This window comes from Episyrphus balteatus, chromosome 1 (genome assembly GCF_945859705.1).
Source record: "Episyrphus balteatus chromosome 1, idEpiBalt1.1, whole genome shotgun sequence".
NCBI classification, from domain to species: Eukaryota; Metazoa; Arthropoda; class Insecta; order Diptera; family Syrphidae; genus Episyrphus; species Episyrphus balteatus.
The window spans coordinates 5306231-5590470 of NC_079134.1; the positions used below are offsets into that span (position 1 = coordinate 5306231).

At 32.3% G+C, this 284240-nt stretch overlaps 9 protein-coding genes across 17 annotated transcripts; 5 read left to right on the forward strand and 4 right to left on the reverse strand.

Annotated features, from left to right (window-relative positions):
• The first annotated feature begins 6859 nt into the window (after window positions 1-6859).
• Window positions 6860-11031, forward strand: LOC129906636 (endonuclease G, mitochondrial-like). The gene is made up of 2 exons (XM_055982460.1): window positions 6860-7142; window positions 10163-11031. The coding sequence occupies exons 1-2, from the start codon at window positions 6978-6980 to the stop codon at window positions 10958-10960; spliced, it is 963 nt and encodes a 320-aa protein (XP_055838435.1). The 5' UTR covers window positions 6860-6977; the 3' UTR covers window positions 10961-11031.
• A 19684-nt stretch (window positions 11032-30715) lies between these two features.
• Window positions 30716-99883, reverse strand: LOC129906637 (MKRN2 opposite strand protein). The gene is made up of 4 exons (XM_055982461.1): window positions 99835-99883; window positions 31907-32187; window positions 31430-31607; window positions 30716-31301 (listed from the first exon to the last, which is right to left on the reverse strand). Exons 2-4 carry the CDS (start codon window positions 32182-32184, stop codon window positions 30981-30983), a joined length of 777 nt encoding a protein of 258 aa, XP_055838436.1. The 5' UTR covers window positions 32185-32187; window positions 99835-99883; the 3' UTR covers window positions 30716-30980.
• Window positions 40744-163626, forward strand: LOC129906635 (protein eyes shut). 3 transcript variants are annotated; one of them, XM_055982458.1, is made up of 16 exons: window positions 40744-41049; window positions 42493-42783; window positions 70224-70592; window positions 70655-71458; window positions 76527-76675; window positions 108391-108543; window positions 111577-113417; window positions 133870-134222; window positions 145460-145732; window positions 150428-150720; window positions 151126-151795; window positions 151856-152019; window positions 152073-152804; window positions 152871-153113; window positions 156276-156746; window positions 162399-163626. In XM_055982458.1, exons 4-16 carry the CDS (start codon window positions 70704-70706, stop codon window positions 162581-162583), a joined length of 6282 nt encoding a protein of 2093 aa, XP_055838433.1. In that variant the 5' UTR covers window positions 40744-41049; window positions 42493-42783; window positions 70224-70592; window positions 70655-70703; the 3' UTR covers window positions 162584-163626. The 3 variants fall into 3 exon arrangements, with proteins under 3 accessions (XP_055838433.1, XP_055838432.1, XP_055838434.1); XM_055982457.1 differs by having other exon boundaries at window positions 70224-71458; window positions 162399-163625; XM_055982459.1 differs by having other exon boundaries at window positions 40745-41049; window positions 70224-71458; window positions 151135-151795; window positions 162399-163624.
• A 7794-nt stretch (window positions 163627-171420) lies between these two features.
• LOC129907872 (ras-related protein Rab-5B) lies at window positions 171421-200644 on the reverse strand. Of its 7 annotated transcripts, none has more exons than XR_008771190.1 (7): window positions 200510-200644; window positions 199990-200448; window positions 199755-199933; window positions 199292-199697; window positions 190766-190888; window positions 190537-190705; window positions 174776-174992 (listed from the first exon to the last, which is right to left on the reverse strand). XR_008771190.1 is itself a non-coding variant. In XM_055984291.1 (5 exons), exons 2-5 carry the CDS (start codon window positions 174790-174792, stop codon window positions 171434-171436), a joined length of 651 nt encoding a protein of 216 aa, XP_055840266.1. In that variant the 5' UTR covers window positions 174793-174992; window positions 188999-189232; the 3' UTR covers window positions 171421-171433. The 7 variants fall into 7 exon arrangements, 3 of the variants coding, with proteins under 3 accessions (XP_055840266.1, XP_055840269.1, XP_055840267.1); XR_008771189.1 differs by having other exon boundaries at window positions 199204-199697; XR_008771191.1 differs by lacking the exon at window positions 200510-200644 and having other exon boundaries at window positions 199204-199697; window positions 199990-200089; window positions 200152-200269.
• Window positions 190635-192494, forward strand: LOC129907870 (kelch-like protein 5). The gene is made up of 2 exons (XM_055984290.1): window positions 190635-190757; window positions 190830-192494. The coding sequence occupies exon 2, from the start codon at window positions 190840-190842 to the stop codon at window positions 192478-192480; it is 1641 nt and encodes a 546-aa protein (XP_055840265.1). The 5' UTR covers window positions 190635-190757; window positions 190830-190839; the 3' UTR covers window positions 192481-192494.
• A 2124-nt stretch (window positions 200645-202768) lies between the features above and the next one.
• Window positions 202769-213316, reverse strand: LOC129907869 (pre-mRNA-splicing factor CWC22 homolog). The gene is made up of 3 exons (XM_055984289.1): window positions 212298-213316; window positions 208310-209395; window positions 202769-204417 (listed from the first exon to the last, which is right to left on the reverse strand). Exons 1-3 carry the CDS (start codon window positions 213196-213198, stop codon window positions 202847-202849), a joined length of 3558 nt encoding a protein of 1185 aa, XP_055840264.1. The 5' UTR covers window positions 213199-213316; the 3' UTR covers window positions 202769-202846.
• Window positions 213317-216176: 2860 nt separating this feature from the next.
• Window positions 216177-218085, forward strand: LOC129905179 (kelch-like protein 2). Its single transcript, XM_055980588.1, has 2 exons — window positions 216177-216299; window positions 216365-218085. The coding sequence occupies exon 2, from the start codon at window positions 216383-216385 to the stop codon at window positions 218063-218065; it is 1683 nt and encodes a 560-aa protein (XP_055836563.1). The 5' UTR covers window positions 216177-216299; window positions 216365-216382; the 3' UTR covers window positions 218066-218085.
• A 16488-nt stretch (window positions 218086-234573) lies between these two features.
• LOC129906597 (kelch-like protein 28) lies at window positions 234574-236112 on the reverse strand. Its single transcript, XM_055982408.1, has one exon. The coding sequence runs from the start codon at window positions 236110-236112 to the stop codon at window positions 234574-234576; it is 1539 nt and encodes a 512-aa protein (XP_055838383.1).
• Window positions 236113-283179: 47067 nt separating this feature from the next.
• Window positions 283180-283704, forward strand: LOC129906600 (fork head domain transcription factor slp1-like). The gene has a single exon (XM_055982411.1). It carries the CDS (start codon window positions 283180-283182, stop codon window positions 283702-283704), a length of 525 nt encoding a protein of 174 aa, XP_055838386.1.
• The last annotated feature ends 536 nt before the right edge of the window (window positions 283705-284240 follow it).

Below are 284240 nucleotides of genomic sequence, written 5' to 3' on the forward strand. Positions count from 1 at the left end.
TAGGGACCTCATAAATACCTGATGATTCACCCGAATTTGACCTTTATCCAGTAAAGTTAAGTTTTTTTCTTGGAGACTATCCTCGAATACCGAATTAAAGGCAAAAGGCACATCACAAAGCACTAGTGCTGATTTTAAAGATATTTTACGTAGAGTGCTGAATGAGAACCATGAAAAAAAAAGAAGAAAGTTGGATATTCGACTGTGACTAACCGTAACATTTATCTTAAGAATGTCATGAACTAAAAGTATTTTTTTTTGAATTATTGACAAAAATCTTACTACTAACTAAAATGGTAGGGACCAAAAATTTGTATGCTTCAAAATTTTTTTTTTTTGTGAAAGGGTGCCTTTTATTAAGAGAAATTAAATTCTTGACAAGAAAAAGACAATAATAATTAGTGTAATACGCTTCAAACCTTAAGTTTAAACGTTCCATTTGTCATTACATAGCTATTTAAAAAAAAAAAAAAAACGTGTCTTAAGGTTAAAGGATGTTTTTTAAGGCAAAGCAATAATTTTTATTATTGTAGCCAAAAGCGAGTTATAAAAATTAATGAAATTAAAATAGATACAAAATTTGTTTTTATAATCACTCATCCAAAAAAAACTGACCACAAAGAGGTTGTCTGTAAAGCCGGTTTATGGACGATGATTTAACGTGATAACGTCGAAAAACTTGGCACAAAAAAACTTGTTTTTCCCGTTATTCGGTCAAAAATAATTTTAAAATACAAATTTTTTGCATATGTAGGCGCACGGTCATAGACTACATGTTCTATAAGTTTGAGATTTCTTGAACGCTACGAAAAATTAAAAAAAATAAAAATTCACCCAAAAATACCCCAAAATAAGTAAGTAGGTGTTTTTCAAAAATTCATATTTCGAAACGTAGAGACTAAAACAAAAATTCGTATTAGACTCCTAATTTTTTTTTATCATCTTTCAAATGACGTTTTTCAAATTGTCTAAAAAAAATTTCCCCTACCTATATCATCTCAGTTTTTTTTGAAAAATAATGAATGCATTTAGAAAAAATCCAAAAAGTTTTTTTTTTTATTACCACTTAAAGTTCTGGTACATATGTACTAGAGCTCTTGATACCCGGATACCCGAGTACTCGCCCGAGTACCCGGGTACCCGAGTTTTCGGGTATTACTCGGGTAGTCGGGTACCCGGGTACCCGGGTACCCGGATGTTTAATTACCCGAATACCCGGGTACTCGGGTATCAAAAGAAAAAAAAGTATTTGTTAGGAAAATTGTTGATACTGAGCATTTTAAACGGTAAATAACACACCATAGGTATAAGATTGAAGGCAAAAATTAAATTCAAAGCAGTTCTCCAGTCAAAGCGAAGAATTGTCGTCAAAAAGAGTTTTAACTTGGTTTACTAGCAAAAATCAAAAGATGCAATATCCGCATCGTCTCCATTCCTCTGGGTGGCCGAACTAAGCCCAACGGAAGAAGGGTCCTTGCCGTGTGCAAAGATACCTTTCATTTTGTTTATTTTGATTTTTTTAAATTTTCCAAAATATTAAGTAAAAAAAAAAGCGGAGAAAATAAGGTTTGAAAAAAGTTCTCATAGAAAAAAATAATCAAAAATTTGCTTGACATGGTTGTATTGAAATGTTAATATTTCGAGATATACGCAATGCATTTTTCAGATCAAAGTCTTAAATGGATCCTGATAAGATTGTTGAACAAATATATATATAAAATTACCAAAGTTTTTTCGAAAACTTAGAAATAAAAATAAAAAAGTTTCCACTGTTGATTTTTAAAAAATCGAAAAAAAATCAATATGGCTACCTTCAAACGCTTATAACACAAGAACGAATGGTTATGGGCTTAAAATGTAGCTAAGAATATACCAATGATTTTCGGTTTTTTGTGAAAAAAAAAATTTTTGAATCCAACATGGATGCCATGGCCATACAAATGGTTTTTGTTTTTTTGTGAACATTTTTTTTTGTATCCAACATGGATGGAATTGCCTCCCCACTTCGGAGTTTAAATAAAAAAAAAACAACAGCAACATTTTTGACAGACAGCTGCCAAAGTGTATGTACAGTGGTGCCAAATGTTTGCATGGATTTAAAAAATCCCGATGTCGTTTTTTTGCACAAAATCTATATAGATAAACAAAAAAACACACCTAACGTTAGTGTTTACTGTCTTAAATTGTAGCTTAGAATATACCAATCATTTTTGGTTTTTGGTAAAAAAAAAAATTTCCACCCATCATAGATCCCATGGCCCTACACAGAGAAAAATAGACCACATAAAATAGAACAAAAACAATAAGATTTCTCTATGGTTTTCATCCAAGAAGGAAACCTTATTAAAACAATCGGGTTTTCCTTATTGTTTTAAAATCTGCAAAAAAATAAAAAAAACGATGACCAGGCTGGGAATCGAACTGGAGACTTCAAATCATTAGTCGCGCACCTTACCACCTGAACCAACCTGCTATGAAAATATTGATCGCGATTTTTGTTCTAGTGCTAAGTTGCAAAAAAAATCAACTTTTCAGTCAAATTTTAATAAGATTTTCTCTATAAAAATAATAAGAAATATCCTTAAAAAAACCTTATTAATCGTTGATTTTAATAAGATTTCCTTATGAAATGTATGGACGGTAAAACAATATGGCAATCTGTTAGTTTTTAGCGGGTCATATTTTTCTCTGTGTAATACTCTTAAATCAAACGCTTCCAAATAAAACAAACAAATGGCTTTATTGTACCCGGGTACCCGGGTACTCGGGTATTATAATACATGAAACTACCGGGTACCCGATCTACCCGGGTACCCGAATACCCGGGTACCCGGGTACTCGAGTAATACCCGAAAACTCGGGTACCCGAGTACCCGGGTATTTGTGAGGACGGGTACTACCCGGTCGAAGTCAAGAGCTCTAATATGTACGCTTCGGTTTCTTCGGAATGATGATGTTATCGAGAAAAGCAATAAATAACTCTGATGAAGTTTTGGAAAAAATCGTGGTTCATCTGGCATGACATAACGTCGGCTAAATCCACTTTTTGACAAAAATTAGATTTTTGAAAATTTATAAAGTAGGCATCGAAATCTATGTTTCCATTAAAGAAAAAGTGCATATTTGTTTAATTAAACAACCAAAAGAGACAAAATTAGACATGAAAAATGTATAGAGCTAGTACAAAATTGAAAATTAGAAATTGCTCTCCTGAACAATTTACAAAAATGGACTTACGAGGTTTGCACCCTTTAAGTGATTCTGCATGTTCTGAAGAGACTTTTTCCAATTTACAAAAATGGTCAGTATCCAATCATCCAATCCCTCCTGATTTTTCATCTACAACCTTTGTAAGCGCAGCTTCTATAAAATTGTTCCATTGTTGTAATTAAGCCTTTAAATCTTGTAAGACATGGATAACTATGTATTTCATACAATAAAGTAATCGATTTGATATGATATGAGACAGATTCCACAAATTCCAACAGAATTATCAGATTTTACCATACTAAAGTGCGGTTACGCAGCGGTGTATTTTTCCGCTATTAAAGTAGCAACCGCTTCTACATACATCTGAACATCCGAATCAAACCTTGTTCCTATCAGATCACATGACGTAGATATGATGCTTTGATTTCAGATTCGAAAATAAAAAGGAGTCTAAAGGATTAAATCACTCTTTGCTGCCAGAATTATGGTACTTAACATTTTTAGCAATGCAATATCACTAAAAATCTTCTTCTAAAATCGAATGGCATCAAGGCAGATTAAAAAGATTTTTAATTTTTATTTCGGCAGTACAATACTGCCCATAATCTCGTAAAGGCCCTAACTACAAAATTTTCGATTTTGATTTTATAGCATTGTCTCTGATTTATCCTCATTAATTTTTTTAGCCTAGCTCTTCAAATACGTCAGAAAATTAAAAATGTACTTTTGATTTTTTTCTTTTTTATATGCAAATAGCGATATAAGATTTACTGTTTCCCTCTATAACTCAGAAGTAAGAAAAATGTAGTTAGGGCCTTTACGAGATTATGGGCAGAATAGATATTACCATTTTTAACTTTTGAAATAACGTATTTAAATTTTCTGCTAATTTTTCAATTTTTATTACCTGTGCAATTTGGGCAACAATTTTCATTTCCATTATAACATCTTCAATGTTCATTGATTTGCTTTCACTTCTTCACAAAATTCGTCTTAAAATTTTATCCATAACCTCCTTAAAAGAATTCGTTGACAGGATCGATAGAATTGATAGGCTAGAAGGACCTTGTTTCGATAGCTCAATTAGTGGGTCAGTAGAATTGATTTTGCGGACTGTATTTTACCTTGTTAAAATAATGTTTTCCATTCCAATAAAATTTTCAATGATAAATAATAAAAATGAATAGCAAAAAGTGTATAAAATTAAAATTATAAGAATATCAAATTAAAAATATAAAACAAGTAAAAATATCACACAGGTTGTTGCTGCTGGCGGCAAAGAGTAACATTTATCAGTATTTTGACGCAACGTCACCGAACTTGGCAAAAAATAACCCAAAAGTGAACCGGGCCTAAAGGTTCAAAAATCTTCTGTTTCGTCAAACTTTTAAAATTCTTATTCGATGATTTACTTAAGAAACTCAAAAACATCTGTTTTCATTAAATCCCTTAACCTTGTCAGTTCATTTATAAAAATGAATCCCCCTTTTTTCTTAAAAGTGTTTAATTATTTTTAATGGAACCTATTTTGTATAAACAACAAATTTAAGACTCCTATAATCATTTTATGTTATATACCTATCTCAACCCTTTTTTTTTACTAACAATAAACCTTTCAAACCCCATTATACCAAAACAAGCTTGTTATAACGTAGGTTCATAGCTTTTCACCTCAAAAAAATATATTTCTATAACAGCCGCATAACAGAGGTTGCGGCGGACTATCAAATATAATCACGACGACCACACCTTGTTTTTATGTTAATCAATTTCAATTCGCAGTTGCTAATTCAACCCGTTTTTCCTACCGCCACTAATTTAATTTATTTAAAAGCTAAACAAAAAAAAAATAAGTCCATACCTCCCTTATTAGTGGTTATATGGTTCCAGGATTCAGCGGGAAAACGGTTAGGTAGAGATATTATTATTTACTAAGCCCAAAAAAAAGCATTCTATTCCAGCAGACCCCCGCAATGATGTGGGACTTAATTAACGACACGTGCATATTGCAAAGGTTTTTCGCATCGCTACCCTAATAACCTCACCTTCATCGTGGCCAAAAGGACTTAATAATTTATTAAACAAAAAAATTTATAAAAAACAAGGTACCACGATGATGATGATTTTTCGCCGCCGCCGCCGCACAGTAACGCAATTATACACGAAAATTAATTTATATTTCTCAAAACACATTGCAACTGCTGGCTGCTGCATGAAAACGAGAAAAACGACAAGCATACTAAATAAATCCTTCCCTCCCGGCAGTTTCGGAAATCGGGTCAGCTTTGGAGAAAAGCATAGTGAAAAACCATTGTGGCGAAAATAAAAGGCAGCAGCACCCCAGCTTGACATCTCATTACAATCGTCGTCGCAGTCGATTGTGCTGTTGGCCCCAAAATACCTATACAAAACCACTACCACCTCTCTCTCACGTCTTTGTATATACTTGACCGCTGCGGGCGGAATGCAAAGTCTGCAGAGGACTGGTGGAAGGGTGGCGAAGAAACGAAACGAAACGTTGTTCCTCTGATAATACCTTCTGTTGTTATGACATGAATTGCGAAGCCATTCAACGGTGTCTCCTACTGCTCCAGTAGCCCACATTCCGCTTTAGAGCCAAGGCTGTTCAGTGTTTGCTTATGCTCACACTGGCACTGTGTTATGCTGCTGCGGCGACAGGGTGTCGTGTCGTCAGTTAAAAAAAATATACCAGAGGCAAGTTAGCAAATTCAACCCCCTTCATCATCATCAACACCCCATTTAGTCAAGTCAACTTCAACTAGACCATCAGGCCCAGGCCAGGCCAAAATATAGGAAGAATGGTCACGCAGCTGCTCAGATGTGGTTGAAAAATATATGGCAGCCATTAAGCGATAATCCTATCTTCTTAGTGGTCCTTAATTGGATTAGCCACGCATTTCCGTTTAAACGATTGTGAACTGGTTTCAACCACTTGTTGCGGCTTAGATTCCTTTCAAGTTAAAATGTGTTGTATATTTGTGTGAGAAACTGATGGGGAGAAATGCACCATTATCACACTCACTATCCTTTACCATTTCCAACAAAAAGGTTGACAACAGAATTTATGAGGCAAACCAGAGAACAATAAATGTTTCGCGCAATGAGGTGCGTTAGCAAATCGACTTTCTATAGTACCAAGTGCTTATTCAGCTTATTCGAGGGTGTTCTCTAGGGGGTAAAGTCGTGTATAGGTGTTTTGTGAAAAGGTGTTATGGAGATAGTAGATCCCTAGATAAAAACACTTTTGTGTCTTCATGAATCCAATACCTTTGGGAAGCTTGTTAAATTTTGTGTCGATAATGTTCTCATTTGATTATAGTAACTATGAAGAATTGTGGAAGGAAGATAGTAAGGAAGTTGCCAGTTTCGCGATGAAGTTAGATTGGGAAATCGATTGAAGTCGCTGTTCTTTCACCATGTAACTGAAATCGAATATTTCTCATTTTTAATCACTAAAAAGAATTTTAGAGGAAAAACAGTAAATATATCATATAAAGCATTTATGTTCTGCAGGTCGGCAGGTCAGCAGGTCAAACAGCTGTTGCGTTGAACCAAAAACTGGGTAATTTTTCGAATAGTACCTACTCTTCATATGTTCCTTCATCATCAATTTTCATAGCTTTTAGTATCGATTATTTTTTTGGAATCAATTTCAGTGTCAAAATTTCAATCAAAATTTCAGTTCAAACAAAAAATTATTGGATAATGTAAAAATTAGAAGTGCAAATTTTGGTACCAAATTAAAAATGTCTTCAGAAAATCTAGTTGCAGTTGGAGCTGCATTGGTTGCAGCAAGTAGTTCCTTCATTCTTGGACAAAAAGCTCAAAATGCAGAAATTTGTAAAAATTTGACAAATCTTATTGAAAGTGATGCTTATGCTTTGTTTCTTAAGGAAAAGCTGTATGAAGTGGTAAGTAAAAGAAAAGCGATTTTTGAGAAACAATAACAAACAAATTTTTTTGAAATCGCTGAACATCGTGCACCCAAATTTATAATCGATGAGTTTCTAGGCAGTTGCCTGAGGGATTCCTTTTCATGCTTTTACCACTGCCATTTTAAAATTCATTAACAGTCGATAGAGCTGATTTTGTTGGCTCTGACCCTTTCTTTAAGCTTGTCTTATAAATTTGCGATAGAGTTTGAGTTTTCTAGTTCGTGTATAAGGAAGGCACGAAATTTATACCAGAATATCGGTTTTTGAAATTACGCCGCACCGCCGCTGCACCACGTCCGCACCATTTTAAATATTTCTAAACCGCTTCACCACCCGTGCACCACGTTCGCACCATTTCATTTTGAATGAAAAATTCGGTTCACCACCGCCGCAAACATGACTTGGTTCAGTGGTTAAGTCGTTCGACTTCTAATTGAAAGTGCTCTGGATACTCGGGTTTGAATCCCCTTCTCGTAGGTAGTTTTTTTTTTTTTTTATTTTTCAATTATCAAAAATTGTGTATCATGGTGCAGCGAATTTTTCATACAAAATGAAATGGTGCGGACGTGGTGTGGCGGTGGTGCGGCGAAATTTTCCGCCAACGGCTGTGGCGCACAATGGACCATTTGCGTCTCAAAAATGGTTTTTATGAAATTTTAATTTTTGGTAATTTCTACGGAAATGAATCAAGGGAAAGTCAATCTATATATTTTCATTGAAAATTGATTTTTAAAGTGAGTTTCTCTATTACAAAATTGTATCTGAAGTGAAAATACTTTGTTTGAGAAACAAAATAAAGCAAATATTCACGATACGTTTTCAAAACTATATTTGAATAAGGGCCAATTTTTCAATAGTCAGATAAACCTCAGATAGAGCTTATTCCTAGGAATAAAAGTTTTTTTTATATTGACATTTATTCTTCTGATAGTCTAACTGACGATTGAAAAATCAGGGCTAAATTATATAAGTGTTGTATGTCGTTGGAAAGTTTATTTTAACTGCTATTTATATTGTTGAAAATAAAAGTTTTTAAAAATATATTTTTAATTAATATTATTTGTTTTCACACAATAAGCTTTTATTTGCAGTTTTTTAATTTCAAACTGAGTTTTAAATGTTTCCGCTGTCTACTTTTTTTCACAATTTTGTTCTTTGGTTTATGTACTAAAAGATACAAAAATAATTGGCTGCTTTTATCTGCTTTTCTTTGATAGAGAACGATATATCTGTCGAAAGACATAGTACAAAAAAACGTATTTTGGTGCATCCTGACCTGTTTCAATACATATCTTGAGTTCTATTGATCGCACTGTCAAGATTGATGTCTTCAGGCTTTGGGGGAATGACAGAGCATCAGTCCTTATATTCAGAATGTGATTTTGTGTTAATTTAGCCTACTCACATTAATTGGAAAACTCGCAATATTTAACCCCTCGGAAACCATATAAAGCCGCGATTTAAAGCTGCCAGACTTTTGAACTCGTTATTAAAACGCATAAGGCCATAAAACTGCATACTCACATTTTGGTTATACCTCCACTCCCAAAATTTGCTGTGGGCTCTTAGACTTAGTATATGCACCCGAAATTGAAGATATTTGTACTATTAGAAAAAGTCTAAGGTAGCAAAAAATGTTAGAATTTAATATTGTAATTGTTGAAAAAAATTTCATCTATGGAAAATGTTACATAGAGATTTTATTTACTGATTTTGATTTTACTCGACGATTTTCAAAAGAGCCGTTTAAAGTATTTAATTAAGAAGGATTTTCGTGAAAATTGACAACCAGTTTTTTTTTGTGATTTCTTTTTTTGCTCTTTTCTCAAAAGCGTACCTAGTTTTTCGACTATTTCACTTTGCCTTACAAACGACTTTATTTAAAATGAGTATAATCATTATTTTTCTTATAATTGTTCAATAAAATAGCTTTAATTTCAAATAACGTAACACAAACAAACTACATTGAAATGTATTTTTTCTTTATTGCATACTCATAAAAATAATTAAGTAATTTTAAGACACGAAAGGAAGGCCTTTATAGAATTAAGAAACCAGTTTTATCTTATTTTGCAAAATTTGAGAAAATAATCTTTTAAGATACAAAAGTTACAGATTTTTGAGACGTTCTAGCCTAGTCAAAATCGTATTTTTTTTAGCTTTGAATAAACGTTTAATACTTAAATAAAAACATTAGCTAAAAAAAAGTGTGTCAAATAATTTATTAAACATTTCAGGTAATATATTTCTAATTTGAGTTAATTATTTTCAGACTCGAAGAAATGACAGATTTTTGGTACTTTTTGAACTTTGCCTAGCTTTTCAAAGCTCAAAAATAATTTGCATTTAAAAAAAAACTACGCTCAATGATTTCTGATACATTAAAGATTATATGTTCCAAATTTGGTTTAATTATTTCAGGAGACAAACAAGTTACAGATATTTTTAAATACCCAAATCAAGCGAAAATCGTACTTTTTGAACTTTGACTAATTTTTAAAGCTTAAAAACAATTTTAATTTAAAAAAAAAAGTAAGTTGAATGATTCGTTATATATCAAAGGCATTATATTCCAAATTTGAAGCAATTATCACAAAAGACAGCAAAGTTACAGATTTTAGAGGCGCCTAAGGCCATATGGGCCCACTGTGCGGCGGCGGTGGGTGGTGCAGCCGTAGTGTGGCGGTCAAAATTTTTTTTATTTTCTTCTTTAAAAATTCTATTTCTATATTTTTACTCGAATGATCAACGCAAAGTTTTCAGTGTTGACCAAAAGTATTATCAACCCGCTAAAAAGATTTTATAGTTTAAAATGGTGATAAAATATGGGAACATCAAAAATTTTGTTATAGAAAAATATCATCAAGAGTTGCCATCCCGGTTTTTATGACATTTATTTGCCTCGCCTTTTCTATCTCATAACTTTTTATTTTTTTTTTTTTTATATTTAATAGACCAGGATAAGCAAATTAAAAATATAAAAACATATTTCACAGTTTAAAAGCTGCCCACCAGATGAAACCAAGCCACTTAACCGAATGATGAAGATCATGATGTATGGATTTCCTGGATTGGACAACATTCGTGTCTTATCCGATCACGTGTTATCCTACGACCGCCGGAATAGAGTAGCACACTGGGTGCTCGAACATCTAACACTTCCATGCATCAGCAACCAAACTGGCGTAAATCGAAGGATAGCAATTTTTCGTTCCGATATTGCCATTCCCACAATGTTCAGATCCACCAATCAAGATTACTACCGTTCCGGATTTGATAGAGGTCATTTAGCAGCAGCTGCTAATCACAAATGTGATCAACAACACATGAACGATACTTTTATATTGAGTAACATTGCTCCACAAGTTGGTGTTGGATTCAATCGTGATGCCTGGAATAATCTTGAAATGTATACAAGAAATCTCCTGGACACTTATCCAGAAATTTATATATGCACTGGTTCAATGTATGAACCAAAGTACAAGAATTCTAATCTTTGTGTTGAATATAATTTCATTGGAACCAGTGTTGTTGCAGTACCAACGCATTTCTTCAAAATTCTACTCTGCATAACGAGGGATAAGAAATTCATCTTGGAGGCCTATGCAATGCCAAATCAGTATATTGACAATAATATTGATTTGAAGACATTCCGTCGACCTCCAGAAGCTATAGAAAAGATAACAGGCCTTCAATTTTTCGACAAAATTAAACGAAGTCAATATGAGTCAATAAATGGCAGTCAAGTTAATCACACTGAAGAACCGGAAGAAACTACAGCTCCAGATCCATAAAAGTCAATCTAAAATGTCTTCAAATTTTTCATCTTAAACATCGACTTATTCAACAATAGAAAAAGACGAAGGAAGAAAGTTCTTGATGATAAAGAATGAAGATATGGCTGTCCATTTACCACGTGTCATTTGCGATATGTCAACACTGGCTGGAGCACTCTCGTGTGTGTGGATGTGGGTTTATTTATGGCAACTTAGTTTATCACACACACACACTGAATCAAGTGGCACTTGTTGTAAGAATTCAGACATTCACGCAGAGGTTATAAATCATAATGGAAAAGCGGGAGCATATATAACATTCATGTGTACATTAAATCGGGTTGAACAATTTCCCAGGACTCTTAGAGTCCGCCCACCACTCTCGCTCGCACCCAACACATCCTCAAGTGTGTACTTGCGTGAAGTTCATAAGTGGCCACATAAATCTCGTCCAAGAGTGTAAAACTCTGAGGGTGTGAGACATTACAACACAGGAAGCAGGAGACAAAGACTCGACTCGCAACAAAGATATAAATGTCTGATGGGGAAAAAATAAAACAAGTTCAACGACTTTTCTTCTCAGGAGAAGAAAAAAATTTCTTTTGAAATCATGCGAAAAAAAATTATATATAGGTACATTTTTTTTCAAATAAAATATAACTGCACGGAATATTTCTGATATGTGTTTAATTTATGAGAATCTAAAGGTTATCAAAGGAAGTCTGGTATTCGAAAGAAAAATGATAAAATGGAAATGCTGTGGTAAGTAAATTCGAGGTAGCTTTTTTTTGTTTTTTTTTTTTTTTAACTTTCCATATTTTCACATACCAGTCATTTCTGTGCTTATGCTACTTTCATTTCATTATGACCCATTTAAACATCAGACATTGCAATATTCTAATACAACAATTAAAAACTTTGCTTATGCCTTAATTTTTAGATAAAATACTAGTCTTTGTAACTGCATTTTATTTATGTCGATATCTTATTTGAATCCTTAGAAATCCATTTTCATTATTCTTGTCCATGCTAAATTTTTTGAACCTTACCTGCTGGGTTTTAGGTAATTCCCTAAATTTAAGTTTTTTTAGGATGAAAATTAACTGTGAAAAAATGAAAAAAAGTATTTTACTTGCTCTATGGGCAATGGCGTACGTTGAGTCGCCGGGACCCCGGGGTAAGACTAAATTTTGGGGCCCCTTTGATATTTGGGGGCCCCTTAGTTACAAAAAAAAATTACGTATACGCCATACGTTTTTTTGTATGGCTTATTTATTTTAAGGTTTATTTCAATGTTTTAATATGTTCGTAATGCACTTTGCTATACTTACTTAACCCTAGTTTACAAATTGGGGTTCGAGCGAACCCCAACGCATGTTTAAATGGTTATAACTTTTTTCTAAATCTTTTTTTCGACTTGGGATGAAAACTCAGTGAACGAAATTCATTTTTGTTTTTTTTTGTCTTTTTTCCATAAAAGCGGTTTTATATTATTTTTTGGAATTTTTTTCTGAAAAAAAGTCACAAACCAGACTTGGGGTTCGTGCGAACCCCAACGCATGCTTAACTTTTTTCTAAATCGTTTTTTCGACCTGGGATGAAAACTCAGTGAACGAAATTCATTTTTGTTTACGTTTTTTGTCTTTTTTAGATAAAAGCGGTTTTATATAATTTTCTGGAATTTTTTTCTGAAAAAAAGTCACAAACCAAACTAGGGGTTCATGCGAACCCCAAGACTTTAAATGGACTATTTTCAACAATTTTTATTAGGTATATTTTGGCAAAAATATACCTGTTATCATAAAAAGACACCGCAACTGTCACCTTAATCAATAACAGAAAGAGAATATGCATCAAATTGTTGATAATGAACAATTAGAGGTGCATAAAAGCTTTGGGGTTCGCGCGAACCCCCAAGTTTGGTTATTGCATTATTTTGCGTGCGGTAAACTAGGGTTAAAATGCCTCTCATAAAAGTAGTAAACACTTGTACTAGGGGCCCCCAAAATTAAATATTTAGAGACCCCTAAAATAAAAATTTTTTATATAAGAATTGATAGTTCTTGGGGCCTCTGTTCTGAAGTAATAAATACACTTTTTTTTCCATCATCAGACATAATTTTTTTTATTTTGGGGCCTCTGAAAAATTATTTTTAGAGCCTCAAAATTAAGTGCTTAGAGGCCCCTTAAAAAAAATATATTTTTTTTTGGAGCCGAGAGTTAATAGGTATTGGGGCCTCTGTTCTGAAGTAATATTCGGAATGCCACCAATAACGTAATGTTTTTATTTTGGGCCCTGATGTATTTATGTTGGGGCCTCTGAATTTATATTAAATTTTCCATTTGATTGCTTTGAACCACTTTTGAGGATCCCCAAATAATATTTTTTTGCTTTTTTGGGGCCCAATGTATTATTTGTGGTGGCAAAGATTTTTCAAGTAATATTTTTTGGGGCCCTAATATAAAATTATAATTTTTCTTTTAAAAAAGCAGTTTATTTTTTTGGGGGCTCTGGGGTAACCTTTTTTTAAAATCAATATGCATATATTGTGTGGCTACCAATGCACTATACATTACACTGAATGACATAATTTGTCTCCCTGGTTACTTCGTGCTAACAGTTTCCTTCTCTGCATTGTCTCCAGTGGGGGCCCTGGGGTCGGTCGGGGGCCCCGGGGCACCGCCCCGCTTGCCCCAAGATAGCGTACGCCCCTGTCTATGGGGCTAGTATTGGTTTCGTGTAAAAAAAAATTTGAGGCTTTAATCAAAACCAACAATACGATGATGGAGAATTCCGTACGTGCGTCTGTACGTCTATCTGTACACATTTCCACAGCCTAAACGCTTGGACGGATTTTTTTCAAATTTTGTACAGATGATTTTTATAGAATTTTGTTTTTTTTATATCTTACTTAGAAAGTGTACCTCCCATACAAATTTTTCAGATAATACAAAATAACTCGAAAACGGCTTCAACGAATTTGATTAAACTTTTCGGACGTAATATTCAAAGCATTTTCAATAAAAATGATTTTTATTTTTTGAAACAAATTTTGAAAAGTTTTGTAGACCTACAAAAATTTAATTAAAAAAAAACGGGTCCTACAATTTTCAAAAAAAACTAAAATTCATTGTCCTTTAAGAAATTTACCTTATGCAATGCGTTATTTGGAAATTAAGACCAAAAAAAAAAAACAACATTTAATACTTTTAATGATGAAACCCGACATAGAAGCAGGGTTTTAAAAATATTAAATTAAAAAAATGCATTTGAAATTAAAAAAATCATTGCAAAAAAATTAGTGCAACCAAAAATATTTCGCATTAAAAATAAAATGTTACTTTAAAATTCAATGCAAAATGTGTGCATTAAATATTTTTTTTCAAATATTCGTCGAATTTTTTACATTTTTCACTATTTGCATTTAAATAAGCTTCAATAGTCAAAATTGTGAACAATTCGATGGGTATTAAAAAATCTTTGCATTGAAAAAGAATATGATAAAGAAAATTTAAGAGGTGATTCTTGGTGGGATCGGGTCGAAATTCTGGCTTCAAAATTCTGCTTATCAAAATTCTGCTTTTTTAACGAAAATTCTGCTTTTTTAAATTCTGCTTTTCAAAATTCTGCTAGCATTATACTTGAACAAAAAAAATTTGCCAATTCTGTTTTTTTTATAGCATATGCGCTGACTAAAGAAAAATACACCTCATTAATGTAATTCAACATTGGTACTTTCCTAAATTTTTTTGTTTAAGTGTCGCAAATATTTTTTAAAATGCATAGACTGACTTTCTTTCAAATAAAATCTATAACTTATTGGAACCGATGTTGTTTAATACAAAATATTCCTTTTCTTATTCAAATTTTTTAATTTTCATCTTTATTTGATAAATTAAAAAAATTTGAATTATTTTCGGAAATGTTAAGTATTATAAACCTTTTCTTAATATTTTCAAATGTATTCATTTATAAAACAAAAATTAATATGCATTCAAAGAAGTTATCAAATAAGTAGATAATTTTTAAAGAAGATGATGTTACAGAATTTTGCAAAAAATTAAAAAAGGGTTTGGAAAATGTTAAAAAGCGCGCGCTTTTTAATTTTTTGCACAATTTTGAAAAACAGAAATATGAAAAGCAGAATTTTGAAAAACAGAATTTTGAAAAACAGAATTTTGAAAAGCTGGGGTCGAATTACAGCATACGATTACGATCATTCGTTAACGTTTTTACTATTTGTGTCTCTATTTATTTAGTAGAAAAAGATAGGGACACATAGCAACCATACGTTAACGAACGTGTGCCGTAATTCGACCTCTGAATTTTGAAAGCAGAATTTTGACCTCGACAGAATTTTGACCATAACCCATTCTTGGTTATATTCTAAGAAAAAAACTGATAGATTTTATTTGATAAATTATTTTACCCTTCCGCTTTTTGAAATAACCTGCTCTGGTTTTTAGTTGTGGTGAATGGTGATTTTGCTTTAAGTTTTATTTTATTTTTGTTGATTAAATTAAAAACCTTTATTTTTAATATATTTTTGAAGCCATGAAGGTGTATCAAGAAGCAAACAAAAAATGTTAAATTGTAAACCAAATTAACTTAACTTGTTGTGCAGCCACACCCAACACAAATAGTTTCTAAATCAACACCGTCTTACCTCTTTTCTCGACTACTTACATCAATTTTTTTTTGCCACACCAACATTTTTGGTTTTGATTTTCACTTCGTTGAACATTGTGGGTTTAATAGAGAATTAGTGTTTTTTTTTCTCTCCATAAGGTTGAAGGAGAAGAATGTTTTTATTTAAAATTCTAGGCATTTAAGTAGTTGACCCATATAATAATTGTTAAAACCTCCCCCAAAGTGTTTTCGTTTGTGTCGCGTTGGCTGTCGGTTTTTCCATTCCATTTAACACTAACAACCTCTACCAAATTCAATTATTCTCTATCGATTCTTAAAATTCTCTATAAAGTGTACATAGGTGGCAATAGGGTATAGAGGGTATATTGTACATTAGGGAGGCAAATAATATACAAGAAAATTAACATAATTTAGGCACAAACGTTGGCAATTATATGCAAGCGATTGAGTTCAGCTGCCACGGTTGTGTTGTCCGTGTCGTTGCAGCGCATGTGTTTTGCATTTTAAGACGATTCCCTTAAAGGTTTCTAATGTTTCAAAATAATAGGAAGGTAGCTTGTTTGAAAGGAAGGAAATTTATTCAAATTTGTGAAATTTTAGCTTGGTTCTATAGATGGATCTTATGTTACATGACAAGATTCAATTAAAGTTGTTGGTTGTAATAATGTGTTGTTACACGTATGACGCTTGTACCTACATAATTTGATTATGTTTTTCAGAACTAATACTAGGCACAGTCTGCCATTCAATCACAACTATCAGAAATAATCCTTGTCAGTTTTATTTTTAAAAGTGTAACTTCAAATTTATGATAACAAGCTTTTCTTAATATCGTGAGAAAAAATATTTATCCGTATAGATAGAAAATATCGCAAAAATAACCGTACATCTGGTATATTTAAATATATTTCTGGTAAATTTAACCTTATATCTGGTAAATTTAACTAATTTCTGGTAAATTTAACTATATTATGATTAAATATACCAAAAGTATAATTGGCCTTTTTTTTCTCTCCGTGCGCTTATAGGTACCTAAAAGGTTATCTAAAAAAAATTTTAATAATAAAAAGCCGCTTCATTGAGAAGGTATTCACTTTGTAAGTGAAAACACAATTGAATTTTCTTAGAGCCTTAAAAGCTCAACGCATCCATTAATCACCGAACAAATTCTTCCATTATGTCCCTTTGTCATTCAAACATAAAGCATCGCAAACCTACCTCTAGTTATTCTTTTTTCAACAAATTGATTTATTTCCACATAGTCATCATCACTCATGAAAAACCCTGGATGGATATTTTGATATGGGTTGGGTACCATGAAAGTATCCTTAAAATTAAATTAAAAAAAAAGGTGCACATTTTTATTGGTTTGCTTTAAGCAAGTCACTTAATGTGATTTCCTGTCGATCCCATCCACCAATGGGATTTTGCTGACGCATTCCTTTGTTCTGTCAAATCCAAGTTAAAAAAAAATTACAAAAAAAAAAAGATAACCATTCATCCAACATAGGCATCAGGCAGACTCTCAAACGCTAACGATGATCTCTATACATTTAGAGCTCTGCGACAAAAGGGAATTCTTTCACCAAAGCATTCCTCATTATTATTATTTTTTTTTTTTTTTTGTATTTGGTCCTGTCCTCAGCAACATCAGCGCGCAAACGAGCATAGAGAAGCAACTTTTTACCTTTTTATCTTTTTTTGCAAACAGCTTTAATGTAAAATCCCTAACCGAACTGCAGGTGCAGTGTTCCACGATTTCCCTAGTGGAATATCCATTACCGTCAAGCATCATCTCCGATGACGGCAAATTGTGGAATAAAGTTATTTCCCTTCTCCTATATCTCTTCGTTTTTTTTTTTGTTATTTTTTATTGAGCCATGTTTATGGGCCAGAATACGACAAAAGAAAATAAAAACATCTATGGAAAATGGCAGGCAGAGTGCGAGAAGAGATAGAAGTTTATGGAAAATAGAATTGTAAATGTTTTGATTCCGAAGGAATTCCGGCGCCGCTAGAGGATTCTCTTCTAAGGTCCTTCTTTTTATCACACTACCACCACATTCCCTACCATCCCCACATCCACCACCGACCGAGCTTTAGAAAATTTCTTTTCCATCAGAGAGAGAGGACGAGGAAAAAAAAACGAACAATGAAAAAAGGTTTTTTTCGCCGGAATACAAATTTAAATGCGAAAGTGGAAGTTGAAGGATATTTTTTTTTTCTTCTATCCTGTTCAGTGTGTTCAGTTCTGTTCATTCGGAGGCGGGCTGCCTTGAAATGAGATGAAACACTTTCGCTCAACGGATATCCTTACGAATCTGAATAACAAATCGTTTATTTATTATTAACACATGTGGATCTGGATTATTGAATTGCCAATAAATTCCTTTCATGGCTTTTTGTTCGAGAGAACGAACGGGGAATGATGAAAAAAAAATATATATAAAATTGAACGAGAGATGCTTTATTATGGGAAAAAATTTCACTTAACCTTTTGATTTACATATCTGATGTATAACATTGAGGAGCTATGAGAGGTGTTTTTTTCGTTGTTGTTGTTGTTGTTGTTGTTGTAGGTATCTCGACATCAATTTATTGAAGATTACAACAAGAAAAAATAAGAGCGGTTTGGCAGTGGGCAGGGCATAAATTGGAAAACGTATAATTTTCTCATTGAAAAAGAAAAAGGTTGAATACCGGCTGGAAAGTAATTTTATTTTACCATTTTTGTGTATAAAAAATATGGCCAACTAGACCCATGCTGTTTAATGAGACATGAGAATTGTTCGACCAATAACTCTTTGGGAAGAAATTAAATTCAGGGTTGCATGTACTTTTTCTTGTATACCAAGGCTATTATGCAATTATGAAACTTTGCATATATTTTCTGATTAATTATAAGAATAATTGTAAAAAAAGCTTTTTTAAAACCAAGTAGGTACCTATAGTAAAGAACGATTTTTTTTGCGGTACAAGGTACAAGATGACTGATTTCATTCAAATCTAAAAGAAGGATATTAGAAAAGGGGTTGGGGTAAAAATTCTGCCGGGGTCAAAATTCTGCTCTTAAAAATTCTGTTTTTCAAAATTCTGCTTTTCATAATTCTGTTTTAAAGAATGATTTCAACCCAGTAGCGCTGACAGACTTCCCCACAAGGGAACTCTGGGAGTCAAACAGGGTCATTATTGCAGATCATGTCTCGGTTTTCACTGACGGGTCTAAAACAGACCTAGGCGTAGGGTCAGGCATCTTTTCAGATAACCCTCCCATAAACAAATCACTGAAACTCCCTGACTTCTGTAGTGTTTTTCAAGCGGAAACCTGTCGTGTTTCTAGAAATCTGTGGCCGACCATTTCTAAGAACAAAACTGAAACCATACTTAAGCTAAGCAGGCCTCAGATGTCCCTATTGATTGGTATCCTTACAGGTCACAACTCAATGGGAACCCACATGAGCAGAATGGGTATTGTCTCATCAGACTTATGTAGAGGGTGTCAAGACGAAGAGGCGGAGGAGGGCTCATACCACTTCCTTTGTGAATGCCCCAGTTTAGCAAAAAGCAGGAAAACAACTCTCGGAGATTACTTCTTCGATGAGTTAGATGACGTCTCGTCCTTGCCACTGAAAAACATAATGAAATTTATCCAAATTTCAGGATGGTTCAGGGAGGCCCCTAACACTAACTCCAACACCTAATTCCCAATAAACCCTTCCCTTACCCATCCTCACTCCTGCCCACCCTAACCCTGGGGATCACAATGGATCCATCGAGATCCGAGTGGGATAACTCGACTTGTCGGATTATCACCCCGTTCAACCTAACCTAACCTAAAGAATTCGGCAAAATACTAAAAAATGGCTTGGAAAATGTTTAAAAGCGCGGGTTTTTGAACATATTCCAAACCATTTTTTAATTTTTTGCAGAATTTTGTAAAATCATCTCCTCGCTGCTTATTTTATGTCAATTGGGTTGGGGTCGAAATTCTGTATGTTGCAAAATTCTGTATTCAAAATACTGTATGCCAAAATACTGTATGTCAAAATTCTGTATGTGCAAAATGCTGTACGAACAAAATTCTGAAAGTCAATAATTAGCGTTCAATAATTTCGAAAAATAATTGGAAATTTATTAATTTATCAAATAAAAGTTAATCTTCGAAACATTTATTATAAGAAAGGAATATTTTGTATCTATCTTTTTAGTTTCTAATAGTTTTCAAAGGTTTATAGATGTGAATTATAAGAAAATCAGTCTATTATTTGTGACAGTTACACAATAAACTGTTAGGAAAGTAGTAAAGTTGAATTACATTAATGGATTAATAAGATGTAAGAGCATATGCTATAAAAAAAAAAACAGAATTTGCAGAGTTTTTTTTTGTTAAAAAGAATGCTGGCAGAATTTTGAGAAGCAGAATTTTAAAAAGCAGAATTTTGAAAGACTGAACAGAAAAAAGCAGAATTTCAAAAAACAGAATTTTGAAGCCAGAATTTTGACCCGCTCCCTTGTGAACTGGACTGGAACAACATCATCATTGGTAATATTTTGTTCCAATACATTTGTCTTTATGCTATGTTACCACAAAAGCATCAAAGTTGATGTTAAATCTGAAAAATCGCACCTAAGTGTACAAATGTTTACACCACACAATTATTTCTTAAAAAAATACCTTTTTTGTATTAACTCGATTTAAGACATATTCATAAAAGAAAAACTTATTTTGAGGTTTATTAGTAAGAGTTGAAGTAAGAAGGTTCTCGTGTTGTGGCCTGGAATGTTTTGAAAAATTAAGTCAATGAAAAATAAATCATCCACAAAACAAAATTATGAATTTCTACTTGAAACTAAATCGTATAGCTAGAATATGCAATTATTGGTTCTCATGTAGAAGAATATTTGGTTCGGTAAAACAAAAGAATTACCTTTATAATCCTTTAAAAATCAAAAAAAAAATAAGGTTACTCATACACCACAGTGACTCACTCGATAATGGTTTCTAAGTAAGTTAACGATTTTCTATTCATCATTAAGGTTGAAATTAGAGCAGGTGCAAGATCCAGTGGAATTTTTTTAAGGGGTCGGACTTTCATGCAATGACTAGATAACGAATAATGTGTGGTTAAAGTATAATTCAACCAAAAACTAATACTTTTTCAATTAATAAATAAATAAATATCTTTAAACGTTATAGATAGATCATCCTGATAGTCAAGGATATGTAGAAAAAAATATACCTTCATCTTTTATAAATGAAAATGACTTATCCTTTGCCTAGATTAACTCTACTCTATTTTGAAAAATATGCAATGGAAACTTTAATTGCATTTTTTTAAGATAAACAACGATCAACTGTTATTTACAATTATAAAGCACTAGCTAACCCCCACCCGCTTCGCTGAGTGCACTTTAAAAAAAAATAGAACCTGTTTGAAAATAAATTAAAACCGAAATAAAAACTTTTTTATTGTAATGAACATTAACCAATTTATTGTAATCTTAGCAGATATTGGACATTGTTAATGGAATAAAGGCCGAATCACACTTCAAAACAATTTTTACTGTAATGTAAATTTAAAAAATTAATTGATTCAAAGTGTATTTCCAAGTATAAAGACAAATTACAAAAATCATGCTTGGCTGAGTGAACGTGCAATAATGGCTGGTACAAATAAAAATGTTTCTGAAATCAATGCAACAATTTTGAACGATATAAATGCACAATTGTTTGCCTACAAATCGGTTGACCCTATCACAAATGAAAGCAATGTATTAAATAGTAGAAGCAGAGCCCGACTCAGGACAACACGACTTTGTACACCCCGACTCACGACAGCCCGACTCAACCCATAGCCCGACTCAAGATAGCCCGACTCATCGCAACTCGACTCAGGTAAGAACTCGACCTGAGTCGAGTTGCGATGAATCGGGTTATCTTGAGTCGGGCTATGGGTTGAGTCGGGCTGCCGTGAGTCGGGGTGTACAAAGTCGTGTTGTCCTGAGTCGGGCTATACCCTTCCCTATTAAATTACCAAACGGAGTTTTACTGCCGCCACATCATTTAGCGCGGAAAGTAGTAGCGCCTATAATAATGCTTCGGAACATATAGCAACCTAATGGCATATCGAATTGAAGCTACTATTTTTTGTGGAAAATTCAAAGGCGAAGATGTGTTGAGTCCTCAAGGTGCAATAATTCTGTCAGATTTCCCATTTGAATTTAAGCTTCTTCAATTTTCTGTAACATTGGCATTTTGCTATAACCATAAATAAGGCACAAGGTTTATCTTTAAAAATATGTTTAGAGAATCCTGTTTTTCTCATGGTCAGCTATATTATTATTATTATTATATTTCTTTATTTCAAAAAAAAAGTTACACAAAAGGTTTACAAAGAATTTATGGACATGACATATACCGCCGTCTGCCAGATAATGACATTTCTTTTTTAAAATAAAATAAAATATAAAGCTATATGTTGGCTGTTTGCGGGTAAGAAAACTATCTGCTCTATTTACATAGGTATATAAAAGATAGAAAAAAAGGTGTGTATCAAAAAGCCTTGCCATATTATTAGGCCCAAGCGAAAAAATACAACTTCTTCGTTCTTGCTGCTGAATTTTTAAATTTTTTGTCGAAATGTCTTAAATTTTGTTTGTCCCATTTACCTACGCTTACTATGTAGATACGGATTGCATTAAAAAATTCAAAGAACTCATACTTCTTGATACAAAATAACGTACAAAAGGGGATAAGCTCCAAAAGACGTTTCCTACGGAATTCATGCCGGGAGAATTATCATACTGGCCCAATACTTAAATTTGTATATAATAACGTGACATTCTTAACTTTATGCAAGGACCCGGTTTTGCATAGATATAGAAGCCTTGATTTTCGAGCCAATTCTGAAATCGTAGAATCAAAACGTTCCCAAGCTCCTTTTTGTGTTGGTCTGGAGCTTCTATGTTTATGCAAGTTCCGATCCTTGCCATAAAGTTAAGCATGTCACGTTATTCCTCGGTACAAAAAATTTAGTATTGGGCCGGTCTGGTAATTATCCGGGCGTGAATTCCATAGGAAACGTCGTTTGGAGCTTATCCCCTTTTGTACTTTATTTTGTATCAAAAAATTTTAATTCTTTGACTTTTTTAAGTCAATCCGTATCTACATGATAAGTGCAAGTAAATGGGACAGATGATTTGAAGGATTACATGTGATTATATTTACCGAGAACAATATCCGTATTTGATGTGGGGAAGACGGAACCGATGCACCAGAAAGCGTTGAGTCCCTAATGAGTGTCTGCTTCAAGCAAATTCAAACGTTGACAGGCACATAATGTTTTACTCAAAATCAGACTATAAACGATAATAATTATTTTGAAAGTCTGTCTTAATAAATTTTTTTTTCAAATTAAGCTTAGTTAAACTTTTTAAAAAGCTAGAGTGTTTTTTCACTCGTACAAATTGACAGCTGTGTGAAGATGGGAGAAAAGGTATTATTTTTTTTGATACAAACCATCTACATATTAATACCTTTCAAACAAAAAAAAAATTACCAAAATCGGACCAGCCAAACGCGAGTTTATCGGCCACACACACTAAACGAACTCATTTTTATATATAAGATTTGCTGAGAACGTAGTGTGACTTATTTAAACCTGAGTTCGAAGATTTCTTTACAATGTGAATGTGACGTTTCATTTTTTTTTTTTTTTTTTCAAATTTTGGCCCTATTAAAGCATTTCTAGGTTAAAAAAAAAAAAGTGCGTGCGTGTGTGGAAATATATTCGTCTTAACCGTCTTTTTTGAACTTAAGGTTATACCATTCATTATTACATAACCAAAAATTAATCCCATTCAATAAATAAAAATATTAAAAAAAGTACGTATACACCACAGTGACTATATTTTAACATTTTCTTTTAAAATTTATTTCTGTGTGTATGTGTTCAAATATTAAACGTGTTTATTTAGGGCCCTATAGGCCACATAGGTATCATGACAAAGAAAAGTCGATTTTTCAGGAGAGACAAAGAACTAAGTATAAAATGTATGAGGAGCAATACAAATGATCTGGTTTTGACTCAGCGAAGCGCTGAAAATATCGATTTTAGGCAAACAGGATCTTTATTATTATATTCCAATTTTCTTTTTCAGCAATATAATTGCGTCATAAGCCCAAAATCGGCTTTTTCTGGGTTACGAGATATTAGAACTACAGCGACGATATATGAGTCGTTATGAGTGAAAATAGTATAAAACCCTTAAGTTAATATGTACTATAAAAACTAACAAATATTATATTATTCAAAATATTAAAACCAAAATGTGTGTTAATGTGTCATCTTTTATTCGAAGAAACCGGTTAAATGTTTTTGTTTTTTGTTTGTTAAATTGATATCTTTAAAAAAATGTCAAATGTAAATTGTACCAGTAGAGAGAATAATATAACAATGTCATTAAAAGATGCCAAATCGCTTATCTTACATCCAATAGCTAAGATTTGTCAGATTTTTCGAACGATCCGAAAGTCACAGAAGTGACTTGAGCTCCAAAAATAATAAATAATTGAAAAACAAAAGCTGTACCAAAGCTTCATGAAAATTCAATAAGTGTTATTTTTATAAAAAAAAAAACAAATTGTGATTCTTATAGAATGACATAAAATACTGCAGTTTTTTTTTTTATTTAATATTGTTTTCGAGTCCAAACCATATTTGCTATACATTTTTTTGTATAACAAAGATTTGCATGTACAATTAAATTCTACAAATTTATTCTTTACGAAATTTAAATAAAATTAAAGTTTTCAAAATAAATATATCTTAAGTCTTTATATTGAAAATTCCTCATTAAAAAGTCGGTATATCTGCTTTTGGAAGTATAATTGAATTATGTCTTCTTTTGGAAGTAAAAATATTAAAAAAATCTTCTTTTGCAGGTAAAATCACGATTTTTTTAAAAAAAATTTGTAAATAAACCTTTATCAATATCAGTATTTTAGTTTATAACAAGAAACATTTTTATAAATGAAATTGAATTAAAATGAGTTTTTGGATCGGACGTACTTGCACTTGTAATTAGGAGTGTCTATTTTTGTTATTTGCTCTATATTTCATTTTTTTAAATGATAAGAAATAACATTCTGTGAATTTTGAAAAAATTGGTACGAAATAAGCTAAAAAATAAGTCAATTTTCAAAAAAAAACCACAACGCCATTTCCTTTATCCAAATTTTTGAGAAAAACTAAAAACACAGATTCTTAATATTATTTACTTAAACCCTTAAGTACACAAAATTTAATTCAAGTCATTAGACCGTTTAGGTCCTACCACGGTGTACAGATGGACGGACGGAACTAAGTAATGAGTAATGACGAAAACTACTCCATCATCGTAATGTGACATTTTATCATACGCCAAATTGATATTGTTTATACTGAAGAGGCCTTATTGGAAAGAACATTTTGTATATGGCCATTTTGGAAAAAACATTTGGTGTTCAATAGGCTGTTTTGGAAATAAAGTCGTTTTTTGGCATTGAATAACTATCTTTGTGTGCTGTTTAGAAAATTATTTTTGATTGAATCAGACGCACGTTGAAAAGACCTAAAAAATGACATGCATATCTCAATTTCCGATTTTTTTCCGATAGCTGGTTTTGGAAATCAGCTCCTTAATTAGAGATCAGAAAAAACATCTTTGGCTTTAATCCCTCAAGTTTTGAAAGTTTTGTACATTTTTGGCAATGTTGCATTAACACTTACAGTGAAAACTTAGGATATTCTTTCAGTGCATTGAGCCATAATTTTAAGTAGATCTGCATTAATTCGTAACTAGCAGATTTGGTCTTCCTGATTTATCAAGATTACTGTGATTAAATAAAGATTTTCAACAAACAGAAATATTTTATTTTTTTAATCAGGCCATATTTGAAATATAAATCATCACAAATTCAAAACAAACAAACAAAAAATTAATTTTCCCTTCATTTAAAAATTAAAAAAAAAAAATTTACTGAAGATCCAAGCTCAAAATCTAACGATGTATGCAAATAATTTTGTTTTTTAATAATAATTTTTTTTAATAAATAAGTTTTTCATCATTATAGACAAACTAAACAATTAAATTTGAAAAAAAAACTCTTTTGCAAAAGAGCCACAGCATATAGCAAAATGGTTTAAGCGGAAAGAATATGGAAAAAAATGCAGGCGTGGAAAAAAACTGTAGAAAAGGGGTGAGTTCTTAATGAAATTTTTACCGATTTTTGTTAGAATTACTCTACTAAGACGTTGTTCTAAATCCACTGTACTAAAATAGTACTGTGTTATATTCATAAATGTTTTATGTATATTTGATTTGTTAATCAAATAAATATTTATTATTACTTCTTAATTAATTATCGAGAAAACATTACGTGTTTTAATTCGTCTCTGCTAATAGGTTATGGGCCTATCGTAAAACATTTTTAAAATATATATATAAATAAGATTTTGGTCTTTAATTTAATAAAATAAAAAATGTATAAGTCCGATAATAGTACTTCGATTGATCGACTTCTTGGTCGTGAAAATTATCCAACATGGAAAATTGCTGCCCTGGCATTTTTAGATTTGGATAATCTTTGGAAAACAACAATTGATTATGAACTCGATGCATCTGGAAACCCCAAAACTGCTGTAGATCCAGATAAGGATCGAAGAGCAAGAAGTAAGTTAACCTTAATGATTGATCCTATGTGCTATGTCCATATACAAGGTGCAAAAACAGCTAAGGAGTTGTGGCAACAGCTAGCAAGTGCATACGAAGATAGTGGATTAACACGTCGAGTAGCTCTTCTGCGTAAGCTGATTACAACGTCACTTGCAAATTGCGGTTCAATGGACATATATATTAAAGAAATAATGACAACAGCTCAAGCTCTGAATGGAATTGGATTTGCAATAAACGAGGAGTGGGTTGGTTCTTTGTTGCTCGCTGGACTTCCAGAAGACTATCGCCCAATGATAATGGCTTTGGAAAATTCAGGCACAAAAATAAATGGTGATATCATCAAAACAAAGCTTCTGCAAGACGTAAGACCAGGCAGTGAAAGCTCAGCTTTTCATACTGATACACGTCCAACGTCGTTTAAAAATCACAAAAAAGGTCAAAAGTGCAGAGCATGTAACAACTTTGGTCATATTGCGAAGAATTGCCGGTTGAAAAGTCAAAGCAAAACAAATCAAAATAAGAGTTTTGATGCGTTCACCTGTGTTTTATCAACAATAGATAATAATCCACGAAGTGATGACGCATGGTACTTTGACTCAGGGGCCACATCACATATGAGTTTCAACGAGAACATGTTTGATTCCATTTCTCAGAATGTTGGAACAGTGGTTGCTGCAAACAAAGGCAAAATGCAAGTAAAAGGGTGCGGAACTGCAACACTAAGACCAGCATGCAATCCGTCAGTTGTTAAAGTCAATGACGTCAAGTTGATTCCTGATTTATCAGTAAATCTTTTGTCTGTCGGTTGCATAGTTAAACAAGGTCACACCGTAGAGTTCAACAGCAAATGTGTAAAAATTGTGAACTCGAAAAAAGAAGTAATTGCAACGGGTACAAATGTTGATGGTTTGTTTAAATTGGACACGAAACCGTTAAAAAATGTTGCACTTGCGTGTAGTTCAAAATGCAGTAAAGAGCTATGGCATCGAAGAATGGGCCACCTGAATAACGAAAGCTTAGATAAACTCTGCAGTGGACTGGCAACTGGAATACATTTTACTAACAGAATTGAAAGAGACTGTAAGGTTTGTGCTATTGGAAAACAAAAACGATTGGCATTCAACAAGTGTGGCAATAGAGCTAATGAGCTGCTTGAATTAGTGCATACTGATATATGTGGGCCGATGGAACACAATTCAATTGGTGGAAGTCGATATTTTATAACATTTATCGACGACAAATCTAGACACATTTTTGTATATTTTTTAAAAACAAAAATGGATTGGGAAGTGTTAACATGCTTCGAAAATTTTCTGACATTCGCCGAAAAGCAAAGTGGTCAAAGGCTCAAAACACTACGTTCTGATAATGGTAAGGAGTTTTTGAACCGAAAATTTCAAGACACACTTCGAAGAAATGGGATTCACCACCAAACCACCAATGTGCACACCCCAGAGCAAAACGGTATGGCCGAACGTAACAATCGCTCTATAGTTGAGAAGGCAAGATGTATGCTCTCCGACTCGAACATGTCAAAAAAATTTTGGGCAGAGGCAGTTGCATACTCAGTATACCTTCTAAACCGTTCGCCATCGAAAGGTACTGGCAAAACACCAGTGGAAGCATGGAGTCAGAAAATACCCGATCTATCGCATATCAGAGTGTTTGGAACCACGGCAATGGCACATATTCCGAAAGCTAACCGAAAGAAATGGGATCCCAAAGCTCACGAATGTATAATGGTCGGATATGATGAAAATACCAAAGGCTACCGTCTTTACAATCCAGTTAAGGACTGTGTTTTTAAAAGCCGAGATGTATCCTTTATTAATGAAGACTCTGAACCTTCAACATCTTCTGCATCCTCAACAACTAAGAAGTCAATTGTTAGTAAAGTTAAACTCAACTACCAGAATGACATCCAAGACGAAATCCATGTACCTGAGGTTAATAATCAAACTGAAATTGTATTCAATCAAAGCGATGAAGTCAACGATGAAGTCAACGATGAGGTCAACGATGAGGTCAGCGATGACGAAGTTAGAAATGAACAAGAAGATGAAATGAACGAAGATAGTTTTCAAGATGCAAACACATCACTCGAATCAAATACCTCGGCGCTCCCTGAGCAATCTTACTCTAAACCGCTACAACAGCAGTCGTTGAGGCGCAGCGAAAGGGAGCGCAAACTACCAGGCAAGTATAATGATTTTATCATAGAAAACGATGATTCTTCCTCTTGTTTAACTTCTCAAGGTTCAACTTCCAATGATGATCCAGATATGTTGAGACAAAATTCTCTGGACGAAATGGAACCGTTACAAGGTTTTTCAGGGGTTATAGTACCCGAACCGTACGAGAACTACTTTCAAGATGACCCGGCGACGCCAGAACAAGCATTATCTAGACCTGATGCTAACGAATGGAAGCTGGCTATGGAAGAAGAAATTCAGTCTCTACATGCAAATAATACCTGGACACTTCAAGAGCTACCAAAAAATCGAAAAGCAATTAAATGCAAATGGGTTTTCCGCATCAAACGTAATCACACCGGAGAGGTTGATCGCTACAAGGCCAGGTTAGTCATAAAAGGATACTCGCAGCGAAAGGGGGTAGACTACGAGGACACATACTCACCTGTTGTCCGTCACAGTTCCTTGCGATATCTTTTTGCAACTGCAGCCCGATTAAAACTTAAGGTGGAACAGATGGATCCTGTTTCAGCTTTTCTTCAAGGAAATCTTTCAGAAGAGATTTATATGGAACAGCCTGCATATTACAAAAGTAAAGAAAATCCATCGATGGTATGTTGTTTGAAGAAGGCCTTATATGGACTAAAGCAGTCCAGTAGGGTCTGGAATCAAGAACTGGACAAATCTTTAAAATCTTTTGGATTAGAAAGATCTAAGCACGATCCGTGCATATACGTAAAATCAAAAAAAGAAAACATACTGATCATAGCTGTTTACGTTGATGATTTTTTAATCTTTTCAAATAACAACAATTGGATTGAAGTCATCAAAACTAAACTCCATCAGCAATTCAAGATGAAAGACCTTGGAACTGCAAAACAAATTCTTGGAATGCGTATTACAATGTCTGATTCTTCAATTGCTATAGATCAAGAAAAATATTTTGAGAAGGTCCTCCAAAAGTTTGGAATGGAAAAAGCAAAACCAACGATGACACCGATGAATACAAGTGAGAAATTATCTCTTAAAGACTGTTCATACAAAGAAGAGGATATTGAATTCATGAAGAATGTCCCGTACCAGGAAGCGATTGGTTGTCTTATGTACCTGGCGCAGTGTACACGACCCGACATTTGCTTTACGGTGAATTTGCTTAGCCGATACAACTCCAATCCAGGTCCACGACACTGGAATGCTGTGAAGCATTTACTTCGTTATCTTCGTGGCACATCTTCAATGAAGCTTGAGTTCCAAAGAAAAGGAAATGACATAATTGGTTACACCGATGCTGATTGGGCAGCTAACGTTGATGATCGTAGGTCTACTACTGGATTCGTATTTACTGCTCAAGGAGGAGCTATATCTTGGAGTTCTAAAAAACAGCATACAGTGGCACTATCGTCATGTGAAGCCGAGTATATGGCACTCTCAGCTACTTTACAAGAGGCACTTTGGTGGAACGGACTTGTCACTCAACTTGTCAAAAGGAACGCCCACTTCAAATCCTTTGTGACAACCAAAGCACGATAGCGATTGCTTCAAATGCAGGGTTCTATCCCAGAACCAAACATATCGATATACGCCATCACTTTATTCAAGATTTTCTAAACCAAGATCAAATAAAAGTCGATTACGTAAGCACCAATGAGCAAGTTGCAGATGTGCTTACTAAACCTTTAAACAAAATTAAACATGCAGAATTCAGAACGGCAATGGGAGTGAAATAAGAACCATCGTCTTAAGGAGGAGTGTTAGAATTACTCTACTAAGACGTTGTTCTAAATCCACTGTACTAAAATAGTACTGTGTTATATTCATAAATGTTTTATGTATATTTGATTTGTTAATCAAATAAATATTTATTATTACTTCTTAATTAATTATCGAGAAAACATTACGTGTTTTAATTCGTCTCTGCTAATAATTTTAAAAGAAAAATACCTATATTTTAAAAACAAATACATCTTTGAACATATCTAAATTGATTGAGAGTTATTAATTTAACAATTTTGTTTGTGACTGTTTACTTAATTGATACAAAAAAAAAAAAACAAATAAACAATACAAATTTTTCTAACAGTTCAATTCCTTTTTAAAAAAAACCTTCCCTGGCGTTTTTATTCCATAATGATTATTTCTAATTTTCGTTCATCTAAAACTGCAATTTGGTAACTCTATTCCAAATACAAAATATCAATATTAAATAATTTAAGTTTAGGTTTATTAAAAATGTATCTTAAAACAAAGCTCTACATTCGATGTACATTGTAATGTGTGGAAACAAAAAAAAAAAAATATATAGGAATGTTGGATTTAATCCTAACTTACATAAAAATAATAAATTAGTTAAGAGATCTCATGTGAGGAAATAAAAAAAAAAAAGAGGTTTGCAATGATTCCGGTTCTGGTTTTAATACTCAACGTGCATTTCTGTCGTCATCATCGTCATCGTCGTTGTCCAGATTTCGAAATCCCTTCCTTACTCAGCAATAGGAAACAACTTTTGATGTCGTTCCATGTTTTTGCCATTCAAAGTCCCAGTATTACCACCACCACCATTTCCGTCCTTCACATTATGCATATACAAGCCACTCTCCATCAACTTCCGGTAGAGCGAGATGTATTTACCGGCCGTTGTGGTCCTAGGAACAATATACTTTTCGCAAAACACAGTCTTACTTTGGGCTGCCTCACTAAGCCCCGCATATCCCAATGCTTCGAGAAACTTCAAAACAAACGTATAACAATTGTAGGTCTCCTCGTTATAGTGGTCAATGGTCCAGTGGGGCTGCTTACAAATCTGCAAAATATCCGGCACCGATTACATGTCGAATTTTCAATGATTATATTGCAAATGAATTCCAAAAGGATACCATGTTCCTATCTTGTCTATAGATTTAGATAGATATCGATAACGATAGTGCTTACCTGCATAAGGACATCATCCCAGAGGTCGTGCCAAGGATCAGGGACATCTCCGACGAGCAGACATTGCCACCATGCATTGTTGTCGGATCTGCGCTGAAGACCGTTCCGGTCGAATTCAACAATGCTGCCGTGTGATGTGGTTACACCTATGTGCAGGTCCATGGAGTTATTGTAGTCACTTTAGTTAGCAAGCAAGCAACCGACACAGAGCCAAAAGGAGCAGAATGGTGAATGAATCCGAAAAATAGGAAACAAACAAAGAAAAACATCGAGGTTAGTTTATGTATGAGAGAAGAGAAGACCTGCTGTTTTGCCAAAAGGATCACATACACACACACATCATTGAGAATCTCCCGAAGGACACAAAAGATGATGGAGCTTGCGGTGAGTGACTCTCGGAATGCTGGTACAACCAACAGAGCGCACTGGGGCTATAACTTCTCTATCGTTACATCGTTAGGTCGCAAACAAACTTACTTCAAAAAATCACCCGTTGTTGGTCGAAGGACTATGCCACAAGGGTATTGTGATGCTCTAATGAAAGGATACGGCAGTCGAAATGGCATAAACTTTGGCATTGTCCTGTCCATCTCGCAATTGCAATTCGGGCAAACATTTGGCAAATTGAAACAGAAAACTTTAACGGTACAATGATGGAAGCACAGGATACCCGGATCTGAAGTAACCGTTGTTGTCCGCGCCTTCGTCGTTGGTTGTTGTGTTGTTGTTGTTGTTGCTGTTGTTGAGGATAACATAACCTGAAAGTATATAAAATGATGAATAATAAATATGGGTGTGAGTTAAGGATTGTAAAAAAGGGTAATTGCAATTTGTACATACGAAAAAAGACAACAAAAAATGCATTTGAAACATCGTTCTCGTTTTCATAAATAAATAATAATACTTCCTTTGGCAATGTTATCTGAGGTTACATTAAAGTAAAATTGAAAAAGGATACCCATGTCAATGTCCAGCTGGGAATGTTTGTTTTTGAATTTACTTTATTTGTCTTTCGAGAGAATTAATCTCTATGCAAAATTTTGTTTGTTTAAAATTTTGTATACAATTTCAATATTTTGACTTTTTAATGCAGGTGACTGAATTAAGAAAGTTTATACTCTGTCAAAAATTGAGGAAATTAATGAGAACAATTTATTTATTTTAGACGATCAAACAAATGTGAAAGAACATTAATTGTTTTCATTAGTACTTACCTACTAATAAAAACAATTAAGCCATACAAAACTTTTAACTGACGGTTAAATTAAATTTATAGAGGAAAAGGTTACGCATACACCAGAGTGACCCCATTGCTTATAAAATGATGTGCCTTTTTTTAAAGTCAAAGACTTTTTAATAGTAATAACTTTAAAAATGTTCTTAAACCCGTTTTTTGCCCCTAAATCCAGATTTTGGTGGTAGTATTTAAAAAAAAAAACAATGTTTGCAGTTTTATATATATTTTATTAAACATGGAACTGTTAATTAATTTGCAGCAAAATGGCATATGAAATAAAAAATATTTTGATTAATTAATTATGTCTTATTATTTGACAATGTTTTAGTGAAAGAATTGTAAAAAACAAAAATCAATTATGAGCGAAGGAAGCAAAATACTGTTGCCAAGTCGGGATTTTTCGAAATTTCACAAAAACTGCATTAAATCGAAAACCGTAAGGATTTGGGATGAACAAGTTACCAATTTCTGAGAGTCCTTAATTTGGCCTATCAGCATATTTCGTTTGATCCATTATATATATATTATACTAGCTGACCCGGAGGACTTCGTTCCGCCATTTCTTGTATTTATTTCCAATTTTCGACTTTGTAATGAACAAAAAAAAGGGGATTAAAACTTTAAAAGTTCGTAAAATGAGTCTAAAAATATTCACTTTTAAACTTTTAGCAAAAAGTAGCCTAAGTAAAATGCTCACTACATGCACTACAATGCTGCACCACACAAAATTTCACAATGCAAAGTTATTAACTCTTTCAAACGTTTTTTCCATAAATATTTCAATACGGCTTGTTACGGCACTTTAAAAAATCAGCGTTTTGCAAATACACCCTATTATTATCAATATCGCACTTTAACGGCTGTTTATAAATTTGAATAATGTGTATGCTATTTAGCCTGCCCTTTCTTACGTCCATTTTTACTCGACTTTAGAAAATATTTTGATCTCTCTTTTTGGTATAGTTAAATTTTTTCGTAAATCATGTGCGAGTCAGCGGAAATATGCTACCCCATAATGTGCATGAGCGTGGTTCGCTCAACTGGTTCGCTCGGCAAGCTATTCCTACGCTATGAAAAGCATGGCGTTATGTGAATTTCTCAAAATTGATTGTAAGCAACATGGATGCAATGGAGAGAATCAATTTAATTGTCTCTTAATAAAAACAAAAAAAAACATATACTTTATTTTCTCTGCTATAAATCAATTTTTTCGATGACAACCTATAATAAATTTAAGATCATGTGAGAGCCTATTATTTCACCTTTCACATGACGTTTTAATGATATTTCTACGATGCCTACAAAAAAAGTAAGAATTTTTTAAAGCTAACCATATCAAAAGTTCAAACTGAGATTACGGTCCTTCCCACACTGGTCAACACCACTGGTGGCTGGTCATGATCAACCGATCTCCACAGGTGTTTTTAGGAATTTCTCAAGTTTTTAATTTAACATTATGTAGCTTGTAGTTGATGTACGGCTATGTGCGAAATGTGCGATCAAATGAAAGGTAATATCATCAAGATGCTCAATAAAGTTAAATACAATTTTTATGTGCTCTCAATCAAAAGATGTGACGTGTTGAAAAATAGAACTTTATTTTACCGTTATTCAAGATTGTGTTTACATTTTGATACAAATATACAATTATAGTCTTGCTTATTATCTATCTACACATTCATTCATTTATATGTTGAAGAAAAAAAGATAAAAATAAAAAACAGTTAAAAACGGCCAAAAAAATTGGAACAAAAAAACTTGTTTTTCCCGTTATTCGGTCAAAAATCATTTTAAAAATTCAATTATTTGCACATGCATGCGCATAATTAAAACCCATATGTCCTATTAATTTAAAAATTTTTTAAAAATTCCTTGTTTTTTTTTTCAAAAATTCATATTTAAAAGTACAGGGTCTATGAAAAAAATCCGTATGAGACGGCTATTTTTTTTTTTATTATCTTTCTAATGGTGTAATTCAAATTTCTGTACAAAATTTTAGCAAAATAGTGAACTGACCAATATCATTAACATTACCATCATTAATGGCATCACGAAGTTGAAAGTAGGTACTCCTCAGAATTGAACTTCTTTTGATCAAAAAAAATAGAATTTAATCGTTCTTTTTTTGCATACATATTTAAATACATATCCACAGCATGACACAACAAAATCTGATTAAATTCATATTTGCGAACTATTAACATGTACGCAAATGTTGTCAAAATCAGGCCTTAAACGATAATAATTATTTTGAAAGCCTGTCTAATAAATTTGTTTACAAATTAAGCTTAGTTTTTTTTTTTTTTTAAGTGAGAGTGTTTTTTTACTCGTACAAATTGACAGCTATGTAAAGATGCGAGGAAAGGTATTATTTTTTTTTGTATACAAACCATCTACACATTAATACCTTTCAAACAAAAAAAAAATTACCAAAATCGGACCAGCCAAACGCGAGTTTATCGGCCACACACACTAAATGAACTCATTTTTATATATAAGACTAGCTTTTTAAAAAAATAGAACCTGTTTGAAAATACATTTCAACCGAAAAAACTGGTTTATTGTAATGAACATTAACCAATTTATTGTAATTTATGCAGTTATTGGACATTGTTGATGGAATAGCGGCACTTGATTCGGAAGGCCGAATTACACTTCAAAACAATTTTTTCAATGTAAATTCAAAAAATGAATTGATTCAAAATGTATTTCCAAGTATAAAGACAAATTACAAAAATCATACTTGGCTGAGTGAACGTTCAATAATGGCTGGTACAAATAAAAATGTTTCTGAAATCAATGCAACAATTTTAAACTATATAAATGCACAATGTTTTGCCTACAAATCGGTTGACCTTATCACAAATGAAAGCAATGTATCAAATTACCAAACGGAGTTTTTGAATTCATTTGATATACCAGGACTATAATGTATCAAAAAGCCTTGCCATAACTTTATGGTAAGGACCCAGTCTTGCATAGATATAGATGCTTCGAGTCTCGAGCCTATTCTGAAATCGTAGAATCAAAACGTTCCCAAGCTCCTTTTGTTTTGGTCTGGCGTTTTCCACAATATAAAAAGAACCTCATCCTTTTCCTGAAATAGCAGCACAGCCAATAATGATCAGAGGATGTTTTTTTATTTGATTAACGTACTTGCCTGGTCTTATACGAAAAAAAAAAACTACTCCAAATCTTAGAAAATTACGTACTATCCAGACGATCAGAGCTTCTATGTTTATGCAAAATGCGATCCTTGCCATTAAGGTTAAGCATGTCACGTTATTCCTCGGTACAAAAAAATTAAGTATTGGACCGGTCTGGTAATTATCCGGGCGTGAATTCCATAGGAAACGTCTTTTAGAGCTTATCCCCTATTGTACGTTATTTTGTATCAAAAAGTATGAATTCTTTGACTTTTTTTAAGTCAATCCGTATCTACATGATAAGTGCAAGTAAATGGGACAAATAAAATTCAAGATATTTCGACAAAAACTTTGAAAATTCAGCAACATGAACCAAAAAATTGTATTTTAATAATATGGCAAGGTACTGTAGGTGTTTCATTAACCTGCATATTCAAAGGCAATTTAAGAACCGAGTGTGCTGTACGGCCACCATCTAATAACATGGCTGCAATTTCCAGAGCCAATGCTATTTTATTTTCAGATCGTATTTATGCTAAAAGTAATGATATCAAAAATGTTTTTGCCGTACCATCGGGTGCATCTAAGAAATATAAACCACAACTCTGATTGATGACACCTTGCATAATAGTGTCATACTTCGGGAATTGGTTTGCACAAATATTCTTAATTCAACGCAATTGTATTGCCTTCCGCGTAGTATTTCTTGATCAAGAACATCTTGCTCTTCACGATTTGGAGCAACCAATCCTAATTGTGCCAATGCTTTATTCGCAATCATCAAACAAAACACGTGTCCTAAATAAAGATCACAACTTGATTATACATTTTTTCATTTGTGTAATCCAAATGTGGATTTAATGTCACACGGCGCATTCGGTGTATCTAATCCTAATCACATCTAATCCTAATCTAAAGTTCGAGTGGATTTGAAGGATAAGATGTGATTATATTTACTGAGTACAATATGATGTGGCGAAGACAAAACAGATGCACCAGGAAGCGTTGAGTCGCAATGAGTGTCTGCTTCAAGCAAATTCAAACGTTGACAGGCATCACAGACTATAAACGATAAATTATTATTTTGAAAGCCTGTCTTAATATATTTTTTTTAAAATAAAGCTTAGTTAAACTTTTTAAAAAGCAAGAGTGTTTTTTCACTCGTACAAATTGACAGCTATGTGAAAGTGGGAGAAAAGGTATTATTTTTTTTTATGCAAACCATCTACATATTAATACCTTTCAAACAAACAAAAAATTACCAAAATCGGACCAGCCAAACGCGAGTTTATCGGCCACACACACTTAACGAACTCATTTTTATAAGATTATCGAAATGGTCACTGTGGTGTATGCGTAATCTTTTTATACAGTTTATTATTTAGTCTTAATTTGCTTCAATTTATGTAATGTAAAGTAGACTTATCTCAAAAACGGCTTTTTATTAAAAGATTGAAGTGTTCTGTCGCATATGAGTTAATACTTTTTATGTAAAAATAATTTTTGAGCCTTTATAATAGTTTTTCACTTTTTCATAAACCGTTTTTTTACCTGCGATATAGGTACTATAGGGCAAGTTTAGGATTCGTAAACAAAAATCGAACTCGAGATAACAATTTTACATGACATTACGATGATGGAGAATGCCAAAAAAGTGGGTCCGGCAATTCTGTCTGTCCGTCTGTCTGTCTGTATGTACCTCGAGCTACAGCCTAAACTATTCGAGTGATTTTGTTCAAACTTGGTAGTTAAGAGTTTTGGGTGATTAACTAGAGGACAAATTGAATTTTTTTTTTTAAGACCAAAACTAACGGTACCTGTCATATAACGGAAATAGAAAAGTTAATTTTTTTCAAAAACGGCTCTAACGATTTTCATTAAAATTTTTACTTGCGATATAGGTACTATATATCAAGTTATGTATTCGTACAAAAAAAAAGTTGAGATAACATTTTTCCATAACATTACGATGGTAGAGAATGCCAAAAAAGTGGGTCCCGGAAGTCCGTCTGTCTGTCTGTCTGTCTGTCAGTCTGTCTGTCTGTCTGTATAAGGAGCTACAGCCTAAACGGATGGACCGATTAATGTCAAACTTGGTGTGTAGCGTTATTTGGCGACTCTCCAGAGGGGTTTTTGTAATTAATTTTTTTGGACCAAAAATAACGGTACTTGTCATATACCGATTTTAGTAAAGTTGAAATTGCTCAAAAACGGCTCCAACGATTTTGTTTAAAAAAATTCAAATGTAAGTTTTAAGACAAGGTCTATCTTCTAATGAAATTTTTTTTTTTGAAAATCATTATTAACGGTACCTGCCATAGAACCGTTTTTTTTTTAAATCCGATTATCTCCGAAAGTGCTTATTCTATTTCAACGAAACTTTTTGTGATGAAGAATTTATATAATTTAAATATAAGCCAAAAGCAAAATTTTGAAAAAAATACTTTTTGGATTTTTAAAAAAATTTTGAAAATTTTTTTTTGAAAAATCCAATTTTCGAAAACGGGACATTAAATTTTTTTGAAATTTTGTGTTTAGATGTTGATCAGTGATTTCTACAAAATGGCATACCAATTTTATTTTAAAACTTTTTTTCCAAGAAATTATTTATAAAAAATTAGTTTTTTAAAAAACGGCTCTAACGATTTTGAAATTTTTTTTTCTAAAAATGCATGTTAGTATATCAGTCAAAACTGCATACTTGTTTTGGGGGGCAATTTGATTTCAGATTTTATATTATTTTTTTAAAAAACGAATTTCCTTTTTTTTTCTTTCCCATATATTTAGATTTTCCAAATTTCTATATAAAAAGTCTTTAAAATTTAAGCAACTTGAACTCTAAGAGCAAGTACGTGCGACCCCAGTCGTGCAATTTATTTAGTGTAGTAGTACACATTTTTACCGTTATTAACGGTAACTGTCATATAACGGTTTTTTTTATTTATGACTATCTCGTTCAAGAATACCCCGATTTCAAATTTTTATCGTTTGGGTAAAGGTAATGTTAAAAATTTAGAAAATTTACAAAAAACTCATTTTTGGATTTTTAAAAAAATATTTCAATTTTTTTTTTTTTTTTTAAATCAATTTTTTTAAAACGTGTTTATGAAAAATTTTAAAATTTCGTTTTTATGCGTAAGTAAATTATTACTTCAAAATGGCATACCAACTTTTTTTTTTTGAAAAATGTTAGAAAATTTTTATATATAAAAAATTATTTTTTTAAAAAACGGCTCTAACGATTTTCGAAAATTTTTTTCTAAAAATTCCCTTTTATACAAGAAGTAAACTGGCATACTTGGTTTTTTGTGAAAGATCATTTAAAACGATATTTAATTAATTATAAAAAACAGATTTAATTTTTTTTAATTTCTTGAAAATATCAAATTTTAAATTTTCTTAATTTTCTTGAATAAAAAGCTTTAACATTAAAGTAACTTAAAGCATAAGAGCAAGTACGTGCGACCCCAGTCGTGCATTTTTTTTTTTTCATTTTTTTTTTTTTTCAGAAGACTTTGAGAATACAAAAGTTGCCGGAATCACTTTTGTCATTTTTTTTTCAAGCATTTTTAGTATTCGGGCCTTATCTTGAGTAATAATTGACCAAATTTAACCGAAAAACCGGTACTTGGATACTAAATACATAAGGCAAGAATAACCTTTCTGAGTCATATCAGAAATTTAAATTCAGTTAAACAAAACATTTTTAAAAATAGTTTTTTAATTTATATTAAAATTCCGTCATCTTATAAGGCAATGCAGTGGAAGGTGGGATAGTTTGCTTTTTGTTGATGATTTTTCAAATGACTGACTAACTAGGCAAGAGGTTTGACTCTTATTTTAAAGTTACGTTTATTTCGTAGGTTTGTATACAAATAGTTTAACAAATTAAAACAGATTTTTCTTCCTAGCATTGCTATTAAATTATGCATATGTTTCAAAAATGTTTTGCCTAGAAATGTGTATATATATTATTTCTTTTTTCTTTTTGCAAACTTTCTATCATCTTTTCAAATTCTTGATTTCCATTTTTAACAAAAAAAAGTTATGATTTTTTTTATCAAATTTACACAGCAAATTTTATTGATCAATATTAAATCTGGAATCCAAAATAAAGGAAAACAAATTGTCTTACAAGCAAATGTCTCCTATTTCAATTCCCTGATGAAATACATATTCTTATCTCTTCTTTCAGTACCTACAATTCATCAATTTCAAACTCAATTTATATTTTAACCCCAATTCCACCAGGTATTTATTTATTCATTTTTATACACCTCCTCAAAAAAAAAAAAATTTAACAAACAATAACCAACTTAAAGACTGCTTTTTATGTCTCTTACGTGATTATCATTTCTTATAAATAAAAAAAAACAACAACATCAATAAAAACTCACGCTCTCATTAATTGCAACCCTAATAAAAAAAAAATAAAAAAATAATAATTCCAAACATTCCACCTGTTTCTTCTTCTTTCTAAATGTTGAAAAAAAAATTCTCCTTTGAATTCGCCGATAATAATTTCACCCCTTTTTCCTACTGCGCCAACTCACCAAAAATATTGCAATTTTCCACTTTTCAAAATTGTATGTAGAAAATTCACCTTCTTCTTTCTTTGATAATCACAAGTGAGATATATATCCACCCTCAATCAAATACAACAACAACGAATAAAAAAAAACACATGCGATTATATCATCGCCACAATTTGTATGAAAATGGCAAAAACCAAAACCGACTTTATAGCCAAGAGGGTTGAACACCACGTAATGCACCCTCGACTCTCTAGTAGAGTGCGAGCTTTGGTTGTAACCGGTCCAGCTGGAAAATAGTGCTGTTCGGTCAATAAAAAAAATAATAATATTAATATATAATTTTTTTTTTTTTTCGTTTGTTATTTCAATTCACATCGTGTTTTGTTAAAGAAATATATTTAAAAAAAAAAAGACAAGAAAAAACATATTTATGAAAAAAATCAAAAAAAATTGATTTTTAACTTTTTTGTTTAATTTTAAATTATCTTTTTTTCTATAAGAAAAGCGACAACGTGGATTTTAATGCTTTTACCGCCCGAACGTGCCCGCGAATTAGTCTCTCGTGTGTGCTCTAAAGAAGAGCACATTTTCGTGTAATACAATATTTTACCAAATAAAATAATCACAAAACCAACCAAGCTTATAAGCAGAATTTAACAACAACAAAAAATAAAGGATACAAGATTCATATAACAATGAAAGGTAGATGGAAAAAAAAAGGGGAGATCCTTGAGTGTATTTTGTTTGTGTTCACTCCTTTCGCTGAGTGGTGTTTCTATGGTCACGATTTTTTTTATTTTCTTTTTTTTCTGTTTTCTGTTGTCAACTATGAAACTACGAAAACAATAGAAACCGCAACGCTAGATTAAGGAGTAGGTTTCCCACATCAAGGATGAACAGGAGACAGAAGCAGCATTTTTGAGATTTTTTTTGAAATTGTCTTGTTTTCAATAGAACACAGGATTCTCACTTGAATGTCGTCCCTCTGTTTCGCGATTTTTCTCATTGAATGGAAATGAAAATTGTGAGCAAGGAGAAAGATGCAGGCAAAAAGGTGTTTATCCTTGTGCATAATTTAATTTGGATGATGGGCAAACACGAAGAATGAATAGATGTGGACGACGACACAGAGACACACAGGTGGTGGACGATGACGACGAATTGTAGATGAATGACTGCTTCATTTCGTCCTTACCGTCACCCAACCTGTCTCTGTCGTCAATTTGTTGGTCCTTCATCGTTGTTTCTGATCGACATCAAAGGGAATTTTCATATTTTCTTTTTGTTTCGTTTTGTTTTTCTTTCATATTTCCTTTCATATTTACACCGAATAAATATTTATGAAGGTATGCTGCTATGTCCTTATGACAACCTATTTGGTCCTTTATATAAATTTCCCCCCAAACAACAACAAGAATCTCTTTGCATTGTAAAAAGCCAACTCAAATGGTTTCTATACTGTTCATCCTTTATGAAGGGGGGGGGGGGGGGGGTCCTTAATCGCCGCCGCTACATTCCCGCGTGATGGTAGTGTTATAAGGATCCATATTGCTTGCTTCACTATAACACAACAACAACAAAACATAGCAACGCCAAAAAAACCTAAAGAAACGGAAGGAAACACAAAGGACTTGCTGCCAGAAAAAATAAAATAAAATAAAATAAAACAAAAGCAAACCAACAATAACAAAATAACAACAACAACAAAAAATAATAAAGTGTAAAGTGTTTCATTTGTGAATTATTTCACTCTTTAGTCTCGGTCGGTTGGAGCCATATCACACAGGATATACAACATACACACACATATAAATTATAGTAGTCAAGGGGGATAGTGTGTGTGAGTGTGTGTGTGTGTATCTATTCTGTATTTGGTTTTTGTTTTTTTTTTTTTATTCTGTGGTATAGTGCTTAGCTTTTGCGGGAAAAAATATCCTCTCGACAAAAGGACGAAAAATCATCCTTGAATCATTGAAGTGTGTCGGTGTTATTCTTCTCTCTATTTTTTTGTTGTATTTTTTGTTTTTTTTTGTATTTTTTATTTATATTTTATGGCACAAGGATAAATTGCTTCAACAAGGATTTACAATTAATCATATTTTTTTTTGTTTTTGTTTTATTTTTCTTGTGTGTCCTCTTCGTTAGATGAATGCAGATATAATTAATGGAGTTAAAAAAAGGAAAAATATAAATAATGAAAAATAAATAATAAAAAAAAATTGGGAAATATACAAAAATCCCTTAAAAGTGTGTGTTTTTTGTGTTAAACTTAAAAATAAAAAATAATTAAAAAAAAAAACTACAAAAAAAAGTTATAACAATAAAAATAAAAAACTAACAGAAAACTAGGATTACAATTACACATATTTACTTGTGGAAAGGAGGAAAAAAGGAATCATACTTCAGCCAATAACAACAACATCAACAAAAGAGAGGGTATGTGTGTGTGTTTTTTTTGTTGTTGTCATTATGTATATTAGTCCTGGACCCCACAAATCCAATTACAACTTACAAATTTCTTTATTTTTCATCCAAAATTTCTCTCCACTTTTACCCCCTTTTTCATCATAACCCCCCCTAAACAAATGAATAAAAAAAAAAAAAAATTGTACCACCCATTGGTATATTTTCTCTCGTCGTCGTCGATGTGCGGTTTGTGCTTAGTTGTTTGTTTTCAAGCTTTTGGCCCCCCAAGAGTATACTCTATGTGAGTTGGTTGGTGATGATGGTGGTGGTAATGTTAGGGGATGGATAATGTGGTGGTCTTCTTCCAATTAATATGCAAATCAGTTTTACTTTTGTTGCTTGGCTTGCTTGGCTGTTGGCTCTGGGGAGTTGGAGGAAATTTCCCTCAGTTCTATTTTATTTTATTGGGAGGCACTATCCACTCTACTATATCTCCACAAAACTACTCAACACAGGGTGTTTCAGGATTAAAATGATCAAATAGAGGTGATTTTTGTTTGTGTTTTTATTAGAAAAAAAAAAGTGTCCACAGGAAATCAGTTTTTTTCTGATTGATGACGATATTTGAGGAGGGGGATGGAAAGGATATGCTCGTTTATTGATTTTGTGTTGATGGTTTATGATATGACACACGTTGACGAAGGTTGTATTTTTTTCGGTTGAGATAAATGTTTTTTTTTTTTTTTTGTTCTTTTGTTTGGTTTGTTAGGTATTTGAATTGGGAGCAAGCTTTTTTTTTTTTTGGGTAAATATGTCCAATCTATTGGGTAGATTTTTTGTGGTATATTTATCCAAAGATAGATATAAAAAATGACAGACAGTTTGAGTTTTTTTTGTTTTTGAGCGATTAATCGGATATGTCAGTAGGTTGGTATAATTTTCGATGAAAAGAAATAAGGGATTATAAGGAATTGTTTTATTTTAAGCTGGTTTAGTCGATACGAAGGTCTTAGAGTTTTTGGATGATTTTGAAGAATTTAATTAATTTAGTATTAAAAATATATTTAGTATATGTTTTGGATAAAATGAAATTTAAGACATACGAATTTTAAACTTGTTGAATGTTTGTGTTTAAAATGATTATTGTGGCTTTTGATTATTAAATTTCAATGGACAAGTGAAGACCTCTTACTTTGCTAAACATAAACAGTTGTAAAAATAATTGAAAAATCGGTAAAATTTTTAATAATGTGATAATTTTTGTGCATTTTCGAAAATCATTAAATCATAATTACGGACCAAAGGAATTAACATTTTAAAACTGTTTGGTCGCAGGCATATTAACAATCTACATAAATCGTATCAGTGCTTCTGAAAATACTAGTGGTTAAGAAGATGTAAAACATTTTTTTTAAATAATTTGAACAACTAAATTTTACCGTCAGGTTTAAATCATAAGGTACATAAATCCGTATTTTTTTAAACTATAAAATAAAAATTCATGGATCAGTTTTTAAGATATTCTATCCGTAACAATGCCAGAAACCATTTAAAATAATAGTTTCTATAGTGGTAAAAATATTTAATACAAAAGCCGGCTTTCGTGAAAAGAAGTATCAAAAGCTATGAATTAATGGAAAGTTTTACGAATTTAGCTCAGAGATACTCGGATTTCAATATTTCATGAACCATATCTATTAAACATTTCGATTTGAATTAAAAAATACACACTTAAAGAAGAGGACGGTATTGCTAGAGGAGACTGCATTTGTTTTTTCTTTTTTTCTTAAATTCAAATTGACGTTTTTTTTTCTTCATTGATTGCAACAAATGCAATTTCCAAAGATGTGAGTAACTTAATGTCAATTTTCACATTTGGGCACTGATTTCGAAAATCGAATAATTGATAACAATTGTGTGACGATTAACAACACTTAACTGCCAAGATCCAAGAAATTCGTTTGCACGACAGGTAGGTCTATATCATTAGTTAACAAACGCCAACTCTTTATTAAAGTTGCAAGAAGAGATTCCTTATGGCTAGAAATTTAACTAAGAGAGATTAAGTGATCTAATACAAGCATTTTTATAGTATTTGGAGAAGAAATACAAATTCATAATAAACAATTTAGAACAGTTTTTATTTCCAAAATTTTGAACACAGCTCCAAATTGATAACCTAAAGGCAATCTTACATCACAGTACACATAATAAGGTAATATCTTCCGAAGGTTGTCAAAATTTGTTTGTCAAAATACGAAGACTTATCTGACAGGTCGGCCTTTAATTTTTATATTTGAATCGTAGTAATCGTAGTCCTTTAATTTTTTTGACTATTGATGTTGCATAACATAGTAATGAGTTGTAAAATATGTCGTGAAGTGAAGTCAAAAAATCAGTAGGATAATATTGACCATTTCACCCGGGCTTTTGATGGTTTGTGTATCAAAAAGGAGCTATAACACAATTTATCAAAAACTTCTATTTTTCATGACTTAACTTTTTAGTCGAAACCTAGACAACAAACTGATTATAAATGTTGCTGAGTCCTTCATTACCTAACTGATCTTCTATCAACAGTATTTTCTGTATCAAATGCATGTCACCTTTCCATTAATAGTTTTTTTACTGTAATTTTTTTTTTATTTGTAAAATATCTACGTCAGTGAAATCTGTTCTACGTCCTTCACCAATACAAATAAAGCGGTTTTTATCGACTTCCAAAAAGGAGGAAGTACCTATTCAATTCGTCTGATTTTTTTTTCTTACCAATTGAACCAATTGTGAACCAATTTTGATAATTCTTTTTGTATTGGAAAAATGGTGCCTGCAGTGTGGTCAGATTTCAATTTCGTTCAGTTCTGGATATAGAAACTATGAGAAAAACCATATAAAACCCAGTTTTGATCCATGGAGGTCGGTATTGTTTTTTTGATACAAAATAATTTATTCATCGAAATTTCTAAATAAACTGAAGGACACAAGTTTTTTCCATCTTCTTTTTCATTTCTATACAAACCGGAAAAAAAAACTCGAAAATAATTAAAATTTGGGGAAAACTTGTAACTTTTAGTATTTAATTTTGAACTATACTTGTTTTAAAGCTATTCATCAATTTGGTTATGCAATTAATATTATGATTTTATTATATGATTTCCCACAAATTTTAGGTAACTAACTTTTAAATCCTACATTTTTTTTTTTCATAAAAAATAATTTTAAGATAGAAAAACGATAGGATTATTAAGTATGCATTTTTGTTCTGTGTATCGCGATAAGAAAAATGGAGGACTATATGTAAATATGTCTTCTTTCATAATATTTTTAAGCATTATTATTTACAAATAGCATAAAAATGTACAAAAATGCCTTAATCTTTTTTTAATTTCCAACCATTGCCATTTAAAGTGGTTTTCACTTAAGACTTTGAAGGTGCCATAAGCTTTACGGACTTATGCAATTTTATACATTCTTCTTATTCAAATACATTCCAAATTCATTTTAAACTTGCTCTTATGTTCCTTCTCCATAAACCAAGGCTTATTTTTAATTTGGTCAAGAATTTTGCATTGACATTTTTTTATGGTTTCTGTTTTTTTTTAATTTAATTAAGACTTCAGTTAGCATTATTTGGTTGTGGATACAAGCCTTTTCGAAAGGACTTTCACAATTAATAACTTTAGTACAGCTTTGAACTTTTTATAAAAACCTCAAAGAAAAATAGTAAAATATGTCACTAAGAAATCTTCAATATACAATCTTCGTTGCGTAAGCTGCAAACCATACATTAACATTTTGAGTGTTTGATCTCATTATACTATCAATAATAATAATGATTCTTTCACCACTGATGAATAATTAAGCCATTGAACCTAATTAGTATTTACTCAAAAAAAAACATTCTTACATGAAAAACAGAATCTAAATGACTAATTTAGCGTAAGCTTCTGTTAAGTAAATAATTTATTCTGATAAATATTATGAAGATAATTACAAAAAAAACTACATCTCCTTAAATACTATCAAGCTACTTAAATACCAACAAAAAAAAATAATAATCAATGACATCACAATGACTCTAAATGACTGTCATAGACATTTAGGTTTATTTTTTTTTTTTTTTTTTGGGGTCACACACACACATCAATAAAAGTTAATCATGTCTCTTTCGTTCCTCTTAATTAATTCGTAGTCATTGTGTTTGTTGAATCGTAAATCTATATATCCTTTTTCTGAATTAACCACACGATAGATTAATGTACTCAGAGAATTCAACGAACCGAAATTAATTTCCAAGACAAATGTGCTGTCATTTTACTTCGATTAGCGCTACTATCAAATGAACAATCGATAATCTTTCCTCAGCTATATATACAAATACATAAGTATATAAGCTTTTATATTTGGATGTTGTAATAGGAAATGTTCTTGGAGATTTGATTTTCCAAAAGGCGAATTTTACTGACTTTCAATACACATTTATTTCCTTATGTGTTTGTTTGTTTGTCTGTATGAATATAAATAATACTGAAATGAAATGTCTGTGATTAATGTGAATGCGAGATTAAAGGTTTGACATTATAACATGCATTTGACGTGCTTAAAGCTAATATGTTGAAGAAAAAAAAAAGAAAATGTTATAAATGTTTTTGTTTTGTTTGTTTTTTTTTTTTTTCTTATTTGTGGAATAATGGATTTGAATAATATAAACTGTCTGATGCATAACAAAATTGAATTGCACACAAAAATTTCATTTTAAATAATCAATAAAACTAGGAAAAATTGAAAATTTCAGCGAAGTGATTAAATTTAAACATTTTACACAAAAATCTAAGTATCCTCGTGATCAAATGCAATGTGTAATCTGAAAGAATTATTATATTCTGATTTGTGTTAAACCTAAACCACTTACAGAGTTCTGAAATTTAACACTCGAAAATGTGAAAAAGATTTTAAGTATTGAAGGCATAATTGAATTCAATGGAAAATTATTCACTGGTTTGTCAATTTTATTCGTTCAATCAAACATTTTATGGTTTTAGAGCACTTAGCAACAATTTTTTAAAATTTTTTTTATAAAATGTGACAGTTTGAAAATGAAATAGGTACTTGAAGTATTATTGATGGATTTTTATATTGACGCTAGATGGCTCCACAAGAGGGTTTAAGTTTTTTCTCATTCGAAATATATGTAGACTTACTGGGCCATTTTTTTAAGATATAGCCTTAAAGTAACATTTTTTGATGAGATCAAAAAAGGTATAAACCATTTTTCTAGGACTAGAGGTTTAGTCAATTCAACTTACAATATTAATGGCCAAACAATTTTCAAGGACAAATTCCCATTTTAATACAAAAAAGTTTAAAAAAGTCATTTAAATTGTTTTTAATAAATTTTTTGTTTCTAAATTATGAGTTCTAGGGCCATGTTTTTGAAAACTCTTTATGCTATTTTTTTTATTTAGATTTTATAGATATGAATGAACTTCTTTTTCTCTTTAAATTACTTAGATAATCTTTTGGTATCATTTAATTTTTAAAATTTAAACAAACAATTTTTTGTTTGTTAAAAAAAAGTTAATTTTTATTTAAAAAAAATACGGCAACATCAGCAATTTTTAATCTATAGACGTTAAAACATTTTTAATTACCGACGATGTTTGAAAAAAAAAAGATCATAAAAATCGGAGCTGTTCGGCCGGGTTCCCTTATAATTTGCTTAAGTTACTCCACTAATTTATTCAAAAAATAATCATTTTTAGCCATAAATTAACTTCAAAACAGATATACAAACTTAACTTTATTTAATGATAACAATTTCATGCTCAAATGTTTAGTTTCCCATATCATTTATCAGTTTATTAATGGGCAGAGCAAAAAATAGTGTATTATTTACCGCAAAAAAAAGTACTAGAATAACGTTTTCCGAAATACATTTAAAATAAAAACAGTTCTTAAACTTATACAAAAACTTGAATTTATTACCTATGGTTTTTGGACTACAAGAACTGCAAACCAGTCGTGAATTTTATTTTGAATCATTTTCTGAGGTTGACAATGACAAAAATTAGCAGCTTCGAGGCCGTAAGATACATAGGTTTTTTAAAGTATAATTTGAACAATTTTTTTTTTTTTTTTCACTGGTAAAAATTGGATAGAGGAAGAACTGATTTAGGAACAAAATATGTTTACAATTATGTTTTAATGTCTCGATACTTAAAACATTAGATTATATTTGAATGTTTAGCTACGTCTTTGTTTTCGGCATCATACACACAAACATTTTAATGAAGTTAGAGCCATTTTTAATAAAAATGAGCTTTTCTAATTTGGTTATACGACAAGATACTGGTCAGTTTCACAAATAAAAAAAAATGTCAGCTCAACACATGAAGATTACCTACATTATGTAAACTTTAGCTTAAAGTTGAATCGCTTTCTCTAGATAGTTATTAGCTCATTAAGAACCAATTTATTTACTCTCTAAAAATTGGTCGAATCCCAAAGAAATTTTAAAATTTCCCTTTTTAAATAGCGACTTTTTAATGGAGTGTGAATAAATTGGGCTTTAATGCATAAATTAAATAAGATATTCTGATAAAATGATACTGAAACGAGTTATAAAAATTGAACGTCAAAACTTCTTTTGCTTTTTGAAGACCTTGATTGTTCTAACAAATTGTCTTTTTCTGTAAAGTATTCAAAAACAGATTCTTTTAATTTAACTTTAAGTTTTCCAAAAAAATTTATTTATTAATTATAAGTTTGCACTTTAACACAAAGTTTTAGTTTTGCTTTAAAGCTTCAACTTTATGAAGAAAACGGACAAATTAACAAATCGAACGATTTATTGGGCACTGTGGCTTATGAGTAATATTTTCTGCAGAAAAACTGCTGCTTTAAATTTGTTTTTTAAATTTCTCTTTTAAATAATTTTTCTTCACTGAATAGACTAAAATCGAAATCGAAAGGAACACTCCATGCATCAAAAAATCAATATTTTATAAGTTTATTTTTTTCTAAATATATATTATTTGGAAGAATAAATAAATATTTGATTGAGTTTTTTGTTTTTGAATCAACTTTCCTTTTTAGATTTTATTTTTCCTTTACTTTCATTTCATTTTATTCATATTTGTTATACAAAACTAAAAACTTTCATAATAATATCTCTTCATAATCTAAAGTTGCAATAGTTTTCACTTTTTATTGAAAAAGTTGTGCAAAAACTTTTTTGTTGGCTCATTAGAATGTAGATTATCTGCTTTTATAATCACCAATTAAAATGTGCTTTGAGAAATAGAAAAAAAAAACAAAATTCTACAAGAAATTCAATTGAAACGCAAGGAAAGATCTTAATTATCTTAATAAAAAAATGGTTTTGTAGATCCTAAAGCTTTCATTAAATTGTACCAATTCAATGCGTACTTAATAGAAAAAAAATGAAAAAGGGCAGTCGTTATCATGAAAAAAACAAAATTTTATGAATGTCCTTGAAATGTTCCAAATTTTTGTTTAATTTAAATTCTAAAGTTTGAAATCCATAAAAAAAAATATATTTGAAGGAATTTGTTTCATTGAAGCGTATCTTCTTGTAAAAAAAAAAAAAAAAAAACCATTACACATTTTATTCCTGGATTCCTGTGGATCACATTTTAATGCCTGACAGGCGAGTGTTTGCGTTCAAATTCATTATAATTTCACAGCACGATTTTTAATTTAGTATTTATAAAACCACGACGCTGACGCCGATCGATGAAAAGATAGGACACCAACGCTTTTTTATTATAAATTTTGTTTTTTTTTTATATTCTAACTTTTCATGTCGCCATTCTAGAACAAGTAATTAAATCCCAATGTCCATGGTTTTGTCGGTGCCCCACTAATTGGCTTTTATTTGCTCCAATAGACATGACAAGATATAAAAAAATACAATGAAAATAAGTAACACCCCCTCGCCTTTAAGCAATATAGATGGGCATTTAAGATTGAAGGAGGTTTGTTTTTAGTGTACACTTTGTGTATGCGATGGAAAAAATAATATCTGCACCTGTGATAACCTATTTAATCACACTCCAGTGTGCCATATAGACGTTAAAAAAAAAAAAAATCAGCTCATATACGCTCATGACACGCAATCATCGCATATCACTCGGGCCGAACTATACACCAGCATTCCACAACACAACGACCGATGTTATCCTTTGGCATGTACGAGTTGAGTTGAGTTGAGTTGTATGTATGAAATAGTATAGCCAGTCATTCGGAATATTTTGTACATGGCTTCTACACATATCTCACTCAGTAAAATGAAATTATATTTCACAAAGGACCTATGCGGAGGGACCTTCTCATCCTTTTGCCCTCAACCTCATCATCATTCCAGCACTCTTTTGGCCCATCTAGTGCTCTAATTAAAAATCACAATGAGTACTTCTGGCAGCAGGCACGCATTTCTGAATCCCGTACCAGGATCCTTCAATGGTACTTCCCTAATCTTCACTCCTCCCCTCCACTCTCTCTTTTATATGGACACATTGAATAGGTGAGCCGAAAGAGGGCCTTCGTGGATTTGTGCTCCCTTTTTATATCCCTATTTTATTTATAGAATGTTATGTTTCGAAACAAAATATGGGGCCTTTATTTGTACATAGTTTTTGTTATATGTTTTGAAACATTGAACAGGCGGGGGGGGGGGGGGTGTTGGAGGAAGCGGATTGAGTTTAATTTTCCACTGGCAAGGGAAGTTTGATCAATGTTGTTAGCCAGAGCATAATTTATGGATATGTAATATTTTTGAAAGCCATTCTGTTTACATTGTTAGTCAGAGAGTCGGGGGGCTGTGGGGTAAGCGTGAAAACAGCGATGAAGGAATTTCTGTTGTTGTTGATATTTTTTGTTTTTTTTTTTTTGTGAAACTTTAGCGTTTTTAATGGTTTTTGTTTTTCCTAGTTATATTTTGATATCAGACTGTAAGGACTCCATACAACTCGTTTGTATATGGCCTTAAAAAATGAGCATGTTTACTAAAGAGTTTTTTGTTGTTGTTGTTAGCAAAAGCAACAGGAATAGATAGATACTGTTGGTAGTATATGAGTCACTTTATAACTTTTTTGGACACATGTTTTAACGATTAATATGCTGACATTTTTTGAAATAAGCAAGTTTGTTTTGAAAAATAACAAACATTTTGAAATATGTATGAATGTTTTTTGTGTTTTGGATAAAATTCTATAAATAATGACATTGCTTTAGATATTATGTACCATTGCAATGTTTAGAAGTGTTTAGGTGGTGATAAATCAGTAAATTAAAATTATTAATACAAATTTTTTAATGTTAAATATTGTCGAAAAATAATAAGAAACTTATTAGTTTTATTAGTTTATCAAATAAAAATGAATATTCAATTTTAAAAAGCAGAATTTTAAAAAGCAGAATTCTGAAAGACAGAATAGAAAAAAAGCACAATTTTGAAAAACAGAATTTTTGTTAAAAAAGCAGAACTTTGAAGCCAGAATTTTGATTCGCTCACGGATGAATTTCTTCAAATTTTTCAATAGTACAGGTTAAATAAGCATTTAAAAAAGAAAAAAATTGTTACACTCATGAAACTTGGCAAAAAGTTTGCTTTTGGGATAAGAACCAAGGATAAAAAAAAGTCTATGAGAAAAAGTCGAGTGGAAGGGTGTTTTTTCGCGGACAAGAGTGAAGGTAAAAAATATATTAAACAAAATTGTTTGTCGAATATTATCATATGACACATGTTTTTAAGGTATTTTTTGATGCTGAATCTAATGACATAAAAATAAAGTCAATACGATTGCTCTAAGAAAAGTTACAGCCGATTAAAAACAAGGTTGCTTGTTTTTCGACTTCAACAAATCCCATGTCCCATTCAACCGAAACCCATATGAAAAACATGCTACACTGATGAAATTCGGGATGAAGGTTTTAGATAAAGCAGGGACAAAGGATTCATAAAGTTCTTAAAAATATTTTTGGTAAAAAGGGTGTTTTTTTGATGGGTTGAGTTATGTGTGAAAAAGGTATCATAACAGCTGACTTAAATTTTATTAATTTTTAAAACATGGTGAATAAGTTTTGCTTGTAACAAGAATTAAGAATCTATAAAGTGTACAAAATTATTTTGAGTAAAAGGGTGTTTTTTTTTTCAAGAAATGATGGAATTCTGAAAAAAACTGGGAAAAAATTGTTACATCAATGAAAATTGGTAAAAATGTTTCATTTATAACAGAAACAAAGAATCTAAGCAGTCTATACAAATATTTTAGGTTAAAGTGTGTTTTTTTTTTTGGAAAATAGGGAAACTCAGCGATAAGTCCGATGAAATCAGTGGTAAAAATGGTACCCTTACGAAATTTATTAAAAATATTGTCTTTCCTATAGGAATTACGAATAAAACAAGTGTATAAATTTTTTACATAGGAAAGAGTGTTTTTTTTAGGTGTAGAGACAATATGGGTATATTTGAAAAAATAAGTAATGGAAGAGTAGTATTAGGGGTACCCTATTGAAATTCAGCAATTATGTTACTTTTAAGATTAGAAACTAGAATCTAAAGTGTCTATACGTACTATATCGTGGTTAAAAGGGTGTTTTTTTCTAGTGTAAACAAAAATGATGGGCCACCCTAATGAAATTTGGTAAAAACATTGATTTTGCAATAGAAAGCAAGAATAAAAAGTTTTAATTAAACAAAAATTTAGGTGAAAGGGTGTTTTTTTCGAAGGAATAGTAAAATCTGTAATTGGTCTCAAAAAGCCAATGATTTGTGTAAAATGTCTAAGAACTTATGTATAAACGTTTAAATGGTCATCAAAACCAAAAATAAAATTTAATCTCGGCTTTTTGGGACCAATTACAGATTTAACTGTCTCTTCGAAAAAAAAACACCCTTTCACCCAACTTTTCTTATATAGACATTTTTTATCCTTGGTTCTTATCCCAAAAGCAAACTTTTTGCCAAGTTTCATGAGTGCAACAATTTTTTCATAGTTTTTGTGGTTCAAGACATTAATCACTGCTAGAAAATAAATTTTGCCTCTCCGATTCAATTGCGACACTTAACGAAAGTTCAATAAGGCCCCAGTTTTCACCAAATTTCGTACAGTTTTCTTTAAAAAATGTCCAAGAATATAAAACAAACAAAATTATGGTACAAAGTTTTGACATCCCTTATCAAACTATCAAATTTTGTTTTTTAACGTACCCGGTCACTGTGGCGTATACGTGACATTTTTTTGGTTGGTTGTTCAATAACGATAACTTTTCCAGTCAAATTGTATTTAACATAATAATAATATGGTCACCGATATAGCTACAACTCATTAGTTAGTCAGGTTTTGATAGAATGTAGGCCCAGTTTTTAATTTTACTCGCAAAACAAAACAAATAGGTACCTACTTTTCAAAGCAATTTGTTATTATTTTTAACTTAAAACTAAAAATAAGCAATTATTGTGTTGTAGAAAAAACACGGCTTATGTATATCAACTAAGAACACTGGTCTGCAAAATTTAACTTTTTTTTTCTCCTTCAAATAATTTTTTGGTATTATGAAAGTTTAGACTTTCCTGAATCTAAATCTGGTTTCAGAAAAATTCTATGAGGTACCATTTTTGTAAAAATGATTTTTGAAAAATGTGGGTAGTTTCTAAAAAATCAACCTTTTAGATTTATTTGAACTCGGGCAAAATTGAAACTATTTGTTGCATTGAGCTCAAATTTGGAGGACTTATTCCTCGTAATATGGCCTATCGATTGACACCAAATATGTCCTTTTACATTAATGTTTTCTCATATTTTAAAATACTGATTTCTAAAAAAAGCAGTAATATCGAAATCTTTTACTTTTTAGTAAATCCAACATGAACAAAAACACCTTAATTGAGGAAAATGTAAAATATCAACGCTAATTATATTTAAAAAGTCAAATATGTAAAGAAAACCATAATAAAATATACATTAAAAAAAATTTTTACGTGTTTTGTAATTTTATATACTATTTATCTATTTAGAAATATCTTATTTGTAATAAACCATTCGATAAACTGCCTTGTAAAGCTTCAGATTTGTTTTGTCCTAGAAACAAAAGTATTATTTTCTTATAGTTTTTGATGTGCTGAGTTAGAATCCGAAGTCAAAAAAATTCTATCACGTGAGGATTTTAAGATATTCGCATTAAAGTTAATACAAAATCAAGTTTTTTCTTAGAAAATCTCAATAAAAACTACTATATCTCACAAACCAGAGCTGACTAAAATTTTTTGAGTTCGGATTCAAAATCAACACACTAAAGTCCATTATAAAAGTATATTTTTGTTCTAGGGAGAAGGATATATTAATTTTTAGATCAGTTTTTTTTTATGATAAGATATGCCAAACCTACTAAACTTACTTAAATTAAGATATCTCGGAGAAGAAAAGAGATATTGAGAAGATTGAAACTGAATTTGAAAGAAAAAAATAAGTTCTTTTATAAACCGTAACAATTTTAATTGAAAAATATTACATTATGCCAAAATATTTCTTCGAAAACAGCAAAAAAATTGGTTTTTGAGATTTTCTAACGGGAATATCTAAAAAACGTGATGTGCTAGATCAATTCTGACTTCGGATTCGGAATCAGCATACAAAAATCCTTTAGAAAAGTATAGTTTTATTTAAAGGAGGATTTCCTTGCAGACCAGTGGAATTTAACGTTACGTGTCATACACAGGCACACCAATTGTTCTTATTTAGTATGAAAAGCTCATATAACAGTTCTTAGATACACGTGACGTACATATGAGTCTTTTTGTTCTTATTCCTGATAGTTTCATTTAAGATTTAACTTGCTTAACATTAATTTTGATTTAAAACAAATTCACTTGAAACTTTTCAATTTCAAAAAACAACAAATCTTAACTAAAAAAATAATGTAGATTTCAGAGGTAACAACATTTCTCTTATCCTCTTGCTACTTAAGATTATTAATTCCTCGTATTAGGTACTAAATCGTAACAAAACATAAAGTTTTCTTGTTTCCTGTTTAATTCATACCGGAGGCTTTTAATAGATAAACTTTTAAAGTGATTCTTTGGAAAATTTCATATAGAAGGTTAGCTAGATGTGAATTTGTAAAACGATTTATCATCTTTGTCGATGTTCGTTGTAGTATAGCTGCAAAACTAGGAAAAGGTAGTAGTTCCAAAAATTACACTCATAAAATGCATTTTGCATTATTCTCAAAAGCATGCATGAACGCAGAATATATTCTTACTTTCTATTTCAATGCACCTTCATTCGATGTGTGCGTGTTTGTCTGCATTTGTGTTGTTGTTGTTATATATGCCCTGTACGCAACTTCATTCTTCCATAAACATAACAACACTCTTCTATATTTGAAGCTTGACTATATCTACTAGTTCTTTATTTTTCAGTGCACAACTTAGGGCTTGAATGGACCGATAACAATGTACACACTTTGCCATGCAGAAGCTAGTTGGTGCAGAGAGAGCACGAGTTACACTCGAGTTGATTTTAGGGTTACCATCAAGCATTTTGATAACTCCGAAGAATTTTTAATAAATCGTCAATTTATTTTTCCGAATGGTATAAACTGGTATAAAATGGTATAAACTAATATAAACAGCCATTTTTGTTATGTTCTGCATTTGCAACTTTGATCATTCTTAAAATATTTTATTGAATAGTCAATTTCCTTGTCCGAATGGTATAAACTCGTATAAAATGGTATAAATTGGTATAAACTAGTTTAAACAGCCATTTTTGTTATGTTCTGCATTTGCAACTTTGATTTCTCCCAAACAATTTTATTAAATAGTCAATTTTTTTGTCCGAATGGTATAAACTCGTATTAATTGGTATAAAATGGAATAAATTGGTATAAACGAGTATAAACAGCCATTTTTGTTATGAAAATTGTCAACTTTTTCGCTTGTCAAACTACGCAATCAAACGAATAGTGGACAAGATTTTTTGTTGACTGGTATAAACTGGTCGAATTCAGGTGAAGTCTCAATATTGTACATTTAATTTAATTAAATAGATCTCTTTAAATCTAAAAAATTGTTCTTAGAACACTCCTTCTTTTACCTCCTGATTGTCAAAAAAAAGTAAACTAAGTTGACATTTCTTTTGTCAAATTTAATTATAGTGTTTCAAAAAAAAAGCGAGGGGAACATATAAAAGTCACAAGGTTTTTTGCGAAAGAAAAGTTCAACTAGGGCAAATATTTCAAAGGTCATCGTCTCATTGTGTCTCTTGGATGAAAATGAAAAATAAACAAACACAAAAAAAAAATTGCAACAAAAAGTCTGACAGTGGCAACAGTAGGTACGAGTACGAAGCAAGAAGGCGTAAACTTCCGACTCCTTGCACTGAACTGGCATAAACACACAGCATAAAAAACCAGCACACACAAGAATTGCTCTACTGCACAGACAGCAACAACAACAACAACGCCAACGATGAGAAAAAAAAAACGAATGAACAAAAATACAAAAAAAAAATATATAAATTTTAAAGTTTATCCTTCTGTGAATTTGCCGTTGTAGTAATTTTCGCTACGTGTTTCGAGTCCTGTTTAATTTTTTTTTTTGTAGTTTTTTTCGTTGTTGTTTTTTGTCCCTTAATGAGATGTTCACAATTTCACAAAGTGGAGAGTAGACTTCTCTAGTAGTAGTATTATGCGACGACAACGATGACTACGAAGCACGGTATTGTAGTAGTATCTTCATTTTCATGTTGAAATGTTGAGCTTTTAAACTGCAATTTACATTTCACATGAACTGCCACTCGCACTTTAGGTTTATATTCATTTCTTGTAAAGAAATGAATAATAATAATAATAATTAGACCGATATATAGACAGAAAGAAGGAAATGAAGCAAGAATTTTATGAGGATAGTGTATTTTGATCTTTAAGAATTTTTAAAATTCTTAGTTAAGGATTGGGTATTGTTTTTACAGAAATTGACGTTTTTTTTACTATGAAAATGTTGCATTCGACACCAGCGATCGAAAAATTGTGTTATTCATTTGGATAATATAATCAAAAAAAATTGCCAAAAATCAGAGGATTCAAGCAAGATTCTGTCTTTTCTATTAGCAAAGCAATATTATGTAGATACGTGAGAGGAACTGTCCTTGCAAAGGAAAGGGAGTCAGAAGTCACGTAGTGGCCAAACATTAAAAAGTTAATGTAAATTTAATTCAATTCAAGGTAACGTATTTTGTTGGGCAAGATTTTAATCAAGTCACCCTCAGAGTATTAACTTTTGGTATCCGTCAAGGGCAGCTTAATAAGTACTGCTCGTTTCTTAAATACCGATCTAGCAATACCTTCTATAACAGCCTTTTATGTAAATAGAAGAAACAAAATCGGATCGTCTTCCTCCAGTTCCTCTATAGCGCAATGAGGATGATGCACTTCTGCCCAAATAAGCAGCTTGTACTACAATTACCTAATTCTTTATTAATTTAAGCGCTGCAAGCGTTTTCCGAAAATATAACGAAGTCTGTATTCCTTGGAAAAATATGCTGATGTTCTATTTTTCAGGTATATACTATTCTCTGACACACAGTCCATAATGTACAGTTATGGAATTACATTCCATTAAAATAGTGTGTCCTTGTGGGTTAAAGGCGCTGTACGAGAGCTTCTTTTTTAAAACTTAATTAATTAGTTTTCAAAAACTCGTCAAAACATCATAGCTTTCAAAATATTCAATATTAAATTCTCAAAAATCCAAATTTTAATTCATCAAAACTGCTTTTGAAATATATTTTATAAAGCTGGGTTTTGAACATTTAATCAAGAATTAATACTAAAAAAATAACTGCCTCTAAAAAAAATGGATCGATTAAGGGAGATCGAGTAAGTGGAAGTTCGATTTAGGTAGAGGGTACTCCTGAACTAAAGAACCAGTTCCTAGTATGAACTTAAACCAGTCAGCAGCTGTACGGAAATGGGAACGACCTACAATAGCCTACAAAACACTTAGTGGAGTAATTAAAGATAAAAAATTGGCAATATTAGGGAACCCGGCCGAACAGCTTAGATTTTGATGATCTTTTTTTTCAAACGTCGGTAATTAAAAATACTTTAAAGTCTATAGATTAAAAATTGCCGGTGTTGCCGTTTAATTGAAGATTTTTGTGAACAAAAACAAATTTTTTTCAAAAATTTCTCTTAAATTTCATAAATTAATTGATGCCAAAAGATTGTCTAGGAAATTCAAAAAAAAAAATATATGGGAGTGAGGGACAATCTTCCATAGTTCAAGCTATAGATGCAATTTTCTTATTAATTGACTTCAAACACAAAAAAAAATATTTGAACACAACGGCAACACCTACAATATTCAAATATACATTTTTTAAAAGCTAGAAGCTTAGTCATATATGTAAAATTAAAATTAAGTTAATGGACGGCTTTGGAAAAAATGGTAATTGAACTCAGATTTTTGAAAAAAAAAATTATTGAAAAAATTTTAACATGTCGTTTTTTAAACTTTTTCGTAATATAAAATGCATTTATTTTCAATTTTTTTTGGCCGCATTTATTATAATTTCAAATTATAAAAGGAAATGTCAATATGAATTACGGTATTTCATTTTCGAAGAACTTTTTTTAACAAAAGTTTTGAAAAAAAAATGTAACTTATTTTTTTTTTTAAGTTCAACATCTAAACATAAAATTATTTTGTATTCATTTAATAACCCTTACTGTTGAAAGTTGAATAGCAAAAATTTAAAGTTCCTATTTACCACAGTCTTTGAGAAAATTAATTATTTCAATGCAAAAATTCAGTTTTAATAAAAAAAAAAACCATTGAAATTTAAGTAATTTTTCATTTTTTTTTTTTCAAAAGTGTGATATATTTTACCTTTTTTGCTTCGAAATTCAACTGATAATATTTATGGCCAAAAATTTTTACTTGCGATATAGGTCTATATATCAAGTTATGCATTCGTACAAAAAAAAAAGTTGAGATAACATTTTTCCATGACATTACGATGGTAGACAATGCCAAAAAAGTGGGTCCCGGAAGTCCGTCTGTCTGTCTGTCTGTCTGTCTGTCTGTCAGTCTGTCAGTCTGTCAGTCTGTCAGTCTGTCAGTCTGTCAGTCTGTCAGTCTGTCAGTCTGTCAGTCTGTCAGTCTGTCAGTCTGTCAGTCTGTCAGTCTGTCAGTCTGTCAGTCTGTCAGTCTGTCAGTCTGTCAGTCTGTCAGTCTGTCAGTCTGTCTGTATAAGGAGCTACAGCCTAAACGGATGGACCGATTAATGTCAAACTTGGTATGTAGCGTTATTTGGCGACTCTCCAGAGGGATTTTTGGAATTAATTTTTTTGGACCAAAAATAACGGTACTTGTCATATACCGATTTTAGTAAAATTGAAATATCTCGAAAACGGCTCTAACGATTTTGTTGAAAAAATTCAAATGTTAGTTTTAAGCTAAAGTCTATCTTTCAATAGAAAAAATTTTTTTTGAAAATCATTATTAACGGTACCTGCCATAGAACCGTTTTTTTCAAATCCGATTATCTCCGAAACTGCTTATTCGATTTCAACGAAACTTTTTGTGAAGAAGCATTTATATAATTTAAATATAAGCCAAAAATAAAATTTTGAAAAAAATAATTTTTGGATTTTTAAAAAAAATTTGAAAATTTTTTTTTGAAAAATCAAATTTTCGAAAACGGGACATTGGACTTTTTTGAAATTTTGTTTTTAGATGTTGATTAGTGATTTCTACCAAATGGCATACTAATTTTATTTTAAAACTTTTTTTCCAAAAAAATATTTATAAAAAATTAGTTTTTTAAAAAACGGCTCTAACGATTTTGAAAATTTTTTTTCTAAAAATGCATGTTAATATATCAATCAAAACTGCATACTTGTTTTGGAGGGCAATTTAATTTCAGATTTTATTTTATTTTTTTTCAAAAACGAATTTTGTTTTTTTTCCAAATTTCTATATAAAAAGTCTTAAAAATTTAAGCAACTTTAGCTCTAAGAGCAAGTTCACCCAGTCGTGCATTTTATTTTTAAATAAATTCATATTTTATTAGAAAAAGTTTGGAAAAAAGTCATTTTAAATTTTTCTAATAACATTTTTTTTTTAATTCTGAGTTTGAGGACCATTTTTTCAAAAAGTCTTGATTAAATTTAGTGGATTTAAATTTAAGAGATATGAATGAGCTTCTGGCTTTTTAAAAATGTATTTTAAAATATTGTAGGTGTTGCCGTTGTTTTCAAAATATTTTTTTTGTGTTTGAGGTCAGAATGTTAGAAAATTGCATTTATCGCTTAAACGATGGAAGATTGTCCCTTACTGCCTTTTATATATTTTCCTTAAATTACCTAGAGAATCTTTTGCTATCATTTGTTTTATGAAATTTAAGCAAAAAAAATGGTTTTGTTAAAAAAAAATTTAATTTTAATTTTAAAAAACAATACGGCAACACCGGCAATCTTTTTTTAATTTTAATCTATAGACTTTAGAGTATTTTTAATTACCTATGTTTGAAAAAAAAAAAATCGTCAAAATCAGAGCTGTTCGGCCGGGTTCCCTAATAATTTGCTTTAGTTACTCTACTAACTTTCCCGGGACAGAATCAAGTAATTCAAGAAAAAGTTTTGATTGAAAAGCAATAATTTGAACGCACACCTCTGAAGCAAAAGGTCTATACTCTAATAATTGTGGTGGGCATTACACTGCGCTCTTAAGGACTTATGGATTTTGGTCTTGATTCTGATTTGGAATCCACCCATAATTTTAAAGAAACAAAATTGTTCTAAAAAAATCTATAATGGTTTCATGAAAATATTGTTTTGGATTTAAATTTTTCAAAAAGTCACTTCTTCGAAGTAACGTTATCACCTACTTTAGTAATTATTCATAAAAAAAAAATCTTGTGTGCAATTCACACGTTGTAGAAGTTAAACCTTAAAAACTAATTTTTCTTAAAAAAAAAAAAAAATCAAAAAATCTATCTTTTATTTCTTCCATCATCTTTAAATTCACTTGTAGAGCACGTACCGTTATCTGTGATATATCAAATGAAAGGTAATATTACCAGCATGCGTATTAAAGTTAAATCAAATGTTTAAGTGCTCTAAATCAAAAGATAAAACGTATTTAGTAAAACAACATTTTTTCACCGTTATCTCAGGATTTTGAATATGAAGTTATTTGAAATTTTAAACAATTATAGTTTATTCTATTACCTTTCTACAGTATTTATCACTTATCTATCTATTAAAACAAAAAAGTTATAATCAATTGATCCTGTCGCTTTTTCGTTTCATCGTGTTTCAAATCACTTCGATACTAAAGAAGTTTTCACTTCAAAATGCTTGTAACTAATCTGAAATGAAGAAATCTATTATATATCGACATTTATAGGCATTAAATCTATCAGTCTTACGTTGGCTAGCAACTACTAATATTTTTGGTATCAATTTCAGCTAAAAATGATTTTCGTTAAAAGTCATGAATTCTGCAATAGTTGCTAAAATATTTACAAAATTGTTCGGTCCGGAGCAGTTACCAACTTTCAAATAGATTTTACTAATTTTTCTGTGGAAACTATGAAGAATAAGATTTCCAATATTGCCTTAGCCCTTATCAATATTATGGATACATTAGTTGGATTGTTAAAGCTAATAGCAAACGCCACCTTTACTCCCCATTTATTTCCGCTAAAAACAAACTCTCCTAAAAAGGACCTAATGTCACTGCTTTAAATTTTGAATGGAAAAAAATGTTTAATTTACAAAAAATATTCCCTATAACAGTACCTAGGTACCAACCATGGAAATTTCAAAAACTTCTTGAGGTCCAACTTTCAAACAATCTCAACCAACATTTTTGAATTTTACTGTACTGCGGTGAATATTTCTAAAAATATTTCTTCTTTTCCTAATGGCAGTTCTTGCAACTTTAACGGCCGACTTTTAAACAAAATAAAACAAAAATTTTAAAAGATACCAGCAAGTTCATGAAACCCCCAATTGTAATTTTGTGTTGATAAAAGTAAAGGTATAAATTTTGCTTGTTTTCTCAAGTAAAGTTTTCTTTAGGCAAAATAAATATAATGAACTTTGCTGCGTAAAATGAACACAAAAAGACAGATATACACACATACAAACAATGCATTGTCAGAAGAAAATTTATCTTGTCACTTGAAGTTTGTTTCATCAGTTTCGTATTCTAATTTCACAAAAACTTTTGACGAAATGCTACTTCCTTGTATATTTTTTTTTCACTTCTTGTTATTTCTTTACCTTTGTTGTGTTTCTCTTTAACTCGCTGTCTCGTGATTTTCATCGTAAATTTTATTTTAAGACTCGCCCCTACCTTATATAAATATATTTCAAATGCCCAAGTGAGTTGCCTCCTTGTATGTATGTTTAACGACTTCGTCGTCGTCTTCACCGTGTCGTATATAGTCCTCGTCCTCGTTCTTCATCGTAAAATAGTCGTCGTCCTTGATGTAGACTTTGATCGTCGTCGTTGTCGGTGTAATTTCTATGCAATGTGTGCAGAGAAGAATTTACAATTTTAGACTAAAGAACAAGAAGAAGAAGAAGAAAAGCCGCCAACACCCATACAAACCGTCAACGTCACTGTACTACAGACCCTTAGGCATTTAAATGTTACCTTACCTTGCATTCTCACTGGGTACCGTTCTGTTCTACTGTTCTTCTAATATAACCAACTAAGCTCACAAATTGTAAGCTGCACACATACAATAGCAAACAGCTAGAAACTTAGAACACAAGTTCCGTTAGAATAGACGGTACCTACACTCTTATGCTGAACAATGAACTGAGCACGAATACTCCCCCGGGGTGTCTTTCAAGGAAAAAAGAGGTTAAATCATATATATCCCCAACCTGGCCGTCATCGTCGACAACCACAACGCCAACGAACGTTACCAACATTCGACATTGTCGTCGTCGTCCTCCTTCATCGCGTAACGTAATGCCGTTTTGAGATTGTAAATTCTATGTGGAAAGAATCACAGCGTTAAGTGTGAGTTGCTGCTGGAAGCCAGAAGGGTAGGTATGAGTAGTTGCGTGTTTAGAGCTTCTATTCGACGAAGTTCAGGACCAACTATAATTGTTCCTCCTTGGCGTTGTCGGTCGTTGCTGCTGCATGAATTGCCTCCACTTTCATCGTCGTCGTCGTCCTTGTGTGTCGCAGCGAACCACATAACTGGATTTTCTTTGTAAAATGTTCGCCTTGTTGGTTAATAACTACTTCTGGCTGGTTTGCAAGGGGAGATCCTTGCTAGGGAGCTACTTTCGGGTAACAAAAACGACACAAAACGAAAAACGCAAATGGATTCCAGTGCTCTATTTACATTGTTTGCTGTAATGTCTTAACTAAACAGACAGTTATTTTTAATGAGAAGTTATGCGCGACGGCAGCGGAGGAGGAGGAAGTGACGGCAGGGGGCGCGTTACAACAGAAACGTGTACAAATAATTTATTAGTCCTTGTTTCTTTTTTATTTTTTTTTGTTAGAAAGATTTCTCTTCCGTCTGACGTCCTTCGTGCGTCCAGTTAGACAATATAAAAACTCGAAACATTTTAGTCTAATTAAAAATCACCATAAAAGTGGTAACGCAACGTAACGAAATCACGAGAAGGCATTGTGACGAAATCGATTTGGAAATGTTTGACTACGACACGAATCCATGTTTCAAGGAGGTTGGTTTTTTTTTTTTTGTGTTGTGTGTGTTGTTGTGGGTTGTTGAGTAAACATTAGATATTGATTGTCAAGTAGAACGCATTGAGGACACATGCTCTGGAATTGTTGTTGATGTTGATTTCTGTTGGTTGTGCTGCTGGGTGACGATGTTTACAAAACCTATTGATTTTTTTTTCTCTCCTCTATTTTTTCCATGACAGAATCTAAAAATATACCTATTCTCTGTTTTTTTTTTCTATTTTGTTGTTGTTGTAGAATTTGTTTATTTCTGATGGTTCCTCTATTGCGGTGGTATATAAAATGAAGTACCCTTTTCATTAAGTTTGTTTGTATCACTGTCGTGCATTTTTGTTGCAGAGGAGCGAAATTCAATTGGTTTTCATCACCGTTTTCACAGGTATATACAACAATTTTCATAGCAAATAACCATTACACTTGAAAATGGAAGTGGAAAATGTTAGCTTTTCGATGGAGAGATTTATTTGGACAGTACTTGAATGGATGATATAAGCAGATAGTATCTATACAGGATGGTGGTGAATAGCGTGGACAATTTATATACTCGTACTTGTATAACAATCAAAATATTTAGGCTCTCTCTTGACGAGAAGGACACAAAACTTGTGGATTACGCGGGAAATAGATTTTGTCATTGGGTGTAATTCTATACATAATTGAACTGATTTTGAACGTAAAATCAAGGCTAAGCTAGAGTTATTGCAGTGAAAGTTGTTGTATTGATTAAGAATTAAACTAGTGATGGGAACTATCGAAAAAAAACTATCAAACTATCGATAGTTGTAAAATATGCATTCATTCGATAGTTTTATATCATTCATTCAGTTACTTTTTTCATTTGAATAGTTTTTTCATTCGAATAGTTTTTTTAAACGATAGTTTTTTTTCATTTGAATAGTTTTTTTTATTCGATAGTTTATTCGATAATTTTTATTGGAATAAATAAATGAATGAATGAACTATTCGATAGTTCAAATCGTTCGATAGTTCCCATCACTAAATTAAACTCTATTCGTTGTGGGATCGTCTCCTAAAAATTCTTTTTCTGGGAATTATTTAAAACGAATATGCAAATAATTTTTTAATAAACAAGTTTCAAGTGATTTTTTTTAAGAGTAACCCTGCGTTACCAAGTAGATATTATGTTAGAATTGACATTTGAGCAAAAGTCTTAGGAGTTCTTTTTGGTTTCAAGTTTCATAAAATATAATCACCCCAGTTCCTGTTTTTTAAAAGCTGTTTCCGTAAGTGGTTATCCCAGTAATGTAATTTTGTATATTTTGTTATAGGTTCATTTGATTGTATGGATACCGTAAGTTTACGAGATTTCTGCTTCAATTTTCTTCTTCTAAGTCGCAACTATTTACATCGTGTTGGCCTACAGAAAAACTGCTAAAAATGATTTAAAAAAAAAATACAAAAAGCTCTCAAATCTGATCAGTTCTTTAATATCACTGTGTTACAAAATAAAAATCATGTCAATTACTTTGGAAATGACCTAGCAGAGGTTGTAGGTATTACTGAGTACATCATATTTCGGCACTTGGAAATTTTTCCTAGACCCTCAAAATTTTATGCTATCGTTATCGTCAAAAAACCGTTTTTTAATGTTTTCAGATTTTAACGATTTTTTACTCAGCCATTTTTTGGTCAGTTTTAAATTTTTTTTACAGTTCTAAACAGAAGAGTACTTGTTCTTTTTTAAAAATATTTTTTATTATGATCAAGCACCAAATTCTTGTAGATTTTAGGGGCTTTTAACAGCTTTATTGTTCTATGCTGAATTTAAAAAGTTTTAGTTTATCAAAATTAGTGGAAGTTGTGATTTTTTTACTCGAGAAAGAAATTTCAATTTTTTTGGGACAATAAAAGAAATGAAAAATTAATTTCTCTGTTCACAATGGTAGAAAATTTTGTATGGTCTTAATTTTTAGAAAAAATGTTCTGACGGACCTGCCTATCTTTATGTATTTTGACGTGCTGAATCCGAATGTGAAGTCAATTTTGCCCAAACACTCTCAAAATTTTTATAAAATTTCAAAAAATCATGAAAATTGGGTTTTTTTGCAATAAATTGAAATTTCTTTCTCGAGTAAAAAAACAATAACTTCCACAATTTCTAACTATTTTTAATGAGTAAAAGCTTTCTTGATTCAGCATAAATAGAACAATAAAACTGTTTATAAAAAAAAAACACAAACTGCAGTTAAAACGGTCTCCGAACTCTAAAAAACGGTGAAAAATGTTGTACTTCAAGATTCAGCCCATAAAATCTACATCCAATTTGGTGCTTGAGCATAATAAAAAAATATTTTCAAAAAGAAAAAGTACTCCTCTATTTAGAACTGTAAAAAAAATCTGAAATTGACCGAAAAATGGCTGAGTAAAAAATCGTTAAAATCTGAAAACATTGAAAAACGGTTTTTTGACGATAATATGATGTACTCAGTAATACCTACAACCTCTGCTAGGTCATTTCCAAAGTAATTGACATGATTTTTATTTTGTAACACAGTGTATTTTAGGCTTATTTAATATTTAGAAATCCTTTATTTTTTTGGTATTCATGTAACGACTGTGCTGTGAAAGTGAAGTTGTGAGAGTTGGAGTTGGAGTGGAGCTGTTTTACACTCTAAGCCGACGATGTATGATGTGGAAAAACAAATTTTAAGACTTAACTGCTTACAATTAATTTAAAGTTAAGAAAAACGTAAAAAAAAAATTATTTTCGACTTTATGGAGCTTATGAAATTTAGATTTTTTACCAGAATCATACATTTTTATTGGAAAAGTCTAAATGTTTGGTTTTTTAAAAAATATTAAATTTTGACAAAGCTTAAATTTTAATAATGGCTTAAGGTTCAAAAAAGTGTTGTTTGTCTTTTTATCCATATTTTAAGCGTGTGATGATCAATGCACAAAATTTAATAGGTCTCTGCAAAAGTATTTGTTGACTGTGGGGACAATTTTCAAATTTTTAATCGCGCGTGATAAATTTTTGCGACTGAATAATCGCGTGACCAAAATTGCATGTGTGTTGCTAGCCTTACGTCAAAGATTTGTCACCGATAAAATGTGGTTTAGCATTGTTGAACACGTTGAATTATGAAGAGTCCAAAAAAAATGCACAATGCAAAGTATTAAATAAATTATAGTAATGCTTTATAAGTACCTACCATAATTTTACGCGACACATTTGAAAAGACTTCTGAATTTTTATTCTTGAAAAATATAATCCAATCACATTAAGAAGCAAGTTTTTTTTAATTGAAAAATAATAAACAAATTTATAACAAAATCGACTTTAACATTAGACAAATCTGTGCACGTTGCACGTGTGCAGTTGATTCAAAGTTATGTAATAGAGTTCGATGACCTAACTTGGCGCTGACTTTTAAGCTCCTAAACACTTAAATGCCAAAACTCAAAACTGTGTATCAGCGCGTATCGTACCGTATCCGTCAACTTTTTGACAGTTTATTGTTTTTGACATTGAGAAAAATTTTCTGAACGCAGATTCAAAGATCAATACATTTGAGGAGTGATTTTTATATTTTAATATGTTCGCGGTAAGTCAAAAAAATATTAAAATAAAAAGCTGTTTAATAATCTTGATAAAAAAGGTCTATAATTTAAGGCTTAATGACGTCTTACAGACCAATATCGCTTATACCAATTATGGCAAAAGTTTTTGAAAAACTGCTTCTGAAGAGACTTAGTAAAATTATAGAAGAAAGAAGGTTAATCCCAAATCATCAGTTTGGCTTTAGTAATAAACATTCCACGATAGACCAAGTTCATAGAATAACGGATGTAATAGAAAAAGCATTAGAAGAAAAACAAGTATGTTCAGCTATTTTCTTAGATGTTGCTCAAGCCTTTGACAAGGTTTGGCATGAGGGACTTGAGTACAAACTGCAAAGGGATCTTCCCAGACAGTACTATGAAGTATTAAAATCGTACATCTCAGACCGATTGTTTAGAGTAAGGTACGATCAAGAATATTCGGATTTGAAGAAAATAGAAGCCGGTGTACCACAAGGAAGTGTCCTAGGTCCTACCCTGTATTTACTATACACAAGGGATATCCCAGTTGGGAATCACACCATAATGGCTACTTTTGCAGATGATACCGCAATTTTGGTACCCGACAAATGTGTCTCTAGGGGAGCAGTAAAGCTGCAAAATGCCGTCGACACAGTCAGAGATTGGACCGAAAAATGGCGTATCAAACTCAATGAAACAAAATCTTCACATATAAACTTTACAAATAAAAAGATAAATAATATTCCAATATTCATTAATAAATCAAGCTGTACCTTACGCCAATACGGCCAAATACCTTGGAATGACTTTGGATGCAAAGCTAAAGTGGAAAGAGCACATCAAAAAGAAAAGAGAAGAACTAAACTTGAAATATAGAAAAATGTACTGGTTACTTGGTAACAACTCTGATTTATCAACCCAAAACAAAATAATGCTGTATAATCAAGTACTAAAGCCTGTTTGGACCTATGGTATCCAATTATGGGGCTGTACAAAGAAAACAAATACCGAAATCATCCAAAAATTCCAAAACAAAGTCCTTCGTGGAATAGTTAATGCACCTTGGTACATAAGAAATAGCGATCTACATCGTGACTTACAAATAGAAACGGTTACAGAAGTTGTTAAAAAATACGCTGTATCGCATAATCAGAGACTGCAAAGTCATACCAATTCTGAAATGGTGTCCTACTTGAATACAAGAAACCATGTTCGGAGATTAAGAAGAACCAAGCCTCATGAGCTTATGGTCTAAAAAAACATGGGAAAGTATTAAAAGTTTAAACTTCCCCCAAAGTGATTTTACAAAGTTAAGAAAGAAAAATCTGATGTCGATCTCTCAAGATTGGTCCTGATAAAGAGGTGGTTTTAGTGGTTAAGAGTCCCACACTACTTGGTGTCGAATACTGCCAAGTGTCTTTTGAAGATTTCCTCCCGTCAAAAAAAAAAAAAAAAAATTTATTTTTACTTTTTTCAGACCATGTGTGCAGTTTTGTTCTCCACACTAAAATTTTAATTATAACCAGCTCAAGCTTAGTTAAAACAACAATTCAACCCCAAAACATAACAAAAATCACACTTTTGCTATAAGTTTCTTTTTTTTTTATTTCTGAGAAATGACAAAATATATTTGTATCCCCTTTTGAAAAGTCTGTCTTTATTTTAGAGCTTTAAATGAAAAATTTTATTTTTTTGAGTTATCACGTTTCTGCCAAACACCACAGATAACAAAAATTACAATATAAACAATACATACACTTGACTTATCTTGAATAAATAATGATTTCACCTGAATAAACGTGAATGCATACAGCAAAGTAGGTACACAGTTTGCATGATTTAAGTATTTTCTTTGTTTAAATTTCATTATCAAAAAATGTTTATCCAAAAACCATTGATTGCAGCTTATTCATGATTCCCCACTACGTATATCAAGAACTGTGCATTAAAAGCAATTTAAAATATTTAATTGCAAGATAAAAAACATTCACTGCCCACATCGCCCACAAAACATGATCCTTTTATCTAAATAAATTGCCAAGTATCGAAAAAGATATTAATTCAATTTGAAAAACCACACACATGTCCCTTATCCATCCCAACACAAAACTAATTCTTTCAGTTAATTTAAATTTTCGTTTTTCTTTCATTGCAGGAATCTCTTCTCTCCTCTCTGCAAAATAAAACAAAAAAAAAAAAAATAGAAGAATACTCCAATCAATTGCCAATCCTTGAAGGAAGGAGTCCTGAAATAAACGTACACCTCACACAAAAACAACCTATACAACAACAACTCACTCTGACTGATTGAAAGGACTTCACCTTCTCTTTTTCTCTGTGTAACACAACCGCATCGCAACAAATAACCATCAATCAATGCCACCGTCTACAAAGAACTGCATCAGCAACACAATTGCATTTAGAGTAAACAACACCAAAACTAGCAGCAGACTAGCAGCCCATCATTTAGCCTTCTCTTCTTCTTGCTGATAGCACCACAGAGAAACGATACGAATTTCTTTCAGTATTTTTTTCTTTTTTGTTGTGTATCCTCTGATTTCATTGAAGGATTTTTCTTTCGGTCAGAATCTACCGAACTAAACAAAAACCCTGAAGAAGAAGAAATTCCAACACAATGACTGCCAATAGGGCGGCAGCCGATGACGACGATGGTGGCACTAACAGAGGATGCAAGTCCATCAGCCGCAACAACAGGATCAGTGATAGTAGTAGAATAACCAGAAAAGCAGCAACATTAATCCCATCATCGGCCATGACAATACCAATAACAACAACAGAAAAAGAGGCCGACGAGTCATCATCGTCAGCCGATGACAAAACAATGGACACTTTAACAAGTTGTATTAGTTATAGGTTTAGAAGCAGACACAGATACTCCTATTCTGAGGAAGTATTCGATTCCAATAACAACAATAACAACAACAGCAATCAATGTAGACACCTAACTATTGAGAAACCACCTGATTACAAGCACCACCGTCGTCACTTTGACCATCACAACAATCATCAGCAACAACAACAAAAACAACAGGAGCATGAACTGCAACAAAATGTAGAACAATCTACATCAGCTACACCACCGTCGTCGCCATCATCGCCATTGGCATCCTTATGCTATTCTTATCCCAATCAAGAGGAACCAGAGGAGCAGAATCAGGAACAGAAACAGAAACTTCATGTGAAACAACAGCCCCAAAGGACTTCAACAACAACTGCAACAAAATCAACACCAACGTTGTCAGTGCTAAAGTCCTACTCGTGGCTATTTGGCCTCCTTTGGATGTTGGCCATTTTGGGGGGCGGACAGGCCGGCTTCGCTTGCCTTAGCAATCCTTGTGTGTTTGGCGTTTGCATTGATGGATTAAATAGGTAAGTTGAATGAGTGTGTGTGTGGGCTTTGATGCATTTTTGTTTGAAACTTCTCTTTTTTTTTTGTTTTATTTTTCCCCTTTATTTTTGTTTTTGACCATTGAAAGACAGGGTTGTTAAAAATGTGATTTGATGATCATTTTTAAACAGTACGATTCTGTCAAGGACTCTTTTTTAAGATTTTATAGCATTCGAAGACAAGTTTTTGATTACAGCGAGAATCACAATTTTGAGCCAGTCAAATTTGCTACAAAATGAAGTATGGCATTTTTCTGTGAACCCAATTATTTTTAGAGTACCTATTGACTTAAAAAAAAGTTCACTTTTACCTTTGCAAAAATTCATTAGAAATAACTATGCTAAGGACATATTTAATTTTTTTTTTTGTAGAAAAATGCAAATTTTCATAATAACAAGAAACTTTTATCGCGATCTTCTCATATTTTGTCAATACTTTCGCAAAATACTCTTTCGTTCTAGATTTTTAAAGCTTAAAACAGTGAAAAGAGCGAAGATTTCGATTTTTTTTTTGTTTTTTTTTTTTTTTTTTGAAAAACCAAAAATTTGTATGCAGCGACAAACACATTTGAGGATTTTTTTTTTTTACTTTTTAAACGGAGCTTTTGGCATTTTTTGAAAAAATTTTGAAATTTGTATTTAACCTCAGAAATTGGAGGCAAGTATCCCGATTTTGCACTGTTTCATTTCTGAACCCAATTGAACGCTGGTGTTTTTGCATTTGCTTATGACTGGAGTGCTTTAGGCGTGTCTTTTTAGTAAAAATCGATTGTTCTTAATTTTAAAACTAAGGCTTTCAAAATATTTGCAGTTCAATAAAAATGTTTGCATTTGTTTTTTTTTTATTCAATTGAGTGTAAACTATTTTTTCTCCACAATCTACAGCCCGAAAACTATTGTTTCTTCGAAAAATAATGGCTTACTTGAAAAAAATATTTCCCCAAAATTTACGACTGATTTTAATATGATAAAATTAGATTTCTTTGAACAAAAATTAACAATTTCTCTGGTCTGCAACCAAAATAGAGCTTGACCCGAACCATGCTATTCTAAAGGATTTTTGAGTGCCGAACAGAGGATAAAATTTTCAAAAAAAATAATTTTTGGATTTTTAAAAAAATTTTGAAAATTTTTTTTTGAAAAATCAAATTTTCGAAAACGGGACATTGAATTTTTTTGAAATTTTGTTTTTAGATGTTAATTAGTGATTTCTATAAAATGGCATACCAATTTTATTTTAAAACTTTTTTTCCAAAAAATTATTTATAAAAAATTAGTTTTTTTAACGGCTCTACGATTTTGAAAATTTTTTTTTTTTAAATGCATCTTAATATATTAATCAAAACTGCATACTTGTTTTTGAGGGCAATTTGATTTTAGATTTTATTTTATTTTTATTTTGAAACAAATTTGATTTTTTTTTCCAAATTTCTATATAAAAAAACCTTAAAAATTTAAGCAACTTTAAATCTAAGAGCAAGTTCGTGCGACCCAGTCGTGCATTTTATTTTCTTTCGAAATCGATTATTTCGAAAACAATTGATTGAAATAATTTTATTTTTTTAATTAGAACTAAATGTAAGGTTTTGGCTCTTAAAAAAGGTATCATTCATAACTCTAAGTGTTGCCGTTGTTTTGAAATATAGGGGTGATAAACCTTTGTAAAAAATGTATTATATTAAACCTTTCTAGAAAGAATTAGAAAGAAAGAGCATGTAAATTCTTGAGGCCAAGGTTATCGTAATCATACCGATATTAGAAATAGAAATGTATGATATTTCAAAATACATCACAGAAAAATATATATATTAAGTTAAACATAAAAAAAATAAATTTCTTTGCAATAAAAATTTTTAAGACTTTCTAGCGAAGAAAAGTGATGAGTACAGCTCAAAAACTAGACGTGACGGAATAAATCTTTATTGCGACTAAATAAACTACCTCAACAAAGCACTAGAAATGCATGTTTTGGTTTTATGTAAGAAAACCTGCTAACAAACGAGCTTTTGTACGTCTTAATTGTTTTAACTACATAGCAATCGCAAAGAACTAATACCAATTTTGCTTTAGGCGGAAGATATAACAAACACGATATTTGGCATTCATTGGCCTTTGCTATTTCTCTCACTTTAATTCAATGGTAGTAAACAACATTAGGTGAACTTGGACGGAAGTATCGTCAATGGTTAAATCATCCCGAACCTACATGAGTTCATAATTTCCTAAGCTAGTACAAAAACTTAAATTCAAACATAAAAGCTTAAATTCCTTGTTGGTTGTTGCTACGTGTCCTTAAAAGACTGATATTTTTCTGAAGAAGTTCTATTTATAAGTGTTTTAAAACTACTTTTTTTACTGTGACAGCTTCAACTATATCAAAAAAGGAAAAAACTTATTAAGCTATATGCAATGTATAGTCCAGACAAAATAAACATAAAAAAGAGCAAGCCCAGAAATCATTCTCATAGGGCTGAAAATTGGTACAGAGCATTTAAATGTCGATTAAAGTAAAATGTCAAAAGTCCCCAAAAGTCTCATGTGTCACTGAAGTCACTGAAACTTCATTATTTTCAAATTAGCAAGATATATTCTTGTAGGGGCTTAAACGTTCTACAAAAAATTTCTTGGAATCAAATTGGTTGCTTTAACCGTTTAGAAGATATTCGTATCCAAATGGCAATGCATACGGGTCATAAGAAAACTATTGAAATCAGTGAGCATTGGTTTGGATACGAATATCTTCTAAACGGTTAAAGCAATCACTTTGATTCCAAGAAATTTTTTGTAGAACGTTTTAGCCCCTACAAGAATATATCTTGCTAATTTGAAAATAATGAAGTTTCAGTGATTTGGAAATTTTTTAAAAATATAAAATGTTTTTATAATTTTTTTTAACTTTGACCTCGAATATCTTTAGAAAAGTTAACAACACCTTTTTTGTGGAGGAATCAATTTCCAACAAGAATATGACTTGCGCGTTTGATTATTATAATTTTTCAATTTATTACAAAATTAAGAACAAAAAACGAATTTTTAAAGATTTTCTCGATTTTTGGACCTCAAATATCTACCAAACGGTTAGATAATTAAAAAAAGTGTATTTAACCTTTTTTGTAGAGCGTTCAATTTCCTACAAGAATATGAGAAGAAATTTGCTAAAAAGTCAATTAATAAAAAAATTATTTTTTTTTAGTAGAAGCTTGATGTAAAAATGGAAAATTGCAAAGCGGAGGACCTTTCCATTAATATAAATAGCTCATATTTGGTGTGTATACTCTAGAGGGGTCTAGCAATCGATTTTTCGGAGTACCAAATCAAAAAAAAGAATTTCGATTTTTTTGGCCCACCCTAAAGTCCAGACAAAATAAACATAAAAAAGAGCAAACCCAGAAATCATTCTCATAGGGCTGAAAAGTGGTACAGAGCATTTAAATGTCGATTAAAGTAAAAAGTCAAAAGTCCCCAAAAGTCCCATGTGTGCATAAAAAGTTATTCAAGTTTTAATGTCGAAAATTTATTTTTTTTATATATAACATTGAAACGGGAGAAGCTATCAAAAAAAAAGTATATGGATGACTTGTAGGTTTTGTAATTCCTTAAAAAAAATGTTATGACACTTTTTTCATAAGATATCGTGATATTTAACATATCAAATGTCGAAAATATCGGTTTTTTGCCTATTACTTTAAAACTATGAGTCCTGTCGAAAAGTTGTCTTTGAAAAACTGGTAGATAATGTGCTCCTTTATATTACTACATTTTTTGTTTTTTTGTTAAAGTAGTCTTTCAAAAAGAAAAAAAAATTGTTTGATTTGGTCAAAATTCAAAAATTGCGAATTTTTGTACATATGTAGCTTCTAAAATATGAGTTTTTTGACATATATTTTAAACTCGTATCATATACTATAACGCTTTCCAAAAAATAGCTGAAGATATGCTTTAGTAACACTTATCGTTTTAAAGGTAGTGCGCTCAAAAGAGTGGTATGTATAGAAATATCGTTTTTTTTATCTATTTTTGTCAAATGGTCAGTGTTATATAAACAAATTTTCATAGCATTTGTAGATTATGTGTTTTTTTACATATTTCAATTAAGTTTTTATCTCTCCAGAGCTGTAATTAAAAAAAAAAAAATGTTTTATTTCGACAAAAATCAAAAATATCAGTTTTTTATACTTAACTCTTCTAAAATGCAGTTTTTGAAAAATATTTTAAATTTATTTCATAGCCCATGATGTTTTCCATAAAAAAGATTAAGATGTACTTTTTCATAGCTGCCATCGTTAAAAAATCGTGTGTTTTGTGTTTTATTTTCGACACTTAACCTTGCATAACTTTTTATGCACACATGGGATTTTTGGGGACTTTTTTTACATTTTACTTTAGTCGACATTTAAATGCTCTGTACCAATTTTCAGCCCTATGCGAATTATTTCTGGGTGTAATATCTAATTTGTCTGGACTAGTATTTGTGTATTTAGTATTTTAGCCATTCTTAAAAGGTTTCTAGTTTCGTTTTTCTTTGAAAAAAATCTAAGCAATTCAATTGAAATTGTAAGATAACTATAACATCACTGGCAACCTAGTTTAAAAATTGTTTTATTTTTTTTTTTTTTCTGCGCTAACACACACACACTTCACTGGACGAGGTCTGGCTGTTAGCGATGAATGTTTTATTAGAAAATGCTTGTTCTTTGGTTTTGTACGTATTCCGGAGCACCAACTTAACCGACTCTCTCTATATCGTCATGATGAAGGAGGTTTTTTTTTGCTGTACGTACATGGGTTTTCACTTGATTTCAATTTGCCTAATGCTAAAAGCACTTTAAACTCTCGTCGATCTGGGGTTCACCGACGGAATCTTAATTTATTCTCCTTTGGTTTTTTTTTTTTTGTATGTGGTTTGAGGATTCTTCTTTTTTTAATTTTTTTCAATTCCTTTATGCGTTTTGTAATTAAAAAAAAAAAAATTGTACTATCTGATTTTATTTTTCTGGTTAAAGGATTTTTCAACAAAAACAAATAAAAAATGATTTTTATTAATTTTCAGCTCATATTCGTGTTATTGCATAGATGGATACACAGGGATACAGTGCCAAACAAATTGGGATGAATGTTGGTCGGGGCCTTGTCAAAATGGTGGAACATGTGTTGATGGAGTAGCGTATTATAATTGTACATGCGAAGATGGATTTTCAGGTAAGTTTTTTTTAGTAAATTTCAATTATTTTTAAATATTTGATAACTTGGTAAAATCAACAAAACAAACACAACTGAGAATATAGAACAAAAAAAAAAGAAAGAATTAAACAGATTCACATTCAAATGTCGATGTTTTACATGTTATTTCAACGTGATAATTAGTATAATCAAACATGTATCATGTAAATTTCTTTTAAGTAACAAAACAGGTTATGCATAAAAAATAAAGTGGTACAAATAAAATTAATAAATTATTATCTAAACTTCAATTTTCTCACCTCATTTTTATATTTTCGTTTATAATTTGAAAGTCTATCTAAAAAAATGCGTCTAATGTCGCCGTTAAACAAATTGAACCTTATAATTGCATTATTTTTGTTCTTTTTTTTTTTTGTCTTCTTAGAAGAAAAAAAAAAGGTCTCTCGAAAACGATATTGGTATAATTTTCAACCCTCATTCAATTCAAATTGAAGATAATATATTTTTTTTTTTTTGTTATGTCTTAGAGTGAAAATCCTTCCACAACATTACCCAACCAAGAGAGAAAACAATAACATTTTATCTTAATGGCAGGTATTTGCTGCCAGATATAGAAAGGAAAATCCCTTTAGGGACACAGGCAAAAAAAAGAAAACAAAAGAAAAAATTCACTTCTAAATCAGAATAATGAGAAAATTTAGCTTCCCAAGCTTGAAACTTAAGAAGCTGAAAGATTCTTTAGATAATTCTGGTTGTCTTATGTTTTGTGTATATGTATGTGTGTTTTCCTAAGAGGTGCGTAGGTTTATTTTTGGAAAATTATTTGGGAAAACACGTCTGCAAAAGCAAAAATTGATTACGGTTCGATTTTATTTCATAAATCTAAATTTGTCATCGGATCGGAATAAAAAGACGACGACGTGTTCATACATATATAGAAAGAAGGACAACCAAGAATGTGTGGGTATGGGTAGGCAAAATATTTGCCATAGCAGGCATATTTATACAGGGTGTTCCTAATTGTCTGTATTTATCCTTCAAAGATAAGTATCAGTTTAAAACATTGAGACTCAAAATTGTTGTCCAAGAAAAAATAGCTTCTATAAAGTTTCCATAAGAAGTCGTGGGAGAGTTTAGAATCATATTCAATCATATATTAAACATGTAATCTGCAAAAATTGAAAAAAACAGCTTCCTTAAAGCTTCTATAGTACTTCTCATTGCTTCGCTTAAGTTTCTCTAGTACTTCTCGCTCCGAAAATATGCGATATAACTATACAGAATGAATCTTAGTGAGGCATTGACCTTAAAATATTCCCATATTTGCAATTTTTTGATTGTTGAAGTTAAGCATTCTCTAAATAAAATGTAGGATTTCAGTTCTTAACAAAACACCCTATAACCACTTATGATGTAGGAATTTTCGAAGAATCTTTAATCGGATATCAAAAACAAAAGCGTAGGTAGTATACACATACATAATACATTGTATTCTTATATAACACCTTCAATCGAACTATATACAGCTATAAATAAGCATTTTTTAATGAAAGCTTTTGAAGCTGCCATATCGCTTGGCAGCACACAAAGTGATTTGTCATAATAATTCGTTTGTGATATCTCTCCTCTGGCATGATGACAGTTTTCTGTGGTTGTCATTTGATTTAAATCATTGAAAATGTATGTGACATGATACAAAAAAAAAAAAATAAGGAAGAAGGAAAAGGTTAACAAAAGGTTAACTTTTTGAGTTTTGAGAAGAGTGCAAAATATGCGTAGGTGTAAAGAAAATTTCTTTTCTTAATTAGAAGTTTTGCTGACGTATAAAATTCTTTTAGAAGTTATTAGAATTAATTAAATACCTAACAATAGTTCTTTATCAAGTTAAGGAAATGAACCAGAAATGAATCGTCGGCGTAAAGCAAAATTGTTCTAAATCCACTTTTTACCGAAAATAAGTTAATGATGCAGTTTTACTAATTTAAGGGTGCTCTTTCCGAATTTGAAAACCGTTTTTGTCAAAAAAAATTTCATTCCGCAGATAATATAATTAAATGGGACATAGAACAATAAAAACAGGGAAGTAGTCTTTTAAAAATGAGCCCGAGTATTCTTGATTGTTCTAAGTCCCATCATATTTTGTTCTAAGTCCACTTTTTATTCAAGGAAAAAACGTACTTGTATAGGAATTGTTCTATGTCCAATTTTGGGTTTTTAGTTTTAAAAATTATTTAAAAATAGTATTCATCTACTAATGAGGTAAACTTATATATTTTATTCAAGAGAAAAGAACAAACTGTATAAAAAACATAACTTGAATGGCAAACGAGCAGAAAATTGTCGTATTAAACCAATTTGAAACTTAAAAATCGTCCCCTGTAAAATTTGGTTTTTGTTACTTCGAACAATTTTGCTTTACGGCGACGATATGTATGTATTAAAAATTCCGTTTAAGAGAAAACTTTGGTCATTGCTGCAAAAATTAAAATTCAAAAATTAAATTTCAAAACCACCTGAAATCTATTCATTTACTTTTAGGAAGTAAAAGCTACGATTTTAAAGATGATTCATTGCACTAACCTCATACATATATGTAAAATTTAAGGGAAGTAACATAGGCCCAATTCCTAAAGTGACTTACAAAAATGATACAGGACAACAAAGTCAGACCGGAAGGTCGACAAAATTTTATTTATCTGAATCACAAAATCCGAAATCTCGGAAACTCAAAATCCAGAAACCTCAAAATTTCGAAAACTTAAAATAGCGAATATCCAAAATCTCAAAAACCCCAAATCCAGATGAACTCAAATCCAAAGAACAAGAACTGAGCAATAATTTGCTGTTTTCAGAAATTTTGGTTTTCAGAATTTTGGATTTATCGAAATCCTTAATTTTCGGGTAACTGGGTTTTCGGAACTCTGACGTCAAAAGATGTAAAAGCTGATTTCTGAAATTTTTGTTGGCCTGCTATCTTTTTTGTTAGCCACTTCATGGAGTTGGACCTAAGACATGAAATGTTTTTTTTATTTTAGAAATATTTATTGCCCAGACACCTTTTACTGTTTGACCAACAGAAATTGAAATCATTTCAAAAACGGGCCAACAAAATTTGGGTCTACCTCAGGGGCGTATACAGGTTTGCTTTTTGGGGGGGGGTCATGCCATTTTTTTTTTTTTTTCAAAAGTTTTGATAGCAGGCATAAACCTGAAAATGGGCTTTTTGAATTATTAATTATTTCGAATCAAAAAGTTCCGAATGTAGTTCTAAAAATAACCAAACAAAAACGGTATGAGATTCGTTTAAGTTTAGCGTTAAGCCTTAAAGCCTAGAACGCTGCTGATGTGAAACGAAATTTTTCGTCGGTGTCCACGAAGACAACGAAATGCTTGCGAAATTTGGACCGAAAAATACTCAAAAATTGCAAAACATAAATGAAAAAAAAAGCAAACACGCATCGCAGAAAGACATGTAATGACAAAATGAACAACAAAAACAAACAAAAAAAGCTCAAAATGTCATTTTTCCACACACAATGAATGTCCCCGGCAATTGTTTGTGTGCGAAAAAGAAGTTTAGACTTTCAATTTCGTTGTGCCGAACAGCGTACTACAGAACGAAAAGTTGAACGAAATTTTTGGTTTACCATTTCGTTGTTTTATTTTTGTATGGGATTTTTCGTTTCTTATCAGCAGCGTACTAGGCTTTAATTTTGACCAATTAAGGCTATCCTCTCCTAAAAATAAAATGTACTGTACGAGTACTTCGATTGAATAATTTGCCTTAAAACAACTGTTCATTGTTTTCCGCTAGCCCAGAAAGTTAAAATAAAAATCGTTTTTACTTAATAACAGTTTTAACTTTTGAATTAAAAGTCTTCCTAACCTCAGGCAAACGAATCGCAAAGTTTTGTAAAAAAAATTGAATTTGAAAATATAATTTTTTTTAAATTTTGTTTTAAAATTGTATAGGAATTTAAAATACCACTATTAAAATAGTAAAGACAAAAAAAATTATTTTGGCGATATTTTGGAATTCGTCCGTTTTCAGGTATTAATCAGCGGTTTACAATATAAAAAACATTCAGTTGTATTTAATAGATTAAGCCCTGCTTTTTCAATCGTCAGATAGACTATCAGAAGAATAAATGTCACTATAAAAAAAAAAACTTTTATTCCTAGGAATAAGCTCATACTTAGGTTTATCTAACTATTCAAAAAATTAGCCCTAAGTGATATTTAATAATAATATTTAAATTGCCTTAGATAAGGTTGCTTACACTGCTTCTATAATTGGCTGGCCATTGATGATTAACAAATCGATAGTTGTTTCAAAAAATGCAACAGATCTAGCAAATTTAGTATGTACCTACAAAATACTGTTATATTCTGTAAGCAAACAAAATTCACCAAATTTTATCAGACGAATGTATTGAACTGGAACATTGCAAAAAAACTAAAAAGATTTGAGAAATGATATCCTTCTTTAACATTTTGCCGATGACGAATTTTATCAACAGAATTAACCTCCACACAGCAAGGCCACAGAAAGCTTCCCTATTTAAAACATATTTTATTCACTTCATCATATACAAAAATAGAAGATATGGCTGCTTCTTTTATTTGCTGGTAAGCAGTGTCTTGCCCTTAAGATATTATTTTTGTGTACCTACTAGATTCAATTTCTTTTAAAAAGCTTTGAATATAATAGGTACGTATCCGGATTTTGTTTCCATACACAGCTCTACAGCACAGCTCAACTAATATTATCGAACGAATCAAAATAATCCTAATCCAGCATAGCGTTCGCTAAAAATATGACCACATCCCCAAAATATGGTAAAATAGTTTGTTTGAATACCAAAAATTTGTTTACTTTTAATTTTCGTTCATGTTCTAAAACTTCAACATTTTGAAAATAATCTTACTCAAAAGATTTCAGTATCACATAACAAATTCTTTTTTAAGTTCTGAGTTCTTGGGGGGGGGGTCATGACCCCGTGACCCCCCCCCCCCTTGTATACGCCGTTGGTCTACCTACTGTTTAAAGCGCACAGAATATAGCGAAAGATAGGGCTGGACCTTTGCTAGAGAAAATGATGTATTCAACTTTTGTTGCCGGCTCTACACATCGTAGAAATCAGATTTCAAATAAACGTTAGAATCCTGTCTAGATCACGCTTTTGCGGAACGGAGCACCAAAAAATTGATGCCTAGAAATATTATATTGGTCCAAAAAAGTACCAAACATAGTTAAGAACTATTATCAAAACTTTAAAGAAGCCAATTTTCATGGGTTATTTTCTTTCTTGTTAACTAAGATTTTACAAACATCTTTTCACCATTAGTCTTATAATTTTTTAGGATAATTGATGTAAATGTAAAGAATATTAAAAAAAAAAAGGAAAACATTTCAAAGCTATAATTAGTCTTTTCATTTGAACCTTGACAGCTTTAAAGTCACAGACGGCGACTCACGAAGCGCTATCCAAAACCTTTTAAACCAATATCAGGAGACCAGAGGATTAGGAAGAGCTAATGCTCCCAAAGCTACAAAGGACCAATTTGCTACGAACTTCTGTCAGTACAAAGTAATCGCTTGCAAGAAGATCGGCCGTTTTCCACGAGACCTTTAACTCGGGCTGAAATTACCGAAAAAAACACTAGTCGGCAAAAAAACAAAAAAATTCGGGAGCAAGAACTCTATTAGGTGATTTGAATGAACTTGAGTGTGCTGAATTCAACACAGTTTACATATTTTTTCCATCATATCTAGTTTTTGAGCTCTGCAATTTTAGCTATAAAGTCCCAAAAACTAATTTAAAATGACATTTTTTTTTTTTTTGACATTTGATCTTAACATATTATTTTTCCGTAATATTTTGCTATTTTTTCAACCGAATCAGGAGTCAAAAACTGAAATTTACTTAAAATCTGCTTCAAAAACCATAAGTTACTTTAACCACCAAGATTTTGAGATATCATACCTTTCTATAGCAAATATCTTTTAGAAAAAAAAATAATTTTGAAAATAAAAATAAACGTGTTTAAGATGATAAAATATGGCTTTTGAATATTGCATTATGTAGTTTTGCGAAAAAAAATTTAACGGTGATGAAATTCAACGCCAAAAGTGCCACAAAAACGCGTTTTTGACCTGTTAATATTTAAATATTTCGAAAACTTGACGTGCCAGGGAAATTTTGACTTCAGATTAGGAATCAGCACACAAAAGTCCTTTAGAAAAGTATGGTTTGGTTCAAGCTCCATTTTCGTTGCCGACTAGTGTAACCGAATAATTCGTTTGAAAATTGCACTTCAAAAAGAAATATTACATGAAGCTTTGGTGTAAGGTGCTTTTTACGAATTAATGTTAAGTAAAATAAAAATATAAAAAATAATAAATACAAAAAGAAGCGGAAAAAGTTTTCACTCAATTTTTGATCAGTTTAGTCAAGTCCTTAATAAATAAATGCTGAAATTATATAAAGGTAGTGCCATCCATTATTAACTTTAATTACAAGTCAATTCTAATAAAGCCTTATGTTATGGGTACGTGTTACAAAAATTTAATGATGTTTTTTTTTTGGAGTTTTGAACTTTATCAAGTAAAAGGATAAAGGCTAGTCTTCTTTCTTGATAATCAACGCTTAGCCACCAATACAATGTTATTAAATCTAAAGAACTATAATTAAAAGCTTGTAATTAAGGCTCGAATAGGCAATTTTATTTAGGTAAATAACAAATAAAGCTAACTACGATTATTATCTACTTCCAAAAACATTTTCCTTATCTGTATAGGTAATCAAAAAACCATTGAAAAAGCAATTTCGTGCTAATTATCTTCACATAAATAAATTACAAATAATTGGTCTCTTATCCTGATTATTACCTACATCCAAAATTACAAAAAAAAAAAAAAAGAAAGAAAACCATAAGCAATAACCAAAGAACAAAAATCCATCAACTCAGGAGCTTTTTTCAATATTGTAACAAACTAATTACCCACCTTTCTCACGCTTCATATATATATCTTTATTCCTTAATATGGCTTCTAAATGATTTCCCGCTTCTTCTTCTTCTTCTTCTTCGGACAAAATCAAAACAATTTTCCATCTTCACTCACACGAGTGCAAACATAACAATATCGACAAAAAAAAAAACACGTATAAGTAAGTTTTCCTTGATGTCATAACTGAATTACCTCGTTCGATAGTCGATAATAGCATGAAAAACACAACAAATCGCTTGGAAACCTTATAAACTCTTCTTATATGTTTCTTGAAGATATTTTGTTAGAAATTTCCTTTTTTTTTCTTCTCTTTTTCCACTTCACTCGCAACACACAAAGAAATAAAGAAGAAAAATAAATAAAAAAGAAAATGTATGAGCAAAAGCAAAAATTATTCCAAAGAATATAGGAAAATAAAAGAACAAAAAATAGAGTCGAACATCTTTAACCACTTTCGTTTTTCTTGATGTGTGTTTTTTTTTTTCTGTGCACACACAAGAGACCTACTTTTTCAAGCTCTCTGATGGACAAAAAGTCAAATAAGAAAAAAAAAAACTGAGTAGGTATGGTCACTTTATTGATTTAACCAAGTCCTGTTCATGTACAGATACCTAACCCCCCCAAACCCCAGTCAAGTCTAAAAAGGTAGGAGGTTTAAGAAGAAAAGCCAACAAAAATGAAAATACTAAAATGGTATGGGGTAGGTATAAAGTCTCAGATGTGCCTACACCCCAAACCCATTTGGTTGGGGTTGGATGATTTTTGGCTTAGTTTGAGTAATTAGTGGTATTTTTTTTGCTTGCCTTTGGGGGATAAAGAGAATAGAATTGGAATGAGGAATCATTAAGGAAAAAAAAAAAAAAAAACACCGAGAAAGCTTTGAGTAGTTTGTTCTTTGCTTTTGAATGGTTACCTTTTTTCTATTCAGAAAGTCAAAAAAAGAATATGAAATTGGGTTTGTGAAATAATATCATCTCAAGGAAAAATATGTTCATTAAGACTGGCGGAAAATATAGTTAAAAAGAGCTCATGTCTTTTGAGTTCTAATGACAAAATTTTTTTTTAATACGCAGTTATTTGACACAAGCAAAGTGGAATTTAAACTATGGAAGCCTACATTTTGGAAAAAAAAAACTGCCCTAAATATAAATTTTTAAAGCAAAGTTTGATTAATGGTTTTTAAATTCTAAGGGCCCGGACGATGTGTCTATTTTCCTTCATTTTAGAACAACTTAAAAAATTCAAATCACTTTTCACTTTCACTCTTTCTTCACAATTTACAGATGACCATGGACCGTCTTAAATGTAGAAGCATTTGAAAATGTTTTACTATACTATTTCATCGCTGAATATGTTTCTCTTTGGTTGAATTTCATTTTTCATGAGGAAAAAGTAATAGGTGCGAGTGCTTATTGCGTTACCACTGAATTACCGTATTTAAGAAATAATTATTGACGAATTTTTTATTATTGTTATTCTTATTCTTTAATGCTACTAATTTTGACATTGACATAAAAAAAAAAAAAAACATAAACAATTTGTATAATCTAAGCTACATTTTAAAGCCATAAACATTAATTTAAGTTGCGGCGTTCTCATGTTATCAGAGTTTGAAAGTAGCTTTACTGATTTTTTTTCGATTTTTTTTTTTAATCAAATGTGGAAACTTTTTTTATTTTTTTCCTAATTTTTCGACAAAACTTTGGTAGTTTAGAGACCTTTATTTCAAAAGTACATCGCGTAGATCTCGGAATATTAACACTTCAATACAACCATATCGAACAATTTTTCATTTTTTTCCAATGAGAGTGATTTTCAAACCTCGTTTTCTCTGCTTTTTTTTAGTTGAAAATTTTGCACTGAAAATAAACAAATTTTTTGCAAAAAACCAAAAAACTTTTGTACATTTTTAAGCTACATTTCAAGACCATTAACAAAAAGGCCATATAAACACATTGGTTGCGGCATGGGTATATTTCGGCCACATAGAGAAAATACTAAAACGTGTCTTTTGATATTTCTGTATAAATTACACGGTGTAACACTCAAAATATACGCGGGCGGAGACCTATCAGGTTTTGTAGAGCTAGTCGCACTGAATACGAAACGGTATTTGAAAATCCCCTAACACCCCCAAAATCTGGAGTTACGGGCAAAAAACGGGTTTTTGGGCCTTCACCCATTGAAAAAATTCTAGCTTCGACAATTTTTTACCCATTTTCGATTTTTTTTGATAGAAGATAAATATACCTTTTTAACAATGTATAAAACATGTAACTCGGTTAAACCTAGAGCTGATGATACCCGGGTAACCGGTTACCCGGGTAGTACCCGGGTACCCGAGTAAATCGGGTAATGCCCGGGTACCCGGGTACTACCCGGATACCCGAAACTACCCGGGTACCCGGGTACCCAACTACCCGATTACCCGACTACCCGATTACCCGGGTATAATTTGTCACTGAATTTATCTGTATTGCTACCTACTTTTACAAAATATTTTTTCACGACTAGTTAAATGCTTTTGAAAAAGTGATAAAGACAGTAATATAATTGTTTTTATTTGTATATTCGGTTACCCGGTTACCCGGGCACCCGGGTAATTTCGCTTACCCGGGTACCCGGTTACCCGGGTAATAGCCATTTTACCCGGGTAAACGGGTACTCGGGTAATTTACTACCCGGGTACAAGCTACCCGGCTAACCGAGTACCCGGGTAGCATTATACCCGGGTCGAATCATCGGCCCTAGTTAAACCACTTAGAATTTATAAGATGTCAAAGTTTAAAAATTCAATTTTTTTTGTCATTTGCTTAACTTCGGCATCAATTTAAAGTATATGTTTTCAAAACAACATGCTATTTAAAAAATATATTCTAAAACTATATTTATTTCCCAATTGATCGAGGTATTTTTTATGAAAATCACTTCAAAATTGGCTTAGAAAAAAAAAATTTCGATTTCAACCCAGATACAGAAATTCGAACTTTTAGGTATAGAACAAAAATGTTGTTTCGGCACGTAGTAGGATAAGTTGGACGCCAGGATTTGATGAAGGGTTTTTGTAGAGGAGCTCAATACAAACATTTTTTTTCTTTGGGAGGGGGGTCTATCTCCCCCCGTTTAGGTGGGAGGGGCATTTTTCTAAAAAAAAATTATCAAAATAAAAAAAAATTATTAAAAAACAACGGCAACACTTACAGTAACAAATGATACCATTTCCAAAAGGCAAAATTGTGCATTTGATTCTAATTTTTAAATCAATATAATATTACCAATAGTTTTTGAAATAATCGATTTCAAAGTTATAAATAGGGGAAAAAAAATTTGTTTAAACTTATTTTATACTATTTTTCTCCAGACTGCGAATTTTAGTAAAAAAAATTACTCACACAGAAAACTTCCTCAATTGATTCCTTATCGAACCGTGAAAACTATATGTTTCTATGTCTTCTAGTTTTTGGGAAAATTGAAAAATTATTTTATTAGATTTTTCTTTTTTCAAAATATTTTTTGTTTTTATTTGTTTTTATTTTTCAATTTTCTCAAAAACTAGACATAGAAACATATAGTTTTCACTGTTCGATAAGGAATTAATTGAGGCAGTTTTCTGTCTAAGTAATTTATTTACTAAAATTCACAGTCTGGACAAAAATAGTATAAAATGAGTTTTCAAACATTTTTTTCCCCTATTTTTAACTTTGGAATCGATTTAGTGAAAAGGGTTGCTAAACATAAACGATCTACAGAGTAGAAGTCCTAGACTGAAAAAAGTCCTTGATTCCGTCCAAAATCTGGAAAAAAGCATCCAAAACATTCGAAGCTCCAAAACTACAGTAAGGAGATGAAAAACCAACAGAACACATAATTCTGTTGGTTTTTTTTAGTTGGTTTCTTTCGCTTTCTCTAAGAACTCGATTTAAATTTAATCGATTTTCATATTCGAGTATTTGATTTTTCGGAGGTGAATTTGATTTGCAAACGCATAAAATTAATGTAATAAAATGCACGACTGGGTCGCACGAACTTGCTCTTATAGTTAAAGTTGCTTAAATTTTTAAGACTTATTATATAGAAATTTGGAAAAAAAAATAAAATTCGTTTAAAAAAAAAAATAAAATTAAATCTGAAATTAAATTGCCCTCCAAAACAAGTATGCAGTTTTGATTGATATATTAACGTGCATTTTTAGAAAAAAAATTTTCAAAATCGTTAGAGCCGTTTTTTAAAAAAACAATTTTTTATAAATAATTTTTTGGAAAAAAAGTTTTAAAATAAAATTGTAATGCCATTTTGTAGACATCACTAATGAACATCTAAAAACAAAATTTCAAAAAAATTCAATGTCGCGTTTTCGAAAATTTGATTTTTCAAAAAAAAATTTTCAAAATTTTTTTAAAAATCCAAAAATTATTTTTTTGGAAATTTAATTTTTGGTTTATATTTAAATTATATAAATGCTTCTTCACAAAAAGTTTCGTTGAAATCGAATAAGAAGTTTCGGAGATATTCGAATTTGAAAAAAACGGTTCTATGGCAGGTACCGTTAATAACGATTTTCGAAAAAAAAATTTTTCATTGAAATATAGACCTCAGCTTAAAACTAATATTTGAATTTTTTAAACAAAATCGTTGGAGCCGTTTTTGAGATATTTCAATTTTACTAAAATCGGTATATGACAAGTACCGTTATTTTTGGTCCAAAAAAATTAATTCCAAAAACCCCTCTGGAGAGTCGCCAAATAACGCTACATACCAAGTTTGACATTAATCGGTCCATCCGTTTAGGCTGTAGCTCCTTATACAGACAGACAGACAGACAGACAGACAGACAGACAGACAGACTGACAGACTGACAGACGGACTTCCGGGACCCACTTTTTTGGCATTGTCTACCATCGTAATGTCATGGAAAAATGTTATCTCAACTTTTTACTTGCGATATAGGTACTATATATCAAGTTATGCATTCGTACAAAAAAAAAAAGTTGAGATAACATTTTTCCATGACATTACGATGGTAGACAATGCCAAAAAAGTGGGTCCCGGAAGTCCGTCTGTCTGTCTGTCAGTCTGTCTGTCTGTCTGTCTGTCTGTCTGTCTGTCTGTCTGTATAAGGAGCTACAGCCTAAACGGATGGACCGATTAATGTCAAACTTGGTATGTAGCGTTATTTGGCGACTCTCCAGAGGGGTTTTTGGAATTAATTTTTTTGGACCAAAAATAACGGTACTTGTCATATACCGATTTAGGTAAAATTGAAATATCTCGAAAACGGCTCCAACGATTTTGTTTAAAAAATTCAAGCAGTAGTTATAAGCTAAGGTCTATCTTTCAATAAAAAAATTTTTTTTTGAGAATCATTATTAACGGTACCTGCCATAGAACCGTTTTTTTTCAAATCCGATTATCTCCGAAACTGCTTATTCGATTTCAACGAAACTTTTTGTGAAGAAGCATTTATATAATTTAAATATAATCCAAAAATAAGATTTTGAAAAAAAATAATTTTTGGATTTTTAAAAAAATTTTGAAAATTTTTTTTTGAAAAATCAAATTTTCGAAAACGGGACATTGAATTTTTTTGAAATTTTGTTTTTAGATGTTGATTAGTGATTTCTAAAGAATGGCATACCAATTTTATTTTAAAACTTTTTTTCCAAAAAATTATTTATAAAAAATTAGTTTTTTAAAAAAGGGCTCTAACGATTTTGAAAATTTTTTTTCTAAAAATGCATCTTAATATATCAATCAAAACTGCTTACTTGTTTTGGAGGGCAATTTAATTTCAGATTTTATTTTATTTTTTTTTTTTAAACGAATTTTATTTTTTTTTCCAAATTTCTATATAATAAGTCTTAAAAATTTAAGCAACTTTAACTATAAGAGCAAGTTCGTGCGACCCAGTCGTGCATTTTATTTTTTTTTGTACGAATGCATAACTTGATATATAGTACCTATATCGCAAGTAAAAAACCTATACAATTTATGCGAAACCTTTTTTTTGAGGATCTTCTACGTGAACTGTAATGTATAGTAAGTGCCGATCAATTTTTTTTTTTTTTGTTTATATTTTTTGTACAAAAAATGAGTGATTGCAAAAATATTAAATGCAAAAATGAAGGCGCTCATCTATCTCCTCAATTGGTTGTTGGAGAAGAAAATCGATTCACTATTTTCCTTCTTTTCCCTTTTTGTCTTTTTTTGTTTCTTAAATTTGAGTTTCTTTATTGCAATTTTACTGAAATTAAAAATGAATCTATTTCTAAACAAAAAAAATCCTACGATATAAATCGACCACTTTCTCTCTCAACAAAAAAATGATTCTATCCTCCAAACTTTACTTCCTAACATAGTACTACAATGCTTCCGTCTCCCAATTCCCACCACGATAGAAAATTGTATCTATACATTTTTCATTTGTCTCTGCTCCAATGCTCTCCAAAGAAGCATATATACACTACATATTCATTCTTCTGCACAAAGGACAAAGCGAAGCCGAGCGTGCGAACACGCCAAAGGAAAATAATTACTTTCAGCATTTGTTCCTCGTCTCGTATCTGCGATGTTTTCAATTTAATTTTTTTTTTTTTTTCAAGCCAGCCAAGGCAGTCAACCCCAGCCCATAGTCGATTCCAGCATACATGTTTTTTTCAGATTGCTCTCCTGTATTTTTCTGCATCCGTTTCTGAAGCTTTATATCGAACGACAATACTTTATTTTGTTTGATTTCAATTTTTTGTTTTTGTCCTCCTTTTTTTTTTGAATTTAGATGAAAATAGTTTGCTTCTTTGGTTACATTTTAACCGGGGATTAAATTGAATCCAGAAATTCAATTTGTTTCTCTTCTATTTTCTATTTTCTATTTTTTTGTTTTTTTTTTTTTGTTAGTGTGTTGTTTGCGCTGCACTCGCTTTTATAGTTTATGCATTTATCACTCTATCGCGAGAATCCGTGCCGTCCGCCCCTACGATCGCCATGTTTGCTGCTGAGGGTGAGAAATAGAAATTCGCTTGAGCAGGACATGAGGACGAAGGATTCATATGAAATATGTTTGCAATACAATTTTAATACTCGCGCACAAGTAAAATGCAAAAAAAAGCGGAAATATTAACAAAAAAGAAAGAGAGGGAGTTAGATCTCTGCAAATGATAAAATCAGCAGACTTTTTTTTCTATTTTGAAAAACATCAGGTTTCCACTTTTTTTCAAACCAATGTTTTTAGCTTACTTTGAAACCTCAGAGTCAATTTAAAAACTTTCTCTATTCCATCTGTGATTTTTTTGTTTCAACTCTTTTTGCCACAAAAAAAAAAAAACACAATTTATGTGGTAAAGTTGAGTCTGAATACATTTTCACTAAACCAGCGCAAGTTTAGATGAAAATGGAATAAAATAGAAACTAAACAAAATGGGAATACCTATCTACTTTTTCGAATAGAATAATTGAAAATGCAAAATGAATGCTAAACATTGTGTGAAACATTCTTATTGTATATATAAGTGAATAATGCCAAAGTTGTTGGTGTTAAGTGGCGCCCAACGTGAAAATTCTATTCAGAAAACTATGCGTTGATTTTATACGAAAAGTTAGGTGTTATGTTGGAAAAAAGGAAGAAGATTTTTAGGATTGTTTAATAAAATGTGGCTTTGGATGTTAACAAAATAAAATAAATTAAAATCCAAGTTATGCAGGTACTAAACTAAGAAGCGAAGTTGTAAAGGGAAGTAAAATTGATGTGTTGAATATATAATTGCCTCTAGAAGGCACAATATTTAAATTAATGTGACGTCGAATAGCATATAACTAGCGGACAAGCAAGACACTTTTAACGATACCTGATTTGTCAAATTACGATCAATAGTTTAGAAGTTATGATGGAACAGATAAATACCGGTCAAACATACATATTAGGGTGGGTCAAAAAAAATCGAAATTCGTTTTTTTTGATCTGGTACTTCGAAAACTCGATTGCTATACACCTCTAGAATATACTCACCAAATATGAGCTCTTTATCTTAATGGGAAGATCCTCCACTTTTCAATTTTCCATTTTTACATCAAGCTTCTACCAAAAAAAAATATTTTTTTTATTAATTGAATTTTTAGCCAATTTTTTTACATATTCTTGAAGAAAATTGAACGCTCTACAAAAAAGGTTAAATACACTTTTTTTAATTATCTAACCGTTTAATAGATATTTGAGGTCCGAAAATCGAGAAAATCCTTAAAAATTGGTTTTTTTGTTCTTAATTTTTTAACAAATTGAAAAATTAAATAAATCAAACGCGCAAGACATATTCGTATAGAAAATTAATTGTTTCGCAAAAAAGGTCTTGATAACTTTTTTCATTAATCTAACCATTCTAAAGATATTCGAGGTCAAAGTTAAAAAAAATTATAAAAACATTTTTTACTTTTAAAAATTTTCCAGTTCACTGAAAATTCATTATTTTCAATTTAGGTAGCAAGATATATTCTTGTAGGGGCTTAAACGTTCTACAATTAATTTCTTGGCATCATATTGATTGCTTTAACCGTTTAGAAGATATTCGTATCCAAACTAATGCCCACTGATTTCAATAGTTTTCTTATGGTCCCTATGCATTGCGACTTGGATGCGAATATCTTCTAAACGGTTAAGGCAACCAATTTGATGCCAAGGACTTTTTTGAAAAACATTTAAGCCCCTACAATAATCCATCTTACTACCTTAATAATAATGACTATTCAGTGAATTACAAAATTTTGAAAAGTAAAAAAAGTTTTTATATTTTTGTTTAACTTTGACCTCAAATATCTTTGAAATGGTTAGATAAATAAAAAAAAAGTTACTAAGACCTTTTTTGTGGAGCAATCTGTTTCCTACAAGAATATGTCATGCGCGTTTGATTTATTATAATTTTTCAATTTGTTACAAAATTAAGAACAAAAAAACGAATTTTCAAAGATTTTCTCGATTTTTGGACCTCAAATATCTACCAAACGGTTAGATAATTAAAAAAAGTGTATTTAACCTTTTTTGTAGAGCGTTTAATTTTCTACAAGAATATGTAAAAAAATTGGCTAAAAAGTCAATTAATAAAAAAATTATTTTTTTTTTTTTTGTAGAAGCTTGATGTAAAAATGGAAAATTGAAAAGCGGAGGACCTTCCCATTAAGATAAAGAGCTCATATTTGGTGAGTAAATTCTAGAGGTGTCTAGCAATCGAGTTTTCGAAGTACAAAATCAAAAAACGAATTTCCATTTTTTTTTTTTACCCACCCTAATACATATAATCATCCGTTTGGCTTTGTCGCAGGTATGGTTAAAATCAATATTGTATGAACAAAATTGTGTGATAGTAAGCGGATTGTGCTTTAAACGAAACATTTGTTTGCATACTCTGATATTTAACTAGCTCTATAATTATAACGATGGTTCACTATGGCGTATGCGTAACTTATTTTTTAAAGCCAATTGAGTTAATAGTCATTTTAGGATCTTTTACTGGTCACTATGTTTCCTCGATAGTCACGTACATAGACTTCAGCGCAAATATGATTACAATTTAATTCTTTCCGGGATGATAAATTTTATACCGAAAACGGCTAAAACTATCAAACTGGTTTGATTTGAGCAGACTGGTCTCTTCCCGAGCGGATGGAAAACAGCGCTTATGTCGTCTGTCCCTAAAAAAAATTAATCTTCTTCACCCTATAACTTCCGAACGATCGCATATAAGTTTTTTTTTTCTTAAAGAATTGAAAACGCTGATTAATCCTCTGTAGGTACACCTTTTTTTTGTGACGTTATAGGCAAACAGGTGCGAATTTGGTTTATAATTTTTCATGTCGCTAGAACTTTTTTCGGTCTCACTATTTCATAGAGAATCATTTATGAAATTGACGTAGAATTTTTCGAGGAGTTCTAATATAATATTGTATTCACAATTCCAAAAAAATATTATTTAACCCTTGAGACTTTTTTGTGACCACTTTTTTGAAAAATCTTAATTTTTTTTTATTTTTGTCCTGCCCAGTGCCCGATTCAGCAACCAATTTAGATTTGGTACAAGTTTTCGAAATATTTTGATATTCTATGACTCGCAAAATACTGAAAGTTTTGTATAATATTCGTCACTTTTTCGTTGAAATTTTATCAGATCTTCACAACTATCTGAACCTTACTTTAAAGGAAAGCTATCCCAACCAATTCGCCTGCTTAGGAAGCATTTTTTTGACCAAAAAAGTCAATTTATTGGAACTTATGACCCTTTCGTTGAGTGAATTCGCTATCGTCTCTTCAATTTTTAAAGGAATGCATAATAAGCAAAACAAAACATGAAAACGTCTGATTTTTATTTAAAAAATGTTTCGTAAGCGTCCATATCATAACTATCTAGATTAGAATATCTTTCCACTTAACAAAAAAAAAACTATTAAGAATGACAATTATTTTTCGAAATTCTTAGTATTTTGGGAGTCTCGACCTAAAATCTAATTTTCGAAAAACAGTTGACACCACTGCCACAGTGTTATCAGCTTAATAAATAATTTAAGGAACGAAAGCTTTTTAATGACATTTAATGGTAGCATGGTATTCGTACCCATGCCTTATGCCTACTGGTAATTGCAATGGAACTAAAATCATTACCTCATCTTGGAGAAAGTAAGGTTCCTGCACTTAATATTCCAATATCCTTGAATAGTAATGGGCATCGAGCACTTTTTTTTTGAAAATACGGCCTTTGGAGTCGCATAGTCTCTTTTTCGCTGGACTAGAAACTATCTTTTAAAGCGTTCAATACAAGGCAAATTCGATGGGTTCAAGTCTGAAACAACTGACAAAATAAATTATGGTGGACCTCAGGGTTCTATTCTGTCTCCTAGTTTTTTTCTTATTTTTATAAATGATCTCCTTTGTGAAACTTCTCATTCACTTATGTGTTTTGCTGATTAGAGTTCTCAGCTTTTCTAATTAGTTTCCTTACTTACAACCATGTTCTTCTAATTTGGACAGTTTTCCTAAGGGTAGATTAACCCTTTAAGAAAGCGCTTATTATAAAAAAATGCCTACATAAAATTTTGATAGAATCAGTTTTATGAACATTTTCTAATATTTCAAATATGTTTGTAATACTTTTTGTTCAAAGTTTTATTTAACACGCAAAAATATAAAAAATCGGAGATAGACACACACATATGCCCAAGCATATGTCCAATATAGAAATGTTTTTGAAAGTCTGTGCTGGGGAAGGGGATGGGTGTTGACAAATTCCACCTTGACGTATCTTGTATTTTTTGTCAATTTTGAAACAAAACTCTACCTGTTGGGCGCAATCTTGTTTCCATAAAAGACAAAAGCAGTAACATTTGAAACACTGAAACACAAATAACGTATAATTGATGTCTATAAAACAAAACTCATTGCTTAATGAGGTTCTCAAAACTATTTTAAAACTATTCTAAAATCTCATTTCATAACTGACCTAAAAGTTAATCAAAAACTGATTAAAATAGTAAGGTAATTAGGGTCTTAACTTGAAGAGTTGAACTTACCTGTTTTTTGTCAACAAAACAAATTTTATAAATGCAAAATTCAGTAAGTTCTATTGTAAAGTTTTACTCAATTAAGTTTTAAAACTACCATTGAATCTACAAATTATAAACAAATACAAATTTCAATTGAATTCACATTCTTCATTAATTTATTTTTCTTCCAAAAAAAAAACAAAATTTAATGAGACGTCAAAATGTCTAACTTTATTTGTACATCTTTATTCAAAAGTTCCAAGTTTTCAAGCCTTTCTATTAATCTTTTTCAAAAATATCAAAAAAAAAAGAATTTTAAGGTCAAAAAACTTTACTCCAAGTGTTAAAAGTTTAAGCTTCGAGGCCAAACAAATAATAAAAACAAAAATAAAAAAAAAAATAAACTACAAAAACAAAAAACCTTCGCAACATTAATTATTTCAAATGCAAACTTTTCCAATCGGAATTTGTTTTTTTTTTTTTTTGTTGTTCACCCTCATCCAATAAAATACTTTATATCCCTTATCCAGTTGGTCGACTTATCGGCAAAACAGTTTATTTCACAAAAAGTTATACCATTTCCCCCCTTTTTTTCTCTCACTACCAAATAGAATGCGATTAAATAAGTTAAGCAAAAAATCAAACCAACAAAATGTTGACCCACTTAAAAGCATTTTCTTCTTCTTCTTCGAAGATGTAAATAAACAAATAAAAAAAAATACTTTTGTATTTCTTATGAGAAGAAGTATAGAAGAAACATTGATTAAAAGTAGAAAGTAATCGCCACCGTAATTCACGATTTTATACTTTTTTTTATTTTTTGTTTTTTTCTGTTTGTTTTGTTTTAAACTAAATCTCCCTCGTTTTCTTAATTTAATTAACACACTTTACCTCGAACGAAATCTTATATTTTCTTTTATACAAAGTAGCTAAAGATACTTAAGAGGGTGAATAAAGAAGCAGGTGTCCTATAATGGCTTGTGTCTTTGTGTTTAAATAAAAAGAAAAAAAAGAAAAAGTATAAAACACGGACACGGTAATTTATAGCTTGGGATCTGTGTTGTCCCCTTTTTTAAAATTAAGACAAGTCGGCTATTAGAAAAAAATTCGTCTCGGCCTTCAAAGACAATTTCAGAGCAAATCCTATCTGTAGTCCTTTTTTTTACTCGATTTTAAGGACGAATATTGGCTTCACAGAAAAGTTTCTTGGGATTTCTGAGCAACTTGATGAAGATTTCGAACACTTTCTGAGATGGTTTTCACTAATACTTTTTCAAGACAACTCATACCAAGCAGCCTTCAGAAAAGGTGTCTAACTGTCAAAAGTTCCAAGGCGGATACAAGGGAAACAAAATATTTAAGACCTTCTTAATCTTGAACAAAAAAAGTTTGCAATAATTGAGCAAAAGCTTGCGTCGCAATCATGTCTTTTTATTTTCTTTTTTCCTATTTAACGTAGTAATCTCTTTGCAAGGTTATTTTTATTTTTTTGTACCCTCTTCTCTTCTTTTTTCTGCACACCCCTATTTATTTTTTTTTCTCTTTTTTTTTGTTGAAAATCCTTATGTCTTGTGCTATGCTTTTGCATAGTAGGTACGTACCCTTCTTTAATGCCTTTGCAAAGATTAAAAATCACGCTTTCTGATTTTGTGTGTCAATTAGAGGAAAAAATATAGTATGGCTTCGACCTAGGACAGGTCTTAAGCCGTTTAAAAAGCTCCCATATAATACTTGGATGTTCTGCCATACAGAAAAATATGGGTCAGGAAGAATAAAAAAAAAAAAGAATTCTATAGGAAGAAGGAGAGAATTTAAAAAAAAAAAAAATGAGCAAAAATAAAAAGGGAATTTGTTTGCGTTTTAAAGGATTCATGTTTTATATAATCAATTTTTTTTTAAATTTTCTTCTCAATGAAATTAAACGACCAAGGACAAGATGTTGAGCTTTTGCCATAAAATAGGATATAGAGCGCGGATATAAAAGACCACCAGCAGAGTTTCTGTGTGAGTTAATGTGCTGAGTCAAGGCAGATGGTGATGGTTAAAGTGCTTGTTGCTATCATATATTAAAAGAAGAATTTTTGTCTTTATCTTAAAACCCTCCTTTCTTCAAGCTTATGTTGTTTTTTTAATTTATGTTTTTTTTCTTTATCATGATTGTCATTATTACTGTCGGTTAATTGTTTTAAAATGTTTATTTAAGAAAAAGAATTAAAAGACGAATTTAACGTCTTATTTTATGATTTAGGAGGAATTGCAAGGATTTGGGTACAGATTCATGTTTCTTCAAATTGATTTGGTTTAAGAATTTTTTTAGAGTCTACTTAATCTGGTCATTCGGGTTTTTCAATTACCAATAATATTTTGTGTTCAAAAATGATTTTTTTTTTCAAAATTTGTCTTAATTTTAAATTAAAGTTACTTAAAAGTTTTTGCGCAAAAATCTTCGTTAGTATTGGTAAAGTCCTTAATGAGAAAGTCAGTTATCAAGAAAACTATGGCAGGTAGCGTTCAAAACGGATCAAAACTAGTTAAATATTTTAAAAGTAGGACCTTGTTTTTGACAGTAGACGAATATATTTTAATCAAAATCGTTACATGAGGCAAAATTTATTCACACTTCATTACTTTTCAAATTTTTAATAGATATTTTAAATTTAATGGAGAGTAAATAAATTAAGCCTAAGAGGCGTTTGTGAAAAAAAAAAAAACTTTTCTAATATGTTTATAAGGGAAGTACATTTTATTTTGATCTTAAGTATCCTCACTATCGAAATAAAATCAATATGAATTTAAAAAGCACACAAGGAAAGTTCACTACGGCGTATACATACTTTTTATTTTTCATTTTTTACGTTGCTTTGTTGAGTGTACCAAATAAAAAAATCACTATACTCATCAAAAACACTAGTTTCTGAAAATATTTACTAATACGAGCGGTACTAACCCGCCAGACAGTATCGCTACTACGCACGGTACAGATCCTGGATCGATTAGAAATAATCCGGTCATAGCTATACGGATTCCGGAGGCTGGCAAAGTAATGCAGCAGAAGTTTTGAATTGAAAGAGTTGATGATGGGGCGGCAAGTGGATGCACCCAAGAAACAAAATGGTGAAACACTGAAAACATAGTCTAGCTAGGAATTCCTTGTTGAAGAAATTCTAAGCATGTGCAGGTCACATGATCTTATAGTGTTAAATACCATGCTAATTAAAGTAAAAAATATTTGGGAATCTTTGCAAAGATCTGCTTGATGAAAACGAATAACATTTTTAAAAGAAACTATCAATGTGACAAAAGAAAAAGAACGCTTTTAAAGCTTGGTCAAAATGCCTCGAAAAAGACTAAAAACGTTGCAAAAAAGAAACAAAGAAGAAATGGTCCCAACATAAGGCAGAAAGTACGGAAAGGATTTATCGCGAGCTTGCTGAAATAAATAATGCCGAATAACCAAGAGTGCAGCTATCTTTAAAATTGACGCTCTAGGAATGAAGAATGCTTACACTGAGGGAAAAGTCATCATAAAAGAATGTAAAATCTATAAAAACCACATTGATTTAACTATTATTTGGAATGATTTTGTGTTGAAGGTGAATATTTAAATCAATGTGGAAAAAAAGTTAATTTTTGGTGGCTTCGTATCTTAAAGCAACATAAATCAAAGGAGTTTATCTTTTAAACGAAGGTGTTTCAAATTGAATTTATTTTTCTCTCAGTGTAGGAAATTTACTCACTAAAGTTTAATAACGATGCCCAAGGCATCACTCTTGGAGTGAAAAACTCCAAGAAAGGTAAGACGATTGGTCCAGACGAAATAACCTTTGAGTTCTGAAAAAAGGTGGGAGACATCGAGGTCTAATTGACTCACACGGGTTTTCATATTTAAGCTCATCAGCGGTGACAAAATGCCTAATCAGTGAAGAGACAGTTACCTTTCATAGACACTTACGGCATTTTATTGCATGATTTACTTTTCTGAGTGTCTCATTTAAGTGTTCTTTTTCAGTATTTACGGCGAAATACCAACCGCATATCATCAAGAAGATAAGGCACAGCAATAGCAAATAGCTTTATAATCTAATTTAGTAAGCAAATAAAATCAATATACATAGGTATGTATAATAAAAACAAAAAAAACATGTTAAGGAATGTTCACTCTGGCGTATACGTGTTTTTTTTTAAGATTTTTATTAAAACTCATATTGGATACATTGTAGTATATAAAAACAGCGATGATGGTGCCCCTTATTAAGAGTTATTGTCTACACTTACTGGAAACCTAATATCTAACCTTAATTTGGCCAGTTTTTGTATGGGCAATAGACTGTTTTAATTTTACACAATATTTGAATTTCCTTCCTGCTATCTTAATTGGTGCTTAAAAAGTCAAAATTAATTTCCTCGTTAAAATAAATTCGATCATATATCGTTTTTCCATGTCATACTTTAATTGAAGTTGACTTGACGGGTTTAAACGAGTTTTCGTCTGTTTGGAAAAGTTTTTTTTTTTTAACATTTATAGGTAATTTTTGAGTAATATCAATAAGAAGCTATAATTAAATTAACTCAAATTTCAAGCTCAAAAAGTCTTAGATTTAAATGTTTAACAATTAAGTATCTCTTAAAACGGTTTTAAAAGATGGCTTACCTTAAATAATATTTTTTTCAGTTTCTTGAAATCTAAAAAACTGTATCCGTTCGTCTGTAAATACAAAAAAAAAGTATTAAATAAATAAATAAATGAATAAACAAATCATTGTAAAAAAAAGAGCAGTATAATATTTTGAAAATAAGTAGGTAACTAAAAGAAAATGCAATCAATCAAACAAAAATTGAAGCACCTCTCGGTCAAGTCATGTATGCCCACAATATAACTTAAAAAATATTCGAATAACAATTCAAACAAGTTTATAAATAGTACAGGTAAAATAGTACATAAAATCAAGAAATAAAAAAAAATTGTTACACTCATGAAACTTGGCAAAAAGTTTACTTTTGGGATAAGAACCAAGGACAAAAAAAGTCTATAAAAAAGTTGGGTGGAAGGGTGTTTTTTCGCGGACAAGAGAGAGGGGGTGAAGGCTTTTTGGGACCAATTACAGATTTTACTGTCTCTTCGAAAAAAAACACCCTTTGACCTAAATTTTTTTATAAAAACTCTTTATTCTTGCTTTCTATCCCAAATTCAACGTTTTCACCAAATTTCATTAGGGTGATCCATCATTTGTGTTTTTACTAAAAAAAAACAACCTTTTAACCGTGATATTTTTATAAACACTTTAGATTCTTGTTTCTTGTCTCAAAAGTAACATAATTCTTGAATTTCAATAGGGTACCAATAGTATTACTCTAGTATTGCACACTTTTCCAAATATACCCATATTTTCTCTACACCTAAAAAAAAACACCCTTTTACATGAAAAAAATTTATAGAATTCTTTTATTCGTAATTCCCACGAGAAAGAGAACATATTTATTGAATTTCGTGAGGGTACCTTTTATACCATTGATTTTATTGGACTTATCGCGGATTTTCCCTATTTTCCCAAAAAAAAACACCCTTTAACTTAAAACATTTGTATAGACTTTTTGGGTTCTTGGTTTCTGTTATAAATGAAACAATTTTACCAATTTTCATTGGAGTAACAATTTTATCCCAGTTTTTGCGGTACTAATTCTGAATTTTATCATTTCTTGAAAAAAACACCCTTTTACTAAAGATAATTTTGTACTTTTTATAGATTCTTAATTCTTATACCAACCAAAACATTTTCACCAAGTTTTAAAAATTAATAAAATTTAAGTTAGCTGTTATGATACCCTTCTTACACACAACTTAACCTATCAAAAAAAAACACCCTTTCACCAAAAATAATTTTAAGAACTTTATGAATCCTTTGTCCCTGCTTTATCTAAAACCTCCATTCCGAATTTCATCAAAGTAGCATGTTTTTTACATGGATTTTGGTTATATTTTACCTGTTGAAGTAAAAAAACAAGCACCCTCTTGTTTTTAATCAGCAATAACTTTTCTTAGAGCAATCGTATTGACTTTATTTGTATGTCATTAGATTCAGCATCAAAAAAATACCTTGAAAACATGTGTCATATGATGATATTTGAAAAAACACCCTTCCACCCAACTTTTTTTTATAGACCTTTTTGTCCTTGGTTATTATCCCAAAAGCAAACTTTTTGCCAAGTTTCATGAGTGTAACATTTTTTTTTTTTTAATGCCTATTTTAAATATACAAAGTCTTATTTAAATTTAATAATTTTTTGTTGAAAAAGAATTGGATTGTGTTTGTGGTAAAACTGTAAAGTATTGATTCCTTGAAAACTTCCTTAATTTTGACACAGGAACTGAAACAGGCAGCTCACGAACGGCCAATAAAATATCCATCCAATACCTATATTTTTTATTGTGTAAAAAGAGAATAGAAGTACATTATTTTGTTTAAGTATTTTATGCAGAAATAACCCTCATCGAGAAATAACTTATTTTAAAAAGCCCAAAACTGGGGCACATTTGTTGACAATTTTTCTATGCTCTAGAACTTTTGATGTATATTCATCTCGAATTACTTTTGAAATATAGGGAACACCATAAAACCTTGTCAATAACCTATTTTTTAATAGTTCCTCAACTCGAAGAACGAGACTTCATAAAATTTCTATTATAAACTATAGGTACCTACAAGTTTTTGAAGGAGGAAATTTTATGCGACCCAGTCGTGCATTCTATTTTAATTTATGAAGACTTTTATTCTCGAAGAAGACGAAGACGACAACAACAGCAGCACGACTTCTCGTATTCACATTTATATTTCTTATTCCTAAAATTTTCATTTTTATGTAAGGTATACGAATTCCACTTCAGACTGCTTGAATAATAAATGAGAAAAAGCTTCATTTTCACTGCGATGGAGAGTCGGGAACCGGGAACACCACCCACCCCCTGACACCCAAGACTCACTCCATACTCTCCAGACTATATTCCTTCTTACTTAAGGGAAGGCGGAAATTAACGTGAGAGAAAACGAGAAAATATCCAAAACAAAACACATATTGAAAGCCAAGAATGGAAAAAAAGAAAAAAAAAAAACACAAACACGGTCATGAAAAATTCAACCATTTTATGAGGGTGCCGCGGGAATTTCTTTATAGCCTAAGGCTTAAAGAGCTCCTCCACATTGCTCTTGTGTTTGTTTGTTGTTTTCGTTATTGGAGGCACCAACCGAGTTTATTTTTTTTTTTGTTTGTTTTTATTGTGTACGAGTACGAGAGAAAGTTGTGGGGGGGGTAAGTATATGTGGTGCGGCTACGAAGTGGCAACGGCAACGGAAGCGGATACATTTTTAATGGCGCTCGTTCGCGTTTTTATTTGAATGTCCAGGGTAGAAAGTTTTACATCATTATGAGGGTAAATTTGTGTTTGTTTTGTTTGTTTGTGTGTACAGGTTGCTCCTGGATCTACTCTTTGAACGCACATGTGTTTATCGAAACCATATTGAGAGGGGGGGGGGGGGGGATTTTGTATTGATCGTAAATTGGTGCGGGGTAGTTTACTGGTTGCATTATACTATCTTAAGGGTACCCCCAGTTCCAACTTGTACATATTTTATTGCTTCTTTCATTTTGTACATTTTCAAGATGGCAGTTATAAGAGCGAGCAAAAGAGTACAAAATGTGAAGTTATGCGTTGTGGAAGTGTTTTTTTGTTCTTTTGTTGTTTTTGCTTTTTTATGTTTGTTCACTTAACAAACGCGTGAATAACAGCAAAGGGAACACCATTTTTTTTTTTAAATACCATTTCAACGAAAAACGCATTACTCTTGTCGTATATGAAAAGTACTTAAGAGAGAACACATATGCGGTAGAAGTTTTACAGAGGCATCGCATTAAAAGTTTTTAAATGCAAACGGGGTGACAGAGAAAAACATTAACTTGTATGTTTTTTTGTATATTACAAGAGTTTTAACTCATTGATAGTTTTTTTTTTTTTTTAATTTTTTTGAAGTTGGTACGCTTTTTAATGTTTTGAGTGACTTTTGTAAGTGCAAGCACTTCACATATCAAAGTATAAGTTACATTTTAAGCGTTAGGTGGAAATAAAACATGATTGAGATTTGAGACTTACAAAGGTCGGAAGTTACAAAAAAGTTTTTAAATTAAACGGAGCAAATATAAATGCACTTTTGAGTAATGTACAACATTAACTTGAATTTATATGAGTTTTTGTTTCTCAAAGGGATGTGTTGACTCTTAGACAATATAATCATCGTCGTTATGAGATAAGAAATAATCCCTTTACAAAGTATACTCGTTTAAGGAGTAATTTTCTGAATTGTTGTTTTTGTCTTTACTGAGGCCTCTTTTTCTATTCTTATTATAGTCGAACTTATCTTTCGTTTGACATCAATCTCAACCGTTTATCTTATCAGCAAAGTTAATCGATGCACATAGGAGTATTTTCATCAAAAACCTGGCCATAATTATTTTTTGTAGTTTTTGTTATTATTTCTGTTTAAAATGAATACTTCTACAAGAAAATACAATATAAACCTAACTTTTGTTATTTTTATTTTTTCATCAAAAACTCATTAATTTGATTAATTGCCTGTGGACATTATTTTTCTCAAATTTTTTTCCTCATCCCTAATACGCAATTCTCTTTTTTTTTTTTCTCTATTCCCCAACCTTAATTAAGATCACCCAACATAAAATACACTAATAACATCAGTAAATTTAATTTTAAAATAAAAAAACATTGCATAATTTAAGGAGTATTTTCTATCAGAAAGTGAAAAACTAATTGATCCTCAATTCTCTAAAGACCACGTAAGAGCACCCAATTTTTGTTGCATTGGTTTAAGGAATATATAAACTAACTCATAAGTTTCAATTGATCGCAGAATAATGGGGTATACTAAAACAAAATCATTAAAGTTCAAATAATAACTTAACAAAAATACCAAGTTTTTATATATTTATTTTAGGCCCGAATTAAAATAGAAAACAGCATCTAATTTTTCCAAAACTGTATTAATATCGTTAATAAATAACTAAAGAAGAAATTTCAATTAAATTTTTTTTAGATTTCTATCACAACACTTTGATATTGCATATTGAATAACACTTACCAAAGTACTTTACATTGAAATAAAAATGAGATAGTAGTAACAGTTAACTTTGAACTCATTTTTTAACAAGACACGATCGAAAAACAAAAAAATAAGTACAGGATATTGACCCATGTTTATTTTGCACCTACTTTGACAACTTTTTTGGTGTCAATTTTGATTTTCAGAAAATCGACTTTTGATCAGGTTTTTACTGCAAATACTCCTATGTGTGATGGTAATTAAAAATGTATTTAAAAAAAAGCTAACGTAACTAATACACTACTTAAACCTCATGTGTTTTATAATACTTTGTACTAATAGCAGGGTTGAAAACAAATTAGTTTGAAGCCGCTGTACCTATATTCAATTTGTTTTAAGACAGACGCCAACTTACTGGAAAACAAAGTGTGTATCGTTTTAATAAAAAGTTTATTGAAGACAAAAAGCTAGGGAGTGGAGGTTTTGGACCCTGAAATACAGAGTACTTTACTAAATTAGGAGCTTGTTTAGATCAGAAACACCAAAATTTTTCATTATACTACAAAATGATTTTATCAAAACAATAATTTGGATTCGGAACCGGACCAAACAACTCCGATTTGTATGTTTTTTTAAATATCGGTAATAAAAAAAAATATTCTCTAGGGATTAAAATTTCCAAGGAGAATATATGTAGGGAGAGAGTGGGGCCAAATGTAACACTTTTTTCTAAAATCGATGGTTCTCCTACAAATTTGAAAGTGGGTCAACCAGACCTTTTTTAAATTAAAGACCCATGTTTTAGCTCCAAGATCAATCATAAAAATTTAGCAAAACATAACGGTAATGTTGAAAAATAAAGCTTCCAAAAAAAAAATCGTGTTGTTTCAACTTACCCCACATACGGGGCAAAGTGTAACACATACCGGGGTAGGTTGTACCAAGAACTAAAAATAAGAGAAAAATACCTTTATTTGTTTATATTTATTTATTTTTAATTAATAACAATAAAAACAAACCTCAGTCATGAAATTTTGGTGCAAATTTGTAAAAAGTGGAGCAAATCCAAGATTTCCAGAGAAAATTTGACAGTAGTCTTAAATAAAAGTTATTCGAATTCATAAATTGTTTTATAAGCTTTATGAATTCAAGTGGTGGTTCAAAAATGTGTTTGCAATTTCAAAATAAATACAAATTCAATTACAAGCATTCATATTCAGGGTTGTTAATTATATTAGGTAAACAATTTTTCAGTATAGGTAGGTTTTTACATGGTACAACTTGCCCCGGAAAAATGTTACAACTAGCCCCAGCATGAAATTTGGCACATAAAATCAATTTAAAAAAAAAGCGAAACTGATGTAGACATAACATATACACGCAATTTGAGCCAAAACACAGTTGCATATAACAAAAAAACACTTAGCACTCTATCTTTTTCGGGTAAAGAGGTAGACCAAAAATAAAATTAAAAAAAAAAGTTACAAACATGCATTTTTTGGGCACCACTAGTGTAACTTCTCACCCTGTCGTCTAATCTTCATCTGAAGAAAATGTGCCGGTAGATATGCAAAAATTGAGCATTTTTCTCCTTTACGCGTTTCTTAATATTGAAAGGAACATCGCTTTTTTTAGCTGTTAATTCTTACCCCTGTTACATTTAGCCCCACCCTCCCCTACTTAAAAAATTTAGAACCAATTGCCAGAACTAAATTTAAAAAATTGCAGTTTGTCATCTTTCACAATCTACAATAACACTGTGTTACAAAATAAAAATCATGTCAATTACTTTGGAAATGACCTAGCAGAGGTTGTAGGTATTACTGATTTCTTTCTCGAGTACAAAAATTACAACTTCCACAATGTCTAACTAATTTTGATGAATTAAAACTTTTTTTTATGGAACAATAAAACTGTTTGTAAAAATTTTTTTTCAAAACACAAAATGAAGCTTAAAACGGTCTCCGAATTTTAAAAAAACGGTGAAAAAATGTTATACTTTGAGATTCAGCCCATAAAACCTACACCCAATTTGGTGCTTGAGCATAATAAAAAATATTTTCAAAAAAAAAAACAAGTACTCCTCTGTTTAGAACTGTAAAAAATCTGAAATTGACCGAAAAATGGATACCTAAGTAAAAAATCGTTGAAATCTGAAAACATTGAAAAACGGTTTTTTGACGATAACTTGAAATTTTGAGGGTCTACGAAAAATTTCAAGAGCCGAAATATGATATACACAACCTCTGCTAGGTCATTTCCAAAACAATACACAAAGACGGAAAGAGTTGCCGGACCCTCAAAACTACATAGTACTATGAAAACAATAAAATCAATGGTATAAATGTTACCCTTACGAACTTTGTTAAAAATGTTGTCCTTGACACGGGAATTATGAATAAAATAAGTCTATATAAATTTTTCTTTTCATGCCAAATAAGGGTATTTTTTTATGTAAACAAAATGTGGGTTTGTTGAAAAACTAAGTAATAATATTGGTACCCTAAGGAGATTCAGTAATTATGATTGGAAGTAAGAAATTGAAGTGTCTATTAGAATATCATGGTTAAAAGGGTGTTTTTTGGCGGGAAAAAATTGATGACCCACCCTAATTAAGTTTGGCAGTAACAATACCATCGAGGTTAGAAATTGAAGAGACTTCAAAAATTAATTTTGGATGAAAGGGTGTTTTTTTCGAGGAGAAAAAACTCAAAGTTGACGATTTTGTTCCATATATTGTGGATATTGGTTTTATCAATAATTTTGGCTTTATCAATGTAAAAATGGTTGCTGTTTTACATTGTTGTTTTAGATTGGACCAGGGTTACCATATTTGTCGATCACCATTATTTTTATTGGACTGTGTTACACAAATTAATTTTAAAAATACTTTTTGTGGGACCTACAATATTTAATATATTTTTCGTTTATTAATAGTTAATTTGTAAACGTCGAACTAACAGCTGTCTGCACAGGAAGCAAGTTGATTTCTCATTGAGCTTACTCATGATGAAATAGAATTTATTATTTTTTTTTTACAATTGACCAAAAACTCTTTCTATATTTGTCGAAAAATCGCCTCTCCTACATTCATGAAAGAATTCAATACCTATCATTTTTTTGACATTTCCAAGATAAATCACCCCTAACGAGTTTGATTTCTCACACAGATGTGGCACTAGTGTGAATTTGTTAATTAGTAGGGTTTCTTATCTCAAACCCCGAACCAAAAAAATCCAAAAACGTCATCGAGAAAAGAAAGAAAAAAGATTAATTTCAGAAAACAATTTCATTCTAGGCGCGTTAATAACCATCATTTGTCATTCTGTAATCCTCACTTTCTTTAACTCCAAGACATAGGGCCATTTGGCAAAGACATATCGATTTAACAACATTAAGTAGTAACACATTGACACACAGAAAAAAATAACCTATTCAACTCTTCTTCATAATATTTTTTTTCCACCCTAACTAAAGCTTATTTACTTTATTTTTTTTTCTTTGTCTTTGTTTTTTCTTGAAATGAATATCCGTTTGAAGAATTCTCTCTGTGGATGAACCCAATTATCACGAACATCAATCCTTTTTGTCGACTTTTATAGCGTACATCCGTTGCTAAACAACTATACAAATACAACAACAACATCAAAGCAACAACAACAACAACAAACACAAAAAAAAACTAATATTTGCTCAGCTAAATTGCTCTATTCACTTGATCCTTCCTCACAGATTCATTTACACTCATCTGGATGTGCAAATTAACCAAAGGGCAAAGAATAACAGTCAACATGAAAAAAAACAGAAAATATAAAGCAGAAAAAAAATTAATATCCTTAACAAAAAATGGAAAAAAAAATAGACGAAAAACTACAAAGAAAATAGGTCAAAGAGCTCCAATTGCTATGCTACTCTACTGAGCTGCGTTGTATTTGCATACAACATCCCTTTCAGTTGTGTTTGTGTTGTATACTTAAGGTTTTATCCTCTTACCCTAGACAAGTTTAATCCATAATCCATCTTGGAATATTTTTTCGTCCTTTTTTTTTGCTGTGTTTTTTCAAAATTTTTAAACTCACTTTTTCTCTTTTTTTTTCTAGGAGCAAATTGTCAGGAAAATGTAGACGAATGTATGTCCAATCCATGCCAAAATGGTGGCCTTTGTCGGGACAGAGATAACGGATATGTATGCACTTGTCAACCAGGATATTTGGGTTTACATTGTGAGATTGATGTGGCCGTCTGTGAAACAGGTAAGAGTGGATTTTTGTCTAGCACGGAATTAGCACAAATGTCGAGAGAATTAATTTGATAAAATGAATTAACATTTTAAAACAAAAACACACACAGTTGCCACTCGGTTGAAGTTTTGATAGAAATGAGGGAAATTGGTCATTGTTATTTTTTTACTTTGCGAAATAATCTCATAATTTAGGTCAAAGATAAAGTAGTACGAATGAGTGAAAATAAAAAAATCAAAAAAAAAAGGTTTGAATAAAATTGTCAGTATCACATTCTACAAATTTTATGCTTCATTATTTTACCTTTATCTTTAACTGCCTTTTGAAAATCAATTGATTTTAGGACGCCTCATTCACAGACTAGGAATGATATTCAGGAATTACCAAGCAAACGTTTTTATATGGATATTTTTTTTTTTTTTTGTTTTTCATTTCATTACATTTCATTGTGGTAGCAGAAGTGAATGTTGAAAAAACAGGATTCGAGAGTTTTTGTTTTTGAAACTCTTTAAATATAATAACCTTTTGGCTTGTAAAAAATCGCTTTAATTTCATATTCGACCAAAGTTGGGAACTTCGTCTTTACTAAACTGATTTCTGACTTACCCAAGCGGAAAGTGAAAGATAATAAACAATTGTCGGTTTTTGAGCACGACAATTGTTTCATTGTTAGAAGAATTTCTAACAAATCTATTGTTTAATAAACTATACTTAAATGCATGTCTAGTCGCACGTACTTATTTTATGGTATAAGAGTAAGAATGTCAAAAATTCATAAGAGAATAATTTAAATTTAAGAAAATTTTATAAAACAAATGTAAAAAAATGTTTAAACTTATAATTAAAATAACAATAACATTTTTTTTTTAACAAAAAAGTAGGTAGGTATGCCATTTTATTTCTTGCATAATTAAAAAAAAAAAATCAAAATCGTTTGAGCATTTATTTTTTGCAAAATGAATACGGCTAAAATTGGATAAAATATGGACTTTCAAAATCTACTGTTTTTGGTCTCTTTGAGCCATTTTTCTTTAACACATGTTTTAAAAAATGGTGATTTGCAGTGGTTTTATTGTATGCTTTCGTTATTTAAAATTACTTCCTTATCATTATAACCATAATACCACTTAATGCAAACATATTTGCAAAACTTAGAAAATATTAAAACAAATAGTAAATCTATTTTCATTTGAAACATTTTATAAAATTAGAAAATAGTTTTGGGATTTAGGATAAACGATATCATATGAGATTGTGTTTTAGAAAATTGAGTATAAATTGATAAACATAAAAAGATACAAAACTCCTAATTACAACTTGTAAAATGTGTTAAAGAAAAATGGCTCAAAGAGACCAAAAACAGTAGATTTTGAAAGTCCATATTTTATCCAATTTTAGCCGTATTTAATTTTTGTGACCAATTGTTGAAAGATAAAGTATTTTCTTTTCTCCATTACATTTTCAATATCCGTACTCGTAAATGTTTAAATGATAACAATAGACTATTTAGTAAAAACACCAAAAATGCCATGTTTTTCTCTTTTTCGAATAGTTTTTCATTAGTTTTTTACAATATTTTAATTTTAAATTTTTTTAAAGGGTATATATCGAAAGGAAATTTAATTATCTACAAAAAATGACTTAATACAAATTTTCATATTCGGCTTCCTTTTCAAGTTATAGACGAAAACACAAAAAATAACAACAAAAAAAAAAGTCGAAAATATTGATCGTTACAAAAATGATCATATCTTTATAACCTATCTATAGATTTTGAAGAAAATTATCTTGTTATCTTTGCCAGAAAGTGCACTACTATATAGAACTATGAGGATTCGCAAGATTTAGATTTTTTATGTCAGTAAGAAATTCTTTTTTTGCAAAAATTTCCATTTCAATTTTTTTAAGTGTTTTGATACAATGCACTTAAACTTTTGGAGTTACCCAAAAAAGTTATTCCAGTGTTTGTTGCTTATTTGATCAGCTTTCATAAACCGGTATTTCTGTTCAGATTAGTTGTTTATTACTCAAGATATAGCCCGAATACTAAGTATGCTGGAAAAAAAAAACGACAAAAAATTTTGAAAAATCATATCTCGAAAACCTATCCATAAATATTTTTTTAAGATAAGGTTTTCGAGTTTTCTGGGCTCAAATCTATACGAAAAGTATAACGGCACTTGGTGTCCAAAAAAATTTTGTTATGTTTTTTTGATTTTTTTTAACTGTAATAATTCAAAAACGGAGAGTGATTGAATATTTCTGACTTCAGATTTAAGTTAAGCACACCAAAAACATTTGATAAAATATATGTAGTTTAGTCTCGGCAACAATAAAAAAAGTATAATTTTGTAAACTACTGTTATTAAGCAAGTAAAAGTATAAGTGCACTACTGCCTTTCAAAATTATTCCCCTAACCACATATATGTACCTTACATTGTCAATCCCTTTTTTTACATGAACATATCGGTGAAGCAAAAATCTTCAAATAATAACAAGAGTCACAAAACTCGTCAAATTTAAAAATTAAACAGCAATCGTTTCGTATCATAAAAATCAAAGGGTGAAATTTTCTAGTTTTTTTTTATTTGTCTTAGCAAAAAACAGAAACAAAATTAATTCAAAAAACTTTTGACTTTTTTCAACACTCTAATAATGGACCCAGTTTCGTAAAATAAACAGCAATTGCTTCGTTTCATCAAAATCTTAACAAAAAAGTTCGCCCAAGAAACGCAAAAAACATAAAAAAAAATTAATTTAAAAATTTTGGACTTTCGTCACCACTTTAATAATGGACTAATTTTCATAAAATATCACCCCAGTTTTTGATAAAACAAAGCGAGTGCCGTTTATTTTATGGATTACATTATTACAGTGGTTGTCAGCCAAAGTACCCGACACACTTAGCACTTAATAAAATTTTATTTTCAGACAATTTTTTTGAAATCATCGACAATTTAAAGTAAAGTGGCAACAGTGTACCATTCGGATGAATTAATTGTGTTTGTTCTTATTCTAATTCAAATTTTTACTCTTTTTAACAGGTACGGGCGCCAGATGTCACAATGGCGGCGAGTGTATAGAAGGTCGCGGTCTAGAATTCACCTGCGATTGTCCGCCCGGTTGGACGGGACGCATTTGTCAAGATGAAATCAACGAATGTGAATCGTCGCCCTGTCAAAACGGTGGTGTTTGTGTCGACAAACTAGCTTCATATGTCTGTGCCTGCCCCATGGGCTATACCGGAACCAATTGTGAAGAAGAAATCCTCATTTGTGCTGACAGTCCGTGTCAGAATAACGCACTGTGCCTAATGGAAGAAGGTATTCCCACATGCTATTGTGTGCCCGATTATCATGGCGAAAAATGTGAATTCCAATATGACGAATGTCAATTGGGACCAAAATGTATGAATGGCGGCGTGTGTATAGATGGCGTTGACACCTTTACGTGTTCATGCCCGCCAATGCTCACGGGAATGCTCTGTGAATGTTTAATGACTGGCGAAGACTCACTAGACTGCAATTATACAGCGCCAGTTACATCATCAACTACAACAACTACAACAGAGGAACCCAGTTCCGAAGAGGGTACAACACCCACGCCACCAGTTTTCACAACCGCAAGCGGAACATCGTCGAGTAGTAGTAGTAGTAGCAGCGGTGAGAGTGGAGAAACCGGAGAATCACTTACTTCCGAAGGAAGTTCATCATCCGAAACCGCAGAATCTGATGAAAATCTATACACCACTGTTGCCAGATTCGATGTGACTGAAATCACAACGGCCAAATCACCAAAAGCATCCAGCAGCAGCAGCAGCAGTGAGGAATCGGGAGAAATTCCAATAACAATCACAGCACATCCACCGACAATAATTCATCATCGGACGACAATTAAAACGACAGCGACATTCCCCTACGAATACACCACCCACAGACCTCCTCCACAGACTCCAAAGTGGCCAACGACTCCAGTTTATGTAACCGAAATCCCAGAAACACGTCCCACTTCATCCCGATATTATCCCCCAGAGGCAACCACTTTCAGCACAAGTCTGCAAACAGAATACACCGACTATGACCAAGAGAATAACGGATACACTGCAACCACTCGCCGACCATCGCCGCCGCCCTCTTTTGGAATAACAACGACAGTTGCACCATTCTTCACCGAATACCCGGAGGTCTTTGTTACCACCAAGGTTACCGAATACACCAAGGAATATGGTGGCGGTCGGTTTACGACATTCAAGCCACCTACACCGTTCTTCCCATCGTCAACAGCGTCATATGACTATGAATCTCCATCAGGAGTGAGTATTGACATAGCGACATCAACGTCTGGCAAAATAGGTGGCCCTATTTCACCCCATCCGACGATATCGCCTTATTGGCCGGCAAGCAGCACCTCGCAGCCAGTATCGCCAACGTTCAGGCCAACACCGCCACCCTTCATAGAACATTCGACTAAAATTCTTTACACAGATGACTTGGTCACATATCCGACAACAGCGGCTCCGACCACCACCACAGAGTATATTCCACCCCCAACGACACAAGCACCGACGCCACCACCTCCACCGCCAACATCACCACCGCCTCCACCGACAACGACCACTCCGGCACCCACACAGCCCCCACCGCCACCACCACCAACGCTGGCGGTCCTCACTACGGATTCATCGATTTCATCATCCTCTTCATCTTCATCGTCGTCGTCTTCATCCGAGGAGAGCTCAGAATCGGGTGGAGGCAGTGGTGGTGTCGGAACAGGCGGCGGTGGAGCATCGGGAGGAGTGGACAACTTCACCACAGGCATTCCAGATTGCATCAAATTGGGTTGCTATAATGGAGGTACTTGTGTCACCACTTCGGAGGGCTCCAGGGTGAGTAATGGCAAACGTTCTCTTTCTTTCTCTCTCTCCTTTTTAATATAAATTTTTCGTTTTCTTTTGTTACGTTACGTATATTCGTTTTCGTATATAATATTCGTATGAGTAGGTTATATTGAAAAAGCGCTCCTGGCTTCTATATGGCACAAGTGTATGGCATATAGCACCTTTGCCAGGCTTCCATTTGAAGTTTATTTCACTCTTCATCCTCATCCCACAGATATGAAGATGAAGCTGGGAAATAAGATCTATTCAGTGCTTTCCACTTGAATGGTAGGTGAACAAGAACTCACATAACATCGTATCTCTACCTAACGTATATGAAATCGATGAATGTTTTCTATCTCTTTCTTTCTCTATGGAATTTCGAAAACCTCTCCTGTGTTTTTAAAATGAAAATGAAAGACGATGAAGATGAAGGGTGGTAATTTTCACACAGCAGCACAAGAAAAACTAACTTCGGGTTAACTTGCCAATATAATGAAAATGATAACCCTTAGATACAAACACACGACGACTTGTATACATTATATTTAGATAGTTTGAAGACACTTTGGAAGAATATTGATTCAGCTTATAATATAAAACGGAGTTTTAAGAAAACCAAATGGTTTGAAGAAGAGGGAAAAGAGGGAAAAACTATATTTTTTGAAGAAGAGAAAATGTTTGTTTCTTACGACTTTATACCAGGAGCAATAGAAAAAGGATCAAAAGAGTATATAAAATGATAATGTGTGTGCTTGATACTATAAGTTATTGTCGAAGGGAAGTGTTATAATAGTTGAAGTAGTGAAGATATGTATTTGTATATGGATGAATGGAATTGTTTTCATTTCTTAAGATGCTTTTATGATATAGTTGAGATGGAAACATATACATGGAAGCTTTTTTGTTTATTTAACTATTTAGAGAAAAGTAAAGATGTTGGGAAGAGAAACTTCTTTGAAGAAAAATGCTTGAATGGTCACTTACTGTATGTCTTTTTACTTTAAGTAATTATTGGAAAACGACTCTTTTATCTAAAATGTTCAAGTTGCACTTCAATTTTGTGCAAAACTTAAAACAAACCGAATGTTAAGGAAGTAGTTTATTACATTCTTTAATTTAGCAATTCCTGACATCAAAATTTATAAAGAAAATACAATTTAACAAATTTTGTGCCAAAAATATTTGAATCGGTTATTGTTAAAACAACATAAATGTAAGTCAAATTTTATTTTTTTCATAGGAGAGAAAAAAACCATGAGGTGGTCAAATTTTCAACGCTTTGACAATTTTAATACCTAAACTGACATTCCAAAATTTAATTTTGATTATTATAATATACAAATCAGTAGCCTATTTAAAAATATAGCGGTTTTGGTCTCACCTTAGAAAAAATTTAATAAAATCACTTATGTTGTTTTAACAATCATCGATTCATGTACAAAATACACGAAACTTTCAGCTCACATTTAAAAAAAAAATTCTGGGTTCAGAAACATTAATTTCTCTTTGTGGAACGCGCCAAATATTAGATTTGTGAGGTTGTCATTTGTCATGATGACATTTGACGCCATTAAAAAAAAATGATATTTGGCTAAATAGAGGGTGATTCAGAAATTAAATTCTTTAAAAAAAAATTATAAATATGTAAAATAATATTTATTTGTATAAAATTCAAATGTCTTTGGTACATTTCTATTTTGTTACAGGAATAATAGTCGGTCGTGCTGTATTTTATCCAAGACAGTATTTTTGACTTAAAGACTTCCTCGGATCTTCTGTCTTCTGATTCAATCAAGCTTTGTTACTTCTGCTGCCATGCGAAGCATCTCGATCTCAGCTGCGGTCAATTTACTCTCTTACGTTTTGTACATTTGAACTTTTCGCACTTGGGAAGCATTGTTCCGTTCAGGTAATAGTCCGGAATAGGGCCGCCTGGGTCGGGATATAGACAGAATAGATATTTTGTCTTTTTCGCACAAATTTCAAGTGCTCGTTGCAAGGATGTTTGATTCTCACTTATGATTAGCAAAGAATAACTGATTTATCTTCGAAGGGTCAGCTGAGTTCAAAACTGACATTTTTCTGTTATTCAATATTAACAAGGGCGGAACCAGGCGGAACCAGGCGGGGGCACCGCCCCCCCCCCCCCCCAACACTGGTTCATACTTAAAGCATATCAAATCATAAGAGTTCCTAAAATATATGAATAAAATAACAGAAAGAACTTGAGTGAAACTCTTGTCTATTTCTGGCTGCGAACTTATTGTTTGTTGCATCCCTTTCCAATGAAAAGCTCCATCTCACAAATAAATATACGACTATTTGGGTAAACACGAATTTTCTAAGTAGTTTTTTTTTTAACTAGAAAGTGATTTTGGTGAAAAATTTTGCTATGGACACAGAGAAAAATATGACCACCTAGAAACTAACAGATTGCCATATTGTTTTACTGCCCATATGTTTTATGAGGAAATCTTATTAAAAGCAACGATTAATAAGGTTTTTTTATAATGATTTCTTATCATTTTTATAAAGAAAAATTATTAAAATTTGAGTGAAAAGTTCATTTTTTTTTTGCAACTTGGCACTAGAACAAAAATCGCGATCAATATTTTCATAGCGGGTTGGTTCAGGGGGTAAGGTCGGCGACTAATGATTTGAAGTCTCCAGTTCGATTCCCCGCCTGGTCATCGTTTTTTTTTTTTTTTCTTTTCAAAACCCTACAAATGCAGATTTTTAAACAATAAGGAAAACCCGATTGTTTTAATAAGGTTTCCTTCTTGGATGAAAACCATAGAGAAATCTTATTGTTTTTGTTCTAATTTATGTGGTCTATTTTTCTCTGTCGACATCGACAATCAAGGTATGAATGGTATTCTTAAAAAAAATTAGTTGTATATGCAACTCTATTTTTTCATACGGAGGGGTTGAAGTACATACTTAAAAAAATTTGCACTTTTTTCGTTTGTTTTTTTTTTTTTTAAACATTAGTGTTTTTAAAATAGCGCAACACGCCGCAACTTTGCCTAACCTACATATATATTATTGAACTGCTGGATATGTAGAACAATCTTGAATTTCAAGAGATTGTCCAAATTTGTCCAAAAACTCCTCAGAAGTGACCCTTATAGATTTTTAAAAGTATTATATTTTTGAGAAAATTGCTCCAGAGAAGCCTTTAACAATATGTATAGAAATAGTGTTTCAAATTTCAAAAGAATCTGTACAGTAGTTCTGAAAATATTAGTTGTGCACCCAGAGAAAAAACGCATAGTAATTTCTAATCCGTTCTACATTGAATCAATGGTGAAAAATATTAATTAATTTTCTAAAAATCCTCTTATGGTTAAGTTACAGTTTGCCACATTAATTTTTATAAGTGAGATTGCACAGTGGTAAAGCACAAGCTTGTCAACCCAGGTATAGCAGGTTCGATCCCCAGCGGATGCCAGTTTTACTTTTTCTTATTTTTTTTAATGTGTGAATAACTTAGATTTAAAGTGTGCTACTTTGATTCAATCATTTTCCACTTTAGGCTAAAAATGTAGTGATTTTCCATTGATTCAAAGTGGTTTCGATTGATTTTACGTTGTTTTTTGGCTCAGTGTGGGGAGAACGAATTAAAGTTTTTAACAGTGGAATAAAAAGTTTGTAAGCGAAGTATTAAAATACTCATAACTTGGTCAATTTGGCTCCAATACCAATACCTAAAATTTTAACACAATATTCTTGAGATAAAATGCATTCAGTTAAAAATTTAAAAAAATGCAAATACAAAATTTTAATGCAAATAAAAAAAACATGGTTTCCCGGGGATAAAATAAAGTTGCAGTTTTTTTTAATTCTTAGGAACTCTAGACTTAGAATGAAGTCTTTAGTATTCGACTAAAAACTTCCAGGTCAAAAAATAATGATATAAATAAGTCCATAATATTGAAAATTTTATACAAAATCGGGAGATAAATGGGAAAGCACTTAAGTGGGTTTTACTGTACCAATAATACACTGCTAATCATCAGGTTAGCACACCTGTTATAAGTTTTATATATTGGATTGTGTATTTATTCTTGTAAAAGTGTAGGGTCAATGTGGGTAAATGTAAACAATTTCATGTAATTTTTTTCTTTCGACTTTAGATTTTTTTATGTTTTCACGGAACAACTTGAATGGTATTTTCAAATGCAAATATGAAATGATGGCAATTCTTCTATATAAATATAAACAAATATTTCCCAAATTGTTTACATTACTGTCAAATATGGCATGTTTACAAATACCCCACCATGTTTGTGTTTTTTTGCAAATTCGGGGTAAATGTAAACGGTGGTTTAAAATGAAGAATTTCGTCTTTATCATATGGATAACAACTTGAAAAACGTTCAAGAAGGTATTTGACAAAAACTTTTTCAAATTCCAATAAAAGTTTTTGTTTTCTTCCTTTGATTCTTTATATAGGCGCCCAATATGCATCCTGAGCAGCTCTGAACGTCATATTTTTTGTTTTTTTTACGTCAAAGACCGATTTTGCAACATCATCCACTGAAAATGATGGTGTTGGCTACTTTAAAATGTGACTCCGCGGCACTTTAGCAATAGTAATTGACTAAAAATACGTTATTTTTATTAAAACCAATAATTTCAGCAAAAATATATGTTTATATTTACCCCCAGAATACGTTGTTTACATTTACCCATTATGAAAAATATTCTGGGGTAAATGTAAACACATGCAAATCGACATAAATGTCCTGTATTTTAAAATTTGCTTGTATCACATAGAATCTACATCAAAATTAAAAACAAAAAAATATTTGCAAATTATACTGACTTTATTGAATCTGCAAAAATATTTAATTTTTCTGAAAGACTAACGACTTGTTTGGCACTTTAAAAAATTATCTTTCACGGAAAATACGCTCGTCGAATGAATTCTCTCTTGACAGCAATGAGCTTGACGTATAAGTTAAAAGATACATGCGTCCGCGATTTGTACTTATGTATGCATCAAAGAGATTTAACTGAAGCTTGTTATGAGCCATGTTCTCATTTACCCCTGTTTACATTTACCCACATTGACCCTAGCTTATTTTATGAACGCTATTTTTCTCATCTTTTTATACACTATCACTGGACAAAAGAACTTGCATCGGAAAGATCTCTTTGAACTAGTTTGAACCCCTTTTTTAAATTTTGTACTTAAAAGCATACTTTTTTTGAATCATCAGGTTAGCACATGCCAATTGTTTTTGGTTTATCTTCAAAATTTGAAAGCGAATGACAGTATAAATTGATTTATTTGTTCATACGGTCTTTAAAAATCAATATGGGCAAAGGAAAATCCTTATCCGTGGTAGAAAAATCAAAAATTGAGGCTTTTCGCGAATTAAGTCTTTCTATAAGTGCAATATCGAAAAAAATCGGTAGAGGTCGAAAAGTAATATCCGCGTTTTTGGCCAATAAGTCAGGATATGGTAAAAATTATAAAGGCGGAAACAACAAAGTTATTTCGAGTGCCGACAGAAGAGCAATACTAAGAGAAGCATCAAATTCGCATCAGTCGGCTGCAAAAATTAGGGATAATGTTGGTCTACAGGCGAGTTTACCCACAATTAGAAGAGTAATTAAAAGTGCCGCACATTTAAAAAGATTAAAATTGAAGAAAAAACCTCCCCTCAACGAAGTTCGTAAAGAAAAACGCTTGAGTTTTGCGCGAGAGCACATGACATGGAACTCTGAGTGGCGATACGTGGTCTTTTCGGATGAAAAGAAATTTAATTTGGAAGGCCCAGATGGATTTAACTACTATTTCCATGATGTTCGTAAAGAGGAACACTATTTGGATAGGCTTCACAGTCGGGTAGGAGGTTTAATGGTGTGGGGAGCCATCTCTTACTACGGAACTTGCGAGTTACAGTTTTTAACAACAACAATGAACGCAAATACTTACAAAAATGTACTGGAAACTGCATTTCCCCATTTTCAAAATTTGTTCGGTAACTTGCCATGGCATTTTCAACATGACAATGCTCCGATCCACACTGCGAGGGTGGTAAAATCATGGATTGAAGGCCAAAATATAGACTTAATAAAGTGGCCGCCCTACTCACCTGACATCAACATAATAGAAAATGTGTGGGGATGGCTGGTTCGTAAGGTCTACGAGTCTGGGATGCAATATTATACCAAAGAGGAACTGAATGAAGCCATCAAATGCGCTTGGTCTACCATTTCCCTGGATTATATTGGAAAACTATACGCATCACTTCCAAATCGAATTTTTGAGGTCATTCTTAAAAAGGGTGGGCCGACACATTATTAAATTATTTTCAAAAATGAATAAACTTCTTGGTTTTCAAGATTTGATATGAATTTTTTGACTATAAAGATTAAAATAAACTTTAAAAAACGAAATGTGCTAACCTGATGATTTATTTTTTGTGTATGCTTTTAGTAAATTAATTAATAAAACAAATAACAAAGAATGGTAAAAAAATTTGTTTCTTTTATTTTACTTAGAATTGCATCAGATATTTAAATCATTTATTTAAAAACCGGTAGCTTATTTAGTTTTGCAGGAATAACGCAAGTGAGGGGGTGTGCTAACCTGATGATTGGCAGTGTATGAACATTTTTCCTTCCGAATAACTTTTTTGTCATTTGGTACCTATTTGATGTGAAAAATGTGCCCCAATGTTTTTAGCCAGATTTTAGACCAAAATACCGCACTGTGCGTCGGTAAAATTCACTGCTTGTCAGCCAGCCGTATGATACTTTATTTCTAACTGTTATTGCTGATTTTTTTAACAAATCGTATGGAAGAAGGGATTGATCATTTCAGGGTTAATCCAATACTGTGTCACTTTTTTCTATCCTTATTTAAGTCTGAATGTTTAAAAAAATAATATAGAAATGGTTAATGTTTCATAAATTAATTTATCAACATGTCCAGCCACATGAAACAAAAAATAAAGAGGTTTCTTAGAAAAAAGTAGTTTTGGTTTTTTTGTTAATTTCTCTAAAATGACAAGATTTAAAAACAAATAAGAGCATCGAATTTTGAAAACTAATTTAGTACTTAATTTTTTTTTTTTCAAAATTTTGACTTTAAAAATTAATTTTTTTAAAACTGTATTTAAATTGTTTATAAAAGACGAGGTGTTTGGCTTTAAAAAAAGGTAAAGCACGTTATTGTAAGCACGTATTGTTGATTTTTAATAATTTTTTTTTGCCAAATTAAGTCAATTTTTTTTTCATTGACCCTCCCCGCTAAACGAGGGGGAAAAGACCCCCCCTCGCATACGATTTTTTGTTGTCTCGACCCAACCTACAAGCTTTAACTATTTGGCACATTACTCCTGAATCACCTGATTTGCCTATTGCAACCATTTTTTGAAAGTTTCAAAGAAAGTAAAAGTTATAACAAGCCAAATAAAGATTATGACGAAACTTTTTAAAGAACTACTGAAGATGAACAAAACTACAAGCAAGATCTAAAGAAAAAAAAATAAGTTATTAATCACGTCAAATAATTTGAAACAAACCGTAGAAAAAAACAGCCAGCTTGAATATCTTAAACAAGCTTTTATAAATTCATAGGAAAAAGGCGTTAAAATTCTGTCAATAACATACAAAATGGGTCTTCTAATCTTAAACTTGTAAAGCTTAAAGAAGCTATTTCAACTGTCATTTAAAATACACCACAATGACGATAGAGACGATATTTCTACAAAATATTGCCTGTTAACTTTCATCAAGCAAAATACAAGCAAAACAAAAAAAAATTAATATCGTCCTTCTTCTTTTTTTCAATTTGCCTCAAAGCTAAGTTACACGCTGCTAACCACAAGTCCTTATCAAATATCTCCGGCTCTTAGACCACTCTCACTAGCAAAGGAGTGGAATAATAATTATTATTATTATTATGAAGCACTAAGGAATCACAACGGCAACTAAACTAGCAAGCAAAAACGTCCTTCTCGTTGTCGTCATCGTTCTCCCTTAAGTATGAGATAATCTTCTTCTTCCTCCTCCAATCCTCCACTTCTATTCATATTTAGCTAGGACAATCAAAGATTTATGAGGCAATAGTAAAATGAAGACAAAGGACGATATGAACAACGAGCAGCGAGAGGACGAAAAAAGGAAAAAAAAATAACTACGAGAGTAAAATTAGCGCTTGACTTTAATTAGAGTTTCCTATGTCATAAGGACTTAATAACCGTCACGTGAACGTGATCATATTTCTGCACGCACACAACTTCAGCACACACAGAAGTAGGTATAATGTATTGTGTATATAGAAAAAAAAAAAAAAAAACAAAAGCTGCTAAAAATATATTATAAATATACGACAACGAGGAGCAGCAGGATATCTATATAAAAACGTTCATCATCGTTGATACCAACGTCGTCGTCGTCGTTGGGCTTAAACACACACAAACTTTTACCCCAACTTTGATGGAAAAGTAAATATTATAGTATGAAATATATTCGGAATGACAGTGAGATGGGGGTGGTGGTAAAGGGGAGGGGATGGTCTCACTATGCCACTGAATGCCTGCAGCGCAACATCCAAGAAGAGCATTATTAAACTCGAGCAGAGAGAGAGAGAGAGAGTCTCGTTGCATGCAAATTAGCTCTTCATAGGAATCAAATTGCGAACGAGAAAGTTTGACTTCCACAACCATGCTGACGATGATGATTATGCTTATGAAGATGATGATGATGGCGGCTATAGTGGCGTTGGCAATGACTGTAACATTGTTCATGATGATGATGATGAGATTCGATATGATACACCAAATCCCCATATACTCGATCCTATCGGCTTTAATGAGGATATATGAGATATACTTTTTGTATTCTAGGTGCTCTCTAAAGAATTTCAATAACATTTTTTGGCATACCGGCATGATGACATGATGACCAGATTGTTTAAAGAATCGAAAATTGTCACTCAAAAATGCATTGAAAAGTTTTTATTTCCAAAAGATTAATGGATGATGGCTCATATAAACTCTCATTAAAAAAGATGAAGTTTTTACAAAATTTTGTGTCTTGGGAATAGAAACAAAAATATAAAACAAAACAATCATCTAAAATGAAAAATTTTTGATACTCAATATTCATTTATAGTTAGGAAAAAAAATATTGAGATTGAATATCATAAAAGTGTTCGTAAATCTTCACAGAACTTTTGTTCATACAAGCTATTTAAGGTTTGACTTCATGGAGCAAAGTTTCTAGATTTCATAAGATAAAGAATATTATACCTCGTTTTCTCCATCAAGTTTGGATTTGTGTGTAAAAAGAGTTATGTTGAAAGAGCATTAATCAAGTCATTCACTAAAATATTGAGAAAACCTTCTGCAAAACTTTTGAACCCGTTGTAGAACCTTAGTGGAGTTTGAGCATCCTATCAAAATTATATTTAAATATCTTGACGGGAGCAAACACTGGTCGGCAACGAAAATGGAGCTTGAACCAAACCATACTTTTCTATAGGACTTTTGTGTGCTGATTCCGAATCTGAAGTCAAAATTTCACTGACACGTCAAGTTTTCGAAATATTTAAATATTAACAGGTCAAAAACGCGTTTTTGTGATACTTTTAGCGTTGAATTTCATCACCGTTAAATTTTTTTTCGTAAAACTACATAATGCAATATTTAAAAGCAATATTTTATCGTCTTAAATACGTTTATTTTTATTTTCAAGATTATTTTCTTCTAAAAGATATTCGGTATAGAAAGGTATGATATCTCAAAATCTTGGTGGTTAAAGTAACTGGTTTTTGAAGCAGATTTGAAGTAGATTTCAGTTTTTGACTCCTGATTCGGTTGAAAAAATAGCCAAATATTACGGAAAAATAATATTTTTAGATCAAATGTCAAAAAAAAATTCATTTAAAATTAGTTTTTGGGACTTTATAGCTAAAATTGTGATGAGCAGAGCTCAAAAACTAGACGTGATGGAAAAAATCTGTAAACTGTTTTAAATTCAGCACACTCAAGTTTATTAAAATTACCTTACAGAGTTCTTGCTCCCGACTTTTTTTGTTTTTTTTGCCGACCAGTGAAATTAAACCTTATAGTTTCGTTTTTTTTTTTAAAGCAGGATTATCTTGTGAAGGTATTAAATCTGACCCGATGATCATTTAACAGCTTTCATCTACTGACCTTTCCAACCTATTCTATGAATACCTTAGTCTAGAGATTAGTTTCTGCATTCGTATCAGCAACACAAGACGCCCGGAAAATCAGTTTTCAGCCTGTATTGAAGACGATGGATAAATTAGAGCAGAAAACCTTACATATTTACTGTTTCAAAAAGTTATTTCATAACACTGAGTCTTTTTGATTTGCTGAATTTCAATATCATTTCTAAGTGTACGTGATGATTTTTTTTCACATATCTAAACGAAAAAATTCAATTTATTGTATTCACCGAAGTGAAATAAAATCTTCGACAAGTCATTGGTCCTAGAAAAGATTTCTAGAAATCGCTTCGAGTGTGCTATATACACTTCGAACAATTTTAAAATTGTTTGAAATTATTATTTTTGAAATTTGTTCCAGGTTGTTCCTAATTTGTTCCGGAATGTTTTAAATGTTTTAAAAATTTTCAGAAATAAGGGTTGTAGAGCCAAAAAAAAAACGTTTTTTGAAAATTGTATTATTAAAAGTTGTTCCAGGTTTTAAAAATTATTCTCAATAATATTCCAAATTTTTGGACCTCAAAATTCATTATTTCGAAAGTTTGGGACCGAAATCAAAAAAGTTCTTTTCCAATTTTTTAGTTTTCTTATATTTTTGTTTTAATTTTTGAGTTTAACATTTAAATCTTTTAAGCCAAACCAAAAATCACGAAAAATAAAACGAAGAACAAGACATTTGAACTAAACAAAAACGATTTTAGCTAATTTTTACTTTTAAAATCAAAAAATAAAAACAGGTTGATCTTTTGTTTCACCAAAACGTATTAAAATCTTAACTGTTTCAAAAATATTTAAAACCCCAAAAATTACAAAAAAAAAACTCAACCTATATAATTAATTACTTCCCCACGGGAGGACGATAATTATTCGAATTTATTTTGGTGAGGCAACCAATTTTGTATTTGGCCTTATCGACGTATCCGTTCGGAGAAATTTTTTTTTTCCGATTTGTTCGAAATCGGAGAATTTTCTATCGAGGTATCTGTTCCGATTGACATATCGGAGAATCTTCCGATGAAAAATTGCGGCCTTTAGCGATGAAGTGTGTTCAGCAAAGACTCTACGACATAAAATAGTTGCGGAATATTTTAAGAAAAGTGGAATCGTGTAAATATATCTAATTTTGATTTTTTAGTTCAGAGTAATAAAAAAAAGAGCGACAAAGACTCAGCAAAATAGGTTGTTTGATATTAAGAAGACTTTTTAGCATCACAAGGATTTTAACTTATTGAATAAATAAATCACGCTGACACATGCGTCGAATGATTGCGATTGTATAGTTTATTTTTTTTTTTTGTTCAGAATTGGATACCTTGATCCTTGAAAGAAATCTAAGTTCCGATCGGAACGGGCTATCGCACAGTGGGGAAAAGGCGGAAAAAACCCAACTTTCGGAAGTACGATTTATTTTGATACTGCACGTGTTTCTAACAGTAAATTAGTTGAAGAATCAGAAAATGAAAACTGTTTTTCAAAAAAAAAATTGTGGTCCTGGAGATTATCGCTCAAAGTTGAAAAACAGTGAAAACTGATAAAAATACAAGTAGTTTCAAAATGATCTATTTTCCTTAAAATTTAAAGGTTTGAACCAATTTTTTTTGTAAATAGGCTTAAAATAAATTGACAAACAATATGGTACATTAGTTTAGCGAAAAAGAATTGAATACATTTTTTTGACAAAAAAACATTCAATTTTAGTGACTTTTTAGGTTCAAATTAGGTTTTAACTACTGCCTCCGTCTGCCTCTGTTGGCGGATAGGTTTTCCTAGATAGTATTGAATCTCAGCAATAGTTTAAAAAAAAATCTCACCCGAAGACGTCCGTATTCGGTTTTTATAGCAATTTCAATCTGAAAAAGTCATTATAAAAACCAAAAAAAAAAAAAATAAGGCAAAAAAGAAATATGCAGCTATTTTCGCCAGACAAATCTTTCTAAATGTATTTTGGTATGCTGAATCTGAATGTGAAGTCCGTTTTGCTAAACAGCCCAAAATTTTTGATAAGATTGCAAAAAAAAATTTTAAACCCACAATTTTAAAGTTTTTCCCAATTTAGTCGCTGTTGGGATCAGGAGTTTGTGTTAATGAAACCTGCATTGCACATTTACCTATTAAAACAAATGTTTTTTTCACTAAGCCACTTTTTTGACTTTATTTATTACTATCGGAATAGGAATACAGTAAAACTGGTTATTTGAAGATTCTCTTATCTTTAGTTCCACTTGTTTCCAAAAAAAGGATGGAATGATTTGATGAAATGTTCCGCTAATTGAAGGAAAAGTTTAGGCTTGGTAGCCGTTTAAATTTTAGAACTAACCAAGGAAAAAAAAGTTTCCAAGAAAGTTAAATTTTGGAAAAAATGCCATACCTACCGTTTTTCTACATTTTTCCTTTTTTGAAAATTTTTGATTTTTTTTTTTGATTTATGTAAAATTTAAACGGTATTTATTAATAAAATGTTCAAATAAACTCAAAAAAATTTGATTTTTCTAAAGAAGCGATTGGAAGTAAGTCATTTACAGCTGCAAAAACTTGATTTCTGATTTTTTAATATAATTTTTTTCTAAGTGGGCGTGGCAATGGGTGGTCATTGGTGTAGATTTGTCTTGCTATTAGCTACCTTTCCTGCAAATTTCATGAAAATTGGTTCAGTAGTTTAGTTTTAATTGAGTTTTTTCCGGTCTCCCATACAAGTTGCCCCACAGTGTATCGTTTCGGAACTTTCTCCGAAAGAAACATGAAAGCAAAAAACTTGTTTTATTAGAAATGTAATGAATGTTTTTTACAAAAATGTTCATTAAAAAAATATTATCATACTACAATGAATGACAAGACACGCTTTGAAAAGTTGATCATTAATCTGCTTTAACGGGTCCTATAAAGCTGCTTTTCTGAATGCTCTTATTTTCTTCTTATTTCGATGAATTAACGACAGAGCATAACCTTTTCGCTACGACCGTCAATGAATGTTCTGCGATTTGCTTCTATTTAAAGACAAACATTATATGCCCTACCTTTAAGATCTTGAGAATTTAAAAACACCTTTCAAGCATGTACGAATTTTAAGCAAGCAAACTTGCGATAAATCGCGAAATGATAATAATTTTTTCACACATAGGGATTCTTGTCATATCTTTTTGAGGGTTCAAAAGTTAGTTTAAATACAAAAATTCATGTTTTGAAAGTTGTACAGTTGCCTAACCCTTTAACGGTCTTAAAGAGATTCTATAAGATCTTTAGCACAGTGGACTCTTGCATTGTTCTGTATCAGAAAAAAATTGGACCATAATTAGAGGGTCAATTCAACATAAAATTTTCGAGAATATCAGTGACACAGTTCCAGGAACGATCATTTTGGATGGAATTATATTTCTCTTAGGATTACATTTTCCATAAGAATTATTTATTTTTCAGTGGTCGGTATTTATTCAGAGGTAGATTTACAATAACAGAACAAGATTCGGGGAAAGTTAATATTTTGAATGACCTTTCTTGTTATTTGTTGTGTATTTTTTTTTTTCAATTCTATTCAACTTAACCTTTTCCGCTTACAAATCTCGATAGTGATTTCAAAACCAACAAAAATACCCCGAATCGAACAAAATAAATATTCTTTTTCGTATATTTACCAGAATAAACAAAAATCTTACAATTTATTTCAACATATCACCCGAAATACTTGTTTATTTTGTAACATTTTTTTATTCTCTCAAATAATATAAAAATATGGTCACCCCAATTATTCTACGAGTACTCGTTAACACATAAAACACTATAAAACAAAAAAAAAAATATATATAAACTTTTTCATGAGAAATTCTAGATGCTTGTTTTTGTTGTTGTTATTGTAAACAGCAGTTGGAAATGCATCTGGAAAAATCAATATTTTGTCATTGGAGCGCTCTGAATGAACCGAAAACCGCTTCAATAACCCCAATGCCCACTAAAATTACAACGCCCTATGATTCTGCTATATTATAGTTGGGCTTCTCTAAATGTTTACTTCAGAATTGGAAATGTACACATCTGGGTTAAACAACAAGGACTCATCGTTGTCGATTGAGTGTTTAAAACAATCCGAGGTATTATTACGCAAACTTTATATATTTTCCCAACCAAAAACGGGCTCATGCCCTCTCAGCTTTCGAACTAAAATACTATTATGGCTGAACTGACTGAATGGGGCTTTACTATTATATACACTCTACACCGTTGTTGGTTGATCTCTGTGTGTCTTCTGATGTTCTGCGGCAATTTGTGGGAGGAATTTTCTATATAGGCTAAAGGAAAAGTTAGCAACTGGATATGGTATTTTCATCAAAATGGGAGTGGGTTGAAAAGTTTGGCAACTTTGTTGTGTATCGAATGCACAAATATGTACTCTCAATGGCCTTTAGGGGATTGGGGAGTTGAATGAAAAGCAGACCACTTGCACTTTGTCTGTGTCAATATGAGAAAACAATAATAAGGCGATTACAAATACCAAAACAGCTAATTGGATGAAAGTCAGCTCAGAACTCTCTTGATTGTTTGTAAAAGGAAATGTGATGACGAGAGATGCGGTTCATCTTCGATGGGGGATAGGTAAGGTAGGTAATTGCTTGTAGATGAAAGGTTTATTGAGTAATTTAGCAGCTTGTGGTTTTGATTGATGACATGTTAGAATGATAGACATAATACTGCGTAGTCATGATGATGATGATTATTAACTGAATCGAATGATATACCGTTCAATTCTGTAACAACAACCAAAACCGATATTGGTAGGCATGGTTTTTTAGCTGATTTTCAGATGAATTGTTCTGTTTGTTCATATAGTTTATTGATTTTGTAGTTTAGGAAAATCGGGACATCTTTTCATATATTTTGATGACTAACAATCAGCGATGCTAAACAAACTAACTTTTGAATTTACATAGGATCACTAGGGCGTATACGTGTCTTTTTTTAAGACTAATTGTCACACCTCTCAAGTAGCACACTGGTGTATAAATTGGTGTAAAATCATTAATTTTGGTGTAAAATTGAGAAATTTGAATAAAATGGTGTATTTATCAAAAAAGATGGTATAAAAATTATACCATCATCTTTTCTGTGCAAAATTTCAACATTTCTTTTAAGATTCCGTGCAAAAAAATACGCCGATATTCAATTGTTTTTATAATACACCATTATTGGTGCATAAAATTATTCGATTCTCAAATGAACCGAAACGGTATATTTTGTACACTCTCTTTGGTGTAGGAAGTACACCTTGTGGACATAAAATTCACCAGACTGCATAAGTGGGAGAAGTCATATTTTTCCATGGCCGCCATTTAAATAATGAAGACAGCGATTAATTATTTTACTATAATAGTACTAGGGTAAATTAGGGCATTATGGCATACCTAAGCACAAACTCAAATAACTTTACTACGGACTACAATTTTTACTTCAATCATTTTTTTTAATTAAATTTCATAAAAACGTAACATAAATAAATTATTTAATAATAAAAATTCAAGCTTTTTAACAAAAAATAAATTAAATTAAAAATAGTCCAAAAAAAACCATATTGCCCTATGTACGGGCAATATGGCGAACCCCATTTACTTCGGAACCCTTTACTTTTTTTACGTATATTCAGCATTTCTGAAATAAAATTGTAAATAAGTTTCATAAAATTAACGTTAAATTGAGGTTATTTTCAAATTTAAAAAAATGCAGAGTTACTTTTGAAATTAGTTTTACATAAGGGCATTATGGCGCAGTCGGGTATAATATAGCGCCATAATGCCCTTATTACATCTGCGCCATATTGCAAGATATACACATATTCACAAAACTCCAAAAACTAAACACAATTCTTACTTCAGTTAAAATATAACAAGTGATATAACCAAACCAAAACTGTACTCTGCGTTTCACTCTTTACAACAAACACGTGCACTGTATACTTACCGAGATACACACAAACAAAAACAAAGCGATATTATATTGGAACCCAGAACCGGTATATTTTTTTTGTTTTCTTTTTTGTTTGGCACAAAAATAAAAGCACTGATCTGCGATCGTCACAAGGCTAGTGTTCGACGAAGGCCAAAGTTTCTGCATTGGTTTTATTTAAATGCGAGTATTGAAAGTATGGTAGTTGAGAGGTGCGCCATAATGCCCGGTGCGCCATAATGCCCGAAGTTACCCTATATCGGCCTAATTATCCCGCATTCTTACTTTTTGTCGATTCGTTTATATTATAATAAGAGAACGCTTCTAAAAAAATGTAAAAACAACAAAAAAATTATTATTTTTGAAAAACTGATTTTTAAAATCGAAAAAAAAAAAAATCATTAATTCATTGAAATTTTTGAGGCGCTCGATTTTTAGGCGGGGTAGTATCTAAAATCAGTAGATGGAATTTGTTTCGTTCTTAAATCAGGCACTCAAATTCATATTCATTAATCATTAGTTAATTGTATTGTGATAGAGAATAATTTATTTTCATTTAATTCATAAGAAATAGTGTACATTTTAATTCATCAAACTATTTAAGGTTAAAAAATAAACTTTGGTTCAAATTATAAATCAGAATAATTTAAATGGTGTATTTTATCCATAGATTTATTGTGTATTTTTCAATTTCAAAGAAATAATTTTTCACCAAAAACCAGTTCATTTTTTATACCACTAGCTCTATTTATATACCAAAATCGGTTTAATTTTTTAACCAGCGGAGTTTATTATATACGAGAAAATGGTATATTTTTTATATTCAAAATGCATATCACGAAAGTGCAAAAAAATACTCCACATATTTTGGTGTATTTTAGACTTTTGTGCTACTTGAGCTATTTTTACTTACGATATTACTATTGTTATAACAAGTTATGCATTCGTTAAAAAAAAAATATATTATTATTGTTTGTCTGTATAAGGAGCTACAGCATAAACGGATGGACCGATTGACTTCAAACTTGGCATGTAGCATTTTTTGGCATTTTTTTTACCAAAAATAACAGTACCTATCATATACCAATTTTGGAAAACTTTAATTTTCCAACGGTTTTGTTAAAAAATTCAAATTTTGGTTTCTGAAAAAGGTTTTGATGAACACTTTTTTTTTGAAAATCATTATCAACGTTACCTGCCATAGAACCGCTTTTTTCAAATCTGATTTTCTGCCAAATTTCCAATTGTATTTCAACGAAATTTTTTACACTTTTTTTTATAAAATTTTGATATAAATCAGAAATAAAATTTTGTAAAAAATTATATTAGGATTTTTAAAAAATTTTTGAAAGTTTTTTTTTGAAAATTCAAATTTTCGAAAACGGGACATTGAATTTTTTTGAAATTTTGATTAAAGATGTTGTTTTATTGCTTTTAAAAATGGAATTTATGTTTTTTTTTATATACCTACCTACATTTCCCAAATTTCTTATAAATTTAAGCAACTTGAACTCGAAGAGCAATTTCGTGTGACACAGTCGTGCATTTTATTTAATGTTGTCACAAAGGAGTCAAAATTACCTATTTGAGTTATTGTTGTTGGCCGATTGTCTTGAAAAAAATTGATACACTTTAGATATTACTCAAAAGATTGTCTCTCATTGTTTTATCGCTATTTTTATAAACAATATTCAGATAAAATAGCTAGTTTCATTCCTCCCCTGAAACAATTCAACCGTAATACTTCTGTTTCTAAGAATGCTCATTCAGTAATAATGTGTAAAATTAGAAAGGAAGACAATGAATTCATTGTATGAGTGTCCCACCCGTGACGAAAAAATTTCCCATATAGAAAATGGAAATCATCAAATCTGACCTGTTTCTGAGAACTTCACATTCAAAACTTCACATTCAAACAAAAAAAAACTAAACATACTTTATTTCACGCTCAAATATTTAGAACAATGCTCATTGTCAAACAGATTCGTTTTATAGCACAAAAAAAACTATTTTTAAGCTCTTAGACTATTACATTAATCCTACATCTATCATTCTTGATTCATTCAAGACTATAAAAAATAAACCAAGTTAACCAAAAGAAAAACTACAAAAGTCAAAACCATCTTAAAGAGAGCGAATAGGTAATAAAACTTTAATTTTATTTCACTTTTATTTTTATAAAAGCAAACGGAAGCTTTTAAATCCACTTACTGAAATGTTAAATCTGTGGAATTTCTTTTAAGCATATTAAACAGCTATTTTATGTTACAACGAGAATGTTTACTTTCACAGGGTGATGTGTTTTTCTATTGAACAATTTGAACACAACTATTTTAAGCAGTAAAATTATGGAATTAAAGTATTGTTTGGGTTGTATTTTTTGACAAAAAAGTAAAATGTCCAAATTTTAAAATGGGTAGGAAAAATAGAGTTGGATAAAGGAGGTTTCATATTATAGGTACGTATGAATGTACATCCAAAGTAACATACAATCAATTCTATGCTGTCATGATCCAGTGTGAACTGTCTATGTCTATTATATTCTTGGAAGCAAAAGTAATTTCAATCAAGACCATTCCCAAAATAACAATACTGCTTAAATCCGAATATAATAAGTGTGTCATTAGTTGCCGTTGTAATTCCACGTTATTGGAAAAGCCATGCAAAATCTGAAAGGCCAATCTCATAACTTTTTGGTGGATATGATAAGAAATCAATGAAAAGAGATCTCTTTTGACTGTATCAAACAGAACTGGAGATAAAACGGAGCCATTTATTTTATAAGATTCAGCATCCAAAACAATTTTGGTTAGCATGATTTGTAATCAAAATGTATGTCCACGACATTTTCATGAAGCTGGCTGTTAGACAAATAGGACATGCCACTGACTCTGAGAAAAAAGGCGACACAAAAGTGTTGCCCGAGACTTCGCTGTCACTTCGCAATATGCCAAGAAGTCAGTTCTTTAAAAATGCATCCCTACCCACATACCATAAGCAAAACAAAAATGAAATTAATTTCACTTTCACAGGGCATTCGATTTTTTTCTGCCCTGCACGATTTCACTAGCCAAAAGGTTCTTTTTATAGAAATCAAAATATATTTTTCTAATGGTTTTCTGTTCTCTGAGCTCGAATCCGAAATCAGAAAAATTCGATCACATCACGTTTTTGAGATATAACCATGCCAAAGCATCACAAAAATAGTGTTTTGGACGTTCAAAATTCAATATCTCATAAACTTTGCACAATAGAGGTATTCTAATGCTAGATTTAAATTAAGAACGTCAAAGGCCATTGGAAAAGTATAGTTTGGTTTCTAATGAAAAAATATTTCTCGCCAATATTACTGTCATATTCGGGAAAATCGATCTTAAAAATGTTTTTTTTTTTTGGTTTTTTTTTTTCAATTTTGCTCAATATTTTCTAAAACAAAAGTAAGGTTTTTCCACGCAATCTCAATTAAAAGGTTTTATTCTTAATAATTGCATTCCAAACTTTTCAAAAATCAAACATTTTTTCGGTAACATTTTTGATTGAAAAATAGGCTATTTTTCAAATTAAATTCGTCAAAAATCCAAATATTAACTTTTTGTTCAAAAATCATTTAAAATAGATAGAAAACATAATAAAGTAATTTTTAACCAAGTTTTGTTAAAATCCATTAATTTTTGTAAGATAAAAATAAAAAACAAAAAAATCGTATTTTTGCATTTTTCTCAATAGTTTGAGGTTACATAAAAAAAATGGTATGAGTAAAATTTGTAGACATTTTTAGCATCTACAACTTTTGCATTTAACTTTTTTCGATAGGAGGCCTACTTTTGGCAGAAATCGTAAAAAAAAACACGATTTTTGACTTTCAAAATTATTCGCACTGGTCTATTAAGAAACTTCGTTGATCTAGTTAGGATCGATCCTGTAACCAGTGTACAATTAAGGCCCTTAAAACAATGCCTTAGTTACCAAATTTTGATAAGTAGTTCCAAAGATATGAGGGAACAAATGAAAACAAACTTAAATAAAATAGAAAAATTGAATAGCAAGTTATGGGGATGGTTTTTTTTACAAAGAAAATTCCATATTTTAACTCATTTTAATCAATGCTGATGGTTTTTTGGCATTCTCCTTATTACTCCAATTCAGCTTTTTCTAATCACTTGTACGAATCAATTTTTTTATTTTGAATTCATATTAAATATACGAAATGTATGAAATTTTTAAACCACCCTATTCTCTTTATCTTAAAATCTATATTTAACTTCCTTTTTCTTTCTTTTTTATTTATTTTTTTTTTTTTTATTATTTTTATAGTGTGTTTGCCGTTTTGACCGTCAAGGACCACTCTGCGAGAGTCCAATTGTCATTAAGAATGCTGCATTCTCTGGTGATTCTTATGTAAGTCATCGCATCCACAAGGACATCCCTACCCACGACAGTTTGGATTCTGTTCTGCCAATGCATGTGCAATTGAAAGTGCGAACGCGTGCAACAAATGGTCTTATTATGTTGGCCGCAGCTCAAGGCACAAAAGGCGGCCATTATATGGCCTTATTTTTGCAAAAAGGATTGTTGCAATTCCAATTTTCGTGCGGCTTACAAACGATGCTGTTAAGTGAACTCGAAACACCCGTAAACACTGGCAATGAAATCACAATTAGAGCTGAGTAAGTATAAAAATGTCTGTTCTTTTTTTCATTTCCTTCAAGAGTGTGTAGGAATATTTCTTAAGGGTTGGAATTTGTTTCTTATTCGAAGGGTTGGTTGGACTGTATAGTGGCCGGGTTTGGTTTGAAGTTGAAGCCTGTGGGTGGCTTAAGTGTTTTGGCTTTTGTGGTTGGTTTCCATTACATAAGTTCACAATAAATCACATTGGGGGACAATGTTGGTTCCCCATCACAACCGCACTCGTTTCCTCCCTTTTTTCCTTCTCCCCCTTGGCAACAGGAACAAAAAATAAAAACACAAAATCGTAAATCGATTGCGTACAATATTCCTGCAAACTTACGAAAAAAAAATAATGTGTCATGGCAATCGAATCGAATTTACGTTCTTTTTTCGGTTTTTTTTTTCTTCTTTCGCATATTATTGGGTATCGTATTCGTATCGTGTATTTAATGGCCCTGTCATTTAAGCCCAAGAGAGAGAGACAAGGTTCCTTTGCTTTTATATACATAAATATGTTTATGCGGGAGTTGGTGTGTGTTTATGTAGAACGACCTACCGACGACGACGACGAACGTAGGTATAAAGTTGCAGCCATTAAGGCCCATTAAATTAAGGGCTTGTGCTTTGGTTAGCACTTTGATTGTATATAGATGGCGCGCAGAGCAATATGAAGTACCGGCGGCGGTGGTGACCAGTCGGTGGTGGTGCTTTTTGCTTTCATATTTATCGCTTTTTAGATTTCTATTGACGTCAATTTAAGAGGAAAATTAGTAGAGGTCAATAATGTTCATAAACAAACTGCCTCCTGCTGCTATTTCTACTTGAGCTAATAGCAGCAGCAGCCAGCAGCAGTATGATCCTTCTATAACCTACCAAAATGATAATACCTAAAAACAGCCATAAGAGGCAGGTTATATGGCCAAAAATAGAAAAGGTAAATCTGAATTATTTATTATTTTTTATGTTTTTTTTTTTTTTTTATTTTCTTTATTATTTATTTTTTTTATACCTGGCCTACAGTAGGTAGTCATTTATTGGTTTATTTTTGTGTTTTGGGAAGAAAATCAATATCTAACCGGATACAGAGAGAGAGAGATTGTATGGATGACAGGAAGTGGTGTTCAATGTTTATTGGTGATGTAGGTTTCAGATTTTCTAAAGGGGTTGATATCATTGTATATTTTGTTGTATTGGTTTAATATCAACAAATACAATCAGGAAATGCATTTAGACAATTATTCCTAAAAGCATTGTTTAGTCATCGACAGCATTACAAGTCAATTTACATTGCAATATCGTACTAATGTTAGATTTACACTAAAACTGACAAACTGTCAGATTTCTTAACATTTTTTGGCTTTATCGTCTGGATAGTATACGAAATGACGTCAAGGGCTGGAAAATAAATTTTGTAGCAATTAAAAAAAAAAAAAGAACTTGCTAATCTAGCAGATTCTGAATACAGATTAGTCAAGTATTGGAACCCCATTTACATTAACATTTCAAATTATGTCTCACTATTGCGACAATACTGGAATGATATCAGAAGAAAATGGTTACGTTTATTGTCTCTTTTGGTTATTCATAAATTGTGTGAAATTGTCTTTATGTGATGCCATTCAAAATACGGACAGATATCAGAGATTTGAAAAATAAGGCACAAAATGTGACAGTTTTGTTTGTTTAGGCTTAAACTAACCATCAGATTACGGTTCCCAACCCTACTACACTGCGCGTCACTTGAATAGAAACAAAATTTTTTCTTTCGAAAATAGCGATTGGCGCTTTGGTGAGGTAACTTAGTAGATTTTTGGTTTTGCATTTTCAAAGAGGAACTTTTAACAAACAATGTTGTAAAAACAAAAAACCTAAAACAGAAACCGTACCGTACTAGGGCTGTAAAAGTAACGACAAAATGAGTACCCGCATGTATACGTTACTTTTGATACTAGTACCCGCATCAATAATATCGTTACTCGTTACTATCGTATGTTTCGCATTTTTCGCATATTTCGTATGTTTCGTGTGTTTCGCATGTTTCGTTACTTTCGTTACTTTCGCATGCTTCGTGTGTTTCGTACATTTCGTATATTTCATGTATTTGATACGTTTCGTATGTTTGGTATTTTAAGTATGTTTCGTACATTGGTATAAGGGTGTAAAAATTTTTTTTTTTTAACCAAAAACAATTTCTATAATCTAAGCTACATTTTAAGGTCATAAACATTAAAATTAGTTGCGGCATTCTCATGCAATAAGAGTTTAAAGGTAGCTATATTGAATTTTTTTTCTTTTTTTTTTTTTAATCAAACGTGGAAATTTTTTTGATTTTTTTTTTCCAAATTTTTAGACAAAACTTTGGTAATTTTTTGTGTACATATATTCTTTCAGTAATCTTATCACAATTCTTTAGAGACCTTTATTTCAAAAGTGCAACGCGCAGATTTCGAAATATTAACACTTCAATACAACTATGTCGAACAATTTTTCATTTATTTTTTCTATTGAGAGTGATTTTCAAACCTCGTTTTCTCTGCTTTTTTTTGTGTTGAAAATTTTGCACCGAAAATAAACTAATTTTTTGAAAAACCAAAAAAACTTTTGTACATTCTTAAGCTAAATATCAATACCATTAACACCAAGGCCATAAACAGAATGGTTGCGTCGTGGATATACATATTTCGGCCAAATAGAGAAAATACAAAAACGTCTCTTTTGATATTTCTGTATAAATTATCGATAACACAATGATTATTGAACCTTGGCACTACTGTTTTACTCGAGACAAAAGTAAACTCTAGAGAATTATTTGCAGTTAGCATTCTGACTATGGTTAATATACCGACACGAGATGCGAAATGCGACAAATTGAGTGTATCACTTCATTTCGTATCTCTTACATCGGATTTAGTATTGAAACTGGAATCGCATCGTTACTCGAATGTTTCGTATCTCGTACGTTTCGTATGTTTCGTTACTTCAGTACCCAGTAACGAAACATACGAGTAACGATACTGTTTACAAAGTAACGTTTCGTTACTCGTTACTTAAGTGAATGCATTTTAGTAACGAATACATCCGATTTGCTACAGCTCTAATGGCTACTAGTTGCGCTTTTTCGCATTACTTCAAAAAAAACAGTGTTTTTTTTTTTGCGTCACTTGAATAGAAACAAGCTCTTAAATTAGATAAAAATGATGAAAAATCATGGACAACACTAATTTTAGTAAAGCAGTATTAAACTTTGACATTATTTGCACATTATAACCAATTATGGGCTACGAGCTACCATTAGGCACCACAGGAAATGCATAAATAGAATTTAGATAACATTGAAAATGCACTTGTACTCTAAGACGGTTGCTTTTCCACGTTCCTAAACTTCCCAAGAGCTTCTACCATTATTTCTTTGTAAAAGTTTACATCTTTTTTCGAAGCGTGGAGCTTCAATTTTGCTATTGCACATCATAAAAACAAAGCGTATTACTACAACACATTTTCGTGCCCTTTGGTGGCGATGCGATAAAAGTTATTCTTTCATAAACCAATGAAATAGGACTAACATTAACGTGGTACATCTGAGTTGGTACCTTTTCCTTTAAAAAAACACTCTTTACCTCACTTCTTTGCAGATCAAATGCAACTACAAAATAGTTATCTTTTTTGTAATCTTAGTAGAACTTAAAATGTTGTTATTTTGCATTTTGAGGCTCTTTTAATGTTGTGCACCTTTTATAACTTCCATGATGGAACAAACCAACACATTACCATCGCACTAACACCACGTTTTTGACCGATTTTAGCCGCTTTTGAACAGTTTTTGGGGTTATATCTTAGAGAGTGGTTAATTGATTTAATTAAATTTGTAACGGTTTCTAAAAGCAGCTGCCTTAATAGCAAATCTCGGAAAGTTCTTTTTCGATCGCTTTCAAATTTTGGCATAACATGATGTGATAGAACTTTTCTGACTTCGGATTCGAGGTCAGCGCACATTATGATAATTTTTAGTTTAAAAAAAACTTTCCAATAATGCAAGAAGTGCAAATAATACAGATACAAAAACTAATATAGTCGACTTCCAGGAACAATAGAATGAAAATAAAGTCATGTCAGTAACTTAAAATAACTCCAGTTTTTAGATCAATTTCAATTACAAAAAACAAAATTGTAATATATTCGGCAATAGCGAGGTGTCCGTCGTAGCGGAAATTTGCCCGATTTTTTACTAATCGGAAAGTTTTTACCTCTCGGAAGCGCACCTCAAAGCAAAATTCGCATGAATTACCGACTTCATATTCGGAGGTATTCAATTCACCTGTATTTTTTTTTTTTTTATGTTTGTTACCTCATAACTTTGAACTGAGTGAACCAATTTTGATAATTCTTTTTGTATTGGAAAGCTGGTGGCTGCAATGCGGTCCCATTTCAATTTCGTTCAGTTATAGCCATAGAAACTATTAGAAAAACCATAAAACCCAGTTTTGATCTATGCAAGTCGGTTTTGTTTTTGATAAAAAAGATTATTCTTAAAAGTATTCGAAATCACCATGCACGATAAAAATTTGCTTATTCCTTTTTTATCGTGTAAAATTATGCAGTAGATAAATGGGAGTGCAAATCGCTGATTTATTGGTTTGGCGTATTTTTAATTCTTTTAGTATTTAAGAATGGTTGCCGTATAGCTGTTAATATTTAAGAGATGGCACCCCAAATTTTTCAAAATGAAGAGAGTGTCATTTAGTGTATACAAAATTAAACTCTTTTGTTCAAAAAAGATTTTTTGTTGTGTTTTTTTTTTTTTATTTCATTTGAATAGGGTTGCCTTATTTGAAGACATACAAATTTATGTTTTAATTTTTATTTACATAAATAAACAAAATTAACTAAAAAAGCGCAATTAAACTACTTAAATTATATTCCTCACATTAATTCACTAATTTTTTTCACTGTTTGGGCATTTGTTTAACATTTTTAACAGTATCCAATTTGATCAAACTACAAAATTGTTAGTAGGGATCATTACACTGATTTACATGTGAAACAACTGATCATTTTGTACACCAGTGTATTAAAACCCTTAAGCCTTAAGATATGGGCATTTGTTAAAAAACATATTTAGATTGGGCCTTACCAATAACACTGGTCAACAAGGTTTTTGCCACAACAACCAAAATATACTTTTCTAGTAGTTTTTGATGTGCTGAACTCGAATCTGAAGTCAGAAAATTGTTATTGGCCTCCGTTTTTTAAATATTACCGTTAGAAAATGTAAAAAAACGTAATTTTGGCTGCTTTCGAGGTTATATTTTTATGTGGGGTAATACATTGTGAATAAATTTGTAACGGTGGCTATAAGAACTGATTTTATTCTTTCAAAAAATGTTTAAATCTTTCCGATATCTGTTTTACTGCCCGAGATATTTAAAATTTAAGCAGCGGTCTTTGAATCAGAAACAACACTGGCCAACCAAATTAAACTTTTTTTGCCACAAGAACCAAAATATACTTTTCTGAAGGTTTTTGGGTTGCTGAGCTCGAATCCGCAATCAGAAAAATTTTATTAGCCTTAGTTCTTGAAATATTACCGTTATAAAGTGCAAAAAAAGGTTTTTTTTTATAACGGTTATATTTCAAGAACGGAGGTTAATAGAATTTTTCTGATTGCGGATTCGTGCTCAGCAACCCAAAAACCTTCAGAAAAGTATATTTTGGTTCTTGTGGCAAAAATTCTGTGATCAGAGACTTAATCTTTAAATTAAGTTTAGTTTCTCTTTGGCTTATTAACTGAAACTTAAGATATCTCGAGCAATAAAAGAGATATCGGGAAAATTTAAACAGTTTTTGAAAGTAGAATATCAGTTCTTATAATAACCGTTAAAAATTTGTTTCTAATGAACTACCCCACATAAAAACAGAACCTCGAAAACAGCCAAAATGACGTTTTTTAGCATTTTATAACAGTAATATTTCAAAAACGGAGGCCAATCAAATTTTTCTGACTTCAGATTCGGATTCAGCACCCCGAAAAATACTAGAAAAGTATATTTTGGTTCTTGTGGCAAAAAAAAAGTCAAATTTTGTTGACCAGTGTAATGAATCGCTAAACACACGTTTAAGTATCGTCGGGTTAAAGGAGATGGGGCGTTTTTGGGCCATGAGCGTACATTAATGAGACTAGTCTCAAAATGAAGCTGGAGGTTAGTATATTCAATCTATGAATTTTTTTTCAAATCGTAAGTCAGGTTCTTGAGATACAAGGCTCCAAAGTTCGTTCTTGAAACCCTTATTTGACACTTTTATATGCAAATATCATGAGAACTACAAGAGGTATATGGATGTTTTTGATGTCAAATGAAAGGTGGTTTTAGTGCCTTTTTAACAATATAAAAAACATATTACACAAAACAAAGAAACGGCGAACAAATAAAAAAATTAAAATATTATTTTAAAAAATCGATTTTTGTTGCGGTATAGCACTGGTTCAACCTTGTACCTTGAACCACATATGTAAAAATACGTAAAAATAGCCACATCCATGCATGAACCGAAACTGACCCGTAGCTAATCCGCCAAAATCGGTGGGTTAAATTACTGATCCGAGGCTGAACCACGTTTGTACAACTGGTCCTTTTTTGTCCAAATTATGTTAGAGAGACACAAAAACTGTAATTTCTTGTGATGAACTCTGGGCTACACTTTGTTTACATAAACTAGATTACAAAATACGTACTAAAGAAGATTTCCGATAAATCCACTTTTATCTCTGTTTTAGTTTAAAATATAGTTCTTGGAGCTTTTTGAAACTATAATAAACTGATAAGTTCTTTGAAATTAATGAAAATGGAATTAAATACAATAAACCAATGCTCTAATAAAATTGTTCTTTAAAATAACAACATCTTATCCGTTCCTTTTCTATAAGTGATCTCCCAAGTTTTTTTTTGAAAAGTGTATTAAACAATTGGTTTTCCCCACATAACATAACACAAATAAACAAGCTTCTAAACCGGTTTTAACCGCATTCTAAAAAATTAAAACAATTTTATAACTACACATGCGTACAAGCATATTTAATTTGAAAATAAATGCCATTAATGTCGACATGAATCGATTTTTTCAAATTAATATTCTACTTTTATTTATTTTTTCGCCGTTTCTTTGTTTTGTGTTATATGTATTTTATATTGTTTAAAAGGTTAGTACCTTTACTAGTACTTAACAACCTTTCATTTGACATCAAAAACATCAATATACCTCTTGTAGTTCTCATGATATTTGCATATAAAAGGGACAAATAAGGGTTATCAGAACGAACTTTGGAGCCTTGTATCTCAAGAACCTGACTTACGATTTGAAAAAAAATTCATAGATTGAATATACTAACCTCCAGCTTCATTTTGAGACTAGTCTCATTAATGTACGCTCATGGCCCAAGTCCCATATAATTTTGCCCCATCTCCTTTTACCGTCGCGTTAAATTGGGTGTATACTAATAATCAAAATAAACACGCGTTTAACTAATTGTGCTTCTATTACCAGATCTATTACATTTGTTGACACCATTGAAGTGACATTTTTTGCATGTAATGTAATAATGAACAAAAACATAACCACAAAATACCTACATACCTACCTTCATATATTTTTATTTTGGTTGTAAAAGTTAAAAAATGGAGCCTAAGCAAGAAGGCCAAAAGTGCATAAAAAAAAAACTTAATCTATCGTGAAGTATGACGAAGAAAATTTGCAGATCTATTTCTTTTTAAGTTTTCTTTTTCAGCCTTCTCTGAAAGTAATGAATATTTATTAATAAAAAAGAGAAATATTAATAAACAAATAAATTTTTCCATTTACTTATTTAATAATTTGCCGCCAATGTTATTAATTTTTCTCAACAATTTGTTGACTTGACAATGTTTTTTTTTTTGCCGTCAAATGACAGTGCAAATCGTGCGTTTTAATTTAACCGTGCGTTTATAGTTCAGTTTCCCAACTATAAAATTAACGTGGCGTTAACCCTTAACCTGACTATTATTGGTTATTGGTATGGAGAAATATTTAAAGCTCAGTTAAATATTTAACTGAGCTTTAAATTTGATTATTAGTAAGGCCCATTGTCTTCACAGAGCAATACCTGTGCGTGTTGATACATTCACACAATATATTTTTGCAAATAAATAGCAGAGGCCTCAAATGACCGCTTTGAGGAACTTAACTGCGATTTAATATAATTCAAGAGCATAAAAAGGATACCAAAGTCTTTTAATTATCATGTATAAGAATGACATAATTAACAAAGTCAAAAGCTTTATTGTATAGGATCATCATTTTTAAAATACTATAAGTCAAGTAGCATTTTTCTATGTAAGGTCTTTGTGTAGGTATCAGTACATAAAGTACATACGTTTAAGTTCGTGCTAAGAATAAATTAATTAAATATGTTCTCTTCGTACACACTAAGCCACATGTCAAAACAAATATTATTTTAGATTTAAATCTACTCATTATAGTAGACATGTCTATTTAATGTATATACCTACTATAGGCTTTGAAATGTTATCAAGTTGTTTTAAAAAAGAAAATGAGTTTTCTTATCTTTCTTTTGAATAACTTCTTTATAAGCTTTAAGGGTAATCAAGGGGCACGGTAGTGCCCAGCCAAGTTCTCTAGCAACTTTGGCACTACACCCTTATTTACAGGAAACAACTCAGGCCATTTTCGACCCCCCTCTAACTTCCACACCAAAGATGCTAGAAATTTCAAACTCACTACATTTGTTGAGCTCGTAAAAACCAAACTCCTCACAAAATTTCAGCCTCCTACGATGAGTAGTTTCTAAGATATAGGGCTTCAAAAATCGCAAAAACCGTAACTGACTCACTGACTCACTGACAGATCATCAAAATTATGGAGAACTTCCCGATATCGTAGAAACTTGAAATTTTACACGGTGATAGGACTTGTGGTGTATACAAAGGAAAAAATCGAAAATTTGAGATTTTCAATTCAGGGGGCGTGGCATCCGCCCATTTCCGCTGAATTTTCCTCATATATTATAGAGCACTTCTGATTATCGTAGAATCTTGAAATTTGGTAGAATAGTAGAGCTGGTAGTTAATACAAAGGAAAAAATTTAAAACTTGAGAATTTCAGCCAGGGGGCGTGGCAACCGCCCATTTCCGTTGAATTTTCATAAATTATTATAGAGCACTTCTGATTGTCGTAGAATCTTGAAATTTGGTAGAATGGTAGAGCTGGTAGTTTTTACAAAGGAAAAAATTTAAAATTTGAGAATTTCAGCCAGGGGGCGTGGCAACCGCCCATTTCCGCTGAATTTTCATAAATTATTATAGAGCACTTCTGATTGTCGTAGAATCTTGAAATTTGGTAGAATGGTAGAGCTGGTAGTTTATACAAAGGAAAAAATTTTAAATTTGAGAATTTCAGCCAGGGGGCGTGGCAACCGGCATTTCCGCTGAATTTTCATAAATTATTATAGAGCACTTCTGATTGTCGTAGAATCTTGAAATTTGGTAGAATGGTAGAGCTGGTAGTTTATACAAAGGAAAAAATTTTAAATTTGAGAATTTCAGCCAGGGGGCGTGGCAACCGGCATTCCCGCTGAATTTTCATAAATTATTATAGAGCACTTCTGATTGTCGTAGAATCTTTAAATTTGGTAGAATGGTAGAGCTGGTAGTTTATACAAAGGAAAAAATTTAAAATTTGAGAATTTCAGCCAGGGGGCGTGGCAACCGCCCATTTCGGCTGAATTTTCATAAATTATTATAGAGCACTTCTGATTGTCGTAGAATCTTGAAATTTGGTAGAATGGTGGAGCTGGTAGTTTACACAAAGGAAAAAATTTAAAGTTTGAGAATTTCAGGCAGGGGGCGTGGCAACCACCCATTTTCACTGAATTTTCATCAAATATAGAGATTTTATATTCTACAGCCATACCTTGCAAAAAGTAGTGAAATCACAACAAAAACATTACTGTTAAAAAAAGAGCCAAGTTCTCCTATGTTGAAATTATGCTGGCACAAAAAGTACTGAGATGTAAAAGTGTACCAAGTTCTAAGGTTTGGGTTCAAATTCGTATCAATAAAATTTTGATTGTTTACTTGGCAATTTTTGAAATAACTTTAAAAATCGATAATTAAGAAAAATTGTCAAGAGAACAATCAAAATTTTATTGATACGAATTTGAACCCAAACTTTAGAACTTGGTACACTTTTACATCTCAGTACTTTTTGTGCCAGCATAACTTCAACATAGGAGAACTTGGCTCTTTTTTTAACAGTAATGTTTTTGTTGTGATTAGAATATTATTTGATAGTTGCAAGACAAAACAAAATTTTGATATGACTCATATAGGAATAAATGAAAAAATGTGATGTATCGGTGGGTGCATTTCGCAAAAGCATTAAAATATAATAATAATGGGCGTGGAAATGGGCGGATTTAGCCATTTTAGTTTTTTTTTATCTTGTCTTGAGTTTTACAACAAATCCTGAAAATTTCACCCAAATTTTGAACGCAGTTTCTGAAAAATCAACATTATTAGAAAAAAATGAGCGTGTTAGTGACCGGGTTTCTTGTTGAAACTATTCTTTCTCTGAAAACAATACACATTGAGAATTTCAAAGAAATCGTTTGAGCCGTTTTCAAAACATTTAAACTAAGTAATAGAGGGCGGATGGTGCTCAAATATTTTTATTATTTTTTTTTTACCTCATAAGAATAAGTTCTGAAAATTTAATTCAAATCGGTCGCACCGTTCACGAGAAAAAAGCATTGAGAAAAGTGTGCGTTACTGTGGGATCCGCCCCCATAACTTGGGTTGTTCAAGTTCACTAACTACCCCAGAAACAACCTACAAAATTTCTGCTTGTCCCGATTTTTTTCCATTTGAACCACAAATAAAAATTAGTTTTTTTTATTTTGTGGTTGAATTTTTCCAACAGCCAGCATACTCAATAATACCCAATAATTCAGTGATGTCATAAAAATCAAAACAATAAATCTCATAACTTCCCAACCATATGTTCAAATCGCTAATCAATTTGGTTCAATTGCATCATAAATTATCCACAATAATTATTATATCTATCACAAAAACCACATCAAATCACATCATAAAATTTATTGACTTTTATACTATACCATAACCATATACAACCTACAAAATATTGACTTTCACTCTTGTTTTTTGTAAAATTTTCTATTTCACAGATTGGACTTTAGCCGCAATTTCACACATTGCAATGCCTCTTTGCTAGTCAATGACACATTGGCCATGTCCGGCGATCAACCAACATGGCTCAAATTACTGCCACCAAGAATGCACACACCCGATGTTATTCTTAATACATGGTTACATTTGGGTGGAGCACCACAAGCTCCAATTGGTCTTATAATCGAACTGCCACCAGCACAAAGTGGTTCAGGATTTACAGGATGTTTACATTCGCTACGAATCAATGGAGCCAGCCGTGATATATTCGGGTAAGTCGAAAAGAAACATTTTTTTTTTTTGCTTGAACTGTCTTTGGTACAGAAAGAGGGAATTTAATAATGTTTTTGTTGGAATTGAAACAAAGGTTTTGTTAAAATTTCGTTTAAAAATAAGATACTTTGGCACCGGATGCTTAAATTTTTTTTTAATTATATTCTGGAAGTTTTTTTAATGACTTAAAGATTGTCATTCGAATAAAAACCTGAGGACCTCAAAATGCCCTTCCCGTTATAATATTCCTTAAGGAGGTTTGAGTGGGCATACAGTCTACAGATACAATCTCTACAACTCAACGTCTTATCTGACAAAAATCGACAATTTTTTTTTAAGAATGTTTAGTAAAATTTAGTTCAAAAATGGACTGGTATTAAAAAATACGTTATCAACATGGATTAAAAATTTCCCCTCTTACTAGTGTTTTTAAAAGTTAAGATAGGGTGTTCCAATAAGTACGCACTTTTTAAATTGCTCGTATTTGAAATTTGACAGATGTTTCGGATTAATAAAAATGAAGCGTTTACGTAAAAGGAGAACGGGTAACTGTTGCGAAATTCTTATTCAGATATGCGGAACGTTGCATTGAGATGGGACTAACTATTACTGTATATTTTTTCAAATTTTCTAAACGGAAATTTACTTTAAAACGCTTATTTTTCAGTCAACTTCCGAATAAGATTGCCTTAATCAGAAAAATTGATAGCTATTCAATCAGAGACCAGAACATTGAATATCTTTATAGTTCGTAACGCTTTGAACCTACCCACAAGTTTTCAAAGGAAGCACCAGTTTTAAAGTGGAATTCCAACAACCTGGAAAAATACTACGACTTCCTTTTTATCCTAATGACGTACTACAGAAACGGATAAAATGCATTATTGCATTTATGTAGATTGTTGCAATGTTTTACTTTGAATATGTGTTTTAAGTACAAAATATGTTGCTCTGTCATTTTTCCAGAGCCTGAAGACCTTTATCTTGAATATTCAACCAATAGAACCCAAACTATTTGCTTTTTAAAGCAACAATTTCGGTCAATTTTGAGATTTTTGTAATTCGTCACACTCTGTGGGGCGATGCCTTTACGTAGACTAATTCCTCTGTATATTTCTGAGAGTCTCGTTTATTAAAGATCGGGCGGACCTTTTATATTGATACCAAAAAGTTTAGTTTAACTGGCTGAATACGATGCAATGGTGCAAATGTAGATGTAGCTTGTAGTACTGTCAAAATTTTACTGAGGGAAAACCCTACAAAAGTAGGCTGCATCCGAAGTAAAAGTTGAAAATTCTTAAAGTTGCGCTACAAGCTACAGCCACAGCTACCTACACCATTGTATTGAGCCAGTGAAACAGTTTTCTCTTTTGTGTCAGTTGTTACTTGTTATTTCTCCTGGCTGATTTTTTATCGTGACAGTATTCATTTTAAGTCAAAAGCTATGTCATTTGATTGCAAATGTAGAATCTACATTAACAGTTGACTGCATCCCTTTAAACCAAAACTAAACAAAAGAAACAAAATATCTTTTATTGAAAAGGAGCAATTCGTTATTCTAAGAGGAATGTTTATGAGTTTTTTCTGAAATTATCAAAAAGAAGAATTGAAGGTTTATTTTATGAAATTTTGATAAAGATAGTCTACTTTCTGTTCCATAACAAAACTATCCTATAATAATTCATTTTCTTCAAAGTATTTTGCAAATCTTTTTACCACATCAAAGAGAAATATTTTCAAATAACCTAACTAAGATCCCCATTTAAATTAAAACTAATAACAAACACAAAAAAAACATTACTGAAACATGCTCATCAATTGCACCGACAATCACATTGTTAGATATTGAATCCTTGGAAATTTATCAACCCGAATCATCGCTGGAAAAACTAATTAAAACTTCTCATTGTTCATACCTTGTTTTAATATAAACTCAATGCGCATCCGTTAAGTAACAAAATCTGCCAGCAAAAAAAAAAATAAATTCAATCTTGTCTCCATTGTGTCTTGATGAACAAGGAAGGAAGTTGAATCATCCGACAACATGAAGAAGACACAAAAAAAAATAGATAAAAAAAACATCCATTCGATGGAAAAATAATTCAAAAACCGACAGTTTTCGTCTTTTCATTGCTCACTCGAGCAATCTTTTGTTTTGATGGACAATTTTGAAAGACACCCCATTCCCATCTCCCACAGCCCATCACCAATCCATCGACCCATGAACACACCGAACCAATTTCAACGATAATTTGTCGCAGAATACAACTTCATTATTGGCATTTTTGTCAAGTCGAGCTATCTATTCAGTTCGGAAATTTCGAAAATAACAAAGAAAATTAACAATGTCTCACTCATTTCGGTTGGAAAGTGGGAATGGGAACGGGAACGGGAACAGGAGTCGACATCAACATCATTCAATGCCATTTGGCCATTTGGGTCGCTGTTAAATTAAGTAATTAAAAAGTTGATCATTGAAAAGTTCCCCTTTCATCATCGGATAAACGGGTGGTAGGGCGGGCGACTGACGACGAACGCGCCATGGCGTGCTAGAAAATTCCGTCGAAGACCCTCTTCCCGTCAATAAAATACCTAATTTAAATGTCAATATTAACTGCAGATGAGGTCCGTGTCGTTTGTCCTTGTCCTCGCGGGCAAAAGTGATGAATCAACTGTGTATCAGTTTTTTTTTTGCTACTCTAGATATAGACAGATGGATGCGGCATGGCGGCCGGATGGACTTGACTGTATGTTCATTTCCGTCTCGTGAAATGTCCCCATAGTCAGAGTATAGCTCTGTGTTTGCTGATGGAACTTGTTTCGTTTATTTCGAAAAGTCACTCTCTCCATTGCAAGAAACACAACTACAAATATATATATTTTTATATATAGTAGATACCGGCTACCGGCAGCCATTTTAATGGGTAATTAAAACGAAAATTCTCTGGCAAAGGACATAAAAACAGGATAAACTGTGGGTGGGTGTGGGCGCGAGAGGGCTGACACTGATGCTACATCCGTTTCTGCTGTGGATATAAAAAGAGCTGAACTCAGTTTCAATTTTAAACCAATTAACTTTGGTAATCTGAGAACTCGTCGTCATCGTCGTCGTTGTCGGTCGTCGTCTGAGTTGAGTTGGCGTTTTAGCCATTGGCATCGTTTTCAATAGGTTTCCTGCGTTGCGAATTAATCCTGGAAACACAATCAGCACAATGAGACTTTGTATAATTTTTTTTTATTTCTGTTCAAAGAAATAAATTACGTATTTGAGTTATATTTTTAAACGTACAAGAAGGTGTGTGCCTGTGCAGTCTTGGTGTATTTAAGACGCCTACATTTGTTAGCAGCATAAAAACAGTTTGTTCAAGATTAATTCAAGGGTGAGGTTCTTTAAAGGATTTTTAGATGATGAAAAAAGAAAAATGTCTTTAAACCCATTTTTTAAAATAATAATGATAAAAGACTTAATCTTAATTGGATACGTCCGTTTGGTCTTTATTTCTTAACCCAACCCAACCTCTACAATATTTCCCACTCATACATCTTTTAAATTCTGCCAAATTAAATTCCGTTTGTGTTTACGAATTTGTTTGATTAAATCCTTTTAAATGAAAATAGTCAATGAAATAATGAAGACCAATTTTTTTACCGATTGGATTTACCAAATTTTAACAATATCGTTAGTTTCAAATACAGTGGTCCCCCAATTATAATAATTATCCTTAAGTGTTAATGTGCATCGCCAAAACTTTACATTGTCATCACAATAATGTTAACTTTTAAAATTTTTAGACTCTTTTTGTAACAAAAAATTAAGGAATCGAGTATTTTTGACCTCGATTTCCATGCGATATATTATACACTTGGGAAGAATTGCTTTTTTAAACCTATTTCGACATTTTAAATGTTGCAGTTACCTCAAGCGGGACTGAAAAATATGTACATTTGTTTTAAGGAGTGGGCATATTATGTGCTAGTTTTTTTTATTCTGTACGCCTTTGAGTGTATAAATGGGTTTGAAATATTTTCGTTCAACCGTTTTAATACCTTTAAACTGGAAAAAATATTCAAGAAGTGCTTATATCTTCAAAATTCAAAAATGCTTACTTTCATAACTATTCAATTATTTTTTTCACCAAAACCATAGCTATGGTACGCAAACTCTTTACTTATTCGAAGTTAAAATCTACCTTAAAATAAGACTTAATATTGCTAGGTTCTTCTTTTATGCAAAAACTTTTTTTCAACTTTCCCTTAAAAACGTTTGTTATTTTTTTTTTTTTTTTAAATAATGTTATGCAATGTCGTTTTCAAAGACTTATTACTATCAAGCCTGCACGCACAGCCTTAAAAAAAATTGGAAAGTTCATGTGAGAAACTTTCATCCTCTTCACTAACCGAATAGACTGCATAATTCTTACACTATATAAAAAGTAGGAACATCTTAAAGTGACATTTATTATTCTATTCAGTAAACCTTTTCTTATGACTGCAATACAAAAACCGAATGCTGTTGCTCGGTTAATGCTATGATATTCTATAAAATTAAAATCAAATTTCTTAAATTAAATAAAAATTAAATTTTCTATCTAAAAATTGCATTTCTTTCTTTGAATAAAATACTTTCTCTTCCAACATTGTAACTATTTCTCTGTATTTTTTTTTTTTTTTTTTTTTTTGTTTGTTTCCTATAGAGACGCTCTTGATGGTTTCGGAATCACAGAATGTGGGTCACTTGCTTGTCTCTCAAGTCCGTGTCGCAATGGTGCGGCTTGCATTAAAATCGAATCCAATGAAATTGACGAGAATGGCGAAAAAGCCGAAAAATGGAAATGCAAATGTCCCACCGGATATATGGGACCAACGTGTGAGATATCTGTCTGTGAAGATAATCCATGTCAGTATGGTGGCACATGTGTTCAGTTCCCTGGTAGTGGTTATCTATGTTTGTGTCCATTGGGCAAGCATGGACATTATTGTGAGCACAGTAAGTACAAAGAGACAGACAACAGTAACCTCTTGAAAAAAAACATTTAAAAAATACAGACAGACAGCAGACACAGATTGGAACAGAAAAACACTTTGTTGGTCAGTCATCTCTTTCGTTTTTGTTTTTTTATTAAAAAAAAAAAAAACAAAAAAAAATCTAAAGAATTTAAAAAAACTACACTCTCTCATCATCTTGTGTAGAATGTTTTTTATAGTATTCGAGTCGCAGTTGTTGTTGTTAAACATTTTTGTCCATTTCACTCCTTCAAACTCAGTCTCAAGTAGATGATATGGTGACATTACGAGCGACTGTCTAACATTTGTGTTAAACGCTCTGTTTCTTCTTTTCTTTCCCCACTTTTTTCCCCCTCCCTACCGATTTGCACATCCTGCTACATTCAAGAATTTTCAGATTTGGAAGTTGCTTTGCCATCATTCTCTGGCAGTGTCAACGGACTATCATCATTTGTTGCATACACAGTGCCCATTCCATTGGAGTACTCAGTTGAGCTGAGCTTCAAGATTCTGCCACAAACAATGTCACAGATATCTCTTTTGGCATTCCTCGGACAATCTGGCTATCATGACGAGAAGAGTGATCATTTAGCTGTGAGTTTCATTCAAGGCTACATCATGCTTACCTGGAATCTTGGCGGAGGACCAAGAAGAATATTCACACAGAAACCTATTGACTTCCGGTTAGATGCTCCACGAGTTCCATATGAGATTAAAGTTGGTCGTATTGGACGACAAGCTTGGTTATCGGTCGATGGGAAATTCAACATCACCGGACGCTCTCCGGGAAGTGTCACACGAATGGATGTTGTTCCGATTTTGTATTTGGGAGGACATGAGATTTCCAACTTTAATACTCTGCCTCATGATTTACCATTACACTCTGGATTCCAAGGCTGCATTTATGATGTCAATTTGAAAGCTGGTCAGGTAACAGTACCTTTGCAGGAGACACGAGGTGTGAGAGGTCGTGGAGTTGGACAATGTGGCACTAGAGAATGTCATCGACATGCTTGTCAGCATGATGGTGCCTGTCTTCAACATGGAGCCACTTTCACGTAAGAATCTAATCTTTAACTCCTTATCCCAAAATTTTTATGATTCGGTTTTTTGTTTAGATGTATTTGCCAGGAGGGCTGGTATGGACCCCTATGCGCACAAGCATCAAACCCATGTGATTCATTCAATAACAAATGTGACGAGGAATCAACTTGTGTTCCACTCGTCAATGGCTATGAATGTGACTGTCCTGTCGGTATGACTGGCAAAAATTGTGATGAAGGTAGGTTTTATCGTCAGTTTGGTTTTCCAAACTTAACGGTTTCTTTTTTTTAGATATCCACTCACTGAGTGACGTCTCACTCACCGGAAGACGTTCCTACCTGGCCGTCCGATGGCCATACCTTGGAGCTGACCGGGATAAGATCGGCTCCAAACGATCACAAATTGTCAGTTATCGCAATTTCACCAAGAAAGTTATGCCTCCCAAACCTATTTCATCGCCTAGTCAGCACTTTGTGATGAAACTTTTAAATGAAGTCGAGAAACAACGTAGTTTCTCTCCAGTTCCGCTGATGGGTTCAAAATCCTTTGAAGAACACCACCGAGTTCAATTCTTCTTCATCGAATTCCAACTTAGGCCACTCTCGGAGCGTGGTCTTCTCCTATACTTTGGAACACTCAATAACAATCAGGACAAGAAAATTGGATTTGTAAGTCTGTCACTTCAAGGAGGTGTTGTAGAATTCCGAATATCTGGTCCCAGTAATCATGTGACTGTAGTAAGGAGTGTCAGGATGTTGGCAATTGGTGAATGGCACAAGATCAAGATGGCACAAAGAGGTCGATGGTTGACATTGTGGGTGGAAGGTAGTGCCTCCTCAGCTCTAGCGCCCTCTGCTGAGGTACTCGTCGAACCAGATTCACTCCTCTATTTGGGAGGTCTGAAAGATCTTTCCAAACTTCCACACAATGCAATCTCCGGATTCCCTATTCCATTCCGAGGATGTGTTAGAGGTTTGGTTGTGAGTGGAACTAGAATTGTCCTAAACGAAACCAATATCCTAGGTAAGTTGCAGATCTATCCCCCCACTGCCCCTGACCGCTTAACTTTACTTTCTTTATTTTTTACAGAATCACGAAACATAAGAGACTGTGATGGAACTGCCTGTGGTGGAGACTCTTGCGAAGCCGGTGGTCATTGTTGGTTGGATGAAAAACTCCAACCGCATTGTATTTGTCCAGAATATGCCAAAGGAGAACGATGCGAATACTCGGAGACGTGCAAATTAATTCCATGCAAGAACAATGGAAGGTGTTTGCGCAGCGGACGGTGTAGCTGTCCCAATGGCTGGGGCGGTTTTTATTGCGAAATTGGTAAGTCGTAAGTGCTAATTAGAAATGACACGATTCCCACAACTTTATGAAAACATACAAAATGAAATTAAGATATAAGTATAAGTATAAGACTACGCCAACCATTGTGCCTTATTTTTAGTAGATCGAACTATGGTGCAAATAGCCTCCTCAATCAATTGATAACAATATTCAATAAATTTTACTTTTGTATCGAGTCTGTATATTACAATTTTAAATTCATTAAATTCAAAACCATGTTTTTCAATAGCTTACGACCAATTTCTTCACATATAAGTCTTAAGCCAGCCTAGTACCCGGTCTAGCTATACCAGGTCCTAGCTTTGGTACTCGGTCTTAACGAAAAGTTAGTTTTAAAAAAATAATAATAGACAAAAAACAGTCCATTAATGAAATCATATAATAAAACGGCAAACACTTATTTTGTGGTACAAAATACGCGGCCCACAAAAACCGAAGGGGCATAAATTATATACCGAACGATAGGAAATTTTATCTAGATGTGCAGAATGTATACTTTATTTATTTTTTTTTACCGAAATAGATAAAAACAATAAATTAAAATTGAGGAAAAAACAAAAACAAATGTGCTGAACCACGCCCTCTCCCTTCTGGAAGTGGAAACTTTTAAAGGCAAAGACGTGAACCTTCGAAGACATTCTCGAATTTCGAATAAAATTAAGTGTTGCATATTCTTAGTAGTAAATAAGGTGATTTATATAGTGTGCTTATTTGAGCATAAATAAAGTTACAATTGGCACTCGAATTTTGAGTGCGGGGTCGGCTAGTTAGCATTAAAATAATATAAAAAATATTGTGATGAATGAAAAGAAGCCAAAAACCATCAAGAGCCTTCACAGTCAATAACGACGAGATTTGAATATAAGATTTTGTATATAAGAGTTGTCAAGCCTGATAGTGGTTAATGCAATAACTTGGAAAAACAACAGATAAACCAGGTGCCAGCCGACCGGAAGAAAAACTATATTAAAATAAGTAAAAAAAGGCAATTTACGTTGCGGATGTTCATATCGCTCATTTACTGGAACATTGTTCATAACTCAAAAAAACTGGTTTTTCAGAAAACGAGTTTTAAAAAGTTAGTTTCTAAAACAAAACTAGAGCTCCTTCTCCGTCAGTTTTTAAAGCTCAAAAATGACTTTTTGCAGGATTAAAGATTACTTTATTCCAACAACTTCTGTATTCGCACTCAAATTTCGTGATTTTTGAGTTATGACATTATACATAGTCTGCAATACTATTTGTTAATAGAATCCTCTTGCAAAGGCATTTTTTTGTTGGAAATTGACAGATGGATTGTATGCAGGTTAATCCATTTATACTTTCATAAACCGTGGTTTTCCAATCAGAAATGGATAAACTACTGCAGTGCCAACGATTTTGTTTCATGATAATTTATTCAAAAACTGCATTGCTATTGCGATATATATCGCACTAGTATTGCAAGACTTTTGTAACTCAAAATTTTGTTTTGCTTGAGGTGACATCATGTTTTACACAATAACTTTATACATATTTATATATCTAATATTTTAAATAATTGCTGAATAGTTAATTGCATAAAGGATCTTGATAAAAATATTATTTTTTTTAATTTGGAACAGTTTGTAAATAAACATTTTTTCGCTGATTCAGCGAGAAATTTTTTTTTAGTTACAACAGTCTTGTAATTCTAGTGCGATATGTATTTTTTTAAATACAAACTAAAAAAATAATTAAACTTTTCAAAAAAAAACAAAGCTCAAAAATGCTAATAAATTTTTTAAAATAAATACAAAAACTGAATCCGAATTGAGTATTATTGTCGCTAGACTTTCGATTTTTAGGTTCTAACTTTGACAGCACTACGGCTTAGAACTTGTGTGAAGAAAGCACTTGGTGCCAACTTGAGTACTAACGATTGGTATAATAACCAGGGGCCCTACTCTGTATTTCGTTCCGAAAGTAAAAAATTTAGCACTCGCTATTTCGAAAGCGGATTGAAATCTACTACTTTCGAAATGAGAATTCCAAATGTGGAATTTTAGTACCCCGTAACTCGTTTTCCGATATTCGAATATGAAAATTTTGTTTCTACAATAAATGTGATAGCGGAATGCACAAGAAATATATCAAAATATTACTTTTTTGAAAGTAAGTCTTAGTGGTAGTAACAAATTAAGGAAATAAAATTTATTTATAGGGAATCTTGAAGCTAAAATATACCAATAAAGTGTATAATAGGTTGATAAAATTCGCTTGTTTGTATACCGAATTGATACAGAGAAATGTGAGAGTCCATGACGTAAGGAAAACCCAGCAATTGAAGAGATTTGTATCAGAAATAAATATGAAAGAACCTCAGGCCGACATGATGCCAACCAGCGAAAATGTAATAATTGTACGTTCAATCCATTATTAATTTATTTCTGCACTAATCAACCAAATCTATTTGTCTTCGTTTTATATTAAACTAATTCTTTAATTATTATAATAATTTAATAATTTATTTAATATAATTATTTTAATTAATTTGTCAATCTGGCAGACGGCTTTTGCCATGTCTTTAAAGATTTGTTAACCGAATTCAAAAATGTACAAATGATTGTAATAAAACCTATTTTCTAATCTAAAATCTAAATAATTATTATAACAATTTCTTACCCAACTCGTTTTTTATTTGTTTTGGTCATTTGATCTGACAAATCACATAAGAAATAATTCGGAATTCCAAAAACTAATCCGTAAGTTGGCAAAAGTATTAAGTGCTATTTTTTTCATTTCGAAAGTTTAAGAGAGTAACAATTCAAAAGCGGAACGGAAAACGCTTTCGAATAGAATTGACTTTCCGAACGAAATACAGATTAGGGCCACAGGTCTAAGCTGATTTTAAGGAACTAGCTAGTACTGGGTCCTAACTAGTACTCGGTCCTAAATTGACAGTTTTAGGGCTTAGTACCTACTTGGGTGAAGAAATGAGTTGATACCGATTTGAGTACTACCTTTAGAACTAGCACCGGTACTAACGCTAGGACTCTGTGGTGAAAAAAATCGGATGTTAGAGTAATTAACATTTTAAGTATTATGTATAAGTATTGAATTGAAATAAATAAAATAAAGACTCATTCCCCCCTTCTCCTCTTCTCATCTTTTCTATTCTAGCTATGAGTAAACCAACAACACCTAGTTTCCGTGGCAATAGTTATCTAATTCTACCGCCACCAAGAATTCCAATGAAAGACAAACGAAAGGGACCATCGATGTATATCCGACCGCGAGAAGCTTTCCAAATTTCCCTCAATTTCTCAACAATAGTTCCCGATGGATTATTGCTGTGGAGTGAACGAGAACGAGGTGCCAAGTTTTTGGGATTGGGTTTGGAAGATGGACATATGAAAATTGCAAGTAATTTACTTGGAAGTAGTAATGATACAATTGAAGCACCATCGGGTGGATTTATGGCGGATGGTGGATGGCACATAGCAAAGATAATATTGGATCGAAGTAGATTCGAATTGGATGTGGATGGTGAAGTGATATTTAGCGAGAAATTGTCATCGACGACAACACAACCAATGACATTTAGGCGAGGCAAAGAGCCATCTATCACTTATGAAGATTCATTTTATTTGGGTAAGTAGGTCGAAAGGGAGTATTTAATTTATAAGAAATGAAGACAAAAGGGTTTGAGACTTACCAATTAATTTCTTAACGAAATAATGGACTTAAATGCATATAAAGTTAGACAAAAGATTACACAAATTTGAGAAGAAAGTCTTTCTGTGACGTACAAGACTAACTTTACATAAAAAAAAACATAAAATTCACATAAAACCAACGATGAAAATCTCACAAAAAGATGGTGCAAATTGGTGACACCGACAGAGAAATAATAAAAAAATAAATAAAAGAAAACAAAAAAAAAAAACATAAAACTTTCTCACAGCTGACTGGCAGGTGAAATGTCAAATGTTAAAAATATAGCGTTCTCTTTTTGTACAAAGAAATAGGAGGATCTGAGAGAGAAAGCACTATGGTCAACAGGTGTCTGGTTGTTGTCTTTGATAACAGGTGTAAAAACTTCAAAAGATTGGTACAGTGGGGGCGATAAAAGATGATCGATTTTGAATGATTTTCGCAACAAATCGTTCTTGAAAAATGTAATAGATTAGATATCGGGCACTTCCCGCCAAATTATAGTAAGCGTTTTTGTTTCCAGGAAAATTTTTATTTTTTTTTTGTTTTTAGACTAATTGGTGATAGTTTTGATGTGAATGTTTTCTTGAGCAATTGTTGGTTAGATAATCACAAAAAAAACGTTACATCTTATGCGTTCTTAGTGTTGGAAAAATACATTTACGTTGATCATAATTCATTCTTTTATTTTATCACTTAACACTTTTATACCAGTGATTTTTGAGTTTGATTTTTTACCGTCTCACACTGTTCGATTCTTTAGGTACACATTAGATGGTCAAAAGTAAAAGAAAAAAGGTTGTTGTCATTCTAAAAATGGTTGAGATGAAAAAAAATTGCTATTAGTATCTATTTTTAAAATCCAATTTGTTTTTTTTTTTTTTTTGTAAAAAGAAGTGGGATTCTATCACTATTAACTGAATATTAGAACACATTTTTTATAGCTTTATGGTCTAAACAGACTTGCAGTTTTTTCCCTGCAGCAAAATAAAATAACCCGGGCTCTTATTGGAGAAAAATCTGCATGCAGCGCAGAGCTGCATCATGTCTCTATATCTAAATTCCATGCCAAGTTTCAAAAAAAATACAAATAACTTGTTATTTGACACTACTGATATTGGCAGTTGACACAATCTATCATTCAAAAATTCAAATAACTTTCGTTTTGATTTTCTTAAAATGGAAGAACTAATTGAATTCATAAAAAAAACATAACCATCTTGTTTTGTTTTATAAATTCAATTATTTCTTCCATTTTAACCGCTTATAATCCATTTTTTTATCGTTTTCTTACAAAAAAATTTATAAAACACATCAAGGTTATCAATTTTTTTTTGACAGAAGTCGGCATCAATAATTTAAAAAGTGATGCACAGCACATGTCGTCGCCCCAATAAAATATTGTCGTATGTGCAAAATTGAGGTTTTGAGATTTGAATTCAGTTTTTCTAATTGATTTTTTCTCCTTCGTTCTGTGAAATCCGTTTTTCGATATCTGTATCCGTTTCCGAGATAATCGCTATGCATATTGTCGTATGTGTAGGCTTACAAACATTTTCAGTAGCTTTTTGTCGTAAGTGCACAGAAAACGTGCACATACGACAAAAATTATCACATACTACAATTTTTTCATACAAATCAGTGTTTTTCTTCGTTCGGTAAATTACTGTCGTAGTGTCGTATGTGCTGTTTTTGCAACACATACAACAATATTTTACTGGAATTTCAGTAAACGTTTGTCGTTTGTCCCATAAGGAAATACACTGACGAGTGTAATTTCAGTTGCAATCAAGATGTCGAGCAGGTCGGACGAGTCGACCTGCGCCAAGCTTATCCGAGGAGCTTTATGCTCTATTTTATGCATACAAAATGCATAAAATAGTGGTTTTATGATTTTATTAATTTAGCATACGTAAAGAAATATTGGATGATGAATTCTTTGATGCCGATCTTTTAGGTTCCCCCAATGTTTTGAATCCAGTGGCAATGAAAACTTGGCCCTAAGAAATTTGTATGAAGCTTTTATCGTGCTATCTTAAAACTGTAATAATTGAATAGTAATGCCGACTTTTCACGAGTCGATTTTAGCCGCACGATATGTCGGTCGACTTGGATTTTTCTATGGGGACTGTCACTTTAGTCGCCTGCGACTTACGTTCACACGGGTCGAAAAGCTTCGCGGAACGTGAAAAGTCCCCATAACTTAATTTTAGTAAACTGTGATCTCATTAATTCTAAAATTGCTTTAAAAATAATGTACCTATTATTTTTTTTTTCTATTTATGCGATTTTTGATATTTGATATTTCTCACTTCCAAATTAAAAAAGTTCTATCATTTTATAGGTGAACTGCTTCTGAACCAATTGTTTAGAAGTTAGATGTAGGTATGTTATTTACCATTGATGTTTTTGTTAAAATTGAATTTTGCTAGACTCGGGTTATTACCAAGAGCCAATGTGATTTTAAAAAGTTAATAAATTAACGTTAGTTATTTGTTTTTTTGAATTGAGTTTGACATCTATTTGTCGTATGTCGTAAACAAGTGTCGAATAAAACTTTGCTTATTTTTGTCGTATGTGTCATCAATTTGTCGTATGTGTTTGGCTAACAAATAGTTTCTGTGAAAACGTTACATACGACATCGGCATATTGGAGATAATTGACTATTATTTGTTTCTGGATTGGAATATTGAAATAATTCAAACATAATTCAATAGACAAATATTTTTTGTATATGTCATGATATTTTTAAAAAAATTCACCGTACAGTTTTCGAGAAAAAAAATCTGAACTTTAATTGCGTTTTCCCAAAAGTAGCCGAATGTAACATACGACATTATTTTATTGAGGCGACGATGTATTTTAGGTGCAGCGCTGCATGCAGCGATGCGTGCATATGTGCCGTACATCTGTTTTAGCCATTAAGATGTTTTTCCTTTTGCTTCCTTCACGATTCGTGATTCTGATGAAAAGCAAGATCTCATGTAGTTTTTTGTAATACGTGTTAATTAATGATCTATATGGATCAAAAGTGATAATAAAAAACTGCTATTGTTTAAGATTGTGCAGCCTGTATAGCATGTACTGTTATGTCTGATATATAAAAGGTGATATTAGGTCTGTTCCAGACTTTTTGTGCACTAAATTAGGCAGTCTGTTAAATTAATGAGAGTTGGGAGAGAATTCTCTCAGTAGGAAATAAAACTACGAAAGACTTCCAAAAAGTCTGGAACAAGTTGAACACCATTATACAACACAATTTCATATTTTATGCTTAATTCGATAAACATTAACACTTTTTTAATGCAAAAAACACGTAAACGCGATTCAATTTAAAAATCACTACAATTTGATTTGTTTTCTTCTTTATTTATTTGTTTGACATATGTACGTCAACTTTTCATTTGACAGAACTCATATTTCTGCCGGAAGAAATTCTTTGGGCTAAATTTGTCAGGGTGGGGAAATTGTTTACTCTCTCGTGAGCGCTCTCTTCTACACAATTTTTGAAGTTGGGAACAGACTCTGACCAAAAATAACCAAATATTACTAAATTCGGCAGTTTAAAACTGAGTGTGGAACGGACCTATTATCTCTTTGCGAAATAAAATTAACTCAAATTCATAAATGCTCTATGTAAAAAGATATAACGTGTCAAAAAAAAACATCTTTTTACCGTTACCTCAAAAATGTTACAACAATGAAAATTATAGAAATTTTGCACAAATATAATCCTGCCTATATAATATTATTTATTTCTTATTAATTTGATCTATCCATCAAAATGAAAAAAGATATTAATAAGAAACGGTCAAAAGGGGGTCGAAAACGGTCAAAAAATATGGAAACAAAATAGTTTTTCCCATTATTCGGTAAAAGATCATTTTAGAATTCCAATTTTTTGACACGTATTCTAAGATCATTTAAACGGAAAAGTTCTTTAGTTATAGATTTTTTGCAAGCTTTCAAAAATTTAGAAATATAATACTCAAAACACTCAAAAATAACCCAAACAAAATAGCTGTTTTTCAAAAATTTATATTTTTTGAAACTTAGGGCCCTGGAAGCAAATTCGTATCTAGCCTCTAATTTTTTTTTTGTTATCTTTCTATAAAGGCTTGGCCACACCGGAGGGTACGCGGTAGAGGTACAGGTAACGGTACGGGTATTTGTATGGAAAAAATTCCAAACTGACATATCAACGTTCAGATGTGGAATTTTTTTAATACAAATATCGTTGCCGCTACCCGTACCGCTACCGCGTACCCTCCGGTGTGGCCAAGCCTTAATTGCTGTAATTCTAGTTTCTATAAAAAAAAATATCGCCTAGCTATAATAACCACTTTTTCGAAGGTCTACCCCTTGCATGTTTTTTTAAACCTTTTATAACTCAGTATTAAATTTTTTTGAATAAGGCGTTATCACCTTAAAAAAATATTCAATGCCAATAAGACATACAAAAGAATTAATTCTAGATGACTCAAAATCGACCATTTTATATGAAAACAAAACTTTGTGCTGCCACTGAATCTATTTAGATGAAAAGTAATGATTTAAGAAGAAAAGAAAACAAGTTTTGGACTGTTTTGGGATTCTAATCCAAGACCTCTGCAGAGAGAAAAATAGACCACATAAAATAGAACAAAAACAATAAGATTTCTCTATGGTTTTCATCCAAGAAGGAAACCTTATTAAAACAATCGGGTTTTCCTTATTGTTTTAAAATCTGCAAAAAAATAAAAAAAAACGATGACCAGGCTGGGAATCGAACTGGAGACTTCAAACCATTAGCCGCCCACCTTACCACCTGAACCAACCTGCCATGAAAATATTGATCGCGATTTTTGTTCTAGTGCTAAGTTGCAAAAAAAATCAACTTTTCAGTCAAATTTTAATAAGATTTTCTCTATAAAAATAATAAGAAATCTCCTTAAAAAAACCTTATTAATCGTTGATTTTAATAAGATTTCCTTATGAAATATATGGACGGTAAAACAATATGGCAATCTGTTAGTTTTTAGCGGGTCATATTTTTCTCTGTGTGGTGGTTTTTTTTTTATTTGAGTTGGTTAAATTAAGCGTTAGAATATGCAGAACTGTATACTTAGTTTGAGAAAAAAAGTGAAAATTGATTTTATCCATTTTTGAAAAGTCTGCTGTTTATTTAATCATTTAAAGAGAAAAGAACAAACAAATCAATTGGTTTCATTTTTTATATCAATTTTAAGAGTTAAAACTAAACGGTCCCTGTGGCGTATGTGCAACATTTTTAAAATAAATTTTATCTGTACAAAAAAAAATTCGCTCATCGTTCTTGCTGGAAAAAATACTCGCAGGTTCCGTTTTCATAAGTGGGCTCTATGTCCATAGTTTTATTATTACTTTGGTTTACATTAAAAAAGCTGAGGACAAACCTTTTAAGTAAGCCTTTTAAGATCAATATTCTGACTTTGGTACTCTTCTGAAAATTAGAAACAATTTGTTAAACGCTGCATCAACATTACGTGCATATTGTTCTTAGTAAAAATTATGTAAACAAAGAATCTGTTTTCATAAATGGTAATAACTTTTTTAATTTCACTCTATAGGTGGTTTTCCCAATGGAGAATCGGTAAGTGAACGCACGAAGGAACGTTTTGACCAACCATTCAAAGGCTGTCTGCAAGATATCCAATTCGGCCCGGAACCAAATTCAATAATAACCGACTTCTCATCTTACCAAGGCGAGAATATCGGCTCATGTGACTTACATGGAGATGATCCAGTTGTATAGAAAATTATGTACTTATAAGAATAAGGAACAATTTATTGATTATACCCTTATTATTATTATTCATTAACCAAAACAAAACAAAAAAAAAAGTGAAAAATTTTGAATTATCTTAGAAAATAACAACCAAAAAACCAGAAACAAAAGCAAAAAATCATGGAACAAAATTGATTTTGTTTTAAACAAACAAACAACAAATTGAAAAAATAAAGCGACGAAACGAGCAAATAATGTTGGTTTCCGAAAATAAATGACATTCTAATATAAGAATTAAAAAAAAAAATAAAAATAAAAAAACAAATAAAAGAAAAGGAAATTTTTGTAAATTTTTTAGAAATATTAGAGACTATTTAAAAATTAAAAAAAAAATATAAATAAAAATAAAAAAATAGAAACAAAAAAAGAAGATAAAAGAAATACAAAAAAAAACTGAATATAAAATTGATATTGATAAAAAAATGATAAAATTGAGATGAGTTTTAAACTTAACATTTAGATCCTTTTAAATTGTAATCACACCCAAAAAAAAAAATTTACATTGAATTATTAAAACAAGAAAAGAAAATTTAAAAAAAAACTAAAAAAAACCAAAGTAAAATGTTTACAAGTTAAAAGGAAAACTATATTGATTCTTTCCTGAAACCAAAGTTTAAAAACAAAAAATAATTAAAAAAATAAAAACAAAAATAGTAATGGAATTAAAAATTAGTTCGTTCAGCTACAGTAAACACCTAAATGAAAATATATATAGAACTTATTATTTAACAAAAAAAAAAAAAACATTATAGCCCCTAATGAAACAAAAAAACCAAAAAAATAGTTAGTTATGTTCAGCCATTTATGTTATTTTATTTAATTTTAAAACAAAACCAAACAACTGCCCTATATAACGTACTGTCCTCTTTATTGTTGTGTTCTTTTTTGTTTTGTTATGAAAAAAATTTCTTTTTGAAAAATATGTTTTTATTTTTAAAAGAAAACAAGAAAAGAAAGATTCAAACGCTGTATTTGTTTTATGTTTTCATAAGTATTTACAAATGTAAGTTCTTTCTAAAGACAAGATGATATTTTAAATGAGATAATAAAATCAATTTAGTTATAATAAAACTTTGTTTTATTTTTTGCTTTGAGCTTTGAAGACAAATTGAAAGAGGTAAGTACTTTTTTCTAACAATATGGGTTTGAGCCATTGAGCATAAGTTGAGCATATAAGCTAATTTATGTTAAACGGAAAAAACTGATAGGTACACCATGGTGTATGTGTATCATTTTCCACAAATTTCAGCTTTTCATTTTAAAAGCCAAATAAAAGCCATATGTCGCAGTCACACTTAAGACGTACATAATACAGTCAGCAATTCAGGTTGTAAAGCAGTCCATATTCAAATATAGGCAGGTCAAAATTTTAAAGTTATTCTTATTACTAATATTTTTGATATAACATAAAATTTGATATTTTCAATTTTGTTTATCTAATTACTGCGATTTTTTAATGTTTGGATGTACCTAAATTTAATATATGGAGCTGCATCATGCATTTCTTTTGATGCAAGGTCCTCAATTGTAAAATCAAGTAAAAAGTTAAATTAACAATATATGTATATAATTATTTTGTGTGTTGTAAAATGTTTGTTTTTTGTTAGGGTAAAAATTTCATTAATGGCCGCCAAACGCCCAAAATCCCCTACTAGTTTACAAAAAAATAAAAAAATTTTGGACATCAAGTGCCGTTATACTTTTCGTATAGATTTGAGCACAGAAAACTTGAAAATCTTATTTAAAAAAATATTTATGGATAGGTTTTCGAGATATGATTTTTCAAAGTTTTACAAAAATGGTCATATCTTTTTAATTTATCCATAGATTTTCAAGAAAATTCAAGAAAGTGTACTACACATACAAAATTTAAAACTATGAGGGCTCGAAAGATTTTGATTTTTTCTTTCAGTAATGAAGTTTTTTTTGCAAATATTTCCTTTAAAATGTTTTAATGCATTGCACTTAAACTTTTGGAGTGACCCAGAAAAGTTGTTCTAGTGTTTATTGCATATTTACTCAGTTTTCAGGCGCCGGCTTTTCTGTTCAGATTAGTCGTTTATTACTCAAGATATAGGGTGTTTTCATAAACGTCGGAAATCTGCGTCTGTCCAATCGTCTTTCTGCTTTGCTGCATTAATGAACACACCAATTCTGCAGAATGTTTGCAGGCCTGCGTTGGTACAATTTTCAGCAGTCACTGAGTGTTCATAAACGTCAGAAAAAATTTTTTTTTTAAATTACCACAGAATGAGTTTTGTTTAAGTAAAAAAATATTTCTTTTTCAGTCCCCGAAAATATTGTTTTTAATAACACGAAAAATTTGTAAACCGTGTTACATTGGAGTGTCTAAAAAAAATATTTTCTTCTAAAAAAAAATAATAAAAACACCGAGTAGTTCACATTTAAAACAAATTATCTATGGAAAAAATATTTTTAATTAGGGTGTTCAAGAAAGTTTTTTTATGCGTTTGAAAAAAAAATGATTTTTAGTGTACAGAAAGTTTATTAAGTGCGTTTTTGCTATAGAAATATTAAATTCATGCCGAATTAATTAAATTGAATTTGGTTGAATTCCAAGCGTAAATGTTAAATGTACCATTTTTCTGAGCCCCCTTATTTTCTGAGCTACCCCAATTTTACATTATATTTCATAAACCATGTTTTACAAACTTTCTCTGCAGTGAAAAATAATTTTTTTTGTAATTAATTAAAAAAAAAAATTTGAACCACCCTAATGGAAATTTATTTTTCTTCGATAATTTGGTCAAAACAATATGCACGTTGATTTTTTTGGAATTCTTCAAGCAACTGTGGAAGATAACATTTTTTAGAGCCACCCTAATACGAATAAAATTAATATAAACTCATTATCTCAAAAAATTTAAATTTTTCGAAAAATGCAAAAAGAAACATTTTTTGCACCACCCTAATTAATATGTTTGCTTTTCATTTTTTTTAACAATATTTACATTTATTAACAAAAAAAAATCGAATCAAGAGTCAAATAAATTTCTTCTTGAGTTCTGCAGCAATAAAATTTTGGCTGCGCAATCTGCCCGATGTTGACGACATACTGACGTTTATGAACAGCAGAACTGCAGTTGGACTAAGTTAGTCCGATCGCAGATCTGACTTTATGAACACGACTAACGCAGGCCTAAGTTAGGCAGACGTTTATGAAAACACCCATAGCCTCAATACTAAGTATGCTGGGAAAAACAACGACAAAGAACATTGAAAAATCATATCTCGAAAACCTATTCATAAATAATTTTGTAGATAAGACTTACGAGTTTTCTGGGCACTTGGTGTCCAAAAATATCTCGGCCCTACCGAGGTATCCGTCGGAGCGGAACATTCTCCGATTTCATACGAATCTTGCTTCAAAGTGTGCTTCCGACAGGTAAAAACTCTCCGATTCGTATGAAATCGGCCGTCTATTCTTGAAATAAAATTGTATGTCAAGTGCAAGCCGTAAAAAAGGCTTGCCTCCTAAGCAAGGTTGTGTGTATACAAAGTTTCCTTTGGATTTCAAGAACGAATTTTGAAGAAAATTTGCCTACACCTAACCTCACACCAAACCAAATTCCCAAGCAATGGTTTTTCAAGCTTCCTATTTTCATTGAGAAATGCAGTCTTATTTCTACCTTGAATGAGGCCTTATTTCGTAGAGTGGTACTTCACCTCAACGGAAAAAAAACTGTCAATTGCTATACGTATTTTGCATGAAAATTTCTAAATATGAACATTATGTACAAACTGACATGAGATGTCCGAATGAGAATTCAGTTTCGTTTGGGGCTTATTATGTGAATTTTTCCTAACTCTCCGAGGCACTCTGTGATGGGGATAGGTAAATATAAATTTGTTTGGAGATATATTAGGGCGAGTCAAAAAATCTCCTCTGCTTGGGATCTCTAAAAGTTATTTACCAAGTATGAGTTCTTAATAATAATGGGAAGATCTTCCTCATGTTTTCATAGAAAAAACCACACCTCGTTATTAATCGACTGTTTAGCAAAGCTCTATACATATTCAGTTTGGAAGTTTTATAAGGGATTTAGATACAAATATTTTCTAAATGGTTAAAGTAATCTTTTAAACACTAAGGTCGGTATTCTTCAGCAGCTCATAACTTGAGAGCGATCATAAGATTCTTCACCACACTATTTACCATCCTATATAATACAGCTTTGGTGTCTCAAAGTTAAAATTTCATCTCTTCGATACATTTCAGTAAATAAATGGTTAATAAATTTTGAATACTAACTTTATTTCATTCATAATTGTACAAGTTTTTTTTTCTTTTTTTTTTTGTTCATCATTCTACAATTTTCAATTGGGAATAAGAATCTATTTTCTTATTCTTTGTATTTTATATGATTTTTATTTTTAGATTTTTTGTTTTTTAATTCATAAAATGTACCTAAACAAGTTATATCGCTTCTCAAAAATATTCGAACAAATGGAATAATAAACATAGTGTAAACATTTTAAATGTAAAAATGAGAATACAAAAATAAAAGACTAAACAAAAAATATATTTGAATTTGTTCTTTTTTTTAAACAATTTATATAGAAATTCTTATTCTATTCTTTCTTTTAAATTCTAACACAATTACATATTTCATATATATACACATAATATACTTTTGTATTCTTTTTTATTTAATAGATTGGTTCAACAGAATGCATATAGAGCAAGAGCTTGTAATTAAAAATTAAAAAAAAAACAAAAATAAAGCAAAAATTAAGTTTATGACAGAAAAAATAAAGGAACTTAATTTTTGAAAGGCTTGATGTTTTGAAAGTTGTAAACCACCAAAGCTTTTAAATCGTTTTAAATAAGGACGTGATATATTAATTGGAATGTTACATAGATCAACGGATGCAAAATATTAAAAAAAAAAAGAGAAAAAAAAGATGATTGTGTAGATTTATTACTACATTCATTCGTGGTCATTTTTTTTTAGCAAAATAATGATTTTACCTATGAAAATAAAATCAAATCGAGTAGGTTGATAAAGAGCAATAATAATACAAGAGTACTTTTTGTTTCTAACTTGAATATATATTTATATTAAGGTTTATTTCATTTAGGGCCAATTTTTCAATAGTCAGATAAACCTCAGTTAGAGCTTATTCCTAGGAATAAAAGTTTTTTTTATATTGACATTTATTCTTCTGATAGTCTAACTGACGTTTGAAAAATCAGGGCTTATAGTTAAATATTCATTCTTTGAAATATTTTTTTTTGTTTGTTTTGTTTTATTTTTGTATTGCAGTTTAAAGGGTTACAAATTAAAACAAAAAAAAAAACTAAATTTAATATTTTATTTAGTGTATTTGTATTAGAGAAGGACTAAAATTGTTAAATTGTTTCTTAATTCATTTGATTTTGCTTTAAAAGAATCAAAATTTTTCATACGATTCTGAATGTTTTTTTTTTTTTTTGTATTTGTATTTATTTATGTATTTGTTTTTTTTTATATATATATATTTTTTTTACTTTTAGTTTAACATTTTTAAATGTTTAATTTGATAGAAAATCCCCAAAAAATCATTTCCTTCCCGTTTTTATAATTTAATTTTAATAATTTTAGTTTTTGTGATATTTCTGAAAAGAGAAAGAAAAAAACATATTGAATTTATTCGTACATATTTAATCGTATATAAATTATGTTCAAAATCATAAACTGTTCGTGAATAAAAATTTATACTTTTACCCGGTTAAAAAATTTAAGATCAGTTTCGTGTGAAAATATTCAATCCTTATACCATGCCCTTAGTTACATTAACGTTGACTGCGAAACTGTTCTTAAGAGCACCAAATGTTTCAGTTTACCACGGCTACTTCGAATTCCGTATTCAAACACATTTTGCGCATTCATAGGTGTTTCGAAAAAAAAGAACGGATCTACAATTCTAAAAATTTTGCCGTTTTCAATCCGGGTAGCAATTTGCTCCCAGATAACAATATTCTCCAACAAAAAAGTCGAATGAAATCAAATTCACGTATAACGTGCGGATTCAATAATTTTCGTTACCGTTTTCAAATTCGAACGAATATTAGAAAAGGCGTGTATATCACAAATTTGTCTACATGGAAATTTATGTTTCTCTGAAATTTAAGATCAAAACTGATTTATGTGAGATACGGAATTTATAAAAAGAAATCAAGTGTGTTAAACATGTCAGACCCAAAACGATTTTATGTTTCATGTTATGTGTGTAAAAATAAAGCATTTGGAGCAGATATTTTAAATTTTCACCTCCTATCATTTGAACTTTATTTCGCTAAATAAATTTCGTACAGTTTTGAATCTTCAATGTATACATAAGACAAACTTATTTTTAGAAAGATTTGCTCTTCTTAGCTACTAATTTAATAATGCATACAAATGCAACATATTGCAAACAAAAAATTTGCATTTTTTAAAAGGGCTCCTAGATTTTTTTTTTGAATTGTGGATTCTGATGTTCTTAATAATATTTGTTAGGAAAATAAACTTTTGGTACTGAAACCAAAATACACTTTCCTCAAGTTTTTGAAGTGCTCGAACTCGAAGTCAGAAAAATTCTATCACATCACGTTTTTGAAATATTCCCGTTAGAAAATTAAAAATCACTTTTTTACGGTTTGGAAGTAATTTGAAGTAATTTGTTTTAATTAAATTTGTGACGGTTTCTAATAGTTTTTCCAGCATCTAACCTTTGTTTCATCGCTCCAAGAGACTCTCATCCAAAACTGCATGTAAGGCAATCTTTGATATTTTTTTTTATAACATCGGTTTTTCTTTGCTTAAAATTCAACTTCATATTGACACGTTCAAATGGAAAATTTCATTTATTTCAGGCATTCTTAAAAGACAGGCATCTGCATTTCCTTGTGATCTCTCCATTCACTCGTATGTAATTTTTAACGAGGAGAAGCCATGCGCATTTTATATTCAATGTTTCTCTTTGCTCTTACTAAATTAATGGCGTAATACACCATTTAAGCGAACAATTCAGTGTTTAGGTTATTTAAAAAAAGATGTTTTTCTTGACTGCAGATCGAAAGTAATTCTACTTTTTCCCGCACTAAAATTAATTTTTTTTTATTTTTTGCATTTTCTTTTACAACTTTTGAACGAAGACAAAAATATAAAAGGTTTAAAAATATTTGTTATTTCTGTGCCAACTAGTTAGAGAGTTCCTGAAGAAAACCAACAAGATTAGGGTACTTTTTTGTCTCTATAAGTTAATTATGGCAATATACCCAAAAAAATTTTAAAAAGCATTAAACTGTCTGAAATTTGAATCCCATGATTTTTCTCAATAGTATGCTATTTCTCTGTTCATAGCTGTATATAATCCTTTACTCAATTTATTTTAGACAGTTTTGAAAATTTAAATTGGATTCTGATCCAGCCTCAATAAAGCTTTAATCAATACATTATTGTTCTATAAAAAATTATTTTCCCAGTTGCCGACTTTTTTTTGGTGGATGTTATTTAAATGTAACAAGAGAGTAGTAACACATTAGTTTTGCTATTTTTATTATTTTTGAAAATAACTTTTTGCTATTCATATTTCTTAGTTGTGATGTTTTTGACACGATGATACTGAAAAAACATTTTTTAATATTGATTTTCATAGTTTGGGTTCGAAAGGGTTAAGAGAAAGTCTAGTCTAGACAAAGTGATGATGGGGATATTGGGAGCCGCGGGACTTCTTTTTACAGCTAATGGTTTTTTCACATTAAACAACATCCCTGCTGTCAACCATTAAACCTTGGTTTAACATGAATTACCCAAAGCCAAGGAAACTATTGAACACAAAGAAATTCACTAGTTGGTCTTCTTTCTATAAACTCAGACCTTATTCAAAATTAATACAATAATGTTACTTCTTCAAAATGTAAACCAAAAATTTTAACCTGCAATTGAAAAAAGTTTTTCAAACATTTTTCGCATCTTATCTTTAAATTAGAGTTTTAGATAACTCTTCTCTATAGATAAACAAAAAAAATACTTGTTTGATTTTTGTCATATTTAAATGCTGAATTTATTCATTTCTTTTCTTTTGTTTTTATTAATAAATCAAATTTTGTATCATCCATAATAATTAATGGTAATTTATTTATCATATATATAATATAATTGTATATATATTTTTTTTAATAATCAATTAATTTTATACATAAGTTGAATAATAAAAATTAAACAAATAAAGAAAATAGAAACAAAAAATTTATAAATTTTTTTAAATATTTTTTTTTTTTCATTCTTAAACGATTAACCTCTCGAAAATCTTACAATTGCTACATTTAATATAACACACGCTCTCACTATTCTTGTATCTTTTTTTTCATAGTTTCATGTGTAGTTTCCTCATTTTTTGTTTATTAATTTAAATTAATGTTTTGTTTTGGAGTTTTATTTTGTATTACTTAATTTTTTTTTTGTTTAAATTGCATACATGATGAATATTTTCTTAATCAAAAAGCTGTTGCGTGTGATTTTTTCTTTATTATTTCATTTTTTTGTTCGAAGGAGTTTTTTTATATTGCATTTTTCATTATGTAAATTAAGTCCACACAAATAAGTGATAAAAGTAATTGGATAGCAGTAGTGGCAGAGGCGTGGAAGAGTTTTATTTAACAAAAATAGAAAAAAAAATGGAAATCTTTATAGTAATATTTTTTTGTATTTTATATTTTTTTTTAGTTTTAGTTTTAATTATTTATATATTACATAGTCTAGCTGACGTAATTTCGCAATGATTTATTTTTAATTGCAATCTCTTTACAATCTTACCTACAAAAGGACATCACTTGCAGCAGTTATTCGTCTGTCTGCTTTGTTCATTTTCACCAAGCCTCCTTCCAGGCCCGCTACCTTGATTGTTAGCTCCATCGTTTTTAGGTAGTTTTTTAGCTATTTGAGAATAAAAGAAATATTTTAGTTTAAAGATTTTGAGGTGAAAAATTTGTACATGAGTAATTTTTATTTACCGATAGCTAAAAAGATATCGTTGACATTCATTCCAGTTTTGGCTGATGTCTCCATGAATAACAAACCATTTTCATCAGCATATTGCCTAGCTTCCTCGTATTCTACGACTCGACTGTTTGATAGATCCGCTTTGTTACCGGCCAGGGCGATGACAATGTTCGGTGAGGCCTGGAAATATGACAAAAAAAAATGTATTTGTAAGAAAGAATTTTATGGTGCTTAAGAAAAATTAAAGTAATTTGTTGGTATCGAAACATTCTCTAAACATCCAAGTTTCGACATAAAAGTTCAGAGGAATTTGTTGAATATAACCAACTGATAAACAATTAATCGATTCAAACAGAATACAGACCAGGAACACCAGCAGACTAAAATGATTGGGTATAAAGATCTGGAACGGAAGCTCTTCGTATCAGAAGATGTACTCAAGACAAATTTTTAGAAGGCACTTAACGGGTCACACTAACTTAGTTAATTCATTTGCTCCGCAAGCATTCACGTCACAGAAAACATTTTCAATCAGTGCAACATGTCTAAGAATTACAAACTCTAGCGTGTCTATTATTTGCAAGTACTTGAATTAAATATAATTGAAACTAAGATCAACAAACTTTTGAGCCGCATTAGGATGATAAAGAATAATTCTTTAAATTTTTTACTAAACAAAGTATCCGACAATCTATCTCACTGCAGAAGGAGTCACAACCTAACCGTCCAGGTCTGTTGAAAGTTTTCTAATCCAAGTGTTTTTTTAACAGAACAGCTGACAATTGTGCGGCTAAAGAACGAGTATCTGTACTTAACTGTACCTCCAAAATAGGACTCAAACGGTTGAAATGTTAAAGAAAAGGAATGCAACAGACAAATTCAATAGAGTTTTTTAAAAAGGAGAGACAAGAAATATTACGACGATATTCAAGTGAAGTGACCAGATCAGATGGAGAATAGAATTTCTTACATTTTCGAAGAAAACCCAAACATTTTGCGGCACTTGTGGCCCCATTAAGTATGTGATCGTTGCACAATAGGATATCGATGATGTACATACCGAGGATTGCAACCTGTTCAGTTTTCTTAATGCAAGAGAAGTTGCGCTTTAACATATGTATGTACGTTTCTATTGGAGGTCTACATCCAAAGTGCTTCAAATGAATATGCAAAAATAAGTGTACTATCAACGAAACAGTTTATTGGATTAGAATTAATAAAAATCATTAATACAAATTAGAGAGAGGGTGGGGGACAAAAAGGAGTCCTGGAGTACAACAGCCTTTATTTTGTGCGTGTCAGACTTAGTTCATCCAATACAACTCGTATTGATCCGCCCTTTCTCCAAAACGATGTATATGTAGATTTGTTCCACTGCTCGGTGAGAATGATAACTGATCTCCCCGTAGTAACCATGGACGAGCTGTTGATACAAGTAAAACAGTTTTTTTCAGGACTAGCAGCCTTAGATAACAGATAACTAACTAACGAGACAATAATCTTTCATTTATTATTGTCCTTAATTAATGACATTTAGCATTTTGTGTGCTGAAGCGTTCCCACTACATTCCAAGCCATGTTAAATGTTAGGTCAGTCTGTGATCTTTTTATCCAAGCAGAAGGGCAGCCAAACTATCGATCAACGAAGAAAAGCTCGGTCGCTTCGTGGATTATAGTCAAAACGAGGCTTTTATACTTGATTTTATTTAATTATCTAAGAACTATTGAAATCTCTTTTACGCTTATAAGCTTTGGAAATAGTCTTTTTGATAGTATAGTTAAAATCAAGTTAAAGTGGCTGTCGGTCGACACCCGACACACTTAGACATCATGGATCCATTTCTTACCCATAGACTATCGTTTTTATTACATTTTATGAGTAGGGGGATACTTTCTAAATCTGAGTTAGCTATATCGCTGCTGTTGTCAAAGAAGAAATCTCCCAGATGGAGTTTTCATTGGTTAGAGATAGCAGGGCAAGTGAAGAGAAGAATACTAAACTGTTCTTTTCCTCTTCTCCCATGCAGCTCTTACAGAAAATACACCTATGGTTGAGATTATGCGCAGTCGATTTTTTTCGGAGATGTTTAGCTGTTTGGATTGTAATAGAAGTTTTAGAGACAGAAGCAAAAGAGTGTAAAGCCATTTGGCTATCCGAGAAGATCCGACTATCGGTTTAAGATACTACATATATATTTTTTCTTAGCCAATGTGTAGGACTTCCTTATCGCTAGAAATTCCGTTTGGAACATGTTACAATGGTCTGGTATGCGTAAGAAAAGACTAAGATCCAGTTTTTTTATGAAAATAATCTACTTCCTACCAATTGCTTTAAAACCATTGCTAGTTTTAAAGCAATCGGTTAAGAAGTGTATGGAATCATCTTCCAGGATAGTGCGAATCTTGAGGAGATGTCGAAAGAAATTATCGAACACGAATTGGGATGAAGTGTAACCTAAGCGATCCGGAATAATTCTGAAGTTATTTAGAATGTTTGTATGGCCAGTTATATACGATTTTAATGAACCTTTTAGACGTTAAAGCAGAGTTTGCCTCTACTTGTAGTATGTTAAGGTTAAGTGGTCCTATGTTTTTTGTCGAAATCCTTGTTCGTTGGAAGCTTTTGATTCGATGTTAATTTATTGATTTTTTTTTTAAATTAATCTTTTAAATGGACTTTAAAGACTGGCATACTTGGATAATTTCGCACTGTTAAACTGTTTATTCTCTAAAGGATACTCACTTGTTTATGAAGTTCCTTAACCCAAGTTTTTGCACGTTGAAAACTATCTTGATTCTTAATGTCGTATACAACGATTGCGGCCTGCGCACCTCTATAATACATTGGAGCTAAGCTGTGATATCTGAAATATTCAACACGTTTTTTTTTTATTTAATTCAAAAACAAAAAGAAAAGATATTTAATATGTACCTTTCTTGTCCAGCTGTGTCCCATATTTCGAATTTAACAATTGTATCCTCTATACAGATAGTTTGTGTTAAGAATGCTGCACCTATCGTACTCTCTTGGTACTCGTGAAATTGGCCTTTGACAAAACGCAAGACTAACGACGATTTACCAACAGCCGATTCACCAAGCAACACCAATTTAAATTGGCATGTTTTGTTTTGGGATGTTCCATTTGGTCTTTGGGCTGTACCACCGCCACGGGGTTGCGCTGCCATTCTGATGTACTTTTTTTTTTTTTGTTTTTTTTTGTAGAGTTTTTTGCTTTGTTATATTTTAAATATAGTGAGGGGGCGCTGCACTGGTGTAGTACAAGTGTGAATCTCTTTCAATTAAGAGAAACAGAAAAATATCAGACGGTTTCAGTAGTTTAAATGCTAAACTGTCCGTCCGCCAGTGTTTGAAAATGCTGTGGCGTCTGAAAATAAAAAAAATTAAATATTAAATTAACACAATATTATTTTCTGTCTGTATATAGAAGGAAAAATATAAATATAGCACAGCTGATTGTTGAGTCATTCTTTGTGTATTCATTGATTGCGAGGTCATATCATGATTCCTATAGCAAAAACAAATACTGTGGACACAATGACTATTCAGATACTGCGCCAAAACACAATGATTATGATTTTGATAAGATATTAGAATATTCAGTTGAAAAATGTTTTTATTATCAGAAATGATTGATAGAATGTAGAAATAGATGGAAAAAGTTCGTTGAATTATAATTCAATTTCGAACTCATGATAATCAATTTTTTTTTGTTTGTTTTAATCCAAAGCTTAGCATTTGTAGAAAGATAAAACTAACAACAAGTTAAATTAGAACTGCACTGTAAGTAAGATATTCCTTAGCTGTGAAAATATCAAACATTCAAGAGATAAAGATATCAGTGAGTGGGAAAGTGTAGCTGTTCTGTGTAGTGGGGCGGTCGGAGTTTCAGCAAAAAGAATGTAAAGTTTTTAGTAGTTGTCGATCCTGTTTTAGATTTGTCTATTTACCATGTGTCTATAATTCTACGAGACGGAAAAAATGGAAGTAGCGGCTGTTTGGGCTCTGATTTTGTGATAAGAGGAAAAGTTAGGTAAGAAGTCAAACTTGAGCTTGTGAAGATGTACGATAAGTGCCCGAAGTACGATGTCAATATTATCATCAGCGATTTCAAACGTCGAGATCGGAAACGAGAACTCTTTTTTTTTCTTCTTTTTTCTTTTTTCGAAAACACCGGCTACAGACGAAGTCTAATCTTTTAATATGCAGTCTCCGAAAAATGAACATTGAATCGGATCAAAACTTTTTTTGTCGAATTGACAACCTGATTAACCCTCAAATTGTGGGAAAATTTGTCGCCATACAAATTTCTATGGCATCTTAATTTCTCGGAAGATCCACCACTAGGAGAAAATGAAGACTTGAAAAACTGTCCAGTTGCTATCAGAACTCGGTTTCACTAGGCGACAAAAACAAAACCCTAGGGGGTCATTCTGTAATTTTAAAAACTTTAACCGTGAAAACGATTATCATGGATCACGTGATCATTATCATTATTTTGCCTCATGTGGCAACTCTAACTTTTGAATTACATTTTATTACAAACAAGATAAAAAACCAAAGTAAACGATAGCTCTTAAGCTATCGTCCGTAAGTCGAAAAAAGAAACAGTATGAAAAATAAGCAAAACCAATCAGCATAAAAATTCCAACAGGTACTATTCTTGCCAAAAAGAGACATCGACTGGTGATAGAGTTGAAAGTATGTACAGCGACTAAGATGGCTTGTACACACGTATATCGCACGGACACCAACAACAGCCCGACGAGTCTTCATACCGTCGGCACAAAGCCAAAACCACAAATCTGCAAAATTGTAGTTTTGAGACAAACGGCTTCAAAATTTTGGAAACTCATGCAATCTTATGGAAACTCGTCCAACGGAAATTCATAGTTAAGGGGTCTGTCTAGCCAACAAATGGAGGATTGAGATAGACGCAGTGAATAGAGGGACCGATAACAAGTAAAATGACGCATTAAAGTGAAAATGTCTATAAATGCAGATTCGCGGTTTTGGTGCTGTGATATCAAAATATTGATATGGACATCGTGGCAGAAGATTCTTTCAGTTTGGAGGCATTCACAATTGGAGAACAGCTTCAACCAAGTGCAGTGATCTGGCCGGAGAGCCTTATTGTTTTAGGTGACTTTAAAGGCTACTTGAGTGGCATACTTCTTACGTTTGTTGCTTCGAAATGCTTGGAAGAACTAGCTTTAATATAGTGATACGTTCGTGGCTTTTCTTTATTCGCCCAAATATTTCTTTAATGTTTTTATAACCGGATGATTTTATATTGAAATATATTTGGTCGTCTTGACAGGGTTCAATTTCATTCTAGATCTGAAGCCTTGACAGATTCTCTTTTTTGGTAAACAAGATTCTGGGATTCGGTCAATGTTATTATTTTTCATTTTATTTCATTATTTTTGCAGTTGGAATAACTTCTGACCTTCTATGGCATCTTAAATGAAGCGACTAGATTGAGGGATATTACGTGGTACCTACTTGAAGTGGATATGACTGGGAGATAAAGGCTGTAGCCCCAAAGTAAAAGTTATTTTAGTTTCCGATTTTATAGCGTTTGCATGAATTCGTCCGAAGTCAAACTTCCCGATGAATGTTTCTTGTGTTGTTATGCATGTACATAATTTCAACTAAATATTTTGAAAAAACACCAAAAACCAAAATAAATAAAGCGTTTGTCTAATGACTGCTTTAAAAAACTTAATTCTTTTTAATTTTTTTTTATTGCAGATGCCGGGTAGTCAGACGATTACGAATTTTCCTTATTTCGTTCTGATGGTAAATCCGTTCATGGGCTGTTTTGGATCAGTTTTTTTTTTGGGTTTCTACACAAATTCTAGCGATTGTTTCTGGCGTAGAATGACAATCTATCCGAATTTAAGCTTGAAAACGTTTAAATTCCACTACTTGGCTTCTGTTTGTTTAAAAACTCCGTTGATTTTACACTAAAAAAATGACCGGTTTTGTTTCAAGTTTTCCCAGCAGAAGACTCTTACCTAGACAAAGTAAACTGCTGCGACTAAGCTTATTTAAGTCAAAATAAGTTTTTGGAACCAAAAGAGCCGAAAAATCAGTTCCATTACCCAAATTAATTTTGTATTTTGATTTTAAAGCGTGATATCTTTTATATGCTTCTTCTTCCTTCGAAGAAGGGTTTGTTGGACCCAACGTTCTTCTTATTCAATGCTTTGGGTATTCAATGGCTAAACAAGATGGTAAAAACATATTTGTACCCAATTTTTATCAAGAAAAACGCCCTTATTGCTCTTAAAAATTCCTCCTATCAATATCGATAAAATACTATATCGAATATTATTTTAAAAAATGGTATATGCGCGCTTCAAATTTAAATAAGCTATTGAGTGCCCATATAACAGAAAAAAACTTAACGTTTTCTAAAGAAACATACATATTTCATAGTCAAAATAATATCTTTTTTTTAATTAAAATTAAATATCCTAACCCTTTCTGCATAAAATCACAGAAATAGAAATATCTTCAAATTAAGCCCTGGTCAACAATCAATTCAAGAGACACGTCATATCTAATAAATGTACACCCAATTTATGATAACCATTATCAAGTTAATGTCATTGACCCCTCAACATAAAACAACAATTTGATTTATTTGATCACAGAAAGCAGGCGTATATAACTAAGAAGACGAATTAATTTTAATTAATTTTTTTTTTTTATTTTTATTATTATTAAATTAGTCAAGCAGAAAATAAAGCGACTTCCTGTCGTCACTTCAACCATTAAATAAAGATAAGCAGCAACAGCAGCTTCTCTCTTCGGTCATTGATTTCAGCAATTTATTTTATCTAGTCTGGTGCAACTGAGTGCAAGGTCAATTCAACTCTTATCGAAATAAAAAAAAAGAAAACCGAAAAGAAAAAACATTTTTATTGATCATGACCTCAAGCACTTTCATAATTAATTTTGAGACTCCGGCAAATAGAAACTCTACTTTCTTAAAACCCCAAAAAACAATAAGTGTTTGCGTATTGTTGTGATTGTAGCAACACAAAAACCATGTTAACTATGCAATGAATTCCATTTCTCACTTTTCTTCGTCATGTTTTTTTTCAACACCAAGGAAACACACTTCCTCTACTCATATTACTCGTATAGAGAGACTATGTACAAGGGAGAAGGTAAAATACTTATATGTATGTATTTTATATTAATCGATTGAAAAATCACTTAATAACCACTCTAACAAGTTTTCTAATTGATATTCTACTCAGGAGAGAGAGAAAATTCCATTTTAGCAGCAAATAGCAAATAGCTATGCACTACACTTGCACCGCACTCATCTGCGAAACACACAATCAAACTGGAAAGAAAAAAAATTACTCAAAGAGAAAGTAGCATCTTGCATCGTAGAGTCTTCGTTGTCGTCGTCGTTAGTTTTTGTTTGTGTTTGTTGTTGTTGTTGTTTTTTGTGTACAATGTGACCGCCCCCTGTTTTTAAAGTCGACCGACAACCAACGACGACGACCACGACGACAACAACGATGACACTTTAAAGCTTGCTCGTGTATCTTTAAAATTTAATAATTTTATTTCATTGTTCGACTCAAAGTCGTAGTTCTCTTATTCTTTTTGTTCACGAGGAGGATTCATTTCATTAATATCAATTCAAGGTGTTTGCTCTTTCTCTCTGGCAGTTTTGATATTCGTTATGATTAATTTTATTTTGTTTCATTGTTTTAGCTTTTTTTTTGTTGTTATCTGAGAAATTTTGTATTTATCTCGTTTTTTGCAAGCAAATTTAAAGCAGTATTTTGCTTACTTTTCAACTGTAGTTTATCAGCGTTAAAAACTAGGGGCAACACAAGTTCTATGGTTGACCTAATTACTTAAGAAAATGGATGAGATAAACGCCAAGTAGTAGTTTCTGGGAAGAAGAAAAAAAAAAACTTAATCGAAGCCCGAAGGAAGATCTTTGAAAGGAAAACAAGACATCGCACGTTTCGTCTTTTATTTCTATGAGAGGAGTTTCGACCAAGTTTTTATTTTTTTTTAATTTTTTAAAATAAAATTAAGAATACGCGAATAAATTGTGACAAAACGAAACAAATGGAATAATGTTATCAGTTTGGTTGATAGAAATATGCTATTTTTTAGAATTATAACCATTCAGGGAACCCCCTTTAAAAATAATTATATTAATTATGCAGCAAAAACTTTATAAGTTTAAATGAATGATAAGATTTAGCTTATACACGGTCAATGAGGCTTTCAATCAAGGCTTTCTACAAGATTAAAATCCTCAGCGAAAGTTATAATTGTTGTTTTTTGTCTGATCTTGGAAATTGGGTCAACTTAAAATTATTTGTATTCGAGTTATCATGAAGAGATTTTTGAAACTTATTATTATGAAGGGGCGTATATGAATCGGAATTAGGACATTGGAATAGGGCAAGGATTATAGAATAACATTCGAAAGAAAGAAAATCGCCCCCAAAATATTAAACGAAAGTTGAAGTCTCTCTGCAATACCTCACAGAGTGTTAATCCTTGTGGAGAATTTGTCTAGAAAATAATATCTTACAGTAGGGAGCTCAACTCAACATAAAACGACTCACAGCATCCAATATACATAACTCAACTCTCATAACAAAATTACCTCAAAGAAAAAAAAAATTACCCAAAACCTCGTTTACAAATAGTCTTGCAGAAAAATTCGAAACTGTTTAACTGGATTACAGTCTGAACGATTCAAAGAAAAGTAATTGATATCAAGTCATCTCAAACTTCAAACCAGATTTCTTGGGTAAATAACTTTTATTCAATTGCACCATCAGTAAGGGTTTAAATTAACAGCCTTGAGTCAAATCGATTAAACCCGTTTAATTTGAAATCAGAGTACTTTACTGAGTCTAGATGCCCCGAGACCAGTGATCCGGTGTTGAAATTGAGTTGGTTGGGGCACAGAAGGAGTTGATAAGATATGTTCACCTATGAGTCACTCACGAACGTAATAAATCTGTCAACCTAAGAATTAAGTTATAACTTTGCAGAAAGGCAAAAGATTACATAACATGTTTTTTCGTGGCATTTTCACAATCAACAACAGAAAGACGGACAAGTCTGATTCCTTGGCGGTTACACTAACGAACTGATGACCTCCAATTGATAACATGCATTATCCGCTAATATGAAAGAAAAAATTGAACTAGTTTTACATTTACGTTCAAGCCCTCGTCTGAAATTTGAGAATGAGAGTAGTGATACAAATTCGCAAACAGCAAGGCTGCTGAGCCTGCTAATTTTCAGAAAGACAGGCAAGTAACTAAATTGACCAATCATTAATGAGGGATTTTCACAAAAACCTTATAGAGGAAAAGACTTGGTCCTGGGGCTTTCTGATGGAAGAATTCGTTTAGAACACACACGACCCACATAATATGAAAAATGTTAGTCGCCGCTTTGAATAAGAACTCTTCATGAAAAAGAACGTAAACTTGGGTGTTGCACCGGTTTGTTGGCCATATCCCGACTTTCCACAAACAATTACACTCATAAAAGTTATCGTATCAACTTTTAATGCTAACCACCACTCATTGCACGTTCAGAGTAGTACATACGTAGTCAACTTTCCTACCTACTGGCCCACATGAAAGCAATAATAAAGTAACACCGGTTGAGTATTTTTACTTATAAATTTGAGAAAAACATTTCAAAATGCAGAACATTGATGATGGCATGATTAACTCTTTAGCACTTGTGCATAGTTTAAGCTTTACATTAAAAACCATCTTTGTATATCGAGAACATTATTTGTAAGCTTTTCCTCCATTTATTATATTAATTTCTCGTTGTTACATTTCGATGATCAAGGTTTTTTTTGGATTGTTTTTGGGGGCTAACAAAAATAGATAATTTCATTATTTACATTTTTTTTTTCTGACAAAAATAAAGGTCGGCACACCTTAATTTGACCGTGAACTAATAACAAATACAATTTTATTCACGCTAATTAAAAGAAAAAATGAACTCAAAACAAACATTTTGTGTTGTTTTTGTTTATCTCTCTCACTTTATCTATTGGTTGAATATCGTATATTATCATTAAAAAAAAAAGATAAAAAGTCATAAAAACAATACAATAATAATTAAGGTAGCACATAATGTAAAATATTATGTCTGTACATGGGAATTTATCTGTTATTAACAGGGTGAGGTACATAAGTCAGTCATGAGACTCTTTAAAAATCATTGAAAATGTGATTTTGTTTGCTTTACAATCAATATTGTTCGTATAGCTCTCAAAATCTTATTTAAAATAAAAAGTCGGACTATTGAAAATAAACTTCGGTTCAACGTCAACCAAATGAGGGCATAGGTCACTAATTCGGCTCATACGTCCAAAGTCTTACCAAGCTAACAAATAGATGCAACATTATCCCAACATAATTTTGATAGAAGCAAACTCTTTAAAAATTTATATGAGTAAGCCGTTAATTAATAAATAAATTAGACAAAATAAACAAACTAGCAAACTATAACATCTAAGAAAAAAAAAAAACATGACTCAGCGGATTCATATTTAAATAAACTAAACACCGCATGTCTTATAAATATTTGTTTATTGATCAACTATCTATTTATGACTCACTCTTAACTATTTTTTGAGTATGTAAGTTACGTATATTATTTTATCTTATCTGTTTGCAGTTAAATGATAATGGAAAGAAAACTATGAATGCAAGTTACTGAAAAGTGCCTCCTTTCATCATTAGTAAACAAAAGAACAGCAAACCTAGAAACGTGATAAAGTGCAAAAATGTAACTTCTGTTATCTGATACATTTGAATGTGAGCGAGTTTTTTTTTTTTCTTTCTACGCATTTTTATCTTTGCAGAACAGAAATTTAAGTTATTATCGAGATATCGAGACAGCTAAGTAAACATTAAATCGATACCGAAATACGCGAACGTAATAAAAAAAAAGTTCAAGAAAATTATGTTTATAATGAATAATATAAAAAACGAAGATAATAATCTCCAGTTCATATAATTTCAAAATAAATAAAAGTTATCATTTGGAACATTATTATTGCAAGATTGTTTGAACAGTATGATTGTATGCTACAAATATAATCATATAATCAAGAAATCGGATGAGATGCTTGGTTGCTTTGACATGGTATCCACTGAAGCAATTTAATTACTGATACCCAGCGACTTAATACAATCAGTGCGACATTCTTCTTGATTGTTATGATTTTAAATCAACTGAACGAATGCACATCTAATGCACCGGCACTTATCGGTTCCTTATCGCATTGGACGACATAGCATGGAATGCTAACGAGATCCAGCTAACACTGTACTGCAAATTTCGATTCTTTTGCGCCTCTTTTGTTCTGCTCAATAAAAACTTTTTTCAGAGTTGAACAAAAACATATTATAAATTATTCTGAAGTTAAAGTCAAGACTATGCTCTTGAACCATTAAAATCGAAAGATACTTGGTTAAAAGCAAGAGGTTGCCACAGAGCATTAAACTTGAGCTTCAGCGTTGGTTAACTTCGTTGAGAGAGAGCGTCAATTGGACAACATTTATATCAAGTACGCCCCGATAGTAAAAAGAGTTCAGTTTGCAGTGTCAATTTACCAGTTGATAGACTTAAACTTGTAAAAGAATATTTCAGAATATTCCATCTTAAACGACATCGAAAGGTAATTTCTATAAAAAAAAATGAGCATAAGCTCTTTTCTCACTTTTCAGTACATTTTCTCGAGATCTGTCTCATTTCTCAACTGAAAAGTGTTTCCATCCACTACAAAAGCAAGCATTTTCCAAAAAAAAAACTTGATGCCAAACTCTATCAATTAAATTGGAAGTATCAAGTGTAACAATCTTAGTTTCTACAAACTGTTCGGTGAGATAAACTATCAGATATTTCTTAAGTTGATAATTAATCAACTCCATGACCTTGGAAAGAAGGAAAGTGAGTGCGATTGGTCGATAGTTTGAGGGTGAAGAAGATTGGCTTTTTTTTAGAAACAAAATGTTGTTTTTCATCATGAAAAACCTTAGGCAATGGTTTTGCCAGCGTGGAATAACACACCTCTTTAGAACGATATCCAGGCCAGCAGATTTCTTTATGTATGAAAAATCTTGCTATTGTACGAGTGGGAAAAAGATTCGTCCCATGAATCCGTTTAAGCGCTCAAGTACTGTATGACTCATGGCACTATCTGGTAGCGTAAAATTGGAAGAGAACTACCTCGCACAACGGTTAGCTTAGTGTCATTGGAGACGAACATTGCATCGGACGACGAGGTCGTATTGCATGTTTTTTTACAAATGACCAAAAAATTTACTTCCTGTTGGGCCTTTCCAGCATTTTTTGAAATTTTTTCTGTTACCCTCATTGGGGTTGGCTTTGTAACAGAGAATTTTCTTGGCGGCTTTTTAAACTGTATTTATTTGGCACGAGAAATCTGCAGTTATGACACAATGGTCCGATGTGACGTGAGCCAATAACACACAAACTGTAGATTTTTCAGGATTAGAGATAAAGAACAAGTCTAGTGTTTTCGGCTCGATAATTAACGTCCGATATTTGAGTCGGCTTGTCCACAAAATGATTAAGTTGGTTTAACTCAGCAAAGATCTCGGCATACCTTTCTTCGGATGATGTCGGACCAGAAAAGCGAAGCCACGAAGAATTGTGTACATTAAAATTATCCGTTATAACGATTTTAGTGCGTTGATTAAGGGAAACAATCCTTTGAACGGAGTCGGACAGAGCATCAAGTTCGTTAAAAATTGAATTACTATCCAGATTGGGGCTCAGATAAAATTAACTAGTATTTCCATGCCTCTAGATCCAAGTATTTCTCTTATGAGCAAAATAAAGATTTAGAGACGGAATGTTACTATTAATTTCAAATTATTTCCTTTTGCTAAAATGAAAAAGTATTATTTCTACCATGATTAATTAAAAAAAAAACACTTCTAGGGTAAACTTCAATTACCTCTGTTGCGTTGTAGATATTTACCTATGTTAAAATTAAATTAAAATCCATATAATTCAACAAGAGTGCATGTGCTCTTGGTAGGTAGGTATGTAAGTATACAAAAAAAAAACGTACAAAGTACAACCATCCTGCACGAAAGCGGTCAAAGTGCCTCTTAGCAAAACTATTTTTGCATTGAGTCATAAGAAAAACACCACAATAATAATTAGTTTGTATAGGTTGTTAGTGAGAGGTAGGTAGAACGTAAAAGAAGAAGTAGATGTTGGAATTATGTAAAAACCCCCATTAGCAATAGTGTACCGCACCTGTAGTTATAGATGAGAATAAGTAAAAGAAAAAAAAAAATAGTCACAACTTATAAAACCTCCCCAAAGACGGTCAAAACACAAAACGACGACGACTAAGTACGACCAGAACAGAAAGATAGGGATGATGATGACGGCTTGCCTACTATTCTCGCTAAATACGAATTGTTTATCGACCTCAAACTGTTTTTTCTATATTTTTACTTGCGATATATGTAGGTACTATAGGGCAAGTTTAGGATTCGTAAAAAAAAATCGAACTTGGAATAACAACTTTACATGACATTACGATGATGGAAAATGCCATAAAACTGGGTCCGGCAATTCTGTCTATCTGTCTGTACCTCGAGATATGGCCTAAATTACTGGAGCTAATTGCTTCACACTTGGTAGTATATAGTCTTTGGTGATTCTTTGGTGATTTTTGTTTAGCACCAAAAATAACCGATCCTGTCATATAACAGAAATAGAAACGTTAATTAATTTCAAAAACAGCTCTAACGATTTTGTTAAGTGTTACACATAAGAGCCTCCTTTTGTAATAAAAAAAATATTTTTTGTTACTAACGGTACCTACCTACCATAGAACGGTTTTTTTTTATTTATGAATTTCTCGTAAACAACAAAGCAGATTTCAACCAAATTTGTATACAGAAACGTTTAAATGTTATATACAAATTTTATAAAATTTTCAAAAAACACTTTTTTTGGATTTAAAAAAAAATATATATCAAAATTTTTTGAAAACGGGTTGATGAATTTTATTGAAACTTCGTTTTTATGTTTTGAATAATATTTTCTTAAAAATGGCATACCAAAATGTTGGAAAATTTTTATATACATATGTATAAAAAATTGTTTTTTTAAAAAACGGCTCGAAAGATTTTCGAATTTTTTTTTCCTAAAAATTCTTTGTAGAAATGCGAATTGTAAATGGTCGCTGAATTTGAGTGGTTGCAAATAGCTGCGAACTGTAACACAAAAATTGAAGCAAAATTAAAAGTGAGGTTAAATTCGTGCGAATTATTTGTTCGTAGCTTATTGGAATGCGTTTTTGAATTTATGGACTGCGATTATACATTTGACAGTTCGCAGACCAGATTTTTTGGTCGCAGAAAAAATATGCGACTTGCGTCTGCGAATTGATAATGGTTGCTGAATTTGACATTTCATTCATATGAGTGGTCGCATAGCTGCGAACTGTAACACAAAAATTGAAGCTAAATTAAAAGTGAGGTTATATTCGGGCGAATTATTTGTTCGTAGCTTTGTGGAATGCGTTTTTGAATTTGTGGACTGCGAATATACATAATACATTCGACAGTTCGCAGTTTGCAGTTGTTGGTCGCAGAGAAAATATTAAAATGTGTTATCTTTTGTATTTTTAACTAGTTTAAATTTTTATGATATATTTAAATATGTATGATCACTTATTCACTTAATTAAGCATTAACTATAATAAGAATAAGGGCCATTTTTTCACTATTGCTCAACTTGAAGCAAACTCTCGAGTTTGCCAATTTGAGAGTTGACTTTAACTCGAGAGTTCAAACGCAAGTTGTAATTTCTTTTTATTCACTAATTATTTTCTCAACTCTCCAGTTGAAGATCTAAAGTTGTTCAACTTCAAGTTTGAAAAAAATCGCTGGGATATTTATGAAATATGAAACAAAAACTGTCAATTATTAAATAATTAAAATTTGAATCTGTCATACCTATCCATAGCATATTTGTATTTTTTTTTTTTTTTTTTTTTTGTTTAATTTTTACGATTTTTGTTTGCTTGGGAATATTGATTCGTTGACACAATAACTGCCAACAAAATTTTGGCAGAACTTCTACTTTTTAGGGAAGTTGAGAAAACTGGAAGTTGATCTACTCTCGAGTTTAAAATCGAAAGTTCAAAACGTCAACTTGGACCGAATAAAACCGAATTCGGAAGTTGAGGATAAAAATTTTCAAGTTATGTTCAACTCCGAGTGAAAAAAATGGCCCTAAGTAGATTTAGAAAAAGCTTCAAAAGAATTATTCGCAGACGCAGGTCGCAGCTTATATGAATGACACTCTACTACAAGAATTCAAATGGCATACATTGTTTTGATTAAAAGATCATTGAAAATAGTGTTTAATTAAGAATAATTTTGTTCAATTAAAAGTTTAAATATTGGAGTTACTTTTACCATAAGAGCAAGTAAATGCGACCCCAGTCGTGCAGTTTATTTGTTTTATACAACAAAACATTCAGCATTATTTTCTTTTTGCTGTCATGTCTAAAAGAAGGTGGGTTGAGGTTGAGGGGATGTGGTGTGGCAGAAATAGTTACATATTTGCTAATTTTATCATACAAAATAAATTTTAACACTTTACTTTGACTGTGAGCTAAAATAGCAGGTAGTAAAGTCTGTCTGCCTGTCAGCCACCCAAGACACTGTGCCCTTATCTTCTTCATTACAGAGCACAGAGAGCGAGAGAGATTATGAACCTTTTAAATCTAGGTAGATACGACAAACATCTGACAAAACCTGATTAATTTACACAAGAAAAAAAAAAATAAAAGTAACGAAGGAATACAATAAAAATAAATTAATAAACAACAAGAGGACAGAACAGAGAGAAATCATGTGATTGAGTTTCTTTATTTTAATTTTCACAGAAACATGAAGAAATTTAAAATACAAATTCTTTTGTAACTCCCGACGACGAGGAGGAGAGAAATAATTGCAGGAATGCAAGAAAAAGAAAAGTTTTGCAAGAAACTTTGCGCTGACCAATGCTAAAAAAAAATTAATTGGATTGAAATTCTGGAGGAAAATTCCACTACTCTCCACGCGTCAATATTAAGTTCCACAAAAAAAGAACGAAAAACGGGGGTCGACCTTAATTAAATCAACATCCCACAAAACAACAACAACAAATTGTTCTTAGGATGTTTACAAAAGCAAACAAAAAAAAAGGGAAACCATAAAAAAAAAGAAAACAAAATAATTAAGGAAAAAATTATTTATCTCGACTTGACTTTTTTTTAAATAAAAATCGAAGACGAAAAGAGAGAAAAAAAATTATTAAATAGAAAAAATGAAACTCCAAGCAGCAAGCAAAACAGCTGATACGTCACCGGTGACGCATACCATCGCACCCAACACTGCCACAAAACACACACACACATTCAAACAAAAAATCACTTTTTTTGACAGAGAGAAGCAGTTTTTCAAAGCAACCAACAACAACAACAAAAAATGCAATTTTCTTCTCCATTTTTTGTATAATCCCTTCTTCTTTTTATCTTCTCTCCTCGTCATTTCATTTGATTTAATTCGTTTTCTGTCTGTTTTCACAGGGAAATTCCAGACTTTTCACACAAAATGGCAATGCACACAGAGCACAGATGTGTTGGTGGTACTCACCTGGGGAGGGGGGGGAGGTGAGTAGATAGATTCGCGATTAATCCAAAAAGTTTATCCAGTTATTTTTGGTGTGTGGGGGAAAATTAAGTGAAAATAAGAGAACAAAAATAATAGAGAAAATTATATTCGGAAACAAATAAGTCCACTTTATAATCAATGCGAAGGAATTGCGACGCAACACACATCACACTTCGGAAGCGAGAAAGGGAACAATGAACGAACGGGCAACGACGGGGATGGCAATGGCGGTATGTGGTATGTGAAGAAAGAATCAAATGGAAATATGTGTATGAGATAGACAGATAGATGAATGATGATGATGATGGCGAAGCGAAGGCAAGCAAACGACACAGCGAAATTGTGAATTGCGGCGAACAATGACTGGAGTTTGTGTGGTGTGTTCACTGTTTCAACACAAAGAACACACATACACACACAACACCATAATTAGAGAAAGAAAATGGTGGAGGGAGAAAGGAAGAGAGAGAATAGGGGCGAAACTTTGTGTGTACATTTCGCTTGCGCTTGTTTAAAGTGGTATCTTTTGTCCCTTTCAAGCTTCACTTTGCACAACTGCAATAAAATTAATTTTTTTCTTTTTTCTTCTATATATTCGATTAGAAGAAGTTTTTTTCTTCACCTTTTTTTTTTGTTTCAAATTTTTTTTTGATGTTTTCGATTTAATCTTCTGATAAATGAATATTAATTTTATGAAATTGATATCGTTGTTGCTTGTTGTCACTTTATATTCACTTTTTGGTCAATTTTGTGTGGAAATTCGTTGTGAATTTGTTGGAAACAATTTGTCACACAATTTTTTCTTTTCACTTTGATACACCGACGACCGACATTTTTTTCGATTAACTTGTTGAGAGAATGTATGGGTGAGGCGAAAGCGAAATCACATCACACATCATTTTTTCTTTTGAAATGGGTGTGTGTTGTGTGTAGAGCGAAAATAAGTAGTAAGGGTCGGTTTGCATCGGACTTAATAATTAAAGTTTTGTATGGGGAGAATTTTTAAGTACCGAATTATTAGTGTGTCTTAAAAAATGCATCACCAGCTTCTTTGTTTAAAAGTTTTAATTTTCAAGGTGAAAATGTACGATTACGATTTGTCTATAAGAAAGAAATCCCTACAATTTGCGAACAGCAACCGATTTTGGACTTGATAGATACAAACTATCCGGCCTTAAAATTCAGTTATGTACCGAGGATTGTGGCATTACTCCAACTTACAACAAACATACTTAAATGAAACAAATTTTTATACTTTTAACAGAACTTATAAAATCCAACAATCTTTTTCCTAACTTTCTTTTAAATCAACAAGATTTATTACTGTTCCAATTATAAAGTTTAGTTATAAAACTAATAAAAAAGGAATCTTTTCCTTATTTTGTTACCTGCAGCTGCGAGCGAAAAAATAGCAGCGATTTGAAAAATATTTTAAATAAAGCATTTAACATTAAAAGAGCTTTGATTTTGAAAATTTTTTTAAGTAAGTGAAAATTTGATCCAATGTATTAGGCCAAGTCCCTAATAGCAGAAGTATCCCCAAAACATAATATTAAACCTTCTATATTCTCTTGAATATTCTCTGGACTGATGAGAGAAAATTGGTTCTTTATGGTGATTTAGGGTCTCGGCAATTTGTGTAACGACCACGGTAAACGAAATTCAAAACTAGATACATTACAAAAACTAATTAACTAGGAGGTTCCAGTATAAAGTTTTGGGGATACTTCTGCTACTATGGACTTTATGGACTTTGCCTAATACATTGGATCAAAACAGTACTTAACCAGCTCTGAGTTATAGAAGCTTGGTAACCAAGTCTTTTCCAAGATCAACTTTTCTTAACTTCTATAAAAGTTCATTAACAAACATTCTTCGGTTTAGTTTTTTTTTTTTACAGTATTTTTAGAAACAACTTTTTAGAAGTTAAACAATTTCGAACTTCTATAAGCAATTTCTTTCTGAAGCGAGTTCTTCACATGCTATAAGCTGCGAAACAGGTGTTCGGATTCGGAATTAAAAAAAAAAAAATGGTAGACCCCTTCCATTCTTACAAATTAATTACACGCACACAAGAATGGTTTCATGATGCAGGCAATCGAACCCAGACTTTTATTAAAATTAGGTTTTCTGTTTGAAACTTTATTTTTCAAAACTCACGAGTTACTCCGTGGTGGCAACGCTGCTTGGTTCTAAGCTTTTAAATCTTGTTTGTTTTCTTTTCTCAGCTTTTGGTTTAAAAATTGAAAACAAACCGGGGAAGTCCACAATCCACATCCACATTCATTTAGTGATCTGTCGTCTGTTGAAGGTAAGAAATTTGTTCTTGCTAAAAAACAAACGGAAAGCATTAAAAATTAAAATATCAAGAAAGGAAATAAGTATGTACCTATTTCAAATTTGTTGAAAAAATTTCTTTGGAAGCATTTTAGTTCAAGCATTTTTTATAACAGGTTCATTGCAATGAGCAGTCTACAACTTAGTTCGTTTCCAAGCTCTCCGTTTGTAGAGTCTGAAGAAAAAACCAAATTTGTTAAATGTGCAAACTATGCAAATCACTTTATTGAGGAACTATTTTCTTTGTTTGAAAAAGGCGATCTCACAGATGTTTGCATTATCGGTTCGGATGAAGTCCGATTCAATGCTCACAAAAATGTTTTAGCAGTTGGAAGCGATTTCTTTGCTGCTATGTTTGCTAGTCCACTTAAAGAGTCCGTTACAAATGAGGTGCGAATCCAAGAAGTAAATGGTGAGATTTTAAAATCTATCCTAGAATTTATTTACACTGGCACTATTGAGCTCAAGTCAAAAAGTGTGCCGGAGATTTTGAGTGCAGCGCACTTTTTTCAAATGCAATCATTAATTTTCGAATGCCAAGAATTCATGGTACAAGAGTTGGATCCTAGTAACTGTTTAGGCATAGCCCTATTCGCTAAGCAACATGATTTAAAAGACCTCTATGAGACGGCTTTTCAGTTTGCTTGTACCCATTTTGAAGAAGTATCTAAAATGGAAGAGTTTCTCAATCTCAGCGAAGATCAAGTGGTTATGATGATAAGTAATGAAGAACTTTGTGTGACATCGGAAAAGACTGTTTTTTTAAGCTTGATCAAATGGATCGAACATGACGAACAGTATCGTCAACAATCTACTTTGAAACTACTCTCACACGTTCATTATTGGTCACTAAGTCCTCAGTTTATAAGGCAAAATCGAAATAAACTATCCAACGAGACTAAAATTATCGACATGATCTGCACTTGGCTTGAATGGCATTGTTCGCCAGGTAACTTTAGACTAAAGTCCCGTAAATGTTCGAATGATAAGCTTGTTGTATTACACAGAGAGAATATGCATACTTATAATCCAGAGGAGAACATATGGGAAATCACAATTCTACCAGAACTTCCGGCAAGTTACGGAAAAGTAGTTGAAATGAATGGAAAGCTTATTATCCAAAATGGTGGTACCTTGAATTGCTTTGATCTCAAGACATATCAATTGACTGTTTTACCAGAATATAGTATGATAAGAACAAGTTTTGGATTAGCTGTATTGAAGAATGAGTTGTATGTTGTTGGTGGTTGCCGTAATAATTCTTGGGTTGGATTTGTACATAAATTCAATTTTACTTTAAACGAATGGAGAGTTGTAACTTCTATGTCGAAGCCATTAACGTATCCTGTAGTTGCCGTTGATGGAAGATATTTACATGTAAAAGGTAATGAAGAATTCATGGGAAGCTATGATTCCGAAACCAATCATTGGACTTGGACACATTTTCCATTTGATAGCCTTTCGGAGTTCGGTTTTGCAAGTATAAATGAAAAATTATTTATTGTTGGACAACCAAATAGATCAATAAGTAGTTGCGTTTATGAACATTCTTATGGTAAATGGAAAATTCATGATATGAAACTTGCGTTCAACAGTCCTAGTTGCATATCCTGGAATAATCGATTAATTAGTTGCGGAAAAAATGATAATCTCATCTCATGTTTAGAATACGATCCCGAATTGGATATATGGAAGGCCTTGGCTCCGCTTGATGGAATATCAAATAATAACTATGAATTAGTTAATATACAATATGAATATAAATAAATATTGCAATATAATCTCTTTTATGTCTTCTCTATTTTTAATGATTCCAATGAAGTAAACATTCAGCACCGAAAATCGACAGTTAGCGATCGGATAAATGATAACAGTCGATCTATTTGACAATAATAGCGTTTTTTTCAGCTAGTCGATGAACTCAATTTTTTTTTCAAATTTTACATCGAAATAATAAATTTTTATTTTTTTTAAATAAGCAGCCCTATTCTGAATGAAAACTCGCGGTGAATCGCGTTCGCGAGAAGGGCCTCCAATAAAAAGTTTAGGGAAATTTTGCGCTTTTTCATCATTTTAATAATACGACAAGGGAAAAAAAATAAAACAAAAAAGGAACGATATTCTTGGAATTTTTTGATTCGGAGCCCTTTTACAGAACACTTCCCTGGGAGTTTTCATTCAGAATTGGGATGAAGAGCCCACTTCAGGAGTCAAAGGTAAAAATTAAACCCAGATTGATTACCATTTGGTATCAAGTTTTAGTGAAAGATTACAAAGTGATAGTGGAGAAGCGATCGCTAACCAACATCGTCTCATTGTGACAAATTATTTTTAATGGAGACAGCGAGTACTTATATAAAGGCTTTTAGGAAGATCACCTTTATTCTAAGAGCTCACTGCAAACTTTGGGAGTTGATAGCTTAACGCTTCCAGAAAACGGATTCAAAAGTCTGTAAGGTTTTATTTTACATTCTAAATAATATAAGAAATAGTTATATGTTTTTTTTCTGAGCCTGAAGACCTCAATAATGAAGATGTGATGAATACAAGTCAAGACATGAGATTTTTAATGGGAAATTCCGTTTGCTACAAAAGATCAATTATTTCTCAAATTTTGTATTGATCTAATAGTCCCGTTTCATTGGAGTTGGTTTTTCACTATTACTTCAGTAGATCTAATAGGTACTACAATTAAGACATATATACCGAGAGAGCTCACAGCAAATTTTGGGAGTGGAGTGATAACCAAAATGTGAGTATGGAGTTTTGTAGCCTTATGCGTTCTAATAACGAATTCTAAAGTCTGGAACCTAGAATCTTTAAATCCCAGCCTTATATGGGTTTCGGGAGGTTAAAAATCGCGAGTTTTCCAATTACTGGTAGACCAGAATGTGTGTCTGTGGCTTGTGTCTTGTGTCGCTGTCAAAGTTAAAAAGTATGAATTTAGTATATTGGTGCCAGAATACGTAGCTGTGGCTGTGGCAAGGAAATTCGCTGTGGTACAAGTCGAGTCGACTTTTACTTCAAGCTACAAGCGCAATGACTTTTGACGTTTCTAATGTGGTTGCTCAGTTAATATTATTTTTTTTTCAAGGCAATTGACATTTTAGTGCGCCACATAATTCTGTTCATCTTTTCTACATTTTGAGCGATTTTATTTGACATCTTGTACCACGGCGTTTTTCTTTGCCACAAGCGAATTTCCATTCTGTTCAGCCAGTTAATGTGAGTCGGCTAAATTGACACAAATTCATAATTATGAACATAAGGACTGATGCTCTGTTATTTCCCCTAAGCCTGAAGACATCAATCTTGACGATGTTACATACAAATAGAACTCAAGATATAATGCCGAATTCCTTTCAATTGAAAAATCGAATTTTCGGCGATCTCGAAGCGAATTTTTTCTGAAAATCATGTTCCATAGAAAAAAAATTCGCCTCAAACGAAGCAGAATTCGAATTTTTTTTAATCCCTCTTTTTTGAGAGATTTACACGGATTTGCACACACACTTGGAACATTTGACATTTCTCAAACGTCAAGCTGAAAGTTTTCTTCGTGTTGTTTGTATATTTGAGAACACCAACTTCAAATAAAGAGTAAATTTTAATTGAATATCGTATTTTTATTGCGGAAAAATATGAAATAAATAAAAAAAAAACAATGTGCGATCAAAATATATTTTTTCCTGGCATAGTTCTTGTGAAAAAGTCAAATTACTGTGACTTTTCTTCTCGTAATTGTCGTCAGAAAATTTTTTCTCTGTAAAACCACAGCATACGTCCAAAATAATAACCTTCTACTTCATCTTCACTCTGATCTTAATAATGACTGCAATTTCCCTTTGATTCTGATTAAAATAAATCTATATTACCGAAGAAAATAAACAAAATTATTGATCAAAGGAATCTCTGGTTTTATTTTGCAGAAATTGTTTTGGTTTCAGCTTGACGTTCGTGTAAAAATTGTTGTCAAATGACACACATACAATCGCAAAAAGAATTCGGTCTGTTTTCATGTTCCTTTTTAACACCAAAAATTCGATTTTTTTGAGGCGATTCAAAAAATTGAAAGGAAATCGACATAAGCTTTGGTACAAAAATCTCTGTTTCAAATGGAAATCGAAATAAGTAACATTATCAGCTTTTTTTAGGAGATTTTCAATTCAAACAAATAAATAAGAAATAAACAAAAACAATCACAAAACGGTCACTTAAACTTACTTCTAAACTTTGCTGTGATCTCGTTGTAATGCTATAATCTGGCGGTGGGATTATGAATCTAATACTACGTTTCCACCTACCCTAAATCGGAGATTTAGCTAAGTAGATTTAGAATAAATCTCGAGATTTATTCTAAATCCACTTCGCTAAACCTCGGATTTAGGTTCATCTACCCTAAACCCAAGATTTTCACCTACTTTCAATCTTAGATTTAAAATAAATCTCGAGATTTATTCTAAATCTACTTTGCTAAATCTCGGATTTAGGTGGAAACATAGTATAAGGCAGGTGTAAGTAGAAAGAAAATGCCAAGCTTGGTAAAAATGCTCTTCTAGAAATACACACTCCTCGAAATGGAATACAGACACTGCAAGAAAAAAGGGAAGAAGAAGAGAGACTTTGTGCCGGGACTGAGAGGTGGAATATATGTGTATATTTCTAAAATTTCTGTGACACTGTATTGCTGTAATTGATGGTCCAATTTGAGCCTCTTAAAGATTTTGAGTGCAGCGCACTTTTTTCAAATGCAATCATTAATTTTCGAATGCCAAGAATTCATGGTACAAGAGTTGGATCCTAGTAACTGTTTAGGCATAGCCCTATTCGCTAAGCAACATGATTTAAAAGACCTCTATGAGACGGCTTTTCAGTTTGCTTGTACCCATTTTGAAGAAGTATCTAAAATGGAAGAGTTTCTCAATCTCAGCGAAGATCAAGTGGTTATGATGATAAGTAATGAAGAACTTTGTGTGACATCGGAAAAGACTGTCTTTTTAAGCTTGATCAAATGGATCGAACATGACGAACAGTATCGTCCACAATCTACTTTGAAACTACTCTCACACGTTCATTATTGGTCACTAAGTCCTCAGTTTATAAGGCAAAATCGAAATAAACTATCCAACGAGACTAAAATTATCGACATGATCTGCACTTGGCTTGAATGGCATTGTTCGCCAGGTAACTTTAGACTAAAGTCCCGTAAATGTTCGAATGATAAGCTTGTTGTATTACACAGAGAGAATATGCATACTTATAATCCAGAGGAGAACATATGGGAAATCACAATTCTACCAGAACTTCCGGCAAGTTACGGAAAAGTAGTTGAAATGAATGGAAAGCTTATTATCCAAAATGGTGGTACCTTGAATTGCTTTGATCTCAAGACATATCAATTGACTGTTTTACCAGAATATAGTATGATAAGAACAAGTTTTGGATTAGCTGTATTGAAAAATGAGTTGTATATTGTTGGTGGTTGCCGTAATAATTCTTGGGTTGGATTTGTACATAAATTCAATTTTACTTTAAACGAATGGAGAGTTGTAACTTCTATGTCGAAGCCATTAACGTATCCTGTAGTTGCCGTTGATGGAAGATATTCAGCCCTATGATGGTAGCCGATCGGAAAAATATCCGATCGGAGAAAAGTTCCGATCGGAAGATTTTTGTATTCACGGTACCCGAATTTGAGGAGAAAAATTGACTTCAAACAACGCACTCACTTGACATCTACCAGTTTGCAAAAATATTTTTTTTATCGTGAAAATAACATTTAACAAAACACTAGAAACACAAAAACATACAATAATAGAAATTACTTGCTCATTACTGTTTTGTGCACTCATTTGTGTGTTTTTGAACAATTTATTTGTTTATTATTCCAATTTTTTTGGTTTTTATATTTTTCGGATAGTATTTCACGTTTGATTTTCTATCGGAAGGAATCGGAAAGAAAAAAAAGCACAAAGCACTACCCGTCGCAAATATTTTGACAGTTCACTGCATAGCATCGCATGTATTTTGAATTTTCAACGCACCTAAGATTTTTTTCGTAAATCTGTCCGATTTTACAGTCGGAAGGGTTAAAATCATATGAAAACTGAAAAAATCGTACAAATCGGATACAAATCTCTTCCGATCGGCTACCATCATAGGGCTGATTTACATGTTAAAGGTAATGAAGAATTCATGGGAAGCTATGATTCCGAAACCAATCATTGGACTTGGACACATTTTCCATTTGATAGCCTTTCGGAGTTCGGTTTTGCAAGTGTAAATGAAAAATTATTTATTGTTGGACAACCAAATAGATCAATAAGTAGTTGCGTTTATGAACATTCTTATGGTAAATGGAAAATTCATGATATGAAACTTGCGTTCAACAGTCCTAGTTGCATATCCTGGAATAATCGATTAATTAGTTGCGGAAAAAATGATAATCTCATCTCATGTTTAGAATACGATCCCGAATTGGATATATGGAAGGCCTTGGCTCCGCTTGATGGAATATCAAATAATAACTATGAATTAGTTAATATACAATATGAATATAAATAAATATTGCAATATAATCTCTTTTATGTCTTCTCTATTTTTAATGATTCCAATGAAGTAAACATTCAGCACCGAAAATCGACAGTTAGCGATCGGATAAATGATAACAGTCGATCTATTTGACAATAATAGCGTTTTTTTCAGCTAGTCGATGAACTCAATTTTTTTTTCAAATTTTACATCGAAATAATAAATTTTTATTTTTTTTAAATAAGCAGCCCTATTCTGAATGAAAACTCGCGGTGAATCGCGTTCGCGAGAAGGGCCTCCAATAAAAAGTTTAGGGAAATTTTGCGCTTTTTCATCATTTTAATAATACGACAAGGGAAAAAAAATAAAACAAAAAAGGAACGATATTCTTGGAATTTTTTGATTCGGAGCCCTTTTACAGAACACTTCTCTGGGAGTTTTCATTCAGAATTGGGATGAAGAGCCCACTTCAGGAGTCAAAGGTAAAAATTAAACCCAGATTGATTACCATTTGGTATCAAGTTTTAGTGAAAGATTACAAAGTGATAGTGGAGAAGCGATCGCTAACCAACATCGTCTCATTGTGACAAATTATTTTTAATGGAGACAGCGAGTACTTATATAAAGGCTTTTAGGAAGATCACCTTTATTCTAAGAGCTCACTGCAAACTTTGGGAGTTGATAGCTTAACGCTTCCAGAAAACGGATTCAAAAGTCTGTAAGGTTTTATTTTACATTCTAAATAATATAAGAAATAGTTATATGTTTTTTTTCTGAGCCTGAAGACCTCAATATTGAAGATGTGATGAATACAAGTCAAGACATGAGATTTTTAATGGGAAATTCCGTTTGCTACAAAAGATCAATTATTTCTCAAATTTTGTATTGATCTAATAGTCCCGTTTCATTGGAGTTGGTTTTTCACTATTACTTCAGTAGATCTAATAGGTACTACAATTAAGACATATATACCGAGAGAGCCCACAGCAAATTTTGGGAGTGGAGTGATAACCAAAATGTGAGTATGGAGTTTTATAGCCTTATAAACGTTCTTATAACGAATTCTAGAGTCTGGAAGCTTTAAATCCCAGCCTAATATGGTTTTCGGGAGGTTAAAAATCGCGAGTTTTCCAATTAATGTGAGTCGGCTAAATTGACACAAATTCATTATTATGAACATAAGGACTGATGCTTGTTATTTCCCCTAAGCCTGAAGACATCAATCTTGACGATGTTACATACAAATAGAACTCAAGATATAAGCTTTGGTACAAAAATTTCTGTTTCAAATGGAAATCGAAATAAGTAACATTATAAGCTTTTTTTTAGGAGATTTCAATTCAAACAAGTAAAAATAAGAAATAAACAAAAAAAAATCACAAAACGGCCACTAAAACTTACTTCTAAACCTGCTATAATCTGGTGGTGGGATAATGAATCTAATACTACGTTTCCACCTACCCTAATCCGAGTTTTATTCTAAATCTCGGATTGAAAGTAGGTGAAAATCTTAGATTTAGGGTAGCTGAACCCAAATCTGAGATTTAGCGAAGTAGATTTAAAATAAATGTCGAGATTTATTCTAAATCTCGAGATTTATTCTAAATCTACTTAGCTAAATCTCGGATTTAGCGTAGGTGGAAACATAGTATAAGGCAGACACATTCCTCGAAATGGAATACAGATCCTGTAAGAAAAAAGCGAAGAAGAAGAGAGATTTTGTCTCGGGACTGGGAGGTGGAAGAAATGTTTAAAATGTTTCTAAAATGTCTTGATGCTCCAATTTGAGCCTCATAAAATGTTACTGAACTCGTAATTTTTTAAAAGATTGAATTATATTTTCGAATCTTTTTATTTCAAGAGCTGGCTGTACTTGCTAAGTAATTGAAATTTTGTCTGCTTAGGGGACATCCCGCTTCCAAAAAAAAAAAACTGAAAAAATCTATTACTCAGAATTACTCTTAATTTCATTTAAAGCATATTTGAAAGCTTCAACTGATGCCGAATCTCCAATTGATGCCCATTGTGACAGTGCCAAAGACCAAACCTTTTCAAAATGCTCATCATCACTCAAATCAAAACCGGCTTTAGTGAAAATTCTTCGTATTTGTTCTTTTGAACGAGGCATAAGAAAATCCCTATGACTCAATCCAAATTGTAATGGAATTGTTGGTGATATTAGTTGTTTCACAGTAGTTTCTTCACCAAGATTCTCAACGGAAAATTTACATTGACCTTTCTTCGGGTAAAGGCTTTCAGTTTTTCCAGCTGGAATATTACAATCAACCGGAGAATGTGCAAGGTCATTGACAAATAAACGATAGGTGGTATCATTTGAATATTTTGTGATTTCTTCTGGACTCACTGAGCTTCTTAAAAGATTTTTTACATTAAATTCGTCATCGCGAGTTGGTCTACCGAAAATTGTATCAGGATGTAGATCATACATTTGTCTGGATTTAAATAAAACATTAACAAGAATAATTTTGAAGGGATAAAACTGCTTTTACCTTCGCATTGGCTTTCCCACCAAAGACTTGTGCTGCTTGATGTATGTTTTCTGAGGCTTGCTAACAATGCATATTTTAGATGAGTTCGGATCATCTTGAAGTATACTCTTGATCTTTTTCCCAGTAGTGTCAACATTCTTACTCTCTCCAAAGACTTGATTTTTATTAAAATTTTCATTGTACCTATATCAGAAAGTCGCATTCAAAAATTGTATTTCTCCTAATAACCGCATAGGTACCTCCTGTTAATTTGTTCTGACGGGAAATAGCTTCCGTGACTAAGTTTGTACTTGGCATGCCATTTAATAAATTCTTTCATAACTTCCGTAGGACTTCTATTGGGCAAGACAATATCATAGACTTTCTCAGATTTTGCATTAATCCTACCAAACGTTACACTTTCATTTGTTACATCATCAGGTTTTGAATTGGTTGGTGTTGCTTTGCTAAGTGGAACTTTTTTACAATAAAGTTTTTCATAAAATTGATCTTTGAATTCAAGAAAACGACTTTTATTTAAATCTGGAGCCAAAATATCTCTAAGGCGATTGGTTTCTGGTATAAATGGTGATGCAGGTTCGATTGGCTTCAATGCAATTAAATTTTGTTTAACTAATTTTTCAGCAAATTCATCTTGTGGATATTCTTTGAAAATGTCGCCAACAGACTCGGATAATTGTTTTCCCTTCCCAGCCTAATATTTTTTTCATTTTAGAATTTTTTTGAAATTAAAATTAAATGCAAATTAAACTTACAGCGCAGATAATTGCAAGTCTGTCAATGGGTCTAGATTTTTGAGGCATTTTTTGTTAAAAAAAAATTTGATCAATATTCGAATATAAAAAATTAACTCATTTTAAAATTTTAATATAGCTTTTGATTGATAGTTTTAAAGTTTTTACTGTTGTAAGGTGATATTGGGCTGCAAGATGCGAAAATTTCAAATTATGTATTAATTCTTAAAAAGTTTTATTTTTATTGATTTATTTGATTTTCCAGAAACAAATCCAATATTAAAAATAGAATTGTATGCCTTCGGAGTCAAACTTTCATTTTTGTTGCAAGTTAATGAGGAAGAGCCAAAAACTCGGACTTAGTTTGATCGTTCCTTCAAGCTAATTTTCCACGTTTAAAATCACACTTAGGTATAGGGAACGATCAGGGTATTTACAATAATTTCTAGACGATAAAAAGACATATCTTTTTGGATTAGTTGGTAAGAAGAGTGTTCTTTCTGTTGCAAATCCTCAACATCCAACTACATATCTGTTATCGTTTTCATCACGGTAGACTTTATAGAATTTTTGACTTCTACCTCGTTTTGTTACTCTTTCCTCTCTTCTTTTTTTCCTAGAGGTATCAAGAACAGTTTTGGTTATTGCGTGATATATACAAATATACGTTTTCAAATTTTAGCTGCTCCGAATTCCGTATTCGCACACATTTTCCGAATTCATAGGTGTTTCGAAAAACGGACGGACGACGCGACGGACCTACAATCCGACATTTTTTTCCGTTTTCAATACAGTTAACAATTTGCTACCGGAAAACAATATTCTCCAACAAAAAAGCCGAATGGAAATCAGAACAACCGTTTTCAATCAGTACGGATTCAATTTTCGTTTCCGTTTTCAAATTCGAACGAATATTAGAACAGCCGTCATAGAGCACGTTTTCGCAGTCTTGATGAACCTTTGGCAGTGTTTCTACTGGATCTCTACATTAATGCTGAAGATAGGGAAGCCCAAGTTGGTTCCTCAGAACATTCCGATATTGAAAGAATGTTTGTTGATCTGATGACTGCCAAGTTCCCTTATGAATATTTAGCTGTTAGGATCGAGGTTGGCGGAGGTGTATGTTTAAGTGCAGACTGGGCCTCCCTTCAAGACTTTTTAAGAAGGTTGTAGAATGCTGGGGTGTAGGCACAGTTCAAAGTAATTTTTTTTTTTAATTTTGTTCAGATGCTGATTGTGATGATGCCTTCGCTTTCCTATGCCTTCCTTGCCCAAGTGTGCACTCCTCTTAGATAGCTGTTACAACGGAGCCTGTTAAAGGTACAAAAATACCACGTCTTTTTTCTTCAAATCCTTTAATTCTCCTTAACGCTTGTTTTATATTATAAAAATAAAAGGGGTCTTAAGAGAAAAGAACTGCAGAGAGGCGAGGACTTCAAGTCTTACTTACTTACTTAGAGTGACCAGCGCCGTAAGGCGGCTACAATCCGCTGTGTATTTGGGCCTCAACCCAGCCAGCCAGCTCTATCTTTAGCTCACTGCTTGCAGTTTCGCACGCCAAGTTGATTGAGGTTCCCTTCCACTTGGTTGCGCCACCTCAGACGAGGTCTTCCTCTACTACGCCGTCCCTCTGGGTTGGAGTCGAAAACTTTCCGGGCCGGAGCATTATTGTCCATGCGCTCCACGTGACCTAGCCATCTCAGACGCTGCACTTTAACTCTCTTGACTAGGTTAGTGTCCTTGTGCAACCCGTAAAGTTCGTTGTTATGTCTTCTTCTCCAATCGCCATTAATGCATACGGGACCAAAAATCGCACGAAGAACTTTTCTCTCGAAACAATCCAGGATGTTTTCATCCGCCTTCGTTAAAGTCCATGCTTCTGCACCATATAGCAGGACTGGGATGAAAAGGGTCTTATACAAGGACACCTTAGTTGCTCGAGAGAGGGCTTTGCTGGTCAGTTGTCGTCTCAAGTCAACACACTAAAAAACCTATATTTCCCAACATCATTTACTTACCTTATTTGGTTTGTTTCACTATAAGAATTCCATTATTCTAAGGTGATATTGTTTTCGATTTCTTGAGATTTATTTGAGCTCTTTCCGATTCTTCTCCAGTTACGCAAATTAACTCAACTGTTGGAAATTGGGTGACAAATTCGAAAAATACTGATGTGTCTATGGATTGCTCACTCATTAAGATTAACAATCTTAAATATGTTTCATAGGCACAATGCTCTTAAACTAAAAAAAAAAAACTTTAAAAAGAATTTACAACATATTCAAATCTATCTTACAATTTATTAATATTTTCTGTTACATTTTTTAAATCCTATTTTTTTTTTAAGTAAAAAGTTCTTTATCCCCTTTCCTTTGATCCATTGCGAGACTTACCTGACGTTCTATGATCGCGATTATTTTTCCCTGAATGATTATAGTTATCACGATTACGATCATAATCCCGATTACGATCACGATTGCGATCACGATCATCATCACGATCACGTTCTCGATTACGACGATCTTGATGAGGAGATCTTTCTCTCTTGTTATCTCTACGATCGTTTCTTGCGCGAGAGTTTTGTTCTTCTTCATCACGTCTGCCATTATCTCGTCCCCGACCATTCATAGACCTTCCATTGGACAATCTTTCATCTGGTTCATCTCGTCGTTTAGACTTTTCTTCATGTTTTTTGTGGTCTCTCTCAATTTCATGCGCTGGTGATTTTTCTCTCCTGTGTTTTTTGTTCTTTTTATCAACTTCGACTTTCCTGCTCGTTTGCTTTTTATTTTTTCTATCATCTTCACTACTGCTATCATCATTGCTGCTGCTAGAATTTTCACTGCTACTGCTGCTGCTACTGGAACTACTCTCACTGCTGCTGGTCTCTTGTTTCTTTTTTGATTTCTTCTTTTTTCGTTCTTGCTTAGAGTTTTTTTTCTTTGACTTTTCGACAGCTTTTTTCTTAGAAATCTTCTTCTTTTTCTTCTTCTTCTTTTGCTTCTCATCCTCCGATGAAGAAGACTCCGACGATGATTCACTCGACGACGAAGAAGATGACGACGATGATGTAGAACTCGATACATCAATTTTATCACCAAGCAATTCCGAATTAATTGCTGGCACATTCTTGGGTGCATTCTTTAAAAACTGACGTAAATCATCAGTCAAGCCACCCAGACCAATCGATGAAAAGAAATTAATAGCAAATCGTGTATTACGTGGATTGTCTTTTGGGAAAAGACCTGACAAAGTTTCTGTTAGCACACCGTCTTTCAATTTCTCGTTTAATTTAAAAAGTCCCATATATTCGGCAAGTTCTTGAAATAGAATCTTTATGAAAATACGACTTGAACTTGTTGTATCATCTTCATTCAATTTAATGCAATCTAAAACATCCCAACCAATGGCATCGGTAAATAGAAGATGTGCAAAAAACTTGCTAACATTTCGCAATCGATTTGTATCTAGTCGATGGGTTGTCTGATATGTGTCCTTGAAGATCTCTTCAAATGGCTCAATGTAGGTCTTATTGATGGAACAAAATCTTTGTGCTAAGAGACCATAAAACTTTTCATATGTTCGTTGTTCGGCACAACAATCGAGAAACATGTGACACAATTCGATTTCTTGACCTGGTTTGAGTTGCATTTTCATGAGCTTGTGAGCACATTCTTCATAGTCCAAACTGGAGTTGATGGTTAGATAAATAGTTCTGCGAAGGGCTATTAAATTTGTTTCGGTATTATCGATGATTGCTTCAGCTTTAGCTTTTTCTTCTTCATCTTCTTCGGAATCTGATTCGTCACTACCACTGCCAGAGTCATCTTCGCCATCTGAATCACTTGCATCGCTGCCAAGAATTTCCTTGCTGAGACCTTTGTATTTGTCCTCGTTGGTGGCGTACATGTCATCGAATTTAAATGCATCTGTAGAAATGAAATAAATAAATTGTTGATTTAAAAAAATGTAGTTGTTATTATAAATCCACTCCAGAATTGGACTAGATTGATTGAATTGGATTTAAATTAATTTTAAGTGAAAAAATAGTCCGATGCATCCAAGAAAGAACCAATACTTTGCTCTCTAGCAAAATTTGGGCAAGCATCAACGAAAGAAAACAACGAAAGAATCGGATAGCAGCTGAACAAGGTGAAAAGAAGTCCGACCTGGAACCATAAAACCGCCGGAAGACGAAGAAAGTTCGTTTAAGTGTGTGACGTGATAAGCGAATTCTATCCACATCAACACTTTGTTCCAAGTAGTAAAAAATTCCGTAAACAGAATGATAATAATTTTTATCAAAAAAAAACCGACTTCCATGGATCGAAACTGGGTTATATGGTTTTCTTATACATTCTATAGCCAAAATTGGTTCACTCAATCCAAAGTTATGAGGTAACAAACATAAAGACGAATTGAATACCTCCTCCCTTTTGGAAGTCGATAAAAACAGAACAATTCTACAGGATAACAAGAACCTTACAAGTGTTAAGAGCTCAAAACAACACTTGGTTGAAGATAAAGCCACTTATTTATAGTTAATGTATAATTTAGGTTTATCCTTTGTAATGCAAAATTCCAGTTTTTCGTAAAAGCAGTAAATAGTGTTTATGAATGAACTGTACTTTGCAGACAATTTAACTACTAGTCTTTGAACTTCTGCCACTACCATAAAACTCAAATGATTTTCAAAAATTTAACGAAATTTGTTGGTATCTTTCTTTTTGACACCAAGATACAAACATAATTTTTGTATCAAGGGGGCATGAAAAAAGCCTTCATTGAGCTCTCCAATATTCTCAAAACAATGAAATATTGCATTCTAACACTTTAAACTTCTTCATTTTAATTTTCAGCATTAAAAGCACCTAACGTCTTGCGATAGATAGAGCTTGCAAGAGAATGAGACGAAGCCATTGGCGTTAAGTTGAGTTTTACGGTAGTGTCCAAAAACCGGCAGTTAAATTGTCTGCAAAGTTCAGGGTCATAATTATGAATACGCCCCATAAGATTCTAAGTTCGGATGGGTGTCACCCGAGTTTATGGATGTAGAATTTTTGTTCTGCTTTAAACATCGACACTTTTTGATCTGTCCGAAGCAGAAGATTATCGATTGCGCAACACGTTCTCTGGTAGAGATGAGATTTGTGTCGCGTCAAAGCACTTAGAACCAACAAGGCAAAATTACAGTAACCTCTCAAAGAGAAAACCTACCGAATGCTTCCCGAATAGTGGAAAAAGATAATGAACTTCAAGCTTCAAAAAAAGGGAAACCTGCTATCGAAGTGCAAGAAATGGAGAAGGATTTGGTTCCAGAACAAACATGGCTACAGGCTAATGTATCAAAGTTTGTTCTGGAACGCAGAAAAGAACAAGCCACACATGATACTAAACAGAAAGGATTCCACTCTAGAGACATAATCACTCTGAGTAGTGCGTTGAATACATCGTTCACCACTTCACCTTTTGTTCGTCGATTTCGAGAAGATTTTGCACAGAGTAAACAAGGATTTTTTTTAATGGCGGAGGAAGAGTATCCCGGATATGCTAACTGCTATAAAAGTATGTAACGATGGGATTAAATGGAACGTCTTGCATGTCCACTTGTCAAACAAAGTGGAAGTACAAATGAGAGTCAGATAGAGCGGTAAGGATGGATACTAATACCAACTTTATTTTATTGGTGATATGTGATTTCCTGCGCCACCTCCAACAAGCCTCAAGGCGTAGAGTATTGAGTTCAAAGTATGTGGGAATCTCTATAAAGAACTTGCATCAGATAAGTGCGAAGTCAGTGCTAGGAACTTCTAAAGGAAACTAATAAAACCACAAAGAAACATGCTGATGAAGCGATAAGGTCAAAGCAGTGGTATCTAGGAAAAAGACCGCTTTCAAAGGTTGATCAAAATGCCCCCTCATAAAAGAAATGAGAAAGAAAAGAGAAAGCAAAGGAGAAATGTGCCTAGCATAAAGCAGAAGCCAGGCTTTCTAGGAACTGCGGCATGCCGCCGTGAACAGCCATCTTCATAATTGTCGCTCAAAGACTGAAGAATGCTGAGGAAATTCGATCAGCAAAGTATATTAGCGATGCTCAAGATCAACTGCTTGTGGATGACGAAAAAATTCTTCACAGAATTCAAACAGCCGAACCTTATTTAGAATAAGAACCCGAAGAATAAGAAGTCGAAGAAGTTATTGTGGCGGTGAACAACTCCAAGAAAAGAAACTGTCTGAGTTATGGATACAAAATTGCACGACTGGGCACTGGGGTCGCACGTACTTGTTCTTATGGTAAAAGTTACTCTAATGTTAAAGCTTTTCATTAAACAAAATTAGAGAAATTTATTATTTGATTTGTTTAAAGAATTTCATAAGTAATGTAAAAAAAAATAAAATCTGTTTTTATAGTTAATTAAAAACCGTTTTAAGTGATCTTTCACAGAAAACCAAGTATGCCAATGGAATTCTTGGATATAAAGGAGTTTTCAAAAAAACTAATTTTTGAAAATCGTTTTTATAAAAAAATAATTTTGTATGTACACAAATTTTCTAAAATTTTTCCAAAAAAAATTATATTCATTATCCATTATAAAGAAAATATTATTCAACATATCGTGGACACAAAACCAAAACCACGAATCTGCAAAATTGTAGTTTTGAGAAAAATGGCTTCAAAGTTTTGGGAACTTATGCAATCTTATGGAAACTCGTTCAACAGAATTGATAATTTAGACTTCTAGACAACAGATGGAGGATTGGGATCGACGCAGTGAATAAAGTGACCGATAACAAGTAAAATTACGCATTAAAGTGAAAATGTCCAAAAATGCAGATTCTCAGTTTTGGCGTTGTGCCGACGATATAAAACCGAATTTTGATAAAAATTTATAAATATTTTTAAAAAATCCAAAAATTTGTTTTTTTTTTTTTTAATTTTGTGAGAATTTTATATAACGATTTACTTATTGTTTTTTTTATAAAAATTTTCATTGAAATCGGCTAGGTCATTTACGAGAAATTCATAAATCAAAAAAACAGTTCAGTTCAGTTAATAACGGTATAAAAATATTTTTTCCATTTCATAAGATGGCTCTTATGTAAGACCCGTTTTTGAAAAAAATAACCTTTCTATTTCCATTATATGACAGGTACCGTAAGTTTTGGTTCTAAGAAAAATTTCAATTTCTCCTCTAGGGAATCACCAAAGACTGTTTACTACCAAGTTTAAAGAAAATCGCTCTAGTAGTTTAGGCTGTAGCGCGAGGTACATACAGACGGACGGACGGACGGACGGACGGACAGACAGAATGTCCGGACCTACTTCTTTGCATCCTCCATCATCGCGATTTCATGTCTCATTGTTATCTGGAGTTCGTTTTTTTTACGAATCTTAAACGTGGCCTATAGTACCTATATCGCAAGTAAAAAGGGAAACATTGGGTCTAAATGGCTCCTGATTTTCATCTTCAAGCTCATCAGTGGTGACCAAATGCCTAGTCCGGAGAGAAAGTAACCTTATTTAGATCTAGAAGGAGAAAGAAGATACACGAGACTACGATAACTACCGTTCGATTAAGCTTAAAGATCCTTGGCCGAGTGAAAAAAATCCAAACCGTCAGAAAAATGCTTAAAGAGATTTGCGTACCGCCCGAACTCTTTTAAGCAGAAAATGATAACTTTTCAAAAGCTTTCATATAAAAACTCATTTTAAAAAAAGACAAAATGGTGATTCATTCCGTACCATTCAAGACCATTTTGGAAAGCAAAATAAGTTAAAATAAAAAAGAAAAGTTTTCTTGTTTTGATATTAATACTCACTTAAATTATCCTCGGTATTAGTGGCCTCATCTAACATCAATAAATGTGTAAATTGATCATCTTCCTCAACCAATTCCAATGACTCAATAACCGATTGATGATCTTTAAATCCATCTTTTCTCACTTGGAAAACAACTTCAATCATATACTGCACTCTTTTATCCAATTTACCTTCATGCAAAATATTCTTCAACATTTCAAAAATAGCACCAATACCTTTGGATGAAACTTCAGTAAGTTTCATACCACATTCTTTCAAAAATGCAATTGCCACTTCAACCGAATCATCTGTTGGTGTTTCAACTAAGAGGGTGAGAATTTCCAATGCAAGAATTTCATGAGCCACTCGTTGATTAACCAAATGAGCTACAAATCTTGAAGCTGACAAACAGACAGCCTTGTCATTTCGACGAAATGCTCTCTTGAACTGAATGACTAAACGTTTTAGTAGCAATTCACCAATGTTTGGGAATTTTGAGTTGATAATGGCTACCAAAGCAGCATAGACATGGGTGAAAGTTGGAGAGGCATTTTGTGCTTGAATGATTGACCTGCACAAAAGACCTCGTCCCCGGACAATGTTCTCTTTAAGGAGTTCCCTGGTTATGATTCCAATATTGTCGACGTTTACTTTGTTAATGTAACCATGAATGGACTTTTTGAGTGCTTCCCAAGCTATACGTTGATATGCTGCCGATGCTTTGTCTGTGATCTCGGCTTGCATCATACGCAGCTTGGCTGGAGGGATGTAAGCTCCGCCAGTGCGAGAGGTTAGCAAGTCTACCGTTCGACGTTGACGTTCTGTGATTTTTTCATTTGGATTTGATTCTGGTTCGTTTGGTGCGGAATCGTTTTTCTTTTCGGTGGGAGAAGACGGTCGTCCTCCTCGTCGTCGGTCATTGGATTTGTCACCGGTTCTGTCCTTGGATCGACTGCGTGACCGACTACGACGTCGTCGTCGATCTTTGCTGCGACTTCTTTGTCGTCGGCTTCTTTCCTCTCTTTCACGAGATCGTCTTCTATCTCTTCTGCCTGGTGAACGACTGCGGTCTCTCCTTCCTGGTGAACGACTTCGATCTCTTTTACCTAGTGAAGATAAAAATGTATTATACTATTAATAATTATTTTTCAAAATTAATTATTCTTATCGAAAATTTGTTTTTAGCTGCACTTAATAGGGTAATGGAGCCCCCAGTAGTCGGCCAGAACGTGTTTAATTGATGGTTAATCGATTAAAATATATATATAGGGATCTCATAGAATTTTCGTTTTTTTTTTTTAAGCCTATCAGTTCTTCTAAACGGTATTTAAAAAATTGAGACAGTGCAACTATTGGATTTTTTGTTGAAGATATCATACATTAACCATCGCTTTTCGAGTTTCGCGTGCAGATGAAGGTTGTTGTTTTTATCAATAGTTTTTGAAGAATTAATTTTCAAGCTCTACATTTTTGAAAATATAATCAAAAATTGTTAGTTAAAAAATAATACTATTTATCATAATAAGCCCTAGAAAAGACTAGCTCAAGGAGAGAAGGTCGATGAGACATGTAGCATTGATAGGATTCTTAATAAACGGAATTTGTTTAAATTCGCTTAAATTTAAAGTGAACTTTATTTCATTTTAATAACAATTTTAAGCATGTCTTTTTTCTTCGCGTAGGGTAACACATTTAAAAAAATCATTGGCGCAAAATTTTAAGCGATTTAGTTAAATGCTAAAGCAATATAAGAGATTTACTATGTTAAAAATCAGTCTTCTTTTTTTTTACTAAGTAACTTACTAAAATTGCTTTAGCATTTTACTAAATCGATTAAAATATTGCGCCATTGTTTTAAATAAAATTTTTCTTTTTCAATAGAATGTTTTTTACTACATTGTTCTGATAAGAATAGATACATAATATAGAATTTTAAATTTTGGCCGAATACTGGCGACCAGGGGCACAACAATAAAAAAAGGGTCTAAAACAAAATTACCACTATCACAAAATTAGTCATATATCTAGGTTTGGTTGGTATAAATTGTCAAAATTGTTTAATACAAACTAAATGCACTACCAGATTGGAAAAAATTGCTTTAAGAGATGAAGTTAAGTTTTATTAAAAAAATATTATAAAATGTATGTATGAGTTTTCTTGTAAACGTGTAAATCACTTTTTTTAACAGCTATTTTTTTTTTTCATTAAAATATAGCCATAAATACTATGTTTATCACACATTTTCGAAGAAAATTCGCGTCACAGTAAAAAATTATTATGGTCAGGAAAAAATGAATAGCTCTAAGAATTAATATCTGACCAACCAAAAAAGATATGAATATTATGTAAACGCAGTTATAATGATAAATATTTCTTCTTAAAACAAAGACCTCTATAAAGTTTCTACTATTAGTATTAACAGAGAAATTATCATTAACATGAGTAAAGGTATACCAAAATAAGTGTACGAAGCAATACACTTTTACTGACCGAAAACTCAAAATCTGGGCATACGATTTTGTTGTGACCTATAAGACTTTTGTTCGGGATGCCAAAAGCAAGAACTGTGTAAAAAAGTGGAGCATTTGAATGAATCCATTTTTTCATGCGAATAGTGCGGGGTCCCTTAAAAAATGTATATGAAAAAACAAAAAAATTGGGTTCTAAAAGGTAAAAAACAAAATCTAAAAACAAACTGAGCTTTAAAACAAGTATGCTATTTGATTTCTTTTATTAAAATGCATTTTTAGAAAAAAAAATCAAAATCGTTAGAGACGTTTTAGAAAAAAAAATTTATTTTTTTAAATATTTTTTTGAAAAAAAAAAATCAAAAATAAAATTGTTATGCCCTTTTGCAGAAATTACTAATCTCAACATCTTAAGTCTAGCATGCAGCTCGAGCGAAACGAAATTTTGCATACAAAAATAGCATAACGAAATCTTGAACGAAATTAATTTTTTTTTTGTTTTTATATTGAAACATATTTTTTTGGATGTTTTTTCTTGATTTTTTTTAAATTTATATTTTTATTATTTTGAATTTGACATAATACTCGATGGTATTGTTTTGTTAACATGTTCGCTGTTGACTTTGGAGACTAAAAAATTTTTCGTTTCGCTTCAGCTGCATACTAGGCTTAAAACTAAAATTTCAAAAAGCTAGTAGGTACCCTTGAAAGGCAAATTCTTACAAAAATCAGAACACTGTGCGAAAATCAATTTTGGTACCACATTCAATTCAGAGCGAAAATCAGAACAGGGGTGAATGTCCCGTTTTCGAAATTTTTTTTTTTTAAATCCAAAAATTAGTTTTCAAATTTTTTTTTCTGATTTATATAAAAACTGCTTTCGTATCTTTGAATTAGTAGTTTGGCAGAAAATCAGATTTGAAAAAAAACGTTCTATGGCAGGTACCGTTAAGAATGATTTTCGAAGAAAAAAATTTCCATGAAAAGATAGATTTTGCTTAAAATCTAACATGTGACTGAAAAATCCAATCATAAGTCACCAACACCAAAACTACAAGAAAATGTAATGTTGTAGAAAGTAAATACTGAAAGAACTCTGTTTAAAAGATATCTTGGTCGAGTTGAAACCTAAATAAAAGAAATATTATTTTTATAAAAGTTGTCTTGGGTTTTACTATTTTTTCACTCTTAGTGAATAAACGATTTTGTATCATTAATTTACACAATCATATAATATTTAGTTAACATTTTGTTAATATCTGGAAAAACTAAATTTTAAGGTACAGTTAAACTAAAAAAAAATTATTTATCTGCCCGACTCCTGGCTCCACCACCCTATTTGATTTAAATTAAATAAATTTGTTCATTGTTTGTTTACGAAATCTAGAGATGGAATCGGCTATTTTGATTTGTGATCGATGATAATAACAAGAACCAAATTTTGGTCTGCAACAATCAAAAATCGCAGAGCAAATTGGTCTTTAATAATTATCACCGATCACAATTCACAACTTTTAATTAAATAAAATGCAATATTACCTGGCGACCTGCTACGCTCTTTTTTGCCTGGAGACCTACTACGGTCTCGTCTTTTTGTGGTCTCTTTCGATTTGGTTTCCTTAGACTGTTCATCAGAAACGATTTGCTGGATTTCATCGGAAGCCTTTTCCACAGCCGGTTCCAACTTTTTTTTCTTTAAATCTGGTTCTCCATTGTCAGTGTTGGCTTCTGGTTCTGCCAATGTTTCGTTTGAGGTTTCTGCAATATTCTTTTGTGGATTAACTTCTTCTTGAATTGGATTAGATTCCACTGGCGAGGTTTCTTCTTTAAGTTTAGGTGGGCAAGACACTTCTTTGGGGACAAGTTCTTCTTTAGGATTTTGAGGTGGTTCTATTTCATGTTCCCCTGTGGCTTCTTTTTGTTCAATAATTTGGATTTGATCTGGAACTGATGATATTTCTACCTGTTGGACTAATTCATCACTTACCGATTTAATTTCTTCGGCCTTTTCCGTTTCCAACTCTTTTTCATGTGAAGAGTTTTCATCGCTCTTCGACTTAATTGGTTTTGTATTTGATACTTTGACTTCTCCTTCTTCAGTATCGCTGCCAGAAGAATCCGAATCCGACGACGATGATGTCGACGAGTCGCTACCATCTTTATTAGAACTAGCAGAAGATGAATAATCTGGCGATGATGTATTTTCATGTTTTTTATGAATTTTTTTCTTTTTATCATCAGTTTTTATTTTTGCTGTTGGAGATGAGGGTGATTTGGATTTTGATTTTTTCTTGTCAATTGATGTGGTGGCATGGTCTTCTTTTTTTCTATCACGATTTTTTAGTTTTGTTTCTTGTTCTTCTTCAGTGGATGTTGATGAATCTGATTCGGAATTATCTGATGAAGATGATGAATTACTTTCAGATTCACTTTTGCCCATATTTTTATTTTAATAATTAGTCAATTTATTTTAAAGAAAATTACAAAATAAAAAAGACTTCCAATAAGTTGAAAAAAATATGAAACGTTTATTTTTTTGTGCGTGGTTTTTCTTTAGCGCTAGAATGTCAAATTTTTTGACATATAAAATGACAGTTTTATGTGGTTTTCTTAAATTTGAAGTTAAAATTATGTAAGAGAATTGAAAGCATTCAGTAAAATAAAAATTTATATGAAATGGACTTAAGACCGTGTGTCAACTGCGTTAAAATTTCTGTTTAAAATTTTATCATGGTTAAGGCCTAGTAGTCAGCTGAAGCGGAACGAAATTTTCCATACAAAATTTCATTAACGAAATCTTGAACGAAATTAAATAAGTTTTGTTTTAGCTTTAAAACTTATTTTCTGATGTTTTTTCTTGAATTCTTTAAATTTTATTTTTATAATTTTTTCTTTGCTATAATACCTGGCCGTATTTTTTTGTAAAGCCTGGTACGCTGCTCGCGCTAAATTTTAGCCGAGATAAAATTCCCATACAAGTTATCGATAATTTGTATGGGATCCATTTTATCTCGGCTAAAAAATTTCGATAATTTGTATGGGAGCTAAAATTTAGCGCGAGCAGCGTACCAGGCTTAAACTGATAGAGGCTTTATTGAGTGCCAAACGAACAGTTTCAGAATCGTTTGAATGAATTCCGGAGAGTCCCGGACGACAAAACGAAAACGCTATTTGTTTCTTCAGATAATTTCTGTTTTGACATTTTGTACTTTATTTACACACACAAATTTTGTATCCACAAACGACAAATCACTAGGGGTATTCACGATCCGATGCAACTGGTCTAGTATCATTGTGAAAGTGCAAAAGTGTAAAATCTTGCAACACTACAACAACAAAATATATGGATTGAAATTTTACAATGGTCTTGCACTTTTGCTATACCCTAACCCTATTGCAAAATAAAAATACAATGGTGCAAAAATATTTTTGACAGATGGCAGCTCGCCGTCGCGTGTCGCCCATGATGAACAGTTTATCTTTTTTATTCTTATTCTTTTTTATTTTGTTTCTTTTGATGTAATTTGTGAAAATAAATTAACCCGAACACAAAAAATTATAAAAAAATTGAAAATTGAAATAGAAGAAGCATCGTTGGAAAGACAACTCCGTAAAAAAAAAGAGTGAAGCTGATATAAATCATATCATGGATTCCATTCAATATTTACTATAGATAAGAAGAGGTGCGTTCACGATCTATTGTAAAAAAATAAAATTTTACACTTTTACTAGGCCTGTTGCACCAGATCGTGAATACCCCTACTTTTCGCACTCCAAACAATTTTTTTTTCTTAAATGACAACAGCTGATTTGATTTTGATAACTCTGAATTCCGCGCTCTGAAAAAATATCCAGAGTAGTTATGTTCAGGGTGCGTTCAGAGCGAGGATCGAACACAGAGGAAATAACTCTGGTTGAAAAAGGAGCTACAAAAAACGCTTGCCTCGAACGAACCTACACGCTCTAGCTTTTTGGAATATTTCCCTGAATCACCCTTTGACCCTTATGAAATCTAAATTGTTACTTGGGCTAAACCCTTCAAGCAAACAGGTCCGACCTCGGTCCGAATCCGCTCCGCCTGAGGCGGAGCTGAGTCCGACTTCGGATCAGAAACTGGTCCGAAGGCGGCTCAAATTAGTATGGAAATTATAATCACCGCGAAGTCGATTGCATATGTATTAGTGTGGTGAAAATCTCCATTCCGAGAAAATGGAGCCGAAGGCGGACCTGAGTCGGAGCAGCAAAAACCTACCAGAAAGAGGAATCAAAAAGGGATGACGTTTCGCATTTGCGACCAAAAAAAGAACTAGATTTTTTTTTTTTTTTTCACTAAAACTGTTTTTTTTATTTAATTTTGGCAAACGAAATTTTCACAATATATACAATATAAAATAGAATACATTTTTTTCATTTTATTTTATTTGTTGTTGCTGCTGTTGTTGGTGTTTCTTTAGATGCCCAATCGCATGTTTCACCTTCTGCCTTTTTCTTCATCATTAGAGATTACATCTACAACACAAACAGAAACACATCATTTTAATCCAAACACTTTGAGCGATATATACAACATACCTTTTTTTGTTTCCATATTGTTAATAGTTTGATATAATTGTTTATAATTACACTTATATTTTATTAACAACGACACGAGACACGACGCGACTAAACACTTCAACAAAAAATAACAAAATGACGCTTTTGCTCTTGTTGGCTATGTCTGTCTACTTTTTTTTCCTTTTCTCAGTTTTCACCACGATTCTCTTAGACTTTGTGTTCATACACAAAAAGTTGCAAGTGTGTGAGTGCAACCCCGCTTTTCTCGGTCGGAGGTCGGACTGTCTTTTCTGGACTCCGTTTTCTTGCTTGAAGGCTTAGAGGATATAATATATGGAGTGCTTGTTCCTATACCTAATACATTGTAACGCCATATGCATGGATAGGGGTCGCTGCCGACGGCTGATTATCTTTCATCTCTTTCTTTCTTTCGTTTTTCAATATGAATCCGGTACCGTAACTGTCAATAAATAAAAATGGAGGCATGTACTCATCGAAAAACTTAAAGAAACTAGAGCTCTCTATAAAAGCTTCACGGAACTAACAGCACAAGCACTCCATATATTATATCCTCTAAGCTTGAAGGGAATACTGTATATGTGCCGGTCTACACGGTGATTTACAATCGATTGAAAAATCACATGCGGGCTACACAATGTTGTGCCCAATCACGTTCCACTTTTACATTTAAAGGTCGGAGTGTCTTTTCTGAACTCCGTTTTCTTGCTTGAAGGGTTTCTAGGAACAAACGTCAAACAGAGAAACAATTTAGCAATGGAAATTCAGAAAATTCAATTCCCTTCGTTACCATCTTCCCCCTTCACTCCTCATCCCTCTTGCCTACAAACTGACTGCTTAGGCGATTGAAAAATCACGGTGTAACCAGGCACTAAAAATTTGTTTTTGAAAATTTAATTTTCCAAAAAGCAACAGCAATCCTGTAAACTGGGAAAATATTAAAAATTAAAATATTAAACGGAGGAATACGTATGTAATCCAAATTTGTTGAGGATAATTTTATGAAATCACTTTAATTTAAGCATTTCTTGTAGGTAACAGGTTCAATAATAATGAGCAGCTTACAATTTAATTCGATTGCAAGATCTGCTTCTGTCGAGTCTCAAGAAAAACCAAAAATTGTTAAATGTCCAAACTATGCGAATAATTTCTGCGAGAAATTATTTTCTTTGTTTGAGAAACACGATCTCACAGATGTTTGCATTATCGGTTCGGATGAGGTCCGATTCAATGCTCACAAAAATGTTTTAGCAGTAGGAAGTGATTTCTTTGCTGCTATGTTTGCTAGCCCACTTAAAGAGTCCGTTACAAATGAGGTCCGAATCCAAGAATTAAATGGTGAGATTTTAAAATCTATTCTAGACTTTATTTACACTGGCACTATTGAGCTCAAGTCCAAAACTGTGCCGGAGATTTTCAGTGCAGCTCGCTTTTTTCAAATGGAATCATTAGTCTTGGTATGTCAACAATTCATGGTACAAGAATTGGATCCAAGTAATTGTTTAGGCATAGCTTTATTCGCTAAGCAACATGATTTAAATGACCTCTATGAGACGGCTTTTCAGTTTGCTTGTACCCATTTTGAAAAAGTATCTAAAATGGAAGAGTTTCTCAATCTCAGCGAAGATCAAGTGGTTATGATGATAAGTAATGAAGAACTTTGTGTAACATCGGAAAAGAACGTCTTTTTAAGCTTGATCAAATGGATTGAGCATGACAAACAGAATCGTGAACAATTTACTTTCAAACTACTCTCACACGTTCATTACTGGTCACTGAGTCCCGATTTTATAAAGCAAAACCGAAGCAAATTGTCCAATGAAAATAAAATTTTCGACATGATCTGCACTTGGCTTGAATGGCATTGTACGCCAAGTAACTCTGGACTAAAGTCTCGTAAATGTTGCAATGATAAGCTTGTGGTAATATGTAGTGATAAAATGCATACTTATAATCCAGAGCAGAATATCTGGGAAATCAAATCTCTTCCAGGATTTCCAACATTCGATAAAGTAGTTGAAATAAATGAAAAGCTTATTATACAACTTAATGGCACCTTGAAGTGCTTTGACCTCAAGACAAATCGACTAAGTGATTTACCACGATTTGATACGCCAATAAGTAGTTTTGGATTAGCTGTAATGAGGAATGAATTATATGTTGTTGGGGGTGCTACAATTGAAAATGTCCCTGACGTTTATGGTAGGAATCATCAGCAACGTACGACTTGGTCTGGACGCGTACAAAAATTTAACTTTGCTTCTGGCGAATGGCAATGTGTAAAATCTTTGTCTAAGCCATTAAGCAATCCTGTAATTTCTTGTGTTGGAAGATATATGCATGTAAAGGGTTATGAAGAATTTATTGCAAGCTTTGATTCTGAAACCAATGAATGGACTTGGACACATTTTCCGTTCAAAGGCCTTTCGAAATTCGGATTTGCTATTGTAAACGAAAAATTATATTTTGTGGGACAACAGCAAGGCTCTGCAATTAGTTGTGTTTATGAACATGCAAATGGTAAGTGGAGAAAACATGAAATGAGACTTGCATTAACCAGTCCTAGATGTATATCGTGGAATAATCGAATAATTGCTTATGGTGCATGTGACGGTTACAACTTAATTTTGGAATACAATCCTGAAACTAAATTTTGGAAAGATTTGCCACTTCTAAATTACATATCGAACAACGTTTATGAAGTAATTAATGTACAATATAATCAATATAAATAAATAATGGTATTTGATTTCAATTTATTTCTTTTCATTTTAATGGGTAAACAAACAGGTAAGAAAAAACTTGATCAGGAAAGTGTAATTGACTACAATTTGCAATGGGAAGATCAGAAAAATGGTCGTTACTAGTAAACAATCGCAGTAAACTGGCCAGATTGTTAAAAAAAACACTTTGTTCTTTAAAATTAGATTTATTTCATCACTTATAAAACTATTAGCTTTGAATTCTGTTTGAAATAAAATTTGCTTCTTTTCCAAATCGTTCAACCCGAAACATGAATTCAAAAAATTGCTTACAACTGCTTATTTTAAATAAATCGGTCCAGCCTTTAACGAGATATACGCGATGAGGCAATTCATTCACATCTCCATTAAAAAATTATCATATTGTATACAGATTTTAAAATTTACATTTTTAAATGGCGATTTTAAATTTAAACAAGTGTAAATAAATTGTGATGTAGACTATTAATAAGGAGAATAAGAATACCCAATAATATATGGAGAAAAAAAAAAACCTGGCACCGATAAAAATGAGATCTATATGGCTTGAAAGCATTGAATAATTACAATTGGAAGTGACATCGCAGATTACTTATGCACCATTGGCTCCGGAAGAATGATGAACTTTACTATAGGGTTGCGCCTGAATTAATCATTTTGTTAAACTTTCATTTAAAATGTTATTTTTTATTTCATTTAATACAGAAATCTCTCCGAATGACAGTAATGCCCGTCGTACACCTAGCGTTCAACGCACTCAATGTGAATTTAATAAATTAATTATAAAAAAACGATTGCACTATACGTATACTTTTTAATTAATTCGTTTAGCAGCGATCTCCTGTCTAAAACTTGTTGTTTGAATATAATTGAAAGCACCACCAATTAGAATTTAAGGTTTTAAATTTGCGTTGAATGCGTTGAGAGCTAGGTGTACGACGGTCATAACTACTAAAAAGCATGGTGTCTACTTGTATATGTAATTATTCCAGGGTTGCGAGTTTATGAATTAAAAAAACACTAACCATAAGCTACTCTTTAACTTGTGAATTAAAAAATATTTGATACATAAGCTTTTTTAGATTTGAGAATTGAACAATATTCAATTCATAAGCTTTTTTTGAATCTGGAATTCAAGAAGTATTTAATTCAGAAGCCCTTAAGAATTCCTGAATTAAAAACAATCTAATTCATAAGCTAGTTTTAAAATTATGAATTGAAAAATATTTAATTCATAAGCTATTTTGGAATTGTGAATCGGACTAATTTTCAATTCGTAAGCTATTTGCGACTTGTGAATTAGAATAATTTTCAATTCATAAGCTATTTGTAACTTGTGAATTGGAATAATTTTTAATTCACAAGCTCTTAGAAAATTGATTTGTGAATTAAACTATGTTGAAATTCATAAGCTCTCTCCGGAAAAACGAAAAGATGTGTTTGATGTATACAAATATCGGCGAGTATAGTACGCTAGGCCTCAAAAAGGAGATTTTGTCCCAAAGCCCATGAAAGTGGTTTTGTAGTAATGCAAGGAGTCTCAGGGCTAGTTTTTGGTGGTACAAGGATAGAATTAACAAATAGTGTCTTAGATTGTATGAGCAAGCTGCCACCGTTTATCGTTTTTAAAAGTGGCGCTGTTCAATCCCGATGGATGGCAACTGCTTTCTTTTCAGGAATTCTTTATTCAGCTTTAAAAGAAGGAAGGAATAAACAAGTAGTGTCTTAGATTATTATTGACGTTTCGCTGTATTGCATTAAGATTTTGCAATATTTACCACTGTTAATACGTGAATAACAAATTGAGCTATATTTTTATTTTAAATATGAAATATTATTCGATATCATTCTTTGACAGATTACAGAGCATCATATTGTAACGTTTTATTCCGGGTTCACAATAAAACTTATTTCGTTTATTTTAACTTCCACTTATCTTTCCGTTCAAATAAGAACACACTTTATTTCAAATCAATTTACTTTTATTATTCGCTCAAACAAACACACTTTTCAATCACTTTATTTACTACTAACAATTTCCAACACTTTATTTCACTTTGTACTGTACTCTTTCACATTCAAGATTAAACTGTGTCCGGTCGGTGTCCACGCTGCCCTTTTATACCTGAAATTCGGAATTCGAGAATGTCTTCGAAGGTTCTCGTCTTTGCTTCTCGAAGCTTCCTTTCCAAGAGGGGGCGCTTCATACTTCCAGTCCAGTGGGATATTTTGGGATATTCAGCAGTCGAGGGAATTTCTTTGGATGCGTTCAGAGGGTAGTTTCTTAATTACTAAAGGTCCGTTCACATTTCTACCTTTACTGTAGCAGGTAGTGTGTTCAGACTTTTATCTTAAAAGTAGTTCGTTCATCGTTACATTGCCCCCCTCTTAGGATTGTTCGTCCCGAACAACTCCATTGCTTCTTTCACCATTATAACGATGTAAACGGTCACAATGAACTACCTTTAATTTGCCTCTTACCCCTCTCTGTATACGGTAAACCACGTCGTTGATTCTGGTTATTACTGTGTAAGGGCCTTCCCAGTTTTGTTGTAGCTTCGGTGATAGTCCCTTTTGTCGGTGGGGATTGTAAAACCACACAAGTTCTCCTTCTTGAAACCCTGTTGCTGTCGCTCGCGCGTCATATCTTGTTTTCATCCTGTCACTAGACGCTTTTATATTTGTCCTTGTCCGTTGGTGAATGTCAGCCAGTGTTTCTTTCAGGTTATCAACATACTCATCTATTTCCTGTGGCTCATTTGGAACACATCCGAATTTTATCTCACTTGGCAGCCGTATTGTAGAACCAAAAAGGACTTCCGATGGTGTATGTCCAGTGGAACTATGTGTTGCACTTCTATAAGCCATCAAGAATAATGGAATATGTCGATCCCAGTCTCGTTGATTATCGTTGACTACTTTTGACAGGTTTTCTTTAAGTGTCCTGTTAAATCGCTCAACCATCCCATCAGATTGTGGATGAAGCGGTGTTGTTCGCGTCTTCTTGATGCCAAGGAGTGAGCAAACCTCTTGAAAAATCTTAGATTCGAAGTTCCTTCCTTGGTCGGAATGAAGTTCCATGGGTACTCCGAACCTGCTCACCCAATGAAAGACAATCTTATCCACAACTGTTTTGGTTTCCTGGTTTGGGATGGCAAATGCCTCAGGCCACTTGCTGAAGTAATCCATCACTACGAGGATATACCGGTTTCCTTTGTTGGTTTCGGGAAAAGGACCTGCCACGTCTATTGCAATCCTCTCAAAAGGTGTGCCCACATTGTACTGATGCATCTTGCTTTGCATTTTTCTAGCTGGTCCTTTGCTAGCGGCACAAGTATCACATTTTCGGCACCACTTTTCAACGTCTTCTCTCATACGTAACCAGTAGAATTGCTGGCGTACCTTTTCCAGCGTCTTGTTGATGCCTAAATGGCCTCCAGAAGTTCCCTCGTGCATCTCTCGGAGAACATCATTAACCTTTGACTGAGGTACGATTAGTTGCATTACATAAGATTTACCATCTGCGGATTCCCACTTACGCCTGAGTAACCCTTCTTGCACATGAAGTGAGTCCCATTGTGCCCAATATGCTTTGAGATTGGGGCTTCGGTCGGAGATGTCGGCCCATTCTGGTTTCTCTTCATGTTCCTTCCATGCAAGGATGGGTTCGATGTCCGAATCTTCCTGTTGGGCCATCCTGAGTTCTTCATTACTCCAGCCGCAAATGGGATCAGCTCTCGTTCTTCTTACAGCGACAACTTCCTTTTCCTCTAGCCGTGTGCAATGCTTGCAGTCTTGCTTGCACGGGCGCCGAGATAATGCGTCTGCATTTGAATGTAGTGTAACGATGAATTACCGAACTACTTTTAAGATAAAAGTCTGAACACACTACCTGCTACAGTAAAGATAGAAATGTGAACGGACCTTTAGTAATTAAGAAACTACCCTCTGAACGCATCCAAATAAATTCCCTCGACTGCTGAATATCCCAAAATATCCCACTGGACTGGAAGTATGAAGCGCCCCCTCTTGGAAAGGAAGCTTCGAGAAGCAAAGACGAGAACCTTCGAAGACATTCTCGAATTCCGAATTTCAGGTATAAAAGGGCAGCGTGGACACCGACCGGATACAGTTTAATCTTGAAAGTGAAAGAGTACAGTACAAAGTGAAATAAAGTGTTGCGAATTGTTAGTAGTAAATAAAGTGATTTAAAAGTGTGTTTGTTTGAGCGAATAATAAAAGTAAATTGAGTTGAAATAAAGTGTGTTCTTATTTGAACGGAAATATAAGTGGAAATTAAATAAGTTTTATTGTGAACCCGAAATAAAACATTACATTGGTGTCAGAAAAGTGGAATAAAACTTATTTATTTGTGCGAATCAGATAATTTCGCGAATGAAATAAAAAGTGCGCGTGTGTTTTAACAATAAACAAAGTGTAAAACATTTTGAAATAAGTAAAAGTGCTCGCATTTTAAAAAGTTAAAATGGGTAAAACATTAAATCAGTTAAGTTTGACTGAGCTTAAGGCGGAATTAACTAAGCGAGGTCTTCCTACTGCTGGATCGAAAAATGACCTCATTATTCGTCTGCAGGATTATTTAACCCAGAAGAACGAAAATTTGGATACATTTCAATTCGAAGTTGAAATGACAGAAGAACAAGTAAGTAATACTTCCGATATGTCGTCTATGGTGGCTGTTCTCCTTGCCAAATTGGAAGAACAACGTAATGAACAGAAGGATGAACAGAAAAATCTTCTTGAACAAATTGAGACACAACGCAATGAACAAAGAGAACAAATGGAACAACAACGAACAGAGCAAAAGAGTGAACAACAGAATCTTCTCGAAAAAATTGAGAAACAACGTACCGAGCAAAAGAGTGAACAACAGAATCTTCTCGAAAAATTAGATGAACAGAAAAACATCATCCAAGGTAAGCTTGACGCGATCGAGAACAAGTTCGTTGCTATTGATGCTTCCATCAAATGCGTTGAAAAGCAATCTCAAGAAAAGTTCGAGAAAGTTGAAGAAAAACTCGAGAAAGTAGAAGGAAAGTTCGAGAAAGTGGATGACAAATTTGAAAAAATGGAAGTTAAAATGCAAAGTATTACTGAGGAACTTGACAAGGTTCGGAAAATTAAGATCCGAGAAAGTTCTGGTGAGTACCTAAAGAAGAAGGAAATGCATCCACCAACATTTGATGGACAAAGTTCTTGGTCGATCTACAAGAAACAGTTTGAGGCAGCTGCAACAACAAATGGCTGGGATGACGAAGACAAATGTATAGCGCTGACTCTTGCTCTTAGAGGTCCTGCTGCTGAGTTGTTACAAACTTTACCACCAGAAAAGAATGGTAACTTTGACGCTCTTGTCCAGGTCATTGAAAAACGCTTTGGAGATGGCCATATGCAGGAAGTCTTCCGCGTCCAACTCAATACAAGAGTCCAGAAAAGAGGAGAAACTCTGCAACAACTCCAAGCAGATATTGAAAGGTTAGCTCATCTGGCATATCCGACAGCAGGAGACGACATTATCAATCAGTTTGCGACAGAAGCCTTTGTACGTGCTGTATCTGATATAAATCTTCAGCGAGCAATTCGAACAGCTGGAAAACGTTCCCTTCCTGAAGCATTAGCGTTTGCACTGACTATGGAAGCAGCAGAACAGGCTTCTCAAGGCGTTCATCGGGTAAGAGAAGTTGCAGTGGAAGAATGCTCTTGTCAAAAACTCGCATTCCAAAGAAACCAGAGGGACGGAGCTGCTTTATGCTGGAACTGTAACAAGACCGGACATCTCCAGCGGCAGTGCAGATTGCCACCAAGAAGAACTGCTTGCCAACACTGTGGAAACAGGAATATTGCCCAACAACAGGTAAGCGATACAACTAACACTCATGCTCATCTTGAATTCCCATTCGGGAAACGAGTAAGAACCACCTTCGAGGGGCAGAAGCTGGTTTCTGGTATCGATGGCCCCAGAACCACAATTCAAGTCTCACAGACTAAACGAGACAACAAAAGTCTGACAGTGGAGGCGACCATAAACAACAAACAACACGTGGCTACAATTGACACCGGTGCCACCGCCTCCATTGTACGAAGAGACTTGGTGAAGATGACATGGCTACATAACACCAACAGCTACCGTCTGAAGACCGCCACAGGAGAAGCAGCAAGGGTGTACGGTGAAGTTCGTCTTACGATCCGTATGGCAGAACTAGAGTTTTCGCATGTGTTTTTGGTGGCAGATATATGTGACGAGTGCATCATTGGAATCGACTTCATGAAGGAGCATGGAATCATTTTGGATATCGGTAATCAAGTCCTGAAATACAGAAATGTAGAGATTCCAATGGTCTATGGCACTGACAACTCGACAACAATTAGAACTGTCATCAAAGAAGACATGTGCCTGCCTCCTTCTTCAGAAGTTTTTGTGTGGACCAAGTTAAAGGGGAACTTTGGAAGCCATCGATACCTCATGGTTGAACCAGAAGTTGAGCAAAGTTCCGAAAACATCATCATCGGGAAGACTCTTGTGGCACCAAAGAACAACATGGTACCTGTACGGATACTTAACATCAAACCGTACCCAATCAAGCTTAAGAAAGGAGAAGTTGTTGGGCAATGTGAATCTGTGGCCGCAATAAGTAAGATCAACGAGGTGGATACACAGATGACTATGAACTCGGAGAAACTAAAGAAACAAATTCTCAATTCAGACAACTTGAGTCAACATCAGCTTAATGTTGCAGGAAGGCTTCTTCACGAATATGCTGATATCTTCTCTTCCCCCAGCGGGCAGTACGGCCGAACACAACTGGTGCAGCATCGAATCGATACAGGAGATGCTAGGCCGATTCGTCAACCAGCAAGACGTCTCCCCTTGGCCAAACAAGGTGAAGTTGAAGAAATGATATCGACAATGAAGAAAGATGGGCTGATCGAAAACTCCAAAAGCCCTTGGGCATCACCGGTAGTTCTCGTCAAAAAGAAAGATGGAAGCACTCGATTTTGTGTCGACTACCGCAGGCTGAATGATGTGACGAAGAAAGACAGCTACCCACTGCCAAGAATCAGCGATACTCTAGATGCAATGGAAGGAGCACAATGGTTTTCGACTTTGGACTTGAAGAGTGGCTACTGGCAGGTAGAAATCCATCCAGAAGATCGGGAAAAGACGGCTTTCTCCACAGGAAATGGTCTGTGGCAGTTCAATGTCATGCCGTTTGGGCTATGTAATGCCCCAGCTACTTTTGAGCGCTTAATGGAGTGCGTTTTAAATGGATTAACCTGGAAATCTTGCCTAGTCTATTTGGATGATGTCATCGTTTACGGGAAAACATTTGATGACCATTGTGAAAACCTAAAGGCTGTATTCCAGAGGCTACGAGAAGCACATCTTAAGTTAAATCCAAAGAAATGTGCACTTTTCAAGACCGAGGTTAAATATTTGGGGCATATCATCTCATCCCAAGGAGTAATGACTGATCCAGAAAAAGTTGACACTGTGAAGAATTGGCCAACCCCTCAGGACAAGCATCAACTTCGGAGTTTCCTCGGTCTGGCAACGTACTATCGACGGTTCGTGAAGGATTTTGCGAGAATCGCCAAAAGCTTGCACCAGCTTACGGAGAAGGGTAAACCCTTTAAATGGTCAGGTGAGTGTGAGAAAAGCTTTCAGGAACTGAAGCTACGGTTATGTGAAGCTCCTGTGTTGGCCTATCCGACTCCAGGCAAACAATTCATCATTGACGCAGATGCAAGTAATGTTGGAGTTGGTGCTGTTTTATCGCAAGTTCATGACGGAGAAGAAAAGGTCGTTGCCTATTTCAGCAAGGTACTCTCGAAACAAGAAAGAAACTATTGCGTGACCAGAAGGGAACTTCTAGCTCTGGTATTGGCAACAAAGCACTTCCATAAGTACATCTATGGACAGAAGTTCCTTCTTCGCACAGATCATGGTGCACTAAATTGGCTTTTGAACTTCAAAAATCCAGAGGGTCAAGTAGCAAGATGGATCGAGATACTCCAGACGTATCAATGTCAGATTCAACATCGAAGAGGAAAGCTACATTCAAATGCAGACGCATTATCTCGGCGCCCGTGCAAGCAAGACTGCAAGCATTGCACACGGCTAGAGGAAAAGGAAGTTGTCGCTGTAAGAAGAACGAGAGCTGATCCCATTTGCGGCTGGAGTAATGAAGAACTCAGGATGGCCCAACAGGAAGATTCGGACATCGAACCCATCCTTGCATGGAAGGAACATGAAGAGAAACCAGAATGGGCCGACATCTCCGACCGAAGCCCCAATCTCAAAGCATATTGGGCACAATGGGACTCACTTCATGTGCAAGAAGGGTTACTCAGGCGTAAGTGGGAATCCGCAGATGGTAAATCTTATGTAATGCAACTAATCGTACCTCAGTCAAGGGTTAATGATGTTCTCCGAGAGATGCACGAGGGAACTTCTGGAGGCCATTTAGGCATCAACAAGACGCTGGAAAAGGTACGCCAGCAATTCTACTGGTTACGTATGAGAGAAGACGTTGAAAAGTGGTGCCGAAAATGTGATACTTGTGCCGCTAGCAAAGGACCAGCTAGAAAAATGCAAAGCAAGATGCATCAGTACAATGTGGGCACACCTTTTGAGAGGATTGCAATAGACGTGGCAGGTCCTTTTCCCGAAACCAACAAAGGAAACCGGTATATCCTCGTAGTGATGGATTACTTCAGCAAGTGGCCTGAGGCATTTGCCATCCCAAACCAGGAAACCAAAACAGTTGTGGATAAGATTGTCTTTCATTGGGTGAGCAGGTTCGGAGTACCCATGGAACTTCATTCCGACCAAGGAAGGAACTTCGAATCTAAGATTTTTCAAGAGGTTTGCTCACTCCTTGGCATCAAGAAGACGCGAACAACACCGCTTCATCCACAATCTGATGGGATGGTTGAGCGATTTAACAGGACACTTAAAGAACACCTGTCAAAAGTAGTCAACGATAATCAACGAGACTGGGATCGACATATTCCATTATTCTTGATGGCTTATAGAAGTGCAACACATAGTTCCACTGGACATACACCATCGGAAGTCCTTTTTGGTTCTACAATACGGCTGCCAAGTGAGATAAAATTCGGATGTGTTCCAAATGAGCCACAGGAAATAGATGAGTATGTTGATAACCTGAAAGAAACACTGGCTGACATTCACCAACGGACAAGGACAAATATAAAAGCGTCTAGTGACAGGATGAAAACAAGATATGACGCGCGAGCGACAGCAACAGGGTTTCAAGAAGGAGAACTTGTGTGGTTTTACAATCCCCACCGACAAAAGGGACTATCACCGAAGCTACAACAAAACTGGGAAGGCCCTTACACAGTAATGACCAGAATTAACGACGTGGTTTACCGTATACAGAGAGGGGTAAGAGGCAAATTAAAGGTAGTTCATTGTGACCGTTTACATCGTTATAATGGTGAAAGAAGCAATGGAGTTGTTCGGGACGAACAATCCTAAGAGGGGGGCAATGTAACGATGAATTACCGAACTACTTTTAAGATAAAAGTCTGAACACACTACCTGCTACAGTAAAGATAGAAATGTGAACGGACCTTTAGTAATTAAGAAACTACCCTCTGAACGCATCCAAATAAATTCCCTCGACTGCTGAATATCCCAAAATATCCCACTGGACTGGAAGTATGAAGCGCCCCCTCTTGGAAAGGAAGCTTCGAGAAGCAAAGACGAGAACCTTCGAAGACATTCTCGAATTCCGAATTTCAGGTATAAAAGGGCAGCGTGGACACCGACCGGATACAGTTTAATCTTGAAAGTGAAAGAGTACAGTACAAAGTGAAATAAAGTGTTGCGAATTGTTAGTAGTAAATAAAGTGATTTAAAAGTGTGTTTGTTTGAGCGAATAATAAAAGTAAATTGAGTTGAAATAAAGTGTGTTCTTATTTGAACGGAAATATAAGTGGAAATTAAATAAGTTTTATTGTGAACCCGAAATAAAACATTACAGTAGCTTTCCTCTTCGATGTTGAATCTGACATTGATACGTCTGGAGTATCTCGATCCATCTTGCTACTTGACCCTCTGGATTTTTGAAGTTCAAAAGCCAATTTAGTGCACCATGATCTGTGCGAAGAAGGAACTTCTGTCCATAGATGTACTTATGGAAGTGCTTTGTTGCCAATACCAGAGCTAGAAGTTCCCTTCTGGTCACGCAATAGTTTCTTTCTTGTTTCGAGAGTACCTTGCTGAAATAGGCAACGACCTTTTCTTCTCCGTCATGAACTTGCGATAAAACAGCACCAACTCCAACATTACTTGCATCTGCGTCAATGATGAATTGTTTGCCTGGAGTCGGATAGGCCAACACAGGAGCTTCACATAACCGTAGCTTCAGTTCCTGAAAGCTTTTCTCACACTCACCTGACCATTTAAAGGGTTTACCCTTCTCCGTAAGCTGGTGCAAGCTTTTGGCGATTCTCGCAAAATCCTTCACGAACCGTCGATAGTACGTTGCCAGACCGAGGAAACTCCGAAGTTGATGCTTGTCCTGAGGGGTTGGCCAATTCTTCACAGTGTCAACTTTTTCTGGATCAGTCATTACTCCTTGGGATGAGATGATATGCCCCAAATATTTAACCTCGGTCTTGAAAAGTGCACATTTCTTTGGATTCAACTTAAGATGTGCTTCTCGTAGCCTCTGGAATACAGCCTTTAGGTTTTCACAATGGTCATTAAATGTTTTTCCGTAAACGATGACATCATCCAAATAGACTAGGCAAGATTTCCAGGTTAATCCATTCAAAACGCACTCCATCAAGCGCTCAAAAGTAGCTGGGGCATTACATAGCCCAAACGGCATGACATTAAACTGCCACAGACCATTTCCTGTGGAGAAAGCCGTCTTTTCCCGATCTTCTGGATGGATTTCTACCTGCCAGTAGCCACTCTTCAAATCCAACGTCGAAAACCATTGTGCTCCTTCCATTGCATCTAGAGTATCGCTGATTCTTGGCAGTGGGTAGCTGTCTTTCTTCGTCACATCATTCAGCCTGCGGTAGTCGACACAAAATCGAGTGCTTCCATCCTTCTTTTTGACGAGAACTACCGGTGATGCCCAAGGGCTTTTGGAATTTTCGATCAGCCCGTCTTTCTTCATTGTCGATATCATTTCTTCAACTTCACCTTGTTTGGCCAAGGGGAGACGTCTTGCTGGTTGACGAATCGGCCTAGCGTCTCCTGTATCGATTCGATGCTGCACCAGTTGTGTTCGGCCGTATTGCCCGCTGGGTGAAGAGAAGATATCAGCATATTCATGAAGAAGCCTTCCAGCAACACTAAGTTGATGTTGACTCAAGTTGTCTGATTTGAGAATTTGAGTTTTTAGTTTCTCCGAGTTCAAAGTCATCTGTGTGTCCACCTCGTTGATCTTAGTTATTGCGGCCACAGATTCACATTGTCCAACAACTTCTCCTTTCTTAAGCTTGATTGGGTACGGTTTGATGTTAAGAATCCGTACAGGCACCATGTTGTTCTTTGGTGCCACAAGAGTCTTCCCGATGATGATGTTTTCGGAACTCTGCTCAACTTCTGGTTCGACCATGAGGTATCGATGGCTTCCACAGTTCCCCTTTAACTTCGTCCACACAAAAACTTCTGAAGAAGGAGGCAAGCACATATCTTCTTTGATGACAGTTCTAATTGTTGTTGAATTTTCGTTGCCATAGACCATTGGGATCTCCACATTTCTGTATTTCAGGACTTGATTACCGATATCCAAAATGATTCCATGCTCCTTCATAAAGTCGATTCCAATGATGCACTCGTCACATATATCTGCCACCAAAAACACATGCGAAAACTCTAGTTCTGCCATACGGATCGTAAGACGAACTTCACCGTACACCCTTGCTGCTTCTCCTGTGGCGGTCTTCAGACGGTAGCTGTTGGTGTTATGTAGCCACGTCATCTTCACCAAGTCTCTTCGTACAATAGAGGCAGTGGCACCGGTGTCAATTGTAGCCACGTGTTGGTTGTTATTTATGGTTGCCTCTACTGTCAGACTTTTGTTGTCTCGTTTAGTCTGTGAGACTTGAATTGTGGTTCTGGGGCCATCGATACCAGAAACCAGCTTCTGCCCCTCGAAGTTGGTTCTTACTCGTTTCGAATGGGAATCAAGTTGAGGATGAGCGTTGGTTGTATCGCTTACCTGTTGTTGGGCAATATTCCTGTTTCCACAGTGTTGGCAAGCAGTTCTTCTTGGTGGCAATCTGCACTGCCGCTGGAGATGTCCGGTCTTGTTACAGTTCCAGCATCGAGCAGCTCCGTCTCGCTGGTTTCTTTGGAATACGAGTTTTTGACAAGAGCATTCCTCCACTCCAACTTCTCTTACCCGATGAACACCTTGAGAAGCCTGTTCTGCTGCTTCCATAGTTAGTGCGAACGCTAATGCTTCAGGAAGGGAACGTTTTCCAGCTGTTCGAATTGCTCGCTGAAGATTTATATCAGATACAGCACGTACAAAGGCTTCTGTCGCAAACTGATTGATAATGTCGTCTCCTGCTGTCGGATATGCCAGATGAGCCAACCTTTCAATATCTGCTTGAAGTTGTTGCAGAGTTTCTCCTCTTTTCTGGACTCTTGTATTCAGTTGGACGCGGAAGACTTCCTGCATATGGCCATCTCCAAAGCGTTTTTCAATGACCTGGACAAGAGCGTTAAAGTTACCATTCTTTTCTGGTGGTAACGTTTGTAACAACTCAGCAGCAGGACCTCTAAGAGCAAGAGTCAGCGCTATACATTTGTCTTCGTCATCCCAGCCATTTGTTGTGGCAGCTGCCTCAAACTGTTTCTTGTAGATCGACCAAGAACTTTGTCCATCAAAGGTTGGTGGATGCATTTCTTTCTTCTTTAAATACTCACCAGAATTTTCTCGCACCTTAATTTTTCGAACTTTGTCAAGTTCTTCGGTAAAACTTTGCATTTTAACTTCCATTCCTTTCAATTTGTCATCGAATTTTATTTCTACTTTCTCGAGTTTTTCTTCAACTTTCTCGAACTTTTCTTGAGATTGTTTTTCAACACCTTTGATGGAAGCATCAAGAGCAACGAACTTGTTCTCGATAGCATCAAGCTTACCTTCGATGAGGTTTTTCTGTTCATCCAGAAGGTTCTTTTGGGTTTCCAATTTTTCGAGAAGATTCTGTTGTTCACTCTTTTGTTCTGTTCGTTGCGCCTCGATTTTTTCTAGAACACTACTCTGTTGTTTTTCTATTTGTTCGAGAACATTCTTCTGTTCATCCTTTTGTTCTTTACGTTGTTGTTCCATTTGATCTTTCTGTTCTTCAAATTTTGCAAGGAGAACAGCCATCATGGATGATATATCGGAACTAGTACTTACTCGTTCTTCTATCATTTCAACTTCGAATTGAAATGTATCCAAATCTTCGTTTTTCTGGGTTAAATAATCCTGTAGACGAATAATGAGATCATTTTTCGATCCAGCAGTAGGAAGACCTCGCTTAGTTAATTCCGCCTTCAACTCAGTCAAACTTAACTGATTTAGTGTTTTACCCATTTTAACTTTTCAAAACGCGAGCACTTTCTTATTTCGAAATGTTTTACACTTTGTTTATTGTTAAAACACACGCGCACTTTTTATTTTATTCGCGAAATTATCTGATTCGCACAAATAAATAAGTTTTATTCCACTTTTCTGACACCAATGTAACGTTTTATTCCGGGTTCACAATAAAACTTATTTCGTTTATTTTAACTTCCACTTATCTTTCCGTTCAAATAAGAACACACTTTATTTCAAATCAATTTACTTTTATTATTCGCTCAAACAAACACACTTTTCAATCACTTTATTTACTACTAACAATTTCCAACACTTTATTTCACTTTGTACTGTACTCTTTCACATTCAAGATTAAACTGTGTCCGGTCGGTGTCCACGCTGCCCTTTTATACCTGAAATTCGGAATTCGAGAATGTCTTCGAAGGTTCTCGTCTTTGCTTCTCGAAGCTTCCTTTCCAAGAGGGGGCGCTTCATACTTCCAGTCCAGTGGGATATTTTGGGATATTCAGCAGTCGAGGGAATTTCTTTGGATGCGTTCAGAGGGTAGTTTCTTAATTACTAAAGGTCCGTTCACATTTCTACCTTTACTGTAGCAGGTAGTGTGTTCAGACTTTTATCTTAAAAGTAGTTCGTTCATCGTTACAATATTTTGCAATTAAAATATTCACATTAAAGTTATAATAAATCATTACTGGGAGCCCTAAATAATTCTGATTTAGTTATTTTTTTTATGTAATTCATAAATAATTGAATCTGAATTGTTTTTTGTTAAATAAACTCAATAAAAACTTAAATAAAAAACATAATTGTTTCATATTTTTTATAATACGATTCACTGCCGTTTCTACCAGTACCAGCTTTTTCATAGAATTTTGTAACTTTTTATCTTTCTCCAAATTTTGCTAGGTCCATCTAAGCAGTACACTTCGTCTTACGTTCATATGAGTTATGGATGTGGCAAAATTTATAGAATACTAAGAAAAGAAGTAGATCCGAAAAGAAAGGAAGGTACTGGTAAAAACAGCAGTGAATCGACTATGGTATGGTGGTCTCCCACCATGTGGATAACTTGGTCTTCATGGACGAAACAATGGATGGGTATGCTTATTTAGACATTTTATTGAACAACTCGCACCAGAGTGTCAAATAATTAGGCTAAAATAGATGGTTTATCTTCAATAAAGGTAAATACCTTAGGTACATCTCGGTCTTTTTGAGTGAATTTTTGCTCAAAAGATTTCAAAACCAGATTCAAACGCAACCCAGTCACTTGATTTGGATGCTTTTGGCATCAGTAAGACTATTTTGTGAGAAAAGTTAGGAAGCAGTCAAAGGATTAGCTGAAACGAGTCTTATAGAAAGACTGAATAAGATTCGGTCCAAATGTTGCAAAAAACCTAGGTAGTAGTGAAACAAAGTAAGGGGTGTATACTTACTTTTGTGACTGACAGTATATGCATAAATAATTTACAATAATTGTATAATTTTTTGTAGATTTCTTATATTCTACAATAATTATTATTGTACAGTATAAAAAATCTACAAAAAAGCATCATTAAAATTTTCGTACCTCGTCAGATAGCCGAGTTATTGTCGAAAAACCTTCTTTGTGACTTTTTTTTCAAATGACGAAAAACACTCATATGGAATCTTGATCTAAAACTTCAAATTAAGATTTTCTAAGCACCCCTACGTCATATCAAAAATGTAGCTTTCTCGGTTCATTTGCATTTTCAAATGTATGTACATTACATTATATTGACTGGACTGGATAATTTATGAAACGGACACTTACTATAATGTTTGTAGCATACATTACCTATATTTTAGTAAGAGCTTATGAACTGATTTTTCTACAATTCATAATTCAATCAAAGTACCTAAGAGCCAATGAATTGAATCTTTTCACAATTAACAAGTCAGAAAGAGCTTATGAATTAAAATTTTGTCGAATTTACAAATAGAAACTAGCTTGTGAATTAAATTTTTGTTTAATTCATAATTCAAAACTAGCTTGTGAATTGAAAATTTGTTGAATTCATAATTCAAAGCTAGCTTATGAATTGAATTTTTGTTCAATTCCTAATTAAAAACTAGCTTACGAGTTAAATTTTTGTCTAATTAATTCAAGATTCAAAACTAGCTTGCGAATTAGATTTTTGTTCAAATCATTGAGTTCTAAGAGCTTGGGAATTGATTTTTTTTTAAATTCACAAGTCCGTTGTTGACTCTTGAATTGAATCAGAGTTGAAGCTAGGAAATAGCTTAAGCTTTTGCAACCCTGAATTATTCAATGCTTGAGATTGTAGATAACAAGTATGAAAATTTTTTTTCTTTCAAAAAACCTTCTCCGGAACCTGCTATGACGATTCTTATTTTCAAAATGTGCAGTGTTTTTTCAGTGGAAAATTTTTTTTTTAAAGAAGTCAGTCAGTCCCACAAACCATTACAAAAACGTGATCGTAGACTTTGATAACCACCTTAAGTGGAGCAAAAGTATTTATTGGTAAACAATCATTTTAGCCGATTCCACCCCAGATTTTGTTCCCATTGACTATGAATGATTAGGAATCATATTTGCTGTAGTATTTGAAATTGCAATGGGTAGTTCACAAATAATCGCAAAACAGAGGAAGCGAGACAGTTATGAAGGTGTTCCGGAAGAGTATTTTCCTCGGTCGGTATATGTTCCGTTGATGGACCATTTATAGGTACAGTTAAAAATTGACAAAGCTTTGTTTTGTTCCTTTAGTCGTTCTGGTGGTTGAATCCCATTGTAGAACAAAACTAGACTAATGTTGATTGCCTATGCTTAAACAGCAAGTAAAAACCGAACAAAGAAAATACTACATCATATTGATTTTGCATTGTATATTTATTTAAAATTAATAAAATTTATCCTGATCCAACATTTACAATATCATACATAACAGTATATTCATACAATGGATCCAAACATTTCCATCTATTCGATTCGGGTTCGTATTCCATAAGTAAATTAAGTTTATCATATTCTTCATTCTTTCCACAAGCAATTAGCCGATTATTCCAAGATATGCATTTAGGACTATTTAATGCAAGTCGCATTTGTTGTCGACTCCATTTACCATTCGAATATTCATAAACACAACTACTTTTCATTCCGCTTTGTTGTCCAATTATAAATAATTTATCATTTACACCAGCAAATCCGAAACACGAAAATGCAGGATATGGAAAATGTGTCCAAGTCCAATCATTCGAATTCGGATCAAAGCTTCCCATAAATTCTTCATCACCTTTTACATGTAAATATCTGCCATCAACTGCAATTACAGGATTGCTTAATGGTTTTGACATTGAAGATATAGCTTCCCATTCGTTTGAAGAAAAATTAAATTTTTGTACTAATTTTGTCCAACCATTACCATCACGACCACCAACAACATACAATTCATTTTTTAGCACAGCTAATCCAAAATTACTTAATTGTATATCAAATTGTGGTAAATTGTTCATTTCATTTGTCTTCAAGTCAAATGACTTTAAGACATTTTCAGTTTTGACAATAAGCTTATCTCTGACTTCAACAACTTTCTCAAAAGTTGCTGGAAATCCAGGAAGACTTTTGCATTTCCAGATATTCACACCTGGATGATAAGTACTCATTTTGTCTTTTTGTATTATAACAAGTTTATCACTTGAACATTTACGTTTTCGATATTTTACTTCAGAGCTATTTGGCGACAAATGCCATTCGAGCCAAGTGAAAATGATTTCCACAGTTTTGGCATCATTTGGTAATTTATTACGATTTTGCTTTATAAATTCTGGACTTAACAACCAGTATTGGACGTGTGAGAGCAGTTTGTGAGCAAATTGCTCACGTTTCGATTTATCATAATCAATCCATATGATTAAACTTAAAAATACTTTTTCCTCTGACGTCACATAGAGGTCTTCATTCGAATAGATCAAAGTCATTTGATCTTGATTAAGGAATAGAAAATCCTCTGTATTCGAAACTAAATCAAAGTTTTTACAAGCAAATTTAATTGCTTTCCCATAAAGATCTTTTAAATCAAGTTGCTCAGCAAATAGAGCAACTGCCAAACAATTACTAGAATCTAATTCTTCTTCCATAAATTGTTGGCATTCGAAAATTAAAGACTGGATTTGAAAAAAGTGCGCTGCACTTAAAATCTCTGGCACCGTTTTGGCTTGAAGCTCAATAATGCCGGTGTATAAAAAGGCTAGAATATGTTTTAAGTTGTCACCATTAACTTGTTGGATTGTGACTTCATTTGATTTGGATTCTTTGAGAGGGATTTCAAACATTGCAGAGAAGAAATCACTTCCAGATGCTAAAACAATTTTGTGAGCATTAAATGTGACTTTATCGGAAGAAATAATAGAAATATCAGAATATTCTTCTTTTTCGAATAAAGAAAACATTTTTTCACAAAAATTGTTTAGATAGTTTGCAGATTTGACCATTTTTCTTTTTTCTTGAGTTCGGTCAAAACTTAGAAGTGATTTATTTTGTAGGCTTTTCATCATTATTGTGAAATTCTGTTAAGAAATTTTTGGTGTTATAGAAGTGTTTTTTTTTTTTGTTGGAACATTTGCATTATTTACCTTCTTCAATTATTTTTTATTTAAATTAAATATTTTTTGTTTCTTATTTCGATTGAAACGGCTTATATTTGAAATTTCCTTTCTCAACTCTCACAACAAAGTTCTTTTTTAACTTTTCGCGCTCTCAAAAGTCAAAACCAAAAGCCCAATTTGAGCTTTTTATATAGACGTCAGAATCTACTTCAAAGAATATAAATTTTACTTACAAGAGGTTGAAAACAACAACAATGCTAGAATGTTGTTGTTGTTTTTTTAGAGTTATATCTCATTGAGCAAGAAAGAAAGCCGTAAAAAGAGAGACACAAATAAATTCGTGCTTTCAACTGGAGCTTTTTTTTTTAAATATAGGGTGCCCCAAAAGACTGAAATTTCTAATGCTGGATTTACATTAGCCCCGTTCCATATTAGAGGTGGTAGTTCACATCATTGTGTATCAAGGGGCACGGTAGTGCCCAGCCAAGTTCTCTAGCAACTTTGGCACTACACCCTTATTTACAGGAAACAACTCAGGCCATTTTCGACCCTCCTCTAACTTCCACAACAAAGATGCTAGAAATTTCAAACTCGCTACATTTGTTGAGCTGTGCCTACGTTTTGTAACTCTCGCATCGAGAAATTTCACGCATGAAACACGCAAATCGGAACAAAAATAATGTGAATCGACACAAAAATCATTTTCTCACATTCGTTTGTTTCTATAAACAAAATTTTCTCGCCTTGAAACATTTCTGAATCAAAATGCTTGACAGACTGGAAAAATGTGAATAAAACTGTGTCTGTAAGAAAATTATCGAGATAATTTCTCGATTGAACTGCCAAAATTACTCACAAGCAAAAAGGATGCGAGAAAGTAAGATATTTGAAAAAAAATTTGATAATCTTGCATTAAATAAGAGATGTTACTTCTGAAATAGTGTTCACGGTAATTTATTTTTGTATAACTTAAATTTTTAAAATAAAAAAAAAAATTACATGCCCTAACTGCGACTTGAACTCGGTACCCTCCACTCGCTGACCAACTGCTCTACCTTCGGACTACCGAGCCTTGGGATATTTATTGTAAAACTATGTCTATATGACCTTTGATGGCCAAAGGTACAAATATTTTCTCTTTTTTTGACAGTTTCCAATAATTCCAATGGAATAAAAAATTTACAGGGGTGCTTCTCACATCGAGATACAGACACAGGTTATTTTTCCAAATAGAGAAACGTATGGAATTTTTGTTTCAAAATTTTTCGATGCGAGAAGTTCTCGACTAAGTTACAGAACGTAGGCACTGGTCAAAACAAAACCAAACACCTCACAAAATTTCAGCCTCCTACGTTGAGTAGTTTCTGAGATATAGGGCTTCAAAAATCGCAAAAACCGTAGCTGACTCACTGACTCACTGACAGATTATAAAAAATATGGAGAACTTCCCGATATCGTAGAAACTTGAAATTTTACACGGTGACAGGACTTGTGGTGTATACAAAGGAAAAAATCGAAAATTTGAGATTTTCAATTCAGGGGGCGTGGCATCCGCGCATTTCCGCTGAATTTTCATCAAATATTATAGAGCACTTCTGATTATCGTAGAATTTTGAAATTTGGTAGAATGGTAGAGATGGTAGTTTATACAAAGGAAAAAATTTAAAGTTTGAGAATTTCAGCCAGGGGGCTGAAATTTCAGCCATACCTTGCAAAAAGTAGTGAAATCACAACAAAAACATTACTGTTAAATAAAGAGCCAAGTTCTCCTATGTTGAAATTATGCTGGCACAAAAAGTATTGGGATGTAAAAGTGTACCAAGTTCTATAGAACTTTATAAAGTTTGGGTTCACCTCTTATTGGAAAACGCTGTACTACAAAAAATAAAGAAACCATCTTGGTCTAATTTTTTCCAAAATTGTTGAAAATAAAAAAAAAGTTCTTACCTACTAACTATTATTTGTGAAAAAGTAAAACAAATAAAAGAATAATTTAATAATTTCTATATTTTGTATGGTATTTTTTGTTGTTTTTATGCGATTCGCTTACACTTTTTGAATACAAATAAAGTCAAGTCGGCTGCTGAAGCGAAACGAAAAATTTGTATGGAAATTTCGTTTCGCATCAGTAGCGTACTAATGCCGACTTTTCACGAGTCGATTTTAGCCGCACGGCAAAAATCGACTCGTGAAAAGTCCCCATAAGCTTTACGCAGGAATTATTAGGTGTGTTTTTTATTACAACTGGTCTTAACTGGACAAAAAAAAAGCAGTTTGGGCTAAGCAATGTACATGTTAAATACAACAACACTTTAGCCCCGTGGGCTCAGTTGTTTAGCCCGGAGATTTCTCTGGGCTTAACTTTTTGAACAGTTTTAAATCTGTGCTACCAAACTAATTTTTTCACAAATTGTTTAGAATTTGTTTACAACATGAAAACTCACGTTTGGAATGAGAAAATGTATTTAACTAGGTTTACTAGCATACATTATTGTATTTTTTTTGTAAACATACATGTAAATAAAGGAAAAACTCGGAAGCGAAAAATATGACAACTCTAAATATTTGTTGTCTTGTGTTTTCGGAACCTTTAATATACAGTGCTGCCAAGACTTCAGGTTAAGCCCCGATGCGTTTTTTTTGTCCAGTTAAGCCCGGTGGTAATAAAAAACACACCTATTATACTTTTTGATATACATATTTTAAGCCTGATTTACATACATATAAACACTAAACATTCAGGAGAAATATGCCAAAGCTAGAGCCTAGAGCGTGTTGATTCGGTCGAGACAAGAAAAAAAAGAGTAAAAACAAAAAAAATTAAGGTTTTCCTTAGAAAAAGGTGTTCTCGAAAACGACAACACACTTTTGCATCCGGTTTTCTGTGTTTTTGTATTAAAACAAATATGAGCATTTAATGCAGTCAAATAAGGGTTTAACCTCTCGGAATGAATGTTAATAGATTTTTTTTGCTCAATACCTTCGTTTTGGCATTCTATAACATACCTCAAAAGTCTAGAAAAATCTCATGTCCGCAAGTCGCGATTTTCACGGTCAAAGCGCGAAATGGGGTTTTTCAAAATTAGCAAAAAAAAAGACGGTGGTGTTATATACACATATGTATGATACATGATTTCAAGGTACTTTTTAATTCTGATTCCTAAAAATCTAAAATCAAGGCAATCTGACATCTCTGAAAAAAGTTATACCTGTTTTTCATCTGTCAACCCATTATAATAGTTGCTAACCTACTACCGAAAAACCCTTAAAAGTATCGGTCTTTAAGCTCCTCAAGAAGTAGGTACAATTAGCTTCATGAAGACACGCATAACAACATTTTTGAATTCCCAAACTGAAACTTGAGTAGGTACGAGTAAAAATAAGGTTTATTTAAATACGCTTGAAAAGAATTTCTTCTCATATTAAATTGCCATTGTGCTACATTTACAAAACTGATTTGATTTAAAAACACAACATTTTAAAAGTTTTAAACAGCAACAAGTTATAAAGTTAACCATTTATAAACGTCCCTATATACCCGCAACCCATTCTACATTTTAACTCCTGAATTGGTGCCTACTGTTAGAGATGAAGTTGTTTCATGAGTTTTTCATTTTGCATTTATTCTATTCAAAATAACCTCAGTCGTACTTTTCTAACTTTATAAAAAAAAAAAAAAACTCTTGCAAGGTATAACTTAGGTATAACTTTGTTTGATAATTTTTTGTTTAGAATTGTAAATATTTAGCATTTTATGAATCAAAATGAAAAAAAAGTTAATTTCGTCGTTATTTTATATAATTTCTAACTAACTTCATATAAACCTACTTTTGTTTAGCTTTAATTCATTTTAGTGCATTGTATGAATAGAAAATGTGTATTTCCTAGACCTACACGTTAATGTACGTAAAAGTTAACATAGAATAAAATTTTTCTGTTGTCATCTTGGTGTTTCAATTCGTTATAAAAAAAAAAAAACAAAACGAACAAACAACAAACTGAGATCCTTGGCTAATTAGTAATTTATTATTAAAATGGCAGGTGGCCATGGCACAGAGGAATAAGTAGATGACTTCAGAGCCAGACATCGTGGGTTCGAGCACAACGGTCGGCTCAGAAGTTTTTTTCTAAATCGCCAGCTTAACTGAAGCCACCTGTGCGATAATATGAGACAATTTTCAACTATGTCTCCTCCTCTGTGCCACGTAGTTCTATGTTATATGTTCTTTCTTTGTGTCTATCTGTCCTTCTCTTTGTCATTGTCTGGTGTTGTCTCAGCCAAATGGCCTCAGTTGCCGCGCTGATAAGTGTCAGTAGTTCGTACATTCATGTACGAAGTACTATGTATATAATAATAATAATAATATTATTAAAATGCAGTTTGTATTTCCGGCTGAAAGTAAGATGATATTTGGGTTTTTTTCGTCTCCTTTTCCATTAAGAAATTAAATTCACGCAGAAGAAAATTAAATTAAAAAGCTCTGGTGTCCTTGTAAATGCCAATTATTATTTTTATTTGCCTTATAGGATTTCAACTTGAAATCTGTTGGCTTACAGTCTACTACCATTGAACTTTTTTTAAATCTATGTAAAAAAATTGGTTGAAACTTTGCAAAGCTACATATATGAACAATTATATTAATAATGTCTTATCAAATTCCCGTTTTGGGAACCTGCTATAAAAAGTTTTATCTAAGTCCCTGCTTACCGAAGTTTTATAGAACTTCTTTTACGCCTCTAAAGAACTTCGGAGAAACTATTAATAAAATAACTTTTATAAAAAATAGCTTCTGAGGAAAACATTAAAGAAGACAAATAGAAGCTATATAACACAGACAAGTCTTCTATTCCATTCCTGAATCCAAATTGAATGTTGGTGAATATACATAGGTACATATGTGTCGCAGATTACCCAAAGTATCACGGAATGCCTTGATAAGTATCGCGGGTTTTCGCCTTAAGTATCACAGGTTTCCCCGATAAGTATCACCAGTTACCAAGAAAGTATAACGGCCTCTCGCCGGTTTTCTCGTGAGTATCACAAGTTATTCCGGTAAGTATCACAGGATTCCTTGATAAATGGCTTAAACGCATTTTTGAAGTTATACTTCTTATGGGACGGTGGGTATTTAAATTGGTTTTTTTTTGACAAGAATATCAAAGGGATTATGACGCGATCGCCATCTCCGAGACAATTGGGCAGCAGGGTTGTCGTTTCAACTTTAGAGTTTGTAGTACTTTAGTGTTTAAAAATGCTGTACGCCGCAGTACGGTAAAAAAAACACACAACACGTGCAAAGTTGCATGTTTCATGTGGCATGTGGCAAGTACCATGTGGCATGAATAATGGTGCAAGTGCATATGTGGCAACTAGCACGAGGCATGTGGCATTCAATATGCAAAATGCAGCAAGTTGTATGGGGCAAGTTGCGTGTGGCAAGTAGCATGTGGCAAGTTGCATGTGGCAAGTAGCATGTGGCAAGTTGCATGTTGCAAGTTGCATATGGCAAGTTGCATGTGGCAAGTTGCATATGGCAAGTTGCATGTGGCAAGTTGCATGTGCCAAGTTGCATGTGGCAAGTTGCATTTGGCAAGTTGCAACATAGACTAAAAATAAACTTGTATTGATTTAAAAGCCATCAATCGTAAATAAAATTTAGTTTTTTTTTTCTCAAAAATTTAGCCCCGGAAATTGGTATGAAGATTCTTAGTTTCCAATTATAAAGATTTTTTCATGCATAACTATATTCAGGGAAGTCAGATTGTCTTGGGTTAAGGTACGGAGAAAGCATTAAAAAATTTCCTAAGAATACCATAAACTGAGATTGTTAAAAAAATACGCTGTTTGATTATTTTATTAATAATATAAAACAAAAAAAAATAAAAATATTAAATGAAATTCATTTAATATACTGAGTGAGAAGTATAACTTCAGTCGCGTCTACATGTGAACACACACTGTTTTTTTAAATTGATATCACTGTCTTGGAAGGTTTCGTTGGGTAATTATTTCAAGGGAACTTTGTCTCGAAATCTTACTACCTAAAAAATTTAATTTTTACTGGAAACAAACTCAAATATGCCTGTGGTATTTCACACTATTTATTGTCTACTTATGTTGAATTTTCCTCAACAAATGAAAAAAAAAAAAATTAATTTAAGGTACCTATTTCATGTTCAATTATACTTTAAGGACTCAATTGAAGAATCCCATCAAATTAATTGGAAAATAAAATACCATGGAAATTCTAATTCCTAAAATCCTATTGAAGGATGAAGGAAAATCATACCTATTAAGGAAGACATACCACTATCTCTGCACATGCATATCTAAAATCAAAACTGCATACCTAAATGACTTTATTCAACATTCTATTCCATGTGTAAAACTTTGAAAATGGTTTTTAATCAATAAAAGCATAAAGCCAAAGAGAAGACTTAAACGGATATTTGTTAATAATTAGATTTGCACCTTCGTTCGTATACCGTATGCAGGTATATGTAGTAAGCTATATAGTCACATGTACTTTATCGTTTAGTTCTCCTTAATTTGAGTTGGCAGCGGAAATTAAGAAAGATTATAGAACGTGATTTTAAACGTGAATCGTAACACACACCTATATCTACATAAAAGAGGAATAGCACATGCATCCTATACAGGAAGGATAAAATTTAATTACTTGCGTAAAATAAGATGTGTTTTTGAGGGTTATTGTTTTGTCGTTCATTATAAGTCATGCAAATTGCTTTTGAAGGAAAAAGGAAGAACGTGAAGTGCAGAAATTCGGAGTATTTTTTTCCTTTTTAAATTAAATTTAATGTGCATGTAACGTACCTATTTTTCAAATATATTATATATATTAAATATTTTTTTTTTTAAGGTACGTTACGAGTTACGTTTCACTATTGTACTGATAAACCTTCGAGACATACTATATTCGTGATTTTTGGAGTATATTATCGTAAGTATTGTATTGTTATAGTTTTCAGACAAGTGTAGGTATCTAACTTATATTTTCCTAAAACAAACCAAAAATGTTTTTTTTTTAAGAAAACTTTTTGATTTTAAAGTAAAGTCTTGTAAACGTATCTAAACATAGTTCAATGAGGATAACAAGAGGAAAAGGTGAGGTAAACTTATTGTTTTTTAAATATCGCGATAAATAAAGATTTGTTCTACTTAGGACTAGAACCATTGTTATTAAGGGATCATTATTGAAAATTAAAAAACATTCAAAACAATAAAAGTCTTTCAAAAGAACCTTGTAGTTCACCTAGAATTCACCAAGAATTCACCTAGATTCAAAGTACGTGTCGCACAGTGATTTTTGAAGCTGAACAAAACATATTGTGCACCAAACTCTCTTCATTATTTTCTTCGTTATCTATTCTGAAATCTACATCATCACTTCTTTTAGGAGCACTCTCATTTTAACACAAAACCGTGAAGTTTTTTTTAATTTAATATTCTTACAAACCCAACAAACAACAAAAATAAGAAAACTGTTAAATTGCATACAAATTTTGAAATTTCTTTTTTCAAGGCGGTTTTAAATTTAATCGAGCTAAAACAGGCAATTTAATCAATTGGAGTTATTATCTGGTCACTGTGGTGTATGCGTAATTTTTTTTTTTCTAAAAAAAAACGTGAATGTTTGTTTTTCTGTGTCATCATGGTGTTTCAATTCATTATAAAAAAAACGAAACGAACAAACAACAAACTCAGATCCTTGGCTAATAAGTAATTTATTATTAAAATGCAGTTTGTATTTTCTGCTGAAAAAAAGATGATATTTGGGTTTTTTTTGTCGTCTCGTTTTTCATTAAGAAATTAAATTCACGCAGAGGAAAATTAAATTAAAAATCTGGTGTCTTTGTGAATGCAAATTATTATTATTTATATTTGCCTCTTAGTATTTCAAATTGGAATCTGTTCTCCACCACCCTACCACTGAACTTCTAAACTTTCTCAAAAATATGTATTGTAATTTTTTAAAGCAGCATTAACGATTTATTATAATGTCTTATCAATTATCCTCTTTTGGGAACCTGCTTGAAAGACGTCTTTTCGAAGTTAAGTTCAGTTTCTGATATTTTATTAAACTTCTAAAACACCTCTAAACAACTTAAATGAAGCACTTAATAAAGTTATAAACTTTACAAGAAAATAGCTCCAGTTTAATAACCAATTGTTTTTTTTTTTAAATCATATTATATAATCTTTTAAATGATGCTCATGATTGGCTTGATCGAATACATTTTCTTGTAAATTTATTATTACCTACATTATTACTCAAAAAAAAGAAAAAAATGGAAGCATAGTGGGTAAACGCCTCTTTTAGATGGGGGCAAAAACCTAACAACCAGCCAAAAGTTTATCTGGTTCCCGGCCAGTTTTCTGTGTCGTGTGAAATGGCTCTAAGGAGTGATGCCATACCGAAAGAAATATAACAGTAATCTGTTGCAAAATAAGATTAAATCCTTTGAACCCAAGAATTGGGTCTGTGTTTCATTCAAATTTTGGGGCTTATCTTGGGGCTTAGGAATTTGTCTTTACAGTGAAGTAACTCCCCAGAAAGAGCTGTTATTTCATTTTTTATTTCATGTAGGAATTAATTTCATATTTTCCAATTTTGTAACCAATGTTTCTTTCCTTCCGGGAAATAGTCGGTTTCACTGGTTGTTGATTTCTGAAAAAAAAGGAGATTTCTGCAAAGTAAAGTGGATTTTTGAACAATTTTTCATTTACTTCTAAAGCAGTGATATTGAAACAACTTTTTATAGTCGTTAAATATTTCAAATATGTAAATTGTAAAAAGAAAACATTTTCTTTTTTCCTATTTTTCCAAAGAGAATTTACAACACAAAAAAAATTCCTCCCATATGCCATCGGGGGACTTTCCGTTCCAATTTCATTAACATACCGCTAAAAGCAAATTGATTCCAATTGCTCTTAAAAAAAAAATAACCCACCAACAAAATAGCAACAGCAAACTCCTCCTGTCACAGCAACGCTTTTCAAATTATCTATCCCGATGATCGATAGGTAGCTATATATACTGTGTAGGTTCTGATGGATGAGTTTCGTGGTCAATACGTCAATTTCATTCGCGAAGCACACAGGCGGTTTTTTTAATTTGCATTTCAAAAACCATTTCATTAATCACACTTGAAAAAGTTTTAGTCTCTTTTCAACGCTAAAAAATTCCAACAACCATGCATAAATTAAATAGACACAAACGTCACCAGCCCTCTCCTTTTGCTAATCAATAACGGTTTTATTTTTTGTGAGTTGTGACGTTTTTTGTCAACACATTTATTCAAACCAAAATTTACTATACATTATACAATATGTGTTTGTGTCTATATATATGAAAGGCAATTTTGTGGTGACTATTATAGATTATACCAAATATGGTGGCATAATTTGTTGAAACATCCAAAGGAGATGATATATCTTCAGCTTAAGATGATAAACGATATAGGAGACCCTCTTTTCAACAGAAGAGTATCTGTAATTTCCTGACTTTTCACACATAAAAATATATACGACTTTGCAATGTATGTCTGGAAGTTGGTGTTATTGCCTTCATTTGAATTGTATTATGATAAATAATATGTGGTGATAAGGATTTTGAATAAATTTAGAGCTTAGGAGAGTTATTATAAAATCTTTTTTTCTGTATACATCACTCTGTTCTCTGTAGAGTCTGATTTTTATGTGTTTTGTATTTTGATCAAGGAGTTAGAAGAATCTGAGTATATGTACGTACGTTTATAGATATGAAATACACAATTATGGCAGCTTGAATTCATAGCATTATACATGGTTTTCGGGTGAGTTAAAAACATGAGTTTTCCAATGAATGTAATAACGCAAAATTCATTTTGATGTACACTTTGTGAATAAAAAGATACTTTCAAAACTTTTTTGAAGCGTTTTCAAATCTAATAAACCTACTCGAAATTAAACAGAAAAAGTCCCTCACTATTATAATTAGCGTTCCTGTTTCAAATGCGGTTTTACAATTATTGAATCGTAAGTTTTAAGAACGGAATAAATTCATTTTGGAAAACGCAAACAACTGAATCCGATCCTTTTGCTTTTTTCAGCTGTTTGACCTATAGATTCTCATTTCTTCGTCAATTTTGCTCCAATCAAAATCACAATACTCTTGAAATACTATATACATTACAAGAAATAAAAAATGTAATCAAAAAGTTAATACCTTATCTCTGACTCTTAAGAACAGAAAAACCTGAGATTTATTCTTTTCTTCAAACTTGTGGGGAATTCGAGAGCAAAACTATTTGTTTTGTTTTTTATTCGACTTAGAATGTGTGTCTACGTGTAAAGATGCCATTTTCATCAAAAAGTCATTTTCTGGAAAAAAGTGGATTTATTCCGTTCCTAAAACTGACAATTCCATTAGAAATAATCAAAGCGATTTGCAAACCATTCTAGGCATGGTCTCGTCTAGGCAAGCCTTATCGGCTTCGGCGGTAATTCTATTAAGATTTATACAACTATAAACTCTGAAGGACAAGACTTTAATCGACTAACTGGATTTAAACAATCGCTTATTAGTATTTTCCTAACCGAAACCAAACTATCCGAGAACACCATCAACAATGGACTGCTTCTTAGGGCCCCTAAAAACAGCCAGACGCCAAATACCGAACAGAGTTTAGTAAACTCCAGTGCGCGACCATCACTTCAATAACACACAGTTCCAGTAGAAAATGCATTCAATAATGCCCAAAAATCTTATTCCTCCAGAAAACATTGCAGAAAAAAGATAAAGCATTTGCAGGCCACTTTGGTAACTATACCTACATCAAAACCTTCCACTCTCGAAAAAACCCTCCTACCTAACACAGATAAAGCAACATTCAGTAACGCCCATCCTACAAAAATTTATATTCTGGATATCGAATTTGAAAGCGTATGATAGAATAGAAGCATTTTATTTATTTCTTTAGCACTTATCACAATAGTATTTTCTTTTCTTTCTTCCAGGAATAATTCAGCTACGAAGTTCATTAGAACACTTGGTCCTTTCCTCCATAGCATTACAACATTAGTACAATAATTGCCTGCAAGTAGGTGCGAGACTTGCTTTACCTTGACGATTTATTCAAATACTACAACACGATTTCGCCAATGATAACTTCCAGGAAAGTTGAGGCTAACATTCGGAAAATATAAGTTATCCAGTAAATGGGTTATCCGAATTAAATCTTCCAAGTTGGAACTACTGTGCTTTGGACGAACAGGAGGACGAGGGAGTCTTTCGTCCCCAAACTGTAAGAGGATCACACTGGTACTCTCAAATGGAACTAAATAATCAACCAAACACAACGCAAAGTATCAAGGAATTAACTTTAACGAGCTCCTGAGATTAAAATTTATACTCTCATGTCTTGATCCCCAGCAACTATGCCTTCCATTGCCTTCACCTTCTGATGTGGATTAAGCCAACCAATGACACACCTGAGCAGCTTCTGAATTCTGATCAGAGATAGTAAAATCGGCCCGAAAACGCTTACAAATAAAATTTGTACCAGCAGATAAATTGTTGAAGTCTCATGTATTAAAGCAAAAAAAAAAAAAATTGGGACCTGAAACAAGCCCGCGTTTCCAACAAACCCTTGAAACATGTTTTGTTGATCATTTGCGAGTAAATATCGTTAAAAATTAAAACGTATATGATCTAAATCGCTCTATTTAGGAATCCCGTCACCACCCTAGAGATTTAAAATAAAATGCACGACTGGGTCGCACGAACTTTCTCTTAGAGTTCAAGTTGCTTAAATTTTTAATACTTTTTATATAGAAATTTGGAAAAAAAAATAAAATTCGTTTAAAAAAAAAAAAAAATAAAATAAAATGAAACTAAATTGCCCTCCAAAACAAGTATGCAGTTTTAATCGATATATTAACATGCATTTTTAGAAAAAAAATTTTCAAAATCATTAGAGCCGTTTTTTAAAAAACTAATTTTTTATAAATAATTTTTTGGAAAAAAAGTTTTAAAATAAAATTGGTATGCCATTTTGTAGAAATCACTAATCAACATCTAAAAACAAAATTTCAAAAAAATTCAATGTCCCGTTTTCGAAAATTTGATTTTAAAAATCCAAAAATTATTTTTTTGTAAATTTTATTTTTGGTTTATAATTAAATTATATAAATGCTTCTTCACAAAAAGTTTCGTTGAAATCGAACAAGCACTTTCGGAGATAATCGGATTTGAAAAAAACCGTTCTATGGCAGGTACCGTTAATAATGATTTTCAAAAAAAAAATTTCATCGAAAGATAGACCTTAGCTTAAAACTAACATTTGAATTTTTTAAACAAAATGTAGCCGTTTTCGAGATATTTCAATTTTACTAAAATCGGTATATGACAAGTACCGTTATTTTTGGTCCAAAAAAATTTATTCCAAAAACCCCTCTGGAGAGTCGCCAAATAACGCTACATACCAAGTTTGACATTAATCGGTCCATCCGTTTAGGCTGTAGCTCCTTACACAGACAGACAGACGGACTTCCGGGACCCATTTTTTTGGCATTGTCTACCATCGTAATGTCATGGAAAAATGTTATCTCAACTTTTTTTTTTGTACGAATGCATAACTTGATATATAGCACCTATATCACAAGTAAAAAGAAGCTGGATGTGCAGTTTTTTTCAGATAAGAAGATATCAATTTATTTAATGCCAAGATCATATCGTCGGTCGTTCCAAAGGAGAAACCTTTTGAGTATGTTGTACATACGATTTCTATAGCAGTTAGTTTTTCTTTGAACCTACGATACTGCGATACAGTCGAACTTGTTTCGTTTAGAAATCATCAGAAATCTGTACTGAGACCCTCTAGGAGAATTTTTTACGTTACAACGTGAAAACCCTGAAAAAATTTTAGATTCTCTTCATTTCTTGTTGGTTTAGACTTTGTAGAATATGCATGCCACTAAACCTTGATCCTCCATGAGCTTGTTATCCCACAAATTAATTATTTTTTTTCGTTTAGCAAGGACTTTAACATTGTCTTACATTTTGTAAGCATTTTTTTTTTGATTTTTTAAATCTGCGCTCAGATAAAGTAAACCAACATAAGATTGTGAAATAAGGACACACACAAAAAAGAACTCCAATTAATAAGTAGATATGAATAAAAATAAAAGCCTTTTTGTTACACCTAAATAGGCCACACTCTCTTTTTTTTTTGTGGTTAAAACATTCAAGACACAATTTAAATATCTAACGAAGTTTTTAATGACCATAACCACAATACAACTTCCCAACAACAACTCTTCTTTCTGATAAGTTTTCTTTAACTTTAATTGCCCGGCCATTATTTGCCATCAAAACATCACAAAGAGCGTTGGACCGAAACAACCCGCACAACACAAACCGCACACCAAAAAATGCATTTTTTTTACCATCATCATTGTTGAAAACCCTACAGCAGATTGAATGCAAATTGCACCTAGAAAAAAAGATAAACCTTCCTTATGATTACTTTGGTTTAAAGAAGTGGGGTTTGGTTGGGGGACCACTTAAAGAAAACCATTGCCGGTTATAGTTTTTTTCTTCTTTTGTAACAAGTCATAGTGTTTTGAAAGCTCAGGAAGAAATTGAAGAAACTGGAAAAGTGCCAAGTAAAGAAAAGGACATAGACTACGGCGACAACGACAACAACAACTATATAAGGATGGGCGATAGCGATATAATTGTGACTTTCGCAACAATTGGACTATTATCCTTTTTTTTCTATTGAATCTAGTCCATTTTTCAGTGTGCAACTTTATAATGGTGTAATTTATTGCTTTTTGTATAAAGTTTCTCTATTCCCGTTCCGTATGGTATATTCCAGCAAAATCGGATTAATGGCCGGATGTGAAAAAGGTGGACTCCGTTTGTTGGACAAATGTCTTCGTATTTTGTCTCCCAAGTATACAGCACAGGTATACGAATCACGTGAGTGTGACAAGAAAAAAGTTTATAATTTACTCTGATCACGGAAGCCGGGACAAAACTCTGTGTTTCCTTCCTGTTAAGATGATACACACACACACAAAAGCATGAAAATGAAAATACTTATATAGTTTTCTGATGGTGTGAAAACAGAAGTTTTTACAACCAGTTTTTTTTCATGCTTAAAAAAAATTCTTTAACTTTGAATTTTCTGTAGATTGGACAGATATCAAGGTTTAAAGTAGATATAGCTGGAAAAGAGTTTATTACTTATACTTAGTTTTTTCTTATGTTAAAGGAAAACTCAAGATTCACTTAATGTCAAAAGGGTTATGAAAGGTTGTGAGAACATGCTATTAGCAAATAATGTGACAGCTTGTAATGGTTCGATGATAATTTATGAAGATGGAAAGTTCTAATTCAGAATTTTGTATCTTTATTTTAATATTTTTCTGTGTGGTCTTATAGTTTAGTCATACAACAATATTCCCTCATCGAGTGCCATTGCGGATTTCAGCGTTGCCGATTCCCCCATTTTTCGTATTTCTCCCGATTTTTTGAGCTATTTACGATTGCCCGATTTTGTGTTTAAATATAAGGTTTTCTCCCGATTTTCAACTCAAAAAAGTATGTGCTACCTTAGAATCGTCACTTTCTACATAAAAAAACATTTAAAATTTTATTTTAAAAATGGCAGAACTTCACTTAAACGTTTTAAAAATTCCTTTCGTCTAATTTGTTTTCTTTTTTTAACAGTTGTTGGTTTAAATCTATCTGTTTTATTCACTATTTGGTTATACATACCTAATGGAAAGATATTTTAAGAGAATAGCTGAGTAACAAACAGGATCATTCCGCAATTCATTATAGACAGACGATATCGTTATGACGATAATCTTGCTTCACTTGTAACCAATAGTCTTTTAAAAATGTCTTCAAAACGGCAGCGCTTATAGACGATGGGTAAAGTTTCGTTTTCATTTATTTGTTTTTGGATGTTTCATGGATATTTTTTATATTCGATTTAACCGAAGTTTTTAGGATTTTATTTCATTATTACACCAAAGCGGGCTTATAAAAATATTTTTTATAAATGCATTTGCTTCCATTATAAAAAAAAAATCATGTGTGCAATTCACACGTGGTTGAAGTGAAACCTTAAAAATCATTTTAAAAAAATCGAAAAAATATAACTTTTTTTATTCCATCACTTTTTTTATATGACAACCTACAATTTATTTTATACCATCTGAAAGCTTATTGTTTCAGCTCAAAATATTTATATCGACCATGTCTATACAACATCTACAAAAAGAGCTACAATTTTTTTAACCCAATTAGTTTTCATAAAAAAAGCAAAACAATCAATCTCTTTTCTCTTCTAACGCCATTAAATCCATTTTTTAAAAGACAACCTATAATAAATATTATAAATATCATTATTATTCCACCTTTTATATGACGCTTCAATCATATTTCTACCATGCCTACAAAAAAAAGTAAGAATTTTTTAAAGCCAACCATGTCGAAATTTCAAACTGAGATTACGGTACTTCCTCTACTGCTGGCTGGTCATCGGCAACAAATTTTCACAGGTGTTTTTAGGTATTTTTCAAGTTTTTCAATTAAAGATTATATAACTTGTAGAGCACGTACCGTTATGTGTGATATATTAAATGAAAGGTAATATTACCAGCATGCGTATTAAAGTTAAATAAATTTGTTATGTGCTCTAGATCAAAAAATATAACGTGTTTAGAAAAAGAACATCTTTTTACCGTTTTCTCAGAATTTTGAATATGAAATTAATTGAAATTTTGCACAATCATAATTTATTTACTTACCTATTATATAAATTTCATTCATCTATCTATTAAAACAAAAAAGTTCTGATCAATTGATTTTTCGTTTTCACTTCAAAAATTGCATTGAAAATAATTTTTGTTTGCAAATGAAATAAAATTGCGTTAAAAAAATGTTAATAAATTTAAACTAAATTAATTCAAAATATTTTTTCGCATTGATTTTTTAACTCATTCGGGTACATTAAAAAAAAAAATGGAAGATACTCAAATTCTGAAAACTTGGTTGAATAAATACGAACAAATTAGTAAACACGAATATTAAGTTCTCTATACTATACCTGATTCTAAATATTGAGGGAGGAAATGACAGCGTTGGACTTTTCCCAAGATTTTTCTTTAAAAAGAAACGTTTTAAAATCGTTAGACAATCGTTTTAGACAAATTTAATTTACTTTTATTCTACTTTTCTATTTGTTGTATAGATTCTACTAATGTAAACAAGAAAATTCTCATTTTCAACGACTATTTAATTTAGAAAATTTTTTACACACACATATGTAGGTACATATTACTGTCTAAAACAGAAATATTTCTACTTTTTACAACATTTTTAAACCATTTCCTGTTTGGGTATTCAAGAACTTTGAAGTTTTAAAGATTTCAAATATTTTTGAAGGTTCTCAAGCAAAAAACTTTATGTGAAGCAAAAAACGGACAACCACGTTAACGATTATCAATTCAAAAATTACGGAACGACGCCCCAGTTTAAACCTCAAAATATTACAAAACGACAAACAAAGTCGAAAACAACAATATTAGCCCTGTTCCATTGGAGGTGGTAGTTTACTCGTGAGTAGAAATCTAGTACAACAACTCCTCTCCTCGAGTAGAAGATCATGTGTTAATGCTAGTACTAGATCTACTCATGAGTAAACTACCACCTCCAATGGAAGGGGGCTATTAAAACAAAACCACATCTCAGCCTTTGCTCATGAAATAAAAAATGTCCGGGCTGGACGGATGCTTATTGTTATTCAACTCAGAACTTGATGACAATGCTATACAGGAATTTTTTTTATCGAAATTAAAGATTCTGTTTTATTTTAAATCTGTTTTATTTAAAGTCTTGATTTTTTTTTATTTTTACTGATTCCCCGATTTTTGATGTGGTAATCTCCCGATTTCAAAAAATATTTTATAGCAACACTGGCGGATTTGGGCTTCAACCAACAAACTTCTCCAGCCAGCACTGTCGTAGTAGAGGAAGACCTTGTCTAAGGTGACACACACAATTAGAAGGGGACCTCAATCAACGTAGAATGCGAAAGTGGTAGCAGTTCGCTACGGATTTTACTATAGGTTGTCATACAAAAAAAAGGATTTCATTGTGTTAGATTGATTTTTTTTGATGAAAATTGATTGGGTTCTAAAAATTCTCGCTCGTTTTGTAGATGTTGTACGGACATGATATACAGGGTGTCCCACAGTCACCGCCCCAAATGAAAACCATGGATTCCTGAGGTCATTTTAAGTCGAAAAACTTAAGAGGTAATTTTCTCGTTTTCGTCCCGTTTTCGAGTTACCACGGTTTTTATGATTTTTGCTCTCTTGTCCTTTAACTGGCCTTATCTTTGCCAAACTAAGTTTGATTTGAAAGATTTTTTTTACAACCAATCAAGAATTTATTACAGTTTAAGTTTGTCTCAAATTTTTTTTTTCTGCGGACAACCGTTTTTCCACAATTTTGCATCAAACACAATTTTCTTCGTTTTTTAAGTTGTTTTTTACACTTTCATATCATTTAAGTCAAAAAAACACGTTAATGAGTATTAATTTTTTGTCCTTTTTCTTAAAGCCCAGTTTATTTTCATAAAAAAATAAGTTTTATTTCATAAAAAAGGCTACTGAAAGTAATTAAAAAAAAAATAAACAAACTGAGTGAATTAAAAAAAAATAATTTTTAAATAAAAAATTGATTTAAATGAATTAAAAACTTTTTCTGAGCTATTGTGATTAAGAAAAGAACAAATAGATAAAGCTCAGAAAAAAATTTAATTTATTTAAATCAATTTTTTATTTAAAAATTATTTTTTTTTAATTCACTCAGTTTGTTTATTTTTTTTTTAATTACTTTCAGTAGCCTTTTTTATGAAATAAAACTTATTTTTTTTATGAAAATAAACTGGGCTTTAAGAAAAAGGACAAAAAACTAATACTCATTAACGTGTTTTTTTGACTTAAATGATATGAAAGTGTAAAAAACAACTTAAAAAACGAAGAAAATTGTGTTTGATGCAAAATTGTGGAAAAACGGTTGTCCGCAGAAAAAAAAATTTGAGACAAACTTAAACTGTAATAAATTCTTGATTGGTTGTAAAAAAAATCTTTCAAATCAAACTTAGTTTGGCAAAGATAAGGCCAGTTAAAGGACAAGAGAGCAAAAATCATAAAAACCGTGGTAACTCGAAAACGGGACGAAAACGAGAAAATTACCTCTTAAGTTTTTCGACTTCAAATGACCTCAGGAATCTATGGTTTTCATTTGGGGCGGTGACTGTGGGACACCCTGTATATGAATATTTTGAGCTGAAACAATAGGCTTTCAGATAGTATAATTTATTATAGATTGTGATTTAAAAAAATGGATTTAATGGTGTAAGAAGACAAATTTTTTTGATTTTTTTCAAATTTTTCATGAAAAATTACTAAACATCTTGCGGTTAAAGTTTTTTGCCGGCAATTTTCGTACGATATCTTAGTTTTGGTGTGGTGCCATGGATATTAGATATTCAATATCTCATCCAATTTTAGATATTCCCGCCTCATCCATAAACAGCTTACCGTCATTTATATTTGAAATAAGATAAGTGTTTTTATGTACAAAGTATAGATGTTATATTTATCCCTTCTCAATTTTTTTTTATATGTATTATAAATTTTGATACCTTTCGGCTTCAAATACATTTCCAAAGCAAATTGCTTTGCATGTATTTTTCTTTCATTCCCATTTTTCCATTAAAACCTTAATATCTTTTCTGAATAAATTCTTCATCCAAGTTGAAACTTCCTAAGATGGATTTACATTAAGATACAGTGTGTGAAATGAATTGCTATAAAAACTCAAACTCTTTTCATCCATTAATACAGAACTAACTGTCCATTTTTCCGTCCATCGTGCGTCGTAAAAAAAAACCCTTTTCGGAATTTGTATTCATGGTTAACCGCCCGCCAAAAATCCATTAGGGGATAATTGCGTCATGTCCAAAAGTGAAATTATACCATGTTGTATGTGTTTGTTTGAATGTTGTGGCATTAAACTCTAGAAAACCATTCAGAGAAACTATCAAAGAAATAAACCTGAAAGAAGTAAACCTGAAATAAACCTTTTAAATCTACAAACATTAAATTGTAGCAAATAATTTGATACACCATTTAATGGTAGGAAACAGGACAGCAAGTGTCCTGTGGAAACTAGGAGACTCTTCTAACTACTAAATCCATTACATTATCAGTCAATCGATTTGACTATATTAACTTCGTGCTACAAAAAAATTGTTTGTGGCACTTGATGGAATCAAGAGTGAGAGTGAGTTATCGAGGAAGGTACATTATAAAAGGGGCTCTAGGGGGCATATTTCTGGTTCTGGTAAAAAATTATTTGATTTTCCGGATAAACATTTTGCCAAGGACTCCGATTGGACGGATATGACTTGTATTTTATTTCAGCAAAGATATAATAATTTTTGACCCAAAATAAAATATCTATGCTCCCAAGGGAAGTCTCTTTTATTTATGTGCCTCTGATGGTAATATTCCAATAATGTATTTTGATATCAGAATATTGAAATTTAATGGCCAACATTAAGTGCTAAATTTTGAACTGTTTTTATTTTATTACTTTGGACGACGTTGTCAATAAAATATAAAGTGGATTGGATCGATGCGCCCTGTTGATATTAAAATAGCATAGGAAGGTACTTTTATATTTAGAAAGAATAATTAGGGAAGGTGTGGTCGTACTTTATACAGATTTTTTCCACGTGTTCACAAGGATTTTTTTTTTGTATTTCCTGACAAAATGCTTTGTTTTTGTTCTTCTTCCTTTTTTTCCCTGGGGTGTAGTTTTAGTACTTAATGTATCCCTCAACATTTCAGTAATATAAGGAAAATTATTGTCTGAAAGCCTTAATAAACATTAAACATTTAAGAGGTATATCCTCTCTCTAATAAGTGTGTGCTTAAAGCTTCCATTATCTGTTTTTGGGTGAACATCTGGGGCCTTCGACAATTAGTTAAATATAAATTTCTTCAGTTAACATCATCTGTCTGAGTTTTTGGAAGAGAAATTGTGTTATTAAATGTACTTAGCTGCCAATAATGAAACAAACCCTGAAATAATATAATTGCTTAGTTCCGACATTTTGATACAATTAGTGTAACTTTTATGTGTACAATATATTTGTACAGTTTTGATAATGTTGCGAAAGATTTAAGAGGACATCTCTATTTGGGTTGATAGCAATTTTAACAACTAACACATTAAAGAAAGGAAAGATATAAGCTATATCGTTAGTTTTATAGCATTTTAGCAATTAGGAGGCTACTCTGCAGTGCGAGTAGGAAACTAAATCAGCTCTGTTTAATTCTTGTTAATTCTTTAATAATTTTATTATATATAGTTTTATATGATGTATAGGTAAAGTATATTATATATATTTGACATATGATGTGTACTTGTGTACATATTTATTACTGACAAAAATGTTGTTTATGTACCCGAAACTGTAAACGAAACTTCGAAAATCTGAGTATGCAGGAAAAAGGAATGTGTTTGTTTGCAAAGTTATGAATTTGATGCTCAACGTCTACGTTTTGACTTTCAAATATATTTGAACAGTTTTCTCAAAAAATCTAAGTTACTTAAAAAGACTGGACTGTGAAAAATATTGTATCAAATTAAAGGTTTTCTTAACACCTTTTAAAAAAAGTTCGATTCAACTCTTCTTCATGTCCAAAATGCATTGTGGAACATGTGGAACATATTCAACCACACAAGGAAAAATTAACCGACACAGCAAACAAGATTTGTCAAACGTCTCGTCGACGAATACTGCTGCCAAATCTTCAATGCCGCAGCATTCCTGTATCAATACTTAGCTTTAAGTGACTGACGACATAAGAAGCTCTATAGATAAGAATCGATTAACACTAAAGAATTTTATTCAGTTGACACAGATTTAATTTTGTTTTAACATGTCCAACTCAACTGTCAAACTTATTATATCTTACGTGTCCAATCGTTCTCAAGCCGTTTCATGCAATATGGTAAGCTGTCATCTTCAAAGGTGTTCCTCAAGGATCATTGTTAGGTCTATTACTGTTTACTGTGTGCATCAATGATCTTCCTTTGCTGGTATCACCACTGTAAGTAGACAACATTATATGCTGACGATGTACAGCTTTACCTATAACAGTTTTGTAAAAAATTTAATTCAAGATGCTGTTAATCAGTTAAAAATAAACTCCTCATCAACCATTCAAAATAAAGAACCACTTTGATTAAAATTTTATATATCATAAAATATCGATGTTAACAGAGATCCATCCCAAGTAGGTACATGGAAAATATTATAACAGATTATTCTAATCTGATCCCTCAACAGGAGTATTGTCTCCATAGCCGTAGCTAGGATTTCACTTCGGGAGGGGTTAGCTTAGACCGAGCAAAAACTGTATAGTAAAATATCATATAAAAAAAATACTGCATACATAGATACAATCAATGGTTTAAACAGCAGTTAAATGACAAATGGACTTTTCTCTCACTGATGGTTTGTACATAATATTTAGAAATAATCAAAAATTGATGCTCTTGTTTTTTAGGCTGTTTGTCCAAAGACAAATGTTGAATATTAAATGGATAAATTTTGGTAGTTTTCTTAAGCTGCAAAATAAAAGATTTAATGGTGTTAAAAACATTAGTAAAGCCTAGTACGCAGCTGAAGCGAAACGAAAAATTTTGAAGTCTCCAAAGTCAACAGCGAACATGTTAACGAAAAAATACCATCAGGTATTTTAGAAAATTTAAAACAAAATAAAAGTACAAATAAAAAAATTCAAGAAAAAACATCAGAAAATAAGTTTTTAAGTTTTAAAGCAAAAACAAAATAAATTTAATTTCGTTCAAGATTTCATTAACCAAATTTTGTCTAAAAAATTTCGTTTTGCTTCAGATGCGTACTAGGCTTTAGTCTTTACAATTTTCAAACTCCCAAAACGCGTTGTGCTTTGAATTTTATATTTAGTCAACATTCTTGTATTATTTCTTTCTTTTTTGTTAAAAGTTTTGAACATTAAAGCCTAGCAGGTATATGCACAGTACACATAAAAAGGTAATATATTCCGAACTGACATTGGTCGCCAGATTGTCAAAACATGACACTTTGGCGACCAATGTCAGCTACCGAATTCTTAATTGTTTAAAATACCGACGACAAACGCACAAAAACCGATAAACCACGCACACCACTAATTTTTAAATAATTATTTACCATTTTCCGCGATGAAACACGAAGAAAATTTGTTATTTTTCAATTTATAATATTTTTAAATGACATTTAATAAATTAAAACAAAAACAAATTTCCTGTTTACTGCGATTGAAATATAAAAATTAAAGCCCGACCTGACAGATTGGTGCCCATTTTTGACAAACAAATTTTGACAACGTTCGGAATATATTACCTTATTATGTGTACTGTGGGTATATGTACGTATGTAGCTGAAGCGAATCGAAATTTTCCATACATCTTGAACGAAAAATTTCGTTTTGCTTTTCGTTTTTCAGTTCGCAGTTTAAGTGAAAATTTGGAGAGTGTTCACTCATTTGTTACTTACTTTTTACTGTCCTGTGCATTTTTCTTGATTCCAAAAGCAGTTTTTTCACTTTTAATTCATTTTTTTTTGTGTTAGAAATTATTTTCTGTTGTTTTTTCTAGGTTTTTAATTTTAATTTTGAATTTGGATTTTTTTATTTTGACTTTGACAGAATACTCGATGATATTTTTTCGTTAGCATTTTCTTTGTCGATTTTGGAGACTTAAACATTATTCGTTCCACTTCAGCTGCGTTCTAGGCTTTATTAACAAAAATACACAAAACCCCTTTGATCAAAAATGTATTCTCTAAAGATACAAATTTAACCTGCACCCAGAACACGATAAATCTTCAGCAGCTGAAAATTTGTCTTTTCACCTCTATAGTGTCCATATCCTTATCCTTGGCTTAATATTTAACGCAATTCAGCTCAAATAATAGTTTTTTATTAAATGTCACTGTTAAATAAATTGTATATCACGTCTAAATTTGAAAAATCTAATTTTTAACCCCTATTTCCAAAGTTCAGTAAAGTATTTCAAAAAATGTTGTTTTACAAAAATAATCGGTTTTCGTGATCTACAAAAAAATTTCAATCCAAACTGTCAATATTATAACGTTTAAAAATGAAAGTTTAAATATTTAGGCTGAAGGAACAATTTTTTTTTGCATTCTCGTTTCTTGTTCATATTCAGCCTAGTTTGCTGTGTTACCACAAGCTTTAACAAGTCCCTGGGGTGTTGGGCCCGAATCTGAATTTGACTAAAACAAAAAAATTAAACCCTGTAACCCCCCCTCTAAATACGGCTATGATTGTCTCAATGGAATTGTTCGTCTAACATCGAGACGATTAAAGCAAATTTGTTCTCAAGACATAATTAAAATTGAAAAATTAAATCAATATATAGAATTTTAATTTAAGTTGTTATTATAATTGAGTACATTGAACTTTGACTTCATTTTATTTGTTTGATATTTGATAACAGCCACAATGACGTTATTTTAATTCTTGGAACAAATCCTTTTCTATACCGAACATAAACAGAACACAATTTGATCCTTTTTTGTAACAATTAACATAACAAAAATAGAAAATTAAATGCTCCTTTTACCTAGCTTCTACACAAAGGGATATATAATTACATCTCTGGCTTGAAGCAGATGTCTAACGAGTTTTTTTTTGGGGGGGACGTGTGGGAGATAGCGACGAAAGGGTAGACAAAACGACATCGTTGACTACGACGACGACGTGTCTAATTTTCTTCTACGACTTGAATACTTATGTGTTGAGTTTGTGTGTTCTACACTTAAATAAAGTGCTCATTACATATGCAATACCTGTTGAGCTGAGGCGTTAGACATTAAATATCAGCCAACTTTCCTGTCTGATGTACAAATTTATCTATTTTTATTGACATTTTGGCTCTTTTGCTAACCATTTCTGGTTTGTATGGTCGTCTAAAGCGATGCACGACATGCTTCACTAATGTCTATAAAAACTAATTTAATTATTCACATAACCGTCAATTAGAACAACTCTAAGATCACAACTTTATTCGATATTTAGCATATATGAAACGTTCTATCTACTAATTGTGTTGGTGTTGGTATATTCAAATTAGCATATTATCCTTTATAACAATAGGGAGCAAGCAAAGTCCTTGAGGCAGCAGTAATTGAGTTGAAACCATACCTTTTACCTTCTCGGTTAGTCCCATGATTCCCAACATATTGAAGTCATGGTATTGTTTGCATATGTACTCACTGGAGATACTATATGTATTAGAATATTGGAGTCACTATTGATTGCTAGAGGTTGGAAATTGCAACATGAAAAAAATCCCAAAGATATTGTTTGGTTTTGTTTTTTTTTTTTTTGCTTATTTTTAAATAAGGGAATTGGATATACATTCGATGGGAGGAAATGTGATAGGTAAAATGTACGAGGGATGAATTTGAGATTAGAATTTTGCTGTATCTCTTTGAATACACGTACACTAAGGAAGAAATGTTGTTGTTTTTTTTAGGTCAGCTATTTGTGGAGGAAATTATAATAAAGCAAAGCAAATTAAATGAAGGATATCGTAACGGAACCAAACATGCACATTTTTGTGGTGGACATATAGATAAAGTCCACAAAAGGACGTCTCACATTGAATGCTGAGGTTATTGGAGTTAACCACAAAAATTAGTCAATAATATTGCTTCTTTAATTCGACTTGAATTCAATTTCATTGCTTAAAATCAAGTTTTTTGAGGACCGGTCGATAGTGATTGTTGAATCTCAGGAGCTCGTTAAAGTTATTTCCATTGGCTGGAAGTCCAGTTCCATCTGGGGATGTCGATGTGATACTTCTACAGTTTTCACCCGATCGAATGCCTCGTTTTACTGCTTGTCTAATAGAAACAATTAGTTCTAGATTTTGATGAGTTGATTCGGACACTCCAAAATAGCACCAAATACACCACTGAGCACCCGGTTTCCTTTTTTTCTCGGATTATTAAAAAATAATAATGATCCAAAAAACTTTTTTGGTTGCTACGACTTAATGAGTACCCGCATGTATAACTTACTTTTGATACTAGTACCCGCATCAATAATATCGTTACTCGTTACTTTCGTATGTTTCGCATTTTTGGCATATTTCGTATGTTTCGTGTGTTTCGCATGTTTCGTTACCTTCGTTACTTTCGCATGCTTCGTGTGTCATAAATTTCGTATATTTCATGTATTTAATACGTTTCCTATGTTTTAAGTATTTTAAGTATGTTTCGTATGTTTCGTACATTGGTATAAGGGTATAAAAATTTTTTTTTTTGAAAAAAAAACCAAAAAACAATTTCTATAATCTTAGCTACATTTTAAGGTCATAAACATTAAAACTAGTTGCGACATCCTCATGTAATAAGAGTTTAAAGGTAGCTATATTGAATTTTTTTCGTTTTTTTTTTTTTTAATCAAACGTGGAAACTTTTTTGATTTTTTTCCAAATTTTTCGACAAAACTTTGGTAATTTTTTGTTTATATTCGTTCAGTAATCTTATCACAATTCTTTAGAGACCTTTATTTCAAAAGTACAGATGCGACAGATTTTTTTCAAATAACTTCTTTTACGAATAATACTTCCAAAAAAATGGATTTTCCATCATTTTTTTATCGATAAAAATCAAAAATTGGAAAATATATGGTGTTTTTTATACCCTCAGTTTTGGCATGTGCAAACAAAATTTCAAACGCAAAAATCTTTCTTATTTGACCTAATCCAGAAAAACTAAGAACGCCATCGTGTTCAGCATACTCGAATTATCTTTAATAGACATAAGAGCCCTCTGTCGGTTTTTTGAACTATCACAGTGTTATCGATAACACAATGATAATTGAACCTTGGCACTACTGTTTTAATCGAGACAAAAGTAAACTCCACATAATTATCTGCAGTTAGCATTCTAACTATGGTTACGATACCGACACGAGATGCGAAATGCGACAAATTGAGTGTATCACTTCATTTCGTATCTCTTACATCGGATTTAATATTGAAACTGGAATCGCGTCGTTACTCGTGTGTTTCGTATCTTGTACGTTTTGTATGTTTCGTTACTTCAGTACCCAGTAACGAAACATACGAGTAACGATACTGTTTAGAACAGGCATGTCAAACTCAATGGTTACAAGGGGCCAAAACAGCGAGATAAAAATTTATGTGGGCCGCAGAACATGTTAAGCTACAATTTTTATATGTAAAACAATTTTGTAAAAAAAAACAGCAAAAATGAGGAAACTATTTTTTTTTTTCATTAACCATTTTTTTCTCAGACCAAAGTTAGTTCACGATTTTATAGGTAACTCATTCCTCTTAATGACTAAAATAACTGCTCGCATCGACAGGTTCCTACTGTGAAATTTGCAAACGATTTTATATGGCAGTTTTCAAGTGCACAAAAATACTTATAAAATCGGGCATTTTAACGAATTTGGAACTTATTTCGGAGTCAAATTCGGCAATAATTCTATGTTTATGGAACAAATCGAAAAAAATTAAGAGAAATTGTCTTTCAAGAAATATTCTGCAAGTCTTTTTCGTATTCAATTTTATAGTTTAGATTTTTTGCGTAGTATTTTTGATGCGTCAAATCCTGGTTTATCTTGAATACACATTTGCATTTGAATGTTGCATTTGTTCACATATTCGTTATTATTATGAATTTTACTCGCAGTTTTGAGTTTAACTCAATTAATGTTTTGCTACATCTAGGTAGGGTAGGTATCATGAACTATAAACTCTGCAACCATTTTAGATAGCAAAACATGCTGGTTTAAAGACTTTTATCATTAAAAACTAAAAAAATCTAAAGCCCCAAAATCGTTTGTAGGTTAACTCAGAATATTCGCTTCCTAGTTAACGTTAAGAAATCACATAACTTACTCTGATTTAAGCCACGAGATCTTATAAAATTTACTATTTTGTTTGGTTTTGTCCCATATTTATTTGTTGATTATAAAAAAAAGGAGGTGCATGTGTTGACACACATGCAGCTGTGAACATAAAATCTAAATTATAATCTAAAACTCAAAATTAATAAAAATGTGTACAGGGCCGGGCCGCAAAGTTATTAGTTGTGGGCCGCATGCGGCCCGCGGGCCGCAAGTTTGACATGCCTGGTTTAGAAAGTAACGTTTCGTTACTCGTTACTGAAGTGAATACCCGCATTTTAGTAACGAATACATACGATTTGCTACAACTCTAGTAGGTACTTACTTATATTTGTTTTATGATTACAGTTATTCGAATATTTCTGACCAAAGACTGCAGATCGACAAAAGGTGGTATTGGAGGATATTAGCTTTTGTCAAGGCTAGGACTTTTACTTGTGTATGCTGAGCAAAATATTAACTGAAGTAAAATGGGAACAAAATCGTCCTCCTCTGGAAAGACATAGAACGTATTTTAGCCGAGCTAAATAATGTGCATAATAATTTTCAGATTCAGAAGATAAAGAAATACATTTTTAATGATTCGAAAAGTAAGTAAGGAATCATTGACACAGTGTACTCATATAGTTTATATCTTAATCCTTACTTTTTTTTCCCCTAACTATTGCAGCGCATTGCAAGCTGACTATAAGGACATCGAATCTCACGTTGGAACTAAAAGTGGCGCTTCACACCCGTACTCTTCATGGCTCGGGAGTCGGAAGTCCAATTTATTATAGAGCATGTAACACATTAACAGAGCATTGACATACAACTTTGCACTTCTTATTGTAATTTTAAAAATGAAACAATTACCTAATAGAATTTGGGGAGCTCGAAACCTATTTAATTAATTTTTTTTTTATAGAAAGAGGTAAAAGAATGAATTGTTACCTAACTGGTATAAAACCAATCGAATCAAGTGTTATTCATTTGTATATTTGTACCTCTGTGTGTATATTGATTTTATCTTTAAATCGAGTATGTTCTACATTTCCTCCTACTAATTTCAATTTAATTAAAAAAATTCTCAAATCTAACCATCTGTAAATAATCCCAAAAAACCTTCTTTTTCTTTTCAATACTCCTATCCTCCAACATATTTTCTGCACAACACTTTGTATATTGTTAATGCTTTTCTAATTGAATAAACCCTTCAAATGAGTTTTGTGCGAATTCAATTGTGTGTATATACCAAAAATATAATTAATTGACTGATGCTGGGAAAATTTAATTAGTTTTTAACTTCCTGATTAAATACAATTTTTGTATATTGAATTGCAAAACAAAATCTTTGAAAATTAACTTAAACTTTTGTAGTCATTATCCCATTCAATTTATATATGTATAATTTATCGAGTGTTTACAAATACAAATTGAATTTAAACTAAATATGTATTCATTTAAGCTCTACAACCCATTTTACATATAATTAAATTTTTTTAGAGAAAGTCAGTGTTGGCATGAATTAACCAAATAATGGTGTTTGTTGGTGGTGCAGTACGTCGAATAAGTTGAAGTTTATGTATAAAGGACTCTATTAATAAGTTACGACTTTTTAAATGCTTTATTTTGGTTCAGGGAAAGCATCCAAAGGTGTATTTCTGAAGCTTTCTGAGAAGTGGTTCCGAATTCCTTGCCTCATGCAACTTCTTTAAGCTTTTTTAACGAAGTATTACGGAAATTTTCTAAGACCTTCTTAAACGCTTCTCAGCAACTTTAAAGAAGTTAAGAAGCTTTATAGAAGCTATGTAGCTATGTATATAGATATAAGCTATGTATATTAGGGTGGGTCAAAAAAATCGAAATTCTTTTTTTTTGATTTGGTACTACGAAAAATCGATTGCTAGACCCCTCTAGAATATACACACCAAATATGAGCTCTTTATCTTAATGGGAAGGTCCTCCGCTTTGCAATTTTCCATTTTTACATCAATAAGCTTCTACAAAAAAAAAATAATTTCTTTAAAAATTTCCAATTCACTGAAACTTCATTATTTTCAAATTAGCAAGATATATTCTTGTAGGGGCTTAAACGTTCTAAAAAAAACGTTAAAAAAAAATTCTAAAAAAAATTGATTGCTTTAACCGCTTAGAAGATATTCGTATCCAAACCAATGCTCACTGATTTCAATAGTTTTCTTATGACCCGTATGCATTGCGATTTTGGATATCTTGCTAATTTGAAAATAATGAAGTTTCAGTGAATTGGAAATTTTTTAAAAATTTTTTATAATTTTTTTTAACTTTGACCTCGAATATCTTTAGAATGGTTAGAATGGTTGTGGAGCAATCAATTTCCAACAAGAATATGTCTTGCGCGTTTGATTATTATAATTTTTCAATTTGTTACAAAATTAAGAACAAAAAACGAATTTTTAAAGATTTTCTCGATTTTTGGACCTCAAATATCTATTCAACGGTTAGATAAACGAAAAAAGTGTAAAAAGGCCTTTTTTGTAGAGCGTTCAATTTCCTACAAGAATATGAAAAGAAATTTGCTAAAAAGTCAATTAATAAAAAAATTTTTTTTTTTTTGTAGAAGCTTGATGTAAAAATGGAAAATTTCAAAGCGGAGGACCTTCCCATTAAGATAAAGAGCTCATATTTGGTGTGTATATTCTAGAGGGGTCTAGCAATCGATTTTTCGTAGTACCAAATCGAAAAAAAAGAATTTCGATTTTTTTTTACCCACCCTAATGTATATCCTGAGAGATTTAAAATTTACTCTAGCAGCCGAAAAAAGTTGTGTTACTTGGAAAACCAACTCGATGAAGACCAATATTTAGAACGCTTTTTTTGAATTTTTTTATTTCGTATCCTTTTTTTTTCAAAAGTATTCTTTGATTTCCTGTAAAAGAGACTAATTATTTCAAAAATAATTCATATTGAAAAATAAAAAAGATATAAATAAACTTAATACCCTCTTAGAAAAATATTCCTATTCTGACAGCCCAATATAAAACCACTTCTATGGTGTCAAAAGCTTACCCACAACCACACAAAACAAATTTACCATTTATCACATTTTTATATACTCTATTTTTGCCAAGCCAATGGGACAATGATGCTATTTTTAAAAATATCTTTCAAACTAGAAAATAAACAAACAATATAAATTCATTCCTAATGCGACAACAAATACACTCAACAAATGGAATATCATCGAAAAATCATTTTCCATTCAATATTTTTCAAACACAAGCTGTGCTTGTGCTGATAGCAATAGAGAGAACTCGTGCAAATCGCAGCAACATCACATTTTATGCATACCACACTCTGTGTTATTGTTGTTGTTATTTGCATTGAAAATATAGAAAGGACACAATAGAAAAAATATTTTGATTTGTGAAGTAAATTTTAAAGGAAGAGTCTTTTATTCATATAAAATTTTTTAAAAATAGAATTTGAAAGGATTTTCTGATAAGAAATACCTGCCAGAAGGAATGGATTAAGTTATGTGAAGTAGAGAGACATCAGGTGAAGAATTTTGGAAAATGCTTTTTTTATTCTCTGTGACGGTTATGATTTTCCAATGAAGTCAATGAATGATATATGAAAATTTGTTGGATTTGCTTGATAGATTTTTGGTTGTTGAATTCGTGGTTGTTGCAAATGTACAAATATACGTAAAGTTGCATTATTCTTTGAGAGCTACATTGAGTGGAGTGTTTTTCTAACGACTACTCGTTTGAAGTATGAAAAAAACATCTTGTTGTTTTATAATTTTGAAAGTTACATCACAGAAATATTGATTTTTGATGTGATGTTTATTTACGAACATTGATTTCAAAAAAGGTCATTCGTAACAATGGCAGCAGGTATATTGGAAACACAAATTTTTTTAAAACGTTTTTTTTTTTTCAAAAGGGCGATATTTTTGAAAAACATAGGTACAAAAAATAAAAGGATTTTTTAAGTATTAAAGTTCAACCCACAAAAGTCAACAAAGTACCTAGTCAATGCCAGTGCAGATGGCTATAAATAGCTCCTTAATTGGTGTCCAAACTTGCCTCATGTCATAGCTGAACACCTCAAAATGCTAAGCGTAATTTGAAATGATTACTACAAAAGTTGCATGTACGAAGAAGAAGAAGAGGAAACAATCCTGCATCTTTAATTTATTCAACTACAGATTTAGTATTGTATTGTTCCAATCTGTAACAATAGTTATTATAAAAAATTTAAACAATTATAATTAACAATTTGAGAGTTTTATTTCTAAAATACTTTTTGATAAATTAAAATCAATGTTTTAAGTTGATGCACATGGTTTTAAGAGGCTTATTAATTCCGTAGTTAACGCTGACTAAAGCCGTAAAAAAGTAACGGGTAGCGAGTAAGTTTTGGTCGAGTGTTGATTTTCAGCAAGCTCAGAATCGAGATTGAATTGATTGAATAAGTAGGTAAAGAAAAATAACATTTTTTACTTCTTTCCGTTTCTTAAGTGTAGCTAGTTTCAAGGAAGGGAAGATGTTGTAGAACCGAGGTGACTCTTTGCTTTACTTATATGAATACGAGTATGTTAATATGAGGGTTGAACGGCTTTGACTCGAAAATCATTGAAGTGTTCAACACTTTTGACCATGTATTTTTCTGCAAAATAATAAAGTAAATAAGTGTTCCTAGTCCTGGAACAGGATATAACTTTGGAATTTTTTAAACACCATCCATTTGTGTTGTACCATGCAACTTTGGATGTCATGTTGAAAAAATAAATTTGGGTTCGTTAAACCGTAAAAGTTTTTGCAAACGTCACTAAATTTTAGAATTTTACAATTACGAAATATTCTTTGAAATGTCATTTAGGAAAAGTATAAATCTGTGTGCAAAAGGCATAACAGCATAAGTCGACTTATGTCAAAATTGAGGAAAATCGTATTTTACTTATTGAATAAACAGTATGTAGTGCCATATTATCTCAAATGCTTTATTTCAGTTTGGAAACCATTTTGCAGATTGATGTTAACATGGTTAACAAACTCCAAAAGGTTTATTGAAGTTGAATTCTGCAAGCAAAGAATCTATAGTTTTCTAAGTTATTTTTGTTTCCACTCTTATGAAGAGGCTTAATAAAATAGTGATGTCATGGCCAGTGGCGTACGTAGAGTCGCCGGGGCCCCGGGGCAAGACTAAATTTTGGGGCCCCTTTGATATTTGGGGGCCCCTTAGATAAAAAAAAGTACGTATACGCCATACTTTTTTTTTTGTATGGCTTATTTATTTTTAGGTTTATTTTAATGTTTTAATATGTTCGTAATGCACTTTGCTATACTTAAAATTTATATCATAAAAGTAGTAAATACTTGTACTAGGGGCCCCCAAAATTAAATATTTAGCGACCCCTAAAATAAAATTTTTTTAGCTTAGAATTGATAGTTCTTGGGGCCTCTGTTCTGAAGTAATATGTACAGTGTACACATTTGATTTTCCATCATCAAACATAGTTTATTTCTTTTGGGGCCCCTGAAAAATTATTTTTGGGGCCTCAAAATTAAGTGCTTAGAGGCCCCTAAAATATAATATAATTTTTTTGCAACCAAGAATTAATAGGTATTGGGGCCTCTGTTCTGAAGTAATATTCGGAATACCACCAATAACGTAATGTTTTTATTTTGGACCCTGATGTATTTATGTTGGGGCCCTGAATTGATATTTAATTTTCCATTTGATTGTTTTGGACCACTGAAGTAATAGCTTTTAAGGATCCTCAAATAATATTTGTCATGCCATTAGAAAATTTGATGAATATTTTTGGGCTCCTTAGTAATAGATTTTGGGTCCCCGAAATTAATATTTGATTGCCTCTCAACTAACGGGGTTCCTGAAGAATTATTTTTTGGGACCCTTTATAAATTATATTTTTGGAGCCCCGAAATCATATTTTTTGGGGCTCCTAAAGTAATATTTAGTAATCCATCAACAAATGTAATTTAATAATTTAAAAAACATTTTTTTTTAATTTAATTTTTTTTGACGTCCTGAAATAAAGGCTTTTGGGGCCCCTGGCCTGAAGTTGTTTTTTTGCTTTTTTGGGGCCCCTAATGTATTATTTGTGGTTGCAAAGATTTTTCAAGATAAAATTATAATTTTTCTTTTAAAAAAGCAGTTTATTTTTTTGGGGCCCCTGCGGTAACCTTTTTATTGAACCATATATATTGTGTGGCTACCAATGCATTATACATTACACTAAATGACATAATTTGTCTCCCTTGTATCCTAAGTGATTCAAATACATATTAATTTACTTCGTTACTCAATTTATGCTAACAGTTTCCTTCTCTGCATTGTCTCCAGTGGGGGCAATGGGGTCGGTCGGGGGCCCCGGGGCGAATCCCCGCTTGCCCTAAGGGAGTGTACGCCCCTGGTCATGTCTAGGTCTTTCTAGTAGACTTTAAGTGCAATTGATAAACTATTTGTTCAATTATGCAAGTGATCGTCTTATTTTAAATATCTCTAAGGACACTTACCACCGCTGTATCGAAAATTCCACCGGTTTCATTCGTGAGGCAGTCCATTGCAATTTTATGATCTACTCGTGTCAGTTGTTCTTCTGATAACATTCCAACCTAACCTAATACAATTAATGATGCGAGTGATATTCACCATTTTATTTATTTAAGCATCATCATGATTAGGTACCCTTTTTTATAAAATTCCAAGTTCATAATTTATAAATGTGTTCAACGTCAAAATAATTCACTTAGATTTAACGTAGGTATTAACCTTGAAGTTTCTCTTAAATTTTTAATTTACCCACAAATTCACAAAGGACCTTTAAAATATTCCTTTCCATTCCTCTATTTAAAAATTTGAAAAACAAAAAAATACCATACCATTTATCTCACATAACTTTAGTTACGCGTGTTCCTTAATCACATATATAGCTTTTGGTAAGATTATCCCCCAGAGTTGGTCGGAGGCGGCAAAGAAAAAAAAAATAAAGGAAAAGTATGTTTGCACACTGCCGCAGAGAACGGAAACAGGAAACATGAAACAGAGAATAAAAAAAAAAAATAAAGTTGGGCCTCTAAACTTTTCAAATGGGAAACTACACATTTGAAAAAAAAAAGGAAAACCCTAGCAGCTATACGAGACGGATTATATAAGTACTATATTCAAGAAACTCGAAATATACAAAAATACGACTTGAAACTTGTTGTGACATCGGTTTTATATCCGTTCTCAAAATAAAAAAAAGATAGACTTCTGATAGATTTTGATAGATTTGGATCAAAGAATAACTTTTTACTCCCCCCCACCCGTGGATCATATGGTAAAACTAAAAAGGTCAAAAGTGGTCACTGTGGCGTATGCGTACTTTTTTGTTTGTTGTATTTCCTCTTTTTGCTCTCTTGGTGAATATTTAAACTTTATTTTAATTTTGATTGATGACCATCAGCTAATATAAAATGTATAAATTAATTGCAAAAATATTTGCTTAGTCCTTGAAGTTCTTGAAGAGTTTATATTCCCTTCATTTAAACTCAACTTAAGTTTCCTTAAACTGAACTCTGAATGTCTCAATGAAAACAACTTATTTTCAAATAAGAACCCTTTAAAACCTATCTATCTTGATGGAAAGTACCTATGAAAGTTGTATGCTTATAATTTCCATTAAATTAATGACCTTTCTCTCTCCAAGGTAGAAGTATAGAGTATACCAAAAAAGAAGAGATGAAAATAAGCTGAAATATAAACAAATCCCTGATGGGTTTTTGTGTATAAATCCTTTTTGTGAACTTTTGGCTCACTTTGACTTCTTCCTTAAAATTCAATTTTGAATTTCTAAGAAATAATGCTTTTTTGAAATGATACAAAATATAATTTTCATTGATGATAGATACTTTGTGTAATAATATTAAATCGGACAAAAGAGGATACCTAAGGACCCATGTCATGGCAAGTTTAAATCCATCTTCTTTTGGATTTGCTTTTTTTTTTGTTTGTTTGTTGATGCAGTGTAATATCTTTTAAAAAAGAATTTAAAAAAGTCACTCTTTGGGAAAACCCTTGGCTCTCGTGAAAAATGTGTCTTTGTGACATTTTTATCCGAAAGTTAAATCATTAAGTTTATTCAATGGAATCCTTTGAGATGATGATGAGCAAAAAGAAAAAAAGCAAAGCATTACAAGCTCTGATGAGCAGTTTGGGAATAAGATGACATAACAATTTTGCAATAAAAAAAAAGAAAAGACAAGAATTGTGTGCAAATTTCTTTTTTATTCATTTTTTGTTTGTGTACCACGTCTTTTTGAAGGATTGTTCAGCATGAAAAAGTTTTTTCTATAAATCGGCTTTTAATGGTGTGTGAAATTGACAGCACTTTTTTATTGATTTTATTTTCGTGGTTGTTTGTTGGGCTTTGTTTCGATTTTATTTGAAAAAAAAAAGTCTTTTTAGGAAGAAGGTTTATATTTTAAGAGGAGGCAGCTTAATGTCCTTAAGAAGTAAGCGGAATTTTGAGTATTCTTGTCACATTTTGACATCTTCGGGAGAGTAAGCAGGTATTATTATTTTTATGATTTGAGTAAATAATATAACAGACATGATGCTTTTGAGGAACAAGGTTAAAAAGAGGGAAACCAACTCTGAAAGATTGACAGTGAAATGATATTCACTTAACTAACAAATGCTCCAATCCTTATTTGAGTGCGACATTCCTTTGCTCCTTCAGAAGTTCCTATCTCATTTCCTTGTGATTTCATTTTATTAACAATAAAACTACTCTGGCCAAAGAGCCAAAGGAAATGTAATAATAATCTCATCAGCAACAGCTACAACAACAAATAAAAAAAAAAACTAATTTGAAAAATATTCTTCACTTCAATATTTTTTTATAAGAATTTCCTCTCTCTCTCTTCTCTTTACTATTCATTAATCTTCCTCTCTGTTTAAGGATATTTTTCTGCTGAATAAAACATAATTTATGAGTTCTTCGGAAGAGGGTACACAAAAAAAAAAAAAAAAAAAACGGCAAACAATTCAAAGCTTTTATTTTATGCTTATCCATAATTGGATGCAATTAATTCATCATTTTGTTTAAGTTTCAAAAGCGCATTTTTCATATTTAACATATTTTTTTTTTCGTTTGTTGCGGAAGCGTAAAAGGAAGTTAATTGTGTTAATAAATCATGGTGCGTTTTTATGTGGTTACTGGTTACATAAGGTGGAATCTTCTTGTAAACAAGTTGGCGAAATTTTGAGGTGGAGGATAAAGAAATTATGATTTATGCAAGATTTTAAATTTGTTTTGTCTTAATAAAAAACGAAGTTAGCTGAATCTTGTATATTCTTGGACAGCGTTCGATTATGATACAAAATTAAAGATAATTTTAAGCACCACTTTCCTTGAAGAGATTTTAATGTGACATAAATTTAAAATTGAGATTGCGAACTATACGAATATACATCGTTCATTATTTTGTTTGGATAAAAAACAATAAGGATAAAGCATTTGAAAGTATAAACCGGAATAAAACAGTGTGTGTATGATAAATTCAGACCAGTGATTAAAAAACATCAAAAAATAATATTATAAATAATGTTAACATTATTACACGAAAAAAAACACCTAAAATCAAGCTGATTCTGTATTAAACTAAGCGGGTTTTTACATGGTTTTTACCAACATGACTTCCGTCTTTAATTAAGCGGACAAATCTTCTTAATTTCTTAAAAATGTGAAAATTCAAAGAAATACACTGAATTTAGAGAAAATCGTTTTATTTTTATTATTATTTTGGTAAAAAAAAACCCCAGCCACTGAAGATCGATCCTTCAACTATTGGGTCACAAAGCGAGTGCTTTACCATCAGGTTATCTCACAATTGGAAATATGTATGAAAAACCGCAACTAAAGCTGACGATAGGTAAGTTGGCCAACTTCAAGTTTGAAAAATATCCCTGGGATATTTATTAAATAGGTACACTGGTCAACAAAATTTAACTTTTTTTTTGCCACAAGAACCAAAATATACTTTTCTAGTTGTGTTTGGGGTGCTGAATCCTAATCTGAAGTCAAAAAAATTTGATTGGCCTCCGTTTTTTTAAATATTATTGTCTGTTTTCGAGATTCTGTTTTTATGTGGAGTAATTCATTATGAATAAATTTGTAACGTTACCTATAAGAGCTAGTTTTATTCTTTCAAAAAATGTTTAAATCTTTCCGATATCTCTTTTATTGCCCGAGATATTTAAAATTTAAGTAGCGGTCTTTGAATCAGAAACAACACTGGCCAATCAAATTAAACTTTTTTTTGCCACAAGAATCAAAATGTACTTTTCTAAAGGTTTTTGGGTTGTTGAACTCGAATCCACAATCAGAAAAATTCTATTAGCCTTCGTTCTTTAAATATTACCGTTATAAAATGCAAAAAAAGGGTTTTTTATATAACGGTTATATTTCAAGAACGGAGGATAATAGAATTTTTCCGATTGCGGATTTGAGTTCAGCAACTCAAAAACCTTCAAAAAATTCTGTGACCAGTGACTTATACTTTACATTAAGTTTAGTTTCTCTTTGGCTTATTAAATGAAACTTAAGATATCTCGAGCAATAAAAGAGATATCAGGAATTTTTAAACAGTTTTTGAAAGAAGAATATATGTTGTTATAATAACCGTTACAAATTTGTTTATAATAAATTACCCCACATAAAAACAGAATCTCGAAAACAGCCAAAATTACGTTTTTTTGACATTTTCTAACGGTAATATTTCAAAAACGAAGGCCAATCAAACTTTTCTGTCTTCAGATTCGGATTCAGCACCCCAAAAACTACTAGAAAAGTATATTTTGGTTCTTGTGGCAAAAACCTTGTTGACCAGTGATATGGAACAAAAACTGTCAATTATTTAAATTTAAATTTTAATCTTTCTATCTACAATGTTCGGAAAAAGTATTTTGACAAAGTGAACATTTTTCTAACTGATGAGAATAATCTGTAACGGTTAAACATAAAATAAGGAAGTTGACGGTTATTTATTGAGTATGTTATGGTGAATCTCATGATGGTCAATGTCAGTCATATAGTTGGTATTATGCTTCGAGGCTGCATTTTTTGTATAAAAAGTACTAAATTTTGAGGGAAAAAAGTATTTTGACAAACGTTCTTTTTCAACGTTGGTAATGTAAGGTAATGCATTTTACGTGTTTCAAGCACGTATACAACTGACAGACTTGTTAAAGCCATATTTGTAAAAAATTGGGCAAAACGGCGGAAATTAACATTGAAATTGGTGCATCTTCTGTTGCAAGTCATAGTTTCCGTGTGTCTGTTAAAAAATCTGTAGAGAACTGAATTTATCGTGGGAAACTAAAAATTACCAAATATACAAACACAAAAGTATAATTATGCTACTAAAAATTTACCACAAATGGACAAAAAACGAAAAAAATGCACTTAAAAAAATTGAAGCATTTTGAAGAATTCACTTTATCGCGGATTGACTCCAAAAAGTCTGAATTTGGAAATGCCATTCTTTCATCAAAAACCTTGTTAGCAAAAGTACCCTTTGCATTGAGCTCAAAGAAGACAATTTTACCATGTTTATGGGAAGATAATACAGTATTTATCTCATAAAACAAAAATTGAAAAAAACTGAATTCTCAAAGGAACATATTGGTATGCTTCTTTCATTCAAGAACAAACTTTTATGGACCACATTCTCACAAATTTCTATCTCAATGATCCGGGAAACGAAAAGGAACTGTTGAAGCTCCGTAAAAATTTGGTCAAGTTTGTTCCAGAAGCGAAAAGCACAACAAAATGTCCCTTTGAGAATTAAATTTTTTTTCGATTTTTGTTTTATGAGATAAATACTGTATTATATCTTCCCATAAACAAGTCTGTCAGTTGTATACGTGCTTGAAACACGTAAAATGCATTACCTTACATTACCAACGTTGAAAAAGAACGTTTGTCAAAATACTTTTTTCCCTCAAAATTTAGTACTTTTTATACAAAAATTGCAGCCTCGAAGCATAATACCAACTATATGACTGACATTGACCATCATGAGATTCACCATAACATACTCAATAAATAACCGTCAACTTCCTTATTTTATGTTTAACCGTTACAGATTATTCTCATCAGTTAGAAAAATGTTCACTTTGTCAAAATACTTTTTCCGACTGTTGTATAGCATATTTTTATTTTATTTTGTGTTTAATTTTTCGTTTTTGCTTGCTTTTTCGATTTTTGTTTGCTTTTGAAAATTGATTCGTTAACACAATAACTGGCAACAAAATTTTACAGAAAAAATTAAAAAATAAAATGCACGACTGGGGTCGCACGTACTTTCTCTTGCAGCTCAAAGCACTTTTATGTTAGTCTACTTGTAGATTTTAAAAGCTGGATCTAAATTAAAAAAAAAAATTGATATTGGGGAGGAGCCGACATTTATGGCAAAATTATGTTAAATGAAAAAAAATTTTTTTTGTTATTTGACTTTTTTGAGAAAAAATAAAAATGCAGTTTTATTGCCACTGCTTTAAATATTACGTATACAAAGTTTAATAAAAATCGTTAGAGCCGTTTTCGAGAAATTCGTAATATCGTATTTTTTTGTATGGGAGGTATACGTTCTAAACGAGATATAAAAAAACAAAAAAAAAACCAACTTTCAGAATTCCATACAAATCAACTGTACCAAATTTGAAGAAAATCCATCCACCCGTTTAGGCTGTGGAAATGTGTACAGATGGACGCACAACCGCACAGACGCACAGACGCACGGACGGAATTTGCGAGACCCACTTTTTTGGAATTCTCCATCATCGTAATGTTGGTTTTGATTAAAACCTCAATTTTTTTTTTCGACACGAAACCAATACTTGCCCTATAGGCTATAGAGCAAGTAAAAAAAATCTGAAGGAAACTCTCAAGTTTGGTTGGCAAACTTCTACTTTTTAGGGAAGTTGGGAAAACTAGAAGTTGATCAACTCTCGAGTTTAAAATCGAAAGTTGGAAACGTCAACTTCGAGTGAATAAAATGGAAATAGAAAGTTGAGGATAAAAATCCTCAAGTTATGTTCAACTCCGAGCGAAAAAAATGGCCTAAGTCTGGCGATAATTTAAAAATTTTTATTTTTATTCGGCTTTTTTTATCAAAATGAAGTGAAGTTAACAGAATTTAAACGAATTCCACTTATCTTAAGCGGAAATCGTATTGTTTTGTCGAATTATCAATGTACTTAACTACCAATAATTTCTGGAAAAAAATTTCGTGTGTAGTACAATGAATGACAGACAGCATAGTGTGTGAAATAGGGACTAAACAACACACACGATTTTCAAATCGTGAACTATTACTAACTTACTATACAAATATATGTACAGTACATCATACATACTCCATACTTTAAATCATTATATTTTTCATCCTTGCTGCAATTTAGACCAATTTATGATCATGTTACTTGAAGCAGTTGCCACTTACTTACTCCATGTTGAACTTGTTAAAACAATTATTTTTGTATACTTAATCTCAACGTTGCACTTTTACCAACCACATGTTTTTTTTATTTGTTTTCTTTTCTATTTTTTGTCTCCACAGGTTTTTCAAGCATTTTTAAATTAATTAGAGTAGCTTTACCACATAATTTGCATAAGTGAGCGAATTAAGGAAAATTATTTTCCAGTTTTTTTTTTCTTCTCTACTTTTCCTTACCCGAGAAAAATATAAAATAAACTATATTCTTTTTCAACAACACTCTTTAGGTAGATACCTCCTTCCTACTTCATGTAAATTCTAAAAATAAAAAATAAAACCCGCATCCATAGTCACGGAAAGGTTTTAAACTTAACACCAACGCTAAATTTCAACAAAAACCTTGACCAAGCGAGGAAAAGTTTAAAGCCAAAACTACCTATATACTTTTACCGGCTGGCTGCATAATGCACTCTCCTGCATGTTTACGTTTTATGTAAATACAAATTCATAGTCAAATGACAATTTGCAGTTAAACTTTGGTTTTGAATTAACGCTAGATAAAATTGGTAAATCGCAGCCAAAACCAATAAATCACAAGCGAATCTAGCTATCGCAGGCAAAAATTTTAAATCGCAACTGAAACTAGTAAATCGCAACCGAATCTGATAAATCGAAAACTAACAGGTAAATTTTGTAAATGGTGGACTTATCTGGTTAATTGCAGTCAAAGTTAGTAAATCGCAACCGATTTTAGGAAATGACAGCAGTAGCATTTAAAACACAGCTTAAATTTTCGAATCGCAACTGAATCTAATAAATCAACAACCGCTAAATGGTACAACGCAACTCAATTTAATACATCACAGCTAAAGCTGTTATTAAGTTAAAACCGCACCTTAAGCTTTAAAATTACAAATGACCGTAAATCGCAAACAAAGCAGGTAAATCACAAACCACGGTGATAAATCGCAAAAGTCAAGGCTGATAAACTTACGCAATCTAGTTAATCGGAGCTAGAACTATTAAATCGAAGAGAAATGTGGTTAATCGCAGCCGAATATGGAAAACTCTCGTAAACTAAATCTGGGAAACAGCTGAATCTGGTAAATCGCAAACGAATTATATAAATCGCAAACGATTCTGGAAAACCGATTCCAAAACTATTAAACCAAAGCCAAGGCTGGTAAATCGCATTTGAAGCTATTAAATCCAGCCGATCCTCATAGCTGAAACGGCAACCCAACCTGGTAAATTAAAGTCCAAGGTAGTAGTTCACAGTGAAAACTGGTAGACCATAGGTCAAACTAGTAAATCACAACCGAATCCAAAAAATCACTGAAATCGCAACCGAATCTAGTAAATCACAACCAAAACTAATAGTTGAAACGACAACCTAGCCTGGTGAGTCGGAAGGTGGTTGATCGCAGGTAAAGCTATTAAATGTCTGCCAAAGCTGGTAAAATAGTAAAACAAGCAGAATAAGTTAATCGCAAGCGAATATTAAAAATCGCTGCTGAAGCTAGTGAAACCAATCTAAATCTGGCAAATCGTAATTGAATCTGGTAAGAATGACTTGACATGACAAGTAATAATTTTCAAGCTTTGATGAACATTTGAAATGCTCAAATCAAACTTTGCCTCCTAATCGACCTTTGGTGTTCTGTCAACTATTTCCACCTCAAGATTGACACACAACCAAGTTGAATCGAAATAATTGAAAACATGGTGCTTTTGCCTTAAAAGCGCTCCGAGTGCAATTTTTCATCGTTGTCGTCGTTTGCTCTCATTTGACATTCTCCTTCTTTTCTCTTGTATCCTTGCCTCTGGCGGCATTTTCTGAAACTATGTTCGTCATCAAATACACGGTGGTGGTTTGTATGTATTTGTTTTCGCTCCAAAATCCAGTGCATCTATAAAATCTGTATATCCTTTGCATATAATAATCCCAGGTGGGAGATGATTCTTTTGCAAAAGTCGGACACTTGACCGCAAAGTCAAAATATCCGGTTTATCTGAACCTTGGCCCCGGAATATCACGTTCATTAAGAGTAATTTGAAACGAAACGACTTCTCCTGGGCTCTCTTTGGATTGAGACTTTACACAATTCACTATAAACCTCTATACATATGTTAGGTATATGTCCACTTCACGTATATAAAGGTTGTAGCTTTTGCGGTTTAAGACCGTTCGGTGCTTTGTTTATGATGCATAGCGTTCACCACTTAAAGGATATATCAGATGGCGAGGGTGGTGCATAAATTATTTATCCTCAAGAGTCTCCTATAAACTTGTATATTTTGTAGTATATGCGAAGGAGCAATGAAGTGAAAAGCTGATATGTAAATTTTTAGCTGGTGGTAGAATCCCAACGACACAACCGCACAGTGACGAAAATGACGACGACGACGGACTGAAAGAGACGATGAAGACAGACCGGGCGGGTTCGTTGGCAAATGTGGGAGTTTTGTGGTCATAACTTTGTGCTGTGGGTCGTAAATTTGCGACTCGCTGTAGTTGACATTAGATGGCAACAAGAAATATCGCAGATATTTGCACATGTAATGTGCTGCCATAAACATGTTCGGTTTCGAGGGACGGATATGTTTGGTTTGATATATTTATGAGGGTCATTTTATACTAATAATTCTTTTGACAGACATCATGTTTTGTTAGTTTTTAGGGGGTAGTTTCCAGTAAAAGTCTCTTGCAAGGGTTATTATAAGGATTGAAATATTTTGTTTTTTGTTGGCTATTGACAGTAAAAGTTTTGAATTTGTAAGAAACCATCAATTGAGGTAACTAGATTCAAAAGAGTCCCATTAAGCACCTAACTAAAAATGTATTTACATATATGTTTGGGCTAAATAAATATATTTTTAAACGAATGACGACGAACTGGTGACACCTGAAACCTTTTTGAGCGTTTTAGCAGGTCCGTTCGGTAGGGCCGAAAATTTGTTCGAAATATAAATTTCCCTGTTTTAGGAAATTTAAGTTTCGAACAAATTTTCGACCCTTGAGTGACGTAACACAAAGTAGCCTCGGGATTGAAAACCCAATAACGGTTTATGTGTCTTATGTAAGAATGTAAGACCAACTTGGCATAACAAAAATATGGCTTAAGAGAAAGAAAAGGTTTAAGGAAGCTTGATTTTTTCTTTAGTTTATTCTTCTTGCTTGTACGCAGCTAATACCAATACATTTAAGGTGGGTGGATTTGTAAGTCTTATAAGTTTTCGTCAGTGATGGAATAAAAGGATTCGCTTGTTTAGATGTGACTTCAATAAAAAGATCTAGCTTTCTGAAAATGATGGAGTTCCTTAAATCGTAGTTTAGGTAGGGTCTTATCGCCAATTTTATATTAGATTTAGTTCTCGGAACTCTTGGTATCTTTTCAGTATCGCAATATTTAGGTTGTTTGGATGTTTGGTGGCCCTAGTTGGTAATCAACTATCATAAACCGGCATTGAAACAGCTTAATAACCAGTTTACACTGGCATCAAAAAACTTATGCACTTATCCAATGATTTAGTTGGGGATCAAAAGCTTTTATCTGGAATCAAACTATTTGTGCCAACAGTCAAAACATTTTTATTGTAAATCAAACGGTTTTATATTTAACAAAACAATTTGATGGAGTTATGAAACGACTTGACTCACCTCGAAGTTACATAATATCCCGTATGCCAGGTTAGTCACTTGGAGGCGCTGAACATTTTTTTCTCAAGATTGAAATTTTTTCTGCGACTAACTCAGTTGGTATTTACCTATTCAAAGGAGAGATCCTAAAAACCTTGTCAAAAAGGCATTATAACAACGTACCAATATGAAGTAAGTAGAAAGGTAGACCTAAAAACTCCTGGTACAAGGAAATGCAAAATCTGACTGGCCTCAGAAATGGAACAATACCAAACTGTAGAGCTCGTATCGATTATCACAGAAAGGATTTTTATAAGTGCACAATAATTATACCGCGAAATCAAACGGAAGCAAAAGATAACGTCATGCGTCTAAAGCAGGCATGTCAAACTTGCAGCCCGCGGGCCGCATGCGGCCCACAACGAATAACTTTGCGGCCCAGTCCACATTTTTATTAATTTTGAGTTTTAGATTATAATTCACAGCTTTCGACACACATGCACCTCCTTTTTTCCTAATCAACAAATAAATATGGGAAAAAACCAAAAAAAAATAACAAATTTTATAAGCTCTCGTGGGTTAAATCAGGGTAAGTTATGTGATTTCTTAAAGTGAACTAGGAAGCGAATATTCTGAGTTAACCTACCAACGATTCTGGGGCTTGGGAATTTTTTTAGTTTTTAATGATAAGTCTTTAAACCAGCATATCTTGCTATCTACCTACCTAGATGTAACAAAAAATTTATCTGAGTTAAACTCAAAACTGCGAGGAAAATTCATAATATAACGAATATGTGAACAAATGCAACATACAAATGCAAATGTGCATTCAAATGCAACCTAGCTCTTTTGGAACATCAGAAGATAAACGTATCAAAAATACTACGCAAAATATCTAAACTAAAAAATTGAATACGAAAAAGGCTTGCAGAATATTTCTTGAAAGACAAGTTCGCTTGATTTTTTTCGATTAGTTCCATAAACATAGATTTATGCCGAGTGATGTGAAAATGGAGGAAAGCGATTTCTAATTTGACTCCGAAGTAAGTTCCAAATTCGTTGAAATGCCCGATTTTAGAAGTATTTTTGTGCACTTGAAAACTGCCATATAAAATCGTTTGTAAATTTCACAGTAGGTACCTGTCGAAGCGAGCAATTATTTCAGTCATTAAGAGGAATGAGTTAGTTATAAAATCCTAAATAACTAACTTTGGTCTGAGAAAAAAATGGTAAATGAAAAAAAAAAAAAAAATAGTTTCATCATTTTCGCTGTTTTTTTTACGAAATTGTTTTACATATAAAAATTGTAGCTTAACATGTTCTGCGGCCCACAAAAATTTTTATCTCGCTGTTTTGGCCCCTTATAACCATTGAGTTTGACATGCCTGGTCTAAAGGGTAGATCTTCCGATATATTGGCAAAATGTATGAAGTCAGAAATTTTCAAAAATGATACTAAAGTTACTCCTGGAAGACACCCGCATGAGAATAGTCCGAAAGCTCTATGTCAAACAAAAAATGAGTGAATCCGGTTTCCATGACAAAAGAAGTCAGTTTGAAAAACCAGCGGTCAAGACTATTATTGATTGCTATGTGCCATTATCCCTGACATTGGCATATTCCAAAGCAGATGGTTGTAATAAAAACTTAAATATGTTTTGAAGATCCACTTGAGGATCCCAAAAAAATTTTGAAGCTGATAAACGGCGGAAAAAACACTTAGGTAACTACTTGTAGAGAAGAACAATCTATTCAACTTGGATTATGACAGTTACAATCTCCTTTAAAAAAAAAGCTGTGACACAGATGATGACAAAATAAAATCTTCGTGATGGTGCTTTTTTTTAATATAGAGGATTTACTACCGAGCAATTGATTGACTAGGATTTACTGTGGATACAATCAAGTGCCTTTAAATCAACCTCGATGAAATGAAGAACATGGTGGATAAAAACTTCACGAAAAAACTTGTCTGTTTGAAAACGTTATCAACCAACTTAGTGTGCGAATATGAAAGTAAGTACGTATGTATTTTTCTAGGAACCGGGTTATTTATGATCAAGCGCAATGGTCTAAACTTAACTGTAATCGTAATCTTAAGTAAGTGAATATGTGCTTCCATGCAACTTAAGCAACTTGAAATTCGTATTTACTTTTCACTTTAAATTACTCAGATTTGTTTAAAGCCAAGAGTAAAGATCAATCTGGATTGCTCTGCGAAATGCGACTTTGACTCAAGTCATAATAAGCTAAAGTAAAAATGCCAAAAGTCTGATAATTAACTTGCTTAAAAGACATGTTAAAGACTAAACATTTTAAAAAAAGCCTTTAGATCAGGGAATTTTCGAAGCCTTTAAAACATTTGAAATCAGGAAGCTTATTTTTGAAATATATAAAAGGTTTTAAATTTGGGAAAGTATTATCAGTTCTTCCTGAAGATTGTAGAAGAACACTCATAAGATTTTCATATAGTCAAAAATGGCTCCGATTTTCGACTCGAGTTTTTCAATAAGATCTATTTTGTCAGATACATCAAGTACAGGAAACAACATTTATAAAGAAAACAACATAGAATTAAACAACCATCAGAATCAGAGATCCAGTGAAGAACATCAAATATCGTCAGCATCATCATCGTCAAGCAGTAATGAAGGCTTAGATCAACGTCCACCATACACCTACAGTGCTTTAATCATGATGGCCATTCGCAACAGTTCTCAAGGTTATTTAACTCTAAATGAAATTTGCTCTTGGATCAGTGATAAATTTCCCTATTATCAAAAGAACAGGAACACATGGCAGAATTCTATTCGACACAATTTAAGTATCAACCAGTGCTTTCGTAGAGTGCCAAGACGTCTTGACGATCCAGGAAGAGGACACTATTGGACCATAGATCCATCAGCAAAAGATGTGACCATAGGTGAAACAACTGGACGACTTCGGAGAAAGGACACAATGCCTTTGAATCAGCATAGGACATATCAATATCACCATCATCATTATCACTCAAGTCATCAACCTGCAGCGATTGGAACATCTCCATACGGTATCTATTTTGGAACACCAGAACAAATTATGGCTATGCAACATCAATCTGTTATGCCAAGTCAGCAGATGTGGAACTCTCATCATAACATTTATCATCAGAAACAACATCAACAGATATTTCAAGGTGGTCATCATCAGTTCATGGATTCATCATCAAATAATTATTAAACAAAAGAAACTTTAATGCATAAATTCTCTATAAGATTCTTAAGGATAACAGTGAATAGGAATTATAATTGTTTTAAGTCCATTTTTGTAAAATTTAAATTTTCTATAGTAAATTCAATATTTTCGAGAATTCTTTTTTTTTTTTTTTTGAATAATATTACGAATACAAAAAACAAATCGTAGGTATTTCCAATGCCGTCTTTACCATAAGGGCACACGGGGCCCGTGCCCAGGGCCCTTATTCTCAGGGGGGCCCCCAAGGAACGAAAATTTCTCTCACACATTTATTCTAAAAACATTTTTGTCGGGCGGACCACCAAAAAATTTTAGTTTTTATATGGCAACCAAACAATCAAATAAAGTTTTTTCTACACCTATACGGAAAATATATGTTTTCAAAATGAAAACAAATTATGCGGCGTTGTATGCGGACAAAATTTTAAATCCAAACGATCAAACCCAAATTCAATTTTCCAATAAATAAGTAATAATATTTTCAAAAAACAAGAAAAATATCTTTTTTTTTCACTGTAGGT

Excerpts from the sequence above, each read along its gene's own strand:
- LOC129906600 (XM_055982411.1), top strand. The coding sequence starts at position 283,180 with ATGATGGCCATTCGCAACAGTTCTCAAGGTTATTTAACTCTAAATGAA.
- LOC129907870 (XM_055984290.1), top strand. The coding sequence starts at position 190,840 with ATGAGCAGTCTACAACTTAGTTCGTTTCCAAGCTCTCCGTTTGTAGAG.
- LOC129906637 (XM_055982461.1), bottom strand. The coding sequence starts at position 32,184 with ATGTTATCCTCAACAACAGCAACAACAACAACAACACAACAACCAACG. Across the intron at positions 31,608-31,906 it reads ACAACGGGTGATTTTTTGAA|TGACTACAATAACTCCATGG; the intron begins GTAAGTTTGTTT and ends TGCTAACTAAAG. Across the intron at positions 31,302-31,429 it reads GGGATGATGTCCTTATGCAG|ATTTGTAAGCAGCCCCACTG; the intron begins GTAAGCACTATC and ends GATATTTTGCAG.
- LOC129905179 (XM_055980588.1), top strand. The coding sequence starts at position 216,383 with ATGAGCAGCTTACAATTTAATTCGATTGCAAGATCTGCTTCTGTCGAG.
- LOC129907872 (XM_055984291.1), bottom strand. The coding sequence starts at position 174,792 with ATGGCAGCGCAACCCCGTGGCGGTGGTACAGCCCAAAGACCAAATGGA. Across the intron at positions 174,471-174,538 it reads GACACAGCTGGACAAGAAAG|ATATCACAGCTTAGCTCCAA; the intron begins GTACATATTAAA and ends TGAATATTTCAG. Across the intron at positions 171,787-174,349 it reads TTAAGGAACTTCATAAACAA|GCCTCACCGAACATTGTCAT; the intron begins GTGAGTATCCTT and ends TCATATTTCCAG.
- LOC129907869 (XM_055984289.1), bottom strand. The coding sequence starts at position 213,198 with ATGGGCAAAAGTGAATCTGAAAGTAATTCATCATCTTCATCAGATAAT. Across the intron at positions 209,396-212,297 it reads AGAGCGTAGCAGGTCGCCAG|GTAAAAGAGATCGAAGTCGT; the intron begins GTAATATTGCAT and ends TATCTTCACTAG. Across the intron at positions 204,418-208,309 it reads TAATACCGAGGATAATTTAA|ATGCATTTAAATTCGATGAC; the intron begins GTGAGTATTAAT and ends TCATTTCTACAG.
- LOC129906597 (XM_055982408.1), bottom strand. The coding sequence starts at position 236,112 with ATGTTTTCTTTATTCGAAAAAGAAGAATATTCTGATATTTCTATTATT.
- LOC129906636 (XM_055982460.1), top strand. The coding sequence starts at position 6,978 with ATGTCTTCAGAAAATCTAGTTGCAGTTGGAGCTGCATTGGTTGCAGCA. Across the intron at positions 7,143-10,162 it reads AGGAAAAGCTGTATGAAGTG|TTTAAAAGCTGCCCACCAGA; the intron begins GTAAGTAAAAGA and ends CATATTTCACAG.
- LOC129906635 (XM_055982458.1), top strand. The coding sequence starts at position 70,704 with ATGACTGCCAATAGGGCGGCAGCCGATGACGACGATGGTGGCACTAAC. Across the intron at positions 145,733-150,427 it reads GCCAGCCGTGATATATTCGG|AGACGCTCTTGATGGTTTCG; the intron begins GTAAGTCGAAAA and ends TGTTTCCTATAG. Across the intron at positions 156,747-162,398 it reads TGAAGATTCATTTTATTTGG|GTGGTTTTCCCAATGGAGAA; the intron begins GTAAGTAGGTCG and ends TTCACTCTATAG.